This window comes from Buteo buteo, chromosome 12, assembly GCF_964188355.1.
Source record: "Buteo buteo chromosome 12, bButBut1.hap1.1, whole genome shotgun sequence".
In the NCBI taxonomy this organism is placed as follows: Eukaryota; Metazoa; Chordata; class Aves; order Accipitriformes; family Accipitridae; genus Buteo; species Buteo buteo.
The window spans coordinates 33,848,609-34,091,116 of record NC_134182.1 but is presented as its reverse complement, the minus strand read 5'-3'; the positions used below and the strand labels follow the sequence as shown (position 1 = coordinate 34,091,116).

At 40.6% G+C, this 242,508-nt stretch overlaps 1 protein-coding gene across 2 annotated transcripts; it reads left to right on the top strand.

The window, feature by feature from the left end:
- The first annotated feature begins 14,869 nt into the window (after positions 1-14,869).
- DISC1 (DISC1 scaffold protein) lies at positions 14,870-227,393 on the top strand. 2 transcript variants are annotated; one of them, XM_075043282.1, is made up of 15 exons: positions 14,870-14,959; positions 34,594-35,582; positions 39,281-39,350; positions 76,247-76,397; positions 79,736-79,865; positions 83,923-84,158; positions 100,570-100,624; positions 105,151-105,253; positions 116,226-116,414; positions 173,421-173,481; positions 196,227-196,470; positions 202,239-202,283; positions 212,253-212,363; positions 220,362-220,533; positions 227,112-227,393. In XM_075043282.1, the coding sequence occupies exons 1-14, from the start codon at positions 14,881-14,883 to the stop codon at positions 220,515-220,517; spliced, it is 2,619 nt and encodes an 872-aa protein (XP_074899383.1). In that variant the 5' UTR covers positions 14,870-14,880; the 3' UTR covers positions 220,518-220,533; positions 227,112-227,393. The 2 variants fall into 2 exon arrangements, with proteins under 2 accessions (XP_074899383.1, XP_074899385.1); XM_075043284.1 differs by lacking the exon at positions 227,112-227,393 and adding an exon at positions 24,199-24,218 and having other exon boundaries at positions 14,883-14,959; positions 220,362-223,178.
- Positions 227,394-242,508: the final 15,115 nt, after the last annotated feature.

Sequence of the window (242,508 nt, the reverse complement as noted above, 5' to 3'; positions counted from 1 at the left end):
CTGGGGGGGGTCTAGGTAGAGAATCCAGGAGTAAAGTTGTGCCTGGGAAGAAGGGAGGGGTGGAGGGAAGGTGTTTTGAGATTTGGTTTTATTTCTCATTACCCTACTCTGGTTGATTGGCAATAAATTAAGTTAATTTTCCCCAAGCTGAGTCTGTTTTGCCCGTGACAGTAATTGGTGAGTGATCTCTCCTGTCCTTATCTCGACCCACAAGCCCTTTGTTATATTTTCTCTCCCCTGTCCAGCTGAGGAGGGGGAGAGTGATGGAACAGCTTTGGTGGGCACCTGGCAAATCCCATTTTTATTCATCTGCTTTCTCTGTTGTCTCCAGGTTGGGACTGAAATTTGAGAAGAACGTGACTCCAGACCAATAAGTCACTGAGCTTTGGTTACCTTTGATTTGCAAGGAAGCCTACTGAGATACTGAATCATAGAATCATAGAATCATTTAGGTTGGAAAAGACCTTCAAGATCATCAAGTCCAACCATCATCCATGCCCACTAAACCATGTTCTGAAGTGCCTTGTCTATGTGCTTTTTGAATACCTCCAGGGATGGTGATTCAACCACTTCCCTGGGCAGCCTGTTCCAATACCTGACAACCCTTTCAGTAAAGAAATTTTTCCTAATATCCAACCTAAACCTCCCTTGCCGCAATTTGAGGCCATTTCCTCTCGTCCTATCTCCAGCCACCTGACAGAAGAGACCAGCACCCAGTTCATGAACAAGCCTTAGCTCAGAAAACAACAGTCCAGTAGGTAGGCTGTGATCCCTTTCTGTCTCAGGCAGGTTTATGGAACCAGAAGCAGAAAGTTGGTGGCAAGAATGAGAGGAGACTTCATGACTCAGTGGACAGGGAGAACAGGAGGAAGGAAAAGCTCAGGGCTACCAGCAGGACAGCGACTGGAGACCAAGAATCTGAATTACCTGGCGAAATGAGTACATGGTAACCCAGTGTGCACCAAGATGAATTTTTGGCAAAGAGGTTTCTATACTGCTAGCACATGTCCTGGACTGTTTTCTGCATTCCTGGATCCTGGAAATTGGATCCCAATAACCTGGAGCACATGTAGAGGTGAAGGTGCAGGAGATGGACAAGACACAAATCAGGCAAATCAGGGGTTAGAGCATTTCTGGAGGAGCTGGGTTACCCAGAAGGACTAACAAACTGATTCTTTGTCCAAGACATAGGCCAAAGAGATCAAGGGAATCAGCACTGTAAAAGCAATGGGTTTTGTGTGACCCAACCACAGCAGCTTGCTGGGAGTGGTGGTCAGCCAGGGGTAGGGAAGGGTGAAAGCACAGCCACGGGGCAGTCCCACAGCCATAAACTTGCAGTCTGCTTGTAACCCTGTAGCAATAAGCACCGTGGAAGTCACCCCCATTTTCACTGACCCCCTCACCAGAGTGATCTGCCAGTGGACGAATGCCCTTTGGTCCCTCCTTCTAAGCTGCAGCATGTCCCCAGGCGTTCGTGCAACCCCTGCGCCTGTACTCATCCCTCTCACGTACATCCTCAGTGCCTGTGAGCAGGGTGTATCAGCATCACGGCAGCACTGATGAATCGTCCTTACGTGAAGCAAAGAGAGCTGATGCTCCGCTGTGCACTTAGGATAAGGATACAGACCATGGCAAAGCAGGACCCTGGATCCATGTGCCTCCCAGACCCCCGCTCATTCCTTTCATCACCCAGGGTGTAACAGCCAGCCCCCATAAAGAAAACCTCCACCAGAATCCAGGAGCTCTTCCTCATCTTGTAACTGGCTCTCCAGACCCACTGAGCAAGGCTTGGGGGGTGATCACTGAGACATCTTATCCAGGTCTGGACGCTTGGGGGTAGAGATATTTGTCAAGTGATAATTACAGTATCATCTTGAACACCTGAAATGTAGGTGAACAAATCTTCACCAAACTGACCAAAACATTTGCACAGAGCTGATGGGACAGCCAGACTGTGAATAAAGCCATTTATCCCCTCCTCCCGTTTGCCATCAGATGGTGTCTGAGAGCTCCTTCTGGACAGCTTCAAAGCTTTTCCAGGCTCACAGTAGAAAACGCTGCCCGTGAGGGCTGCCCTGCCCTGGAACAACACAGCCTTCCCTGGGCTATGAGTCGTAAAATAAACTCTCAGATCAGAACGGCTGGCTTTGCTACAAAAGACTACAAAGCTCACAATGAGTAAAAGAATATCCTACAAAAATCCTTCCTCAGACTTCCCCGAGCGTCTTCCATAAAACAATTAGTGGATGCTCTTGTTTTGAACTCTGTGACTCACTCCTGGATTTCGGTTGTGGCCTGTGATCACTCGGTCGCTTAACGTGGTGTGGGGAAATAGGCAATTGTGAGAATTTCCTCTCTCCCTCCCTCAGCCGCTCATCGTAGCTCTGCGGCACGTTACACTGCAGAGCCATGCGACCGCAGGCTGGATGCTCGCATCCCAGATGTGCTGGCTCACCCTTCAGGCAACACTTCCTCGCAGTATTAAACGATGATCAGGAGGGCTTCTCAAAGAGAAAATGCATCTCACCATGTTTTATGGTCCTTTGTAATCCAGCTGCAAGTGCAGTCCTTTTATCAATGGTTTTAATAGTTAAGTTGTGGCTTGGCGCTACTAGAGTTTTATTCTTAATTTGGTATCTTCTGTGTATGTACATGTGTGCTTATTTGTAAAAACTCCATTAAAGATAATAGAGACTATCAAAGCAATTACACTGGCTAATGTCTCCCACATTCTTTTCTATTAACCATACTTAATTTTACCAGTCAGCAGTATATTCACTGTTATGAACTAGTGAGTGATTTTTTAATCACCAGATTTGCATAACATACACATTTGTGAAACTTTCCAAGTACATGGTAGGTACAAAAGACATTTAACAATTAAAGCAAAAGTGTTCCCAGAGTTTCCCAGCACCGACAGAATATGTTTGGAGGCTTCTCTGTGCTTGCCTTGCCTCGGTCATGCTGTGACAATTTTGGCAGCAGAGCAAGGAAAAAGCCCTGAATAATTTGCCAACTTATTCACACCTAAAAGAGAATGAGAACAGAAGACTGAAAAATTCCTCCAGCTGGTACGACACACCAGAAACCCTGCCCTGTGTCCATTAAAGAGTGCTGTACATTTGTCATGAGGAAAAGACTATTTTATCCTCTGGCTGCTGACTACCAAGTGCTAAATTTCTGCTGTTAAGAGGAATGGCAGAGGGGGCCGTGGGTGGAGCAGCCCGGACGGAGCAAGCCGCAGTGTCCTTCACGCAGGGGTCCCTCCAGCCCCGGGGGTGGCTGAGCCAGTGACTCCGGCAGCAGCCGCTCCTTTGTCAGGGTCGGGGGACGAAGGCTTCTCCACGTGATGCTCAGGCTTCTCGCTTGTCTGCTTTTGACTCCCCTCTGCTTGATCTCTCAGACACTTTTCCCCCCGTAGTCTCTTTGTTATTTCCCTTCGGCGGTTGCTTTCCCTCTTACCACTCATCTTCATTTCTTTCCACTTCTTGCCCTTTTCCCCTTTTAGCTTCCCTATTTCTCTTGCCTTTCCCTCTTGCTTTCTGCCAAGCCATACGTGCCGCTTTCTCCCTTTGTGATCTTTTCCCCGGGGGCTGAATCACAGCAGCTCTGTTTGCGTGGCCATTTGTACGGCCCAGAGTGACCTCCCACAGCTTGGGAAGATGACCTTCCTTGGCTCCCTCTGTAGTCAATGGGGAGAGACGGAAGCCTCCAGAAGGTGACTCAGTTTTAAAGGCTGTTGAAAGACCTTGTGAAGACCAATCTCCTGCCATGGCCTGCCAGTAAGACAGAAGAATATCCTAACTTGCGAGCTTTGAATCGGGGGCCAAAAGTTATTTAGTACAAATCCTGCTTTCGCCCAGTCTTTTGGCGCATGCCGGATGGATGGGGAGCACAAATCAGAGCATCTTCCCTCTAACTGATGTTGCCCTCCCAGGTACCAGACTTTTGCCCAGAACCCCGACGGTCAGCACAAATCGTGCCTGCAGCACAGCAGCAGACTTGCTGACAGAGCCTTGCAACAGCTTTCCCCCACCCTGAAGTCCCATCTCTGTGCTACAGACAAAGCATTTGGTCTGACTTCAATAAGCCAAGTAAGCATTTTTGCTCCTGTTCCTTTTTCACTCTAAAAATAAGGATCATGTAAGGAATAAGGAAATAAAAGTGAAAAGGGAAGCAAAACTTTCATTCTCACCCAACCGTTTAAATGCAGGCGTCTGCACAGTTTCCATGGCTTTTGTTTTGCTGGGAGAATGTCTCCCAGGGGCTAACTTCAACATTTCAAATGGAGCCATGTTTAGCCTTTTCCATAACAAATCACACAGGAACCGTGAACTGCAAATGCAGCCTTATCTCCATCCAGACATTTGTTCCCAAAGAGATTTTTCCAGTTCTCTGTGATCAGACCAAGAAAATACAGGCAACATTATAACAACCCTCCCAGTGTTTCTCCATAGGCATACTCCACTGTACATTGAGGTTGCTGCTATATAGTAAAGTTCTATTTTCCATGTAGAAATCTGGTCCTATGATCTGCCTGTGAGATTTTGCCAGTGGCTTTTCTAGCATTTCACCTCCAGCTTGGATCATGGCTTTTATTGCTTGCTGATCCAGGAATGCAAAATTTTATCAAAGTTGCATGCTCCCTCCTCTTCCCTGTGCATCTCTGCCCTCCCTTCTCTTTAAAATACTTGTGGGTGCAGGAGGGATGACCGCTCTTCCCATGAAGGTCCCTTGTCCCCAGGGCAGTCTCAGTGGGACTCTCTTTCCCACACTTGACCCTTCCCTGCAGGTCACTGGCGGAGGGAAAAAGGGGTCCACGTCCACACTTTCTTTGGCCCAGAGAGCTCTTGGGAGTATTTTTGGTTAATTTTATTACTGACTGCAGAACATGATGTAACAGAAAAGTGTAATTCCTTGGCCTTGTGTCTGACCAAGGTGGCTATTGTGGTGGTGGCTGCTACAGCTTGCTCTCTGCCCCCCCGACTGCCATTCTGTGTGCAGCTGACCTGGTGGCTTTGATAATCAAATTTTTATTAGCCTATTAAGTAAAATGCTGGCATTGAGTCACTGGCAAGTTGTAAAGCTGGCCAAATAATTGGAATAATAATTCACTCGTATTGAATGTGGTCCACTCAAAGGTGGTGCTTATTTCCTGAATGGAAATGAAGCTCTTCTAAGGACTTGGTTTAGATTAGTTCACTGCATGGTTTACTTCAGCCCTATAATTTTACCACTGATACCTAAAGTAGATTCATAAATAGAGCAATAGAGCCTTCGCTGTGCTAGGAGGTAGTCCTAGGCACTAACGTAAATTATAAATGTAGAGTTAGAAAACCTAACAAGCCCAGCTGGCAAACTTCCATGTATTATCTCACAATAATTGCTTCCAGCCAGGAGATATTTTTTGTACAGCAGAAGACAGGTTATTTGTATTATATATTTAGCTTAAAACTGTAATAACATCCTCTGGCAAAGGTATTATCTGATGGTGTCTGAAATGGAACCAGCTTTCCTCTTTCCAGGCATTAACAAATGAAAATCTTTGTGTCATCCCATGGCATTTCCTGCATTGGAGAATAAAATGAGGAGGATTTTTAATTCATATAGTTTATTTCTTAAAAAGTAAATCTATTTTTGACAACCAGGTTTCCCAGAATTGTTACGTGTAGTTTGTATCACTGACCAGAGAAATATTTCCTTTATGATTCTAATCAGGCAGAAACAACAGTACCACTAGCAGGACAGGCTCTTGGCTTAGCACAGTCAGAAAAATACCTGTGAACAAGCAAGGAGCATGAAGGTCACAGAAGACAGCATGTTTTTTCCTGTTGGCTCAGAAATGCCTGGATGCCTGCTACGTTGCCCATCCGCACATTCTCGGGCAAGCACTGCCGTAGTGAGGATGTGAAGCCAGCGATTAGGAAAACTAATAAGGGTGTGTTTTAGAAATCTTAGGCAGAGACAAATCTTAGTGGTGGGTCAGGCCCACTACTCAACGTAGCTGTTCCATTTGCTGCCCATGATGACAAAGAATGAGAAAGCTGGAGGACGGTACTCGGGATTTACGAAGATATCTCAGGTGCTTTCCAGTCCTTCGGTAACTTGGGAGGATGTCATGAATATTAAGAAATGGGTTGGCCTGAGCTGCCTGCTCCATCCCCAGTCACACATCTTGGCCAAGGAAGTTTCTGCCAGTGTTTGGGTTAGGTGACTATTGGGTCCGAGCACAACCCCAGAAGGTCAGGCTGTGCTAATGACAGGCTCCTTCTCCATAAGGGACACTAGCCTCAGGGAACCTCTGCCCTGGGAAAACTCACTAAAAATAATTTAATTACTGCTAAAGAACCCAATCTGTTGTGAACTGAAGATGCTGATGTAGTAAGTGTGGAAGGCATTAATGAAAACAAGCCTTGTCAGGCCTCAGCATTCATTATTGATGACAGCACAAGTTTGGTGGATATGGACCATCATACATGTAAGAGTTTTCTGTCAGTTCTTTGAACAAGTATCACACAACAGCCTGATTTTTAAAAAAAGAAAAGGTAGAACTATGTAAGATCAAAATATTCGATGGTATGAGACCTGGTGGATTGAAAAGGTACAGTTGTCCAAGGAGAACTCTTAAGGAATGGGAGTTACTGTAGTGAAGTCTGCCCAGAGCAGTGTAAGACGTATTGCTGTTCAATGTTTTTATCAAGATCTGAGAGTAAACATAACATTTTTGCTGAGAAATTGGATACTGCAAACACTGGTCTGGTGGCAAATAATGATGAAGAGTCATCTAGAGTGGCCAGGATTGCTCAGTAGAGAGCCCATCCAAGCAAGTGATGTCTTAGTACAGTCCTACGATATCTAGCTAAATTAGATATCTAAAAAGCAGGAGTAGAGGCTGTACTTACAGGAGGTGAGTTTCAGAGGGTGAGCAGTGACTGAAATACTTTGGAGAGGTCAGAATAGAGAAGCAACTCAGTAGGAGCTCCCAGTGTGATGGGAGAAAAGGTGTTGACTGTCTTTGGATACACAGTTGGTGAGACGTGGGTAGCGATCAAAAGCCCTGCATGAAACCATTGCTGGAATATGTATCCTGCTGGAGTGTTCCCACTGAAAAAAGAGCACTGAAGGATTTTCTGCTGGCACATCAAAGAGTCACAGAAATAATTCAAGAACAGGAAAAAAGGGCCTTTCATCAACTGCTGGAGAGGTCACTTTATTTAGTTTTTTCAAAGGGAGAAGGCATCAGCCTTCATCACCTAGGGTATAAACACTTCTATCGGGGTAAAACCCCAGGGTGGGATTCAATCACCTAAACACGTCACTTACAGCATGTTCGATGCCAGATGTGTGGCTCGTCCTTTGGGTAGAGGGAAGGATGAGATAAACTCTCGAGGCCCTGCTCAGTCCTATGTCGGAGAGTCTGCTGGATACGGCACAAGCTCAGATTTAGACACAGGGTGTGCTCCCTGCACTAAGCCCTTCAGTCTTCCCATGTCAGCGAGTTCCCCCAGCTGCTCTGCAAGCTGCGCAGGTAACAGAGGAGTTGTTTTAACAGAGCAGGAAAAAAACCCCTGCAATAGTCTCACGTAATCAGGGAATAAACTGCAGTTCCTGATGTAAACTCCAAGGACAGTCTCAGCACAGATGTATGTGGATCAAGTTGAATTTGAAGCCAGACCTCATCCTCCAATGCACTGGGCTTTCAATCCCCGGACTGCGGTCCTGTTCTAGCCCCCCTTAGATTTCTGGCATGCAGGGAGCAAGCTTTACATATTTGTACTTTTAATATCTTGTATTTCTGCTTAGTACATCATTTAAATGCTCCTACACATATAAGGTATATTGGCTTGAAAGTGGGGTAAAATAAAGGCGTCAGGAACTTGTTGCCAAAGCTAACATGTTCGCTGGCGGGGCATGCCAGCACCAGGTTGACCAGCTGCGGGCAAGTCACAGGATCGTTCCTCAGCCAGCCTTTTTGTCTGCGTGACAGCACCAGCAGGTCATTCCATAGCACTGGTGCAGTTCACCAGGGACTGAGAGGGGTGTGAGAAAGCCAGCATCCGTGTCCCAGTGCTGCAGGATGGAACGAGCTATTGCCACAGCTCCAGAGTCACTGTGACTACCCAGACCGCAGCCCTTCCCCTCTGTGTGATGCACACAGGAAAACGGATGTATACAATGGATGTATACAATGAACATCTTATGCATCTTATGGGTAAGATGACATGTTAAAGCAGTAAGGTCTGTTAAAATGAATGCTACAGCCAAATAATGACAAGTTCAAATCCAACTACACATGTGCTGTGAACCTCCCCTCCCCCTTGTAATAATGATAGTTCAGTAGAAAATAATTCTGTATCCAGATGTAAAAAGGTGAATGCAAGAACGGTTGTTTACTTAGTGGCCATGCTGTAATGTTTAAATCCCAAGTTGTGACAAGCAGTAGATACTGAAGAGGGTGAGACAAATAAATTTGAGGCAGTTTGGGATTTGGGGGGGGTTAGTATGGTCAAAAGGATAGTTGCTGAGAAAAATATGCTTATTCTGCTTTTTAAACCACCAGTGCTCCTGCTTCCATTTCTCCCAGTTTTGTTCTTAGTTGATCTACTGAAGTAGAATTACAGCTGGTCCACACTACTATGAGTAAAGGTCCCTAAAATCCATTTTTTAAAGCCTGGAGAACAGCAATATGAACCCTCAGCTTGTTTGCTAGTGATCAGGTGTCTCTAGAGAAATTAATTCTTTTCTTGGGCTAATTTAAGTTTATAGGAAGGCATTCAGTCAAAATAAACATCCAAAGGCTTAACTCTTTTGATTTGTTTATCCACTGGATTAGGACTTCAAACATTTTTGATTTATCTATAATGTAAGATTCTTAATCCCATAAATATTTTGAACTGAGTGGTAATGAGCTATCAGCTTTACTCTTGTTTTGAAGTCTACCCTGACACCAGTTGAGTCACAGTCTTTGGCACAGGACTGGAAAATGATGCCAGTAAAGTCAACTAGCTGCTCCGTTACAGCTGTAGATGAGCAATGAAAAAGATGATTCCAGAAAGTGAAATGTGATTCACCTGTAACAACAATCATGTTAAAGCCTCATCGGTTTCTTTCAGATTTGCATGAATTTGTTTTAAAATGTTGTTTAATTTTTTTTTTAAACAAAATCCTGGCTTAGCTGAAGTCTCTAGAAGTTCTGTGGTTTAATATCTGGGACCGGGCCTTTTACCTTTTGCATTACACACTCTGATTTTTTTTATCTACTTATCTATTATGAAGATTACCTTTATGCTAATCACATCACAAAGCATGTTCCAGAGTTATTGTTAGTAACCACAGAGTTAACTAAAGCACAATCAAATTTAGAACATCTCATTTTGTATAAGGCATTAGTGTATCTAAACTAAGCACTGATTAAAGTTGTGCAAAAAAATATTGCTTCGGTTCTGTGGATGAGCTAAAAAATATATATACTTAAAAGTTCTTTGCAGATTAACCCAAAATGCTCTTACTTTTACTGTTTTTTGATGGAAAACAATCCTTTGGGGATGAACTTCACCACTGAAAGTGAAAGGAGTTCTTCTGGTTTTGGACATTAAAAGTGAAAATGAAGGAAAAGTGGAAGAACGTCTTAGTTTTCCCTGCAAAGGATGTTACCGAGGGGAAAGAAAAGGTGGTGAGCCGAGCCGTGAGGGTGTGCAGGTGAAAAGGAAGCAGCTCAGAGGTTGTGGCTCCAGCAGGACCAGGCAATGGAAAAGTATCAGCCAGGTTCTGGCTTCTGCAGAGGGCAGCAATGCGGGGAGCAGGAGCCCGTGGCCACAGCAAACCACGGAGCTGAGCTGCCATCTCCCAGCCTCCTGACCAGCCATGGTGATCGTCATCCCTTGTCCGGAGCCTTCTGGTGAGATATGGCAGCTTGGCTGGGTGCCCTACCTCCCCATGGGCACGGCCTCCGTCTCACGCTGGTCTGTGCCAGCCCATCCTGCTGCTCTGCCCTGGCCACCCCTTCCTGGCCTCCCACCTCACTGCAGCTTCCCTACTCCATGCTGACGCCATGCTTCAAAAGGTGCCATGTAAATGGTTTTCGAAATGAAGGAGAGATGATGAGAAGAACAGCTTGAGAAAATCCGTATTAGAACATGAGGACATGAGCACGACGGTTATTTACTCTTCCGCTCTGTGACAGATGCTGCAATGCCACATGTGAGCCTAGCTTAAAAAGATCAAGATGTCTTGATCCTGGAGAGATCAAAATGAGTAAGTCTAAAATGTCTGGGCTTTCCTCATTTTTATGCTAGGCAAAGCCTTTTTTTTTTTCTGAGTTTGACTTGAATTTGCAAGTAGGGTTGGCTTCCCTTCAGCGGCATGTTTTGGTGAATACGTTATTTACTACTGAAATAGAAAAGGTCTCTGGTGTAGCAGTGATGGGGTAGAGTAAAAAACAAAGATGAATGCAAGAAGAAGAAAAGCTGAGTTTGCAGCTGAGCTATGAGATGAACCAGAGGTCATAAGGGACAGAGCTACAGGAAATCTGTTCACTACGGCAGCAGGTGCAGGGGGGAGAGCTCTCATACACTGATGTCAATTGGAAGCGAAGGTACCACACAAAGAAGCGGCTATGTGTAGACAATGAGAAGCAGAGAGGCCAAGACGAGGAGTGGAAAACAGAGGGAGCAATTTTGAGCTGGCACGAGGGTCCAGGAAGTTGTTTGAGAAGGAAAGAGGCAGCAGCACTGCCTTCAGTACACAGGAGGGATTGTTAAAATTTGGTGGGATTTCTGATGCAGCATGTAATGCTGTAGTTTCACAGTCGCTTTCAACTGGAGAAAAGTTTTTGGTGGGAAAAAAAAAAAAGGTTTAAATCCACATCTGTTCCCAGTTTACTGCAGAGCCAGAGAAATGCTCTTGCCAGCACAAAGTGGGCAGTAGCATGGGGGAAGGGAAAGAAGGCACAACTGGAGAAGCAGTGGAGGGAGCAGGAAGGTCCATTTCTTTTAGCAGCTGTGCCTGTATATGCCATCCTAATGAAAGTTGGAAATTAAGAACTAGTAAAACACTCCAGCTCCCTCCTGTCTAATCTAAAATAGAAGATAGCCATACAGTATCTGCTGCTAGGTATGCTCTTCTGTGTAACTCCTTACACCATCCATGTCACTCTAAACACCTAAGTACTGCTCAAAAGTGCATTAGGGCAAACTGTAGGTGGTCAGATTTCTTTGTAAGCTCTGGATGTCTCACCATGTCATTTGGACTGGACCTTCCATGAAGGGCACAATTCAAACAGCATTAAAACCCAAGAATACTATTCTCACCTACTAGTATTTGCTTCAGAAGTCTACCTTTTCTCCAGGTAAGCTTAAAGTCCTCTTTAGAAACTATCTGCCATCTCCCTCCAACTCCTTCCCAATGGTCTGACATTTGAACGAGGGTGATTGTCCTAAAGGAGCTCCTCTCTTGATAAAGAAACAGATTGCCACATTCTCTCTATATATGTATATACACACATACAGATATTCACACACACACTGCTGATTATCTACTGAGGTAATGAATTACAGTCTGCTGAGTATTCTGTTGTGGTGGGACGTTTTTGTTAAATATACACATTGATGTGAGTACACATGAGGTAAGGCAAAGTCACCTGAAGGAGAAGTGTTGAAGTTTGGGATAAACTTTAACTCTTTGAACAGACTCAGAGCAAATGCAAAGAATCCATTAGCAGGGCTTCTTTCTGAGTACAGATCATGCTGTGCTTCTTTTGAATATTAGTTTAGAGAATAGTTACCTTTTGGTAGATTTGGACTGATTAGCGTCTCTGGAACCTCTGCTGTTCAACATATAAGCAGCTGAAGAAAGTCTGCTGCTGACGCTAAGTTATTTGAGGTAGCATGAACAAGGGCTGGCTGCAAAGAGCTGCAGAAAGACCTTATGAGGCTGAATGACTGAACAATCAAAGAACAGATGAAATTCACTGTGTATAAATTGAATTGACACCAACCAGTAAGAACAATCCCAGCCTCTCATATAAGATGAAAAGCTCTGAGATGATCACTGCCACTGAGAAGGAAATTGTGGGATTAGTTACGTATCAGAAAATACCAGCTAAGTGTGTGGCAGCAGTCAGAAAACCACAATCAGATTTTGCAGACTATTGGTAAAGGAACACAGAACACAATGGGAAAGATGAAAATGCCACTGTAGAAATTCATAGCTAAGCTGCACCCTTCCTTAGCCCCCTCATCTCAAAAAGCAGCAATAGAAAAAATTTAGAGAGGGGCAAGAAAGATAATAAAAGGTTTGGAGCAGCTTCTGTACACGGTCAGTCTGAGTAGCTTAGCACTGCGCAGTTTGGAAAAGGGATCACATGATGTGATAACGCATATGGAAATCATCAGAGGCACAGACACGTTGGGAAAATCTCAGTTTCTTCAAGCACAAAAAATCTGGCAGCTTTCAAAGGCAGCTGGCTGTATCCAGGCTCAGAGCGAGCACCAGAGGCTGGTGCCTCCCGCAGTGGGTGAGACCCGGGGAACCCCTCACCCGTGGATGCTGCGTGGGGCAAAAGCTGAAGCGGGCTCAAGGGGAGGCTGGGCGAGCACTTGGAGAGCGTGAGAGCCCCTGCGGGTTACTGACTCGGCAAACTGAACTGAGCTGAGGAAACCCCTGAGCAGACGTTGGTGGGACAGTCCACAGGGGAAGTGTTGGGTGCTGCCTTGTTCCTACTCTTGCGGAGGCAACTGCCCTGGGTTTGAGTTGGAGGCAAGGCTGCGCTAGATGGGCCCTTTGTCTGCACCAGTACAGCTGCCCTTTTACAACAGATTTCTCTCTGACTGATGGGAGCTAGCACTGACATCATCTGAATCAGACGCCCTACAGCAAGGCTGAAGGAAGAAGGATGCATGGCTATTTTTGGTATGTGAGGCACAGCTGCTCACTGTCTTCCCTCACAAGTCAGGAAGGGCACAGACTGGAACAGGAGGTCAAAACTCCCTTAGCATGACCTGTATTTCTTAATAAATGGACTGAAACCAGAGAATATCGGTAAGCTGTTAGTTGTTAGATAAACCTGGGCTTATTTTTAGCAACTTTTCTCAATGTTATGAGAACTTCCCCACGCCCAGGATGGTATTTTTAACCTACAATAGCATTTGCTGCATCTGAGAAGGCAGAAGCATTCTTGAAGACTAGGATGGATGGAGGTCATTTTGAAAAAATGCTGATTTCATGTACATGGCTAATACAGTGAATATGATGATCCATGATTGAAGCAGGTACTACTTTAGCAAAGTCAATAAAAAGCTGTAGTCAGTGGACAGTGATAAGCTTGTATAGGGCTCGTAATTATGGGTATCAATAGAAATAAAATTGACTGTCAGTAGAGAAATACTAGGGATAGCAAAAGGTGATGCATATGTTAAATAGGGATGGGAAGATACACGGGAAATAATGGAGGACTAAAATTATCTAAAACACAAAATAGGGGAGGGGAATTTAGCAGAAATTCATGTTGTTGCAATGACATGTAAGTTCAAGGGGACGGCCTCAGGAAAGGTACAGTGACCTTAGAAAAAGGACCCGAAATTATTTGCTGTATATTGTTGTGGGTTAACTCCAGTAGGCAGCTAAGCCCCATGCAGCTGCTCGCTCACTCCCCGCCTCTGGTGGGATGGGGGAGAGAATCAGAAAGGTAAAAGTGAGAAAACTCATGGATTGAGCTATAGACACTTTAATAGGTAAAGCAAAAACTGCGTGCGCAAGCAAAGCAAAATATGGAATTCATTTGCTACTTCCCTTGGCAGGCAGGTGTTCAACCATTCCCAGGAAAGCAGGGCTCCATCATGTGTAATGGTTACTTGGGAAGACAAATGCCATCACTCTGAACGTCCTCCCCTTCCTCCTTCTTTCCCCCAACCTTTACTGCTGGGTATGATGTCATATGGATATATGGTCTGGAATATCCCTTGGACATTTGGGGTCAGCTGTCCCGGCTGTGTCCTCTCCCAGGTTGTTGGGCCCCCCCAGCCTCCTCGCTGGTGGGGTGAGAAGCAGAAAAGGCCTTGGCTCTGTGTGAGCACTGCTCAGTAGTAACGAAAACATCCCTGTGTTATCAACACTGGTCACAAATCCAAACCAGAGCTCTATACGAGCTGCTACGAAAATCGCCTCTATCCCAGCCAAAACCCCGTACATCCACGTAAACGACAGCACCTTGCAACAAAATGAAAAAGCTCAGTGTTTGACATCAAGAGATTTGAAGCCGTACAAAAGCAATGAAAATACATGCGGAGCATTGGCTACTTAAAGCCAATGAATACCCTACTTTCTTATCGTACGCGTGCCTTGCTGAATTCATCGAGTATCTGACACACAACACAGTGCCAGAGTAGGGCCCACGAACAGTCACACGGTGGCTGCAAGACCCAAGCAACGCACGGTACGGCTAAATTTGAAAACAGATCGTTTCCCAACAGCGTATTTGGCATGTATGTTTGGTACAGCCATATCCCTGTGATGCTGGGACTGCAGCTCCCCAAGACGCGTGAAATGGAGCCCGTAGGCCTCTGTACGTGTGGCAGAGGCGGCTCCTCGGGCGCGCTGGTCCCTTCAGGCTGATGCAGATGGAGAGCGGGACCAGGCACCCGCCTTGACCCGAAGGACCCTTCCTCCCTGGGCCCGTGCACGGCTCCACGCCCGGGGCCTCCGCCTTGAGAACGGCCCTGAACAACTCCCTCCAAACGCCGGGCCCGCCCGCGGCCCTCTCCTTCCCCAGGGCGGCGGAGCTGTCTGCGGCCCGCCCCCGGCTGGGAGTGGCCGGCGCCACCGCCGCTTTCCGCCCCGGTAAGGGGTCGAAAACGAACGGGGGGGGGGGGGAGCAAGGACGGGATGTGGCGACCGCAGCCCCGGCCGGGCGGTACCGAGAGGCGGCGCCGCGGCGGCGGGGGGGAGGCGGCGGCGAGCTCAGGTGAGCGGGGGGCGGCTTGAGGGCCCAGCGGCTGCTGAGGGGGAGGGCGGGCCGGCCCGGCGGCGTGAGGAGGGGAGAGGGAAGGGGGGCAACGGCGGGTGAAACCCGCCGTTACCCCCCTTCCCTCTCCCCTCCTCACGCCGCCGGGGCAGGTGGCCGGCCGGCTGGAGAGCCGGAACGGGTGCGAGGCGCCGAGCGAAGCCCGGGAACGAGCAGGGGGCGTGGGGGAGCGAAGCTGAACCCTAACGGCGCCGGGGCCGGTAGCGCTTTTCCCGTTGGAGGGGGCCGGGCGGCTCGGCTGGGCGCTGGCTTTGGGCTGGGAGGGCCGGCAGCTCTTGGTGGGGGGAGTCGTGTTGAGTACGGGGGAGTGTAGGGGGGTTTTTAGGTGGGAAAATAGCCATCTTTCGTTTCGCAGTCTGAAAGTTTTAGGATTTTTTTTTAAGTCCCCGGTGATGTTAGCATTTATTTCACAGTAAATGTAGTCTAAAGAAACAATGTTACAACATTGAAGTAACATTGTTATTATTTTTTTTAACTCAAAACATCCTTTAATTTCACTTCAGCCAGCGTGACAGCAGTTATTATGATACAAAGATGTAAAATTTTATTTATTTTTTTAAAAATAACCAACTGCAAAGAGGGAAGAAAAGTCTTAGAAAAGACTTAGAAAAGTCACCCCTAGAGTATCTCCAAACTTGGCTTAAAGGAAGAAAAAGGAAACTGCCATCTTAACGGAGAAGCCATGCATCTATACTTCTATGAATAACTGAGTTTTATAAGACCGTGATCTCTAGTGTGGATGACCTGCCCTCCTTCTCCTCCCTCAGAGCAGCAGCTATCAGCTGGCCCAAGCTAGGGCTGCTGGCATTACTGACACTGGTGCTGGTGAAAGGCTGGAACTGTGGGGAAATTTGGGAACAAAAAATTTCACCTTTCCTCGGCGAGCTGGGGAAGCAAGGCATGTTGCTCACTGGATGCGTCCAGTGCCTTTTGGGTTGTTTGGGATATGCAGTTCATCGAGCTCCGTTAGTCCAGCAAGACTTTTTGCAAACACTTCAGTTGTCCTTGCCGACAGTTTAATAGAAAACAGCTCATTCATTTTTTGGTAATCCACACTCATCTTTGTGTACAAGTGCTTGAGTAACTTTTTGCTATGCTTTTGAATAATGATTTAAGAGCTCTGCAGTGAAGTACTCTTATAATAAAGGCTTTTACAAAATATGCTGCAGAACATACACCAGCAAGCGCTACTGGTAATTAAAAGTAAATGAGAGTTTTTAAAGAAATGGACAAAGTACACTGGAATGCATTATCTCTGGTTTTGTCCTTTTGTATTTGTTCATTTACTTGCTAATTTGCAATTGGCCTTATAGGAACTCATGAAAACGGGAGAAGTTCTACTTTATTAAACTTTTCTTGTTGTTTAAATACTGAAGTCCCTTTAATTATGTTGTACGGGTATTCCCACATCTCATTGCTGAAGTTAAAGTTGTTGTGGTTCTTTCTAGGAAGGCATTGACAGTGGTCTTCCAGTTGAAGCTGCAGTAGATTTTTACTATTGAGAGGGCTTTTAGGCACTTCTGAAACTGAAAAGTAGGGATGTTTAAAATATTCAATTTAAGAAGAAAAAAGCTGAGTTTAGAGGTTTGTGGTTACTTAAAATGTTGTGGTCACGGTGGGTCTAGGGAATGTAAATGAATCCCCAAATGCTTATGAACAGTGTTTTGTACGGTTAAGACTAAGACCATGTCCAACTATGTCTTTTTTTCTTACTTCACAGTGCTTATACTATCAAAGTTATCAGTTTTCTGTATAGTTCTTTGAGATTGGGCAGTGAAAATAACATGTTCCCATACATGATACTGATGATTACAGTGCAGCAGCACTCTGAAGAGCGGTCAGAGACAAGTATTGTATTGCCGCTGGCTTCCTCCCTCTTTAAATTTAGATAAATCAGCCTTTGTTCTCTTTAGTAAAGTGAAGTCAAAAGTTTGGGCCTAAGCTGCTGCTGCTGGAATTGTAGTGGGGCCATGTAAGAAAACAGGATTTATTAGCACCAGGATAAATTAATTGTGACGAACAGGAAGACAGAAAGCACTGCAAACAAAGTTTTGTACTCACAAAAGCAAAAACCCTAAAGGTTAATTCTGACTTTGTTCACAAATTAGGCACACTCGGTTAGGCTTTTTTTGCTCACCATAACTTGGGCCTCCGACAGCTACTGAACCACCTGACCTTTCAAATGAGATTTACTGGAGTGTGTAACACCTCCTGAGCACTCCTTGGGAGTTATGATTTTTTTTTCATTTTAGCATTCGGTTTCCTTGAGCAAACCTTCTTTCTAATTGAGCAGCAGACAGACTGCGGCCTTTTCTGGTTTCGGCCATAATGCATATTAACGACTCCTGTGGAAAGGGGTTTTCTTACCTCCACTGGAGTATCGGCCTTGAAGGTGAACAGAAAGGAACCTGCAGAGTTGCCATAGTGATTTCCAAGTTCATCCTTAGCATCTTGTGTCTTTTTCCAGAAAACAGCCCTTTCATGCTGTGTCACTTAGATTAGGATTGAGCCCAGGGTATGTTGTAATACTACTCAATATTCTTGAAGGAAAACTGCTGCAAAACCTTTATGTATTTGGGATGAATGTGCCCTTTGTAAATCAGCAGTCACACGAGGAAAAACTTGGCCCTCTGGCACTGAACAAAGGCTACTGTGCCCATGTTAAGCACGGTAGTATCGTTATTTGGAGGTGTTTACTTAATTCTGTGTAATGTTAACTATTTAACACTCCATTTGATTCTCTTTTTTCTTTCCTTTCAGCATATAGGCACATATTCCATTAACTGCTCACCTGAAAAATGCTTTCAGGGAGAAACATTTCTGTATTGAGTCTCCTAGGTACTGCTACCGTGGAAGCTAAGATCCACTATCGACATACTTTGTTTGTTAAACATGAGTTTTCTGTATGGAAATTGAATTAGCTATTGACATGGAGTTAATTCCCTATTTATTGATGCCGAGAATGTAAAGTGGCTTAATGACTAATCTGAAGTCTGCAGGCAGAGGGGTGAGATCATGTGCTTGCCTCAAGTAGGGTTTCTTTGTTCAGTGTGATTCCTTTGGGGCATGCAGAATTTGGATTCTGCCTCCCCTTTGTACATACTGTACCATGCTGCTCTCTCTGTTTCAGACCCTCCTTCATCTTATAGCCACGCTTCCTTCCAGCACATCTCTTATTATCTCTGTGTGAAAAATTACTAATTGGGACCCTGCTGCCTAATGAGTACGATCGGTGGCACTTTCTGTTCTCTCTCAGCCCCCCTCCTCCCTTTCCTTCCTCTCTTGCTGCCTTACAAATAGGTGTGTTAGTTCAGAGTAAATTGTCTAGTTACTCAGCTCTTTTTGCCTTCGGTCAATATGTTTATTTGTAACAACAAGAAGTATATTAAAAAAAAGATTTTACCTTGAAAAGTAAATATTTACTACATAAACAGCTGTGTACTCAGAATTAGGGATGTAAAGTGGAAAATGCATTTTCTTAATAGTGCTTAGCTAGCTCCTTTCATTTCAAAGGAGTATGCATTACCTGTATTTATAGATCAGATCAAACAGCACCCCAGTCAGAACTGCAAATGTAACAGTAATTTGCTAAATGCGGTGTATGTATGCTCAGGTGATAAAATCTCCTTGGAAAAGAGCTGTGTGGGAGAAGTGGCTGCTTGAAACTAAGAGCAGAGTGAATGTGAAGTGTGTGAACTTTCCCTGTTCTCTGCAATGGCAGAAGAGTTGGTTGTTTGGCAGGGTTGTTTAGTGGGCTCTAGTTGAAAGGTTTCTTTTGCTGGGCTGAGAGGTCAGTGGAGCAGGAAACCATTACAGAGGAAAACCTCTTGGTAGAGTGACTTTGAGGCAACCTGTGGAGCAAAAAGTCAAGAGGTTGATAGTGAGTATTGTAAAACTGAGTAAGAATGAAAGGGTTAGTATTTGTGAGAGAGGCAGAAACTGGGAGTTACTATCATTAGATTTTCTGAGTTATTTTGCAGCTCTTCAGATCTGTGTAAGGTGAGGCACACGGCATTGGTATAGCTTTTCAAGACCTTGCTAAATTCTGCATAATAACAATAATAATGGAAAATTAAAATCAAATTATAGAGATGAATTCAATGTGCCTGTAGATAATGAAGTTTGACAGTGGCTTGATGACTTTGCTGATTGATGGGGTAAGCAGAGTAGTCCCTAGCTCAGCTCATCTATCTGGCAGCACTTTGAGTTTAAATTGGCAGTCAGGCCTTTGGGTGTGAAAAAGTATGTTTTGAGCATTGAGGAAAACCATTCTTAGGGTCTTTTTGTTTTGTTTTTGGAAAGCCATAAAGTCTCCGGAGAGCTTGGGAAGTGGAAGGACAGTTTTTTTCCTGCTAGTAAACTGTTTTCTTGCTGTTTTAGCGGGATACTGAAAGTATTTTGTTTCCTGTCTTTAATGATAAGATGGTAAGCATCCTTTCCACTGACATGTCAGCTTAGTTTTATGGATTATCACTACTGCAGATATACAAGCACCTGGAATGGTGCTGGTGGAGACTATTTGCAAGGCCAAATGCTTATAGCCACAGGCTTTTTTTCTTATGTTATGGCTATCTAATTCTTGTGGTTCTGGTTGTTCCCCTTCCCACACACACAAATATTTTACTTCAGGGAAACACCCTGAGGTTCCAGGGAAGGAGCATCACTGAGCCTGTTCAGTGTGGTAAATCCAGGCAGCCTCAGCCCTGTAAAATATGACTTTTTGTTGTGAGGGCTAAGCTGGTCATATCAGGAAGGGCTTGTTTTCCCCTGTTGTTGGAGAGCATGGCTTTGGGGACAATAGCCTTCCCTTCTCTGTTAGGGTTTTGGCCAGGGATGGTTAGTGAGGTGGGGAGGAGGTTGAATTTCATGTGCTGGGGTAAGGTCCAGGTGCTTCCTGTTGCTAATGGCCCATGGGGACCCAGGTGATGGGGGCAATGGGCAGCACAGCTGTTTGCTGGGGCTTGGCTATTCCCATTTATTGAGCAGTGCATTAACCTGTCAGTATTTGCACTAACAGCTTAGGCTGTGATCAGCAGGAGCTGAGCTGTGGATGTGTTGCGTTCCCAGCTCTCCTCTTGGAGAGCAATAGGCACACCAATCTTAGGAGAAAGGGACAGAAAACTGCTGAGTTTGGTGGTGTTTTACATTGCTGTAGCAAAATTTCCTTGATTTTAATGTCTTTGTGGTTGCTGTGACACAGAAGGGCTGCCAACATCTGTGCATCAGCAGTGGTGTGGGGTCTCAGGGGCATGGGATGCTCTTGGACACCCTGGATGGTCCCAGGCTATGCTGCCACTGTGGTGGGGCAGCACTGTTTTGGCAGGGCACCGTGACGAAACTTTGCTCCTGTCCTGCTGGAGCCCTCATTTAGGAGAGCAGTACTTTTTTAGTTGCTTAGAGCAGTGAAAATCTTGAGGAGACCCTCATTGAAATTGTGTGGGAAGGGCCTGGTTGTCGTTGCCTGGAGTGCAGCAGCAGCACAGCTGATGCTCTGTGAGGTTTTGCTCCCAAACTAGTTAATAATCAGCAGGTATTGCGTTTCCCCTTTCCCTGGGAAACCTGAACGTGGTCATGGTGAGACAGCTGCTGTAGTGTTCCCATGCTTGTGGTCAGCCAGGGTCTTGTACAGACTTGGCGGTGAGAAGAGCTGCTCCAGTTAATGGTTCCCTCTGAGCGGTGCATCAGTGCTGGCTGGCTGCTTCCCGTGAGAATGAAGACGGGGCGGAGGAAAAATCTTGCTTTGTCAGGGGGTCTCAGGATGCTGTAAGGTAAAAAAAGACCAGCTCCCGCCTCTTCCTTTGTATGTAGGAAGCACTAGCAGTAGAGTATTTGTTCTTTTAGCAGATTGAGAATTTGCCTGCTAGGGTGCCAGCTTTTGCCAATGACAGAATTTTCCATGGGATCATTTGCTCCAGGGTCAAATTAGGAACCACTTCATGTTAGCCAAGGAGGTGTTCTCTACCTGCCTTGAGTATAGTTATGATGCTTAGTTTTTCAGAAGTACATTTGTTACTGTCTTTTTCTGTATGAGGTAGGACTGGGAACTAATAACCATTGTTGCTGTTTTGGGAAGAACAATCCATAGGACTTCTGATTGCCCTTTGTGAAATCTGCTGGCTTGCCCTGGTGTTCTTCAGGGCCTTCTGTTTATCCCTTAGAGTGCAGTTGGTAAGGTTTTTAATCTTTGCGTTGAATAGACTGTGTATATTCATGCTATTCACTTCCAAATTAATTTCATATAATTTTAAAATAATGTAGCTTTGTTACAACTAGCGATAATGGTTTGTAGCAACACTTTTGCTGTGTTTTTGGTGAACTTGGTGTGGCACTGAATTTTTTAATGAGGGTCCAGGCCTTTCTACTGGATCTGGACACACACTTCTTATGTTACTGCTTTCTGGGCTTCCAGGTCTTAGTGAAACTCTGTGTGCTTTGCCTAGGCATTAAGTGTGGCCTTAGCAAGTTTAGATTGGCTGTGGTTTTAATATTGAAAGGCCAGTATGACTGTTCAGTGCAAGCCGTATGAGAAGTACATGGGTTTGCTGTCTTTCTTCCAGGTCTCTTAGAAGCAATTGTTCTATACGTTAGCTGACTCTAATGACTTGAAAATCATGATATGAAATACAAGAGAAGTTTTTAAAAGGAGGATTACAATGCAGGGATCTAAGTAGGGAATAATAATAGTAGTAATAATAAAAAAAACCCAAACAGAGTGGGTAAACACAATGCAGAGGACAGCTTAAGGCTATTCTAAGGAATTCTTTGTAGCATCCTGTGTATGTATTTTAAGCACTAACGTTGCAAAGTAGTGGAAGAAGGAGACCAGCCCCAGAAATCCCTCAAGTTCTAAATAAAACTGAGAAGAGGAGATATAGAAATAACTGTATTTGTGCACTCAGTTATATAGAACATAGACATCCGTGGCATGGTTATGACTGCCTGATACAGCTGTGTGGCAGAGTATTCAGGTTTGCCTTTTTCCATGCCAGTGTTATAATTGGACTTCATGGACTGGATAGGGTAGAGGTAGTATTCCCTGGGCAGAGGTGGTCTTCCTTGTTCCTTTGCCAGGAAATTTGTGTGAGAGGCAGGTTTTGTTGCAGCTGTTCAGAGGTGATGTTACATTTTTTGTGTGTGTGTGTTTGTAATGCCCTTGGCACCACTTAAGGGATTATGTCTTTGAAAAGCAAGTGTCTTCAGACAGTTATAGTCTCGCAGATGGCTCCATCTTGTCCTCCAGTTGGCAAGCAGCCTAGGAAAAGGTATCAAAATAATTTTTAATATGGCAAACTGAATAATGCCTTGAGAGGAATGCTCTCCAATGTTTGTACAGCCAATAAAAAAGCCTCAGTAATAAACATTTTGTGAAATAACTGCAGTAGATCAAAGTGACATTTAAGTGATGCTCATGAGCATCATTTAATCACCAGCTAACTACTAAAGGTCTGCTGCTGTGGAACAATAGGAGTTCCTCTGTTGTTATGCCTGATTGTGTGTGTGCGTCTTGCTTAAGGCACTGACTGTCATTGAAACTTGTGATTTTTCTCTGTGTGTGTGTATGCTGGATGCTTAAATGCTGGTTGAGAACCTATTTATTTCAAGTGCTGAACTTTATTCTTAATTTTGTTCATAGAAAGTCAGCAGTTTCCAGCGTCCAGGATGTGACGAAACTATTGTTTACTAACTTCCCTGTCACTCCTTTGCAGAGTTAAATTGGATAAATTGCTTTCTTGCAAAGTTGGCTGCATCTTCACAGGTGAAACTCTTGAACTTGTGTTGTGTGTACAGATAACTAGTGGAATACTGCAAATCCTGAGACATATATTTGAAGCTTAGAGGTATGATAGGATAGTTCGGGTTGGAGGGCACCTCAAGAAGTCTCTGGTCCAACTCCCTGCTCAAAGCAGGGCTGACTAAGGTTGTACCAGGTTGCTCAGGGCTTTATCCTGTTGGGTCCTGAAAACCTCCAAGGACTGCACAACCTCTCTGGGCAGCCTGCTCCACTGCTTGACTGCCCTCAGGGTGAAAAAGTTTTTCTCTGTACCCAGTCTGAACCCCTCTTGTTTTAAGTTATGCCCATCTCTTTCTTGTCCTACCCCTGTGCGCTGCTGTGTATAGATTGCTGTTATCCTCACTATTGGTATGTAGCATCTTGGCAATGTTGTTGCTAGTAGAGGGTAATCAGATGCCATTTATAACATCTTTAAAGGTTTTAAGAGTAGCACACTTGGCATTCTTTGATTTACTTTCCTTCCTGTAGCATAAAATAGCACTGTATTTGCTGAAATTTACTGTTGCTGCAAATATATCTTTATACCCAAAGAGGGCATTCTAACCTTAAAGATGTCCTTAGTTCTGCCTTCATGGCTTTCTGTGGTACAGAAGTCCTGGCTTATGACTCAGACTTCAAGGTAATTTAAATTTAAGACATTTCATATGTTTTTGTTCAGTAAAGCACTATAATGCTTTTATTGTACAGTAATGAAAATCCATGTGTATTCTGAGATCTCTCTCAGTTTTATTGGCAACTCTTTGTTTTTGTAAGGCTATTCATGCAAGATGTTACTGCTCACTGATGGTTACAGGGAGAGGATGCTTTTTAGGTTGTGAAACTTTTGCAAGTACCTTCAAAATACTGTGAGTTTTCCTTTCCCCCTAGTCGGGAGAGGATTTAAAAAGCTTCCAGCTTAAAGGTAGCACTGTTTCACTTGGGAATTAAACGAGCCTGTCAATGAACTAGTTCTGTTTATGGACTATCCTAGAAGACTTCCTTGACACAGGTATTTTAAAAATATACTTTATTGTGTCAGATCTGTGGATTAGTATAGACTTGTTTAGATTTGGAGTACCAAAACGTAGGCAGGCACAAGTCATGTTATAGATAAGTTGTCGTCTAAATACAGTGTTCGCGTTTGCTTCAAATTTTTGGTGGTAATGTAAGCTAAACCTGAATTTTCCAATGAAACTTCACTGTACAGAATCCCACATGGAATAGCATTATTGCAGGATCTGCCTCAGGGGGACCCGTGACTCCAAGGTTTGATAGTTTTGAGAGTATTAGGATAAAATTATATCTAAATGCTGCTTTTAAAATCTCCAATCTTTTCAATGAAGACAGGAGTTCTAAAGGTACAACGCCTTAGGTGTATTCTTATAGTGAAAATGCTTTTTTTTTCTAGCTGTCTTTCAGGAGTCCTGTGTAAGTCCTTAGTTCTGTCTTGGGTGTGCTTTGTGACTTGGGTAAGTTGTGTAGCTTTTCCTGTGGTCTGTTTTAACCATAAACTAATGCGTCAGATTACTGCTGTACCTCAGGACTGATGAGATCAAATGTCTCTGAAAATGCATTGTTTTCCTTGAAAGGGAGCTACAGCAGTTCTGTCTGCTGCTTTTTAATAATAATACTTGTCAGGGGTATTGTGCGTAAACCTGAAAGAAGCAGGGGAAGAAATCCCCTGCTGCTACTACACTAATATTGCCTAGGGGCCTGTCCCATACAACTGAAAGGGATAGGCAAATATGAGCTACCTTGCACAGGACCCTGCTAATCCTGGATTCTGAATTCAGGTTTTCTAAAGCAAGTAATAAATTTAAAAAAAAAATATATTGGAAATAATGAGTTAATGATCTATATATATTCTGGAAAACAATTTGAATGATGCTCAAAGTTTTTCTCTGCCAAGCTTTTTGTTACCGAAGTGGATCTTTTCAGGTATGCATGTTTAACACCATATGGTACAATCTGCACCTTTTTTATACATTTAAAATGCTAAGCTGAATGCAAAATATGTTGACCTGAGAAACTGCTTCATCGGCTTGTTCAAGACAATCTTCTTTTAATTTAGAGAATATTTTTGAAAGGTCAGTCTGATTTTTGAGTTTACTTCTCATTATTTTTTAACTTGAAGTATTTTGCTTAAGACTTGTTTAATTACAGTACCACACAGAGTCCTTGGTACCCAAGAAACATCTGCAAGCTATCTCATGTAAGGGTACAATTTCTTTGAAGATTAATACTGTGCTTTAATTTACTTGGGTAATAAAAGCAGACAGGTAAGATTCAATGAAAGGTGGCAGATCCTATGGCCTTGTACTTAGGTAGGAATACTTAACTGAATTACAAATAGCATGTGACAGAAATAAGTTAAGAAAACCTCTGGCAAAAATCTGTGCTTTTGTTGAGCATCATAGGCATATGTTAATAAGCGTGACCTGTATTATTAGCTAATATATGTTAGCCCAGGGAGACTGTCAGAGTAAATTGTGGCAGGTAATTGTCTTGGTTTCCTGGATGTGAATAGCAGTGATTTACAGACTCGGAAAAGAAGCTTTTACAAGAGTGTTTTCATTGAGATGGTCTCAAAGGGGATGAATGGAGCCAGTGTGCTGTTACAGTGGGGTTTGGTTTAGATGTTCATACAAACTATGTGTGTGCTGTGAAAGAGGTAACAGGAGCCCTGAGAACTGGTTGAAGTCCTGGTAGCCAAAAGGCTGGGCACCTGGAGGCAAGGAATGAAATCAGTGGACACAGCTGAAATGGGGCTGGGCTCCCTTTAAATGCACCTGGAGAAGCCTAGAAATTTCTGAGCCCTGCTGATGGGGAGTGTGAAGCAGGGAGGCTCTCTACCTGGGAAGGGATGGGGTGATGTGGGGGGACTGGGGAGCTGGAGGCCCTGGAAGCTCTTGCAAGGAGGATTTTTGGAGGTAAGTTGAGACATGCCTGTTTGCTCTTGTGAGGGGAGTGCTGTTAGGGGGCTGGGCGAGGCTCGTGCGTGTTGAGGTTGTGACAAAAAGGATAAACTGAAAAGGACCAAAGAGATGATTTGGAGGAGTGATATTGGGAAAGAGAGTATCTCTGTATGGCTTTGAACATTGTTTGGGAGCTTTGTGGGTAGTTATCACTCAGAACTGTGTAGCATTAACTGTGACCCATGCAGGGTTTGGTTAAAGGTCCAGAGCAGCAATTGGAAAGATTTCTGGTTCAACTGTCTTTCTCACTTACTTGAAGAGATATGAGCAATTGTTTTGTGAGAACTAATTGGGGTCCAAGAAGAGAAATGCAATGGAAATTGCTGGAAAAGAAGGCAGGCTTTGATGGGAGTGCTGGAAAACATGTGGAGCATTGGTATCAGCAGAGTTGGGATGGAGACAAAAATGAGTGAATGCCAATCAAAGTAGATCTGTTGGTGTTGATCATGTCCTCCCTCAGCCTGGGTTCTTACTGGCTGCTTCTTCGCTGTATCCTCTGATCCTTGTCTGCTGCTAGTGGGCTTTCCAATGTGCATGAAGACAGGGCTTTGGTCCTGTTGAGTTTTTAGTCTCCAGACATGGTGTGAGGCGCATGGGGTAACTCTCAGCTCCTGCCTGCAGCTGACTAGGCAGTCGCTTAGATCTCGTATGAGTTGTCACTGGGAGTCTGGCTGCAGAGGCAGTGTTCCTGCAATACCTGGTGACCTGGGTAGGAAATGCCAAGTTTGGCCTCTAATGCCAGGGCTCTTGTCTGGGGAGGTATGGGCTTCTAGCTGTCTAGCGCTGGTGGGTGCCGCCTTTGAGTGCTCTCCAGCCCTTTCTTGAGGTCTTCTCATGCTCCGTGTTGATTGCCATCGTTGCTCTGTGCTGGCACATCTGCTAAATTCTGTAATTCAGTGCAGTTACCTTCTAGAGATAAAGTATATTCTTTCCTGGAATGTTAATTTTTTGCTGTTGGGGTTTTTCTTTTTTTTTAGATAGCTAACTTGCTCTAGGCAGTGACTTGTGTCCCACCTTATTTAGAAGGAGCTGTGCTTTCTGCTAGAAGAGAGGTGTTCTTGCCTGTGGTTAGTATTCTGCTGCAGTTTCAGCAATACCTGCTATAGTACTTCTTCCATAGCTTGTTCATCAGATAATCTCAGAATTTCATCTGAAATATCTACTTTTTTCCTCCATACTAGAGGAAAAGTATATAGCTGATGTCTTCACTTTTGTGTTCTCAGGCCCAATAAAATAAGCTTCCAACTTCTGTTTTGTCTGTCTACAGCTTTGGGTAAGGGTTGTAAAGGTTGAGCCATAGTCTTGCCCAAGATCTCAAAAGGGATATAATTTGCATCTTTCCTGCTTACCAGTGTAGGTCTCTAAAGGAACTGCGCTTGGCTTGCTGGAGCACAAAGGGTTGACCTCTCACAAGCTGTAACATCTACAGACTGATGATGCCGAGTAATCTGCTGGCCTTTAGCAAGGACTCGCATTAACTGAAGTTGGCTGTGTAGCTGGTGAGGATAGAAGAGTAGTGCTGCAGTCTGCCTTGTGGGTTCAGCTGAAGATCTTCATCTTGCCATTCAGAGTGGTGATTTACTGTCAGCCAGCAAAAGCACAATCTATACAATCGCTGCTGCAAAGAGCAGAGGATACCCAAGTACAGAAATTTTGTGGGAGCAGAAAGAGTTGCAGGCGTTCATGCAAAGCTCTGAGATTTTCTTTTCGGGGGAGCAGGGTGAGGGACCCGTGCTGGTCGTTTGCCTGCCTCCTCGCTACAGGTGGGGGCTCTGTGTCCCATGCATTGCCGTAACTGCAGTTTGTGTACGTGCCTGGCTTTTGCAGTATCTTGTATTTAAGTTGTATCCTTAGGTCCTGTGCTTTCTGTGGGAAGCTACTGCTCAGCTTTCCTGATGTCTGGAGCTCCATTCCATCTCCATTGTTGTATAGACAGCATTGACATCGCCTCCTGACAGCCTGACTGGGGCTGTAAGGTAAACTTCCTTCAGCAGGCAAAGGAGGAGCTTTTGTCCTGGGACTTTGATATTAAATTGTAAAGCTAAAAGCATTCTGACTTCTCACCCTTGGCAATATAGGAACTGCCACGTTGTTTTATTTTCATTATATGTGATCACTACTGAGCTGTTAAGAGAAAATTACTTTCTATTTCAGTAAACTCGATTTTGGTTTCAGACTGACTGTGCATCAGATGCTTAATTTGGAACCCACTCCCTTGGTGAAATTAAAAATTCAAATCTCCAAGCTGGAGCACTCAAACTGTGCTTGAATTAGAAATTGACTGCTGTCAATGTGCTCTCACACTTCACTCTTTCTTTTTTTTCTTTTTTCTTTATTCCTCCCTCCCCTCCCCCCCGATGAGTTTTTATATTAGAGTGTTGCTGTAGATGATCTGACTGAGCAGAAGTAGTGGGAATCCACACTGTCACTCTGTAGACAGAGTGATGAAAGAGAAGTGTGGTGTGTTAAATAGACCATTCTTGAAAAGGACTGCTGTGTACTAATTTCATAGTTACATGCATGTTTGGTAAAATACTTTTATGGGATTTGACTGCAAACCCATTAAGTGTTGTTTGCAAATTAATTTAGGACCTAACCAAACTTCACAGTTTCAATAAAAAAATCCTTGCTTCCCTATTTCTGTGTAATATTTAAAACTGTTTTCAGATTTTGACTGAAAGAACCAGAGCGTTCTCTCCACTTGAGACATTTGCATGGACCGCCTCTACAGACTTTTGCACTGAAATGGGGAACAAAAGGTTTTTCCCCTAGGAAGAAAAACAACAAACCTTAAAAACAAAACTCCCGATATAAGCATTGGCTCTCTATTGTGAGTGTTCTCTGTAGGCTTGCAACTTGTGTGTACTCCTGCCTCTTTGGAAAGTGGATAAATTATTCTCAATTATTTAACTGTATGTTAAAAAGAATTATACTCATAGGTTTTAAAAAAAAAAATAGGGCTGGATGTTTGTGGGGAAGTTATTTGTCTTCTGTTACTGACTGCGCTGAAGGTGCCCAGTGCTGGTACTGGCTTGTTTTCCCAGACCCGCTTGTGTTCTCCCGCAGGGTGTTTTACTGTCCATCAGGTGGTCGGTCCATGGGACGGATCGCAGAGCTGGGTGTAGGGTAAGTGATGACTGGGGGCCCTGAAAAGGTAACCGTTATGTTAGGCAGTTGATTAAGTGAGTTTGGCAGTTCTAGCTAGCCTAGGCTGATTGCAGTGGATTAGGAGAAATATATGAGTGAGCTGTATAAGGAGGTTTGGAGACTGGCTGGGTTAAGGGTTGTCAACCAGAGATGAGTTCTGAATGTGAGATAGAGTAACAGCCAGAGAGCAAGATGTTTGAGGAGTGTCTGTAACAGGATTATGTTGAAGTTTATTGTAAAGGTCTTGGGCTTCCCTAGCTTTATTTTTGCTTGGAACTTCTGTAACGGTAGCTGTCTGCATGAAAACAAATATGAAAAGAGCAGAAATGTCATTTTTTTGACAGTATCATGCTATGTAAGTGGTCCTGTTTTATAGAGACAGCACAGAGTCACCTGGCTGTTCTAGAGTGAATTTGACCACTTGCTTTTCTGGCCAACACAATGAGTTTCCTTGTAATGCTGCAGTGGAGAAGTTGGGTGGTATAATTTTCATTCAGCTTGGAGGAATGCAATTTTCTATAATAACCAAGCCTCGGGTCTCGGGTTGCTAGCCATAGGGTGTTGATTGGTTATTGAATAGGCCCTCACAGTGCAACTGCATGCTTTTGCAAGCTGGATACTTACTATATTTTTAAATTTGATCAGATCACAAAGGCATATTTCTGTTCTTTTTGTCACAGCAAGGCACTTAGGCCCTGATTCATCAAGGCACTTGCTTGAGAAAAAAACCTACTTTTGTGCATAGTTACTGCACTGCTGAATACTGATGGATGCAGATGTGGTTTTAAAGTGTTAGTAGTATTGAACACAATTGTAGTATGTAATTAAGGAAAGGGGTGCTTCTCTTATTTCCCCTGACTAAATAGGTGATTGTTACTGACATGGGATGTGTTTGATATTTACCAGCTTTTTAACAGATTTTTTTTTTTCTTTCTTAGTGTTAAGGCAAAACCAGGTTTAAAACACTTTTTTTTTCTTGAGGGGGGAAAAGTTGATGGGTGTATTGAAACTGGTATCAGCTAATGTAATTCCTACTGTAGAGAGAGGTGCTGCAATTTCATCAGATGGCTTAAAATGAGCAGTTGCATTAAGAAGTGGCTCAAATGTAACAATTCAATGACATGCATTATGGGAGTGTGTCAATAAAAATACAATTATTTAAACACTGGCTAAGGAAGACCACTTGGACTTCTAAAATGCACAACTCCTTGAAGTGTTTTTTTAATGAAGAATAGAAACTAATATGCATTTAATGACTTCAGGGAATATTTTATACGTGATGTCTTGGAAATTTAACAGTTGAATAACTGAACCCAGCCTGTGACCTTAGAAATCACAGGAACCCTTGGTGAGGAAATAATTTGTAAATGGTATCAAATATAATGTAGCTTAGCCATTGCTTGTCTTCTATAGATACACATTATAAAATGCTAGATAAATCAAAGTATAGTTAACATTCAATAAGTAAGATGAAAAAGCTAAATGAGACCTTTGCATTTTGAGAGTTATAAAAATATTCAAAAGTAACTTTCTTTGAAAGTGCTGGTTTGTTTTAACATAGGCTGTATTGAGATCAGTGTCATCTTATTTTGAATATTCAGTGGTATCTTTGAAATTCAGCAAATGAGTCAAAATATAACTGATTAGGAAGCTGCAACATTTTACATATTTTTATGATCTAGGAGCTGAACAGGAATGGTTATTATCATGTCAGATTGGTTCATTTTTGTTACTGATAGGTTAAATATTTTTGTGTGTCTGTAAATAATAAATATTTTCATCTCACTTTGTTTGCATACAGTTTAAGGTGGGTGTTTAAGGTTTCCCTAATAGAAGCAGCACTACCGAAATTGCTTGGAGAAGTGCTTTGATAGTTGGCTTTGAATATGACCAAGTATCTTTTCCTCTACTCCACAGTTACCACCCACAAATGCTCTGAAGGTGAATTTGTTATTCTAATAAAAATCAACTGTGTGTAATATAGGCATATTTGGATAGTCAAGCTCTCTTTAAAACTGCATATATAATTTCTCAGTTACTTTCAGGGAGAACTTAATGAGCTTGCAAGCACTTTCTGTTATGTGTTTAAAGCAGGGGTGGGTAGGTAATTGCTTCAGAGTTTCTGTACCTATCTATAAAATCCTAGTGGGCTTTACAGAAGTGTAAGGTAGTTACACCTGTCTGTCCACAGATGCTACTAGAGCATTTGATCAAAAAATTGAACTGCCACTTTTGTGACTGAAAACAAAGACTGATTATCTAAAATAAATTTGATGACTGTTCTGCTGTCCTTTAGCATCAGACTGGTACAAGAGAATGTGCTCTTTCCATCAGTGGGAAATGCTCTTTGGCTTCACCTCTCCTTTACTTGTTCATCTTACTGGTGCACCTGAGATGTGAGCAGCATTTATGGTCATGCCTTGCTTACAGCAATAGACTCTTCCCCCCACCCGTGTTCTGGCTCTGAGCAGTTAGATCTTATGAAATGCTGGTCATCAGGAAAGATTGTTGTGGTGAAAGAACTGTTATAATTAAGTTATTTCTGGGCTTTCATAATTTGGATTTGAAGAAATTTGCACATAATCTGACGTTAGAATATACTTTGCATTGTCTTCTAGGATTGTAACGTATTTTTTAAAAGTTGATTTGTAATATTACAATTGAAAGGCCCTTCTTCCATTTGTGACTTTTCTCTTTTTCTAAGTGCATGTCTCGTACAGTGCATGACACACTTTAATGTAGGGTTTTTTAATTACCTTCAGTTGTTTCACAGTATTCCAAGGTACCATTTTGATAGTCTTGTAGTTAATTGCCATCAGTTATTTGATGCGCTTGAAACCGAGGGAATTGTAAGAAAAATTTGAGGCCTTTTTTAACAATCTAGCTGAATTGGTTCAACGTAGTTTCTGTATCTGATGGGCCGACAAAGCAAGCTATGGTTGGAAAGCTATGCGGAAAAACAAAGTCTTTGTAGCTAAATTTCAGATGTGTGATGACAAACAACTGAAAACATTCTAATCTTCAGAAAAGGGACATGGCAGAAGGGTAAACAGTGCACAAACAGTATACCCAAAGCCATGGTAACATCCTGGCTGGATTTTGTGATGGCTGAGGGCACTGTGACTGCTCTCTAGCTGGAGCTGGAGGACAAGCTGTGGCCACCTCCCTCCCTTGTCCTTTGGGGAAGGCAGGCATGGATGTTCACGTTGAGGTGCTGTCCCAGCTCCGTATCTGTCCACTCCTTCTCTGCCTTGTGCTCAGGTGCAGCTACACTGGGACTGAGGAACTGCAGCCCTTTCCTTCTAGCATCCTCTGAATGGCTTGTGGCTGTTAGACTATAATTTTTAGTGTAATTCAGGCAGTGGTGCTGCTCTGGTAGCCAGGTGAGGGACTTGTGCTGCTGGACTCACCACGAGGCAGACCTGGAGTCCATAAAGGAGCTGAATTGTAAACCTGTCTAGAAGGTTACCTGCAAATGTTGGGAGGAGCACAGAGATGCGTGGGTTTTGTGTGGGCTAGTTGAGGATACTGGAATTGTACCACTTTGGCTCCAACAATTTTTAGAATTGTATCCAGTTCATTTGGTGCAAACATCTAACACTTTGGCTGATTGAAACCTTGCTTACATTAGCTTAGTTTAAATTTGGTGTTTAAAGGGCTGTAATTATCTGTCTGCTTTAGAAATTCATAGTGATTTAGTGAGATCAATTTTAAACTGATTTTAATTAAACCAAAGAACCTTTTCCATTTTCACAGATGAGGCCTGTGACTAGCCTTTGTAAACGGTGATAAGTATATCCAGTCTTAGAATAACTTTTTTCTGCATGACTGATTTCTTCTGCTGAAGGCAAATTTAGGCTGTTATTTTGTATATAAACTAAAAGAATTAAATTCTAAAGAACATTTTGTTCAATTTTTTTTCCCTTACTCCAAGAGCGGTTCCTATTTGTTAAGACTTCTATTAAATTACTCCCAATACAGCATTTCACTGTCTTTTTATAGTAGACAGGCTGATGGACTTGGTGACCTTTTTTATTTCTGATTTCAGTGATGCTTTTTCCTCTGACAAAAGAGAATGTAAGAGACAGCCAGGGTATTCTAATTTATGGTGATAGGAAGCAGAATACAGAAGCTTAACTGTAGTCCCATGGTGACATGTGCCACTATTCTAGTATGTGGAAAATGTATAAATTGCTTTTGTTGAAGGTTATTTGGAGAGAGTGTAGTGAATGTTGGGAAAAGTCTCCTGGGAAGTTTCAGGTCTAATGCTTAAATTTTTGTATAGGATGTCATTGTAGTAAGGTATGTATGAGACCTGTGTTAGGAGTTGTTGAGGAGTTTAGATTATGTGTGCATCTGGCAGTGTAAAAGTTGACAAAGGGTTGTGATTAGAGATGAATGTTAAATATATTGCATATAAAGAAAAAAAAAATCTCAAACTTGTGTTTTTGGAAGAGCTCTGTGTGGGTGATGACAATATTTGTAACACCTGAGATTCTGGCAATTGATTCTGTTTCAGTGAGTAGAGGGCAGATAATTGAGGGCATAATTCAACTAGTCACTAGATGCCTTTGAAGGGTGATTCTGGCAAATAGGTCTGGTCAATATGTTTTTGTGTTACAAAATGGATGATGGTGCAGAGCTTGTATTCTCACTGATTGTGTGCAGGACAGACGAATGGGATACCTTTTGACTAGCAGTAAATCCATAAGAAACTAAAAGTAGTCACCATGTAATCTTTTACCCATTTTTTTTTTTTATAGAAATGTACAGAAAACAGACAAGATACCACATTCTTATCTGTCACTTTTAATGTTTGTTGAGGCTTATATCTTGGTTCTTTCTATTCTGCTCTGCAAACAGCAAATTTATCTTTTCATCTCTGTAAGTAAGGTATATGTGGGGAAATTGAGCTATTGAGCAGAGGCCCTTTCTTAATGGTGTTAATACTGCTGTAACGATACCAAGCATATGGTGGCAATAGTTTTCTGGGACTGATGCATGCAAAACTTTTCCTTTCACTTTACATTTTGGACAATAGGTAGTACAGTAAATCTAAATGGCAACTTATAAAATATCTCATTAGACTGACATCTGCAGCCACAGAGTGTTACAGAGTCATGTCTGTTCTGGAAGCAGAGTCTGAATCACCTGCTCATACTAATAAAACATGGATATGAACACAAGAAACTGGACATGAGCAACAACAGATCATGCACAAAATTTCTTTGCGAGTATGGTTCTCATCTTTTTGATGCAGATTCAGTCCTATCCTAGACATGTTTGTAAGTCCGAAAATCATTCTGGATCAGAGAGACTTAAACAAGGTCTGTGCTTTAGCATGCTGCTAAGCAAATTGAGAATGAAGCAGCACAGAATGGTGCTATGAATAGGGAAGATGATGTGATTCATCGTACCCAGGTTTGTGTCCTGATGGATGTGATTATGTTAGTGAGTTCACTTAAAAGCAGGTGCAAACTCTTTAGAAAGTGACTGAATACACACAGCCTTCTCCAGCAACACCTTTTCTTCTCTGTCTGCTCTATGGTCAGTGTCTTTTGTTGAAATGGAAAGCGATGCGCTGTTTGAAATTCCTGAAACAATTATTTTCAGATGCTACAATATGTTAAGCCTAGAAAACCACAGAAACACTTTAATGACTTTTTTTTCACCTCCCCCAGATGGTCAGGAGCACTTAATGCCTGCAGGCTCTCTTCGTAAAAAGAAGCTGGCAAAAAGACCTGGATACATGAGGCCAGAAGCTCAGCGACAGATAGAGTTTCAGTCCCTGGGTGCCTGCAAACCCTTCAGCCCAGAAGAGCTCAAAAATGGCAGGCAGCACTGTGGAGACTTTGAGAACTGCTCTCTACGCAGACCATGCCAAAGTAACTTTGAATTCTTATGCCGTAGTGCAGCAAGTAGCGCCATAGCTCCTGCTAACGGGGTAACAACATTGGCCACTACTGGAAAAATGTCAGGATGCTGCAAAAATCTTTCATGTTGCAAGAGTCCACGGTCAGAAAATGCAGTGATAGCTGTTTACCCTGCTGCAGCAACAAGCAAAGGAGGCGTTTCTGCTGCGTGCTGTACACGGCAGAAAAGCCACAATGCTAAAATGAGCAAGCCCCCGAACATGTATGCTTTGGATCAGACAGAAGTGAATAACAACTGTGAATATCAGAACAGAGATGTTGTTTCTCGTTCTGTTGGTGCACACGATAGCTTTAGTTCAAGTTTCAGCTTCATACAGCTTTCTCTGAACTCGACCGCTGGAGTAAGTGATGCTGAAGGCAAGTCAACTGTCGAGGAAGCTGAGTATGTTCTGCATCCCAGCACCACAGGAAATCTGCATAAGCCAGAAGAGATGGCACGAACTTGTGAGCACTTGGGAGCTTTGCATTGCTTCTCCAGGCCCAGTGAGGATTTGGAGTACGAAAATGAGACCACAGCAAATGATAAACTACAGGACTGCGAGACGGTCTCTCTCTCGGATACAGATGCAACATTTTCATATTCTACAGATTCCTCGGATGCAGCATCTGCTGGCTCTTCTGTCACCTCAGGCTATGAAAGTAGCTTTACTGTTAGTGACCATAACTGGGATACTTTGATGAAAAAATATGAACCAGTGCTACAGGACTGCCTGCTTGGCAACCGCAGTACATTAAAGGTTAGTAATCTCACCTCATCTTTGATTCCTCCCCCTGGCCCTCACATCATTTGCATTTATAGTGCCTAAGTCAAAGTTGATGTAGGAGTTGGGATGTTAATGGCTTTTGCGGCATTTGTTCATAGAGGTTTACAGTAGCACTCTGCATGATAAAAGTGAGAAAACCAGTTTCATTTTCTTTTTGGTTCTTTAAAAAAAGGTGATGTTGTTGCAGTACCCTATTCCTACGTTCTGCTGAAACTGTGATCCTCTCATTTCTAATACGTCATACAGTTTCTGAATTCAATAAATACCATTTTCTTTCAGAGGTGGCTGTTTTGTCTGCAGCTTGGAGTATATGTAGCCCAAAATTTGGGGGTGGTAAGAACTCTTTTTCTTGAAGCACCATGATTTAACAACGCTAAACTTTGTAATTGTAAATGTATAAGTTTAGCCAAAAATTTCTTGGAGTGAGGCACCTGTATGAGAGTAATCTGTAATCTAATAGATGGGTACTTTCCCTGCATGAAGAAAAATGGGGGTCAAGTCCCTGTTCTGACTCCAACTGGGAATTGAACTTTTTTTTTTTTTTTGACTTCCACTCCAGAGGAGTACTGGGCTGTTGAGTCAGGAGTCTTTCTTTTTGCACTGTGTATACCCACATGTATACCTACTACATATACAGGTATTCTCATTCACTGTGTTCTTCATGGGAAAGGGATGGGGAAACTTTAAGAAGGATCAGTTATGTTTTGTTATACAGTTTTTGGGATGGTGGGGTGGGCATCGGAGGGAAACCATTCTGAGCTTACCTGCAATAAGGAGCCAAATACTGGCTTTATTGTGCATGCAGGAAGCAGTAATCCAGAGATTAATGTGGACATGATGGATTTCACAAATTTGTTCAAGGTGCACTAAGTGGCTGGTGGGGTTTTTCTGGTGTGGTGGTGGGATGTTTTTGGTATGGGGTTGTGTTTTTTGTGGGTTTTTGTTTGTTTTTTTTTTGTTTTTTTTTTTTTTTTGTTTTTTTTTGTTTGTTTGTTTTTTGTTTTTTTTTTGGTGTTTTTTGTTTTTGTTTTTGTTTTTTTTTTTTTTTTTAGTGTCTCACTAGTGCCCTGAGTTTCTGGGATGCCTTTCAGAAACCCAGGTTCTTGTGACTTCTCAGCTCAGGCGTACCTGCTGAGATGCACTGTACTGTCTTTAGGCCTGCTGAAGCGACCTGCTCTGGGGAGACTTTGCACAACCTGCTGTCTGGGTAAGACAGAAGGTTGAGAAACTTTTATTCTTACTTTACTCTCCATGACATCTGACCTGGGCTTACGATGCTCTCTAATACTTACTTGTCATAGAGGATGCATGTAGGACTCAAACTAGGTTTGTTTTCTAATTTACAGACTTCACACACATTGACATGGAGCAGTTTCCTTGGCTTCATGCCTGGAATGACAATGTGCCCATGGTCTGGGATGGTTTGGGAAATTAATTTGCTGCAAATTTGGGAATATATAACATAATCAAAATAAGAAATTATTCTTCTGTCTTTTCAGTATGCTTATTTGACAGGCACAGAAGAAAAATTGCTATCTTTAATTTCTGTATTCATTAATTCATTGAATGGAGAATTGGGAATTTGTGCCCTCAGATGTCTTTGCCCTTGGTTAGCCAGTGTGGATGTTTAATTTGAAGCACCTTCCTATTGTAATGATAATAAGCAAGTCTCAAACTTTTCAGAAGGGAACAAAGGCAACTGTAGTCAACAACAGGAGGCAATACCAAAGTTGTTAAAATTATGTTTTTTCTGTACTTAAAAAAAAAAAAAAAGTGGTCATCACATGGTACAGATGTAGGACATGCCATGCTGAAGCAGCTCTTTGATTAGTTGAGCTCCAAGCATCTTACCAGCCTGCAAATAGAAAGCACTTTACTGTGACAGCATCAGTCAGTTTGCCGTGGGCATGCCTGGGCTGTGGTACCCAAGCGGACTTTAAATGACCTGCCACTGTGGGCGCATGATGGAGTAAACACTGCAAACAGCAGCAAAGCTGTATTCTCAGTATAGATGGTTGTTATACATCATATATATGAAAAAAGTGTCATTTGAATCATTCCTACTGCAGGCTTCTTTAAAACTCTATCAAAAGTATGGCATAAAATACAGAAAATAGTTTATGGTGAGGATTCAGAGCTCCTCCCTTCAATATGTTACACATTCCTTACCAGCCTCAGAGAAAAAAGATTGGAGTTTCAGGTTGTGAAAAACAAAATAAAATAAAACCTTGAGGAAAAGGGAGTATATACAATGTTGTTTGGGTGTGGTTTTGGTTTGATCCCCCCCCCCCCGGGGCATCCTATAACCTGTTATTAATCAAGCATTTTTTTGATTCTTTTCTGGCTTTATTTTTTTTTAGTTCTTTTCTGACTAGTCCACTTTCACATACCATGTTTAGAAGAGATGCCATTAATTTAGATGTCTTGCCTAATATGTGTGTTGATTGTGTAGTCACGATAACTGAGTGTTTCTATTAAGTTGTTGACTGGCTGTACCTATTTTTCTCTATGCAATTTAGAATTTAAATGTAGGGATTTAAATATGAAAGAGTTTCAGTTAGGAGCAAGATCTTTTATAAATGCAGGATGTCTAAAGTATGCATTTTCTTGTGTTAGAAATTGCTTTCTCAAGCACTTTCAGGCTTTGGGCTACGAGAATACATGCTGCTGCTTTTTTCAGGCTTACCTTTTTCAGTGCTGATAGCAGCTTGTTTGGTACAGGTCATGTATAAATTTAATAAGAAGAAAACACTTTTCAGCCTTGTAACTGTAGCCATGTTAGGCTGTGGCTGGCATGGCAATGAGGAGAGGACTGCCTACCTTCTAACCAAATTCTTCTAACAGTAAAAACTTGTAATAGCCTTTGAATACACACCTAGCCTTACAATTTTTTAGTAAATTTAGAACTTTGGTCCAGACCCTTCATGTTAACAAAGAGAAGCAGTAACTTCAGAAATAAAACTTTATTACGGTAAGAGTTTCTTTTTTTGGTGTGAAAGGGCACTCTGTATGTAGAATAGGTATTGGTGTTTTTCTTTTTTTCCCCATCTAGCATTTGCAGTGTGAACATTTCTGAAAATGCAAATGTCAACGTTATGCAGATAAGCCTAAATTATATTTTAATGAACCTTCATTGGCTGCATATGAACACAATTTTCTATGCCATAACATAAGTCTACCTGTTCCAAAATATTCATACTGTATTTCTCTTTTTACTTACGGAAGAAAATGTGGTTTGCATATGGAGATTCTGGATTTGTTCTGTGCAAAACTCATGTAGGCAAAAAATTGTTAGAATGGGCTCAAGAACACCCTGTCGAGTACAATGTGATCAGAAGTAGATATCACGCTGACAGAATCCTCTAATAATCCTTACTTTGATTTATTCGGAGGGTGAAAAATATCCTATGAACACGTGATCTCTTTTGCTTTTCAAGAAATAGTTTGTTATCTCTGTATGTGTTTGGACTAAAGCCAAGTGTTGTTCAAGTAGCTGCAGTTCAGCTGGCTTCCAAATAGGTCTGTCCACTTAATTAATGTTTGGTTTCACTCTTAAAATCGGACCATTCTAGCAATGTAGTAATCTATTGAATTTTTATTATGTGGAGGTTAATAGTCTAACTATTTTTAAATGCAACTTCTTCATAATTAACTTTTTTCTCTTTGCATAGATAAAATCCTTGGTCTTACGGCTTCGGAGGCTTCAGGAAAAAGCAATAGAGGAAGACGACTATGATAGAGGTGAGAGTTGCTCCCCCCTACCCCCTGCTGGATCATACTGCTTTTTTTTTTCCCCTTCCTTCCCCCTCCTTCCTCTATTAATTTTATTTTTTATTCGCTACATAGTGGTGGGTAGGTGTGGAAGACTAGTTCAATGAACTGCATTGTTTATTCTGTCGTATGGCAGGAAACAAATTAGAGAAAGAAGTAGGTCAGCAGCAGGTAGCAACAGTTTTTATTTTCTTGCGCCACATCACCATGTGGGAAGGTTGAAATCCAAATATCCACCATCTGGATCAGCTGTTTTGAAGCAGCATGACTTTAAAAAATGCAGAAATGAATGAAAGCTTTGAAAGGAGAAAGGACAGGCACTGGCTGCTGAGAGGGTGTGATTTGTTGCTTGCCACATTTAGTCATGACACTACAGCAGGGCTCAAACACAGAAATGAGCTCAGTAGCTATTATAAAAGTGAATGATACTGTCCTGTGGGATTAACTTGATGTCCACTGAGTTTAATCAAAACCAGCTAGAGAATATGGTAATGATACAGCTGCTGGCAAATATCTCTATTTGAATAATGCTTTTCCTTTGAAATGCCTTGGCACTTCTGATAAGCTCTGTGTGTGTGCGTGTTAATAATTAGAGCATCTATTAACACACATCTCTGGTTTCTTATTGTTTCCTGTTATGGTAGTCTGTGTTCAGGTACTCATATTTTGATAGTCTTGAGGTTCTAGATTAAATTCTTCCCGCTAGATCTGTCTTCAGTTGGGAAGCCCTGCAAACATTTCAGTAAAATCTGCATGGGTACTTCAGAGAATAAGGCTGGAAAAAGATAGTTCCATTCCTGCCACATTTTTATTCGCAGCTTTTAGGGGTAGGGGAGCATCAGGCTTGTGGTTTGCCTTTCAAAGTTAATGTGTGAAGCTTTGCAGTTGTACTGTGGCTCTGTTTCCGTGCCTCCAAAGGTGTCCCCCAAGACAATTAAAACGTGTTTTAATAGTGTCTGGGGAGTAGGTATGTAGCCCTTTTGTAAGAGTGGTTCTGTTGGCCTCTTAAAGGCTTGTCTATATATAGGAGAAATCTGCTACTGTCACAAGTCATTCTTTTAGGGTGGTATCTCCCAGTGGGGAAACCCTTTAGGTATGTTAAAAGCTGAGGATGTTGTAGATATTCATGGGTTTAATCTCTGTCAAATAAACATTACTGATGTGTATGCTTTACATGTGTAACACTCATAAGTCTTCTCTTTTAAGTGCCTGTGCGTTGAGTTCCCAGTTGGAGACTTCCTGACAGCTGTGTACTCAGTGTGCGTGGTTCCCAGAGATTCCAGCTGGGATTCTCTGGGCAGTCAGCCACTCCAACAGCAGTACTTTAGTATATCAGGTGTGACATCTGCATGTGATGCCATGTAGTTGTTGACCGCAGTGGAAAATGATGACTTACCTAACCTTGCAGAGAAAGCTCTTGTGTAGTTTTCCTGGGTGCTAGTCTTGTATCTTCAAAACAGGACCATCCTTCTGTTGACCATCATTTTATCAATTAACTAGGGTGGAAACTGACAAGGGTATCAGGCAGGTAGCACAGAGGGTGGTTTGCAGAGTCTTGCGTTAGTTCCCCTCAGAAGAATGGTCTGGCTGAAATGTAATTTCACCAGGTGTTGTGGGCACAGCTTACAGAGAGTAAAAGTGTCAGCAGTACAGAGGTGGAGAGGAGCATCCACAGGTGAAATTTCTGTTTTCTGTGCTAAGTCTGGCATATACAGGCAGAAAACATTTGCCCTGATATGGGACTAGATACTGAGGTGCTTGAGACACTTTGCCTTGGGTTTCTCCATCCCTTTGAAAACTGGAACTCCATCTTCGAACATGTGTTTTCAGAAAATGCTATGCTCCATCCATGCACAGGACCATGCATCCTTAATTTTATCAATTCCTAATTTCTGAGTCCTTGACCCACTTTCTGTCATACTGGTTTTTGCTCCTCTTCTAATACAACTGTCAGCTGTTTTTTTTTTGTTTGTTTTTTTTTTTTTTTTGTGACTACTACTCATTATTTTCATGGTATCTGAACTGGCTTCCTTAGTTTTTTTGTGAAACATGGGCAGTGTATCTCCAGGGAAAGACTCGCATGGAGAAGGTGCAGTGCTGCAAGAAGAATTAGAGCTGTGACCTTCCCTCCTCCTCTTGCAGTGGCAAGCTTTCCGCCTTTGCTTTTAGAGCTACGTCGCTGCTCCTGATGGAGAACAAAGTCTTGCCTGGCGTGAAGTAAAGTTTGAAAGCTTATTAAAGAGCTTACAGATTGGCCCGGTACCAATTTCTGTTCAAGTGAAATCTGTAATTAGCCTTCTTTAAAGGGATCTTATTGCCAAATATTGCTAGCAGGGAATGGAATTGCTAAATGTGCAGAGCTGTGATGTGGGGCATAAATGGAAATAGATTATCAGGGAGTGGGAGAAACTGACATGATGTATGCAGAGGGCTGAGGACATTTTAACTATAATGCTAAAAGACAATTACTGTCCCTGTAATTTGGGGGACTACTTTGAGTATAGCGAGTCCTCTGTTAAGAGCAGAACTGTTTTGAAATGGAGATTGTGGTAGTGCTGTGTGTGGTGATAGCACAGGTCTTGCTGATTTGGGAGTGCTGCAGGGGAAGGGGAGATCTAGTATGATGTGAGTAGCTGCAAAATGCCCTGTGCGTGGAAGAGGTGAGTAGGGGGAAAGGAGACCAGGTGGAGGAGGGATATGAGTGGCTATACCCCCAAATGGAAAACTAAATTGTCATTAAATACGTTCTTGTGTGTAACTATGTTATCGCTTCAGTGGTAGAGGCTCTGCCCCAGCTTCAACTGTAAACAAGAACTCAAGAGATTTTCTGACTTCGGCTCTCAAGAGCCATCTAGTCTTGCAGGAGAGGGCTCAGTTTTTAATAGCAGTTCAGTGGGAGGGAGATGTGTTAGCACTTGAAACTCCTCAAAGGGCTCAGGACTGGTTTCTGCTGTCTGGCACTGCAAACTTAGCAACTTAAGGAAAGGCAAGCATCTACTGACATGGCTTCTTTCCTGCTCTCCAGAGCTTTTTGAAAGCTCCCATAGCTTATAGTAACTTTTGAAACAGAACTGTAAGTACAGTGGTGCCCCTACAGAGAGGGGGAAGTGATGCACTGTAATTTTGGTTGTGGCAACAAGACTAAGAAATGGCACAGAAATAAGGCAAGTTTTTCCCGCTACAAAGCCATGAACAAATACCTTGTTGCAAACAGGTCAGGAATAAGGATATATTTGTTTTTCCCCCTTTGCAGAAACACAGAACAGATGCTTGTTGCTTGGGTCTGTTATAGAGCACGTGTGTTTTCCAGGTTCGTGTTAATGAATTAGCATTTATTTCCTGAACAGGTCATGACTTTTTTTTTTTTTTTTTAAAGGGGTATTTGGAACCACAAGCCTCCATTGTTGTTTAGGAGAGAAGTGAATGCCTGTTTAAATCTTCAGATTGTTTCTTCCTAGTTTTTCCTTTCTTCAGATGCATCTATTTGCTCCCTTTCTCCCCTTGAGCTTGGGAGGTGCACAGCAGAAATGGCTCTTGCCATTGCTTGTTTACCTGTGCTGTTTCTTCTTGAAGACCTGCCTTGGCATGGTTAGGGTGTCGGTGTAGAAGAGCTTCAACTGATCATTCAAGCAACTCTGTTTCTTCCTACACTTTCTGGCAGTGCCATGTGTATGGGGGGAGGTATGTTCTGAGAGTGTCGGGGGGCTGCTTGGGGCAGAGGCTGCCCTCCTGTCCCATGTTCATGCTCGTCTGCTAGAGGTCACCGAGCACGGTGCTGCGAGACCTGCAGGCTGCTCTCTTTTCATACTGTAGCCACCATGGGTTGTTTCAAATGCAGATGTTCCTCTGCTGTGAAACATTTGTGTGAAATGCATATTCAGTGAGACAAATCTCCTTCTCCGTCCTGGTTTATTTTTAAATACGAATCATTAGGAGGTTTTATTGCTTGTTCTGTGTTTGTAGGTGATGAAATATCAGCAAGTAGCTTATTTTTTCTGTATTTACTTGTGGTTTCCTCTTGATGGCCACATTACTGTATATTTTCAAAGCAGGTACAGTACCATGGGAATATGCTAACAGTGTTTTGCCTTGCGTAGCATATAGTAAAAATTGGTCTGTTCTCCAAGGATCACTTGGAGTGTTGTCATGGCTCATTATTCATGATGGAGCTTGACAGCTCCAAGGTTAAACACACTGCTGAATGCAGGAGGTAAAAAAAAAAAAAAAAAGGCAGCATATTTTTGCATCTGTGGGAGTTGTGCTTGCAGTGGAAGCAAGTGTATTTTGCTCAGTACAGATTTGTTGCCCAAACATTTAAAAACCCTTTTCCTGTTCTTTGCTTCTTGAACTCCTCAACCTTGCCTGGTGCAAGGGGGAAATGGATTGGTAACTAAGTGTCAACACTGAGTCTTGCTGCTGAACTCCACTACTGGTTCACATGCAGTCTTGCTCTGCAGAAACTTATTTCTGAGTAACTACTGTTTGTTTGTGAATTTTTTTGGTGTGTGTGTGTGTTTTTTGTTTTTTGTTTTTTTTTTTTTTTTTTTTAATTCTTGTATGCAGGAATGTAAGTGTACGGATTCACTGCTGGGAACTGGTAGGGAATGGTAACTTCCCTGTGCTATCAAACTATATTCAGAGTTAGGGTTCTCCAGTGAAGGTCATTGAGTAGATCAGAGTGACTCCTCATCAGTCCAATATGGCAGCTAGAATACAGAAACATTTCCTCTTGTTGTGGCAAAACCTATCCTATCTCAGCAATGAAAATTCATGCTGTAGATACATTTGTGAGCATCATCATGTGAGCCTTCAGTTATTTTAGTTGAGGTCTCAAAGTTTGAGCTATATAAATTGGTGAGCTGCCATGGACTTGCGCACTGTCTGCTCTGCAGAAAAGGTGTTTGTATGTTGTTTTCTTTTTTCTGTTTGTGCTCTTAGAGACCTCTTCATACTAACTGTCCTTTCCATGTCTCAGGATCTGCAGGGCATCAAGGACAGAACCCTGTGGTGTGTAGGAGTTGGAGTCTGATTTCACACATGTGACTAATGGAAAAAGTGTAGGGAGGGCCAGGGAAGACTTTGCAGCAGTTAGCCTCCCATACGTTTACACTAAAAGAGGTGCTGTTGCTCACTTGAACCAGCTATTTGATTCAAGGCAACAGCAGAAAGGGAAAGCAATAGAGTATAATGTTAAGTAATACCTGGGTTGAAAATGTAATTTGTTAAATGGTATTCAGAGGGAGGTCTTGCCCACTTCTTACGGTGGTACTTGCAAATGCTGAATTAGGCAATAGCCCCAAACTCCTGGCCAGATGTATAGTTGTTTTGTCCTCCCAAATTTCTTTTTGTAGTTTAAACTGGAAAAATATTTTTCCAGTTTTAAGTGTTATTTCTAGTCATAGCTCTTAAACATTTGAACTAATCTGATCTTCAAGCAGGTGGGTGGTGTGTTTTGGGTTTTTTGGTTTTTTGTTTTTTTCTTTTCTGGAAGAGCTTATTTGCAGGTGAGGGTTGGATAGAATCCCTGCTTTACTGTACTTCTATTATCTTGAACTAAAATGCTTGCTTGACAGATGGTTGTCATAACAGGATGCAGAAATGAAGGCAAGTTAGCTTCTTTCTGAGGAAGGACAGTGAATTTGAGAGAAACTGTATCTGGAAATAACTCTCAAAGAACATGTTACTTTGGATTGTACTTGTTTCAGGATGGCACGTACCTGTGGAAGTAAAATCCTTCAACCTAGCTGTATATTGAGTGAAGCTCTATATCTGAGGCTACCGATTAAATAGAAGGTGGTGGATGCTGGAGGAGCAGAGCTTCTGTAATGCAGCAGACTTACTGTGAGCTTGTAACTTGCAGTTGCAGGCCATTAAGTTGGAAATGGTTTTGGGGTGGATGGGACAAATAGGGCTTTCTGTTGTGCTGTACTGTCAGAGCCTTGTTCCATCACAAGCTTGTAGAAGCTTCCTGAAATCTGTGGGTAAGTCTCTTTGGGTTTCATTTGTCATTTTTATAACTTTCCAGTAAAGCTATTAAGATGATAGGGGGAAGGGCTTGCATAAATTCTCAAAACCAACTCTTCCTTGCATGGATCTTGTTAATCTTGTCTTTCTCTGACAAACTCAAATAACCTCCACGAAAGGGTTTGGGTGGTTAAGGAAGTAAGTGCTTATGTGAAGTATGAATTAGACTTAATTTTCCTTGCAACAAAACAGAGGCGGCACAAGCCTTGCAATTCTTTCACCTCATCTCTGCTTCTCCAAGACAGAAGTCTGAAATGAAAAGATAGAACTCTTTTTGTCCATATCCATGTATTGTTTGGTGCTAGCTGAAACTGTGGGCCAAGATGCTGCTGTTCAAATGCTTGGTCTTGGCTTCTGTCTACTAGCAGCAGTAATGACGTCACTGTTCCTTTTTATGTGGTTGATGTTGGGCTTATCCAGTTGCTATTGATTTTATTTTATTTTTCTTTTTTTTGTTATCACAAAATTGGGACCGGAGTTGAGCCAGTCACAATTTAAAGGTATGAAACTCCTTATCTTGCTGTCAGGTAGGCAGCTAGAAAACTGTCAGGCTTTTTTTTTTTTTTTTTTTTTTTTTTAAATAGTGAAAGAATGTAGTAATGGCTAATGTTTATGAGAGGGAGGTCTGGTACACATTTCTGGGTACTTTTGTTTGTTGTGTTTACTTATTACATGTGTAGCAACACTACATCTTCAGCAACTTCTTGAAACACTTCTGATGTGAATCCTCATTTTAGCCCAGTTGTTCAGTTTCTGTCACTTCAAGGTATGTCTTTTGAGGTAGAACAGGATCTTGCTGTTGGTCTGCTTATGCCCACACATTGCAAAGCAGTCATGTTTTCTGCATCTTTAATTCCTTAGCCAATATTGGAGAGGAAGCTGCTGTAGTCATGCAGTATCTCGCTTAGACTGTGCAGCCTAAATATTTTTAGGAAGTGGTAGTATTTTGTGGGATTCTGCTATGCTCTCTTATTTTAATCTTGGCCGGCATGAAGAGGTTCAGCTACATCTTGTGTTTCTGAAAGCTGCCTGACAAAAAGAAAATTGCTGAAGTTTTGGCATACCATGTGCTTGGAAGCTTTCTCCACTCCCGGCCATCTGCTGTCTAAAACTGACACTGCGGGCTACTCCTCCTATGATAGCTGGGCTCTATTTCTCAGTCCATGATGCAGCCAAGCTGTTCCCAGACAGCCTGGCTAGTCTTTTACAAACAAACAAGCCATGAAAAAATCCGAACAAAATAAGCAATTATGGATAATTTAAGAGCTTACTTGCTGAATTGCAGTTTGAAGCATAGAGCTCTGATGGGTGTAACTTGGGAGAAGTGTTGATGTGCTATCTGGACAGTACCCACTGAGTGAGTGACACGGCTCTCCTGCTACTCAGCCCATCTGCTTACTTTGCACTTGCAAAATCATGCAGCCCAATGTTATATTCAGACAGGCTTATCTTTCTCTTGCTCTTTAGAAGTATTAACTCCAGATAAGAAAATTCTTTCATTTGCAATGTGACCACTGGAGACAGTATGACTATTAAGTCAACCAACAACTAGAAATTAATTTTGCTGCCCTTGTCTTACACTTAGGATATAAACATTTTAAGGGATTGGGGAGACACCTGCTCTTTTTAATTATTGTCTGCTTAATAAATGACTGGACATGGACAGAAACTTCTAGATGGCATGGTAATGTAACTTCTGTGTAATTGGGGATTAAAAAGATGCTGAATGACTGTGACTACCATTTGAAAGCAAACATGAAAGTCTTCCAGTGTGAGTCCTCTGTGGAGAACTGATAATGCTCCTTGCTGATTGCTGGGTGGTGTCTGGTCGAATTCCTTAATAGGATGCTTTTATTGGAGATCTCCGCAGACCTTCCATCGTTTGCCAAACTCCTCTGCAAAGTGGGATTGCCTCAAGTCAATTAACTTCTCCTTTCTCCTGAGGTTTCCCTCATGTCCTCCTTGTCCACATGCCCAGACCCCACTGCCCATGCTGGCATGTGTTCATAGTTCTGCAGGCACGTCTGCCCTCTCTGATGCTTCCCTGCCTTGCTTTTGGCATATGCAAACTTTTGTGCGTTCTTTTCTTATCCTTAGCCCATGGAAGGTAAAAGTAGCAAATGTGCTGTTTTATGGACAACTTAGTCCTCTTAGGACAGTGATAGGGTTGTGGCAATGAGCCTTAATCAAAAAGGTGAAGAAGGGAAATTTCAAATTCCTAGTACTCTTATACAATAACATGCTTTGGAGAGAGAGTTACTGAGTCTGTAGGAAATGCTGACAGTGGGAGCATCCAAAATAATGCCAGGTAATGTGAGTTTTAAACTTCTGCTGTGACACTATCCTACAAGTCTAATACTAGTCAGGATTCCTGGTAGGTTTTAATTTGAGGAGTGGGAAGCGATTGGGTCATCTCCATGCTCACTGAGATTTTAAAGCATGGAAAAGTAGACAAAATTAATGAGTTGGATTGGTTTGATGTATGGTAAAGTTGAAAAAAAGCAACGTGAGGTGCTGTGAATCAGAGGCGTAATTCAGACACGATGTTGGAACCAAATACAAATAAAGATGTACAGCCTTTTTGATTAGGTCATTGCAGAATGTACTGTTCATCTGACTTATTTGTGGGTGTTCATTCATGCACGCCTCTGGCATTCCCAAGTGCCTCTGTATGTCTCCCTGCTAATGATAGCTTACTGGAGAAATAGCATCTTGGAGAAAAGGCTTTAACGTTTGCGTTGCTAGAAGCACTCCAGGGTTCATTCAACTTCTTGAGAAGCTGTGTCAGTGGAAGCAAAGAGCAAAACCAGTTTGGCTTTATAAGTGCCATGGCACCATACGAAGCATCTGTTGCATCGCACCAAAGTGTCAGGGACAGTGTTGCAGATTGGAGTGCCTTGGCTAATAGTCTCAATAATAAGACCTGCTTCTAAGTGAGCGGGTCTCTATCAGTTTTATTTTTTTCATGGTGTGCTGTACTTGAAATATTTCTCTGCTGTCCTAATATCCAACCCTAAACTTGGAATAGGTGCAGCTGACCTAAGGTCGAGAATTGCAATACCTAAATTTCAGACAGTCTTGTTTCCAACAAATTTCTGCTTCGGCCTGAAGAAACTTTCAAAAGGCACGTTGCAAGAAGGTACTAACTGAAAAGCTGGTGTACCTGAGGCATACTGAGTGAAAGCACGCAGGAGACAGAGGCTTGAATTTGACATGCATAACAGTACAACTTCAGTACTTAATAAGCACTCTTGAATAAATGTGTCTTACAACATTTTTGTCTACCTGTAGGATTTCAGTTGTGCAAAAGATGTGGGAAATTTTTCTTTGTTTTTTCCTTTTGTGAGGCAGTCAGATAAGATTAGTCTTAAACTATAGGCACAGGTGTTGACTTTCTGGAGTTAAATACACTGATTTCTCAGGGTGGTATTTTGCAGGGCCATTATGACTTCCAGACAAGGTTTGTCATAGGGAAATATCTTTAGGAGTCTGACCATAATCAGACAAGCTTTTGGACACACCAGCTTGAGGAAGGGCTTGTATACCTGAAAGTTTGTTGTATTGTTCCAACTTAACTAGTTGCCCTGGCTGAGTAGTTAGCAGCACAAGCCTTGTGCTACCTATTTCATGGTATTGTGGTAAAATGCATTATAAACAATGGTGTGGTATTGTGATGTATGTGAGGGGAAAAGCCAGTTCTAGCTTTGCTTTACAAAATGGTAGTCTCCATGCTTATCCTTGGAACTTCACAGTGAGAATATGACAGTTACTTCTCTAAAAATGTCAGCTTGGTACTTGCAGTAGTCAATAATATCAAGTAAGTTACAAGTTTTACCTGCTTCATTACATCTGAATAACCAAGACAATGCATAGATAACTAAAATCACTAACTAGGAAGGGTTTCTTTTTATGAAAGAGAAACATTGATTATGTATTAGAAAACTGGAAATTCAAAAGCAAGCAGTTTTGAATTTCCCATTAGGCATACCAAAACCAGTAAAAGAAATGTTGCTGGAATTAAAAATATTTTGAGACTTCTGCATGAATTATCATTAGCAAAGTTCTTTGGTGTAGCAAGTATTGGGGAAACTATTTTTTCAGTTTTGTTTTCAGCTAGCAGGTGTCATGGAAAACACTTTTTAAAGGTAAAGTTAATTGTTTAGTAGTAAGACTGTTTAAATTTGAAAAACTAAAATGAAAACATTTGTAGATTAAGAGTACATGATTTGGCTGCTGGATTTCTTCTGAAAGCACAAGTGGAAAAGGTGGTATCACTCAGTGGTGTGACTTTTTCATCTTTAGTTTTGCTTACAGAGGTGAGGATCAGCCATGCAGTCACACCAATGATCTGTCGCTTTTAGAATTGTACATCTTTTGAAATGAATCATGGCATCAGGAAAAGGCATATGATTAGAGGTGTGAATATCAGCCTCATTTTTGAACTGAATTCTATTTCATCTATTTATGGAGTAAATTATTTTTAGTCCTAAGAGTTTTACAGCTTGAAAGTAAAGTATGGTTAAAGAACCCCCAGGCCATACAACCTTTAAGTGAATTTTTCTTGTGTTGTCAAATGCATATGAAATGCTGTGGTGTTTTTTTTAGTAAAGGAAATGTTAAAGGTGGTTCAGTATTTTTGTATTTTACCAATGAAACCTTCCTCTCTTCATGTCTTGTTCTCCTGTGTTTATGGCTTGAGATAAGAATTTCAGTAATAGGTAATTAATTTTTCAGGAAAAATGCAAGGCAACCCTCTAAATATGTACAGACAGTACTGTGTTATCCACTGAGGATGTATTCCCAAACAGTTTGTCATTTAGCAATGTGATGGATAGCAAAACATTTTTTTTTCCCGCATAAAAATTAGTATAAGGGGGGCTTTTGACATACAGTATAAATTCACAGGGCCAGTGTAGGTGATATGGTAGATAGAGTTGCAGAAAGAGGACCGTCAGCCTCATTGGGTAGAGGAGATGCTTGCTTTCTGGAACGGATTGCTGTTCTGAGAGTTCTCTTCTGCTTCAACTGCGAGACTGCATACCCAGCATTGCGCTTTTCTGTCCTTCACCCTTAATTGGCTTTATTCGGAATCATTTCAGAAAGGTCATGAAAATGTAACTGTTCAGAAGGAGGCAACAAGAATGTTTCCAGTAGAAAACTTGCATAAAGCCTTCAGTCTCACGTGAAGCAGCTGACAGCTTTGAGAATGGCAGTCTTTTCCAAAAAGCCAGCATTTCTTTCAGCTGACCATACTGATGTTCCCATTATGCATCTCCATGTTCCGTATCATATATACAGTCCCTGTGAACTTGAATTGTATGTGTTCAGCTCCATGCATGCTTCCCCCTTTGTTACGTCAGTTCTTAGGGGTGAAAATTGTTTTGTTGTCTGCTCATCAGAGCCATTTCATCTGAGACTGATGGCAGCTTGCGGAGCAGGATATTAAATGATTGCTGATGGATTGATAAAGTAATGGAGAGAAATGGCAGAGGCAATAGGGTCTTGCAATACAACGTAAACCATGTTTGGTTTTTATGAATAATCTTACAAACTGTCTATCAATGCAGGGTCTTCTCAATCTATATTTGTTGGCTATGGCACTGTGTTGAGTGGTTTGCTCATGCTTTGGTTAGGCCTGGCATTGAGCAAACTTGGGGTAGGTTTGAGTATTAAGGCCCTCGTTAAAAAAGAGAGGAGAAGGGGTCTGGGTGAGAGCTATATGTCTGTGGACATGTGTGCACTGGAGGAGATGGCAGGATTTGAGTGTCTCAAGATTATGGTAGGGGAGGAAATTCTTTAGCCAGGAAGCATGGTTTAACATTAAACCTATGGATGGAGTGAAGTCCTATATAGAGCTTACCACTGGATGGGGGTGGCAACTTATTTCCATCTCTAAATGAGGTCTACATTACGAGGAGATGTCACAGCTAGGCTTCAGGAAGGGAAGGGATGATGTTGAATTGTAGGAAATAATCAGTACAGTTGGATTTTGTGGAGGCAAAGAAGAGTTCAAGAAGCTTTAAGACTGCAATGAATCAGGCCTGCAAACTGGGATGTATGTGACTTCCTATTTGTTAGAGCTGAAATAGCTGAGGGTGTGGTTCTGCCCCCAAAATGACATTCAAATGTTTTACTAAAGAAAGTGGTTTGGGTGTGTTTGTTTTTTTTTTCATGTTTTGACCTTCACCTGCTCAGTCTCAAGGGTATGGGTGACTCCTAGTACCGTCAAATATGCTGGTGGTGTAGTGGAATGGCTTTTGGCTGCTGCTGTGCTGAAGCTCTGCTCTTTTCAGTATGAATCCTGAGTGACAGTGAGAACTTGCTCAGTGGGAGTCATCTGAAATTAAATGACTCTCTTAATGATGGGCATATAGGAATGCAGAGGGAAAAGGTTCCTGCTGTATGCTGTAATGTAGTGCAAAGCCTACTAGTGGGGTTTATTGCTGAAAAATCCTCATCTATCAAATACCGTTCAAGGGGAACAATTTCTCAATCCTTAATCTGAACAAGAGTCAAACTGGTGAACTGGAAGCAGAAAGCTAAATAGCACATTAGTAATTCTACTGAAGTCTTGTATTTATGGGTTTACAAAAGTAGCGTTGGTGACTTGAGGGTGCTACACTGATCCTGACCTTCTCCAAATGTGTACAAGCAGTATCTGCTACTCTATATTCATAGGCCAAATGTCATGCTTTGTTGCACAAGTTCATAGGGAATCTGTTGTCCTGTCCTTTCAAAGAACAAACAAAAGGAACAAAACAAAAATCTCAGCTATTTTAAGTGCACAGCAGTAATTAAAATCAAACCCAAATTCACACTGAAGTGCAGGAGGTGTTGGTTTGAAATATTTTAATTATGACCTTTCCTTGCTGGAGAAAACACTTGCGAGCAAGAGCTGAAATCGCCCCAGTCACAGGCAGACTTCAACAGCTGGTTATTGTGGTGCCATCTAACTAATAACAAGAAAGAAAATAGTGAGGCGTTCTGAATCAAGAGGTTCCAGTCATGCTGTCACCTGCCTTGCAGTGTGGGCAAGAAGAGTCAAGATGTATGAGTGTTTAAAAAAAAAAAAAAATTTTTTTTTAAAATTTTTTCATAATGTTGTATAAAATGACAAGGTCTTCCAGGGAAAGAAACGCTGAAGATGCTGAGGAGGAGAAAGAATGAGAAATATTTTTTGGGGTGGGGGGAATCTGAAGTAGAATTATTCCAGAATTAAAATATAATTCTCTTTCGGAGCACTGTGCCCGCAGCAGCATTGCTACTAGAATAGCTTTATGATATTAATTGTTCTGCCATCACAAGTCTGTTCATGTCTCCCCATAGATAAGTCTTCTGAGTTTTATGCAGTTTTATGTTTCCTGTCTCAAGTGCTTCTTTTCCACCTGTAACTCCCAGGACTTGTAATGAGGAATACACAGGATCTAGTAGGATGCTGTTTTTTCATTTACATGACTTTTAGATTTCTTCTTTTTGGCACTTTAAAAAATAATCATGGAGTTCCAAATAAGGAGGAGAGAAATCTGGCAGAGGATCAAATAATCTTCATTCTTCATGCCACGCACTGTCGTTGTGCTATTATCAAATGTGTTAATTTTTTTCACTTATGTGCTGCTTTGCTTGTTGGTTGAACCTGCCTGTTACTGTATACGAGAGGCGTTTCTCTCTTCCCTCCTCCTGCTTTCAAAATACTTAGGTTCTGCTTATCTATAGGTGTTGTACTGACTGACCCATTCGGTCTGAATATTTAGGGGCAGCCTTATATGCTCAGCAAAACTATTTCATTGCTATTTGTCGTGGTTTAACCCCAGCCAGCAACTAAGCACCACGCAGCTGCTCACTCACTCCCCCCCCACCCAGAAGGATGGGGGAGAAAATCAGGAAAAGAAGTAAAACTCCTGGGTTGAGATAAGAACGGTTTAATAGAACAGAAAAGAAGAAACTAATAATGATAATGATAACACTAATAAAATGACAGCAGTAGTAATAAAAGGATTGAAATGTACAAATGATGCGCAGGGCAATTGCTCACCACCCACCGACCGACACCCAGCCAGTCCCCGAGCGGTGAATCCCTGCCCCCCCTTCCCAGTTCCTAAACTAGATGGGACGTCCCATGGTATGGAATACCCCGTTGGCCAGTTTGGGTCAGGTGCCCTGGCTGGGCATGAGAAGCTGCAAAATCCTTGACTATAGTCTAAACACTACTGAGCAACAACTGAAAACATCAGTGTGTTATCGACATTCTTCACATACTGAACTCAAAACATAGCACTGTACCAGCTACTAGGAAGACAGTTAACTCTATCCCAGCTGAAACCAGGACACTTATTTCTCTTGGCAAAAAAAAAAAAAAAAAAAGCCCTTTCCTTTTAAATCAAGCAAGCAGAAGGCAAGGCTGCATGTCTGTGTGTGAATGGCTAATGCCTCCACAGCATAAACAGACGGGAGTTACTCAGAAGCAGTGTGGGCAGCAAAGCAGCTGAGCTGTTTTTGACTTACTTTCTTCTCTCGTGGCACACTTATTTGTTGAATGCAGGAAAAAATTATTTGTTATGTCAAAAAAAGTGAAAGGGAGGTTTTTTAACTTGCCGAAGTGTCCTGAAAAATGCTGCTTTTGCTCAGATGAAGGAAAAAAAAAAAAAAAGAATTTGGTTCCTACCCAAGCCAGAGCTCAGTTATGTGACGGCTGCAGAAGGCGTAAGTCATGTAAGAGCTGGAGTCGTTTGGGGGGAGATAATGGAGCAGGCCTGGTTCTGCTGGACAAGCATCCCCTGGGTTGTAGCTTTAAGGAAGCAAACTTGGACTTTGACTTCAACAAGCCTGTGGCAAGAGGTTTCTTGTACCTCCATGTATGCTCCTATAGGGACTGTGCTATTAGTGGTGTCAGCCACATTTCCCAGTCTCCCTTGTGTGCAGGCAACAGCATTGTGTCTCCTGCCTCTCTGGAGTTAGAGGCTGAGTCTGCCTCATGTGCTGAGCCTGCTTTAATTTGTCTAGAAGCCCTTTTTTCACTGCTTTAATTTTATAGGGTATAATTGCTTAATAGAAGCTTCCTTGCGAAGTGCCTCTAATTGTCGTTCAGAGTGAATGCTGTTAAGAGCAACTAATAACGAACTGAATGGTTGCCTACAAAATCAATTTTTATTTCAGAAGTTAGGAGGGATGGAAAATTAGTTCTTCAGAGAAGCTTACCCTCCTTGCTCCTAAAAGCTTTCCTGAGAGGCAGCCTTTTGTCTATTTCTGTTAGAAAAGTGAACTTTTGTGGTCCCAATTCCCCACTCCAGAATTCAGTGTGCTGCCTGGCTGGCCTTCTCTGCGCTTACCCAAGTTATTTCTTTCTGTAACAGATGTGGGCAGGTTGGTGGCTTGTGTATCTTCCCCACTGCTGCAGCAGGGATCCTAGAAGCTGTGGTGTTCTTAGCCAAGATAGATGTGGGTTTTGTCATTTCTTTCATGTAAGGCAGATGCTTGTGGGGCTTGTATTTCTTTGTAGTAAGATCTAAAGAGTTGTTGTTTGGGTGGTTGGTTGTTTAGGTATGTATAGTTGATGCCTATTAGTTTTAAGGAATGTGTTCTGTCTCATGGTTTTTTTTTTTTTATATGATCTTGATTTCTTTTCCCCCATCCATTACAAAGATACACTGTCTGTCTGCCTAAAATTACCGAAGTCCATTTTTAATATTCAAGATTTATCTGTCATGTAATGCAACAGTAGACATTGTTCCTAATATCTCTAATGCCTGCCTAAAAGAAATATTGCTAAATGTTACCTGTGGTGCAGAATTTCTTGAAGTACCCTCAGAAAAGCAAAGAAAGCGTTTATACAGCCCTGGTAGGCAACTAGAAAGGCTACCTATACCAAAGTACACTGGATAACCTTTGGAAAAATCAAGAAAACGGTGTGAAATACTAGATTTTTTTTTTTTTTTTTCAATTCTCATCTGCAGGCCAATTGACTCTTGACAGTTGGAGGTCTTTTTGAAGTGAAGTATAGCACACAAACCTATCATCTCAGCTTCCAAGTGAGTAGACAGAAGGTACCAGGGCCGGCTAAAGGTCACAAAAAATACCAGTTGCCTTTTCTATGCAAAGGGGTTTAAAGCAACAACCCAAACCAACTTGCAGAAGAGAGATACAAAGAGGCTGGATCCTTCTTGATGTTAATATTCTGCTCAGCTAAGATTATCTAACTGCTGTAGTTTTCTTTTGAAGGTTAGGATGAAGCTGTGGCAATGCTTATTTCTAGTCAGAATGTTCTTGGGAGCTCAGGGTAAGGTCAAAAAATTGAATGAGTATTTCGTCACTGCCAACTCTCACAAAATTCATGTCTGTCCTGCTTCCTCCTGTCAGCGAGGAGGCCCATTTGGCCTCGAATACCTGTTTGAGAAACACCTTGTACATTCGGGATATGTTTAGCAGTATTATGATATGTTCAGTGCACTACTGCCTGTGCATGGTCTTTGTGCAGGTGATGCTCTTACCGTGCTTGTTTTTCAATTGAGATTGAAATGGCCTCTTTCTTCCTTATTGCTTGGCTGCTTCCAAGCATGGGCATCTACTTGCTACTGAAATCTGTGGGAATGACCATAATGAAAAAGGGAGTGTTAATTACCACGGTAGCCCCAGTGGGAAATATGGATCTATCAGAACTGATGTCCCCGGGTGGATTCTGTACTCTGGGGTTTTGCACTTGTTCATTCAGAAATACACTGCTTGGGGTTCCTTTCTGGCAAAAGGGCTAACAAATGGCTATTTCTTTACCTCCTTCACTTTGGCCATGAGGAGTCGCCAGGGCTCCTACTATGCAAATTCAGCCCCAGCAGATGCTATTTTAAAAATGAAGATTTTCAGTCTTTCAGGCACGGGAATTGTGCACCAAGAAGAGTGCATCCTGCATGCACAGGACAATATGAGGAACTTTGGTGACTGTAAGGCAAGCTTGCTTTCCTATGTCTCCCACTCTGATGTCCTCTGTTCCCAAGACCTCATCTTAAAACATCAGGGTAACTCCTAGCAGTAACTTTTCTCCCCTCCACTTTGTGTTTTAGGAAGGTGCTTGCCAAGTGTCTTTTTGTCTCCTCCCCTGAGTTACAGGTTCTTCCTCCCCTGTGCCCTTCTTCTGTATTTATTCAGCCAGCAGGCTTTGTTAGCCTCCACTGCTGCTGTTCCTGCTTGTCACCTGGTGAGCAGGGCTTGAATTTGCTCCTCACCTGCTAATTGTGGTCTCCTGGGAGTGGTAGTGGATATTATCAGCCTGCTGCTCTACTGAGTTTCTGTGGTTGTAACTGTTCTCTGGGCTGCAGGCTCCAAGCTGGTGCAAAATAGTTACTTTGCTGCCTCCCTGTAATCTGAAGTCAAGATTAGGGGCATGATGACAAGGTGCATCTTCCTTGTTGCTTTCTCTCAGTGAGTTAATTTTCCTTCACTAGACTGGAAAGCTATTGACCTTTTCTTAGCAGGTGGTGCTGCCCTGCATTTCTTTATTTGCAGCAGCCCCCAGGAACCTGAGGAACAGCAGTGCATGTATGAAAGGAGCTGGAGGTCAAGCCACTGTGCTTTTAGTATGGAAGGGAGCCCTGCACAGTATATCTACTTGCATTGAAATTAGATGCTGGTGGTTTGAATCTGTGCCCTCTGGAAACTAGTAAAAAGGGTTTGGGTGGTGGCGGTGTGTGTTTCTGTGTGTTGTTTTTCTGCTGGCTGTGAATGGTTTGGGTCAGATTTTGCAAGGCCATCTTCGGCTCCTAATGAAGTTCCTTGCCCCTTCCTGAGGCTTCAGGCTTCTATGTGTGATCTCAGGAGAATTCTGACAGGAAGGTATAACGCGAAGAGGTTGGGTTAAACTTGCCCTTTGCTGTCCTGGTCTGTTGGGAGTGAGAGAACAGGATTGTACTTCTGGCTTGCTCTTTGCCTATACCTTTTGTGCTTGGTCTTGTCAGAGGTTCTCATTTTGGAAGAACAGTGGGATTGGGTTTTTTTGTTGTTGTGGTGTGTTTTTTTTTTTCTTCTAAAAAGCAAATATTTACATTGAATCATACACTTTTTGATTTTTCTTATTCCCAAGAGGTGGTGGAGAATGGCCTCAAATACTCTACTTTTCTTCTAGTTTTCTTCTAGCTTTCTTGCTGCTTTCTGTTATTTCCCAGCCTAACCTCTCACCTCAGAGCACATTCCTTGAAACCTGTCTGCCCACTGCCTGGGCGAAGTCATTGTCTTTTATGCTTTCTGTCATACTTTCTACTGCAGCTGGAAACATTTGCACCTTCTTAATCATTTGCATCGCTGTTCTGTTCTTTCCTTCTTCCTTCTCTGTTTCTATTAGTCCTGTGCAGTCACTCTTCCTGCCCCCAGTATCTCCAGGAAATTCCCAGGCTACCTTTAGTATTGGGAGTGGAGCACCTGTATTGAGCCATCATGGGACATCGCCTGCCGACCTGGCTCCTAAAGCTCACACATATCTTTGTTTTTTCCTTTCCAAGTCACTGCCTGGAGCTAAAGCTGCTGGTGGTCTGATTGCTTCCATAGTCCTGATGTGACTGCAGGTGTGCTGGCAGCCTGCAGGTCTGGAGTTCAGCTGGAATTGTCCCTTGCTCTAACCATATTGGGTGAGCTTCATACTCTGCCCTGATAAGACCCTCATGGCCAACCACCAACAAGATTTTAATCCTGTTCCAATCCTTTTCACCAGAACTTAAGGAAATCTGTACTCGTTTCACTGCTAGGGCTCATTGTTAACGGATTTAGGTAAATAAGCCAAAGTCTTGTTTATATGTGAAGAAAATAAAGCCAAGCTAGGAAAGGAGAAGAATCTGTAGTGCTAGAGGGTATCTTAATATCTAAATATCTTAATCCTTTCCTTAGAAGATAAGTAATTTCAAGGATCAGGTTAAGTATAAGGACAAATAATGGTTTGTTTGGTTCCCAAAGGAAGATTTGTGAAGCTGGATGGAGTGACCATGAATGTCTGAATTGGACAAGAGATATTTTTGCTACTTATAAAAGATTTTATTGCTAACTTTTTGGTAGTTTCATGTTAATTCTCTTGTCTAATAACAGTGGAGGAAGAAAGTGAATATAAAATAGAATGATGATAGTGCAAATTTAGCAGCATCAGGGAGGACTTCTGTAGAATTTATTTGAAAAAGTAAAAAAGGCTTTTGATCATCAGTGAAGCTCAGTAACAGGGATGTGATATAGGAGACAAGGTAGTTGTACAGAGGGAAATATAGGAGTTTTCTGAAAGAATAACAATCAGACTTTTACTTTCTTTAAAACTTTAAGCAAATACTTTGTTGCATTTTTTTTTATTATACCACTTCATGTATTTGACACATTGTACCTGATTGCATGTTCTGTTTAAAAAAAGTATTTCTGGAAAATGTTTTGGAAACTTAGCACAATAGAATTTTGAGGGCTTATTTCTTAATGTTCTTCATAGTATAATTGCGTTAAGTATAGGATATTGCAGCCTGGTAATTCCTGGAGCCTCCTGAAGAAACCCGTAGGATTTCCCGGCACCAGAAGCATGTGCAGCGTTCCAGAAGCTGGCAGGCTGCCCCTCTAGGCCTTTCTCTCCATCCTTTGAAATGTTGAAACATCCAGTCATCACTGCTGCAGGCACGATCCTGTGGTGGATGGACCCAAGTCTTGATCTAGTCTGGTAATTCTTGTCACTTAAGACTCTTTGTTTCTTTTGCTGGTGTAATATGCCCATGGTTTGTTGTATGTACTTACGGGCTGCTGGATTGTGCTTGGAAAGCTATAAGGTATTGTCTGTAAACTTTTCTTTCCAGTCCTTTATAAAACAAAACAATAACAAAAAAACCCCAAACATTTTTCTTCTGGAATTTAGGCTCGTACAACTACTCCAGCCTGAAAACAGGTTGCACATGTGAGAATCCTGCTGACTTCAGTGGATATCAGATTCTTTATATTTAGATTATTAAATATGGATTTTTAAGCTTTCACCTCCTCAGATAGCAGACAACTGGCCAAGGGCAAATTTTATTTGCACAGTAATGCATTGATTTGATTAAGTTTCCAAGTAAACGTAAATAACATTCTCCAGGATTGGGGAGGGTGTTATATTGTATTTTAAAGCATCCACATCTCAAGGTGCATTTGTCAAACACAGTGCTTTGTAGCCTAAAAGGATAAGACTTCAAAATGGTATTTCCTGCTTGTACTGAACAGATAGAAAACAAAGATCTTTGAGACTAATTTAGTTTCCTTCTGGATGTGCTTCACTGTTTGCAACCTAACATTGTGATGCTGCCATCATTCATAGTGCTCGTCACTGAAGAAATCTACAATTCCATTCTGGCTTTCTGAGGTCTTGGTAGTGATGTTATTGAGTATCTTTGGATAACTAGTTGAGTTTGACACACGTAGGAAATGTGCCAGAGGGTAAAACAAACATCACTCCCATTCTTGCACGTGGCAGTTGAAGTGGCAGTGAAGAGGTCTGTGAAGAATGCCACCCTGTCCCTTGGCCAGCTTCCAGCCTCCCCTTCCCTGTGGAAAGGAAAACCTCTGAAAGGAGCTATATGTTACTATGCTATGCCAGATCTTCTTTTTTTTTTTTTTTTTAGTGCAGCAATAATGCTTTGAAAGAGAGGTATGTGGCTTCAGATACCTGTCCTGTATTTCTTATGGTACTTATTGACAGGATGGCCTGATTCTGTTATTAAAGTCTATGATGTTATAATTTCTATTAGCCTCATTCTGGAGACATTCAGGTAGCTAATGTTTATTTTGTATCTTAGGGACAGAGTTGCAGCCATCTCTGGTTAACTTTCTCTTTCCTTAACAAAAGGTTTCTTCTTGATTTAATCTAAAGCTTGCTTAGGATGCACACAGTTTTTGGTTATATTCAGCTGGCATCTGGGAAGTCTAGTAAGACCTAAGCAGCTTTGCAGCAAATCCAGAAGCCCAGTGCTTACAATCCGAGAGCGTTGATTGCACACTATGGTGAGAAAGGTCCTTGGTTTTTTTCTTTTTTTCCTTTTAGAGTCTAGTGTGTAAAATATTTCTACTACTGTTCCTAGTAACTGCAAAATTTCTTCCAAACTTGTCTTGATGATACAGGATCTGAATCTTACGTGCTAGTGTTTAATTTTTAATCTTCTGTTAATAATGGAAACTGAGAGTACACTGAGTTGTATATGAATTGGTTTTGGATTGACGTAGTGAGACGAGGTGAACCCAAACATCTTCCTTCCCCTTCTCTTCCATCACTGCACAACACAACCCAGAGTTCCTTGGGTGACCGAGGGTCACGCGTCTGTGTAAGTCGGGCTGTTGCTTACTTAGCCTTAGGATTTCAGCTCCAGAATTGAAGTGGCCTAATGCTAACTTCTGTATTCGTATACATTAATTTTACATTTTACAACACACTGTGATGTTCCAAATGATAGAGTGATGCTTTCTGGAGAAGCAAAAAAAGTTTTGGTGAGAGAGATTGAATTATTATACAGGAATAGGGAGATAAAAAAAAAACCCAAACAAACCAAAACACAACAGATTTCCTTTTGTGTTTTTTGGGTTTTTTGGGGGTGTTGTGGTGTGTGTTGTGGGTTTTTTTTGTTTTAGTTTGGCTTTTTGTTTTAGGCTACATGATCATATTTGCTTTTTGCTATTTTAACTGTAGGCCAGCTACTTCAGTCTGCTTCAAATGAACTGTCCATAAAATGGGCACATCATCACTTGCCATACTACAGTCTTTGGAGATTTAATTAAAGACTGTGAAGCCCACTGAGTTCCTATCATGATTGGAACCTCAGAGTTGTAAGGTGTTGCTATCAATAAATGCTGACATTTTAATTTTCATGTTTTTACAGAAAAGTTGTCCTCATGTAACTTTGTATATTATAATTGATGTACTTGTGAAAGCTAGAGAGCCTGTAGGTTAAGCTGTTCTCATTAGACTGTATAGGCTGCAAGAAAATATCAGTATTGTTAGTTTGTCATGTCTTGGAAAAAAATGAAGGACTTGAACTCCTCCCCCCTCCCCCATCATGTAGATTACAACAAAGTTATTTTCTGTAGTAGCAATTATTGGATGGAGTGACCTTTACCAATTTATGATATTGATGTAGTGGAAGGGACATTTTTCCACTTGACCTTTATGCAATGTGTCGGCTTGTCCTGTAGCACCAAATGAGTTGCAACTGACAGATTTGATCGAACACTAACTTGACAGGAACTTATTGTTTGGAAGAAGGTACGTGTTGAAATGTGGAGCCTCTTGTAAATGACATGATAAAAGTTATTTGCATATCTTCCATCACTAAGGAACAACTTGCTTAGAAATGACTGCTGCCTAAATAGCAGTTTGAACACTGGTTAACTGAGATTCTAGCAAAACAGTCATCAAAGTGATATTTCAGAGTAAAATCTATTGTTTTAACTCTTTTTCCTCTCTTTGTTGTTCTGTAACCAAATAACAGTGGTTTTCTATATTTTAACCTTGCCTGCTGTCTTAATACTTCTGTCCATAAAAGGGAGAAGAATAAAAGTCAGATAAACAGTTTTCAGTATACAACAAGGAAGACATGTCTCCCAAGAGGGTGGGAGGATGTGTGTATTACATATACACGCTCCACCCAGAGATTGATATATATGAGTAGCTTCTTTGGTTATTTATTAAGATATTAAAGAAATAATGGTCAGATATAATTCTGGGAAGAGAGAAGTTCTGGTTGTGGGGAGGAATGGGGAGCTATGAGCACGTGTTAGGGTGAGGGTGGATAGCGTAAAGAGAACTGTAAAGGAAGGCCAAACTGTCCCTGCCCCACTGCTCCAGCCAGAAAGCAAAAGTCAGCTGCTCACCAGATCTGTCGAAACAAAGCAGGGAGAGGATTGTGCTTTTTAAGGAGAAATTTAAAACCAAAGAACAATAGTCAGTTATTTCAGGTGTCTTGTATAATCCAGTATCTCTTTCTGCCCTCACTGAAGGTTCTGATACTTCTTGTAAATAAAATAATTCCACTTACAAAATGGGTAAGACAAAGTTGTAGTGGAACCTGGGATCTATCCGAGACTATTCAAGTAATGAATTATCATGGCTTTTTAAAACTACTGAGCAGCAGCATTGATAAAAGAGCAGCAAATACCATCTGCCTGATCTCTGTATTTTACCACAGTTCTTCTCAAGCTGTCCAGTTGAGGTAAAGAGGAGCTGAACGGGTGTGGGAGGGGAAAGCAGCTCAGCTATCTTTTGTTGCATTTGCAAGAGGTATTTGGAAGGGGAAAAAAAAAAGTTTATAGAGGTTGCTGTTAATGTTACTGTAATCCTTACTTGTTATTTCAAAAACAATCTGCTCTAACAATTTCAATAGAAGGGGATGCTGCTGGACAGAGTCAAGGTGGGAGGCTGGATAGAAATGTTTATTTTGCTATGGTAAAACAGGTGGTGTAGGTGTACTGGCATAGAGTGAAATTCATAGCAAGATTCACTGGTGTAGCAATACTATTTAATTGTAACTCATGAAGAAAGTAGAGATTAGTTATTGTGAAAGCTATATGCTAATAAAAACATTTCTTGCAGTGTTTTCATTTGTAGCTAATACATGCTACAGAAGATAGTAGGCTAGAATATGTTTATTTTACATGCTTGCAGATGTGTAGAAAGCTCGGATGCAGGGCTGGAAGCAGGACCCGTGCCTGGTGAGCTGCAATTCTGGGGCCTACAACAAGATCACACTTGAAAGATGTCCTGTCTTTTGTATGTGGGTTTATATTAAAATGGCAAATGCCTCATCCTTTCTGGAGCACCAGCTTTTCTGAACCCCTTCTGGAGAGCGTGGCAATAGCCAAACCTCTCTCCCTGAGCTTGGATTCTAGCCGGTGTTCCTGCCCTTGCCTTTGCAGGCCAAGTCCCATCAGAGTCCTACTCTGCTCCTCTTTCCCTTTCCCTCCTGGCTCCCATTCTCACCTGGCTCTCAGTCAGCACAGATACTGGTCTGGCAGCTTTAATTTCCAGCCTGAGGAGCTCTGATGAGCAGGTGGAGAGGCTGCTGGAGGCAGTGAAACTTCATGGGCTCAGGCTGGAACAATGCAGTGAGCCTGTATGTAAAATTTTGAAGTCTAGAAGTGTGAAGCATGGAGACCAGCAAAGGTGCCTTGGCACTGCTGTGCTCCACTCAGGTTAAACATGTGAGAGGCTCTTCTGTGGATTTGCAAGCTGGAGGTGGTCAAGCTGCTTTGCAGTGGCTGTTCTTGGCTGGGCTCTGCTGTTCCTGTGTGAATGCAATCCAGCTGGGTCTCTGACTGTGCTTGGTGCTCAGTGGGATGTTGTCTCATTTGTAACTGCTTCACTGAATGGGGACCCAAGTGGAGTTAAAGGGTTATGGGATTTGTCTAAAGAGCCTTTTGGTGGTCTTCTCCCCACCGATCTTTGTCAGCATCCTCCCGTGTGCAGCCCTGTCTGCTGCCTTGTGTGCTCCGGGGGTAATTCTTATGCCTGAAGCACTTCCAGGAGCTCTGTGCTGGGACAGTGGGGATAGCTGCAGAGGCAGGATCAAAAGAATATCATAAACATGAAAAAAAGATAAAGTGTGTATGTGTGTGTGTAAGGGAGGAAGGTAGGGGAACAATGATTTAAAAAAAACCAAACACCAAAACTCCAGGATCCCTTTTGTTCAAATAGGAAAGTGGGGCTGGGCTTTATCTGCTTTTGAAATTAGAAAATGAAAAGGTGACTCCAGGTGGTAATAATCTTTTATAGGGAACAGAGTCCTGTAAAAGAACAAAAGGGCACTAACTTTTAAGAAAAGGTCAAATTATGAAAGGGATAATACAAGGTTTCTTATGCAAGAAGCAGTTCAGGTTGTGTAATTACAGCAATCCTTTTATCTGAAGATCTCACACAGGTGTTAATTAAGCCTAATGAGACCCCTATGGAGCAATTGTTACTATCTACATTTTTACAGACAGAGGACCTAGGAGCTGAAAGAAATGGGGTTATTCATTTAAGATTGTGCTATGCAGCCCTGTAGAATTGGTGCTCATGAGAGACTAGGCAGAGCTTGACTTGAAGCCACCTGGTACAGCCATGGGCAGAACCCTTTTCATGAAACCATGCTGTATATTCCTACTGCTTTTTTTTTTTGCATGAAAATGTAGGTTTGTGTAGGTGCATAAAAAGAAAGTGTGGACTAAGAAAAGTTACTCTTTCTAGATGGGTTGTCTTGATTATGCCTGTAACTACTCCTGTTGTGTTTTTTTTTTCTTTTCCTAACATTATGCTTAAAATTTACAGGTCCTGTGATGTTTTGGTTAGCATTCAGTGATTTGAGAGCCTTCTGGGAATCAGCAATAAAAATATACCTATGTTGGTGAGGTATTGTATGTTAATTCCTTTCATGTGTTCGTTTCAGTCTTTCCAACGCAGAGCAGACTGATAGATTGTTTTGTGAGCTCCCTATAGGGAAATCAAACAACTCTTCACTGTTGTTTTTCTTCCTATAATACTCTTAAGCTGTTGATGATTCCACAAGAAATTCTGTACAAATGCTGATGGATGGGTAGGGGGAACAGAATTTTGAGATACTCTTAGAACCCTGTGTTTGTAGGACATTGTGAAAACATAACTGCTCAGCAATGTAATGGCTAAGAATCTGTTTTGGAAGACTTAGAAAATACTTAAAGGTAAAGACTGCTTGGGGTAGTTTGTCTTCCTTGGGTTTCTGTGCCAGTTAAGGGAAGGTCTTCTCATTTTCATGCAGTGGAACAGTTCATGGCAGTAAGTAGGTAGTGCAAGGGCTGTAACATGTGCGTAGGGAGCAGGAGTAGCCTTTGTTTCAAGGCAGTGCTTTGGCAGAAGGTGGTGACTTGCAATGTAATACGTTACACTGCTGCGAAGCTGCTGACACGAAGTATGAGATGATGGCAGGGGAAGTGCCTCCTCTGAGGTTATTGCAGTGAGGTGCAGCTTTGTTCCAGCTCAGTGTGACAGCCCGTTTCTGTAGAGAGAGTTTTACTTTGCATGGTGCTCTGAACCCTGCAAACTTTCTGAATTTTTTACAGAATTTGGTGCCATTTTGGGAATGTCATGAAATATTGAATGTTTTGAAATTGGGGGTCAATTGGACAAAGTATGCTTGAGGATATAGTTTCCAGGGGAGAAAAAAAAGGGTTTACAGCTTTTTCATTTGACAGCCTCCCCCCCCCCCCCCCCCCCCCCCCAAGTTGCAGGATCCAACTACAGTTGTGACTGCCCAAAATTATTTAAATTGTTTTCTGTTTACCCTGTGTATGCTTTGGTACCAAAAGCAGTCTTGGGAAAGCAATGTTGAAGATGGTAGTTAAGAAACAGGCAAGAGCTCAGTGTTTGTATATGTAAGCCAAATAAACAGCATGTGTAGGTTAAATAGTTAAAAAGCTTTATTTTGTCTATTTTTGTATCTCTGTGCCCCACCAAAAGTTAACTTTATTCTAACCTTTGTTCATAGTCTGGAGTATGGTGGGGGAAAAAGGAGTTTTGATGGAGGCCTCCATGTAAATCTGGCAGTGTAATTTGAAGTACAGCAGAAATCCAGGAACCCAAATCACTTTCAGGAAAGAAAGGAGACTGAAGAAGCAGATGTTAGCTGAGATGGAGGGTGTAGGAAGGGAAGAGGATGAAAGGGCAGAGAAACAGAGTGGGGAGAAACTGGGGTGTAAAGGTGTCTGTGAGTTGCTGAGGAGAGGGAATTGATTCGTGAGCCAAGTTCAAAGGGAAGGGCAGGAAATAAGTCACCAGATATTAACAGTCAGCAACTATTCTGTGTTTAAGCGATTTCCTTTGCCATTGAATTCAGATTCCTTGAGCTGGTGGAAATTATTGGATCGGACAGATATAAGGAAGAAATTTTTTGATGAGTGAGGTGAAATACTGACACAGGTTGCCTAGAGAGGTGGTGGATGCCCCATCCCTGGAAACATTCAAGCTCAGGCTGGATGAGGCTCTGAGCAACCTGATCTAGTTGAAGATGTCCCTACTTATTGCAGGTGGGGTTGGACTAGATGACCTTTAAAGGTCCCTTCCAACCAAAACCATTCTATGATTCTATGAAATTTTAAAATTTGTGAATTGAATTTTGACTTACGGCAGGCAAAATAGTCTAAGAACGAATTACAAATGTTGTAAACTGTTCTCTCTTATTGCTTGCTTTCTTAGAATATGGCCTTTTCTGGATGAAGTAGAACAGCATAACTTCTGGGTGCTAGAATAGTGGTGGATGGTGGAAATTGGAAACATGGCTAGGCTGAACTAAGCTAGCATCTTTAGTAGTTTTTAAACTGTTTTTGGTTTTGCATCTACTGATCCAGAGTGCTTGGGAAAGGTATCAGATTAATTCAAGGGTTAAGTTTTAACTCTTGAAGAGGGATAAAGAAGGAACAGTAAAAGAGCAAATTAGATGTATATATTTGAGATTATGTAGGCTACTAAATGTGAGAGTGGAGACCTGGAATACAAGAAAACATTGAGCACTATTGTGGGAAGTCAGGAGAGGGAATGCAGGAAGAAAAAAGGTTTTCTTTAACCAAAAGCATAATTCTGGCATTCAGGTACTCATCCATAATGAATGGATGTACTGTTTGCAGTTCAGCTACCACAAAGACTTCCTTTATCATCTTTCTCACCTTTTGTTTCTAGAGCAAAGCTTCAAGTTTCCTTGTAGAGTTCCCCACTGCAGTTTTCAGAGCAATCGGTTTGGGGTTATGTGTACATATTTGTACTCTCTTTATAGTTCTCTACGTATAATATCCATTCTGTAAGAAAGAATATTTGATACCTTTTCATCAGTGTGCCTTGCCACAGAAGGAAGATAATATTGTCTAATTGCATTTTGGTGGTGATGATCTGTAGCTGGTGGCTTAAGGAGGACTGCAAGCTGATTTCTTCATGTATGATAGTCCTTGGGGAACATTGCACAATTTAATATACGCCATATTTTAAAATATGTGCTATTGTCTTTCAAACTTCAACTTAAAGCAACTCCACACCTACTCATTGGTGTTTCTTAGCCTAGACTTTGTGCTGCTTTGCTGTGCATTTTTACAGCATGGCTTTTAAAAGTACGAAGAACCACCTTTGTGCAGCATTTCTTATATTGTCTATACTAGTTTGGACTTCTATCACAACAACAAAAAACGGTGTGCTTTAGGATGGTATTCTCAATATATTCAGGTTAGGCAATAACAAAGGAGCCTTTTCTTTGTTTGACAGCTGGAACAAAATATTTTAGATTCACAATATGTGCTTAAATAGAGCCTGGTACAAAAAAAATCTCAACATAATCTGACTGTGTCTCTAGTCATAAAATCCTTGATATAAAAGCCCAGATATAGTCCATCAGACTTTTAAATTTCTTGTTAGAGTATTTAGAACTTGCTTTATAAAAATGACTGGTTTCTCACAATATAATGCAATTAGTTGTAGAGTATTGCGTTGTTTCACTGTTAATTGACTGGCCTGTCTTCTAATCAACCTGTGGCATTTTTTCAGAGGCAGTGAAGAAAGGCAGATGTTGGCTTAGAGATTCCTGGAGCAAGGAAAGGGACATAGTGAACTGGGATTGAATCGTCCTCAGTCAACATTAATATATAGCTGACAGTTGTTCATGTATGTGAACTGTGCTGATTGGAAACCTTTACCAAAGCTCTTCCTTTACCATCTCCAATAAAAGAAGGAGCTGTATTACAAGCTAAGGAGCTTCACATTGATTTCTGCTAGCTTCCTTGTCTTGAGGGATCTTTTTAAGAGTAGAATTTAATTCAGAATAGGGATCTGTGCCATTGTGCTGCATAGCCTTACTTTTTAAAAAATGCAGATTCAGCCTGGAATCAGTGGTACGTGTTTTTCTTTATTTCTGTACAATTTCATATGTAGTGACAGTACTGTCAGCACTGCTTACAAAATAACGTTGATATATAAAGTGCACCAGCAATCAGCTTGTTTTTTCCTTTAATGTATCTTTCGATGTTATTGTAAATTATTTTTACTGTAAAGTCATATTGGAAATGAAGCTATCTCAGTGGTTTCATTGGAAACTTGACATTTACAAAAGAATATGAAAAGAAAACAGTCAACAGGGCACAGTTTATTTTGTATTGTGACTTGACTAAAACAGAAATGATGTCTCCAAAAATGCCTATGCATTAAAACTCTTGTGCTGTTTGAAAGAATTTACAAATGCAGCAAATCTGAAGATAAGGACTATTTGGGATAGACACTGTATAGAATTGTACCTTTGTTTTAGTTCAATTACAAAGATGAATAAGGGGTTGTCACAAACAGAAAACCATCCGCTATTTCAGCAACTGTTATGAGTGTCAGGCACTCTAACAAATGTAATTACTTCAGCATTTAGAAAATTATGGAAGTGGCTAGTTTATGCTGCAATGTGAAATATTTACAAAGCTTTTATTAAAAATGTTGCTGTTCAAAATACTATAAAAAGTTAGTGTTTTTTGGAAGTATCAGATGAAGGCAGTGGTGATTAAACTGCTTCTGATACACTGCAAGTATCGTGCATCATTTTCACCCATACTGTGTGTCTGATGCTTTGTCTTCTCCATTTGTCTTTTTGGCTGTCATTGGTTTTGTTGATTGGAAATTTATTGGAGTAGGATTTTTTTTTTTTTTCCCTGTTGTCAGAGCCTAAAAGAATTGGGTTCTGGCCTCCATTGGAAGCTCCTCTGTGAGATGATAGTGGCAAATAATAACTACTTTGCTTGCAGGATAGTCATGTTACAGGAAACTGTGATGTAGATTTATCCAGATAGTCCTGTTGTGCCTTAAACTCAGCTTGGAAAGAACAGCCATGAGGATAGTTCAGCCTATATCGTTTCAGGTGATAACGAGAAAGAAGCACGGACAAGCAAAATCTTTCTAACACTGGCCAAGTAACTTCAGAGATTAATCACCCAAGTCAGGACTCTGACATTTCCTGCTGGGCTCTCCCCCTCCTTTCCCAGAGTCGTGCTGGAAGAACCTTTCTGGCTTCTTGCTTGTCTTCCTGCTGACGTTAAAAGTAACTGTACCTACATCCTCACAAACCCCACTGAGTCCTACGGCTTGTGCCCATAAGTCACCGCTCCATTTAACTGTTATTACTAAGAGACAGAGAACACGTTACAGATCTGAGTCACAATCTGTGAGTGGTGTTGCTGCTATGGACGTTCTGTGAAATAGGGGCACTGGTCAAAATTTATGCTGGAAGTCTACACTAGGCTTGTACTAGCATTTTTCTGGGAAGAAGTTTTATATACAGCATAGACTTTTCAGTGCTAAGATGTAAACTGTAAGTGGGAAACTTGGTGTTGAGCTTTGGGGGAACCAACTGTGAAACTTCTGAGAACTTAGCATTTTGTTCAAAGCCTAAATGAATGCTCTTAAATTCAATATGAATTATAGAGGGGAAATCAATATCTGCTAATGTGTCAAGCTTCTTTTTAGAAGAAGTAGAACAGCTGAAATGTGTCTGTTCTTGTATTTTTTAAAGCTTTCAGACTTCCCAACTCTGCTGCAACACTGACATTCAGTACATTAAACTGTGATGTATTATATATGTTTTAAGGAGGCAGCAATTTCCTGGCTTGTAACTGTTATGGACTAATGGGGGGAAATGCAGGGGTTGCTGGGAGGCAGAGAGCCTGCTTGAGCAGTCCTTGTAAGAAATCCTTCAGATGCTGTTCTCCATTGCTTTTCTCGCAGGGACTATTTCAAGTCCCAGGTTTCCTTCCTTTTCCTCCCCCACCCGATTTATGTATACCAGTGTCTCGTTCCTGGGAAGGAAAAAGGAGTGGAGAGGTGGGAGACAGCTGATTTTGCCTGCAGCAGGGGAAGCTTGTGGCATCAAAAGTGACATCAGGTCGTTGCTGTGCATGTTGGCTGCTCTGATGCCATGAGTCTGGCTGGGAATGCAGGAAACCTATTCTCTTGTACTCTTCAGGTTACTAGTCTTTTAACTGTAAATAGCAGCAGAATTGGAGGCAAATGTCAATCTAGCATCTCAGTAGGGTAAAGTAGGAATTAGAAGAGTTTTTTCACCCAGACTAAGAGTGTCAAATAACGGAGGAATACACACAAAACAAAGAATTATGGAGTAGTAGCACTGTACAGATTTTGGCCCTCCTGCTTTGGGGTGAATTCTGTAGCAGTTGCTTCCAGCTCCAAAGGGTGTGTTCAACAGCCAGGAGTTTGGTTTGTTCAGCTGTTCCTCAAGGTAGTCTTGATAGTTCAGAAGCACAGCCGGAGTGCTGAATTTCACAAAGTTGCCTTTTTGGTTGGAATGGAAAAAATGAAGTGGTGGGTAAGCAGGGTAATTTCATTTGTGTTTTGCTCTAGCAGCCATTATGCTCTAGCCTTCTATGAACTGAACAGAAACGTTTGGCTGTGGTACCCAGGGGGTTATAGCCTTGTCTGGAAAGCTTTAGCCTCTGCTGACTGGTCTTTCCAGGAGCTACTTTTTCCACTGACTGCTGGAAGTATTCCAAGGACCCTGGCCCAAGTAGCGTTTTAGTTCAGCATAGGTGTGTGAGCCTTTGAAGGGAATCTCCCAATTGTCCCATTTACAATGCTTCATTTTGCATTGTAGAGCAGTCTTGGAGTGCATGGACTGGTCTTCTTTCAGGTGGAAAAAAGTCTGAAGATGTGCCTGAGAGCTTCCAACTACTAACTGGCCTTTGATCCATGGGACTACACTAAACCTAGTCTGAAGAAAGAACCTCTGAACTGCTGATGTTGGGGCCTTAGTACTGAACTGTTTTGCTCTGCAGATGTGCTCCTTTTAGTCCACATAGTAGGGTGGGTGTAGCTCTGGGGTACAGCTGCTGCTCCTGTCACTTCTGCGGGCTCTCCTGGTGTCTGTCCCAGCTCCATGCCTTCTTGCAGCCAGCCTTGCCCGGGTGTACAGTTTGACTCTGCACTGGGTTTATTTTGCTGGTTTCCATATGCAGGGCTGAATAGAAGGTAGAAGAGGGTTTGCTCTGTACCAGTGACCAGACAGCACGTGGTAAGGGCTAGCTGCTCAACTATCCAAATGTAATCTGAAGCTCCCTTTCATGTGTATCCAGTGTGTTAGGACTTGCAAGGAATTGAATGTCTTCTACTGTGTATCTTTTTGGTGCTGTTAAATGGTTAATTATTTTATCCTTAACTTAAGAGCATGTGCATACTCCAGTTGCTTGTAATGCCTTCAGTTCTTATGACAGTATGTGTCTTTGTGTCATATTTGGATATTAATTGGTCTGCACGTTCTCCTGCAAGTAATTTTGCAGGAGGCTAATGCTAGTAATTGGGCCATAGACACCTTGCTTACTAGTCTGTTCTTCAGCTGCATTTCAGTCACGTATTCAAGCTCTGTATTAGACTTCTCGCTTTCTAGCCTTTGTAGCACTGCTTTAGCTAATATAAGTCTCTTGTTCCTGGAAAATGAGCAGTGCAGTTTTAACATGACGATGCCTAAGTTATTAATGTGCAGGGAAGGAGAAGAAAGAATGTTTTATTTACAGTAAAAAATAATAATAAAAAAAAAAAGTCTAGTAAGATCGTCAGACTTTAGGTTTAAAATTACCAAATGGGGTACGTGTTTAAATAATTCATAATTCCATTTTGAAATTCTCTGTTATAGTATATTTTGGAGACCAAAACCATAGATAGCCTGAGAAAAGAGAAGTTTCTGGTGGATAGATGTAGATTTTTTTTTTTCCCCTCCCTTTCCTCTCAAAGCAGTGAAGCGATCTAGGAGTATTGTCTTCCTCAGGAAGTCTTTCAGCTGATGACATTAGAGGTTCAGGAACAGTATCAAGGTAAAGGGACACTTTGCACCTTGGTTCTTAGTCTCCTCTCTATAAAGGTCTGCTGCTGTGCATGGTTGGAGACAGGCTGCTAGAGGGGTCTTTGGATCTGAACCTGGGACCTCTTTAATTCTTACAAAATAGGTAACAATGTCTTTGATGCTGAGTATGCAAAACCACTTCAGTCATCTTGGAAGCTTTAAGTTTTTAAGAAAGTAAATGCTGGGGAGGTTATCTGGCTCTGGAAGTATCTAGCAGGTAAGAAGATTTTAGGGCTGCAGTGTGTGATTTACGCCTGTAAACCATACACAAATCGTGGTTTAGGTCCTTCAGATTTTTGGGGGAAGTGAGGGAAAGGGGGAGGGGGTTGTTTACAGGACTGTGGGGCAGAATTGACTAGCCTTCTCTAGTTGAACTAGCTGAAGAAACACTTTCGTAATGTCCAGCAATTTGTAGAATAGCATGATTGATCATCTTCCGACCTATCGGCAAAGAACAGATAGAAAAAAACATAAATATATGCAGTATGTAGCAAATAAGGTTCTACCCTTGCTGTGATGATTTTCTTAAATGTTTTTTAAATGATGATAAATAGTTCTGATAAAGTGAACCTTGTGCTCAAGGGAATAAAACCAATATCAGAATATGTAAAAAGTAGAGAGGTAGCCAGATGTTCTCATATGGTCAATTAAAAATATGGAAATTGCTTTGTTTGCTCAAAGCTATTGCAAAATACAATCTTTGGAGACAATGTACTTCTCTGACTGTGTTCTGTTTAATTGAGAACAGCAGCTAGCATCTTCCAGGCCTTTACTCTGGGTTGGCTATAAATTGAGTGGGATGTCTGAAGTGCGCTAGGGAGTAGCAGATTGGGAGGGAGGGTAATTTAAGGGTTAACTTTTGCTGTTTGCACTGAAGTAGAAGCTTCATCTAGGGTATCCATAGGACTGCTGCAAGGCAGCAAGCTAGCATCAGAATACAGTAAGATAAAAGGCTGGTAAAGAGAATTAAGCCTTATTCCAAGTGCTTGTCTGTGAAACAGTATGTGTTGAATGCATGAAAGTTCCTTCATTTCAGAACTTCATCAAACAGGGGGTTTGCTTTTTCATGTAAGCTGTGTGTTAAATGACTTATTTTGAGGTGAAGTATCGGACAGAGCAATGAAGTATTAAGCCTTTGTGTGTGATGTAGGTATCTGAGTGTGTGTGGTTTCTTTTGGTGTCAGTCCATTGGTGAGCTCTGGGATTCTGTGAAGGTCTTTTCTGTGTTGGAGTAACATGTTTAAAAGACTAAAATGAGGGTAAAAGAAAGTGGTGTCCTTGAGTCTGATGGCTTACAAATAGCAAAGGCCTTCTGTGTCTGCTTCTTGGCTGAAAAATCCTAGAAAATATGGTGGGAAATTATCTCAGGAGAACACATTTGATCTTGCTGGCCTTGACCTTAAAAACTACAACAGAGCTATTCCTGAGAGATGTTTGTCAGACCTGAAAACCAACACTGGTGGAGATTTCCTGCCTGTCCCAAGCAGATTGTTTTAGTGCTTTACTGTATCTAATGTCTTTCCTCATCTCCTTTACTGCAGCTCAGGTTTGTTACTGAGGACTCAAGTTCTGAGGAGAGGTGAATAGCATTGTATTACTGCTTTCTTTGCAGCTGCCTGGTATGTAATGGTACTGGAAGCTACTCCTTTTGGTCTTTATCTCCACTAGATCAAGGAACCCTGCTTATTGCCCTCTTTTTTCACTTGTCCTATTTGCTAGACTTCTGATCATTCCCATTACTTCTGCTTGATCCAGATCTCTCTTGAGCTGCAGTGCTGAAAGCCGGACTGAGATGAGCCTTTTTTGTGTGGTTCCCTGCTCTGTAGCTGGCACTGAGGTTCCTTAGTCTCTCCATGCACTGAAGACATCAGCCAGGTCAAACTACGGGGTCTCCTTTCCAGGAGAGGAGCCTAAAAGCCAAGTGATGCAGGGTTTAGCTCGGTGGTGTTGGAGTCTCTTGAGATGTAACCCCTAACTGCAATGCTGAAAGGATAAAAAATCATTTAGTGCTGAGAGATAACAAGCAGATATATAGCCAGCAATAGTACTTATAAAATGCCAGTGGAACAAATTATTTAGAAACGTCTGTTAGTAGAAACTAATTGAATACTGTGTAGGCTGGAACATATAAAGCAGGATGCAGCCAAGAATTAATAGAGAGAGAGAATGAATTGGCATGTGGATGCCCTCATCTGTTTTCCTTCCCAAAATAGCCTGTTTCTGGGGCCAGGATGGGTAGGAGTAGAACAATGAAACAACTGGACACGCAAACACAGTGTGAGCATAATGATGTCAAAGAACAAGGACAAGGTCGTTAAAATGGCTGTGGAGGGTTGCCACAACTCCTGCTCGGGTAACGCAGGAAGCCCAATGGTGAACGGTTTGAGTAAAAGGAGGTGTTTCCACGTGTTTTGGTGTTCAGCGGTCATTGGTCACAATCCAACCCTTACTTTTCTGTTTGTAACAGTGATATTTTTGATGGCTGTGTTTGAAATTCCATGCGACATGCAAATGCTGATCCATTTTTCTGGTCGAAGTATGGGCTGGGGAGTCTCATCTGGGCCCAAATTCTAATTTCCTTGTGGTGATAGGGATAGGACAAACCTGTTCAGCTGTGGTCGCTGAGGAACACACCACAGATGTGGTTCACCTCCACTGCTGAAAAGGTGTTTCTGCTTTGCAGGAAGAGTATGCACACATGTGCACGTGGTTGTTGGGGGCAAGGCCTGGACCCTGTGGTAACTTGGGTGGTGGTCATTTCAGCTAGAGCTTTCTGGCAGCGTTTTGCACCCTAATAAGAGCAACACCATGAGTTTACCCCAGGACAGTCTGCTGGCCCAGGGAGATCTAGTCTCATTAGTACATTCTGTGTCTTCATTCCACCCCATCGGCACAGAAGGGAGATCAGTACTAATGATAGATTATTGTAAAAATGGATCATTTCACTAAACCAGCAAATGTAAACAACCCCTCTTCTTAAAACCCCTTTGAGGATAAAGAAAGAGAATAAGCAGTAAAAAGCATGCACAGATGGACATTACTCTGATAGTAACGTGCATTGAAAATGTTAGAAGGGAAGGAACACTAATCACACAAAATTGTAGGCAGTGAGGTCATGAGGAAAGTAGTGAACTGTAAAGGTTTTCCATTTGTGGCCTAGCTCAAAACCCTCTGATTTGACTAATCAAAGCTGTTCTGGCTTGTTATCTGTCATGTACGTGATTTTGCTAGTATACTGGCACTGTAGAAAATACACATACCAGAAATAATAATTTGTAATTGGAACTATGTTCCTTTGTTTTTCACACAGGGACAGAAAACAAATAAGAACTAACTTATATAGAGAAGTGTTTAGTCTAATAAATTTATAGAGTTATGGTAGAGACAAAGCAATCTCTTAAGGACCGCTGTTGTTTTTATTTAAAGTTGAAAGTAAAACTTTCTGTTGGATGATAAAGTAAGCATAATTCAGGAGAGCCCAGAATGCAATAATTGTTTAATTGCTATAATTGCATGTGCATTTTCTGTTGAAATATATTGCTGAGATATCATATGTGATTCTTCACGTCTTGACCTAATAACAATGCAATTTTTAAGAGGTCAGATTTTAAATGTGTAACTGCAATCTAAGGTTGTTTTAAAATTGGAGCAGTGAAGAGTAGGAGTTTTCTTAGAATCTAATTCAGAGCTGTTGCTGTAGGAAAAGAGCACTGATAACTTTGAACCAATTCTTTGGAACCTTACCAAATTAAAACTCTGTGAAAGTGCTGGGAAGCCTGCAGTTTTGTTCTTGTTTTAGAAGAAAGTAGCTTAGCGTCCTGGTTATCTCATGTTTTCCGTTGTAGTAATTAATCCTTGAGGAAAACAGACCGATGTATTTTATCAAAAGGAGAAGAACCGTTTGTGAGGTGGATTTTACTTATTGTTGATTGACCTTTTTTCTTCTTCAGGTAAAATGGAACCTCTTTATCACTGTTAAGTAACTTTTTTTTTTTTAAATTTAACTTCTAGCTGATAAATTTAGACGGAAACTGGAAGAACTGGAGAAAGAGAAAAAATCTTTAAAATTTCAGCTTCCTTCAAGGCATCCTTCAGTTAGCAGTTTTTTGGATAGATTTATTATGCAAGTTCAAGCAGCATTGCGCTGGGCTGCTGATCATCGGTAAGTTTGTTGATTCTTTATCTAAAACGATGCTTCTGTTTTTCTCAAAATATCGAATAAAATTTATGAATAACTTTTTATTAAAGAGTTTTAAGGACCTTCTAACATATCAGTCTGGAGCTTGTTTATGAAAATCGACCCCCGCCTGCCTTTTTTTTTTTTTTCTTTCTACAACTCTCAGAATTGCCCTGAAAAACATTGATCATGATGAACTGGTGAATTAAATGGAACTTTTCTCACTGATGTTGAGTGGGAATGGGATCGAATCCTTGACACAGCAGCTTGAGCATACAACAGCAAGGCAGCTTGAGCAGCGGTTCCCCGCAGAGTTAATTCTGATGCTCCTTTATAGGCAATGAAAGGATATTTAAATGTAAAGTAAAAACAGATTCTTTTTTGGTATGAATAGATCTTTGGAAGCTTCCTTTTAAGCATCACTTGTTAGGTGGCAGTAATGTGCTCAGCACTGTACAAAGTCACAAAAAAAAATTCTCAGCCTTCTCTTGAAGGGATAACAACTTCAAAGATTGGGGGAATGCAAGATGCGCTGGATGACCCAAGGGAGGTAGTTAGCTTAGGAGGAAAAAGTTGTCTCTGTTTCTAGGTCTTTCTTCAGCTATGCTGCTGGTTACTGTTGTTAGAAGAGGATTCTTCATAGGTATTGGAAGCTGTTTTCAAATGCAGTAGCACAAATGAAAGAAGAAACCTTTCGTTTTCTGGGAGCTTGTACATATAAAGGCTGCAGTGTGCTAGTCAATATGTTTGAATGTAATTTTTGATATACATGAAAACTAGAGAAAATTGGTACAGATAATAGGATTTTACTGTGAAATTTGAAACTTTTAAGGGTATTTTTAGCCTCTGTTCATAGTATTTAGTAATGAGGCAGGTTTAAAACAAACCACTCCCTCAGACCTGTTTCCTCCTGCCTTCTGAGGCCTTAAGAAGCTGTTTTACTGTTCCTTAAAGATTAGGATACAACATTCTGTATTTTATCATTGAGATGTTTGCTCTATGCATTAATTTGTAATAATGATTTTGGCTTCAGAGGTGGTGTTGTCTTTGGTGTTATAGAAATTGAGTCACTAAAGCATCCTTGAAATACATAGTCTGCTTATTTTTTTCCTATATAATGTATATATAATATATTTTTGTATATAAAATATATATCATTTTTATATAATATATACACTTACGAAAGTGTTCCTGTTCTTTGGATGATTATATTTGTAACTCTTCTCTTTGCACAGGTCTGAGAGCAGTGCCACTCTTCAGGGTCAGATGAATATCCTCTTCACTTTCTGTCTTGTGCACAATGCTTTCTTTGAGCTTGAGTTTGACTGTTGTTGTGATACCCTTTCTTCTTCTCGCTTGATTCTTGTAGCCTTTCATACTGCTTTGTCTGTGGTCCAACTCTCTTGTTGATGCAGCAAGTGTACCCTTTGTCTTTAATAGGGGTGTGTTAAAATTTTTTCTGTTCCAACAGTATTTTTAGATAGAACAGGGTGGAAAACATGACCACTTCTCCAAGGAAAATTTGTAGGCTTCACTTTTATTTTCCTTTTGAATCGGAACAAAACCAATATACCCAAGATTTCTTTTTTCACCTGGAAAATTAAACAGATTATCAGACTAGCCCCAGAAGACCAGATCATTGCAGTTTTACTGTAGTTAAGCCAGTCTCATCTTTTTGCAAATAAAGAACTTTTTAAATTAAATGTGTATATGGCAGGTTATTTGTTTAATACATGAGACTGAAATTCATGCCCCGTTTTTGTTTTACTTGATTAAATTATGAGATGAGTTTCTATGTTGAATGCAGTCAGTGTTGACATAGGATATTGGGGGCAGGTGGTAGGAGCCAGGTTTGGTTATGTTTAGCTTGGGAACAATACCATGTTTGTGCAATCACCCAGGTTTGGTGAGATCAGAGACAACTTGTTTCTGTTTCCTCAGTACCAAGTAGGCAGATGTACATGGGATTTCCAAGGAGGTTCTGGGAATAACCTATGTTCATTGTGGAAAGTTTCCTAAATTTTGACCATCCACTCAGAAATTTCTATTGCATACAGCTCTTGGACAGATGCAGCTCTTAGTAAAAGAAGGCGGCTTCAGAGCTGCTGGGAGGTGTGGTCGGCTGTAGCCACAGCAGTCTATAAAGATCATAGGGCACATACACAGTGATGGCCTAGCACCTTATAATATGGGTGTCTCTGATCTCTTTTGTTATTACAGAAATACAGTTATACTGTCATTATGTCTGTTTTGTATAAGTATCAATGCCAGGTTTTTTGGTGCCAGGGTTTTATTTTGCTTTTTCAGTACATTCTGCAGTCCACAGAGAGGTAGTAAAGCATGTGTCTTCTGATGGTTCTGCAGAAGAGACAGGAACCTCTTGTTCTACATGCTTGTTAAACAGCCGTGCATGGAGATCATAATTGCGTGATTAATCATGCTTAAAACAGACTTGTGATGCATGTTTTGTATGTGGCATGGATGTATTTGCTTTGTAGGATTATGATGGGAAAAGATGCTTCAAAAATGTTCTTTGTTTGAGACAGAGTATTTTTTTAAACAAGATACTGAAATGTATCTGTACCTTTCATGTGGAAATGCACGCACTTGTCTCTAGAGATGGACGCAGAAATGCAATTGGCCTTCAAGTGTGTATGCCCTTATGCAGGAACATGCAAGACAAAATAGGTTTGCAGATGCGTTTTGAGAGGCTGATTATAGAGTTGACGCTTAATGTAATGCACTGATTACATTGGGGTCTAGTCATGCAAAGATTTACAGCCGAGGGTCGTACTGACCACTGTGAGGAATCCCACTGACTGCAATTTTGAAAGAACTCGCTGTGCAAGAGAAGTAAAATTTGGCATCGTGGAGCAAACACTCCAGATGATCTCTAATGTAGTCTCCAAAAGCTGACAGAAGCTGCAAAAATGGCTTTGGCAAGTTTCTAAACTTCTGTCTCAGAGAGATTTTTCTCTGTATTGATAGAAATTATATGCCTTAGTTTTGTCTCTTTCAAGGCAGTGATGGATAAATTTCTGAAATATGAAAAAGCTGGGGGAAGCCTGAAGCTATACAAGTTTTCCTTTTTCCTTCTTCAGCGTGTTGTAAAAACAGTGTAAATGTTTGAGATAATAAAGGAAGATATGCCAAGGAAAAATCTCTTGTTCTCTAACTGTATCCGTTTAAGATGTAATCATTCTGGTGATGGAGTGTTATGACTCTGAAGGTAATGCATAGCATTCTGATCTATTTAATCTTTGAGATGTCAATACTCAGCAATAATGCTAATTTTTAGCTTTTGTCATTTTTTTTTTTCAAAGGGTTAGATGTGAAGAAACCCAGTTGTGGCATGAAAATGAACATAAGCTTTTGAGATCCACTTACCAGGAGAGGATGCAGGTTTCGGCCACAAAACGAAACCAACTTTTTCAAGAAAAGAAATGGTTACAGGTAACAGGACTGCAAAGTTGTCTATAAGAACCAGTGCTGCATGGGGAAAAGCTTGTAAGCTGTCACACAATTAAATAAATTTATTGTAATAGTGACTTTGCTTCTGTGCAGCAATTAGAGCCTTGGCTGTAGTCCAGTTGATAATCTAAGTGATGATTGGAGATGGCAGCCACAGGAGTTGTGTTAATCTCATTATGGAGAAGCAGAATTGGAAGGCGCTGTGGCTTGTGTGTGTGCTTTAACTTTCCTCATTATCTTTTTAAGTGTGCTCTTTATGTTCTAATTTGCCATTTTAATATTTCACTGATCTTCAGAAATTTTTATTTGAAGACAAAAAGTTTTCATCTGCTTATGGTTAGAACGGACTATAAATACACAATTTACCAGCTTTTTTTCCTGAAAGATGATTGATGCATTTCATAAGGGTGAAGGAATCATCATGGAGTAGTCAGCATTTGCCAACAGTAACTTTACACTGACTTGTGATGTCACAATGTGGTAATTTGGCAAATGGAATGTTTTTAAGATGGCTTCTGTGCAATTTTAAATCTGCAAGCCTTTTAGGCAAAATCTAGCTCTTTCTTTTCCCTGTCCTTCAAAAATCTAAGTTTACTGTCTAGTACAAGTCTTTGCTCCACCTCCTTCTACACTTTGGTGATCACACTTGGCAATGTGATATCTTAGCTAGTAGGTCTAGGGTTTTTTGTTTGTGTTTTTTTTTTTTTTTTTTTTTTTTTTGTGTGGTCTTGGAATCTCATTATTTTTGATACTTTTCTTCCTTTGGATCTGATAGTTTAATCATCTGTGTGTTTGTGTACACACAAATATATAAATAAAAGAAAGAAAGAGAAAAGCATCTTAGATGGCCATTGCAAAACCATACTTAGGATAGAAAAGACATTTCTTCATCTAGTAATCACCTTTGTATTGTTTAGATTTATTTCATCAACATATAAGAGGAGACATAGTGTAGTTCAACATTATCAGTGTCCAGAAAACTATTTTTGATAATCTAGGCATCCAGCCAGCCACCTCAAGATATTCAGCTGAAAACTGCTGTACTTAAGACTCCATGCCAGCTAATGTTTTTATACTTGCTCTAGGTGAATCTTTACTTGTATGTAGTTATACTAGGGACAAATGAGCCACATTGTTGTACAGGCATGCTATTTATAACCATTTAGTCAAAATTATTGTGAATTCGAGGTTCTGGAGAACGCTGATGTGTGATGTTTGGTGGCTCCCAGCATCCCTTAAGGATTGTTCCTGCCCAAAATCTCACCTGAACTCAAATCAGGTGGGTTTTTTTGTTTGGTTGTTTTTTTCCTCAGCCCTACTTTACTTTCCTTTTCCTTTTACCCTCTCTCCTGTTGGTTCTGCGTTTGTCTTCAGGGTTTTGAGAGCCTGTGACAGTATCTAAAATTTATGTTTTAATGTTTCTACTGCAGTCTGTACTTCATGGAGAACACCAGCCCATAAGTGAAGCTGGAGGTTTACAGTCAGTACTGATTAGCTGTTGCGTTAGAAATCTCAGTTCAAACTCAAATCCACAAAGTAAAACTCCAGCTTATGTTTAGTGAGCTGAATATCATCTGCTGCTCCATGCTGAGACTTCAAGTCCTTTTTATCTGTCCCTGGAGGCTGACCAAGAGCATATTAAAGGCTTCTTGGCATTTCTGGAAAAGAACGCAGGAGAATTCCAGTTTACTGGCTAAAATTGCCATTCTCCCAAGAATGCCTGTGAACTATTCCTGAGCAGAACAGCTTTCTCTCTGTGAATGCAGATTGTGTGCTTCTGGTATCTATTTATGTTGTAAAAACATTTCAGTACTAAAAGTGTGTTTGTAAAACGAAACTCTGTTCATCTCCCTTTCTGTTCCCATGTAGGTTGCTTATTGCAGTGATTGCAATTACTACGTTTTCACAGAATACGAAGGTCTTTGTATTAAGTAGGGCCTATTAAGATTTTGGCAGTATTCCCAAACCAGTAACACAGAGACAGAATTGTCCTTTGTATGCACTAAAAGCCTAATTTGAGACTGAAAGAAACAAAACTGATGTTTTTGGCCTGCTGACCTTTCTGTCCTTGACAAATGCCTGTGGGTTGAAACATGGGCCATTCTGTTCTCTTGTCGCTAAATCTAAAACCAAAAAAGGAGGAAAATAATTGATGAATCTAGTGTGCAACACTGATATAAGTTGAATTTTTTTGAGCTAGTCAACGTTTTAACATGCAAGGACTGTTTCTTGTTTTAAGTGATACTCAGGGAGCTTGTTGCAGTGCAGCAAACCTGAAACTATGTTGTTGACAAAATGAGTATTAGTGAACTAAACACTTAAATTACATGGAAACATTAAAAGAATGTTCAGGTTTTGAAGTGAAGCACTCAAAAAGCAAAGAAATGCCAAAGTCAGTTATCTGTGCGTAGTATGTATGTTTTATGAGTGTCTTTAATTATATGAGCATGCCTTTTTTGTCCTGAAAGATAGCTGAAGATGGAAAGTGCTTGTTCAGGTACTCAGAATACCATTTTATCTTCATTACTCAGTATTCAGTCCCAGAACCTTTTTACTGTATGCCACTCAAATCCTCTTTTGGATTCAGATTTATTAATTTGTGAATGGGCTCTTTTTACAGCATTAATCAACATGGCATCTGAGTGATCCAAAACCACTTAATTTCATCTCCGCTACATCACTTTGGTGAAGAGTTATTTTTATTGCGATTTTACAGATAGAGAATGCAGTAGTGAATTGCCATAAAAAGCGATATGGTCGTTTCTAACATCAGTTTTGTAATGCCTATTTATTTACCTGGAAAAGGGTTGCTGGTTTGGTGTGGTGGTTTTGTTTTGGCTTTTGTTTGGTTTGCTTGCTTGGGGGGGTGGGGGAAGGGAGTGTTTTGTTTTGTTTTGTTTTCCATTTTTCTTTGTAGCTGAACTGAATATGGTCAGAGGATGGAATTGTGAGCCTTGATTTCTGTTGAGAGTCTATAGATAGCACTTCAGAGACCCCTCTTGTTGTATGGAAAATGGTGAACATTCAGTCTGTGGCTCAGTGTGGAGATAATAGTTTAAATGGCTTGCAAAGCTTCGCAGAGACTGTAAGAAATGTAGGAATAGAATCAAATTCTCCAGTATGGCATTCAACTACTTTGATAGCAAGTAGTTTTCCTTTGATTTGGGGGTGGTGGTGGTGTTTTGTTTTTTTTTTTGGGGGGGGGGGGGGTGTGGTTTGTTTGGTTTTGTTGTTTTTTTGTTTTATTTGTTTTTTTTACTCACTTTTCAATTTCTGGGACAAATGAGTCAAGGGTCATATATTAAATAACTCTTAACTCAGCAACCCAGACTCCTTCATGAAGTGCTCCTTCCTTGGGTGCAAGTATCTGTTGGGTTTTCAAGGAAAAATTAGAACATACTCTTGCAAGAAACATCAGTATCATAATGCACAGGGTTTGAACTTCTGGCAAGATGAGTTCAACTGAGGTTGAAGCTCTGGTCATTTTCAGTTGAGGGAGGGATTTTGTGCTTTTAATTAAAATTAAATATTAATAATCAAAAGGACTGGCCAGACAGCCAGTGATTCACCACTTGCATTCTGTGCTTGATGTTGGATTGGAAGCCTAGAGGAACCATTGCAGGGATATTCTGCAGGCGCACAGATAGATGACTGATGACTTTAGGTGCCAGTCTGTAGCAAGATTCTGTTGTCATGGTTGAACTGAGATTTTTGGTTTTTTTGGGGGAAGTTTTTAACTTAGGAAGTACCCGTGTATTTTGAAGTTAAAAGGTGACTGATGGTTGGTGTTGGAAGAGGAACCTGAAATTTGGTGTTGAAATGGAGGTGGGAAGCTTCAGACTGTGTAAGCACTAGAGTTTCTAAATACAACGGACCTAAGAATTTTTGTGTGTCAACAAAAGAATTGTCTTCTCATTTAATGTGCTAAATTGGACAACCTTAATTCATGCTGCTTCTGAGGCTTGTACTGCATTTTTCTAGGGGTAGAGGGGTTTCTTTAACAGGATTCATAGTAAATTCAGGTTTCTGTTCTATGCAGAAAGAAATTGAAGACCTCCGAGCAAGACTGGCCATATTAGAAGCAAAAGATCAACAGCTAAGAAGAGAAATTGAAGAACAAGATAGGCTTATTCAGTCACAGGACTGTGAACTGACTGCTTTGCTTAGCTGCATTTCTTTGAAAGAGCTAGAGGAAATAAGCAAGGCTGTGGATGACACTTTAGCATCCTCCTACCAAATTCCATTCAGTCTGGATCTTCCAGGGACAATAAAGAGGTATTTAAATTTCAATATGTTGTCAGTGATGTAGAGTCTTGTATCTTCCCCAATGTACTGTTGAATTGGCTGTCAGTTGTTTTCTTCATAATTGTGCCAGCTAATTAGCTGGATTCAGACACTTCAAAATTTTCTAAGAACAGATGTTGAAGGTCTAATATTAATATACTTCCTCAAGAAGGAAGACTTTGTAGTTATTTGAACGCCTTGCACTCAATATTTTTTATGGTAAAGTGCCACCTACAGAAAGCACACGTATTTATCAACTGTTAATACCAATCATCACTTTAAACTGTTTCTTGTTAACTGGTGGAATTTTTTCCCCAGCTTGCTAATGCAGTAATTACAACATATTTCTCACAGCCTGAAAGTGTGTACTAGGCACCATCCAAATAAATATTTGAGATGCTTCTTGCTTCAGTGAACTTCCAGTCATAATAAATTCTGATGTGATGAGTGTGAGGCTCAGATAGTGGACTCAAGGTAGTGGGGGAAGGGATGCAGCATGAAGACTTTTGGGACACCTACAGTTAAATGCACAGTTTATGATTCCTTTAAACGGAAAAGTAGCTACTCTTGGTAACATTTTGGAAATAACCTCATCTTTATTTACAAAAGCAATAGAAGCGCTGAGGGCCTAAACTGTACTGGCAGTCTATGGGACATTGGTGATGGAACTTTTGAAAGTATTGCTGTTGCTGTGTCACCAGGACAAAATAAAATTCCTGTTTATCCTAACTTGCATTTCTTCCAGATAAGCAATAACTATGTTGCTTGCAAATTTTTTTTTCTCCCTTCATGTTTATTGGATTTAGCTTGCTTATATTAACATTCATGAGAAATTGCTGCTCATGTGTGCTAATTTATACAGTTTTTTTTTTAAGTCAGCAGAACATTTTGTAGAGGACGTATTCCTCTCTTTTGAGGTTTGTTTAAAATTTTAAATTAGGTTATGGGAAATAGTATCTTGAATTAAGTTTAGTTTGTTTTAATGGTATCTTATACCTGTGTTTCTGAGACTGAGGAATAAAAGGTCTCAAGCAGTCTGTCTGAGAACCTGTGCTTTGATTTGAGTTTTCTCTTAGTTTTGGATTTGCTTACGAAAGAATATTTAGATTATTTTTTTTTCTCTCACATTGCTGATGTGACATTTGAGTTGCACTTAACTCTTTGGGAAATTATTTAAAGATGAGTTAAAACAGTACTGGTTGAGGAGGAACTTGCTCTGAGTTCTTTGCTCACTAGCACCATGAATAACACAGTCACGTCAGGGAAAACAGGCATTCATTATTTGAAATGGGTTCAGAACTTTAATGAAGACTTAAAATTAATTTCTTTCCTTTCTGTTCATTTTTAAAAGACACCTTGAATGGAACTTTTCTGGTTTATTTATGTTTGTTGATCAACTTTGTGTCACCAGGGCCAATGATCAGGTGCTTCTGCTCTCTTTACCATAGCTGAAGTTCCCCTGTTGCAAATGGGAACAGATAAATGCTGGTTTGGGCTGTGCAAGTAAGCACACTTAGGCAGGCATCTGTGACAGCCATCAGGAATGGTTTAAATCTCCTATATCAGGTTACAGTTGGGTGCTCTTGTCAAACCGCAAAACCTTTACTGCCCAGAACTAATGGCAATGATGTAGATGCCCACCTATGGCATGGTCATGTGGAAGCTTAGGATCCTTGGTTCAGAATGTGGAAGCTCTGCATTTAGGTCCTCTGCAGCCTGACTGGATCTGAACCTACAGCCTCAGAGCAAGCTCTTACCTGCTAAGGATTTCAGTGTCCTGGCAGTGAGTGTGATCCATCACAGTTCTTAAGCTGAGCCTTAATGTAGCCGGGAATGCAAAAGCAGAAATCTGGCAAAAGGCCAGAAGACTAACAGGCAAGAGGAGACCTGACTCTGGATGGGTGAAAGTGGAGAGGATTAATGGTTATAGCATTCAGCTGAGGTGAGACACAAACCTGGTGGTCATAGCTGTTGAGGGAGTTGGCAACTGTCCATCAATGAAGTGCTAGATTTTTTTTTTTTTCCTCCTCTTCTTCCCAACTTAAAAGCAAAATGAGCTGGTAGGAATGCGTCACAACCTGGCTGGTGCAGTCTTTCAAAGAAGCAAGGTACCGCTCACTGTCTATTCAGCAGCTTCTGTCCTCTCTGCAGGAGATGGTGGCGCTCTCTGAATTAAAAATGTCTTGTAGGTGTTTTTTCTACATGATGTGGCTTCTTGGTCTAGTACATCCCATTCAAAATCTGCCCAAGTGTTGTGTATGCTGTCCCTGCTGCTCTATTGAAAAATGCACAAGCTGTCTTGGGAGCACAGACAGAAATCTCCAGTCCAGCTGTGTGACTCAACCACTTGACTTTATCATGTGGCCTCATCACTGCCTTTGGTTCTTGAATCTCTTCCCCCCAAACCACTTGCTACTTTAGGTAGCTGAAAGCATCCCAGAGCTGCACTTGCGTGATGGTCAGCAGGTACATTTACAGCATGGGTTCTCTGCTGCTTCTTGCTTTCAGGGCAGGCTATATATCCAGAAGGGCTGAGGGAAAGAAAATGCTCCTGCAGTGGTTGCAGTTATCTAACAGTGAGAGTTAAGCTCACTGTTTAACTGAACAAAGTGATGGGTGTCTTCCTTTTAAAGCTGTGCCGTCCATCATACCTCAGGTACAGTGATCTTATGTCTGCATCCAGTTGTGTTCTGTTCTGTCTTTCTGTAAGATGAAAAAGCAGCAAGCAAATAGTGAGGTATCTGGTGTGGATATACTTCCTGTGTGCCTATGGGCATCCCCCACATTGTCATACAATTACAGAATAATTTAGGAAGTCATCTTCTCAAATTCCTGCTCAAAGCAGGGCCACAATTTCCAAGTGACATCAGGTCGCTCAGGGCCCCATCTGTCCGAGTTTTGCCTGTCTCCAGGGATGGAGATTTTGCAGCCTTGCTAGGCATCCTACATTTCACCACCCTTGCTGTGAACTCTTTTTTTCATCTCATATTTAGCCGGAACTTCCATCATTGCAACTTGCATTGGCTTATCCTAAATCAGTACTTCTTGTGAAAGGCAATTGTATGTTAGGTAACAGGTTAAAATACTTGATGATGCCAGTTCAGCATATTAGTTTTAAATTCCAAAGTCTTGGGATATGTAATGTGAAAGAGATTTTTCTGGACATGTACATTTTATTTTATGAATCATTGCAGAGAAAAAAGTCTTCTAAAGTTAGGGCTATCTGTGTGAGAAATAAAGCTATTACTCATGCACATATACTAAAGATCAGTGTGTATGTAGAAAGTTGTTCAGTATCAATGGGCTGTAAATTACAAGCTCCTGGCTATTGACTTGGAAGATACTATGTATTTTTTCTAACTGCATTGTGCTAGTCAGTAAAGTACTGCTATAATGTGCTTTTGCATAACTATTTGTTGGGTACATGAATTGCATTCAGCACTGGAATAACACAGGGCTGATGTGAAGCATCTCTTAAGACAATCTGTGCTATAATGAATCATATTGAGTGGCTTGCAGCTCACTATAGAATACAAATTATTTTGCTTTTCTGGGTCTAAATGCTATTAAATAGCAACTTATTAAAGCAAACTTCAGGGAACATGAGAGAACGTCCTAAATGAAGAAAAATTGCCCAGATAGAAGTGTGCAGAAGCAAGAGAGCAAGTCAATGTAACATTGGGCTGAGCATTGTTTCTAAGCTTATTTTTCTTGTCAAACATTGTTATTTTCAGGAAGATTAATAATCCTTTGTTTTGTCTTGTTTATCTTTGGTATGTGGTGGACTTTTTGAAAACAAAAAGCTTTTGTTAGTAACTATAACATGCTTTGAGTTTGAAGAATTGAGAAATGTTAGACGCGTTACCCTGGGCCCTTTCTTGCAGGCTGTTGGAAGCAGAGGTTAAAACCTGGCCAGTTAATGTGCAAACAAATACATTAGCTTGTGTTTTGACAGAGATTCTCATCGAGGTTGAGACCACAGAATGTGGCCGTTTTGCTCAAACAGGCCTAATTGCTCTTGGTAAACTAACGGGTGTAATCATTATTACAAAACGAGGAAATCGCAGTGCAAAAGCTCAGTTTGCTTGTGTGGGGTTGTGAGGAGATGTGTTTAAAAGGTGGGAGCGGCTGGTGTTGTGTGCACCAGGACATGTCTGTGTTTTAACTAAAGACAACGTGTTAAATTTGGAGTTAAATAGGTTTGAGTGTTTCAATGTGAAGTACTTTCTCCTGAAGACTGCAAAAGGTGACAAAATATATAATTTCTATATCCTCTACTGAAGAGGACACTCTTCAGAAATACATCTTTTTAACGAGTGTAACTTGAATCTTCTAATTATAAAAGAAGACCATGTTAATTATTTGACTTACTCTCTTTAGTACCTGTTGTTTCCTTTTTTGTTTCTTTTCATTTCACAATGAAAACTGGAGAAGTCTGTTACACTTCTGTTCATATGTCGTTTCATTTAGCATTTTCTCTTTTGGTTTTATCCATATCTACAGATGCATGTGACTGTACAGCATGTCATCATTAAAATAAATTGCACAGTTCCATCTGGACTATTGTCTGGGCACTGAATGCTGGTTGAAGGAAAGAAAGTCAATTAAATATCTTTCAAAATATTTGAATATTTCACCTCTTCTTCCACCCTTCCCATGGAACAATTTTTAATTAGTAGGAATTTGTTCCACAGTGGGTGTGTGGGATCTTCTGAAGATAGGGAAATTCTCTATTCTGTATATTAGTTATTATAGTACTGTCATGGCCAGTGGTGCAAGGAACTGAGCTTGAAGTTTTATGCAATCAGTTCACTCTGCTTTAGTGATGCCTGGAGCTCATCTGACAAAGATTAATTCAAAGTGAAATACAAATGCTCAGGGGGTTGAAAACCTTATTAGTTGGAATATACTCAAAGCATTCGGCAACTTCAGTTGAGGCCAAAGCCTGATAAAGGCAAAAAAGGTGGGTATTTTTAGAGAAGTTGGTTTACTTAGGAAAAGTTGGAAAAAAAAGACTTATACATAGTGTCACATATTAACTTGGGAAAAGTGGCATTTTGGATGGGCTGTCATGTTCTGTCATCAGGAGAGGCTGCTTTGTACATGTTTTGTTGTTCTTCAAAGTATGTGTCCACATGAAATTTCTAGTCAAATCAGCGCTTAGCAAGCTACATGAAATTACTGAGGAAGTCTGAATGCAGCCACGTTTATTCACATCAGCCTTTCAACAAAAATCTTAGCCTGAAAGAACTGCATTTAGAAGAAGCAAAACAAATTGCACCCTATCCTTTCAAAAAGATATCATCTGTTGTTCGCTAGATAACTTGCAGTCTATCCAGGAAAGTCCTTTTTAAATATGTGGTTTGAGGTTTTCTTTGGCTATTTCTGTGAAAATGCATACATATCAAAAATATCCTCTGGGAATAGAAGGGTAGCACAAACACAAAGAGCAGAGGGATGAAATGGCTTTATAGCATCAAAAAGTTTCTACTACAGTGCACACACAGGCTGCTAATAGTCCTGACTGCTGGGGCTGTGTGTGGGACAGCAGAGAACTGAATTGTACTTTTAATGCCAGATACTCTCGGAGTCTTTACTTCTGGGTTTACTTCTTGGGTTGTTTGGAGCTTTTTCTGTTGTCTGCACTTCTTCCTGATTTCACAACTTTAGTAGTGCTTAGTTACAAGTAGAAAGTGATGTTGGTAGGTAGGTGTTGTGGTTTAACCCCAGCCAGCAACTAAGCACCACACAGCCACTCACTCACTTCCCCCCACCCAGTGGGAAGGGGGAGAAAATCAGGGGGGAAGTAAAAGTCATGGGTTGAGATAAAGACAGTTTAATAGGACAGAAAGGAAGAAAATAATTATTATGATAATAATAATAAAAAGGCAATAATAATAATAAAATTAATTGGAACACACAAAACAAACAGTGCACAATGCAATTACTCACCATTTGCCAACCGAAGCCCAGTTAGTTCCTGAGCAGTGATTTTCCACACCCCAGGCCAACCTGCCCAGTTTATATACTGGGCATGACATCCCATGGTATGGAATACCCCTTTGGTGAGTTTGGGTCAGCTGTCCTGGCTGTGTCCCCTCCCAACTCCTTGTGCCCCTCCAGCCTTCTTGCTTGAAAAATCCTTGACTTAGTCTAAACGCTCCTGAGCAACAACTGAAAACATCAGTGTGTTATCAACATTCTTCTCATACTGAATCCAAAACATAACGCTATACCAGCTACTAGAAAGAAAACTAGCTCTATCCCAGCTGAAACCGAGACAGTAGGTTAGAGGCAAAGTACTGTAAACTTTTTTTTGTTTTAAAGATCTTCCTGAATATTTTCAGGAGAGACTCCTATGCTGTGTTATGAGTTGGACCATGAAGACCCCAACTGTTTAGTAGACCTCTAAGTACATTGCATCATTATGTAACCACTTCTGGCCTCATTTGGTGCTGGGGCAGTTTAGCTATTCCCAGGACCAGCTAATACATGGAGCTATTTTCAGCAAGTCACTGTTGCTTTCACCTTCTCATGCAACTTAATTTACTTCTGAGTCTTTCACTTGCGTGATTTTTCAGGTGGTGCATCATAATGTCTCTGCCCTGGGAGGACGTCGGCAACCCCGTGGTGCTCCCTTGGCAGAAAGGCTTTCTGCCCTTCTGACCAGACTTTCCCCCTCCTGCCATCAGTTGTCATTACCCAATAGCTGCTTGCCTTCCTAGATACAGTTACATTTCACTGATGGGGGTGTAAGCATGTGTGTTTGTGTGTGTGTGTCTGATCTGTGTAAGATTCTTGCTTCTGTGCTGTGTGAGAGGGTAAAGCTTCTGGGCTCCTTCCTCTGCACTGTTCCCTGCTTTGTATAGCAATCTTTCTTCTTTTTCCCCTTCTTAAAAATCTCTCTCTCTCTCTCTCTCTCTCACACCCACACCACACTATGTGTCCACATGGTATTGCTGTAAAATATCAAAAGTCTGGGGAAAGCATGATATTAAAAAGGAACGCAAGTAAGTAAAATAGATAAGTGAAAGAGAGCTTTTCCCCCTTTGTTTCCCTCTTATAAATATGCATGATGAAATGAGTGCCTTGAGCTGTCAGATGCATAGAGAAAACCAGGTAACTTGTGTAGTGGCCACCACAGCTAGGGCTTCATCACCAAGTAATAGGAGTAAAAAAAGGAGAGCCCTCATTCACCTCACTAGTTCAGTTATTCTGGCTTTGCAGGTGTGCAGCAATTGAAAAATAGTGTTTGCATATGAAATACACCAGGTGAAGAAGTGCTGCACAGCCCCAGAAACCGCTCTCCCTGTTGTTCAGTTCTGTCCCAGTCATAAGCTCTGGGCATGGGAGCCTTCAAGCCTTCTGACAGCTTCAGTTATCCCCCAGGCCTGTTCGTGTTGACTTAATTTCAGTCAGTGATAAATCATCTTCCATGACACGAGGACGATGCACAGGTCACTTAGAGTATTTGCCTTATTGCCTTCACTTAGGGTGCTTTCATGCTGCTATGACTTTATTTTTTTTTTAAAGCTTAACACAGAATTTTAAAACTGTTCTCTGTGGTAGGAAACATGTCTCTGTCTATGCTACATGAGGTGAGCCAAAATACAATTATGGGGTTCTTAAAATATAGCCAATGCCACTGCTGCTACTATAGCTAGGTATAATGAAGGTGGTATGGTGCCCTGTTTTTTAAATTGTGGTTCTTTTGTTTAATGATCCATTGATCCATTTTATTCTGTGTGCTACAGCTTCACAAAACCTGCAGCAGCAGGCTTGTGGCAGAGGAGCAGAGCCAGAGAGGATGTTCTCCAGCACCTGGGGAGGACTCTGCCCTGGAAATTCCCCAGACCTCCTGCCCTCGGAGCGACTGGACACAAAACCAACTTCCTCTGCCACAAGGGGCTTTTTGAGGGGAAACTCCAAATTTCGTGTCAAGTGTCAAAACCCAACCCGAGCTTTGATAATAGGATCGTCTCATTTTCAGCTAGTCTCATGGCTGGGTTTGTGTTTTGAGGTGGCCATCATCTTGGCTTTCTCAGAGAAGTTGGATTCAGGCTTTTGTGAGAGGCCAAGAAAAGTCATAGGTGAAGGAAGGTCTGTCTCTTCCTTTGTGGTCTGACCCATTAGGAGGCTCAGCTTTCCTTTTGTAGATAGATAGGTGTTTTCCTCTCCATTTTGTCTACCTAGGATTAATTTCATTCCTTTGTTCTCTGCCTAGGATTGAAGGGTAGACTCCTTGGGCAAGTGGCTTTGTTTCTTTTTTTTTTTTTCTCACTTGTGGGAGCAACTCTAGAAGAAACTGTGTACTGAAAGCCTGGCATGCCATACAATGTCAGTGCTTCTGCACATGAAGTGAATTTGCTTCCTGCAAAGGTGCAAACAAAAGTCATCGGACAAGAGCTGCCAGAGTTTGAAATTGTGGCAGAGGACTTCTTCATTGAGTTGCCTGTGTCCAAGCAGAGTCCTTTGTTCTGTGGCTCAGCAGTTCATAGTGACTCTGATCCCATGGGAGCCAGTGGGGACCCCAGTTGTAGGGAGGAAAAAGGGCTTCTGCAAAGTCTGCTCCCACACCATAGGCACTGGCCTTCCTTGGGAAGAACAGGAGGAGTTGGAAACATGGCAGGGAAAGGAAAGAACAAGTCTTCCAACTTGGAGGATGGAGTCACTGCTAGCAACCTGAAGTATTTTGGAGCAATCTTGGAGGCAGTTTTTTGTCCTTCCAAGCAGCATTGTAGAAGGAAAAAGTCCCAGCAGAAAGATGAGTACCACCCGCTTGAGTACCCTCACATGTGCAGTGTAATGAGGAATCTGGTTTTCCTTGCTGAGCATCTGGTTCCCCCTGCTTGTTTGAACTGCATTCAGTGGGAAGTAGCAGCCCATAAATTCCAGGCCACATATGTGCCGATCCCTCTGGGTATGCATATGATGAGATTTATTTCTCTTTAGGGAAAAAATGACCAGCTGTCCCAATCAATGTATGATACTGAATTCGTTTGTATATAATAAAGAGAAACAGCTAACAATATCCAGGGACAGACCTTTTCCGTCAGTGAAGTACAATGGATGTTATTCTTAAGAGAATAATTGCAGCTGCTGTAGGCAACCTCTGGTTTTTGTGCACTCCAGACAGAGGCAGCAGAAGAATGGGGATCTCTTGACACATTGGAAAATCTGGGGAAAGTGTTTGGATGAGATAAACTGCTACTGCAGATAGCTGTTTGTGCCTTTGTTTTCAGTCTGATGCTCCTGTTTCAGGTAGCAGCTGGAGCTGCAACTGCTCTGCGGCAGCAGCTGAGTGAAGAGTGGTGGGAAATACAGCACCACGTGAATGGCTGGTTGAAACAGACGGCTGGTTTGGCTGTCTGAATGGTGTGTTACAGGACCCGAAGATTTCTCAATACATGGCAATGCAAATTCAGCTTGGAATCATCATTAAAGATGCCAGCGGCATCTTCAAGTGACTGTGAGGTGGTTGTTTCTGTTGGAGTGATTTTATCTAAAAAAACCCAGCTACCATACTACACAGACTGAGGTGCTGACTCTGTCCTCCTATTGCAGGCATTAAAAAAAAAAATAAAATCTTTTATTAATAATTCTTACAAAAAATTGTGAAGTGTCATCTAATGCCCTGATTTTTCTGCAAGCCTCCCATAATTGGGGCTAGTGTCTGGCAGCACTGTAGCAAAGAAGGGTCATCTCAGTTTAGAGTTCCTGTGAGCTATGTAAGAGCTTCTGGGCAGGATGATGTGTTGTTATAGTCCACTTTGTATAGGCGTGACTTTTCGAGACCTGACAAAGAAAAGTGCAGTCACCCAGCAACCCATGAGTCAATGGGAAACTTTACTGGTAAGCTGAGATACTGGGAAATTATACCTCTAGTTCTGTCTCTTGATAAATTCTGAGTGGAGGAGCACATGTATTGAAGCAATCCTTGACGTAAAGCAACAATGAAGAAATACTGCTCTGCAAATGATAGCTAGAAGAAGAGCAAATTGCTGGAGCGAAATCAGCTCTCTCATAGTTCAGAGCTAGGTGCATAATTTTGGGTTCTCGTTCATGTTCCTTGGAGAACTCTGTAGACTGAAATGTGCAGAAGGTCCAATGCTCTTGTGCCTTAAAGTACATCTCTTGATAATTTTTGTCTTAGATCAGATTAATTTTTGAGGTTGGAAGCTTTCCAAGGTGACACTGCATTTTACTTCTAATTCAGGTGACTAGTCCTTGCAAGTGACACAAATTTAATTTTCAGTATGAATTAAACACAACTTTTTTCTCCTTCTATTTACTGTCAAAGTCCATGCCTCAAGAGCACTGATAGGTTTAGATAGAGAAATTGGATTTTCACCACATCAGTTCAGCAGAAATTTTGTCATTTTTATCATTGTTTAACCAGCTCTGTTGTCTTTTATTTTTCTGTGGGCTGCATTATCTAAGGAAAAATCAGAGTTTGTTTGGAAAACCCTGACTTATGTTTAAAGGATGATTTTGCTTCCCAACACGGAGTTATGCTACTGTGGAAAATCCCATTGTTTAAAATCCTATGGATCATTGCACGAAGATGAAAAGGAACTTACGTGCTTGACTGAAAAATTGCTTTCTTGGTGTGGTAATACCCAGATATGTAGCCCAGCCAGCCTTGTGAACAGATCACACAGAATGAAAATCTTGTTTTCCAGTGTCTTCCTTGATTAGGTAGAATCAGACTTTATGGTGGAGAGTTCAAAAAGAAAACAAAGTGCTGTTTCACCTTAGTGCATTTAATGCAATCTAGCTCTGAGTGTTCTTAATTGAGCAGAAGTGTAGGACAAGCAATGCACTTGTAGGTCTTGTCCTGGTAAAAAACTGCACGTGGTATCTGTAATAATGAATCTGTTGATTTTACTCAAGAAAACTTTGGGTATAGGTATGTTTTCATATTTTTTCTTTTAGACCTAGTCGTACATATATAGCTTAAAGTTGCCTCTTGTTAAGTACAGTTTTGTTCAAAAGTTTTTTTTTTCTGATTTGTCTTCAAAGATTTCTGGGATATGCACATCAAGGGAACTGTAAAGGTACAAGAAAGTTATTGATTGTTTGATTTGATTTTGTATTGTGGATTTCTTTCTTAAAGGCCCAGTCAAGTCCCTAGACTTAAGATTTTTGGTGGATTTTTGTTGGTTTTTTTGCCTTGATGTAGACTGTAGCAGATGTTTCCACTGAATGTTCCCCGAGTAGCACTTGTGATTTCTTTTGCAAAGGACTGGACAAAGGCTTTTTTTGGAAGGTCAGCTTCTGTTTGCTGTTAAAAGCAAGATTACAAGTGTAGGGCTTGGTTTATATATTTTCATCTTCTAAGAGAGTACAGCTTCTTGGGACTTCAGAATCAGAGAAGGAATTGTGTTAGAAGACTTAAAGTTGGAAAAGTCTCTGCAGGCTGTGACCGTTAGAATGAGGTTATCCTTTGCAGGCACTCTCATTACTCTGGGCCAAATTCAGACATAGTGTGAACTGTTTAGATTTGCTGATAGTCAAGAAAATACTCTTTAATAATCATTTTATCTAGGAGGGAATACATATTCATGTGAATTGAGGGTTCAGCCCATCGTGCTTTCTCATATGCATACAATCTGAGTGTAGGCTTCTAGGCCATTGCTCTTGAATTAGAAATTCAAATACGGGTAATTTTAAATTGTTCTGACTTGTGCTTAGTTTTAAAGAAATGAAAGTGCTTTTTGCTTAAGTGCTGTATTGTGGTGTGGCGATAGGGAGTGAAATAACAGGATCTAGACCGTCTTTTCGGTAACAGTAATGTAAGGAAGAATATTTGCTGTTAAAGGGCATCCTTTTGTCTTTCAGTCTCTTCAGGCAGAGATCAGAGATGGCTCCTTAGTTTCTGTATGAAAATAAGAATTTCCAGTACAGGATTTATTTATTTATTTTAAACTGGTACCATGTGTGCAGTATGTTCTATTGTGCAGCTACAGAAACTGCATTCTGACTACATTTTTTTTGTCACTGTATATATATATATATATAGTCATTAATACAGGAACTGTTTCTGTTTAAGCGGTATGTATATTTATATATCTTGAATGTAGAGAACAGCATGACTTGCCTTTTGCCCATTCTCATTCTTTGAATTTTTTCTTAGGAAGCAAAACAAATACACAATAACCCGGTATGCGAAGGGAAGTATACTAGCAAAGTGGAAGGAAAGACATTCAGAAACATGCCTTCCTTTAGTAGAAAGCCTTTCTTCCCAGTATTGTGCTAGTCAGCCTTCCTCTGAACAAAGCCACTTCCATAGTATCTATAATTCCTGCATTTAAATTGTAACTTCTCAGAATATTCTATAAAAGGCTTTTTAAACATTATCTGTTTATATCATGACATTTAATGTCCTCTGTGGTCATGTGGGAAGCCTGGGATAGAGCGAGGAACATGTGAACCAGACCACTCGATTCCCAGTCTTCCTTCTGTCCCCTATTGCATTAAATTGGCTTTCTTTATTTTGCCAGCACACCATTCCTGATTACGAACATCGTCGTCTCAGCAGGTTCCAACTGTGTTATTACAATTCAACATACTCAGTACCTGTTTTTCTTTAAGGTCACTAAAATGAGATATTTAAAAGGCACTGGATTGCTTGAAGTATTTGGTTCTTAAAATTTTTCCCTCAGTCTGTTATTACATGCCAAGTGAGCCTCAGCTACTGAATATGCGGCATTCCCACATCCTCCTGCAGTTCTCTAGCTGAAGTCCATGTTTTGCCAAAGTACTACTTCATTCATCCTCCAGAGAGGGTAAATCCTCAGCTCCTGCTTTCCTGTTGTAGTCTAGTGTGTATACAATGAGGCCCTAGGATGTAGCAAGTCTACATTCCTTTTCTTCTCTCCTTGTTATGGATCCTAATGTGTGTAAATCCATTGCAAGCTATTTAAATGATAGGCCTATGTGGCCATCTGTGTGAATGAAGAAATTACACATGATGTATAGATTGCTGTCAGTTCTTCAAGTGTTAAAAACCTTTCTTTTCCTGCATTCAGTTAAATTTGAGTTAATTGAATTCCTGTCTTATTCTAGTTCTTCCATCAGCTGGGTCAAGAACTTTGCTTTTTCTGTGATGGAGTTAGCTTATACTGAATTTGAGAAGTAACTTCTAAATGGTCCCTATAATAGATTGCAGAGACTGTGAGGACAAGCAGTCAAATTCTTGATTAGCTGTTCTGCCAGAGAAGAATAGCAATGAGTCAAAACTATGGACGTCTTCCCAGGTAAGAATTCAGTGTTATTCCAAGCAGGTGTTTTAAAAGTCATTTTTCCTGGTAGTAATAAGTAAAGCAACTTTTAAGCAGACAGAATACCCCTCTTAAAATGAAATATGATGCTCCAGGGATGGTGGTAAAAGAAAATACTCTTTCTGGTTCAAGTCACATGTAACAGATCATGGCTGTTAAAGCCCTTTGTTGGTAGAATGAATTGGTATTGACTGCCTGGTTTCTCTTGCGGGTCATTAGCTTGTCAGTTAATTGGAAAGCTTGTGAAGGTGTTTTGTGGTAGAAGAAAACAACCCAGGAATAAACTTAGTTCAAAGCTGTTCGTAGTTGGTAACTATGGCTGGTTTGTACATGGTTTTGATTGCTGCATGTGAATTGTATGATGGGCTAATCTCTAAAAGGGGTAAGGGATTCCTGTGGTATCCCTCTGAAGGCTAACAAGGATTCAAAACAGGGTACTACTGTGAAATTCATACCATAAATAATACAAATACACTTGTAAGAGTCTGCAGGAATGCTGCACCTGTAACAAAAGGATTCTTTAGATTCAAGTCTGTGGTTAATGCGGCTATCACTAGCTTGAGTCAAAATGATGATTTACTAATGATATTCTTTATTGATATGTGTCAGATTAATATAAGATTCTCTTAAAACTATAGTTCTGCTGTCATTGAAATGGCAGTGTGTGATTCCTTATTTATTTTTCAGTGACTTGATAGATACTCATAAAAAAAAGAAATCTGGGTGTAAAGAGAGGGTGGTTTTTTCCCCACTCAGCACCTGGACCTGAAAGTCCACATGGGCTTCTGCATCCTTGTTAGCAATACGGAGTCTACAACTGGGTCTTAGTTTGTAATGCTGGTTTGGATGTACGGTTTAAAAAGAAATTAAAAATTGATCTCTTAGCCATGTGAGTTCTGCAGAGGAGTGAAACATGAACCTGGGGGGGCTTTCTGCGAGGAAAGTAAACAGATAAGAGGAAAGGCACATGGAACAGATTTGTTAAATAGAGGTGCCATCTTTATACTGTTGTTCTTCTGGCTATAACTGCACTTTACATTTTATTATGGCCTGGGTCTTTAGAGTTGAGTTTTATAAGGCAGTTTCAGAACAATTGGGTCAGTCACCCATTATTCATTCAATTACACACTGAAGCCTTGCTGCTCCCTGTTGACATCTGTACACAAAGCCCAGCTCCTTTTTACATAACCTGACCAGCTCAGACGCCGATTGTGGGAGATGCTGAAAGTCACTGGGAGATCCAAAGCCTGAGAAAAGAAATGACTCAATAGTTCATTCCCTCTGGTATGCCCACAGGCAGACAGGAAGCTGATAATGGTATCATTACACGTGTAGTATTTTGTGTTTTGCCCATATATCACTGTAGAAAAGGGAGAAATTGGAGACTGCTATGTGGTAAATGTTGTTAAACCACTTCTACGTAGCTAGCCAGCTGCATTTCTGTTTGTTGCCTTACACAGGTGTTGACTTAGACTGTCATGAGCTATTTCTGAGAGGACTGCCTCATCTGGAGCTGGAGGGACCCCTGTGTGATGTGGTGGTAATGAGGTGACTGGCTTTGCTGGGCTGTAGATTGAAAAGGTGTGTGCTCCCTGAAGCAGGGCATTAGGGAAAGCAATGAAAATAGCTGTCTCATTAACACGATTAAATGATATGCTGGACAGCTGAATTCTGCCTCTGAGACTGTCTCACTCCTGTGTGCAGCTGGGCGAGATGGTCCAGCCAGCCTTTCTGTAGGTGGTCAGTAACTGAGCGCAAGTCCAATTTCATCCTGTGCTTTGGGGTCGGATTTACATAAATGCGGACTTTTGAAACAGAACTCAGGAAGTGCTGTGCTTGGAAAATACGAAGGAGCAAGTTTTCAAAAGAAAACTGAAATGCATAGAGGTAGGCAGCAGGGGCTCTGTGTGTGTCGAAATGGGCACTCAGCCTTAACATGCTTTCTGAATAACAGTGACTTGTGTTTCTTCCACGTGTAAAATGAATACAATGCTGCCTTATCTTGTGAGATTATCATTGAAATAAATCCAGTGATGTTTCTAAAATGTTTTGATACTTCAGTGCTGAACACTAAAGAAAAGCTCAGAAATAAATTAATAGCTCTTTATTTGGGAAGAATATCAGCGGTACGTCATGAAAGAAGTACAATTCTTATAACGCAGCTAAAAGGAAGAATTGAAATGCTGCTTGTGGGGAGAGCTGACTGTCATGTACACTGAATTGAGGTGTCTGACGGAAAAGAAAATAGCGTGTGATAAAGTAGTTGAACACTGTATAAAAGTGTATGCCTGCTAAGTAGGAGGGAGGGAAGTATTAAAGTTGCAAAAATAATCTCTATGTGAACTCCTAATGTTTGATTTGACTTGGATTTTTGAACTTTATGTTAAAAATGTAACTTGTGAATTTATTTACAAGCACCAAAGGCACAGGTTTATGTTATGTTCAGTAATATCAAAGTAGTAGCCCTACCTGGTTTTATATGTGGAAGGAAACCTTGAATTAGTTCATGTAAGCATGGACAATGCCTCAATTTCAGCCCACTGTTGAATCAATGTGGTACAAATGTTTTGTAGGTTTTTATTAAACTAAACAAACTGAATAGTGATATTTCATATAAAAATACCATGAGAACAACAGACTGCAGGTGAGCTTTTCCTGGCAGAGTTGGAAACTGGGTTACAAGAGGATAGTTAACTGCAAACTCTTTGTGTCAGAAATGCCTTTGTGTTAGGTGTTTGGATGGTAGCCTAGCAAAGCACGAGTCCTGGATGCTGCTGGGATCTTCTAAGATAATATGGTTACACAAATAATCATAATTGTGTTTCAGATGGTAAGTAAAATGTGTGTAAACTCATTAATTAAGAACTGTAAAGCTAGCATACGAACTGTTTTGCAAACAAACTGGATTAAGTGGGTAGAAATTGGGTGGAAAAAATGTTGGTTAGTCACTAGCAACACTGAAACCAAATATACAGATTTTTATCATGGTATGGGCTCTTTTGTGTTAGTATGAGTCATTTTAAAGCCTATGTGCTTCCATATGAAAATGTGTCTTGTGTAGCAGACCGTGTTGAGCAGAGAAGGTCAACTTTATTTTATTTTATTTTAATTCCTTCTAGCCTTCAGGAAAAAGAACAATCATTCAGCATGTCCATTAAAGAAACTACTGCCAAAGTAAGTACATGTCAGTTTTCAGTTCTTCAGAATATTTAGAGAAGCAGTAATAGCTTGCATCTTAATAAATTGTCTGTATTTTAGAATGTTGGTTTTGTGGTGTTTCTTCAGAACAGATTTTGCGTGTAAATATTTTTAACCATACACTCCCCAAAAAACCCCCTAACTTACATTTGGACAGGCCACAGAGATTATGCTTAAGGAAGCAGACGGAGTAATCTATTGTTTCTTGGCTTGTGTTTACTAGTGATCAGTCTTCTCCTGGTCTCCATTTAGGAACAGACTCTAGCTTCCTGAGATGAAAGTGAACTCTGGTCACAGATGAATGTTTCCACTCTTAATACAGAGCCTCTTATTTCCTAGCTGACTGGTTTTGTTGGTGTGAAGGAAGGGCATAAATGAAGTACTACTTTTCTCTCTCCTTTCACTAATAATAAACTAGCAATCTAATTCTCATCCCCCTTGAAAAATGCAAAGCGAAGTGATGTCGCATATTTAGCATACCTTTTGTTTCTAACCAGAGATGTTAATACTTTTCCTTTAATTTTATAATTTCTTATGGCCTCCTTCCAAGAAAGAGAATACTAAAGTTTTCTTTTTATTTCAGAATGGCTCACTGAGCCACAGAGCATCTTTGCTCTAGAAGAAAAGGTCCACTTATTGTAGCCAATTCATATAGGTTTATATAGAACAGGGAGTGGAAAATATTTCTGGGTTTTGATCAGTAATGAATTTTTATTCTGAAATAAGTTTATTTTTCATGTTCTTTCTCTAATATCACTCAGCAAAATTAGTGAAAACTTGATCCCTTGTAATCTATTCTTCCTAGTTATCTTGACCAACACTTTTAGCATGCACTGTTAAAAAGACCATTTAAAGACTGCATCTCAATACCCCTCCCTCCTTCTCTCCTACTTTATTTTTGAGCTCATTCTGATCTATTCCTTGCTTGCTTATGCACACATCTTGGGAAAAATTAGTATAGACCATTATAACATGTTGCTCCCCCCTGTATTTTTTAAATGATTATGAATAAAGTATCAAGGAAAAGATTGTAACTGACCTACAGCTCAGCTACTAAAGGGAATGAGACATTCGGTACCTCAGAGTGATGTGTTGTTTCAAGCTATCTGCAAGCCAAAAATGTAAGTTACAGATTTTTGCCTTCTCCCCTGAAAATCTGTGCCTTTTGAAGTTTCATTTTATAACGGTATTATCTAGAGACTTTTTCAATAAGAGCTGAAACATTGGGTAACAATTGAGAAGTCTGTGAGGTAGAAATCCACAGTCTGTTCGTTTCTTTAAAAATTCAATAGATAAAATATTATTTTAATTTCATTCCATTTATATGTGATGGCTTTTATTTATTAGAGAAGATAAATAAGAAGCACGTAATGAGACTCCTCCAAATCATTTATTATTTTATTTATTCAGATCGACTCATCCTATTATTTTCTCCTCAAACTGAATAGAGCTGGTCTTTTAAACCTTTTCATTATGGGGAAAACACTACTTTGTCAAAGGTCTTCTCTTTCCCCCTGTGCCCCTAGTATTTATATGGCCTTTTCTGTCTCATTTGTGTTGTTTTCAGCTGAGGCTGCAAATGCTAAGATTAGCCCCTTAATGAAGTGAACAATCTCCCTTATCCACCACCTTCCTTCAGAAATTAATATCTGCTTTTGCTAATGGCAAGATTGTGCTGTATGGGAGATCCAGGTGGGCTGTCCTTTCCTTCAGGCAGTGTAAAGAGAATTTCTCTATCCTTTCCAAGGTGCTGTTGTAAAGAAATGTGAAGGTTACTCAAAACTTTTTTTTTTTGAGATGGTTGGAGGAAGAGTAAATTTGTGTTTTAGTCAGTGTCCTTGTGGCTGTTTCTGCTGCTTTAGATTAACATCATACACAGGCAAGATGGAAGAGGATGACAATGGGCAAACTTGTTTTTGATGTTTTGCTGCTTTTCATCTTGATTCCACATCTTTGCTAACCAGCATCCTACTGGTTTCAGATAGACTGCTTTTTTGAGTAGTGTTTATGTGTCTGAACACAGATTTGTAAGGTATATTCCTAAGCAAGAGTCTTTTTTTTTTTTTTGAAAGTCTGCTTTAAAAAACCCCACAAACCACTGAAGAGGATTTTTAAATAGATACAGTAATATTTGGCTGTAAAGAACTTCGCTGAAACTGAAAGGGATTTTTTTTTTTTTTAGACTCCTTGGTCTGTGGGCTGCAGCAGAGCTGGTCACTGCAAATAGGGAAAGGGCATTGCTGGGGCTACAGGTGCTTGCTGTCAAACTGGTTAGGGGAGGATGGTGCCTTCCCCAGGAGCAAAGAAGGATGTAGGCTTTGTGAATGTTCATAATCTTTGTCAGCTAAGAAATAACCTTTCCTCGGTGGCTGAATAAGCTACTGTAATGAGTAATGGTAGCTGTTGTTAAGATAAAATAATTAGGAAAAATGAAAAGAATTGGAGCTTGCAGGGTAGAACTGACGTAACGTAGAAGCAGTGTTATTAGTTTAGAGGATGTTATATTATTTTGCCTCTCCCAGTTGCTCATTTGGTGCTGTTGCGCTATGCCATATGATAGCCCTGAAGATTAATGTTGTTCATTTCTCTATAGAATACACGTGACATAGATACAAGCAGAAGCTTGGTAATGTACTTACCAGTATGTTCCAGAATAATTGTCTTTGTGAGTTAGAGGAGCTACCTTTCGGCCTCTGGTCCCTGCATTTGGTCCATTAATAAAAACTGCCAGCGAGCTTCGTTCTGATAGTAGTGCTTACAAAGTGGACAGTGTTCACTAGAAACTGATTAAACCTCCCAGCTTATTTTGCATAATTGCCAAACAGCTGTCTACTGGTAATGACTTTAAGTTACTACCAGCACGGGATATATTCGTGCAGTTTTCCTGGAGCTGAAAGATTCCCCATCTAATTGCAATTCACTGAGCCATTCAGTACCCCTAAAGAGAGAGTGCTGCTTAGAAAGAAGTCATTAAAAACTTTCAGATTTATTTTGGAGATGTGAGACAGAAATGGCCTTTGGGTTCTTTGGGCACGTTTATTCACCTCTGACAGGTTTGGGTTTTTTAAAACATTTTAAGTGAATTAGTAGGCAAGTCACTTAGAAGGGGGTATTGAAACAAAGTGAAATATCTGGGAATTGAAAAAATATAATAGGTGCAGAAGTGATGAGATATATGTGTTTTTAAATTAAAAGGAAGACTCTGAAGTCTTTAGATAGTAACAGTTACTGCTTGGAGGATAGTTCTGTTGACTCAAGAAAAAATATGACCCATTTATGGTTAACAGATGCTCTCAGCTAAAGCAAGATGGTATTATCTATTTAAAAGGATTTACAGTTAGTGTCATATCCGAATTATTATACTTTAACTGTACAAACAGATAAGTTGTTAGAGCTGTAAGGCTTTTGCTTTTAAAAAGTGAAGTGATAGCTGTGCTTCTGTTAATAAGCATGGTATATACACTTGTTTTTTTTGGGGGGGAGTGGAAGTCAAGGAGGGCAGGGAAACTCCTCTGGAGATTTCATTTCACATCTCATCTCTTCACAACTGGCCTGTGCCTCTCTTGACTATTGCTTTATCCTTGATTCCAATGAATGCAATGTTTTCTCAAGTGTCAGTTGCAATTTTAAGCAAGTGTTTGGTGCCTGCCTTCAGAACAAGACATTTGCCTTTGCTTGACAAGGGATATTTCTGTTTGTTCATTTTGCTTTCCTTCACAAATGATGCAATATGGAGTAAGAAGCAATATTGTTGAATATGTGGGAGTTGTATGAATTGCGTACGCTGCATAAGGTCCTTCTGAGGTGGTTATGTACCCTTAAATACAGAAACAATTGAACTTTCTTTTTTTTTTCCTGTCTCTCTCCTTGTTTTTAATACTAGTCCTTGTTCATTGCTGAAGGAACTTCCAGTTATAAAGATAAAAACAGAGAGAGAGGAAAAGTCGGAAACCTGAACCCCAGTCAGCTGTGTCTCCTGATTGTGAAACAAAGTGCAGTATTGAGCTGGTATAGCCTCATTTGTTACCTGCGCAGAGAATTAATGATGGCTGCTTTGCCTTTTTTCAGTTAAGATGTGCAGCACAGTATATTTTGCATAAAAATTGCTGTACATTCTGTGTTATGACATCTTCAACTCCAAACTTATTGGCTTATTTACGTTCCACTCCAGGCATCACTGTTAATGCTGAAATTGTACAGAATTCATAATGACCTATGTGCAGCCTCAGTATCTAGTAGTGAAACTTGTCCTCTTTCATGCAGGTAGCTAATGCTAATACCAATACCAGTCCCTATTTTTATAATAGAATGTGCAGCAAAGCCTGGAAATTTTGATTCATATTGGGTGTTTCTGTAAAGACATCACTTTTTATTAAGCCTCTTCACCTTCCTGTAGGATGTTATGTCATGTCTGTAAACCAAGAACATTTGAAGCCCCATTTAAATTGCCTTATACTTTTACATGAATGAAATATATATCATGGCTGTCTGCCTCAATCTAGGTTTGTACGAGTCAGAAACTCTGCAGTACTTTGAGGAGGAAAGTGAGCGATATTGAGACTCAACTACCAGCTCTACTTGAAGCCAAAATGCTAGCTGTTTCAGGTAAGTTTTAAGTGATGGGAAGGACTAACATTGGCGAGTGGTGTGTTAAAGCACTTGTCGACCTTTTCATAGCTGTGACTTCTTAGGAAAAGTCATTGATGTGCACTTGTCTAGATCTCTTGAAGTCACGGCAAGTCTGGCAGAACCAGGCTGTGTCATGCCCTGTGTAAGGTATTTCAGGCCCCTCTCCACAGCTGGGAACTACTGGCAAAGTGGATAATGTGTGGTAGGCAGTATGTAAACTTGCAAAGAACATGATATTTTTCCATAGGTGAAATTGAAAAATAATTATCAATAGCTGTTCCTGGACCTTACAAGTTATATGCCTAAAGCTCTGTAGCTAAGAGCATAAATTTACAACAAAGGTATAATAATTACAAGTGTGGCTTTAAATGACACTTTAAAATGGAATACAATAATTGGCAGCTTCTGCTCTTCAGATCATTAAACAACTAATGTTGGCAGCAAAAGAGCAATTTGGTCCTTGGAGCACTCGTGCATGTTATTTACAACCAGTAAAACATTGGAATGTGATTACAGAGTCTGATACATAACAGCTTTATGTGCCACTTACTTGGGATTACTGCACTCTTCACTCGGGGAAAAAAGGCAAAGCACAGTTCTGTCTCTTAAGTTTGAAGAGGTGGGCTTTCTAATTCAGCAAATTGTTTGCTGATGTGTAAGTAGATGTCTCTTTGCTAGACACCTGCCTCAGAGAGGAAGCTGAATAGGAGGGAATGTAGACTTGGGTATCAGGAGTTTTCCAGTGTTACACTGTATAAGGGAAGGCTAGAGGGTTTTTAATATGTGTCAAGGCGACATGTTGTGGCTATCTGTTGGTGATTTACCTTGTCAATTAGATACAAGAATCTAGTACCGGCACACACGAATTATTTTAAAATGAAACCTTGTGCAGTGTCACATGGTTTGTTTGCCAGAAGTGGGTAGTATCGGGCTTGAGCAAAATCCTAAAGGAAATTAAGGACCAGATCTTGTGTTGGTGCTGAGCATGCTCGATTTCATTGCTTCTATAACATCTTTTTGAAATGGAAACCCTCTCTATTTCTCTGTGTCTACCTGCAAGAGGTAAGCTGAGCAATCACTCTTCTCTGCCCGTGGGCTGTTTGAATGCAGGTAATTTTCTCGCTTTCAGAAACGGGGTCAAAGTTTTCCCCAGCCATTTTATGACTTTCTTGAACAAAATAGCCCATAAACTGGACGTGCAACTGCTTCATGCTGCTAGCAGGAAGCAGTTGGCCAGAAAAGATGTATCTCAGTCTGACAGTTTGAAAGAGTAAATGACAACTTGAGGATGATTTCCAAAACATTCATAACAATATTTTATACTTGTTAGCTCTTAAGAGGTTGCTTGTTTCAGGAATGAATTCAAAAGACAATTTAATGCTGATGTTCCTGTAAACTGTTTTCACAGTATTGCGACTATGATTGCCTTTCTATGCTTTTTAAGAAGTATTGGTGCTATTTCTTAGTAGTAACAAGAAGCACTATTTCTTTTTTTTTTCTTTTTTTCTTTTTCTTTTTTTATACTTACTCTGAAAAACTCTTACTTCAGGGAATTTTAATGACTGTGAATGGTACAATCCTAAGTTGTTACTAAGGCATAATTCTGGAGGGAACTGGTAGAAAATCAAGGATGAAAGGTAATTTGGTGACAGTAGATACTGTAATTTCTTTACCTCATTATAAGATATGCATACATTTAGTTGATGTGATGGCACTTGTTTATGTTAAATGCAGAGTAGTATGCAGAGGGTACAGTGGAAATATAGGAATCAAAGAAATTAGTGCTCTGAAGACCTGAAAGTAAAAAAAAATTCTGAAAAAAATGGAAATATTTTAGTCTTAGAGCATGAAGTAATAAAATTCGAAAAGCCAGGATGCAGAATGAATTGCAGCTAGCAGAGAAGCAAGTCAGGAAGAAAGGATTTGGTAAATGCAGAAGAGGAAAGAGGAAGAAAGAGTTAAAAATAGCTGCCTTTTTTTTTTTCTTAACAAGGCAAAAACAGTGAGCAGTGGCTAATATAGAGAAGGCTGAATTATTCAGTTTCTGTATATTCCTGTGTTAGGCATAAATGAATGACACCTCTTAAATAAGGCATCGTTAAGAACTAGGTCTTAACTTTTTAAACACTGGTTAAGATTTAAGCAAGATACTGTATGTACATATCCTCTGAACTGTCAGGCAGCTAACAGACAGTTAGTGAACAACTTGGATATATTAAATTGTTAGAAGTTGGGAGGATCATCAATTGGGTAAGATGCAATTATTTAAGGACAGCCTTGGAATAACATGAAATTCAGAGGGAATTATAGTCTAAATATAAATATGCAGTAATAATAAAGTTTGGTGGTCATAGAGGTTTTCACTTAGTCTGGAAGCATCAGGCAGGGATAAATGTCTGTTATTTCTGCTTTTTTACTGTAGCAGTTTGATCATTCATTCAAACAATTTCCTCAAACAACAGTACTAATGGATACTGAGAACAACTGTTTTTCTCTAAACAGATGTTGCATCATTTTCATTTAACATACCATTTTCCTTGAGGAAGCAGAGTTAAGTGATTTGGCAACAGTGTCAAGGCAAAAATGTAACTGAATGCAGTTGTACACATCTGGATTCATGTATCCCGAAAGTTAAGTTAGGTGAGCTTAAGAATATAGTTACTAAGGGATACATTAATTTTCAGAGCTTACATGTGATGACTTAATGATGTGATGACTTTGAAAGCATGATATATACCTCAGTCTTTATTGACTACCTTGATAGCTTCAGACAACATTGATCTTCCATGTGAACTGTACTTTCTATTCCAAACACATTGATTTACAGTATTGGTGTATTTACACCAGAAAATGTAAGAATGTAGCTGATTTTGTTTTGTGAGGAAAATACTACAATAAATGCAATGTAAGCATAACAATTCTATTAGTTCTGTTAGTACAATACCTTGGATTTTAAGACTGTATAATAAATGATACTGTAAAGAGACGATGCTACATATGTAAATGTCTCTCCTCCCTATTATTTTGTCCTTGGAAGAAGTGTAAAATTAAACTTGGAGGAGAAAAAAAAAGAAGGTTTGTGAATCTTTGGATTATTGAAGGCCATAGAATAAATACAGTAGATTTAATTAAAGCCCATACTTAAATGTTCAAGTAGTATTTCTGTCAACAGTTACAATTCAGATCCTTTATATCAACAGCTCCCTTATTTCTGATTGGCATTTGCCTGTTGTGATAAATAACTTGCAGTTAATACTCCTGAGATGCTAGTGAAGAATTTTTCTCCAGACTTAATTAGTAGAATCTTATTATATTGTTCATGGTTTTTAAGTCAGTAGCTTTAGCTAATTACGGCTAACAAGTACTCCTGATTGCATGAGATGTTACTGTTGACATACACATTTGTAAATACTTACCAATGAAATTTTTTGGTTTAGCATCTGGTTTTTTTTTTGTTTGTTTATTAAAACAAAACACCTTAATGTCAGTGCTTAGAAACCTGCATGTGATTATTGTTACCAGTTGCTTCTTATAGTAGCTCTTAACATTCTTATGAAAATTTTGCCATTGGTTATGGGAAGACCGTTGCAATACGTGATACTCTGTTGTTTCTGTTAGCATTGTGTGTCTATTTAGCATAAAATTTTTGGGGGGAATAAATTGCAGATGAAATAATCCTAAACCAGTGAGAAAATTCAAATAGGACTATGTGTAAGTAAGTGTGAATCTAACTGTAGAAATATTATTAAAATTTATTTTCCTACTTTGGGCTGTTTTGCAGGAGAGCAAATCATATGTGAGAAATGGTGTTTCTCCTTTTTCCTCTAGTGAGAAAATAATTTGGGAACAGGAGGGAGGATGTAAACCAAAATTAATTTTTAGTCATCGTTTCATCTGTTTCCTGTATTTGAATAAAAGAGGTTTGATATATTTTACAATGTCTTCATAGACTCTATGTGATCCCCCCCTTGAGAATGCATAATAGTGTGGGACTAGGTAGCCAGAAAGTGGCTAGCAGGGAGCTAAGCAGATGTGAGTGAAATACTGACTTCATTATGTAGTTATCTGAGATGCATGTCATTAGCTTTCCTTATGTCTTTGCAAATACAAATTAGATCCAAGCACAGAAATTAGAATGAGGTCACTCTTAAGTAGTTAAAAAAAAAAAGAATTCTGATCTTAAAACTGTCTATACCAGTGAGACATCATGTGTCATCACCCTATAATTAGCACTATCTCTATTTCATTGAATACCTGCAAGTGGGGGCAGCTTGGAAATACTGTTGCGGGATGATTTCCAGCAGTACAATGAAAAGGGCTTTTTCCTTATGTCAATGTAGAAGTGTAGTTTATAAATAGTATGGCATGAATACTAGATACCATATTTTCACAAAACTTAATGCTAGGACCGTTGCCTCTTTGCCTGCTCTTTCATGCTCATTTAGGACAAGTTCTGCATGGCTCAGAAAGCAACTGTAAGAAAAAAGCCCCCACCCTTCCAGCTTTGGTGCTGAGCATTCCTGTTGGGAATGAGTATGTTCGAGAGGGGACAGAGCAGTCAGGCTGGAAGATGCCAGTGCAGGCTGAAGGACGTTTTCAGCCATACACCTCTGTTTTGGTAATGTGGATGTCCTGTTTTCATGCCTGTGCTGTATTCTGTCATTTCATGCAGAAATACATATGAGCATAAAGTTCTTGACATGATGTTGAGATTTTCACCAGACACACTGCATACAGCTCTTAATTTGTCTTTCACTGGAAGGCAATGGTGCTCCTGTTTTTTTTTTTTTTACTTTCCCTGTTTCTGAGAACCGTTGTTTGGTAACAGCTGGAGAACTCGACTAGTCGTAGAGGCAAAAATACCAATGCCTCTTTGTGCCTTCTCATGAAGGCTTAGTTTCTTGATGAATTGGAGTCTGATAGAGGTCTGTGTCTTGTCAGATGACATAGCCGGTTCCCCACTTTCAGATTTTTGCTTCCAGCAGCGGTCTGGGTTGATGGCTCAGAGGCATATTGAGATTAATCCTTCTTTGTGCCTGTATCGCAGTGTCTGGCTCCAGCATACAATGCTTTGTATTAGTATGTCTTCCCACAACAGTCACTGTATGCTCCATGAAGTAAAATTTGCCACTGTGTATCGGTGCAAGTGCTGTACTTCTTGGCAAGCCTATTAACTCATTTAAAAGATAATGCCAGTGAGCCCCCCAAAGCAACTCTCAAACACGCAGACCTTGGACAGCTATGCTATTTGTCTTTTTATCTCATTTCCAAATGAAACTACTGGATGTTACTGGCTTTCAGTGAACTTCAAGGATAATTTGTTGTAGCTGATATTCCAGCATGATATGTGATCAGACAGCAGAAAATCATTGCTTCTGTTGCAGCAGTCAGTCAGTCATGTAACAACTTACTCTTTTTCTCTCCTGTTACCTAAGCTGCTACCCCTAGAGTGGGAGAGGAGGTCTAGTACTCTTTGGCAGTTTTTTTTCTGGGGTTTTGTGCTCAAAGGAGAAATGTTAGATGGGGAGAACTATGAAGGGAAGGTGCTCTTGCCCCACGGAAGGGCTGTGCTGTGGTCTGGAGGGGACGCGAGAAAACCCCTGTGCCGTCTGTGGAAGGGCGCAGTGATGTCCCTCTTTCCACTGACTGCCCAGGGAGCCACGGTGACAAACCTCTGAACCTCAGTGCATGCACTTTTGGTGCCTAAACCAAGGTGGCATGAATGTTTTTCTCGCTGAGCCTTCTCTGGTTTTGTTTTCTGGCCTGCTTGGTAAAAAGGGGGTTGTTGTAGCCCTCAAGATCATGGAGAATAGGTCTGGGCTGTTTCCCTATTCTTAGCATGTCCCTTCTGCTCCGCTGGTAGAGGTAATGAGTGGAGGCAAAGGCAGGAGAGAGGGGAGATGTAAAAGGACCAGAGATTGAAAGGCATAAGGTGAATGGGAGCTATGAGGGAGGGGGAAGTGATTATGTAGGGAAGCCTGTGTGCACACTGGGTGACTCTTCAGCCTTGGAGTCGCTTTCCGTTGGGCATCTTTTACGGTGCTGAAAGAGAATTATATGTGACTTGCAGCAACCACTTATTGGCAAATGCATATAGTAAATTGCTGGGACTAATGTGCTCCTGGGCTAGACTTGTCACCGCCAGTGCAGGCACTTGAGAGCATCTGGTGGCCCGGCAGTCACCAATATTGCCCCTTGGAACAGGTTCTGTCTCAGTATCGCTATCTTCCAAACCTCTGCCTTTTTCTTCAGGGTTCTTGTGCCTTTACTCATTGATAATATTCACTTGAGCCTTTGAATTGTTATTACTGATTTAAAATTTTATTATTGTTGTGGTTTTTGCCCCCCTCCCCTTTTTTTTTTTTTTTTTTTGATTCCTGGGTTGCTCTGTGGTGACTGATTCAGTCCAGGTGCAAGAGGCTTTCTGTGGCAGAGAATTCCTCCTCCAAATGTATGTCTGTGGAGTCTTTCGCCTGCTTCTAGGTGGATTTTCTTACTTTATCTTTCAGGATCACATCAATCATTCAGTTGCATGATGCCTGATAAAAGTGTTGGCACATGTTAATGCTTAAAAACATTAATTGTGATTCAAATATGCTGGAACTCTGTAAAATGTTTCAGGAGATGGTAGACTGTCCCTCATTTGCTATTTGTTTTTTAGAGGTGCAAACACACTGGCAGTGCTTCCAAAATCTTACATTTCTGTCATGTTTTTAGCTTTTTCTCTTTTCTTTGTGAGCAGCTGAATGATATTTATTTTCTTCAATTTCTTTTCTGGTGTTGGAATCAGTTTGTAGTCTCATTAATGACAAGGTAGAGGATTTTCAGCCTTGAATTCCAGTGCTATTGATAAATACCATGGTGGCAAATGCCCTAAGCTAAAAAGTAAATTTTCACTTGCTTATTTATTATTAAAGGTAGTGTTAGTCTATGAAGAATTAGCTTTATAGATAATGATAAATAATGACCAGTCTATTATTTCCTACATTCAAGCCAATGTCCAGTATGTCTGCTTTACTGTTATGTAAAAATTGCTCCTTTGCTCATACTGCAATGAACATAGTTTCAGTAGGGATGGGATGTACTTCTCTCCTTCAAGCATGAATAATGGAAACTATGAGTGTATGTAATTTCTGGCATAAATGTGAGAAAAAGTGGGAGTAAAAAAGTTGTGGGCCATTAACTTTGTCTTGTATTTTGAAGGGGAAATATTTAACAAAGCTTAAATAATAACACATTTGTTGGTTTTTACAAAATGGGACAGATTTCAAACCATATTTTTAGTCAATTTGTTGCTGGCAAATTGTATCAAAATAACGATATGTTAGTTTGAGGCTACTAAATGGGTAACAATCTGCCCGATATAGTAAAATCTGACAATGAGCTGTTATAATGGACATGAGTTTGTGGTGTTTAGCTATGTATAGAGAAAATATACTTGATACGCAGAGCACTATTTAGCTGTAGTATATAGCCATAAAAGTAAAATTTTGGGAGGAGAGGCAAATAAGGTAAAGTTAATATTTATGTTTACAGTATGTAAAAGCAATTATATAATTACTTTGTGCCTGGGGTTATCTTTTTTTTTTTTTTCATTTTTCCAATTTGGGTTGTTTTGCTTGATTTGGCTGGTATTTTTGGCCTTCACATCAAGCTGTTGGAGCTTACCTGATGTCACTGTCTGTAGAGAGTGGGGGATGAAGGATGTATGTGAGGAGAGTGCCCCAGAGGGCAAGATTAAGGAGGAAGTTTAAACTAGGTTTTTGTTGCTGTCTTTTGAGATAACGGTAAGGTTCAGCCTCTCAAAGTTAAGTGTACATACTCATCTCCTTATGACAGTGTACTGCAAGCATGTTATTCAGTCTGTTCAAAGCACTGGATACTTTGAATTAGCTGGAAAGTGAAAATACGACTTTCCAGTGTTGTACTTGCAGAAATATAATGAGTTTGGCCAAGTTCATGTGAAATGATTTCAGATTTTATTATAATCCCAACTTTACTTCATGTGGTTATCCCCCCCCCCCCCATTTTATCCAAGCACTGTTGATTCCATGTATTTATTCAAGTTGAAATAGAATATATTTAAGCTCTGATAGAGCAACAGACTTTCTAGCCTGGACATTTATATACAGTTTTCTGAACTTGTGGGTTTCCTCATTTGGTGTGCCAGTTTGTGCCCAGTGTGTTTATATGAACATGTATGCAGTGGCTAAAATTGCACATTGTTAGTAAGTGTCACTGTGAGACAGGAGGAAGGATGGGAAAAGTGGCATTTCACCCTTCAGTCCCTCTCATAGAATCCCTGTCTTGTGTCTTGGTTTAGACCAGAAGCTCAGCTTTGGTCTTAGATTATTAATTCTTTAGTTTTGTTGTCTCTGTACAGATTTACTGAGTGAGCAGTCCTATTAGCTTCAGTGATTTTTTGAGTTTCCTGGGAAGAGTCAGGACTGACTTTATTTATCTAGTGTCACCCAACTAGAACCCTCCCAGCTGTATGGCTATATAAAACATCGCTCTGAGTGGTTGACAAAGTAACAGTTATTGTGTTTACTTAGGCAAAATAATTATTTTATCATCAAAAAGAGGAAATTTAACATTTTCAGGATATTAGTAGAATAAAATATTTTGACATGTGTCTTCAGAATGTTTCTACAGCATCCAATGTGACTTTGTCTCTTAACAAACAAAAAATCCCAGGAGGGCATGTTTTTTAATGGTGGCAGCTAGGGATTATATATTAATTTTTAAATCAACCTTCTTATGGCATTTTGAAAGCAGCTATTTTGGTTGCTGTGATTGAGGTCACTGATGGCACTTGTGGTGCACGAGTTTGTATATGCTCTTCTGAATTTTCACTGCAGACTTCCAGACATTTCTGCTGTCAGGGGGAGCTGCGTGAGGCAGTTTTGGCTTTTGGGTATGTATATCTGATGCCATTTCCTCATAGCCTCAGTTTTGATATGAACTTCCCCTCTGGGGATTAAGATCCATTCAATATGTATAAAACTTTCATATGTAATATCATACCTTTTTCCTTGCTGTCTCCTGAAATGTAAGAGCAGGCTCCAGATTCTAATGAAGAATCTCTTGCTTTTATGTTTTATTAAGGTTCTTGTGCGTTGATGCTTGGGATGAGTTCAGGTGAAGTAAAGGTGCACAGTTTAATTTTAAGTCTTGTTGCCTTAGAAGCATCTGAATATCTGCCATTTTTCTGGTGATTTTGTCTTGCTTATCTTGCTGCCGTGTTTTCCCCATTTGGAAACAGGTGACAGGTTAAGATAATAAAATTTGTGCTGTTGTTTCCTAATAAATGCACTGGTAAGCAGTAAGATCTTTCTATTTGTAAAGCATGTTTATAGTTATTTAATTGTATAATTCTTTGTGAGATAGAACTGGCAAACAGAGTTTTAGCTGAGAAATAGAAATAGGGGAGTTTTAAACTTCTAAAACCAAAACAAAACAAAGTCAGCTTTAAGCAAGGAAGAGGGGTTGACTGAAACTACCATAGCCTTAGAACTAAATGAAAGACACCAAAATTTCTAAAATAAACTTTTTAATTGATCTGTTGTGAATAAGCAACAGTTTATTATATTCCTGAAAGAAGAGCCAAAGGACACCTTTATATCTGAATAATGCTGGTGGTATTATTAAGTTATTTCAGGAGTCTAAAGTCATTGCATATACTTCAGAAGCTGATGCGACATATGTGCAACTGGATGTGCTTTACATTAATATTTGTTTCAGAGCTAAATTTTCTAAAGTGCCTTTACTTACTAGATGCCTTTACTTATTAGGTTATACCAACACATTTTTCCTAAGTTAGGATGATGCTAGAATTTAAATCTTGTGCTAGAGATCTTTTGTCTTGTATTGGGCAAATCTACATGGAAATTATTTTTGTCAAGTATTCTTTAGATTACAGTGGGGGTTTTTGTAGGTGTTTGTGGGATTCTGGTTTGCTTGTTTTGTTTTGTTTTGTTTTTTCCGCAGCCAAGTAGCTGAATCATTGAAGAGATACAGGTACAGCTGTATAAATGTAGCATTGTAATAGTTACTCTGCTGCTATTTAAAAATCATTTAATAGGTGAGCATCTCACTCTCATCATGCATTTGTATTTAAGACTTCTCTGTGAAGTAAGGAAACGTTCTCTCCAAGTCCTTATAAAAATGGTTTTCAGAAAGGTTAAGCAGGCAAATGTTACTAGGCTGCACTGTAAACGGATTGGGAATTGAACTTTTGACTCTGGATCCCTGTCGAAAGGAATCAAACATTTTTAAAAGTTCCAGAGCAGTGTGAGCTGGTGATACTGAGGTATTCTGCCGGTCTCTGAGGTTTCATGCTTCAGGGAGAGCCAGAAGTGGATAGTTTTGACTTTTAAGTATATTGTCTCAGAAGAACATCTCCTGATGGTCTTTGCACAGGGTGCAGGTAACTTAAGAAATGCAACAAGTCATTTATAAACAACCTTCTGGTTCTTGTTATGGACAACGACATAGTGCTGCTTTGTTGCAGGAGGAAATACTTCAGGGTCTAGCAGATTGATAGTATCTATCTCAAAAATACTGTGAGTTGAAGTAAGTTCCAAAACATGGAAATGGTCTGACAGACTTTGCAATGATCAGTGAATTACAGTATGAAGTTTTCTGAAATGTGGACCTCAGGAAAAGGTTTTCTCAGAAAAATGTAAATTTTATCAATAATAAAAAAAATTTCTGTGTGTATAAGTTTAAATGTGCTACAATTATGATTCTTTTTGTAGTGTGTTAATAAAACGGATGCTTGCAAAGCAGTTTCCCCCCCCCCCCCCTCCAAAATTGGTCTTTTGGTTGATGTTGGGAAGTACAGTTGCTTAATTTCCCTTGTTTGCTGTGTAACCTACTGATGTTGCAAGTGTCTGCTTCATTGTCTCTTTCCTCTCTCTTCCCCCTGCTCCCGCAAAACATGCAGGAAGTAATTTCAGTACCGCGAAGGATCTGACAGAAGAAATACGATCATTAACATCTGAGAAGGAGGGGCTGGAAGGACTTCTCAATGAACTGTTGGTTCTGAGTGCCAGAAATGTCCGAAAATTAGAGAGAATTAAAGACGATTACACCAGACTGAAACAAGAACTTGAACAAGGAGAGGCTGCCTTTGGTAAGTAGTTCACATGCTGTTACAGCTTTTGCTCAGTCGTGATCGCCTAGAAGTTTACTGGGTTTGATGAACCTTCCTGCATTTCACAAAACGTACCAATTTTTCTGAGGAAAGTTTGGCCAGGACCTAGATAAACAACATGCTGAACATTCTCTCGGCTGTTTCCACTGGAGGTGGGGGAAGTTGACAGAGAGAAGGGTTATCCCAGCAATATACAGCTTTTGGAGATCTATCTTAGCCCACTTCTCAAAAACTTCCTTTTCTAAGCCTATTTTTGTAATAATAATGGTGATGATACTGTGCAGTTATTCAAATACAGAGAAACATATGTAGACTTTTATGTGGAAGCAGTAGATGCGCTTGGCTGTGACAGTAGAACCATATTAGTATATATAACTAAATATTTAGTATATATATAACATATTTAGCGATGAGTCTGAACGCGTGAGGTACAAGGGGTGCCTGGTTCTGAAGGCAAGAGTTCTCTTTGTAAATTTCTGCTTGAGATGGGGGTTAAAGAGCTTGCCAAACAGCTCACATAAAACTGTTAAGTAGTGTGCTTGGGTTGTAGTGTTACGGTGGAATTGGGGAAGTTCTATGCAATTACTGGGGAAGCTACTGATTCTGAGACTTGGCTTATCCTCTTATCTGCTGTACCCTCTCCTGAAGTTAAGCAGATAAAGTGGCCTTACTGCCTGATTAAATGAAAAGGCTGAATAACATTTAATTGACTACAATGTACAGTTACTATAGTTACCTCTAAACAGCTAAGTATAAATCTGAAAGCTACTTTAAAGCTCTAGGGGTTTGAAATGTCTTTCCTTTTTCAGGATCTTATGAGCAGTAGGTTGGTTGAAAAGAGGGAAGTGCCTCTGTTTTAAAAGTATATTAAGTTTCCTCATAGGCAAGTGGACAGGCAAGAGCTATTGTAGAAACAAAAAGTTTTGTAGGCAATGGAATACGTCTAAGAGAATATTTTAAAGATGCATAGATGAATGTACATACACACGCACTCTACTAGATAAGAACTTTCTTAGAAACTAGATGGTTAAAAATTTAAAAAAATTATTTCCTCAAAGTAGTACATTGTTACCTAAGCTGTGTGATTCAACCCCACATCAGGCCATGCTTCCTCATTGCTTGGATTTGCAAGTGAATTGAAGGGGGTTCTGACTTCCCAATCTGTCCATTTTGTTGCTCCTTTGTTTCTAGAACAATTAAACTTCCTATAATACACATGCACTTTTCATTTGTATTTTTCTTCAGGAGGGTTTCAAACAAAAGCTGTGCAAGAGTCTTGCTGAAGCAACAGAATTGGTCGTAGTTCATACATTCTTTTTTTCCCCTTTGCATTTAGGTAGCTGTAATGAGGCGTCTTCTTGGTCTGACCTCTCCTGTCCTACAATTTACGAACAATAAGTTGCAAAATACTGGGTGTTTACTATGTGGGTTGTTCTTCTAATTTATTGTGATTCTGTAGGTGCAGGGAGAAATTTACCCTTGTGTAAAATAAAACTCTATCAAGCACATACTAGTCAGAGATACGTAAACTGAAGTCTGAGATCTTCCCTCTTCTTTGTTGCTGCCCCCTTGGCATGTAAGCTACATCATTTTCTCCTTTGACAAATGGAAACTCATTTAGGTTTGAGAACACTAACATGAGTTTGATACCAACAGGTTTAATTGAGTAAAAGCCCTCTGATACTCTATGGAAAACAGTAAATAGATTGTATCTTAAAACATGGCATCCGCTTTTATGAACCAGTTGTTATTTTGTACAGTACTTTCATGTTTGGGGAATAAAGCATAAACAATTGGAATGCAATTTTGATACCATTTGTTTTTGCTGCTGTTCAAAAGAACTGGAGATAATTGTGTTGCCTTTGTCTGCACTGTGATGGGTGTGATTTGTGTCGGGGTAGCCGACCTGACTTACTGCACGGCCTCAGGCTTTGTGGTTCATTTAAGCCAGTAAAATCCATGTTGCTGCTGAGACGAGTAGTTTTGCTTTTTCCTTCTATTCTTGCCCCATCCCATGTGCCAGCCCAGTGCTGACCAGAAACCTGATGTGAGTGGGGTGGTAGCACACCCGTGAGACCCACAGCTCATGGTGGGAGTGCCAGCATTGGTGTAAGGGATGATGCAGCACAGGTGTGGGGCTTGTGATGGAGAACGTGTTGACCTGCTGCTGGTGGTGACACTGTGATTCTGGGAGAGGGTAGTCTGGCAGGAAAATGGCTCCTAAAATGTCTTTGATGCTTGAGCTAGTAGTGCAGCACAGGCTCAGCTGCTCTGTGCTGTGGGTTAAATTCGTGTGAGTGGTTGGTCCCATGGGTTGGTGCAGCCCATTCCTGGTTAGTTTGACTTCTCCCTCTACAGCTACAAGCCAGGGACAGAAATCCTTTCTCCATCTAACTCTACTAACTGAGGATGTTACTGTTCTCCAGCTTTTTTTACTATCTGTCTACCCAGAGTTCATTAGGGAGCCCTTCAGGGCAAATTAGCCATGCTAACTTAAACAGCAAAAATGATCTGGTCTAGTCTGGCTGATCCGTGTCCTGGTGTGCAGTAGGGATATACCTGTGATTCCTCCTTGCGGCATGGTTGTGCTACACTTTGGCTCAACTCTTTATGGAACAGGCATCCATCCATAAACTAAATGTAGGTTATCAAAAGTAACGTAGAGAAAGAGGTCCCGTAGTCTTCTCATCTTTGAAGGTTTATGCTAGTTTAAATGTTAGTGGGTTTATATGTCTTTCAGTGTAGAAAGGAGATGCATCATTTTTCTCCAGGAAAGGTAACTGTATTGACTGGAGCTGTTGTCTCCTCATTCTTGCTTTCATGTTTGTTTCCAAGGAATAATCTTCTTTTTTCTCTGCATCAGGAGCCCGCCCTCTTTTTTTAGTATATCGCCTTTAAGCCTTCTGTGCAGGTATTCCTACACATGGCTATTTCTACATCATCTGGCACCTGAACTGTTACCTTTTGTGCCTGTGAACTTCCTGAAAACTTAGTTTGAATTTTTTTTTATTTTTTACTGAAGATAATACCACTTTGTCCGGAAAACATTGAACAAAGAAATGGAAATGCTAAAATATGTGTGTATGTTTGTCTTTCTCTTGTGTATAAATTGATCACCTATTCTTTACTTCATTAATAATTGTTGATTTCTCACAGTAATGCAGAATATAAGGAAGCAGACGTCAAGGGAAGAGACTTAATCACACAATAATCAGAGCTGGAATTTTAAATAGGACACATCATTAGCATGCTAATGAATTTTCTCACTTTGTGCCAGCTGCCCAAGTATAAAAGATATTGCAGATGTAGTGCAAAAATCGGGCTTGGCTTACTGTGCTGAGAGCTGTCAGTGCTCCCTGTAAAGGAGATTTGACAAAAATCCTTTCGTATTTTTAGAGATGCTCAAAAATGTTTTTCCCATTGAATAATAGAAGCATCGACAAGTAATGCTATTTATTAGCATTTTAGGATGAATAGTACTGATTTGCCCTTTAGACAGTAGCTTTCTTCTGAGGGCATCAAAACACTTCTATAAAAGTGATCAACTGTTATTGCCATTTTACAGATAGGAAAGCCAGGGACACAGAGGTCATGTAATTTTACCTGAAATGGTGGTGAAACCAAGTTTCCTGATTTGCTGTAGCATCAATCATGATTGAATTAATCACTTGCAATAAACAGACTGGAAATCAAGTGATACTCTGTGTGAACTTTACATTCTTCTAGACTAGAGGTATTGCTATAGCCTAAGACATAATGGTTCTGGGAAAATCACTGAAGGTTTTGTGCTTTACTGTTGAGTGGATGTGCCTTATAAAGTCAGAAGGTTCCGTTATGGCAAGGAAGAGAACTGCTTTGCAGCCCACAACAACCAAACCCGTGTTCCAGACAAGTGAAGCTTAATTACTCATCTGTCTGCCAAACTGCTGGATTGCGCTTATAAATCCCAGCTTGGGCTGATTGGCATTTGAAACCCAGGGCTGGAAATGAAACCTACCCTCTTGTCTTGGTTTCCTCATTACCAGTACTGATGGGCAGGTTTTCCTGCCTCATTTGCTGAATTCCTCTTGTGGCTGCACTCAGCCATTTTCTGCCCCTATTACACTTTTGGGAAAGCATGTCCTGGTAAATAATGCATGTATGCACAAAACTAGGGGGGCTGTATTTTGCGATCTAATTGCTGGGTTGTGCTTGCCAAGTCATCTTAAGTAGAATTTCTATACTGAATTAATTTCTAGAGGAAATATAAAATAAAGGCTATCATGCGCATCAAAATAGCTTTTTAACCCTTTTTTAAAAAAACTATTGTTTGGAGGCTGATGCTTCAGTCTCTACTGCTCAACTCTGATTGACATGACTGAGTTTTATTATCTTAGAAATTGCTTCTGTAAGTCCTGAAGCTCTTACCAGCCTTCTTGCAGAGTTAAGCTTTCTGGAACTGAACAGATATATTTATTAAATAATGAATTAGATGTAGTAAAGGGGGTTTTCAGGAAGCTGGAATTTTCTTTCACACTCAGTTTTTTCTTCCTCTTGTTCAATGCACATACTCTGCACGCTTTCACAGAATATCTCATAGCTTTTTGTCCTCTAACAGAAGAGAAACCTATCCAAGTCCATTTTTTAATTTTTTTTTAAATGTATGTTTTGATTTAGCTACTTAAGAATAAAATGTGTTCAGAATGTGCTGCAAAGAATAACAAAATTTCTCCTAGGCTTTTTACATCCATTGCTCAAAAAGCTGCATATTTGGCTGTTATGGAGGATGCAATTAATTAGTCTGAAGCTTAGTGTCATGTGGACAGCAGAAACCACTACTGGTGCTGCTTAAAGTAATACTGGCTTTGCATACTGAAATATTTATGAAAAGCAGGTTCTGTGCTTCATATAGAATTGTATAGGATGTGATTTGCCAAACTGTCAATGACCATTTACTGCAAAGCATTTTTGTTCTCTTTTAAAGACACATTTTTATTCTGACAGACTCAACACTGAAAGTCTTACAATAGAAGTACATGCAGTGTGCTTCCCACTAGGAAACCTTTCTTTTTTTTTTAGTTTAAATATTTGTTTTTAATAATAGCTGTTATACAAAAGCTTCTCTATTTCTCTTCCTAGCTGATTTTTGTAATACTTTTTGAAAATGTTTAAAGATCATTAAAAACTTTATACCACTTCTAATTATTTCAAAAAATATCAATTCAATATCTGCGTATGACATGACAAAAGCAACTGCACGTTTTCCTTTACTGATTTTTCGGATGGTGGTTTTAATTTTTTTCCTCAGTGCTGGTTTTTCTGCACCAAATGGGCTTTCCATATTGTTTCCACAGTTCATCCTGTGTCTGAGTGATTATCTGATTCTAAACTGAAAAGCTGAACCTTTTGATTGCTTCTGTTTAAATAAATCATTAAAGGAGAACCACATAGCGTGTAACAGATGGGCTTCCATGAGGAAGAAGCTGTTCTGAGTCTCATTGTATGTCCACTTCTAATTTGTGCAAGGTCATTACGTTCTGCATGTCATAGCTATACGAAATGCTTGTTGTCATTCAAGTGAGTGGTGAAATGGAATGGCTTATCGCCTGTGTCTATGGCCATCTCTATTTAAACAGTGATCTTGTCAGATTTAGCCAGCGTTCACTCTGTGTAGTTTTCACAGAAAGTATAAAACCCTCAGTGGTGATGCAGGAACGGGACTGGCACTGCAGCTGGTAGCAGCCTTTATCCTGAGCTGACATTCAACTGATGCTCCAAAGTAGCGCTCAGCAGCCGTCCGTCAGGTGGCATATAAAAGCCAGGTCAATGTAAGAAAAGAAAAGGAAAAAACAACAACAAAAACCCTGAGAAGCCCAACCTTGCAGAGCTTCTTTTGTGTTGTCATGGCCAAATACAGCATGAGTAATTGCACTCTGCTCATCAGTATTCTCTCCGCTGTTTCGTTTGAAAAATTGGTATTTCTGCATTTGCTTGGACTAGTACTGTTATGCATATTGTGTGCTTGTCTGCATTTCATTGATTGTGAGCATGATTCTCATTTTCTTGGGTCATTTTTTAAAGCACTTGGGATCTTTCAGGTTAAGTATACCCATATACATATTTTGGTCTTATAATTCTGTTATGGTAGTCACTGCATTTTGGATTGTTACAAACCTTTGAGGATCAAATTCAGACTAATGGTTTTCATTCCGTGTCATACTTCCACAAAATCTATATAAAATAAGTAAAACCATTTTTTTAGTAACATCATCTCTGTTAAATAATCTTTAATTGTGAGTAATTAAGGGGTTTTTGTGTTATGGAATTGCCTTTTTTGATAAATATCTGTATAATTTAGTAACATATGAAGAATAAGTTCTGCTAAGCATTTCCTACAACTAAAACATGTAATACATTTTTTTAGACATCAATTTTTGTCAGGATTGAAAAGATTGGAAACCAGTCTGTTTTAGCATAATTAAGTTTGCTGTATGTTTTGAGTCACTTGTAATTGTGTTTCTTATAATGGTGATTATAAAGGTCATCTTGTCTGGTGGTGTTCATTTAAATATGTAAATACTTTATGGTTTTCACTTCGAGGATAGAGGTTTAGTTTATATAAATGCAATGGAGGTATTAAATTTAATCTGGCCATTCTGTATAATTAGATGCAAATATCTGTAATGCCAGAAATATGAAATACGTGTTCAGGCAACTTGAACTGACACAGCAGCTTGGTTCAAAGCCCACTGATATCTATGGGTGTCTTTTGATCAGGCCATTTCTCTGTTGATGCTCAAAGGTGAGCTTCTCTTCTCTCTCTTTCTTCTAGGATCTAATACTATTAACTTTATTGAAATGTTTTATATACCTGTGTAATACTCTTTCCTTTTAGACAGCTGTATGACCTAGTTACACACAGAACAGTAACTCCTGAAGTGACCAGGTACTGGTTTTGCAATCATAGAGGTGGTTATGTACTAGATGCAAGAAATAGAGCTTGGTTTTATGCTGGCTCTCTTCAGGGAAAATGATCTCACCTTTAACTAGGATAAGCAGTAAAGACATCAAGGTTTCCTAAGTTCTAGTGCCACAGAAACGTAGAGTGGCTCTGTTGGAATCATGGAAGTGCAATCCAATGGTGAAAAGTGTTTGCTGAACAGCCTTCTGCTGCAATGAAAAATGGGCAACCTCAACTCCGTAAATGTGCAGGTGCATATATAAACAAACAAGTGGAAAGTTCTGATGGGATGCCTGCGAACTTCTTTCTTTACATCTGAAATGCTATTGCCAGCTATATACACATGCATTAAACTTCTGGGGTGTGTGTAATATTGAATTATTCTTGGTTTGCCATCTCTGCTCGAGGTTTCTGCATTACTCTGCTTTTTAGCTCAGCTGCAACAGGATAAATATGAAGCAACACAGATGAGTGAATTTGGAATAAATTTGGAAGTGTATACCACCAATTTTAATCATTAGATTCTAATTCTGCAGCTGCATCTTCTGAGATACCGGGCTCAGATTGAACTTTCACAATTTTTTTTTTTTTTGATGACTGTAGCTAGTTTCAGAAGGAATGAGATGCTAAGATGCAAGAAAGCTAGGATTAAAAAAGAAAGAAAAAAAAAGTGTCTTCTGTTCATGGGACAGATGGAACAGGTTCCCTTATGCAATTCTAACTATGTTAGCACAATACTAGCCCTGGTGATAACCAACAAACATTCTTTAAGGTTTGCCACTTCTGGAGTTTGACCGGATAGTACTTGTCATGCTACTGAACTTTCTGTTTTATTTCATTGTGAAGCTGTCTTTTTTTCTGATGGTGTACAGCTGCCATTTCTACATGTCATATTAAGATAAATCCAGTTTTGGCAGAAAGATAAAGTTGTGTCTGACCTGACTGGAGCTGCTCAGAGGCAGGCAGAAAGGTGGAGCCTGTCTAGGACATGGGGTGCTCAGGAGAGGACCATGAAAACTGCTGACATACCTAGTTACACTTAACAGATAGGATCGAATTATTTTTCAAAGAAAGGTAAATACTGCTGTCCTTGTCTCACAGATGAGGTAACTGAGACACTCAGGTAATTGGTTTTGTGGTTCTGTTTGTTTTGCCATTTCACAGAGGTACTGCCTGTATGTGTTTAGTCTGGACTTGTTGGATAGGATTACAGTATTTATTTGACAACTTGATCCTGAAACATTAACAGGTTGGAAGTATGAAGACAGTGTTTGGCCTCTTAAAAACCTGACGTTTTATTGAAAAAGTCAGTAAATAGTTGGCCTAGCATTCACAGGTTTCTTTAGATTATATTTGGTTTGGTTTTTATTCTCAGTGTCATACAGCAGGGTTTTGCTTTCTTTTCTTGATTCTTTTTTTGTATGTTGTTCAAGTAACGTTAATGTGCATGATATTTTTCAGGTCCCAAAAATGTGCAAAGGGCTATTTAGGATGCTTTGCCTCATTTACTTTCTTTTGAGGATGAGCGTAGAGATGGATAGGATATTTGAGAAATAGCATCAGTTTGTTTTCAAGTAGCACTTCAGTGAAACCAATCTCAGGCAGTTATCCTTCCAGAGATTCAGACTTTCTGCAGATGAAGATAAAAATACTACAGCATTTTATATTCAGTTAATGGTTTGGATTTCTTTTTTTTTTTTTTTTTTTTTTTTTAATCTGTAAGCAAGAAAATATTGTTTTGGGTCGTCTGGGATCACTGATGTAAAATTGGTGTCCTGGGACAGGACTATACTACAGCAGAACCAGAGAGTAAAGATACTGTTTGACTTTTTAGTTACAGGTATTTTTTCAGATATATGTATTTTGTTTCAAAATCTTAGCACATTAGTACATTTCCACCCAAAAGTTTTCATTCAAGAGTTTTGGTAGTGTTGTCAAATTACAGCGTACAAGTCTAATTCTGTGCTTGCAAAAATGTGTGCAATTTGTAAAGAATTGTACCTCCTTACATTGATGGTAAATTCACCTCAGTGACTGAATGAAAAGACAGGTAATTTTCTGAGGCATTACCTTTCATCTTTACTTTGATATTGACTGGCAGTTTTCAGATACAGCATCTAGGGGTACGAACATCTAAGCAAAAGAAACCCCTGTGATACCATTCCATTTGGAAAACAAGATGTGCCTCATGAAATACAGGTTTGGGGTTTTTTTTTCCAGTTTTTGTTCCTGTTGATTGTCAGATAGAGTAGTTAGATCCTTCTGCCTCATTCTTTCTTGTTGTTATTGTTTTAAGGTTTTCTTTGAGGTGTTCCCAAATACAGTAGTAAAGATAAAAGCTAAATGAAGGTTTCTATAATTAAGATGTTGTGAAATAGGGACGACTGACTTTTCACTTAATAATTGTATACTAAAATGAATGAAATTACTATCTGCTGTATAGTTTGTTGCTTGATTCACCACAGGGTTCCAAGCATGCTGTAGGCTTTATACCCACAGATATGCAGAAATATAACCAAATCTGGAGTAATGGAAAATATTTATCGAAAGATGGGGGAAGGTATAATATCTGATGATGAAAACAGAATAAAAACACTGAAGTTGTAATGCTTTCTAGAATAGCTAGAAATAATGTCTCCCAAATTATGTTAATGCTGCATGCATTATCCTAAAGAAGGCTCTACAATAGAAAACCTCTTCCAATTTGCACCTTTTACTAAGATACAAAAGTGGAAATACAGAGAATTTAAATGGAAGAAAGAGAGATTATTTGTTCTGACTATGATTCCCCAGAGAAAATGTATTTACAATTCTTGGTTTTTTTCTCTAAGCTTTTTGTCTTTTTCTGTGTGTCCATTAAATCCCAGCTGATTACTCTGAGGCAATGGAAATCTTATTATTTAGAGCAGAGTTAAGTACCTTGTATCTCCTGTTCAGGAATTGAAAGTTTTGATCCAAGAAGTGTCGTCTTTCCTCTGTCCTTGGAGACATAAACTGGAGTAAAAGGCAGAAAACCAAGGAACTGCTAATGCCTGGAGTCAGGAGCTGGAACTCTGTATCCTTCAGTTTGATTTCTCTTCTCACTGGAGCAGGAACAGGGAGTTTGCCACGTTTCAGTTGATTTGTGCCTCGGTTTCCTTGCGTGAGGAGTGGAGGCAACAACTGCTTCTGTTACAGTCATGTTGTGAGGTCTGTGGTGCGCGCACTGAATGCTCGAGCACAGGAGATAGTAGTAGCAGGCAATAGTGTAAGACCAGGGATTTTGTCACCTATAGTTGCACAGAATCTGTGGTCCATGTGCGGCAGGTGCTACTGATTAGTAGTATTTCTGATTACCTGCCAGATACCAACTGATAGGCTGAGATCATGTAAGCAATGTAAGAAATACATCAAACTGGATATTGGAAAGACTATTATTTTTGTTGTTGTTGTTTTGTTCGAACCCCGGTTTATTTCTTTATACAAAAATATTGTCATATAAAAATTTGAATGATGCTAACTGAAAAGAAGATTCAGTCATCGTATTTGCAGAAGATATGTTTGGTTTGATGTGCATGTTGAAGGCTTGAGTAAAGATAAACAGGCAGTGTTTGCCAAGCTGCATAAGATTAAACAGTTCATTACCTGTTGGAATTATCAGCTGGAAGACACATTGCATAATTTGGGCTACAACCTTTATACACTTCTGGCGGGATTATACCTCTTATCTAGTGAGGTGCATTGAAATATAATTAGCAGTGCGAGCTGGAAATGACAGGCTGAAACTATGTGTATTTTTGTGCAGATAAACAATCCTACATCTAGATCAGAAGTCATAGTAATATTTTCTCTACTAATTTTTTCCCAGTTCCTGTATTCTGAAACACTGTGCAGCAAAAAATTATCTGTACTCTGTGCCAGAGAAAAGGAAATAAGCATGAGCCGTGAATCCTGTGGGCTTGACTTTAAGAACCTTTTGAATTTGTTAAATCCTGCAGAAAACAGCAGGAATTGCAGATCTCTTGTATTCTTGATTTTGAATGTTTTGTTTGAGAGAGAATTTTGAAAATATACAGAGGCAGAAGTTGTGATCCATTGATATCAGTTAGAGTTTTGCCTCCAGTTTCAGCCAAGTTCAGGCTCTGACCTTCTGCTATATTGAAGCTGCAGCATCCATTTCTGATCTGAGCTGTTTGCATGCAGGTCCTCTTACTTTGATGGAAGTGCTGTCCACATAAGAAAGAGCAGAATTTGGTCAGAAATTCTTTTAACCAGGAAATCCTTCAGTTTTATCACAAACTGAGATGTTTTGCAGTTGGTAAGGCTCTCTTGTTAAAGAAGAAACAGGTATTTTATTCTGTAGTTTTTAAGCTAAAAGCTAATTGCTTTGATTTTAGTTCAGTGAACTTACAACCCTTTGACTTTTGCAATGAATTTTTTATTTTAGGACCATGTTTCTCTGTTTTCTCTTTAAACCCCAGTATAAAGTTTATTCCTTCTACTCAGTACCTGTGAAAAAAGCTGTGTAAGTACCAGTGTAGCATACCATTGTTCATTAGCTCATGAAGTGGTCAACCACATTCTTAGGTGGGAGAATATTATTCCAGTGGGAGAGATGCTCTCTAAATAAGCCTTAGACACCGGCTGAAACGTACAAAATGGTGTTGTCCTTTTTGGCACCTTAGATCGTGTTAACAAAGGTGTGGATGTGAATCTTTTTTAGCTTAGCTCTTTGTTTTTCCATGTGCTTTCTGGTTACGTGCTAAGCAATGACAGTCTTGGGAAAACTTAAATATAACAAAACTCTAGAGAGGGACGCAACTATTCTTGCAACTTTCTGGTGCTGAACAGAGCTTTTGACAGTTTCTGCAAGTATTTGGCTTAGCCTTTTGCCAGTCCAAAAAATCACATATAGCGTGTCAGTGTCGTAGCCTGCAGATGCTTCATAAGTGAATTGGCTAATACTCAAAACCATTTTGCCTACAACCTGTCTGCAGTATGGGTTATAGACCAGAGGAAACTGAAAAATAAAGCCCATGTATCTGAATAGTTCTTACCAGTGAGGCTGGTTAAAAGCAGTTGCAGGTATGATCCCTCTTTGTTGTGCTGTCGCAGGCAGCCTGAGACAGTATTGTATTCTTGTTCTGCTAGATAAGAGCATTCTCCACTCCCTGGGGTTTGTCTTGAGTGGAATGTGAGTATATTTGCACTGATCACAGAATTGATTTGGACAGCAGTTGGAAGAAAAAGAGACATTTTAGTTTGTCATTTGAACTAGTCTTTCTCATTTTTTTTAATTACAAAAAACCTTTTTTTTTTTTTTTTTGCATTGCAAGTAGCTGTTTCCCTAATGTCGACAAAAGATAGAACTTGTAATTTTTTTTAACATTTCTGTTTCGTGTCTCTTGGAATGTCATAGATGGTGCTTAATGATGGAATGAAGTCAGTACTTTCAAAAATTGAAGAGAATTTGTAGAGCAGTTGTGGGAGATTAAAGGGTTGGGAGGCAGGTGTGGTCATGGAAGGCTCAAGGTGCTTAGTGCGTCTGCTCAGCTTAATGAACAGAAGTCTGAGATCATTTGGTGACAGCCTGTAACTGCCTGCTCAGAGACCAGAACTTCATAGTGGAAAGATCATTATGGTAGATAGACAAAAGCAGAAGTGATCACTTCTAATGGCTAGCAATTGAAGCTTGACAACTTTAGATTAAAAAATGAGTCATTCACCTTTTAGCTGACAGGACAATTAGCTTTTGCCAGAGTTCAGCGAAGATTGTTGTAAATTCCCAGTAACTGTTTGGTTTTTTTTATACCTAGTTCCAGCTGGAATGAATTCAGAGAAATCTTGCTGCCTGTGTTTTGCAGATGCCCAGGATCAGTGGATGAAATAATCTCTGTTAGGCTTGCATTCTGAAACTGTTGTTTTATCAATGTAATGATAACTAGAGAAGCTATTTCTATTTTGTTATTGTTTTAGATGAATGAAGCCCAATGCAGAATGTTATTAACATTTTCTATTGGTGTTACAATTCACTGGGTTCTGCAGTAGCTCCTAGTTCTCTTCCTTTCCCCTTTTTTCTTTCATTTTTAATTTACCAGCTCCCAATACTTCTTTCAATCTCTGCGTGCTTTATTTTGTTGTCCAGCTTACACTATATGAAATTGTTTTCTTACAATTTAATAATGCATTGAAGTTATGTTCATTTGAGCTCCTAATCACATGGAGCACAATTTCACACCTTTTCCAGGGCAGTGCAGAATTCACCAAGACCACTCTCTCTACCTGATTTATTTATTCTTAAAAGAAGCTGCCATGTCCAAGTCTTCTCTGACTTGTTTAAGTCTTCAAAGGCACAGTATGTAGGTGTTATCTCATTCTTATGCTGCTTGCATTTTGCCTCTCATGGTGACCCCTGCTGAGGTTACTTATGTAGCGTATGAGTGGATTGGTTAGGGAAATGGAGACTGCAGGAAAACACAGAACACTCTAAAAGCGTAGAGTATTTTACAAGCTGTCTGCCTGACCTTGAAAACCAATATTCACTGGTATAAATGAAAGACATATTCACAGTTTTGCAGGATAAAGTACCAGGGCACCAGGATCTTTTCCTGTGTTAGAATACTTTGTCACAGTGCTAAAATGCTGAACTGCAGCTGAGAACCGTCAGGGTATACATTTATTAGTTCTGCTTCTGTAGCATCCCCCTAGGTAGGGTACCAGGCATCCTTTTGTGCCTTTCAAAGAAATATAAAGTAGTAAGCAAATCTGTATGTTTTAAAATTCTCTTGGGTTTTGGGAGTTGTGTTAAAAGTTCTGAACCCCCAGAGTTTGTAGTCTTTGGCATTTCTGTGTTTCTTTTATACCCTCTTTCTAGCATTAAGTATTCTGCAAAGCATGTTCTTTAATATATCTCCATCTCTGATAAATGCCATGCATCTCTGCAGCAGAAAAAAAGTTTTTAGCTCTAAAATCTGGGCATTAAGTTGTTAACAACTTTTCCTTTTTTTTTTCCTTAATTGTTCTTCCTACTTTTTGTTACACGTTTACTTTCTTTGTAAGCTTTCATCTTCCTAAGACCAGTTGACATGTATTTTTCCTTTATTTATCTTTTATCTTTCCTCATCTTTGTTCAAACCTTCTGCATTTTCTGTAGTCTTTTAATTTGTATCCGTGTATGTGCAAAATAATTTCATTTAATTTATTAGGCTAATCTCTCATTTCTAATAGTTTTTCTGATGCAAATGGTTCCTGAAGTAAGCTGCATGGACAGACTTTGCTGTTAATTTCATTTTCTGTTCTGTAAATTATTTTTGTTGTTATCTTTATTTTTCCCCAGTTTAACCAGGCTTTCCACATTTGATGCTTAACATTACTTCTTTTTAAAAAACATGTCAGGCTCATTCCTTGTTTCAGTCCACACGTAGCAAACATGAATTACAGAAAGATTCTTCATTCTACTTGCATGATTCGTGGACTTGGTAGTTCGATGGTTGCTCTAAAAATTGCCAATACTTACTGACAAGTATTTTTCCAGCCTAGAAGTTTAGTGGAAGAGAATAAGCCAAATGGGAAGCTATTTCTGCTTCTTTTGCCTGTGTACACACCTTCTTCTCGTTATCCTAAGACATTTCTTTAGGCTGGTCATGGTTTAACCCCAGCTGATAACTAAGCACCATGCAGCTGCTCACTCACTTCCCCCCACCCAGTGGGATGGGGGAGAGAATTGTGGAAAAATGTAAAACTTGTGGGTTGAGATAAAGTCAGTTTAGTAGGACAGAAAGGGAGAAAATAATGATGATGATGATAATAATAATAATAAAATGACAATAATAATAATAATAAAAGAATTAGAATATACAAAGCAGGTGATGCACAATACAATTGCTCACTACTCACTGACCGATGCCCAGTTAGTTCCTGAGCAGTGATCTGCTCCCCTGGCCAACTCCCCCCAGTTTATATACTGGGCATGACATCCCACGGTATGGAATACCCCTTTGGGTCAGCTGTCCTGGCTGTGTCCCCTCCCAACTCCTTGTGCCCCTCCAGCCTTCTTGCTTGAAAAATCCTTGACTTAGTCTAAACGCTACTGAGCAACAACTGAAAACATCAGTGTGTTATCAACATTATCCTGGTACTGTATCCAAAACATAACGCTATACCAGACTAGAAAGAAAATTTCTTACTAGAAAGAAAATAACTCTATCCCAGCCAAAACCAGGACAGGGCTGTATTTTACTATTTGTGCAGTGTAAACCAGCAGGGACTAACTGACAGTATTTCACTTCCCGCTCCCAGCAGCAATGTATCCGAAATCCTCAAAGCAGAAGGAGACCTGTGTCTGTTTAGTTAAGTAGTGCTTGATACTGCCAGGTCCTTTTCCTGTCCCAGAACAGGCGGATGCTGGGATGAAACGCCTTCACTCAAAACACTGCTCTCCCTTGCTATAAGGTGGTCTGCTCTTGCTAATGATAACCAGGCTAGAGACAACACTCTGCGCAGCTCTGGGGTGGATGTACGCTGTTGTGCAGTCTCCGTATCACAAACCTGCAATTTTTCATACCCTGGCCGTTATCCCCATTCAGTGTGGTGCTTGAAGGTTTGTGGCTGGGTAACCCTGGCTTAGTTGTGCCACTGCACAAGTATGTGTTTCCTTCAGCAGTGTTTTCCAGGTTTCCATCTGTTCTTTCAGTTCCCCTTTAGAAAAAGGACACATTGAGCTGTGATGAAGTACTAAGCTCTCAAGGCAGAGTATGATATCCCCACAGAGGGGTAGTTCTGCTATGTTAAGCATTGGGGAGCCCAAGATGACTTGGTTTTTGGAATTATTCTTTCCTTCTTTCTTTCTTTTCCTCCATGGTGTTTTGCTGCTGAACAGTAGAACTGGTGATAAAGTTGTATACTCAAGATATTTCTGGAAATTACATTAGCTGTAAAGTTTAAAAAGGCAAAAAGATATATTTCCGGAAACAATCTACTTAAAATTATTGTTTAATGAAGAATTCTGCTTCAGTACATAGGGTATTCTTCAGGGAATAGTTTGAGTCTGAGTGTTGTGAGCTTTTAATGTTCTAAAATAGGTAAAAAGCATAGTAATAGAGGAGTTGCTGTCCAAGAATAACTCTGTAATAAGAGGTTAGGTAGGAAAAGTTATCTGACTGTCTAACAGTCAAAGGTCACTAGCACGAGCAAAACTCATTTAGCTTTTGTTCCCCATTCCTACTGTAGGTGATTGCTTTCTTCACACATTATTTTTGTTATTTTTAGCACACTATGTGTGAGTGACAGAAAGCTCTTTAACTCTTCCCAGCTTCGGCAACCACCCCCCCCACCTCCATGAAATGACAATCTCTTTGTAGGTTTTGATAAGGCAGTCTTTAAAGGAGAGCTTAGTCTGCCATCATTTATTTTATTAGATTGAAATATGTTCGTGCTGTCCCCTTTGCTGAGAGTTACTGCTTCAACAATCACAGGCAAATCTGATTTACTGTCAACAGTTATAACAGCAGAGTAGGTATGTGGGCCGTAAATTGGTTGGAAAACAGGAGCGATTTGCTAGCAGAGAGAGAGTAACATTAAGTTAAACTGTTGTAGCATACACTGGAGTCTTGTATCATCAGCTATGCCAGTTTAACTAAGTATTATGAGAAGCCTTATACCAGTTCTTATTTTGCCACTTACTTTGTGCCTGCGTTATCAGAGAGCAGTGAGCAGGCACTTCCCTGCCTGGCAGGGTATGGTACTGGCTCCCCTCAGTTGTGACTGGTAGTAAATCAGCTACAATGAAGAAGAAAAAGGGAAGGGGCTCTTCCCCCATTGTCCTGAGGGGGTAGCTGTGATTTGGATACTGCAAATAATTTATTTTTCATTTTGTCTAATGAACTGGAAAATTGAGGGAGGGGGGAAAAAAAAAGCTTCAGTGGAAGAATTTAAGTAGGGGCTGGGAGGAGGCATGAAAACCGAGGATATGTTTGAAGAGAATGTATTGCAGATTGGAAGAAGCTCTTGATTTAATAATGCATGAAATGTTTCCTTCAGCCTAAAGCAAAGCTTAAGTCTCCTCCCCTTGCAAACCTCCAGAATCAGGTGAATTCCTTCCCCCCCCCCCCCCCCCCCCCTTAAAGAAGAGGTGGGAGATCAGTGGCCAAATGGTTAGGTTGCGATCTCAGTGTGCAGTATCTGGATTCAGTTTCTCCTGTGTCTAGGATTTGAATCCACCTCTCTGGCTCCCCTGACCCGCAGGACAGGGCGAGGCTGGAGGGGGGTGGTGGGTCCCCAGTAGTTGAACATGCTCTGGAGGAGTGACTGTGCTTATAACCTCTGTGTCCTGACTACCATACTAGAGCTTTCTCCTTTTAGGGCTTAGAAAACTCATCCTGCTTTATCGTTCATTGCTTTTCCTAGTGCAAACTGTCTCTGGAGCCATGGGAAGTTGTAATTATGCAATTTATATGATTTATTGCTTGCACTCAACAGCCACTCTGCACTGCTGTTTCCATTACTTCTGAATTGGATCCATTTAAAAGTTTGATGTTCTTACAAATACCACATAAATATAATTACAGGTAGCATAACGTTATTGGCCAGTATCATTTAGGAAAGAATTAATTTCAATAGAAAGTATTTTCAAGAATTATTTAATTTAGAGAAAAGCCTTACATTTTCTGAATTTTATTTGCTGTGTGGGTAAAAGGGCCACTGTTTTTGTACGCGAGAGATGTGCCTTACTGCAGGGTTTTACACTGAGAGGCAAGCTCTGTACTCATTAAGGCACCAAATGTCAAACTGTACATTTGGAAAAAAAAAAAAAGCAGCTTTTTAACATTACGTATTTTCCACATAATACCATTTATGCTGCCTCCAAATGTTCCTTTTGACCTTGGTGAAAGGCTGTAATTAATCTGCAATTAAAGTAATGATAGCTTTTCGGAGGCCGAGCGTCTCCTCTGCCGTCCTGGCAGCACGAGAGGGCGGCATTGCCGCGAGAGACGCGTCCCGCACGGTTGCGAGTGGGCTGCAGGAGGGGAACCCCTCGTACCGGAGACCCCTCCACAGCAACGTCCCGCAGGATCCTACCCTCACCTTCGGATCGCCAACCTTGCGTCCAGCAAAATACAGGCTGGAATAAGATAAATTGACACGGTTGCAGGATTTCTTGGTAGCCAGGCGTCCTCTTAAAAACCTGATTTACGGTTGTTATTCTGGGTTTTTGAATTGCATTTTGTTCTGTCTGGGGTCTTCTTGAATGCACACCTTGCTGTAATATTCCAGATGGCTGTCGTCTTAACAATAGATAAGAATTAAGAATGGTAATAGGGGATATTTTATTTAAATCCACTTCTTCATCTTTCATTACTTATTCACATTCTATTATACCCTGGTGCTGTATTCAAAATGCTTGAGGATTTAACAAGGGGGAAAATAACCATTTAAATTAGGATATTATGTCGGCACCTTTCCTGATGGTAAATTTTTAAAGCACTAGTGTAGTAGGGAAGAGCTGGAACTGTTTCACATGGAGGAGGATGCCTCACAAACTCAAAATTTTGTTCAAGTAGCACTTACAGGCAAAGAGTTAATTCTGAAAGAGGAAAAGACCAACTTAGGTAATCGGTGGGCAAGTGTCACAAACAGGTATGCTCACAGACCTTGTGTGTGCTGCTAAAGTGATACAACTGAGCTGAACCTTGTTAATCACACTAATAATAGACTCTTAAAATTATCACAGGAGCACAGAGGGAGCATACCACATGTATTTTGTGCTGCTGCTGCTGTGAATGGGATAATGATATTCTACATTTCCTATATACCTATTCAAAAACAGAGTACTGAGAAGGCATTTTTTCTTTTAGATGCTGAATGGAAAAGTGCATGGTACAGGCTGTGTAATAAGTAGAACTGGTGAGAAGATTTGTTGTAAAAACTTTGCTAACTTTTTTGATTTGTCGGAGCATGGCAGAATATTTTGCTGAGACTTCTGACTAAAACTTCCTCAAGCAGAGGATGCAAAACAGATAGTAAAGATAGCTGTCCAGGAAATGGGATATCCATGTTCAGCTCCATGCATGGCTTGATTCAGAGCAACCTTGGATACTGATTTCTTCACAGAATGAGGTGGTGGAGGAGTAGAGAGGTCATGCTGAGCCTCTAGCCCTCCTTGTCTCTGCACCAGCTTTCCTGGGGGTGGTGGATCCATCTTCTCGCTTGTAAACAGACACTTTGAGAAAATTAATGTTTCTTGAGACAGTGACCAGATGAGTCTGGGCATTGCCTGACCTAACTTCAAAATACCAGAATGCCGCTTTGAAACTGAATTATTATCGTTGGTCAGTGCTGGTGATGCTGTGACATGTAGTGAAGCCAAATTTTAAAATCTCTGTATAGTAATGAGTGATTGAGCTGCATAAAGTGCTTTTTCATAAAGGATGAATCTCCTCAAACGTCAGTACAGGGAGGAAACAAGGCAGGTGCATTGACACTGCTGTAGATTTGTTTCTGTGTAACCACTGCATGCATTAAATTAGCTTCCTGTCCATGACAATTTTTACTGACAGAGGTAAAGCAGCCTTTTCCTTTGTTGCTTGTGGGATTTGAGCTTGCTGAGAGAGTTTATTTGGTTTGTAACAACCATGCTTAATTTCAGAAGGCCAGCTGAATGCTTCAGGTAATTCCTAGTGAAAGGCAGGTCCTTCTAAGTCTTTATTTCCATCTTCAGGATGGATCTGCTCATGGCATATTTCTGAGTTGTTGGTAGTCTAGGTAAAATGAGTTGTTGGTCGCAGTCCACTTTCCTACAGCTACAGCTCAACCTGTCGTGGTATTTTATACCTTGATGGGAATTGCATGTGAGAACTAGCACTGCATTGTAAGCATGGTACTTGAATTCTCTCTTAGGCTTGTTCCCTGCAAGTCAGGGTTTAGGTTCATTGGAACAGTGAAATGGGATCAGGGAGATGCTGTAACTGTGAGTACTAATGCATATGTTGTGGTGTGTATGTATGCTGACTTCAGAGCTTCAGACTTAACATCTCTGTAATCCATTAAGACGACATACGTTGTTAATGATTTTAATAGCCCTCAAGCCTCTGTCTCTTGATTACTTACCTTAATGCAAACTTTTGACGTTAGGATCTGTGTTATAAATGCAATTCCAATTTTCGTGAGTGTTATTGCTCACCTGTATCTTGATATGCCCATACAACATACCGTGCTGATACAGTGTCACACTTACTATGTCAGTAAAAGTTAATGAATTATCTGTCAGGCTGAACTAAAACTCAGCCACAGTGTACTAGGATGAAAAAATATCTGGTTCTGTATCAACAGGGAACCTAAAAATATTAGTAATGTGCCAAACATATAAAATATGCATTGGGGAAAACCTTCCTTTTCGATACAGTTACTCTCTAGTAGAAGACACAAACAGCTGATTGTTGCTGGTAATTCTAGTGTAGCATGTTCTTAGCAATGTAGCGGACATATAGAAGGAAACAGCCTGTAAAAAAAAAATGGATTCTTTTTACTTAGCATGCACTACCTTTGTGGTTTTTTGGAGCTCAACAAAATTGCAGGATGCGCATGTGTAGCTAAAAGCCTTATCAGACTGATGGAAACATTTATAAAACATTCCTGATCAATGGAGTGAAGACAACATGAAATATGTTTTAGAGGGAGATATTATTATCTGTGAGAATCAATACAAATGTTGCAGGTGAATTACTGTTTCAGAATATGATTTGTTATGTTGAGGTATGCGGCTATTTTCCTTTCAGTGCTAGTTTAGCCATTTGTTTACCAAGAAGAGGAAAAAGTGAATTTCATAGTTGACCAGACTGAGGTGAGGTTTTTTCCCTTTTATTTTTTTGAGTTCACTTTACTAATTCTACTGTATGGAAGACAGGAAAACCTGCCATTGGACTTGCAGTTGGATTGCATTTCTCTCTGGACTTCTCTCTTGTTGTTCTTTGGAGAAGTACACCTGGTACAAGATGAAATGTAGACACTTTTAATGAATGCAGGTTTCTGAACCCCTTTTATGCACAATTAAAATGACAGCTAAGGAAAGAATGAGAATAGCTCTTGAAAGTTAAGTCATCATCACCCAACTATCCTGGAAATACCGTGTCAGAGAATTTCAAAATGGTGGGCTGGATCTGGAGCCTCTGGTTTTTGAACCCAAAGCCTTGCAGTCTGCAATTTCTCTTGTCATGGGTTTGTGTGACATGTCATGAGTTATTTAAGTCTCTTCTATAAAGGACTTCTCATCAAGCCTTTTTGTTGTTGAATTTTGAGTACAGCTCTCTTTTGCTCAGTACAATTTGTTTGGTCTGTGTATGCTGGGACACATCTTTGTCTTCCATCCAGAAAGGTTATCTAGGTGGAAAGAAATAGATTTGGGCGATGTCCTTAAAAGGCTGCTATAAGTGTACTTGTTTGATGTGCATGCATGCATACAGTTAATCTAGTGTGTCCAAAATGCCTACCCTGCTGTGCCCTAGCGTCTCCAGTTCACTCTGAGACTGGACAAGGGTAGGAATATGAAGCCAAATTTGTGGTGTTATGTGTGGCTACTGGAAAGTGTACATCCACATCCCTGCCTGTATACATGCAAGTAGTTTTGTCTGTTCAGAGTGCAATTATTGATGCAGCAATAGCATGCAAAACTGTTTGGTTGTTTGGGTGTTTTTTTCCCCAGAACCTAATTCTACAGATTTGACTGTTTCTAACTCCCTTTTCCCAAGGGAAATAGGCGCTTTGCTGGGGGAAGGTTGTGTAGGTGTGCTTATGGACCTGTGACAAACGGCAAGATTTCTGCCAGGATCATAGAAATGATGATTTGTCCTTCTGTATCTCAATTTTGAATGTTGTCCTGTGAGCAAAACTGAGAACAATTTGTGAAGATCGGTTTAGGAAAAAAATTAACCCTCAATTACAGTGTGACCCCCTGAAACACTTGACTATGGATTTGTGTGGAGATGATGGGAACTTCTAGTGTTAGGGTGAAATGAGGGAGCTGGGTATGAATGGGATGGAAACATTAGAGGGTGATGCAAATAGAGGTTGGTAGTCTCTTGTGAAAACCCTTAGTAAGCAGGTTACTGTGTTACAGTCCCCATTTCAGCTGGGTTTGATTCCTCAGGACCATGATGCAAAGCAAAATTTCCTGTGGAAGCTGCTGTGAAGATGGCACTCTTTCATAGTTTGCCCAAGTGGTTAGTTTTGTGTAAAGATTTATGAAAGTCATTCCAAGAGTTGTGTTACTGCTTTTGCTGTCAGATATGGATGAGATTAAAGCTGTGAAACAATTTACAGAGTTCTCTGGAATTCAGAATATAATTAAACTTCTCCTCTTGAAAGATTTTATGACAAAAATGCTTTTGGAGAGGAGTTTATGGAGTGTCCGGAGCTTATGCCCAATAACTAATGTGTCTTATAAACTATCTTGGCATGTAATGTAATATGTGCATACAAGACATTAAATTGTAAAGATATAGTCAAGCTAAAAATGATGGTTTGATCTTCATGATAAGTTTGAAGAGCTACAAAATCTTGTGGAAAAAGCTTATTAGTATTCACTAGTTTTGCCCAGAGGACTCCACTGAAACCTTAAGTAATTATTGGCTTTTTGGCACTTTAATTGTGAAGGTGGTGTGATAGCTCAGAACTTGGAAGAGCTAAATTGTGTGCAGAGGGTCTGTGGGGCTGTCAAAACAGTAGCATTAGTGGTGGTTTTGCAGGCACTGTGTAGGGCTCATTGCTTTCCCTCTCTCTGAATTGTCTTCTAATTTTTTGCAAGAATATGTATATACCAACAGTAGAACAGAGAGCATCTCTTTTTTCCATGCTGCTGGTCATTACATCCTTCTACGATGAGTAGGTTTTGGCATAGGTTCCCTCGTGCTAAAATTGAGTTTGTGTTAAATGCAGCTGCTGCACATTGGTTTTCAGACCATTCCAGTGTGGTGGGCGCAGGTCTGTCCTTTGAGCTCCAAACCAGAGAGCCCCGAGCACTGTTTAATTCTAAAGGTTGTGAACTGAAAGCAACAACATAATAACGGCCTTCTTGGGGAGAACTTTTCAGTTGTATTGTTGTCTGTAGTATCTAACACCTTATGCAATTGCTGTCACTTCTCTTTTCCTTCACCCATCTTCCCTCCCTGCGATTTTTTTTGTCCCTTCTTTCCCCTGATAATCATCATTCAGACACTGATGATCCTTTTTGGGTCTTTAACTGATCTCTAAAGAAAGAAACAAAAAAATTGCTTTGGGAATCTTGCAAGGATAGGCTTTCCAATGCAATCCCAATCTTGTATTTGTTTGATGGGGTTTGTTGCTATTATGCCCTTACTTGTCTCTGTAGTAGCAGTATGCTAAACATTTTTGGTTTCAGTGCAATTGGCATGTGTTTAAGGCACCCTAAAAAAGTATTTTAAAAAGCTAGGGAAAGAAATGCCCCCCAAAACCTCCCAAAAGATAACAGCAGGGTAGGTAAATATTTAAAGTGATGTTGGAAGGGTGGCTTTAAGTTCCCTTTTTAGTCTATATTATTTAGAAGATCAGCTACTCTGTAGCTTTCTGAGTGGTCGTTACCACAAATGTCCAAGTCAGTTGCAGGGCAATGTGAAAGGTTCAATTAGGTTTGACAAAACTGACTGTAAGGTCAGAAGTTGTTCATCTTCAGCTGGGTTTCTCATTTTTCTGGTAGCCACGTAACCACTGTAGATGGAATTTCTAGCTAATATTGGACAAATACTATTAAAAATACTTAAAGTCACTTGAGATGACAAAAATTCTCTTATCCTTCTTTATTTAGAGCTTGTTTCTCACCAGTATTGCAAAATCTATCTGTCATCATGGTTGTTTTTGCCCTGACTTCTAGGAGTTCAGAAAAATTTATCTGCCTGCAAGTGCTGCTTGACAGCTGAGGTGGTGAAGCTGGCAGCAAGCTAGCTTGGGATGCTGTTGTGTGTCTCGAGAGTCTCCCTTTGCTTGGCTTGTCTGGTGGAGTAAATTATCCCAAGTACTAAAGTCCCATTGACTCGGCCTAGAATTCAGGCTGTTTAATGACATAAGTGATTATAAAAATAAGATTTACATCTTATTTTCTATATGTTGCTTCCAATATCTTTTTAGGCAGTTCTTTTTTTTTAAATCTTGGATCATTAATTGTTTAATGAAAAGTGAGTAAAAGATGTATTTTTCCATCTCAGTAAAGTCTTGCAATATTTTTTTTAAAAGTGTAGTTCTCATACTAAATGAAATTTTGACAGGAAAAATACATTTCTATGAACAGAAGTCGTCCCAAGTTTTCCATCAAAACCTGGGTTTCATTTGATCAAGTATTATTAAGGATTACGAAACTGAGCCAGTGAAATGCAATTTTCTGAATATGTATTTTAAAGTCTTCTAGCTAATGTTATCCTTGGAAAGAGAAGCTACAGTGCAAATGTTTCTGAAGTTAGCAACTCTGTAAATGCACACAGCATTTGAAGGCTGTGGCAAACGAGGTAGGGAGTGTTCATCTCCCTCACTGTACTACTTTAATGTAAATTACTTTCCTGAATATCCATTTTGCATGCAGGGAGCAGTATACAACAGATGCTTCATACGCTTAACTAGGATCATTAAAAAAACAAAGCATCTCTGTAAAACCTGTCCCTTCCTTGGCCATCAGTATTTCATTTGGCACTGGCATTGCTTCTCAGAAGAAAGTTCATCTAAGAGCAGCACAGGCAGCATCTCTGCCCAAAAACAAATGTTCAAGATGATGGAGAGTAGAGTTGTTAGTGGTACATGATTCCAAGCTAGAGTTTATAACTATGAGGAGTCTGTAGTAGATTAATATGCAGATAAAATATTAAATATTAAATGGAGGAGTTTGTTGGAGGAGTATCCAGGTGTGCCATGCAGGCTGCCAGCAATAACTTGCTCCCACTGATCTTATAAATAGTCTGTGGCTTGTTATGTTTTAATTCAGAACACCTTAAAGGGCAACATGTCAATATATAACTATGTATGTCCCTATATGCTCTTTCAAAAATTAACTTTGGCAGGTACTAAAATGGAAAACAGACTCGTTGGCTCCTCAGACGGGACCTGCTTCTACAAGAGTTTCGCATGAGCCAAGGTAGTGTCAATAAACAGTGTGAGCTCTGGATGAAACATTTGCTTGGGAAATAGAGAAGTACACTAACACGGGGTGTTTTAAATGTACCCCTAGTGATGGATTGTTATTTGAGAAGCGATGTCTGACCATGCTTTTAAAGATGGTATCACGATGCATACAAGCTGTTTGTGTGTGTCTCTAAAGAGGGTCCTTCCTCACCAGTGCTAAATTTTAATCTCACGATTTAATTTTTCTTCCTTTTCTAAATAATTTGTATCCTCTTTGTCACTGCTTCCCGCCAATTTCCGTACCTATCCAAATGATAGATTTTTTTTTTTGAGTGTTCTGAGGCATTTTCTGTGTTTGTAAAGTTCTTTTTCTTCCTGAGAGAAGTAGGAGTTATTTTTCTACTGGAATGTACGTGAAGACTCCCAGCTCCATTACTGATGTAAGGGTTCACTCCTAGAAAATAACACTGCAGAGTGTGTACTAGCACAGACTTCTTCCCTCCCTTGGAACTGGCTATTATTTGTTGAGCGCTGTCAACACACTCAGTGCTGTGTAATATAAAGAAAGAGGAGGATGGGATTTCTGCCCCAAAGGGTTTGCAGTCTGTTAGATGCACAAAACAGATTAGATAATGCTAAATATGGCACTGGTCAAATGCACAGATTAGTCTGAAAATGCCACAGATCTTTTTAATATAACTTCCTCTTTTGATGGATGTAGTCTGTGTTTTAATGAAAGTATAAAAATACTCTTGGCTTCCCTGAAGACTTTACAAAAAGCTACATCTGAATAACTGACAGGTAGGATCTATCATGCCAAGCTTAAGCTTATTGCTAAGCCAAAATATCTGATAAAGATGGTTTGCCTACTGGCAAAGAATTAATTGGATTTCATACTTTGAGTCCTTTCTTTCGCTCCATCATTATTATCACGGAGTTACAGGAGGTAGAGATACAAAAGAACTATTAAGTCATCCAGGCGATCAACTTCTCAAAGCCTGCCTTCTATTACCCTTCTTTTTTAACTCGAGAGTCAGACCTTTCTTAATTTCATCTTGTTATTCCTAATTGTATCTAGTTTTTGCCATCCTAAATAATCTGTTTTCCTTATTGGCATACGTATCCTTCAAATATTTACCGCCTGTTACTGTGTCCCCTGGAAAGTTGTTCCTTAGCCAGCCTTTATGCAGTTAACTTTTAATGTCTTGATGTAATCAATCTCTTCAATCTCCACTTACCATTTTTGTTGCTTCTCTAATAACTCTGTCTAATGTGTTATCTTTCTGGTAATGAGTGTCCAGAGCTGAATGCAGTATTTCATACGTGCCTGCACCAGAGCTCTATGGAGGGGGACTTTCAGCTCTCTGCTCCGGGAATTGATGCATCTGCAAATGTGGACAAAACCCCTTGAGCTTTACTGTGCTATATTGTGTAGCAAACAGGAGACCAATTGATTCAAATGACAATGGCTTTGTATCATTTCAGGTGGTAAAGCGGTATTATTTATGTTTTTCCATGCAAGTGTGAATGGGAACGGCTAGATTTTTATCTCTGCAGGAGTGAACTATATTCACCAAAATGATCTGTTTCTTTTATCCCCTCTTTATAACGTAGACAGTTAAAAGCTGAAGAGACAAGTGAGGTTAAAATAACACTGCGGTGATTGGCAGTGCCCTGCTGCTGATCTCTCCTTTGAACATCTGCTGGCACCCTCGGGGAGGGGGGAATGGTTGGGATAGGAATGATTTCTGCTGACTCATTATGGTTTATTAACACTAAATGGAATATATTGGCAGTAGAGATGTCCCTGGGGAAGTGGCAGCTAGAAGAACCAGTGGTCTGTAGGTGTGCCTTATTTGCTTGTGATTAAACTAAAAAAATCCTTACACTGGAAAGGGGGGTGGTGGTTGCAATCAGGATATGAGGCCTTGGGAAGGGTAAAGGAAGAGTGCTGCTGCAATAAACCCTCATGATTTGGAGGTACATTGAGGGAATCGCAGCTGTGGTTCGTATCCTCTGTGTAGCAGAAGATGAAGAGGACAGAAGGGCGATGGGGAGGGAGAAGAGGCCGGGAAGCGCAGGCTGTCCTGGCCGTGTGCTCCAGGCCAGTGCCCCACGCAGCGCAGCGCTACATCAGGCTGCTCATCCCAGCCGCCAGCTACAGACCCCCAACAAATAAATTGGGGTGGATTTAGAACTGAAGGTGGAAACAAATGGTCTGAAATTGGGTTTGATATTAGTATGAAGTGGTAAAGAACTAAGCTTGCTATGACGTGTTAAATACCTTTTTCATATTTAGCTGCTCGTGCACAGAACAGAACCTATGTCCAGTTAAAATTTTAACAGGGGAATGCAGCCGCTGATCTGAAGGGGAGTTTGGACTCCAAGCACCTGGGATCCCAGTTTATTCAAAGTTTTGACATCACCGTATCTTTCTTGCCTCTCCTGCAGGAGCTGTGAGATCAGTTTGTTTGACTGATTCACTTTAGTGGCTGGTTTATTGAACACTGAGAAACTGACTGTGATAAACTAGTAAGAAACTTGTTTCCCCTCCTCCAATCTGCGAATAAAAGCTGTGTTTGGACACACAGGCCTGCCAGGGCCATAATCTTGTAAGAACTTGGTACCCAGAACTGGTTGTGTTCATGCCCTAATTTGAGGCGATGTTTCCTTTTGATCAATCTAAAATACATTTTTGGATAAACCTAGCTTCCTTCATGTGTACGCAAGTCATTGAAAGTAGTTTATTTAGTGAATTAATACCACTTTGCCATGTTCTTTTTGTGCCTTTTAAAAAGAACTCACTTTCATTCAAGCTGAGCTTGGCATAAATATATTAAAATCACTATAGAAACTTAGCTTTCTATTTTTTAATTAAATAAATATGAAGATAATAAATGTAAAGGTACAACTGGTAGCTTATAACTGTTTAAATAGTGTTTATGTCATGTGCCCTCAGAACATACAGTATATATTCTGACATACAGCATGATTTAGTTGTGGATGAACCTGTTTTAATGACTGCTATCCAAAGAGAATCATGTCTTTTGAAGATTAGCTAAAAAGAAGTGCGGATTAAGACTGATTTAAAGCAAGGCTTTGTTCTAGTTATAATCCAAGATTAAAACTGTCCCAGAGAACAACGTGGTAGTTTTGCTTGCTCTCCAATTGTGCATATGCTGCAGTGGGATTTGTATCTTTGGTCCCTGCATTCTTGTGCAAGGGCTGTGCTCTTGGGTGACTGGCAGGATAAATTGTCCACGTACCATTCACTTCAGCACGTAAGTGTTGGTGGAGAGTGTCTGATGGGTCCCCAGACTGGCAAGCCATGGTCCTTGTTAGCACTGCTTTGGGATAGTTTGTTCCCAGTGTCTGGGTTAGTATCCCAGTATCTGGATAGTTGTTCTTCAGTGTTTAGTACTCTCCCTCGAGTACCTAGTTGGAGGCAGATCCTGGTTTTGAGCAGGAGGCATGGTAGGATGCTCCCAATGTTTTATTTTACCCTGATTTGGAGCAAGCCTGGTTCTCCTCATAATACAAAAGGAAATTAAGCCTCCCAGCTGTACCTAGATCTTTTTTTGTTGTAGGTGATCATAATCTGCCACAGATGAGTAGGCACGTATTGTTCCCAACCTTCTGGCATGTTGAGGACAACAGAGAGGAACAAAGGGCAAAACTGCTTGCCTTGTTACAGTCTAAAGTTTTAATTTATTCCTTAGCTTTTCAGTCTGCCTAGCATATACAGAATATAAAAACAACATGTTGAAGCAATATATGCAATCATCAGTCTTGAACTACAAAGCGTCTTCTGTGCTTTATTCAGTGTATCTTACTGGGGGATACACTGATATATGCTAAGGGAAAAGGAGTCTGAATTAAATTAACCAAAGAAGAATAAATACTTTGCAAGCAGAGAAGCATCATTCTTCCAAGTTTCTGAAGGGTTTTTTAAAGCACAAATTAATTAGTCTCTCAGCCCCTCTGAGATAAAGATCCTTTTACACAGGGCTGAGGCCAGGAGAGACTGTTAGATCATTTAGTCTGACTTTGCCCTTAGTGTGTGCCAGGCAAATGCACTCTTAATGTTTCTCACAGACAACCTAACGGGGCTTTTCCTACTGGTCTTTAGTAAGCTACTGAGGACTTGATCTGAAAGAACTGGATGCTGCAAGGCTGATTGCTTGCTTCTAGATGCTAGACCCTCTGGCATGTGGTACAGCAGACTGTCATGCATATGGGCATCCTATACAGTCCTTGGGAATAATCAGTGCCTTGGATAGGGATCTGCAGCAACTGCTCAGAGCTAGCTAGTAAGAAAGGCTAAGGAGAGAGATGAGTACCCAGCCTCGTGTCTCTTAGGTATTTAGCCCAGACCTTCAGGGAAATGTTTCTTTCCGTTTGAGTTCATAGCCTGCAGCCCTCTCCCGGAGTCAGGACAAAGTGATTTTGTTGTGTGGTTTTTTTTCTTTTTTGTTGTTGTTGTTGGTGGTGGTTTTTTTTGTTTTGTTTGTTTGTTTTTTCCAAAACCCCAAGCGAGGCTGCTTGTCCTTTAAAGTATAAGCAGTATTTCCATTCTCTTATCACCTGGACGGATAGAGACTGACAGATTTTCACTTTGTTGGAGAATATCCAGACTGCCAGGGAAGGGAAGGGAGCCCAGGTTTACTGGCAGTCCTCTTTGTCTCTAGCCAAGAGGAAAGACAGTAATATTTCCTGGTGATGTCTTTTTCCTTTCTAATGAGCAGTGGAACATTTTGACTAGACTGATACCTGAGATAGAAGTCAAGCATTGTGCTCTTGCCAAAACAGGGATACTAAACCCAGGAGGCTTTAGCTGATGGTGGAACTCAAAGGTTAGTGAACTCGGAGGCATGTTGAGTGGTTTAGACCACCAACAAATTACCAGAATGATATATTCTGTGTCCTCAGAGAGCTTCTGGAGTAGGTTACATTTTAGTGGAGAGGAAAATGTTTAAAATGAGTCCTTTATATTTTGCTATGAACTGACTCTTCATGGTTAGAAAGACCTAACAGCGTACTGTGTCAAATCACTTGCATAGAAGGCTTTCTGCAAAGTTTTAGTGCTACAGGTTTCCTAAGTCCTTAATTACTTCCAGTTGAACACTTAAGTGTTTTTAAAATGTCAAACAAATGCTAGAAATGAAAAGTAATAACATAGAGAATACATTTGCAAAAATTCAGTTTCCCCTAGACTTTTTCTTGAAAATATTTTTTGAGTTAATTTTTAAAGCAAAACCTTCACCCATTAATCTCTACCTAAACATCATCAAAACTTAGGGTACAAAGGACCGGTAAATTACTTTTGAGTCTATTCCATTCTTGCCAACTGTGAGTCAGCGTTGTCATTTTTTATGAGATAGCATTGTATTTCTTATGTGACTACTCTAATGTCCTATCTACAAATTACTGCAGAAATTATGGAATAAATTAAAATTATAATGTAGAAAAACATCCCCTGTAAAGAGGATACTTTTAACATAAGACACAGGACTTTGGTATCAGGACGTACTGCACAAGGCTTGTCTTTACCTCTCTTGGGAATTAAAGTTACTGTGTTCTCAATAAAGCCAATTAAACTACATGGCAAAAAAACTTAGCTGTAATGGTGGAGGTGGACGTTTGTCTTAACCACAACGACATTATCTCCTATACTGAGGAGAGTTTTTTTCTGGTTAGGGAGGTCTTACAAAAGCATATCTTAGTGACTGAGCAAAGAGGTCATGGCTTTCAAAAGGTCCACTATGGTTTGGAAGCTGAAGTCATATATGCTGAACAATTTTGGCACTTCTGAGTATCTATTTGGATGTTGGTGGAGGTTAGACTCCCTAGTACCTATGTCACTTGAAATGAGAATAAGGCATCCTGTGGAAAATCTTAACTTTGGTTTTCATGCCTTTAATTGTTATGCTTCAGCCCTGTCCCTTTTGAATAATTTTTTTAAACACTCGGTTGAAATGACTTTGAGGCTCCCTTCCAGTATCAGTCCCTTCTCTCCCTGCTTTCTCATTTGTTCCTCTGGGCAAGCAGGCAGTTCTTATAATTAAGAAATAAGGACTTTGGGGATTTGGGATAATTACAACATCACTTTTTGGGATGATGACAACTGATACTTCAGAAGCTTTCCAAGTCTGAAAAGGTTGTTAGCGTTGTATCAAAAATCAGCATGTAATTTTTTTTTCTTCCTCCTTTATTATTGTACCATTTGAATTGTCACATAATGATTTTGTAGTGTTCCAGAAGAGGCAAACTGTATAATTCTTTTATTTTTGATTACTGAAATGAGATTTGTGGCAAAATGTATCTTATGGTTCTATGGAAGTTTGCTGATCCCTACTGCTTATTCCTTTGTTGAATTCCAGTCTGTGATACTGAAGAGTGGTGTGGTAGAAATATCAATACCATTATAAGTGAAGGATGGCAACTTCAGAAGGCAAATGGCTAATTGCAGTCAGTTAATTCCATAAGAAATTAGATATCGGAACTTATAAAATGATCTCTTGTCATCTCTCGTTGTCATGATCTGTAGGAGATTGTTTCTAAATAGGTCAAGCTTCCTGTTAAACTTTGAAGTCTGTATTAGATTTTATGGAAGAGGGATTCATACTTAAATTTTTTTCATGTGCTTTTTTTTTCCCCCCCAACTGTAACTTGAAGACTCGTGCTGCTAGTTTTAGCTACTCGGTATATGGCTTAAGGAAATGTGTTCGGACCAATCACTCCCAAAGAGAAACAACGTCAGGGAGATCTCACTGTTTGTTTCACATCTGATAGGTCTTTTACTGTTATAGTAGTTGGGCAGTCAAGTGACTTCTAATACACTGGTGACTGCTTTGTTATCACTTCAAAATGGATGTATCAATTATCTTCTCATGCTTTGCATTTAATGGTCAGATCAGCCTCCGCACTGTGATTTTAGTTTGGTTTTAGTGTATGCTTTTTATTTGTTGTTCTAGATGGCATATTTCAGATGAAGTTGCTTTATTGCATCTCTTTGGGGAAATTAGAGGAGGAAGAGATTAGAATTAAACTGTTAATGCAAAAACATGCTTCGCCAAGTTACCGAGAGAACTGCTTTTGGGGTGCTAATTGCTGCAGCATGTATGGATATGAATGCATTGACCATGCACCAAGCAATTTTTTGCAGACCCTCCCTTGTTTTTTCCACAAGAGAAAAAAAGAATAGCTATTTATATGTATGTGTGTCTTGCTTTTCTTTTTAAATGCTTTATCTTCATCCTTAATTCTCTCACTCTTAGCAATGGTAGGGTTTGGGTTTTTGTTTTTGGTTTTTTTGCTTTCACTCCCTCATTGCACAGCTTGGGGTAGATGGGTTTTGAATTATCCTTCAGTGAACAAGTACAGGCTACTTCTCTCTCACAAAAAGCGCTGAATGAATCATCCTGCTTTCCTCCCTCTTCCTTTTTTCCCCAGCCTTCAGCATATTTGTATTGCCTGAAAAACAGCCTTGCTGTGAAGTTTTGCAGAAGTTCATTATATAATCTCCAGGCTTGGGTTGCCGTCAGCATTCTGCAGTGAACTTGCCGTGGTTGCTTTTATTCTTCTCCAGTTTGCTGTGATAATGTTTTTTAGTACCTTTTGTGATATCTTCTTCATTTATCTGGAACAACAAAAGGGATTGTAACAGATGAAGCTGTTGTGGGGGTTCAGACTATGTGGTAGGTGAAGCCCATCATTGTATTTGCCTGCCCTGGTGACAGTGAAGTAAAGAATAGTAACATGCTTCTCTCTCTCTCTTTTTTTTTTTTTTTTTTTTAAACCTTTTGGTGTTTCACTTAAGGGGAAATTTCCCTGCTGCTCTCCTGGGAAATTGCCGCGTGCAGCTCCAGTGTGAAGACTTTTTAAGCATTTGATTACATTGATTAGTTAAGCAGAATTCATATCCACAGCAGGAATCTGGTTTTCATCTTTGTTGTTCATCACTGTCAATTTTGCCTAATTAAAATCCCCTCCCTTTTTAGAGACTTTATCAAGTCACCAATTGTACTGTGAACTTTTGTTTGAATCACCCACTCCTTATTTACTTTTGAGATTTAACTATTGCTGCATGCAATAAGGTTAATAATAGTAACCTAAAAAATAATGAAACTTGGAACTTCTTCAGGTTTAAACAGCATCAAAGCACCTGAATTATAACTTTTTATACTTTTGAGATGTCTTTGCAGCTTATTTTTGTGCTTAAATATCTTGGAGGTACTTCCTGTTTGTTTAGGCTAGTACATAATTCTTACCTCTGTAAATCAAGGCGTGATGTTCTAGTATTGCATCTCATCCTGTCAGTCCTGTAATCCTGGTTGCTTCCTTCACCTCAGCATCTGTGTCCCCGAGAGAAGTAACTACCACAGCTGCTGATGTTGCCCCATTTCAAGCTGTCTGTCCTCTCTCCCTAACCCTCAGTTGCCTCACTCTCTTCTGAACTTTTCCATGTGCCAGTAAAAAAAAAAAAAGAAAAAAAAAGTAGTCTGACAGTCTCTGTGAAGAGTAATTAATTTCTCTTAATATTTTTGGTAAAGTGTGTGAGCAGAGTGGAAAATACTTGGAAGACGATGCAGGCTGTTTTTTCAAATAAGGAATTTTTTCAGTGTTTTTTTTTTTAAAAGCACAACAGTGACTATAATCTAAAGTATGATTAATAACAAATTAATCATGAAGGAATCCTGTGCACCAGCACAAAAGCTTTGTGATGAGTATAGTGGTCATATTGCAGCATTATCCCCTAGTTCATGGTAATTATTAAATTTCAAAGTATCTGAAAGAGAAGATGGAGCAACTGTGTTTCTAATGAATCTGTAATGAGTTCTAAGGCTGGGTAACCATGCGGAGTTGAGGGATTTGCATTATAATCACTACAACTGGACTAAAACTATAGAGCTATAGAGCTCTTTTCCAGAAGAAATGAGAATTGTCTTAGAATTTAGTGAAAATTCAGCTTTTGTAGCTTGGCCAGCGATACCACAACCGTAACTAAGGAAAAAGAACTATAAAGAAGGTGAAGTGATGGCACTTCACTCGTGCATGTGTAAAAGTGTGCCTTAAAGCAATGGATTTTATGGCCTGTATAATTACAAAGAAATAAATTTGAATTTTATAGTAATTGGATCTCCTTCAGCCAATATTAGGATTCAGAAGAATTGAGTAACTGAGAAGTGTAGGGTGTAGGTAAAAACCTCCCAAGCATCCTTATACACCGATAAACTGAGGCAATTCTTTTTTAGTATGAGGATCACCAGTAAAGGAGAGAGATTGTTAAATTTCAGTTGCAGCAGGAAGGTCTTTGCTTAACTCTGAGGTGTTGCGTGCTGATGTTGGTGGGTTTATTTCTTTTGTTCAGTTTTACTTTCCACTTAGATTCTTATACTATACAGTGAATGGTCCAAAATAGATTCATTGATTTTCTGTAACATAGCTAGAATTGAGTTCACATTTTGTATCTTGACTTGGACTAGAGGATTCTGAGGGCTCTAAAACAGTGAATTGGAAATTCTGATTTTCTTTCAATACTGACTTTGACTTTATATTTCAAAAATACAGTTGTACAGATTTCCAGGCAGTCAATGTTTTACAACAAAATGACCTCATCTATATGCTGCCCGTCTTGGTTTATTCCATCTTTTCTTCTGTTGGGACCCATTTTTTACTTCGTAAAAGCATAGCATTTTCGTGCCGGTACTAAATGGCGGCATTAAAGCAAACCCTGTTTCATTTCCAAACGGTGTGATTGGAGAACACTTGGTACGCAATATTATGCTTGTGCTTCGAAGCAGTGGGCTGGCCTAATCGTTTGCAGTCACAACTGTGACTGCAGAAATAAAGCTCTTGTTATTCTTCTCTCTGGTTTTCTTTCTCCTTCTGCTCCCTCGGGTGGTCGGTTCGTGCTGCTTGGCCTCATCTCACAGCCAGGCTGGTTCCCTTTCTATCAGGGTACTTTCTGCTCTGGTTTTCCCCTAACATTTGCTACTGGTAAACTCACAAACTTCCTACGGCTTCATTGATCTGACTACATTTCTCCAGAAAATGGTCCCTAGAGCAATTTCAGCTGTTCTCTGCCTCCTGATGTAGCACCGCTTGCGTGTCTCCCTGTTTTTCTGGTCTGACCCTGGGTGGCTTTGTTGGATGTGACAGTACAGTCAGCTCTGGGGAGAAGTTGGCAGACAGGGAAGGTTGCTGAGGTTCACCCCCATCCCCAAAATCCCCCCTGACCTGTAAGGATGGACCAGACTCTCTCTTACAGAGTGAGCTCCTTTTGAAGGCGTGGTTGGACAAATAGTAGGAGTTGGTCACCCATGTGTCCCAGAACATGTTCTTGTGTCTTAGGTTTGTTCTAATACCAGTGTTGGCTTTAAAAAAAGAAAAGGGGGAGGGGGGCAGGGAAGGGGAAAAAAGGGAAAAATCCAAAGAGCTGCAGCTGGGCTGGCACATGGTGGGGTGGTGGATGTTGTCCAGCAGCCCAGGGGCAATCACTGCCATGTTATAAAAGCCTGGGTGAAGTCAGGTGGCTCCTCACCAGGGGTAGCAGGTATGGTTACGTTTCATTCACTTTCTTTGCCTTCCAGAGGTACATAAGTTAGGCCTCTCCTTTTCTTTTTCCTGTGCCCTAGATGTGAAGTTACCATGGTGATCCATTAGCCTTACACCGGTGAAGGACTGAGGACAGTAGCTACTGGCAGTGCTCAGAGCAGTTGGTATGTCTGAGATGAGCAAAACCAACCAGCTCACCTTGGCCTCTGACTGCAGGCTACTGAAATAGTTCATCCCGGTGGGAGATGTATGCTGTCCTTCACGCTGTCTTGTTATCATGGTCAGTTGGTTACAAAGATGCAAATTCCATTTTCTGGCCTCCCCATCTCCAGCCAGAAACCTTCAGGTCGAACAAGGTCAACATCACATATGGTGTCAGAATGTACATGGGCTCTAGGACTATGCAGAGGAAGCTGCCGTTTCCTTATAACCTGAAATCCCTGAAGTCCTGTTTTAGGATTGATGAAGTTTCTTTTCTGGAAGCTCTTTCCCATGTTCCAAGTCTAGAGTAGCCTGAGTCCAGATAAGGTGACTTGAACTCACAAAAATATTTCATTCAGATTGATGTACCTCTACTGCTGAGCTAACTTGATCTGTTAATAGGGCCCAGAACAGTGAATGACTTGATTAGGAAGAGAAAATCTGATTGATAAACTGCTTATTTTCTTGAAGAATAATCTGGCTTCTTTGAAGTAGCCTTGCTTTTGAATCATTACCATGATATTATTTGTGTGCATGTCTGTACTCCAAAAACTTTTTTTTTTTCTTTAAAATGTGGTCTCTTAGAAGTTTTATCAAATACTTCTTTGCTTAAGTGCAACTTCAGGAGTATTTATAGATGGAAATGGATGTTTTCTGCAAGTAAATGGTAGTGTTTTGAAACTGCCAGTCACAGTTTTTAGTTTATCTCAATTGAAAACAATCAAGAGATTAGCAAGCAATGATTTTTGTCCCTAATTCCCATATCAAAGCTGTTTGTGTTAACTAGATGAAATGCGTTCTGAGGCAATATGTGCAAAGGCTTGTTTATCAGCAAGAAGGATAGTTATCCTCACTTGACCTGAAATTTTTTCTTTGTTTTGTGCTTTTTCTGGATGCTTCTAAGACATTTAAATGGAAAAATAATTTATATTTGAACTGCACTAGCATAATTTTATTTTCACGTTTTGTGTTTTATTGCTTAATATATAACAAATCTGTAAGAAATAAAGGTAGTATTAATAAAATAGTGCTGTTCTTTCAAAAAAAACAGATGCTACTGAGACATACATTTTTTAGTTTCATCAGAGAACAGTGTTATTCAGTAAAGAAAACAGTGACTTCCTACTTAAAATTATTATAAAAATAAATCCATCTATGATTACTTGTATGAGAGTAGTGTGAAGGGTATTACACAAGAGAACTATTGCCATAGCTTTGCTATCATTTGAGCCAAGTTCGTGTATCCCAGTTGAGCCCCAGAACCACTACATTTTGTATTTGACTTCCCCTTCCATACAGGTTGTCGTTAGGAGGAGTTCAACCCTCTGACCCCTTGCTCTATCCTTGTTATATCTTCTTGTGCCAGTTACCTACTGTGAACCATGAATGCTCATCAGGAGTTGAAGCAGTAGGCTTCCAGACTCTGTCTGGGAGTTTTATGCAGGTGGACAAAGGAGCTGTGATTGAGGCAAAGAGATTTTTGCTGCTTTTTTCCAGTGGCAGTGCTGTGAGCACTATCTATTTGAACTCTTTGATTCAATCTGCAATGCCCCACCCCATCGGTAATTTGTTCTGGTGTTCTCAATGTCAAATCTGATACAATCTTCATGGAAGAGATGAGAGAGTCCTTTTAAATCCAGGAATGAAAAGATTTTGTTTCGTTAGAAATTCAGAGTTTTGCTCCTTGTTCCTGACAACAATTTGTAAAGGATGCTGTCTTTAATTGTCATTATTTTTATGCAGTAGGCTGATGTTTTGGGGCTGTTTTGAAGCAGAGCTTTAGTAACATCACTGAATGCTATGGGAGGTTGTTGAACTCAAAATCCATTATTATCGGAGAGAAGATTTAGTTGCTCAGGAAGAGCAATTGAATGGAGGTTTTGGAGTTGTAGTTTTGCCCCCCAAGAGCTGGAAGTGCTGAAAGGTACTGATCTCAGCAGATGACCAGGAAAAGTGATTCGAAGTGGAACACTGTCAATGAGAGAATTAGTAACTGAACTTCCTAAAAATGAATGTCAGGGTGAGTAATGGGATAGGTGATTTTTTTTCTTCATTTCTCCAAGTGAGCACGTGCCTTCCCTGGAAAGAGGGAGCTTTCTGTCTCTTACAAGGAATATCACACCTAGATAACATAGAAGTGCTTGAAACTTGTATCTCAAACATGGTTTGTAGTTTTTTTGAAAGATTTTGCTGTTTTTAAAATAATTCAGTTAAGACACTTGCTTCTGCTAAGGTGGGTCCTCCTTGCTCTTTGTGTTTTGTGTTGCATTGATTCTTGAGGACATCCTGGTTTTATCTCTTCATCCCACTGATAAATCAATAAATATTTAAACTTAGCTAAAGCAGATCAGAACAAAAATAAGTTTTTCAAGGGGCTTTTTGAGGATTTTCTTTTAACTTTTTGACTAGTTCTACTAGAAAGTCTGAAAACATTGTTCTTCAGGGGCGAAAGAATTTCCATTAAAATTATAAAGGGAAATGTGAAAAATGATAACAATAGGAAGAAATAAAAACAAAAGTGTTGAATTGAAATATCATTTGACTTGTGCTTGGATTAGGCGTTCCCTGTTATGCCCTATGGAAAATAACTTGCCTGTGATGAGTTGTGCTGATGCAGCACCAGAAATAGCTGCTCACACTGAGGTTGGCCTTTGTATGTGTCGGCCATTTAAGTATGTGAGGGGGAAGTAGTGTTGAGCTGGAAGCATATTAAGTAATGGAGCTAAACCAGGATATTGCTGAAATTATTTATATTGGCTGTTCTTTCAAAGACACAGAGACCTTAATGTCCATGCAGAACAGACAGGGAAGTTTGTTTTGTGCCAGGAGATCTTCCCATTTCTGTTTTGCTCTCTTCCCCCTTCTCTTCCAACAGCTATCTATCAGATTCAAAATGAAGCACCCTGGTACCTCCTAACCCCTCTCTCTGCAGCAGTTTCTCAGCTGTGATATACCTTGACATGCCTCCTTCCCCAAGGGCTGCCTTCCCTACGAGCCCACCTTAGCTGCAACTGTTCTGCATGTGGTTTTTGGGTGAAGGTGAACGCTGACACTAACACTATAGGAACATAGACAGTTGATGCAGATACTTAAAGCTGTGACTGCAGACAGATGAAATACCTTTGTTAACAGTCTTTTGAAGAAGGGTGAATAGAAGTGGAAAATGAGGAAAAAAGCAGGTCAGAAAGCAGAGCCCTGCTGAGAGGATGAGAGGAGTGAGAGTTTGTTTCTGTGGCATGTACCAGCCGATTAACTTTTTGCTTTGACCTCTGCAAGTTACAGTCTCCCTCTGAGGAGAGTTTGAGGGCCCCCTTGATAGGCATTGTCAATCACGGTCGGTCGACAGATCTGCCACCAAGGGTGCCCTGCCCGCCACGAACTGTCAGCATGTCTCGGGTCTCCTTTGGTGAGGGGTGGTGTATCCTTGTGCAGGAAGCTGGAAAGCAATCTCCCTGAACGCCGACTATTTCTGGTATTGAGGATATCCCCCCTGAGGTTCTGAATCATTCTGGTCCTTCAGGTGACACCATGTTCCGACCTATCACCTGTGCTGAAATGTGCATTGGCAGGATGCAGCTTATCCTCTTTGACAGCTGAGGGGTGGATTTGGTTTCATCTCGGTAATGCTTTTAGAAATGAAACACCAGAAATACCCTTAATTTTGGTTATGCGTTTAATAGACTTAGGCTGTGGGTCTGTTGAAGCAGCGTGCACTTTGGAGCAACAAACTGAGCAGCTGGATGCTTGGATTCAGCTCCTGTCTCTGCCTCATATTCTCTCAGCTGATGCTGACACAGTACCCATGTCTTTCTGGGTCTGTTCATGTAACTGTGAAGTGGTGAAACTGTTCTTCTCTCCGTTGAAGAATATCACTTGGTTTTGGGGATCCAGCAGCAAATGGTGTTCATTTAAAGGTAGGATGCTGAGCAGTTCCTTGGTACAGGAACTTCCTCATGGAGGAGGTAAGATGCAGTCGTCATCCGGAGGCTGCTGGGTAGGGATCGTCTGATCCTGGGCAGAAGCCTGAGTAGCCTCAGAGCTGCTCTCTTTTTCCAGGAGATAATTCCCAAAGAGGTCTTCTATTAACTATCTTGGCCAGTCCAGAAGATGTTTCATTTACTCACTGTGTTAGGCAAAAATGAGAGTCCTCTCTTTGTTTCAGCAGTTGCAGTGGACAAAGCACATTTACAAGAGGCTGAGATTTGCCCTTAAATACAGTCCAGACATACAAGCTGTCACTTTACTCTGAAGCTCCTTGATCTGAAATAGTTGTGGTTCCCATCAGCTAAAATTCCCATCGCAGTAGCCAAAGTACATTGCTGCCTCTGTGCTTTTTGTAAGAAGTTTTTTCCTGAAATAGACATTTTTGAACAGTGAAGGATTTTTTTTTTCTCTGTTGTCCATCTGGTCCCTTCCTCCACATCTGCAATGCCATGATTACCCAATCCACAGCACCAGAGATAATTTAAGAGTCTTAAAAAACCAGTAGAAGTTTGTGGAAAGGATTTATAGCCTATTAGGTTGCCTGTATGTTTTTTCCCTGTCTAAAGAACCTTTGCAATATTGTGTTGTTTCTAAGGATGAAATTGCCCTCAGGGAAAACTGAAGTCCATCATAAAAATGTACTTGAGAGTAGCATTCCTTTCCTAGAAATCACTGTAAATAAAAGATGCACTATAGGTAAACGCTGAAACTGCAGCGTCTGTTTCTTGGACGGTTTAGGTCAAAGCAAATATTCTGCAAATAATTGACAAAGTAGGATAATGGCTTTTATTTTTATTATAAATGGGATGAGTTTTATCTGTGGTGTATTGCTCATGCCCTGGTAGAAAGCAAATTAACACCTTTCAGAACTGATGAAGTCTCAAACAAATCAAATACAAGAAATCCAATGTCACTTAATGCCTTTGTTGCTAATTTCTTAGCTAAGGGGGGCAGGAGATAAAAGGTTTAATCCTGGCTGCCTGCAGAAGGCTGGCATGGCCCAGGAGCTCAGGGCAGTGGGTCAGAAGGTGGCACTGTTCACTCTCTGTAGGGCTCAAGTCCTGCCAGGGTGCTGGGAGCTGGAGACCATCCCCTGGGCTGGCTGCTACATAGTATGTGTGCTCCTGGTCCTGAACCTTCATGAACGAGAAATTCCTGTTTTCCAGGTAGAAAGTGGATGACTACAGTAGTAACTGAAGGCAAGGTGGAAGAAGTTTTGAGGAGAGTTCCTCAAACTGTAGAAAGTGAATTTTAAGAAATTGTTAAGAAGCCCAGGAGGAAGAGGTGGTAACTTCAGGTAGCAGGAGTTGAAGTGTCAGATTTTTCGGAAATGACCGTACATGGCCCCCTGTTGTCTATTTGACTGGTTCAGCTGGCCAATAACTCTTACAGATCGTCTGATTTGGTGGGAGAACATGTGTTCAAAACTCTGTTAAAAAGGTTTATGAAAACATCAATATGTTGATGCTTTTCCAAGAATCGTAGCTGTCCAAATGTCACAGAACTTCCCGCAAGAATAGATTTTGAGCAAACATGCAATGCCTGAAATCAAGGTTAGGCAGCTGTATTTTCCTTTGCTGACATGCTCCACTTTGTTTTAGTGAAACAGTGCTCGCTTCCTGCTGCTGATTGCAGTGTTGTGTCCTGTTTAAATATCTTCTGGGGAAGACCAAGGAAAATGAAGCTATTAAAAAAAATCTGAGGTTCTCTGGGATCATTTGAAATGAATCATTATTAAGCAATTCTCCCTCACAGCTTTTTAGAAAGTGAGTATTTAATTGCTGCTACTCAAATGCATTTTCTTAGGGAATGGTTCCCCTTTGGACATCTCCTTTCACTTTGGGTAATTTAAAAATGCTGAAAATTGGAATAATACACAATTAAGAATAATAGTTACACCACTCATTAGGGAAGTGATAGCAGACTGACAGTCTCATGTGAAACACAGAGAAAGCAGAGAAGCTGTGTTCCCCCTCTGTGTTTGCCCTGACTCAGAGTGGATGCTTCTTGAAGAAAACTCTGACACAAATTCCCATACATTTGTGCATCTGTATATGTTAAAGAGAAACTTCTAACTGATGTTTCTGTGGGGATATAAAAATGCAGAATGACAGAAAATTCCCCCCCCCCCCCAAGAAAATATTTGGCAGTTTCTCTGCCTCTTTAATGGATTTAAATTGTGATGGAAGAAGCTCTAGCCATCAAGAACCTGATGGAAAAGAACAGCAAATTGAAATGAACAGCTGTAAGAAAGAAAAAATTTATGAGTTGATTTCAAAAAATTTGGAGACTTCAAATTCAGCTGAATAATCCTTTAAAGACAGAATTTTCTTACGCTAGATCCTATTGAATCCTGCAGTAATATGTTGCTTCCCAGCCTCTGCAAATTCGTTTGTGCTTGAAATCTAATCCTTCTAAGGCTAATCTAAGCCTTCCTGTGCTACTAAATAGGTAGATGCAATAAGCAGTCTATTGATTTGTGTTACTCTACCTGGTTTCAGAAGCACTTATTATACCAAATAGCTTTTACTTCAGTGGGCACTCTAGCTCATCTGTTTTTTGCTGCTGAGTTTTCATGCAATACTAAGCATCTTATAGTGCTTACTTTCTGAAATATGCCTTTTGTTTGTTTGTATTCTGACAACATTCATTTTCTTTCAATTTACGTATGGCTTCTGATCTTTCATGTGTTACTGTCTTCTATATAAAGCATTTTTCACCCAGCTGCGTATTCAGAAGTGCTTGCCAGCTATTTATAATTCACTAAAAGCCTATTTTCTGTTTCACACATCAGTTTGCGTTGCAGGTAGGGTGGAATCTGTTATGTGTGTTATCTGTGTGCTGCTTTTTCCCAGAAAGCAGGCCCAGTGTCTCATACAGGCAAATCCTTTCATTCTCACCACTTCATCCACCAGGAGGCTACAGCTATTAAGCTGGTCACGTTCATGGACCTGAAAGCATTTCACAGAGGTGCTTGGCTCAAACATCCAAATTCATTTTCCAGTATCTCTTTTTTTTTTTTTTTTTTTTTTTTAATACCTTTCTACCTGGATCTGCATAGATCACAGTCATTTCTTCCAGGGCTTGTCAGAAGTTTTGGTGAGTTCAGCCCCTGTAGATCCATTAGGCAGTTGCCAAACAGGTGTGTATGTGGTACAGAGAAAGGAATTATTAATGATGAAATCCTTCTCTGTGTCACAGCTGTATCTATCTTAGTGTATGAGGAATGACCATTTTTATGCAGTTGACTATGAAACCTGTCCATTGAATGATTTCTTTTGTGTCATCTGAAATCCCATAATTTGGTTTGAGAATACATCATTTTTGAAGTTACCTAGCTGTTATTTCAAGTATGTTTCTGCAGAGAATAGTGATGTATTATGGATTAGCATTTACAGAATAAGCAGCTTTATAAGGCAGTTGTTTAGCTAAAATTTCAGAAGCTAACTACAAAATGATCCAAGGAATGAATCTTAAGATCATCTTTGGCTGGGCAGAGGTATAGCCCATGTATTGTGCTGACTCGATGGCTTGATAAGACTGACCTGAATTGACTAGAGAGTTTAGACCAATCAACTGACTTGACCAAAAGAACATGCTTTGGCCGTCTCTTTTATTTTTCTGTGACATCCTTTGACTTCATCAGAGTTGTGGTCCTGAGGCAGAACTTCACTAGGATACCCCTTCTCCTGTTATGTTGGTATGCTTCTGTTTCAGCAGTTTGATCCAAAGATGCTGTGTGTGATCTCTGAAGTTCATTAACTTCATTAACTACTTCCACAGCTCTGTGTGTGTGTATATATATACGTATGCTGTTTGCCCAAAAAGTAAGTAGTCCTATAGTACTTGTTACTGGGAACTCCCTGCCTTAATTTGTTGTGGGCCTCCTCTCATCGTTATTAACTGTGACTTTTTGGTCTGTGGCTGTGGGCTTGGTGGTGCTAGGTTTATCTCTGTGGTAGAAACTAAATAGCTTTTCTGTGTTAGTTGCATTTTCATGTAAGCAATGTATTCTGTGTTAAATTCCCAGATCCTCCAAGTCTTCCTCATACTCACCTTTTCTTTTAATTTGGATGGGGAAGAAAGTGTCTTTATGGGGTTCTGAGAATTTCCACACCTCCCACAAGTTAATTTTGCCCCTTCTTTAGAACAGGCCAGTATTGCTTATCGGGTATCGGGATCATTGGCATCAGAGCACACTGCTGTGAGCTGAGGCATTCTGGTTTCTCCCAGAAGCGAAACCAGACTTCTTTTGAGAGGCACTTAGCCCAAGGAGGGAGAGGATTTCCTAGAATTTTAATCATACCCCTTATGTTTTCACCCAAACTAATGCGCTTTAGAGCTGTGCTAATTGACCTGATGTTCTGGTTTTAGATTCGTGGTAGTAACCCTCAGAGCTAATTTACACAACGTGATTTGAACTGAACTTGGTAATGCAAATATAATGTCCTATTAGCAAACTATGAATGGTTCCTACTGGGATTTGTACGATGATTCTGAGCTCATTATTACTGTCATTCAATACTGTGGATGAGTAGAGGAAAAATAATTAAACAAAATAGTACTTTAAATCCCAAAAGGAATGTAAAATCAACAAAGTTGAAAACCCAGAAGTCTTAACTTGTGTTTAATATAGACACTCTGTGGAAAGGGAGGGGGAAGCATGGGTATATGTTAAACACTCAGCATAGCTGCCCAACCTAATTGGATGGAAAAATTGATACCCAGTGAATCATGTATTTCCCCCAAATGATTCCATATTTCTCTGAATTTAAGACTGATAATGTTACATGGAAAATGGTGTAAGAAGTATTTTCTTCTAATCCTCCTTTAAATAGAAGTCATCTTCCAAAAGCGTTGCTTGGGGATTTAGCTGTGTGACTCCTACTGATACCACTGGAAGTTTCACGGCTGAAATGCACAAACAGCACTTTGAAAATGCCTCTTGCAATCCAACACTGTGGAACCATTGCTGTGTGAGCATTTCTCATTTCTACAGCTTGACCTGGTGTGAGCAGCAAAATCTATGGGAGACCTTGAAGTTCAGAAAACTGTTGAATATTCCTCAACTTTGCATAAACATACAGGCTGGTAAAAGTCCACTTCTATTAGACTGTGGGGATTTTGGCCCAACCTTTAAAATTAAATTGGCGGGGGGAGGCAAGGGGAAGACAGGCAAACCGCTCTGTTAACTGATATATCAGTCAGTCAGCCAAGCAAAGAGGCAGCAGCTCAATTAAAAAAATATTGTCCAATCTGGTGCTCTGTAGCACTTGGCTCTATTCAAACTTAAACAGAGTGGGCTGTAAGGTGCTCATCAGCTGCAGACCAACGGAGTCCCCCTTGGGCCTAGTTCTTCCAGCAGCACTTTCCAACCTGTTCTTCATTATGACTCCCCCCCCCCCCCCCTTAACTCTATCCACTTCTCTTTCTGGCACTACTCCAGTCTGTTCCTGGGCAGCCTGTCTCTCTTATACTGTTAACTGTCTGATAATTAGACTGGATATCTGAGCACGAAACCCAAGTCATCCTCTCTATGTTCAGGCTGCGGGACTGGTGGAAAATTTCATTCCCTAGGCATCACAGCCCAAATTTGGTGTGGTCCAGCTGGTGGCTTGCAGACAATTCCATCTACCTGGCCACCTTTTCCATGAAGGAGTGATGAGAAATGGGTGGATGTTGTCTGACGAGCTGATTAGTTTCTCCTGAGAGTGGCCAAAGAAGTAAGAGTTGTTGCTGCTCTTGCACCTTAGTGAGAAGAGAAGGTTGAGAGAGGAGGCATAAAATCCTAATTTTGTACATTTTGGAGCAGCCTTTTAATGCTGTTGGTGCTGTTGCTGTGGGTTTGGGGATGTCCTGAAGATTTGGACCTTGACTTTTACCAGAGTTGGCCTTCTAGCTCATGTCTTCAAAACGTAAGAGATTAAAAATTTTCCAGGTGCCACTTGAAAAATAATTTGGGTCATGAAGACTAGATCAAATAAGCATGTGAATACATACCTAAAGAACATTTGCTATTAGAAAATGTTAAATTAAGCTACTGTAGAAAGAGTCTACATCAGCCATTGGGAAGTTATTTCAACATCACCAGAATGACCGGTAAAGTTTCCACAAACTACCAACTTGGGACTCCTTATTAGATTGTGCTAAAAGTTTTCTTTTCTGGCAGTAACTTAAGCACTGCAAGTTTGGTATGGAGAACAAAACTAGAAGTAAAATTCCCTGTGGTAATGAATGACTTACAGCTTAAGTGAAAGAGCAAAGCTGACAAGAACTGAAAAAGAGGAATTTGAAAGGCAGAGGAGTGGGAAGAAAAAAGAAGAATGGAGGAGAAAATGAGACATACACAATGTAGACTTAAGAGTCAGGGAGGGAGACAGCTAGGGTAATATGGCAAACAAAATGTACAAAAAAGAAAATCATAGTCAAAAGTCAAGAAAAAGTGTCAGCTCCACCAGAAATGATTATTTCCAGTGGGGAGAGAAAAAAAAAAAGCCACTGCATTAAAGCATTGTGCTGCTTTGAAGAATGAATCTACTCATCCTACTTACAATGTAGCAATGCTGAGACTTCATGTGAAGGGCAAGGTCTTTAAGTCCCTTCTTTTATGGATGTTACTCAAACAGAGGTCCTAGGGTTTAATTCAAATAAAAGATTTTCTATTGTTGCTGAAACTGTCTGCTTCAATCTAGAAAGAGATTTTGAACTAGTAATAAGGCTGCTTTTTTCATCATCTCTCTAAGCAAAGTATGAATTAAGTCTCTTTTTGCCAAAAAAAGGTTACGGGGAGCTCAAATATTTTATAGTTTATCCAGATAAGGGGAAGTTGCAGATTTATGTCTGGCTCTGGTGACAGAAGAGAGTATCAAGGAAAAAGAGATATGAAATATAGAGTAGCATAGGTGGAAATCACACGGTAATCTGCACCGTCGTAGGTTTTGTTTTCCATTGGAATGTCATTGGAATCCCTTGATTATTGTGCAGTTGAAAGTGGTGTGTGCAACTCATCTATAAAATGTACTTTATCATTTTATGGGAGATCTTACGCCTTCATTGGGACCACCTTAACTTAGAGAGATTAAAGCTGTCGCTTTCAAGAGCTTTAGCATAGTAGAGTTTTGCACTAGAAACTTAATAAGAAAGCTAACAAAGATTTTATAGTATAAGCAGTATTTTTAAGTCAGCCAATTAAACTAATGGTCCTCTCTTGAAAGCGGTTCAGAAAATGTCTGCCCACTCAACAGTGTGCACTTGTGTCTGTGACTGCCTTTTTGGGTGCTCAGGATTAGTGGGAGCACTTAGTGCACATACATTCTTGGAGCTACATCTGTTTTGCTCAGCTGCTGTAATTTTCCCAATTACATTTTGTAAATCTCTGCTCCAGCTTTGTATGTTGGTAACGGAGAGGCTTTTAAGGTATCACTGCATGTTTATGGTCAGAAGCATCACGTTTACATTGATATGTCCGGTATAACCAAATACTACTCATGGGTTTAATGAAACTCATAAGCAGTTGTGTGCAGGTTGCATAATGCCAGGAGGAGGAGGAGGAGGAGGCGGTGGCCAGGGCAAAGATTATTAGGGATCAAGGAAAGTGATATATTAAGGCTGTCTGCTTTCCTCCTTGTGCCTGGAATGGCTACAGCACAGGCTCTGCTCAGACTCTCTGATGGGCAGCTTCACATTTTTTCTCGTTTAGAAGCCCTGTAATTGCATTGCAGAAAAGCTGCCTGGTATAGCCAACAGCAGCCAAGTAGTTTACAAAGGGTTTCTGAAAACAGCAGTGTATCGGACGATGTGGGACACTTTGCTTCTCTGTATCGCTACTCATTGTCAGCTATTTTTCAAAAAAGAAATTGCTGCTTCTCTGTAGTTTGAAGACCTGTTCTAGATCCTTGGAGAGAGCAGCAGTGCAAAAAAAACCCGCAAGTTAGTGCTATTTGCAGTTATCATTTGTAAGCGTTGGTACAGGAAGTCGCTGCTTTATTTGATGTCATTTCAAGGTTGTTAAAAAATAGCTTGCAGTGCTGAATATTCCTCTTTCTCATTGCTATTGCAATTTGATTACTTCTAACCTTCAGTATATACCTTTGAGCTCTGCTTTGCTTTTTTTTTTTTTTTTTTAAATAATCTGAAGGACTGATGTCTTAGCAGCCATTTGTTCTACTGGAGGGAAGATAAGTGTTTGTCATTTTCCTTTGACAGTGGTAACATTGGCCTTTTTTTAACACTTTTGTTGTTGTTGTTGCTTTTCAAAGCTCTTATGCTTGTACTCTGCTCTCCCTTTCATCTCTTTTAGTAGCCAGATTCTACGGCCGCATTTGGGAGCAAATTCCCTTTTTTTTTTTTTTTTGGTTGTGCTGCAGTGCTGTGGTTTTGTTCCATAAAGAAGTTTTGAGCACAAACATCTTCTGCGTTAAATAATTGTGTTTGTTGAAGTACAAAATATATTTTATCCTCTGGCTGAGGGCTGACTTTCTGTAAGTGCCTGGGTTCTTGCTAATTTGTATAGCCTGACTAGCCAACATGTTGAGCTGGAGAAAAGATAATTGTCAATATTAAGACTAGTGTGAAATTTTGCAAAGTCCTTTTGGAAAAAAAATTCTGAAGGGGTTAGGGTCATTCAGAGAAATCTTTGACTGTCTTTCCTTTGTGACCTTAAATTAAAAAGCCAAAGTGGGTTACTCATTTAATATAATTTTTTGGTTGCAATTCAGGGACTAAACCACTCAGTTTAATACTGAGTAATTGAAAGTTCAGCAGAACAGCCAATGTGGGAGAACTTAAAGCAGCTACTGTATATTTTAGAAGCCTTGATGTTGCTGAATGGCTGTGACATATGTCTGATGGTCTATGGACCATCCCTATTAGCCATAAGGTATCTTGTTAAGCCAAAAACTGAAACGCGATTTCACTTGTCTTATAGTTTGCTCAGACAGAAAAAAGTTTGAACTGTTCCTCCTTTTTGTAATATAGGCATTAGGTGTTGTCAGTTATTGTCAAGGAGCTTAGTTGCTGCATAAAGCCTGATTGTTCTCTGTTATTTGGCTTGGATAGCTATATAAATGGCTCATTCTGGGTCTTTTTGTTTTATCTAACAGTGTTAAAATAAATCTTACTTTCAGGAAAAACTTGTGGCAATTCGAATAACAAGTTTGAACTCTTTTGGTGCTTATGCACATGTTGAGTCTGGTTGCCTTGTTAGCTTGCGTAATGGTTTCCAGATGATCTCTTGTGACTGCTGACAATCCACAGAAGGCAAGCTGGACACATGGCTCTCCTTGATGTTCAGGCTTTGCTTTGAGGGGAGAAATGAGAAAAAAGAAAATGTTTTTTTGGGGGGTGGGGGTGCTGAACAGATGGTCAGCAGAGGATTGAAGTAATAGGTTGCAAAAAGGCAGAGGAGAAAACCAGGTAAGAGGAAATGTGAAGAAAATGTAAGCAGCTTGCTCTCCCTCCCTCCACCTTCCCCTTCATTTCTCCCCAGTTGCTTGGTGAACAATGGAAGGGAAATAGGAATGGAAAGTGAAAGGAAACTTTCTTCATGGTTTTTGGAAAGGATATGATGCTTTCAATGCTAAGGTACATTGATAAATTATTGTGCAATGTTCTATATAAACAGTGACTTGGGTGGCTGCAGAGAAGCTAGCAAAACAGGAGGGTCCCATCCATGTGATGGGATGGGAGAGTAAAACTCAGCCTGTGCCTTGCCTGTAGCAGAATTCAGGAGCCTCCATCCCCGGAGGATGTTCTCGGTGTGGATCTCCAGCACCTCTCCAGAAGTGGTGCTAGGCAGTCACTCTGGAGCTAAAAAATTGTGCGTGGTTCCACATCGTACCTCATTTTAAATAAAGTAAATCCTGTCTGTAATGAAGAAAATCTTTCTGGGGGAAGTTGGCTTATTTATCTCAGCAGTGTAAAGCAGAAAGAGAGTTTAAGTTCAGATTTCCCTGCAGTGAGAATGTTGCCATCCAGTACCGAGTGTGTGAAGAAGTAGGAATGGTTTTCTCCAGGTCTGCAGCCAATTTAAAGCTCCATTTGGTGTACCCCAAACATTTGTAGCTTTTGAATCCTTTGTGGAAAAGTAACCAAAGCCTGTGATAGGGGGTCTGCACCTGGTCTGTGGTTAGAACAGAGTTGGTATGTGCAGGAGGGAAGTTTAAGTTGGAAGGCCTGGAGGCTGGACAGGTGGGTGGTCTTGCACTAATCACTTTATAACCCTCCCTACACTTTATATAGCCTCTTAAAGTATCAAGGCAGGTCTGTTGTCATGTAACTTCAGTGCTCTGGTCACTGCTGGGACAACATTTCACCTACCGCCCCTTTAATTCAGAAGCAGTACCCTTGCTTTGATACTGCATAATAAAACAATTTGTAAATTTTCAGCTGATTTTTTTAAAAAGTAGAGTATTTACTGAAAGTATTCAGAAAGTAATTTGCCTCCTTCCCACTGCTGTCTCCCGCATGTAGAACGGGAGGAACCACTGTGTGTCAGGCTTGCCAGATTTTACAGAAATCTGAAAGAAGCTTAGAAACCCTGTGAAAGTATGGTAGTTCTCTTCAATTTAGGCAATTTAATCATCACAGAACTTGAAGGGTCACCTGTCTCTTTGGATGAAAAGTACCACGTACAATGAAGAAGGTTCAGGAGATAAATTCTGGGAATGTCTGGTTTTCAAATGTACCTTTTTATGCAGGGTGGTTTCCCCCTCCTTGCCTCCTTTTCTGCTCTGCAAAGCTTTTATGCCATGCCCAGAGAGACAGAATTGTAAGTTGTTATAGGCAGAGCTGCTGGCACCTCCTAGAATTTCTCTTTATAAGATCCAGTTTTCTGGTTTTTATTTCTTTGTCAAACTTCTGTTCATGCTGAGATTTTCTATACCTTGTATCTGCCCTGACATCTAACTTGAGGGCAGGATGTGGCTTCTCTGTTAAAATAGCTATTTTCTGTATACTATACATGTTTAGCTGTAATTTTTTACGTCAAAGGCAAGGTATCACTTGACTCATTGCAGGCTCAAATTCATTATTGTATCAAGGCCTACAAATTAAGCCAGCTGTAAATATGTTGAGAGCCTTGTAGGCAGAGACACAAGCAGATGGAGCACATTCTTTGCCTGCTTCTGCTATGTGTAAAACACTGCCATCTCGCCAAATGAGCTGGTTCTTGGCCTTTCTGGGTCTCTCCTAAGGAGAGGAAGCTGGTTGTCTTGGGTGTTGCAGTACCCACCCGCTCCCAGCATGTCTAGAGGTTAGACTGTATGCTTCCTCCTGTTCAGGATGTACCCACAGGTTTGAAAGTTAACAGTAGACCTTCTGCATCAACAACCCCAAAGGGAACTTCCTGAGGAAGATGAGTTGTTCGCTCTGTACTTTTTCTCTTTCCCTGTTTCAGTGCAGCATAAGTGGGAAAATGCTATGCTGTCCTATGTTCTGCCAATTTTGTATTTCTTTATTGCTCTTCATATATGTTTATTGCTTCCCATATTTTTACAAAGGTTGAGGGTATGAAGTGGCAGTATACGATAAGATTTTAAATGTAAGAGAGAGCAAAGTATTTTAAGGTGGCAGTGCTCAAGCTAGAACCTTTAATTGTTTGTTTCTATGTATCAGAAGGGTTGCCCTACAGTATCAAAGCAGTTGACTATCTAGTGCTGGAGACGCAATGGAAGCTGATGGTGGAAATCTTCATATGGACAAGATGCAACATACTGTATCCATCTGAGAGCTGTGAAAGCAGTGCAATGGCATTTGACAATAGACCCCCGAAAGGCCCCTGTCCTCTTGTGGGATGGGATTATAAGATCAACGTTACCAAATCACCCAGCAGTGGCTGCAGGTTCTCTTCCATCCAGAGGGATTGAGGCTGTCCAGCAGCCCTGCGTAGTGCAGCCCTGCTGCATTCACACAACTCGGTCCCAGCAGAACTGCTGTGCTTGAGCTACGCACTGGTGGCATGTCACCGCAGAGCACAGCTTTCATTTGTATGGTGGGACACTATCCTGTTCTCCAGGCCAGCTGTTTTCAGAAGGAGGAAAAAACCTCGTGGCTGAGTTACGGAATCATCTCTAATCAGGCAGAGATAGTATCTTCAACTCCATCGAGTAAGATTGGGTTATGTCTTTCAATGTGTGGCTTTAGTTTCATAGATGTTCGGTACTAATTTTTGTCTTGCCAGTTCACCTTTATGTAGTCTTCCTAATCACGGAATAGCCGATCCATTTAGACCTCTCCTAAATTTTGGCCAACTTATTGCTGGTGGCAGTAATTTCCTCAGACTAATATTGTGCTGTTCTGCAATGATATTTAGAGGATTAGCACATTCCTTAGAATAAACCGCAACTGCTGGAAGAAACAGGTAGTAGTAACTACTTATCTCAGTATTTACTTGGTTACTGGAAGACAGTCAGTGAACCAGCATAGAATTTGGTTGATTGACTTAACCCAGAACGTTAGCTTTTTCGGAGTATTTGCATGTCTTCATCAAGGCACCTGTTTTCCTCTTTTTAATGCTGGCCTGTTCTGTTCTTTCTACTCGAGTTCACTGGGAATAACGCACTGGAGAGAGGCAGTTGTTCTTTACGCAGAGCTTGTTCTTTGGGATTTTCCCCTGTCTGTCTGCAAGATGCAAAATTCCTTACCGTTCTGTAATCCAATATCTTGTTACTGGGGCTTGATACATCATCCTGACATGTAGTTGAGCAGCTGAGATGTCATCTCTGAAGTTTGACTGGCTTTTCAAGTTAACCTTTAAATATATTGAAGCCATTCTGCATTTTTTTCAGACCCCAACTTCACACATAAATGCAGCACATCTTCCACAACAGAAAAGATCAGATATTTTCAACTAATCATGTTCTGCTTTTGCTTTTCTCATTGCATTAATAATAATTTCTACATTTAAAAAATAAAATAGTGACAAGACAAGCAACCTGTCAACGTTGTTCACACTGAATTTTGCCCACAGCATTTACCCCAGGCGGATCAATGCATGTCCATGCAGTTACTTCTATTTTTATATCTTTCTTAAGAGCCAAATCTCATCCTAGATCCTTAAGTTGGGCAAAAATCTCATTGAAGCTAGTGGGAGTTCTGCTCTACCTGATGAATAAAGTATTTGAGAAGTAATGTAATGCTTGTGGATTGGAAAGGCTAATTGTGTAGGCTTCAGGTTTGTCGTGCAGGCAGGTAATGTCTGGCAGTTCTTTTCATGCTGGGTCTAGATCTGCTAGCAGCCATTGTGGCTGTTCCAACCTTTAATCTGGTATAAAAATGTGTGTCACTATTCACCCCCACTCTGCCTGCACGCTGCCCCTGCCCCCCCCCCCCCAAAAAAACCCCAACCCAAAACCCAAACAAAAAAAAACAACCCAGGAAAAAAAAAAAGAAATAATGTCTTTTAGAATGGAAAGCAAAAAATTAACTTTGGACTTCGTATTTCTGAGACTCAAGGTGTGGATCAGTTGTATGGTAGAGAGCTACAGACCTATAGGCTAGCACTTAAAAACTGCTGTGATATTGGCTACCAATTTTTTGAGGCACCTAATTAAATTTTAAAGACTTATTCTTCTGAGGTGCCAAGCATCTGCATCTGGAGCTTACAAGTGGACACCGGGTTCAAGGTGTCTCCAGTCAGATACTCAGTTTTAGAAAATTTTTGAAAATATTGATCATAGAATCCAAAGTGTATGCCATGGTCCGTAGGTCTTTGTAAGCTCAATTTGTGAGGACCAAGACTGAAGGATAAAAATGACGATATGCCTGCATGTGCAGGCTTAAATAATATTTGTAAGTAATACTAATAGCATTACCCCATTGGGGCTGCTTTCAGATGAGAAACAAGACGTGATGTTATTTTAAAAGAACACTATGTAGGTTAATTATTGGGAGATATTTATGCAGCTTCTAAAATGGCAGATCTGCACTCAGTAATGACTAAAAGGCCACTATAGGAGCTCACCGCTGCCCCTCAGCTCCATCTCACCAGGACTGATTCCAAGACTGGACTTTGTCTGCTGCTGTAGGGAGGAAAAAAATGTATGATAAAATAAGCGAAAGAAATGCTGAATCACTTTTCTTCAATTAAGGCTTCACAAGAAAAGTCTATTTTTAATCTTAGCAAATACCCTGGTGTCTGATCTTCTGTGAGTATTTATACTTCTTTATTTTAATAACTCCCCTCAAGGCCAATATGAGCTAAGCATGTAAATCCCCCGAGAACTGATGAAAAAAGCAATCCCATTCACTTAAATGTAAAAATAAACCATTCGGCATGTTTATGCAAAAAAGGATCTCATAAATTACTATTACTTTTTTTTTCCTCTGTCATCTGGTACTTTCTTAGCTAGATTGAAGGCACGCACAGCTTCCTGTTTGCATTTTTTTTCTTTGAAGTGATGGTGAATAGGTTCATTAAATTAGAACAAAAAATCTGCTAATTTGTTGCTTGTCTTCTGTTTCAAATGGGTGATCTAAAAGGCTGAAAGTATTTCTGTGTTTGTTGCAGTGCTGCTTGCAGTTTGTTAGGAGGGAAGTAACCTCTGTCGGATTTCTAAGCGGTGTTTTCCTTCCAGCAAAATCTGCAGGTCACAGCTCTTTCAATTACATGCAGAAGAAGGCAAGGAGACAAAGCTAGTCTGGGGAGCTTTCTTTTTCAGCAGCAAAGTTTGCATTTCTTTTAATGTAGTTAAAACATTTGACAGGAGAGAGTAGGGTTTAGTGATGTGAGGTGATTTCCAAATGAGTGTTAGCTTTTTACTGACCTACTTTTGACTAGTGGTGTATTCTTGTCCATTATGTTTTGTCATTGAATAATGCTGATATATTAAGCTGTGTGCTTCAAGGGCATTGTAAAATTGCATGTAGGGGCAGGACTGAACTGTGAAAGTGCGAATTACTCTATCAGATCATACCCAATTAAAAAGTGACAAGCACAGCAGGAGAAATTGAAAGCAAGGTTTATCTTTCATGTAACATAAGAAGTCACTATATCGGTTAGAAACAAAGTGAGTGTGAAACAGATTCTCCACCTCTTCTCATCCCTCTCCAAAAATTAATAATATCTGCTGACTTCATTATCCGAAAGAATAAGCCCCCCTGAGTTGTAACAGCTCACGTTGAAGGATGTTATGACAATGGCAAGAGAAGGGGAAGTACGGCAGCCATACACCTTTAAACTATCTGCTGTCAAAGTGTGTGCTGAACCTCAGGTCAGTGTGTTGGGAATTGATGGATAGGGAGTTTGGAAAAAGTGGTGGTAGTTTATGTAAGGCTGTAGTGTGTCATTAAAGGAAGACTTTTGCAGTCTTGCACGCTCTCCGCAGTTCCGCAGGAAGCGTAGGAATAAAAGCATGGTAAGGAAACCGGGAACTTCTCCTAAGCCCTGTAGTTGCTATAAAACTGCTACAAGCTAAGGAAACTTATTTAATCTCCAGTGCCATTGCAAAAATCCTTATATAACCCTTTGCATAACATTCACTAGCGCTCTTCTAATGGCGAGATGGGTCTGTGAATGTATAAACAAATGCAGTTGTGTATGTACAATATCATCTTCCAGAATCCTGCTGGCTCAAGATGTTGTGTTGCGGAACCTGTTCTGACAGTGAGACTGGATTAAAGATGTTATGAACAAAATTGTGGTGCTTTCCAGAGTACTAGGGTTGTGGTGGGTTTGGGGTTTTTTGGGTTTGGATTCGACTTTGTTTTTGGTGGCTGGTTTGTTTTCTTGGGTTTGGGGAGTTTTTTTGCTAATCCGATAAACAGTCTTATAAAATAAAAATTAAAAAAAACCCCAAAAAGTAGATCAACTTTGCAAAACGTGTCCTATATTTGCTATTGGGTTGCAAACTGCTTCAGTGATGCGTGACTGCTGTGTGACCAGGTGAACACCACCTTCTGCAGACAGTCGATGTTACATTCACCCTGATGCTTGCTGCTAATGGTGTTACCCAAGTGGTTTCAGTTGGTGAACTCCTGTGTGTGTGTATGTGTGTGTGAACACAACTTCAGTTCAGCTGATTTGGTTAATGCTGAGTTTTCAGATTAGGCTTTAGTGTGTTACATTCTACTTTGTGAAGGAAAAAAAATACAAAAAATAACAGGGGAAGGTGAGAAATACGTGAAGCACTTGATATGTGTAAGCTGTGCTTGGGGGCATTGTATTGTAGGGCAAATAGGGGAAGATGGATGGGTAAATTCACAGGGTACGTGATCCACGTAGTAAGCTTTGCCCATAAAAACAGTGATGCTCTGTAGAATGCGTCTTCCTATGAAATATATGTTTAATTGATGTTCAATGAGTTAAGAGTTTGAAAATGACCACCTGATTAACAGTCCTACTAGACTTGGAGTTGGCATGCAGCTGTTAGGGAGGGGAAAAAAAGAGTTCTCATAATGTGAAAATTATTATTGTCTAAAAGCCTTCATTTTCCTGGAGGGAATTTACCTTTTCCCCCATTCATACTCATGATGGAGTACCAGGGGTCATCCAAAATAATAGCTTTATTATTGTGTATTATGGTAAGTAGTTTATTGGAGTTTCTTCTGAGTGAACAAGTTGTAGGGACTCATATGCAGGCAATATCTAGGTCCCAAGTCTAAAAACAAACAAAAAACCCCAAAACATCAAACTACCAAAAAAACCCCCAACCCCAAATCTCATAACAATCTTGAGTGGTAATTCTTTTCAGTTTGTGGTGTTTCAGTTCTATCAGAAGACATTTGATACAAGATTCGTAATGTTTTAAAAGACTCTTATGTGTGGACTGATTTAGTTAGGCTTGCTTGCTTCTCCTGAAGATAAAGGGGAAGGCCTAGCTGTGTGGGTTTTCTTTTTCTGTGGTTTTTTTTGCTGTATTTTGGGTTTTGTTTTGGTTGGGGAGTTTTGGGGGTTTTTTGGGGTTTGGGTATTTTTTTTTTTGTCAGGAGGAAACCTCTACAATCTGTGCCTTTGTTACTCTCACCATTTTTCTGGCACAAGCAAGAGGTTAATGCATTAATTACTAGATATATTAATGTAATACAAATACAATAGACTTTCAAGAAGAAAAGGGAAAAGATACCCACACTGTAATGTGAATGTGGAAAAGATTAATGGATTTCTTGTTTCTACCTGATACATGCAAAATCTGTAGGTAAGAGATGAGTTTTTAAAAAAATAATACAGAACTGTACAGTTATATTATTACCTAAATTTGAATTTTATTTTGCAGTGACCAGTGTAAAAGAAAATGCTGAAAAGTACATGGAGATGCTGGAGGATAAACTACATAGGTAAGGATGATACTATGGAAACCTTTGAAAGCTTAAAAATGCTTCTTAATGAAGGATTGACGTGCACAAAAGTGTTAGGGAATGTTTTGGAACTTGCATTAGAATAATATAAAAAATAGTTCAGAGCTGGAAATCCCGTAAGTGTTACTGTTAAGACTTCTGTTCACGGCTATTTTCAGCAGCTTTGCCACCAGCCTGCCAATGGATGCAGGTAAAAGAAAGAATTAATTGCTACATTCTCTAGGGTATAGGACTGCTCTGGAGCAGCGGTGGTATGGTCAGAGAAAAGTCAGCACGCATGCGGTTGGTGTGTGCGTTGTTCCCGCTCCGCCTGTGGCGGTGTGAGCTCTTGAACACTCAGAAGCCCTGAAATATTGGGGATGTGACAGCTGGTTGAAAATCACCCCTCTGTTCCTATGCAAAACCCAACTCTGAGCAGAGCCAGGGGATCCCTTACCAGAATTCTAGGCATCTTTAACAAGTAATGACTGTTTATATAACAGTTTTAAAAGAGTGCCATTTTGGGGGGTTGTGGAAAGCAAATAGAAACCAAGACAACAATGGAGATATTTTAAGAACTGAATCCTAATGCAGAATATACTTATTTTTGTGTCTTTTTTTTTTTTTTTTTTTAACCAAATGTTAGCATTATATTTCCTTCTCTTGCTCTGTGAAGGGGGCTCTAGATCACCCTCAAGTTTTAGGCTGTTCCTTGAAATACGATTAGTAATTGTTGCTCCGTTGTTGTATTGGAATCTTCTGTTATAGTGGACTTTACCTTGCACAAGTATATTTGTACTGGAAAAAGATTTCATAGGAAGTAATTGGAGTTTGTGTCTTAATAAATTGCAACCCACCAAATTAGTGCCACTTCCTTTTCTATTATTGAGCAGGTATAATTAATGAACTTGTTGCCCTTATTTTTTGCTGTATTGATAGGGAGAAGGTTCCAGATCTTTAGATTTGCTCTCTCATACTTTTGAATACAGAAGCATTTATTTTGCATAACTCTTAAATTTAAAAATAATTTCAAGAGCTGAGTGAAAAATGATGGAAACAGGCCTCAAAGATCAAGCTGTGTGTCTGTGTCCTGCCTAACCCCCCCCCTTAATAACATTTATACTACATATACTCCAATCTCTAAGTCTAAGACAAGTCTTAAGAACTTTCTGTGGGTTGTCTTTTTGAAAACCATACTCTTTATTAAAAATAAAATATAAAGTATAACAACATGTATTGATGCTTCTAGGCTGTATGGATTTAACTCACATATCAGGGTCCCAGAAAGAAGTAAATTTCTCTTTAACAATTAAATAATTGGAAATTCTGTATAGACTTTTTTCTCCTTCTGAGAATATATCAGATAGAATCTGCAGTTGTGGCTTGTTTTAATTTATTTATGCCTTCTTGTATAATTTTTGGGTTGTCTCCCTGGACTTTTCTGCATCAGTATCTTAAATTGCAACACATTTTTATGTGTCTTGATATGTGTTGTTAATGAGCTTGCAGCATGCTTTTTCCCCCTCTTCCTTCTATTTGTGGGAGAAATTTCCATGCTGAACTGGTGGTATGCATCCTGATTCTGTGGGGAGTATCATTCCAGGGGAGGGATTAAAAGTTAAACCCTCTTTTTGGCGCTGCTTTATATTTTAGAAGCATTTTTTTATGAATAGTAGTTGACCATTTCAAATTTCCCTTAGAAGATTTACGAATTATCGAATATTTTATTATGAATTTGTTGCTTTTGTATGCAAGGATTGCCTTCCTCAGTACCACATGGACCTGGGCCTGTTTCAGTCTAGTTTCTCTATTGCAACTAGGCTACAAGCTTCAAAGTTTTGCTGTTGAGGTAAGTGTTCTTCCCAGCCTATGCTGAGGACACAAATTCATGCAGTCCAAGTATATCGCTGCAGCCGTACTGGTGCATTTAACATGCACTTCAGAGCTTGCCATCAGCCTCTCTGTCTCTCACAGACTGTGGCAGTGTTGCCAAGCTCCTAGAATTTCCCTTCCTGCCCTTAAGAATTAAAACAAACAAAAAACCCCAAACAACGCCCACCAACAAACAAACTCCCCAAACCAACCAACCAACCAACCAACCAATTCCCTCCCCTGCCCCCGAATACCCCAACAACAACACCCCCCCCTAAAACTCACCAAATAAACCCAACAAAAACCTCCTCCCCCCCAGTGCTGGCCAAGCCCCCAGATGGCAAAGATTCAGTCCTGAAACAGTAACACTTTTGCAATATGTACAAATGGTATTATTCTAAAAATAGCTTATCCCAAGTAATTAAGGTCCAAGAATTTCTTTTAATATTGGTGGGAAGAGAAAATCTCTAATGGTTTTACCAGAAAGTAGTCCTTAAGATACTACATCTTTAAAATCCTTTTGTATGTATGCTAATAAAGTGGTTATAGATACTTGTTTTTTAAAGGTTCTTTGGTCTTCAAGTAATTAACTCCACCTGCTTTACAGCTTGAGTAATTAAAAAAGTAAGCAAGAGCTCAAGAGACTTTTTTTTTTTTTTTTCTTCCCTCTGAAGGAAATAACTTGAGAAACTGTTTCTCTTCTTTTGGGTCTTCATATAGATGCTCACATTACTCCTTATATATCATAACCTAAAGAAAGGCTCTCTAAGGAAAGTTTAAAGACTGTTTTAAGTTTGCATTGTAGGCAGAGGTAAAATTTGCATTTGGCTCATGGATGCACTTTTTTGGATGCCTTTGAAACCAATAGAGGATCAAGTCTGTGCAGCATGAGTTCAAATAAGCTTCTGAAGTTTTTCTCCAGATGAAACACATCATTTTGCTTGGTAATGTTTCAAATAGAAACAGCCTAGATTCAACCCCCTTCAATTTGAGATATAGCTTCAAAATAAGGTAGAACTATTAGAAATGTAATTCTTGACCACTTTTATAATAGAAGAGAATTAATGAAGAAAACTCAGACCAAAACAGCTTTAATGAAGATTAAAATTAAACAAGTATCAATTTCATCCTATAAAAAAAAAATATCCCTTCTCCCTTTTCTCTTTTGTTTATTTTCTTAAGAAATGTTTGGAATATATACCTCCTGTATTTTTTTGGTTGGTTGGTTTTGTTCTTTTTTTTGGGGGGGGGATAACCTCACTTATTCACTGGAGTGTCTTTCTGTTTGTTATTTTAAACAAATGCACTACTTTTGACTGCAGCCTACAGAATACATCTGTTCTCAAGTAGCTTAATAGAATGTTAATCTGTTCGATTAAGAACTAAGTACTTTTTTTAATAGCCTTGCACCTACAGGAAAAAAAGGGGAAAATATGCACTGACAAAAAAGGAAATATGTTCAGTATGTAATAATTTCACCCCAAAGAGGGCTAATCACCCATTAAGTATACAGATTACTTGACATTGGTTTTTCCTTTTAAAATACAGCTGGTATTCTGAGCAGTGGATTCACAGTTATTGAGGACAGTATCCTTCAAGAAAAGAATAACTAAATAGCTTGTTTAATAATCCTGCAGGCTGTCTCTTTTCCAGTCACCAATATACATCAAGCCACTCCTACAGTTCATACGTTAAATCACTAGCTGCTCTTTTGAGAGTGTAAATACCATTGCCATCGCTTCCATGGTAGACCTTGCAAATCGCTTACCTTTTGTTAGTGAACAGGAGATGTGCAAAGGTAGTCAGAGTTAGGATACCGAAACCGTGTTCAGTGAAGACATCTGTCTGTATGAATATCTGAAGTGCGAGAAGTTTTGCTTAGATAACTTCAGCTCATCGCTTGAGCCATTTAAGAGGGATCGTACAGGAGAAGTTTACTACAGTTGTCTGACCTAGGTCATTGAAAGTCAGCTGAGCATCTTCTTGTGGGACACTTGTTCTTCCAGAGAAAGTGTATTTCTTCATCTTACTTCTTTCCACTCCAAGTGAAGGCTCTGCTGGGGCTTTATATAATTACCATGACTAAAGCAGGCTTCGCCCATCCAGCTCTTTAAGAACCACCAAGTTCTGCCATAAGTGAGCTTAAGTCATGTAAATGGTTGAGGGTCATGAATTGAGCCCAGGAAAGAATGCTCTATAAAGCCATAAGAGCAGAAGATTTGGGTTGGGATTTTGTGCTTAAAAGCTGTCTCCTAAATCAGTACTTAAAAGTGAACAGATTTTGCAAAACGTGTGGGATACCAATAAATGCCTTTGCAATCAATGGAGATGGAGAGTACCAAGTTACGTTTGTTTAGGTACTTAGGTGTGGGAATTCAAGTCTAGACTTGGGATTTGTAAATATTCACTTGTTTATGAAGATACCAAAAAAAATCACCTGCCTTTCAAATGGGTACGAAACCTTTGATATGTATTTCTGCATGAAAACTCATCATCTTCTGAGTTATCTGCTAGCTCTTACGTATCTCAGTGAAAGTTATGTGATGTGAGCAATTGGGTGTCTGTCACATTTTACATGCGCCCTGTATCTCATTAAATCTCTGTCCTAGCTTCAGTCTGTTTCCCTTCCATTGCACAGAGGGTTGTGAGAATGTGTGTGCATAGAAAGATTGATCTGTGTGAGAACTGTATTTGATAGCTGGAGAAACGAAAACAAATGTGTGTAACAAGGTAAAATTTAGAAAAAATAAAAGATTATTTTTCAGACCATTGCCCTTGCAGAAGCTAGTAAATGTTCCACGGTAAATACAGTTATCTAATAAAGTGCCGTGCAAAAACAGGAATTCGGTTACATCACTGAAACATGCAGCAAAAGGCTTTGGTTCTTTCAGCTGAGCCTTACCTTTGGAGACACTGCTGTGCTATTCTTGCAGTAGTAGAAGGAAATAAGCCATTTTAGTTAAAAAACAAACAAAAAACCCACAAACTTTCTTTCTATACTTATTCTTTTTTTAATTTCTTTATACCAAAGAAAACTAAGATTAAATTAATGGTGCAAATCAGCTTCATGAGATTCAGGATGAAATAACAATGCTTTCATTTTTCAAGTGTCCATCTGCTAGATATCCATAGAAACGTATTTGGAATACATTGCCCCTGTGAAACTTATTAGAAACTGATAATCTGTGAAAGTTTGCACTCTTAAGCAGATGGAGTAAATGTGGTGGAATTGTTAGAAGAGTGTGTCATCTGAAGATTTCCTTTTTGTATGCTGTGAATGATTTGACATTTGCCCTAAACTGGTTTTTTTGGCATCCCAAGTATTTCCTGAGTGGCATTGCATGTTAACATGAAAGTTATGCCTGGAACCATAGCCTGAGCAATTAATGATAGATACGATATTCAATGAACGAGCATCTCACAAGTGAGAATACATCTTTGAGGGGGAAGGAGGCAGAGAACAAATAAAACATCAGGAGAAACCAAAGATCTTGCGACCATCGCTCATCTTTCTGCACGCGCTCAGAATGTGAGAGCCAGACCTGTCATGGAGAATTGAACTCTGAGGCAGCAGAAACCCCAGAAGGAGCTGCCTTCGTCGCTAATTAAACAATTAGGCATTTAAATGTTTCTCAAGACTGTAATGATTTTCTGCAGTGAGGTGAGGTCCCTGTGTCCAGCTGGAGCTTTTTAGCCTCCTGCGCCCACCCAGAGCCCTGTTTGAAGTCTGACACTGGGCTGTTGAAGCACAGCCGGTGGTATCCAAGCGTACAAGTACAAGCTTGCAAAAATATCGAGCGTTTTAATGACAAAGCCCATCTCCAGCCATCTACAGACCCTTACCTTCTGCAAGGGTGAGATTTAATCTCGGGCTGTTAGTGTCCTGTATGTCATTGTGCAGAAAGACTGATGTCTGCTAGAGGAGAACTGCTGTGCTAACGCTGCTGAGCAAGGCTTTCCAAAAGCTTTTTCCCTCTCCTACGCCCGGCAGCGCAGGCATGCTTGGGAGTGCCAGATGGCCTGCGGTAATTTTGTGTAACCTGCGACCCACCTCGGTTGCCCTGAGGGCTGTTTCAGCTACCGGTACTATCTTAGGAGTGCACAGATAGGACTGAAATGCCATCTTTGCCTACCTCCCCTCAAGAGTGTGTGCTTTCTGTTGCGCTTCCAAGAGAGCACGCAGCCCTGTCCCTTGCTGGATAATGATCTGATCTCATTTTGCTTACTAACAGTTCTGCAGGAGTGTTAAATGCAGGTTAGACAAAATACTAGATCCTTCTAGTGACTCATTTAGTCCCTTTCTTCTTCCCAGCTGGTCTAAGTCATACACAGCTGTGAGAACATTAGCTCCGAAATTGTGAGCAGCAGACACTTTATATGCGGCGATGCATTCCTTTATATCTCATGGCCCACACGGTGATGGCTTCTAAATCCCTTATCATAACTGCCTCAGGCTGGAAACAATTTTTTTGTACCAGCCGATGTAAAGATGACATTTCTTGAGCTGAGGGAATTTAATGTGATTGTACTGTTCTCCAGGCCTCAAAAGATTATGCTGTGACTTCCATTCATCACAAAACTGGGGCTTTTTAGTTGCTTTTTCTAATTCCCAGATAGGAATCATGAAATTATTTGGGGGGAATAATATTGTTCAAGAATAACTGGTGACAATTACACAAAGGTGTTTTATTGAGCTATTTTCTGTGTTATTCTGCAAGAACGGGGAAACGAATAAATATGTCTGCTAGTAAGACATAATATTGCAATGACTGTGCTTTGCCATTGTTGAATGTTACAGCACCTGGTAGCTTTGGAAATGTATGCAAAACCTTTCTTCTTTAATTGGCTCTCTTTCGGTATTTGTCTTGGTTCATCTTCTGTTCAATAATGATTGTTTTCATGTTAATGGTGGCTTTTTTTTCAACTCATGGATGCACAGTCCAGGAAGCGTAGTGGAGTCTTCCCCTCGTGTAAGGTGTGCTTGTCTGCACAGCTCCTTGTTCTCTGAAATGTGAAGGGGATTGTGTGTGTTCAGGACAACTTGTATTTACTGAAGAAGCAGAAGTTGAGCCCAAGGCACGTCTTACCTGTTTTCATACATCTGTGGTTTTTTTTTGTTTTTTTTTTTTTTTTAAGGGATTCAATCAAATGTCACTTGACTAGTTCAGAACAAATGTGGCTGCAACCTGGTTGCTTAGGCTGCTAGTGCATGTGTGCATCCTGCATGGGAAATTTGTGGTTTTCTCATGCAGGCAGTGGTTTTAATGCATTTGAATATGTAGTCTTCGCTGAGCTCCATTCCTTCAGATGAGACCTCTAATTTCCTGAGAGTTTCATGCCATAGGACAAGTCAGGATTAATTGCCAGCACATCACGTTCCAGTTTACTTGAAAATGAACAGTCTTAAAACAGTTATACTCTTCCCTATTATTTGTCCTGTTAGTTTACATACCACGTGTCTTGGGTCTCCTTTATAGTATACTGTTTCAGAAATGTTTTTGGGAGCAGAGCTGGGTATGAATGCTCTCAATAGCACAGCATGCTGAAGGAATGGTCTTAAAGCTGGTCTAAGATGGTCTTAGAGCACATCAAAAGGGCTGAGCGTCCTTGTGGATGTGTAGGTCCCTTTCTGATCTGGTTATGACTTCTGTTCCTATCTGTATGGGATATTTCTTTTTTTTTTTTTTTTTTTAAAATAGGACATTGATTCTGTAGTTTCTCAAAATGCGGCATTTGCCTGTGACTTGAAGCTGTTGCTTATAAGTAATCCTTATCTCCCTGAAAAAGTGCCCTTGGATGTCAGCGTAATCACTTGTGTTGCCTGCCCTTGCAACAAAGGGCTGCGGGACTAGGCCTGGTGTCATTACCTTAAATATTAAAAATTGGGAACGTGGTTAGAAGTTGATGCCACTGAGAGTGAATACTGTAAATAACTTCGCAGATTCACAAAGCTGGAAGAAATTTTTGCGCACTTCTGTGACATCTGAAGGCATTCTGTCTCAACTGTGGTTTGCTGTTCTTGAGAGTAAAACAGTCTCTTTTGAACATAGTGTGTAGTTTTACCATACTGATGGGTTCCCAAAAAGCTTTCAACCACCACCGCCAACAAAAAACTTGTTTGGGTTCGGTAATGTTGAAAAAGCATTGTAGTGTCACCAAACCCATATGGGGACAATCAAAGACTTGACTTTGGAAAATCAATTCTCCTTGTGGACAACACATTTGCTTTGTTGCAGTTACCTTATTCTTCAGTCTACATGACAGACTGTCATGAAAACAGGATTATTTTTTCTTAAAGGCTCATGTTTTGCTGATACTCCTTTCCAGCCTGAGAACAGCAACTTATGTCATAGCGCTTGCTTTGCTGTGGAAAGGTTATGGTGCTGTGAATTGATGGTATCATTATTAGTTCAGCTGTGTAACTGGTAACAAGAACATAGGAACCTGTGAACAAAAATAGCATTTTAAATAGATTTCTATAGGGGAGGGAAAAATTGGCAAGATCCCACTGATCTTTTGTTTTGGTACTATTGTAGTGAGGGAAGTTTACTTGTCCAAAATATTAATGAATAAAAGGAGCTGTGAATAATGAAAAGCAAACTGCTAAGTGTGCTAGTTAATAAATTACAGGTGATTTTTTTTGTTGTTGTTGCTATGTTGGCCCAGTCTTATTTGGGAGATACATCCTCTTTTTTTGAATAGTTTTGGAAATTTAATTTTCACAATGGTGAATTCAATTACAAAGAAAAAAAAACACTTTATTTCTTTTTTTTCCTCTGCTTTAAATGTTTGTGTGCTTTCTTGTTTGCTGTTCTTTAATTGCTCTGTCTTGAAGTTAGCATTCTTAGAGAGGGGGCTTTCTGATTCTCCTCCTGGTCTTTATTGTGGCTTCTCTGTCTCCTTTCCACTTGCCACATTTCCACTTTTTAAATTTTATTCTTACCTTCTTTCTTCTTTTTTTTTTTTCAACTTTATTCCTTAGCACACCTATTTTTGTGTATCTCCTCTGTATATCGGGGGAGGAAAGTTGGATAGTAGGAATATAAGAAAGCACTTGATTCACAAAAAACCTATTCTCACCTTTAAAACACAGCAGATTATTTTTCAATATATCTTAGACTGCATGACCACAGTGCAGGCTCTCATTAAGTGTTTTTATTGTCTTCACGATCACTTGCAATATATTTGAAAATGTCCGCCATGTCCTGACAGAGTATAGTATCTTGGAAGCTCTTAGTAAATTTAAATAATCTCACAAGAAGTTTGATGGTATTGCTTCATGGAAATGGATTAACCTAGATTAACTGGATCTGGAGGAAAGGTGAGAATCTTTGCTGTTCCTTTTGCTTCTAGATGTGGGAAGTGTAGCTAATGCCCACAGGGGGTGGGAACTGAAATCATCTCTCTGGAAGTGCAGCAGATAAGAGTTTGTAGTCATGTCTCTGCAGCATAATGTGCATTTCATCTTCAGGGTGATCTGGTGCCATGTGCTAGTGGAGATCCTTTGATAGACAAACTCACGTCTTGTGTCAGGATGCAACTCTTGGTTCCTAACCTGTAACTTGTGTCTTTCAGCACTGGCAGAACTAAGATTTATAACCACCTATAGATGCAATGCACATTGCATGAGTAGTAAAAATGGAGGAGGGCAAAGAATGCAATCTGCTTCTTCCACCAAGGGAGAAAATATTAAAAAAAAAAAATCCCAAACAAAAAAACCCCTATTGCTTCTGTCAGTGGCCTCCACAAGATAGGAGATAATTGCACTGATGGAACCCACCATGTCTTTTGTGACAGTAGCAAGGATCTTCTGAGTCCTCAGTGATAAAATGAATGCTTGCTGCAAGAGGAGGACGACTTGTGTTAATTGCTGAGGGGCCATCAGCTGGCTGAAGGCATGGAGGGAGATTTCTGTGTCAAGGGAGGGATGTTCTCTGGCAGAAGGGGACATAACACAAAATTTACTTTTCCATTTTAAGTCCTAGTAGAGAGTTAGTATTGCACCAATATATATTTGGTATATATTGTGCCCTGAACATTTTTTAATGTCTGTTTGGCTTCTATATGAGATGGTAAGAAGTGAAGAAGGGCACAAGAATTACAAGCTTAGCAATTGTTGTTGTCTATTTTTCTTTTTTGGCATTTTGCCTGTTCAGGGATGCTGGGTCACAAATATTGATTTCTTTTTTTTTTTCCTTTTTAATTGGGAGGTGAGGGAACTGTGGCACACAACTGTACTGTTTTATGAAAAGTAGGGGAAAGCTCTGTTCTTTTTAAATCTAATCTCAGCATTGAAACTGGATCTTTTTAGAAAAAGAAAAAGGTCAGATTTGGAACCAGTTTCCAGTGTCTCTTAAAGCTTTAGAAAAAGCAAAGCACATGGTCACACAGCCTTTAGTAACTCTCTGTCCGTATTAACTCAGGTTTCATCCAGGCTAGGGCTTTTTCAAAGTTACTGAATTAACTTCAGTAGTTAGTGCGCAGCATTGGCAAAGACAAGGTGACAGGGGATTTTGCTGCTTATTCATGGAAAAGCTTGCCCGCCTCCCCCTTCCCTCCAGGCTCTTTGTCTTCCATTCATTTTATACTTAGCATAGCAAAAATCATCAAGAGGGCAAGGCTGGGTCTCCCCTTCTAAAAACAGAAAGAATTGCCCTTGCTTAAAAAGAAAATGTGCTGAAAGTTCACAGCCTCTCTAGCTGGTTAGTAATTGTGTATTTTGTTAGGATCTTTTCTTATTCTGTATGCCTTTTTCTTACGCTGCATTGTTCTGGTGCTGGTCAGTCATGCCTGCAAAGCTTGAGTTCAACACTTCGCTGAAACTCATTAATGTCACGGTAGTCCTCTCCACTGTGAACTCTTGCCTCATCAAGAATAAGTAATTCTACATCACTCTGCTTCTTTTGTGTGCTGAGATTTCTCTGGTTTGGAGCAGAAGTAATGTTTTCCTTATAATTTTTTTTTTCCAATCACTTGTGCTCTTCCCTGTTTTCTTATCTTTCTCTAAGTGATTGGATTACATGAATTATATTAGGAGTTTGAAATTCATATTCATCAACTCTTTTGTTTGTTAATCAGTGATACTTGTGAATGCAGAGAGGATCCCATTTTGTTAATGGCGAATGTCTAACATGACTGACACCAGTCACACTGGCTTCCTCTTCCCTGGGAGTAGGTTGCGTGGCTTTTTGACCTGGAAGCCTGCACAATTTTTCTTGTAGATATCTATGCTAATGTATGGTTGCATTAATGAAGGGAAGGTTGATACAATGAGCTTTGGTGATTTGCTTTTAATAGTTTTCCATTTCCTATGCAGAAATGCTTTGGCTGTGAGATATTTCTATTTCACAGCTCCATTGTACTTCAGAAAGAGTGTTCAGCCATTGACCTTATCCTAGGATTTTCATAGGGTGTTTGAAGATAAGATCCAAGATGGTTAACTTAAGGATGCATTTGCAGTGTACTATAGCTGCTGAGGAGTTACCTTTGGATACTCTGTCAAGCTAAAGGACAGTGGTTTCATTATCCCATCCAGATAATGGAGAAAATGTGCAACAGGAGGTGGTAGCATTATTTGCAGATGTTTAGCAAGAGCATAGTGTCAGGTGAGAGGCACTTTAGAAACTAGGGACTGAGTTTGAAAAATTGATAAAAAAGACGTCCGCTTAAGCAGAAGTCTTTTTCCAGTAATTTTGTGGGACTTCTCCCAATCTTTTGTTTTTATTGAGAAAAAGGTGAGTGCATCATGGCTGTAAAACCTTCAAAGTGCTTCTCTTTGCCCATCAGCATTACCTGTGCCTTGCCCAGCTCTGCCCTGCTGTTGTCTTCTCTGTGAGCCCATGTCATGCAAACCTCACCCAATCTCGGTTGTGGAGATGTGACTATGTGAGAGGAAGAGGGATGCACAAAGCTGTTTGTCACCTCTCTGTCTGTGGCATTAAGCTTTTGCTCTCTTACCAGGTCCCCCTGGTGGCTGCATGTAAGTGAACTAACATAGTGAGAAAGACCTGATCCCTTCTGAACTTGGCAAGAAAATTGTTCAGAGGTGGATGTGTGTTTTCCTACTGCTACTGTTTGAGTGCGTCCCTGAAGACATGACTTGAAACCAGTTTGTGCATTTCTCTGAAGCTTTGTCAGGTCTTTTGAGCAGGATTGCCTTCAACAGTAGTAGTGGATGTAGAGCAATCAAGGAGGATGAGGATGGACATCTGATGTCACCTGCCTGCCATCCAGCAGTGCTGCTAAATCCTCCTGTCCTGGGTTTGGACGATACATTGCACAAAGTCCTGACTGGCTGATTAGATACAAGCATCATGATAATTAAACAAGTAGAAAATAAATAAAGTATCACCACCTGCATAGCATGAGTATGAAGACGTAGGATAGCTCTATCTTGCGTGCAACTGGGACAGTCTTTCCCACTAGTATTTGGATGCATTCATTACTGAATGTAGTTACTGCTGGGAAAGTACTCTGCCAGTTTGGGAAGACACGCAGGCCCCAGCAATTTAGTGTGCTGTCTGTCAGCAGCAGCACAGGGTTTGTTGTAGCTAACCAGGTCCAACCAGGGCGGATTTGTAGACCCTGCCCTTTCTCTCTTGCTCTTTTTGAGCCAGAACGGGATTTGGCTCCTGACCTTATTTGACCCTGCAGCTACAGCAGCTCATATCATGCCCTTGGATGTTTCAGAGGAACTCCGTAAGCACACGGCTGTTGACATCATTATTTGGCCAACGCTCACATTTTTCCAGGTGTGTCTTCCTGGTTACAAAGGTTGAATTTCAAGGTACGTTCCCACATGATGACAATATATCATCTCTCCTAATTGTATCTCTTCTAAAAGGGCATTTGTTTGTCCTGCTGTTTTTAATCGTTATGTATGCTTAATGCCTGATCGGTCAGTAGTACACAGGATGATTCACATTCCCAAACTCACTTGACTCTGAGAATCTAAATCTGTTATCCTTCCAGAGAAGGGAACATATTAGAAACTGTTGACTTTTGTATCAGAGAACAGAGGTGAATAAAAATGATAGGAGAATTGTAAATTCCTTCTGTATGCTTCCTAACACTCCTGATCAGAGACAATAAGAGATCAGGCTCATTATTCTAATTGCTTTGCGATAAGAATGCATTCTTGTCTTCGTATAAATAGCCATTGCTGCTGTTGCAGCAGTGCGGATTTGTGGCAGCTGAGAATGCAGCCTCAATGCAAACACTGTGCTTTCCTCCTGTGGCATACTTTTGGAAACAAATGTATTTTCTTGGATTAGAACTGGTTGTGACTTTGAAAGCTGCTGAACTGCTTCAGTTTCAGTGGAAGTCACTAGAAGTTAAATCCTTTGTGGGGTTCAAGCTCATGAAAGTATTGAGGCTTGTGCAGCAGCTTAACTATTTGAACAGAGCTTAGATGCCTACATAGATCCTGAGAGGCATGCTTTCCAAATCAGGGCCTAATTCATGCCTCTCCTTTAAATCTGATTTGGGATAAAATATTAAGTAGTGCAGGAAAAAAATCTCATTCCAGCAATTCCCATCTGGTCAAAAAACCCCACCCCAACCCAACTGTTTAATGATGTTGTGGGCCTTCGCTGCTGTTGCAGGAGCCAAAGACAAGCAGGAGGCACACAGAGTTATCAGAGTTAGTACCAAACTTGAAGGTGCTTTATCAGATTATGAATAAGGTGAATGATAAACTAGGGTTCAGAAGCTGGCTTTATGTGGACTGCTTAATAAGAAGAATTCCCTGGTAGCTTTCTCCTCATCTATCAAAGTTAAGGTTTTTTTACTCTTAGAATAGATTATTTATAGATGTTTCAGTGGAGGTAGGGGTAGAGGACCATTACTCTATTCCGTTATTTAAAGAAAAATAAATAGCCCTGAAAGCAGGTATTAAATTTTTACATTATAGATTAGGTAATATAGTAAAAATAAACTGTACAGTAAATGTAGAGACAAAATTGAGTAGTAAATTCTTACTACAAGGTGCCTTCCTTCTTCGCTTGTAAATTACTTAATTTCCTGCATTGGACATGTCGCTCCCATTCCCGCATCCACCTTGCGTTAAGAATCAAAGTGAAAACCATCAGCTGCAGCAGTCTATCATTTTGTGTTTCCAGTGGAGATAATTTAAGTATAACACAGTGACATTGAATATTGATAGAAAGATGACAGGCCGTGATTAAAGTTTTGTGCTGGGTAAAATAAATGGCTGGAGGATTGAAGAGAAAATGACAAAAATATTGTTCGGTATTGTGTGGTATCTTGTTTTTTAATAACACTAATCAAATGTCCATTATTGGTTTTAAGCACTAGAAAAATTGTTCTTCTTCCTTGTTTTGAACAGGCCTTTCGGGAAAGAAAAAGCAGACATAAAATACGTACGTTTTACTGAAAATACAAGGTGGTAGTTCTGTCCTTAAGATGCTGATATCAGCGCTTTTTTTCTTATGGCAAGGGAAGGATACCATGATTCTTAGCAGATTGTTTTTAGATTTCTGTTTAGATTCTAATCATTCAGTATCCAGGATGCCATAGATAATGTTTTACTAAGTGGAGGGAGAATTTGTGGATAATAAGTGTAGCTGATAGGCTTAATTTTTTTAAAACATGTAGCAGAAAATACTGTCAGGTGCTTATGTTCTTCTGTTTACTGAGATCACTGTGAGTGGCCATGTATTTTCACATGAATATTATTTCTTACTTGTTGTTATGAGCCCCTTTCTGTGAAAAATTCTGAATGTCTTAATGGGAAGGAGTTTAAGAAATGTTTTGTGAAGTCAGTTCAAATTAATAGCATTTGAAAGGTCTGAGAAAATTCCTTAGGAATCTTAAAAATCCATCCATCATAATAGAATGCATTTATCCATTTTTTCTTAATTATACAATTTATAGAATTGGTGGTGTAACCTCATTATGCATATATACAAAAGGCCCCAAACTGATTTAAAATATTAATGTGAGAATGTAATGACTCTTCATGTGAGAAATATTTTGGTTTTTCTTTGTGGTGGGGGAGTGGGATTTACGGGAGAGGTTACAACTTATGTCTGGTTCATCACTTTGTTAACAATACAGTTATTGCTGTAAAACATAATGCTTCATTAAAGCAAAACTTATGGAACTAGAGAGAAAAATGAAATTCTGGAAGCAGATCAGATATGCTGGTCCCGCTTGCAGTTGGTCCTGGGCAGTGGTTTGCTTCCAGCCCCCCCTCCTAATGCATGGTTTGTCTTGCTTTCTGCACTAAAGGCTGTATTCTCAATAATGTATTTCAGCTGCTGATAGAAATCATTCAGCTATAAATCCAAAGTAGGGAACTGCCTACACTCGCAGCTCCCCTTTGTTTACCCTGCTTTGACAATTTGGTATGCACATTTGAAAACTCCGTCCCTCATTTTGTAGCACTGTGAAATATGTAGTAGTTACATGGCACGTTGATTTTGCTTCAATGTCACTCCCATTATGTTAAAAGGGAAGTATTTATATGAGTTAAAAAGGCTTATTTCCTTCAAATATGTACATCTTCACATCCATCTTCACATACTATAAAGCTCTCCACACAAGGATAAAACAATACAATTAGAATTGTTTACAAATAGAACATAATTGTGAGTGAACGGCTGCGTGGTCCTTAGTTGCTGACTGGGGTTAAACCACGACAATAATATATATAAACATAATGTGTAATTTAGATGTTCTCAGCTAGTTAATTCTATAGTGCAGCATACGCTTATTCTGTGTACGGTCTTTCATAGGATCTTCGTCTAAAGACGCTACCTGGAGCTACCATAAGTAATAAAATGGCAGTGTTACCTGCTAGGTAATAGCAGGGAGTGGGGGGAGAAATTAGAGACAGAAAGAAAAGAGTTAAGTTTTCAACTGTAAGGAGTATAAAGACCTGTGGAGGTTGTCCCTGCGGCCAGAGCCGCAGGAATATGCTGTCCCTGGAGTGAAAGTTCAGACGGGCAAGGAGAGGTGTGGAAGAAGCAAGGTCCGTGCAGCAGGCAGCAGCAGTCTGAAGGAGGTTGTGCAGCCTTTGAGTGGTTGCATTCCAGCGTGGCATTTTTCCGTCCAAAGTGGTTTTGTTAGACTTCAGTTCCATTCTGTAAGTATTTTTTTATACTGTGCCTAGGGCGTCTACAGCGTTAAGTATCTCAGACGAGCTATTTGGGGTTCTCCACTGGGACTCGTCTGAAATTTGGCGGATGTGGGCAAGGAGGGGCTTGAACTCTTGCTCTTCTTTTTGCTCGCAAAACCAAGAAGTGCTAGCTTCTAATCCCAACACAATTGAAAAGACTGTGGTGGGTGTTCCCTAGCAATATCATAGAGGTTAGATCACTCGACAAAGACACAGGAGACCTGGCTCCGGGTACTCTGCCTGCTGCACCTCTGGGTATACTCTGCCCTGCTACGTCCCTGGGTAGAGGAGAGGATGATGCCATAGCCACCACATTGAGGGCTGGGCTGGGGGCTCTGCTCACCTCTCCCCTCAAATCTGTCCCTTTCTGCACATTCATTTCTGCTACTGAGCTGCTGTAGAAAGCAGAGCCACTGCTACCACCCATTCTTCCAGCTGTGTGAAAGTAGCATCCACATCTCTGTGTTGCACTATTGTGTCCTGTCTGGGTGTGCTGGATGTCTTTTGGATAGGACTGTTGTGCAGAGGACTCATCTGTGGCTCATAAGGTTTAGATATTAGAAAAGTCAGCCCAGAGCAAAATTTTTAGGTGTTGAAGAAGTAGGAGTCTAGGAGTTAGATGGGGATTGTGAGGATTGCTTTCTTGGGCTCTTGTGTTCTGGTCCAGAGTATTCTCCAGTAGGTCAAACATCACATTTAAAGAGGGTCAACTACTTGTTGTTTTCTAGATATTATTGTATGTTTTGTAAGGGAGGAGGCACGGTCAGAGAAGCAAATTGCTTGTGCCAGAGAAAAGTACTGTAAGCTTCAGACTTTGCCTTGGAGTTCTAGCTAGTCTCCAAGGTAGGTGTTGGAGCAGGTTGTCATCTCACAGGGGAGTGTGGAGTCTCCTGACCCTCTGGGAGTGAGTCTTGTTTTTACAGGGAGAAGTGCAATAACAGTGCTGATCAGCCAAGAAGTGTTGTCGGTGAGCTCTGAAGGGAGTAGGAAGAATGTCTCACGCACTGGGGGACAACCACGTGATTGGAACAATATGAAGTCAATTCATGAGATTTTGAGCTCCCGAGGAGATTGTAGAGAAGAGACACAATGCAAGGAATTGAATTGTGAAATTGAGGTTGTATGAAGGGGTTTATAGGATTAGGGAGACTTGCAAGAAAAAGCCAAAAGGTTTTGATTTCAGATGTTTAGAAAAGGTGACTTTCTAGTGCGCATGCCAAGGAAAAGAAAAAGTTTTGCTGTTCGGGCCTGCACCTTCTTTCTTCTCTCTTTTGTGTTCCTCAGCTGAGAGCCATGATCTGATGAGCCCCAGCTGTATCTTCTCCATTGTTAGTCTGCTGTTGCACACTAGCCAGATGGGGAGAACAGGGTTATTTATGTGCCTCCCTCTCCTTAGAGCCTCATGTGACCCACTGATAGGAACATGGTAGTCCTTGGTTTGTTCAACAGATTGGTTGTAGGCATCTTAAAATATAACAGCTATGGTTAAAGATCAAGAACTGATCAGGCTGGAAACCTTTGTTTATAAAGGAGAGAAGCAAAACATATTCCTGAAGTAGTAAATACTTCTTAAATATAAGAAGGGTTATTAATGCATGACTGTGAATTAATATGATAAATCAGAGGGGTGAATTTCTGCTAATAGTAAAGCAATATGGTTGCGTGCCTTCTTCTAAGTATTGTTACTGAATACTTTCTTTTACTTGCCTCCTTTGTTCACTGCATGGCTGTTGCCTTAAGAAAAGACAACAAAGAAGTAACTAAATGTAGAGTAAGAAGAGCTAGTTCCTTCCCTGGGGTGCAAAATATAAATAGAAGTGAGTGACCAAAATACAGAGAAACTTTCCCTAGCTTGTACAATAGATCAACAAAGAATGGGGATATACAGCAAAGTCTTTTGATTCACATTGCCTTTTTCTGCAAGCCTCAAAACTTTCCAATCATTTTAATTGTTGTAATGAAAATTCCTGTTGTCTCTGCCAGACTATTTTGCATTTCATTTGCTTTCTTGTCAGAGAAAACTGCTGTTAGGGTCAGTGAATGCAGTGTTAACACGTGTGCCAGGTACTGGGAAAAGGTAAGTACACGCTTTCCTGAAATCTGCACCTTAGTGTGGCTCACCTAGTAGAAGGAAGTTGTCTAGAGTATTTCTTCTTAGTGATGGTTAATGTCCCCTCATAAATTAGCTTTTGTTTATGCAGTTTCTAAATAAATGTCTTACTATGTAGCCTTTTAGCTTCAGTCTCACTCTCTTGGCTTTCAAGATGTGGCTTCTTACAAGGATTTACCTTAAAATAAGCAACATCTTGTATCAAAACAGTGTTGACCTCAGGGTGTTATAAACCACTTTTAACAATTCATTCACTAAGGGGCATTCCTAAAAACTGGGGATGATGAGATTTACAAGTAGTGACATCTCCCTGTGTTGATTTGATTTCCTTTGGAGGAGATTTTGGGGGACTTTGTTTTGTTTTGGTTTTTTTTTAAATGGGGTTTAATATAAAATCTTTTGGCTATTTTTACACAGGCATGTTTTCATTTAGGCTATAGTGTCAGGAACTGAATGTGCCTTTTTTGTATGTATGCAGAGCCCTCAATAGGAAAGTTGTGTTCTTGTAGTTCCAGTTAGCACTATAAATAGCTTTAGAATAATGTTGTGCTGAGAGCCACATAGAGAGTTCCCATTGGTAGCTCTGGGAATCTTGCGAAAAGACAGAGGAGCAATGTTCTTTGGACTTCAAGGAAGGGAGAGAGAATCCTTGCTGGATATGCCTCTCAACGTGCATTTCACCCAACGTTATGTGTAGATTGAAGGTATCCTCTAGTTTCCTTGTACCCTCTGGTCTCCGGTGTTGTTTCCTAGAAAATTACTTGAGACTTGGTAAAGGCATCTGCAATTACAATTTCAATTGCCACTTTATGAAGAGAACTCAAGGATAAACCTCTCTGTTCCACATTCATTTCTTCCTGTCCATAAACGGGTCTGTTTCTCTGACAGCTCTTTCATCATAATCAACTTGACCTAATCCAGAATTCTCCCTGCTGCGTCCTTTGTGTTGCTGTGGATGTCTGAGCCATTCTTCAAGTCAAATTAGGTCTGCTCTTGTAGGCTCTTTCTGTGTAGTATCCTTGAGATAAGACCTGTCCCAGCTATCCATCCAGCTAAAAAATTACTTGAGTCTTACATCTCACTTGCTTCAACATCCATTTCCCTGGCCGTGACTTGACAAAAGCAGTCTTGCCCTACTCTCATCCATTCAAAGTGCTGTTGCCACTGCGATGACTGTTCTTTCTCTCTCTCTTCTTCTTCCTCCTCTTCCTCTTCCTCTTCCTCTTCCTCTTCCTCTTCCTCTTCCTCTTCTATTTTTTCTTCTATTTTTTCTTCTATTTTTTCTTCTATTTTTTCTTCTATTTTTTTCTTCTATTTTTTTCTTCTATTTTTTTCTTCTATTTTTTTCTTCTATTTTTTTCTTCTATTTTTTTCTTCTATTTTTTTCTTCTATTTTTTTCTGAACATTTAACTTTGTTTGCTTTTCTCCATTGGTTCCCTCTGTCCTGTCACATTAAATGTAACTACTACATAACTACTACTACTACTACTACAGTGTCAAGGCTGCTCACAACCTTTTACCACCTAGGCAGACTTTTTATTTTCTCTTTTTTTTTTTTTTTTTTTTTTTTGAAAACATCAAAAGACTGACTTCCATCTGCAGATGTTAAACTACATTGGTATCAATCACTTGCCTAGTGTGTTTTTATATGAGCATCTTTTGCCTTTCTTGGATGATTCCTTTATGAAGACAGGGAGATCTTGGATATCCACTGACCTGTTTCATTGGCCTCCTGCAAGTCCTTAAAATGCTCATTCACTGTGATACCTCAGTGTGCTTGACAGTGATTAGACTAATAACTTACTGATGTAACTAATTAAACTATTCTACTGTATCTAACATGCCATGTTCAGTCCACTGTTGTCTCAGTGTTTCTTTGAACATCCTTGTCTGTGTCCTAGCTCTTGTTGCTTGTTTTAAACTTAAAAATTCTTTCTGAGAAAAGGACCATCGTTGTAATCCATTTGGTGTTTGTACAAAGCCTGGCACTTTGGACTCGTGAGCGCTCTGGTGCTTGGAAATTTGCAATCAGTAGGTGATTAAGGTATGCTTTGTTGTTGCTGGTTCCATATAAATGGTTGATGGGTTGTGATTTGTTGTGGATTCCAGCAAATTGTTCCTAGCACCTCCATTGAACTTGCCACATATGCCACTTTGATAGTAATGTACAAACAGGTGTGTAACACCTAGAGGTTGATACATCATAAAATATTTATAAGTATAGCAATAATAGAAAATGTGATCCAATCTCGATCCATCATTTTGAAAAGTTGCATGCCTGAAAACACTCACTGTGTTCAGTACAGGCATCCACATAATTTTGGCTTCATGGAGACTGCAAATACACTTTTAGTGTGGATTGAACATAATTAAACCAAACTGTGAAATTCAGTTGAGCTTGATTTTACACCTGATGTAAAAGCTAAAGATTTTTGCATGTTGGGGACAAGATAATTTTTAATAATAATTTGGTATCTGCTTCTGTGTCAGATACTTGCAGCTTTCAAGTAATTTTCATTCAAAAAGTGTGTTTGAAAAATGCTTCTAGGCACTAAATTTCAAAATACAGACTGAAAGAGTTAAAGTCCTTGGGCTTAGGTATGTTCAGAGTACCCAAGTATACATGCGTTCGCTGATTTCAGTTGAAAAGTTCAGCGTAACATCTTAGTATCTTAGTTCAAGCTGTATCAGAGTTTTACAGATATAATGATAAAACAAAGACATCCTTAAAATAAAAGTAAGCTATTACCAGTTTGTTCAGTAATTGCTCATTACTAAAATGGGTGTAAAAGTTAGACACAATCAAAAGCATGTTGACTGATGAGCTGAGTTGTGGCCAAATAACTGCAGCCTAGGCACTGTTACGCTGTATTTTTATATATGCTGTTCATCATCTCCACTGTGAATGCTACATACATCACTATATCTGCTGTAGTTTTGTCAATAGAGCTCTTCATTAAATTGAATAGCCAAAACAAGCTATCCACTGGAAATTATGATTTAGGTCTCTAGTGTATTTTCTGAGCCTTTAATAATAAGCCGTATATAGCTGCAAACAAACTTTTTCAAAAAGCAAGCAAATGGGCTTACATATATCTGCAGGGAAGTGTTTTGACCATGATGATGTGACTGACAAGCAGAGAAACGGTGGGGGTTATTTTATTTTTCTGGCTTGGTAAGTGCAATACTACCTAGATGGAACACAAGTGTAATCCAGTGAAGACTTTTCCCGTTTCTAATTAGTGATAATCTGAACTCCTTGGGGGAGACCAATTTGTGGACCTCATGCTGCATTCTGCCTTCAGTAAACACATATACTGACGCTAAGCACAGATGAAATAGCTCACCTTCTGGAGCTTAATTTTGCTCTCAGTCTCAAAATACTGCTGTGTGAATTTTACAGCTTGGCATCTTGTAGAGTTAAAAACGTACCTTTGTTAGATTAATGAATTCATTGTGAGCAGAGCAGCTCCTTTATCCTTCATTTAGAATAAAAGATAAGCTGGTATTTAATTTAGTCAGAAAAGTTAAAATCAGTTATTTTCCTTCTTTTAGTCATTTATAATTGCTTCTGATTATACAGTAAATGATATAATTTGAAAAGCATTGTGAAAAAAATATTGCGGTTATAGATATTAGCATTCAAATCTGGAAGTGTGTATTGTCATGGGAATCGGCACTTCTGAGTCCCATCCCAGGCTCTGCCACTGATCTGCTATATTCTAGCAGGCAACCTAATCTTTTGATTCCTCAGGGACAACATGTATTAAATGGAGATGTGACCGCATCTCTTACAAGCAGTGTGATGTTAGTATTCAGTGTCTTGTTCTGAAAAACTGTCTATGCCTAGAATTCCCATTTACTTCAGGTGAAAATATCTATTGGATGGATCTCAGGAGCAGTATTTGTAACATACGTGGACATCTCTGAGAGATGATCAGTGGATTAAAACTATGAAGAAGTCTGATATTTTGAATTTCCTAATAGTTTGGTGTTTTTTTTTTTTTGTTGGATAACAAAGTAGAAAAAAACCAAAGCACATTAGTGAGAGATAAGGACAACCCTCAAAAGTATAAGACCAAAGGAAAGGAAGAGTATTATAGTTTAATCTGATTCACCAGACTTGAAGCAAGCACATTTCAGTGTAACAAGAAATTTAGTGTACCTATTTTCCAAAAATTAGAGCTGATTGAATGCAGTAAATAGTGTGATTGTTCATACGTGATCTTCTACATCAAATTCAGGAAAACCACATGACTGCTTTTAGGGTGGCAGGCGTGTATATTCAGTAGCATGAAGGAAGATCTGGTTGTGATTGCAAGACTCCTGGACTTGCGTCTGATGGAGAAGGTCATGTGTAGCCAGTGTACGCCATACAGTTGGAAGCAACATCTTAGCACAAAGGTTTTTTTTATGGCATCAGCTTTGTAATAGGGCCATAATTTTACTGCTTTTCAATTTGAAATAGCTTGTGTTATCTCTATGGAAGTATTTGAGCTGCTGCTGTTTTTCCGTTGTTCTGATTTTCCTATCTAATAATAATCGGTCACCCCAAAAGTTACTTGAAATAGCAACTATTCTCTCTGAAATGCAAGTTTTTTTTCTTTTGGCTTTTATTTCAGCTGTGGGAGCCAGCTGCTCCAAAGAGTGTGGGAAGCTGACTTGGAAGCCTGTCAGCTGTTGATCCGAGGGTTTCAACTGAAAGAAACCAGTTGCTGTGTTTTTGAGGAAGAGGACAACCAAATGGATGAGCTGGAGATGACTGCTGATGGCCCATCTGATTCTGAAAAAAGAAGAGAAGGTCACTTGCCAAAGGGCACAGAGCGGAGCACTGTTCCCTGCTCCAAACACAGCGAGCTAAAAGAGGTATCTGAAATATTCTACAGCCACATCTCAAGCAATACTGCTGGTTTTCCTTTTGAGAGGAGTTGAATCTGGGTGACGGGTCAGCAGGGCAGGTTAAGTATGAACTTAACATCTGGCCTCCAATCCGGGACAGGAAAAAAATCATTTATTAGCTTCTCAGAAGCTCTTCAACCCTTTTTTCTTTCACCATCAGTCTTTTTAAAATGTGGAAATTATTCAAGCAATAAATACAGAATGTACATCAGGATTTAAAGGGAAAATTAGTAAGTATTTAACACAATTTATCAGCTGTTCCTCATCTCACTGATGAGTTTCACTCTGAGTTAATTGTGCTGACTTTTTAGCCTGGATCTATGTTAGCTGAAGTGGGGAGAGAGTAAGTTTTCCTCCCCTAGTGAAATGGTCAAAGGCTTCCTAGCTCGGATGCCGGTAGGCTTCCAGCATCCAACAAATATTAAAATGAGGAAAAAATTCATGAGCCTTGAAAGGTTTGACAAATTTCTTTTTAATTTTTCGTGTTCTGCTCTGGAATGCCATCCTTGCTTGAAAAAAGTACAGCTACCTCATAATCCTTTAACTGCGCTGCCGAGGTAAACAAGTTGTTAAAAAGCTTCATCACCCAACAGCACTACTGTGACAAAAAGACCCTCCAACATGAGTTGTCAGTTCTATTACCTTGGAATTTGGTTGACAAAAATTAAAAGTGTGCCTAATTGTACCTGATGTTAAGAGCCATTGAACTGTGCGTTAGCTTGAAAGCTGATGCCTAATTCTGCATTTATACAGGCTGAGACTTAGTGGAAGGCAGGCCCTTACCTTACTGTAAAATCTCCTCTTTGTTAGTAAAATTCTGATTTTAAGTTGGGCTCCAATAGTACTTGCAGCCTTTCCTAGAACTGACTCCACACAGAAAGCGTTTTTATTGCCAATCGTCAGCTATGGCTTTGACCCCCCACTCCCTCCTTACTGTATTCCTGATGAGTCCGCTGAAGTAATACGAGGGATTCTGTTGGTTATGGAAAGCTATGCTCCCCTTTTAAAAGTGCAGTTGAGGGTTTGGGGTTTTATGACTGTTTCTGTAGCACTCTTGAGAGTTGTGCTGTAGATGATCACCTATTTCACCCCTGAAGTCCAGATCGTTTCCCTGGAAATCAGCGTTGCTATCCTGGACTGACACACAGGCGGCTGAAGTGAGGTGACTTCTGGTTCTGGGGAGAGGAGCGGGACTGGAGAGGGACAGGTTCCCTGTATGTTTAATGGAAGAGGAAAGCATATTTGCAGTGCTTCCATTAAGCTCCTCCTTTTGAACTTGCTTTTTGATAATTTCCTCTCTGTTTCCATCAACCATAGTGGGAACTTAAGGAGACTAACCCCCTAACTTCAGCTCTTCATCCAGGTGCTTAAACTTTGTGGTATAAATGCCTTTGCCTGGGATCTGGCCTATCCTGGTATCCTGAATAAACTCCATTTTGAGAATGTGCCAAAATCAATTCAGAAGCTGATGTGTAAATATCAACGTGAAAATACACATCAGTGAAGGACCTGTGGAGGGATGTATTCCTGCATCTATTCCCACAGTGCTCCTAGGACTGACAAACTTGAAAGAAAAAAAGAAGCAGTTTTGTTAGTATAAGAACATTTATTCATTTTCCAACTTTTAGGAGTTGAGCAACACAGCAGCATTTTATCATGGTTTACTCGACAAGCCTTCTTCTGCTTCAGTGCTGCCTGCCGCTTTGACCATTGGGGCAAAATTACACATCGGTGATGACCTCAACCCATTGCAACCATAAAAAAACCCAACATATAGAATCTGTTCTGGTTCTGCTTGCTTTTATAATTTTGGAAGCTGGGATTTTTTTTCCCTTGTTGTGGGGCGTAGAAGTTTTACCCAAACAAGTACATTTTAGGTAGTGAAGCCAGTAGGAGTGACAGGCAGTATCTAAACTTTTAGAGAAGAGCTATAGCATAACATTCCCTAACATCTCCTAGTAGTTCATCACAAGGCAGAATATAAAACCAAACAAAAAACCTGACACACCACTTACAAATCATGCTAACTTCCAGTTTTGAACATGTTGAAGTGCAAGGGAGAATGTCTTGATTTGTAAATGGACTTAGTTGAAAGACAAACCACTTCTGTAGCATTTAAGTGCTCTGTTATATGCCATTGTATTTTTTCTTATTTAAAAATGATTTAATGTTTGTGGAAAAAAAATAATAGTGGTGTGACTTCTAGTCTCTAAATTTAGCCATTCGTATGACTTTCATGGAAAAACTTACTGTTGTTCATTAGTAGTGAACCTTTTTGTAGCCACTTATCAGCAAGTGGGGATACCTAATAGAGAAGCATGTATTTGTCAAAATACTTGGTTTGATATTATTTAACAAGGCTGTGGTGTCCCTGTGAGAGGAGTAGCTTGATGTGGTTGCTGTGTTTCTAGAATGACTATTCTCTTCAACCGTGTCACCTCTGTTCCCCATTGGGGAATTTCAGGAGCGTGCTGTTGGTCACTGAAGCAGAAGGAAAGAGTGGTGTTCTTTGTATTTAGAGGTTACTGAATTATTTGCTTTGAAACAGGATAGCAAAGGGTAATAACAGCATATGTGCATGTATACCTTGGAAGGTATATTTCATTCCCACGTGATTGATTTACTTTGTGGTGAAATGCTATAAATGAAGCTCTCCAGTTATTTATCATGTCATATCTGGCTAAGTATTACTGTGGAGTGGATATTGGTTTTGTTGATGTATACTATAAATACGGTTTTCTTGCATATAACTGTGTCTTACTGTATAGGTTTCATTAGAAAACAAAGAAACAAATAAGAAACATAACAATAATATGAAGAGCAAAATAGACAAATGGAAAGAACCCTTCACTTAGATCCTCAGATACTGCTTTGCAGAGGGGCTGTTTTTCATTTTTAATTAAATATCCTCACTAGATCATAAAATATGACATGTTCTGGTATAAAATACGTAAAGTATAAATTCTTTGAAAGTTCAGATATTTTACCATTGTGTGTGAGCACAGGTTTATTAACTGTCAACAGTTATTTTATAGTCTTCATAACTGTGTTTTCTAAGACAGTACAGATTATTTTTTTTTTCCCCTGGTTTGTCTATGTGGTCGACTGTGGCATCCCAAAATAATCTGGTAAATCAGGTTTCCTTTATAACACTGACTGCTAACCAGGGAAGACAATCACATGCTTTGGCAGCTCAGCTTGTTGAAACATCATTACCAATTTTGTGGACAAAACTAAATAAAGTGAGGCCAGCAAAAATCATCCTGTGGAACACTGAGTTACTTAAAATTTAAGATGTACTCCTTTCAATTACAGATAACTCATTGGATTATAGTATTTTACAAAAATGCTGAAGCAAAATTATAGACAGTATTACTAGCCTCAGTCATGTGAAAGTCAGCTTATTGTCTAATGTATTTAATATAGATTCTTGAATTTTCATGTAAGCCTGTACTCTCCAGCTGGTAGCTATTGTGATGAAATTAGGGTGCCCCATCATTGCAGTTACAGTTTGTCTTTTTGTGACTAACTGAGCTTGATTTTCTCCCAGGTCTCTGAGGAATTAAAGTTGGGTTCTAGTTTTCATCCCAGAAATGTTCCATACTTTTAAACTGACTGCAAGTTTTTTGCCCAGGTGACATGTGAGTGAGGCGGAAGGTGCTATGATGATTATTGCATAGTTAGATACATATCTGGGTGATTGCTAACATACACAATAGTAACATTTCATTTCTCTTCAGACATTAACGCCTGCTTGTTCCACTCCTTATGATATCTTGCTTTATTTTTTGCTTGTTGGTAATGTATGCTTAAGCAAAACCTTTTTATAACACCAGAAACACCGATGATAACTAATAAACAGAGAGGTGTGTGTGTGCTGGGACCTCCCTAACACCAAGTATCTTGATGAACATGAGTATGTGTGCACCTGCAGGCTTGAGTTCCTGACCTATCCTTTTTTCTTCTTCTTCTGCTATCTGGCATGCTGTGCAGTGCTCCCTCTTAATCACTATGAAGGAAAGAAACACCTACTAGATTTCAAGAAAATTGAGGTGATTAAAGTTACAAGGTAAAAACCAAAATTCAGTAGTGTTATCTTTTGTAAGTCAGCATTTTTGGTAGTTAGCCCATCAGAATTCTGTGTAGATCATTTCTCACTTTTTTACCATAGAAGAAGCAGAGAGTGGGTGCAAGAGTAAGGACTGCTGTCTTTTCCTCACGTCTGCATACTTCAGTTTTGCCATCTGGGACAATGTTTCGGGGTCTTCAGTAGAGCACTCTGGTGTTGGGTAGATGTTCTATAATTGCAAAGCCTTCATTTGATTCACTTTTTTTAAAGATACTGAATGTTCTAAGTGATACTAAGTGGACAATCATGAAAAAATAATAATTAATATTTAATGTGGTGTCTGTCATTAAAAAGAAGTCATCACAGGATATGACACAACATTTTTCAGAATTTAGTGGTAGCAAGCACCAAGAAAGCCTCTGTCAGCAGGCTGTAACTCATTACCCATTGCACGTTTGCTCCCTGGACCGCAGGCTATCTCAATGCACAGTAAAGGACAAAGCCTTTAGAAAGCTAAATAAACTGTGCATTCATTTGAGTTTTAATTAAACGTTGTATTTGTAGAGCTTCAAAAATAATTTGGAAACTTTAAATTTAATCTTTGTTTTAAATGTCAGCATTAAGCGTCAGTGAAAGTCGGTGTTTGAGTGGGTTTTGTATTAATCCAAGCTGGAAAGGATTTCTGCAGCAACAGGCAGCTGGCTTATATGTAATGATCAGATCATCGTCGTACAGTCACACGCATTGTTGTGCAGTAAGATGCCCCTTAGCTGCGTGTGATATTGTTGTGTAGTATCTACTGATAAAAATGCTAACTCTTTAGCTGGAGATTGTAGCATCTCAGTAAGCTCAATGCTTACGTGTATTTTGCAGTAAAAGTCTAATCAGAAAACTAATATTACAGTTAAAGGAAATCTGAGCAACCTCTTTTCAGATAGATTACTGAAAATAGTACCCAGTAATAATAATGATCTTATGGCAGAGTAATGATTTTGCACTTTATTACATATATATGTACATACCTGTGATACTAAGTATTGTCCTACCAAAGCAATATCCCTATCTCAGTTTATTAAAGAATATCAATACTCTTATGTGTGATAAGTATTAATGATTTTCTAATAATATTAACATTAAATTTCTTTGCTCCTCAGCTAATCAATGAAATGCTGGCTAATTTCTTATAGGCTTTACAGATGAAGCAAGTTTTGAAAGAGGAACCGACTATAGTTAGCACGTGTTACCAATACAAAACATCAGTGGGGTTTCTCATTTCTCCTGCCCAAAATCACTTCCAGGGTTTGTGCCAAAAAAACTTCTGTAGTCTCTTGAATGGTGTATAGATCTGTAAGAACTTAATAGAAAAGTTTCTTTCAATCTATAGTTAGTCCTTCAGTTTTAGAGGCAGTACTCCTTGTGGGTTTTAACTGGGAAGCCAAAGACAGGCTTTAATAAAATGTATTCAAATTTAGCTTTAAATGCTGGGTGGCTGCCACTGCTTCAATATAAATGCAATTGAAATGTTTCATGCGTGTGAAACAAAATGATGTAATAGTTCAGCTTGTATAACTTTTTTATGTGCTATATGGTTTTTATAAGTTCCATTGAAATCTTACTGTTTGTATAGCATGTATCTACCGTATACTTAATAATTTATCTCTAACAGGTTATGGAAGACATTTCATTTGGAGCGGAGGGTCATTTATCTGAGGTAAGTGTTTTCTAGGCAATATAAAATGGTGATACTGTACAGACTTTTCTGGGTCTCCATTAGAACTAATGACACTTGTTTTTGTAGTATTACCTTTGGGTAAAAATTGCTAGAGAGTGTGTGAGCACTTAGAAAAGGCACAAAGGCACAACTGGAGCGAGCCTGTTCTTTTTTTTTTTTTTTTTTTTTTTTTTTTTTTTTTTTTTTTCCCATTGAAGATAATGGCAAAATTGCTGTGTATTTCAGGGAGTTTATAGTTAAATCCTGTGCTAGTGCTTTTAATACATACCGACAACAGGATGAGTATATTAGGGAAAAGTAGGACCAATAATACTTAGCCAACCTCACTGTAATACTGTAATGATGTTTAGGAATGGAACAAAATCATGATGCTTTACTTGTTTCCTTGTGTACCACTAAAAATACCTTTGAATTTACTTTTGAAGTATAAAAGCATATTGCAGCAGAATACAGGGTAGTAGGAATTTCACCTGACTAAAAATACTGGGTGTTTGTCATTTCACACTATTTTCATAAATAAAAAGATGTTGGATCCTAGTCTATATAATTAAGAAAGTCTAGAATAATTGAGTAACATGAGATGCATTTCCTATGAGAGTAAATGATGAGAAAAACCTGCTTACATACAATAATCTGTCTATGTACAAACTAAGAGCTTAGGTAATATATGTGTAAGGAGAGTTATACTGGTTCGAAGAGCTGTACTGATTCAGTCTGGTCCATTTTTATATGCGTATGCCTTGGGTTGCAACTTACATATTGAGGAAATTTAGCATCCAGGCATTGTGTCCAGCAAGGAAATTAATTACACGGGTAAGTAACCCCCAGTTCACCTTCCATAATAGCATACATGCCACCTGTCAAGTACAAATGACAAGTGCTCAGCCAAGCAAATATTGAATAAATAAATTTTAAAAAATTGCAATTTGGGATAACTATTCAGATGAGGCATTTCTTTGGATTCCCACCAATGAATTCAAAGACTGCAGAGCAGCTGGAATGCTCCAGGAAAGATAGTCTACCTGCAAGACCAAACTCAAGATAGTTGACCTTGTGTGCAAGGAGACGGTGACATGAGAGCACGCCTAGGGTGGACTGCTTGGCTGTGTGTGAGTTCAGCATAAATAAAAACAGGAAGCCTTGAGAGTGAAGGTGAACTTTGCAGAAAATGCAAATAGCCTTTATCAGTAAACTTTGCTGTGAATTAAGGCAAAAACCCAGGTGCTTGTGTCCACAGATGACATGAAATAGGGGCAGGTAGTCCCATGGGATAAAAGTAGCAAAAAACCCTGCTGCCAGTAGGGCAAAATACTGAGGGCACATTGGTAGTGATAGCTGCCAAGACAGCAGAATATTTGCTGGAAGCTAAAAATTGCGTATGGTCTGAACCAAAGCAGATGAGAATACAACTGCATGCTCGTGTCCAGCAGTGACCTGCGCTGAAAGCTGTCGTACAGCCCAGCCCTCGACTGAAGAAGTTGCTCTTTTGCTTAACAGGAGATGTGCCCGGAGCATGTGAGTGCGATGTGTGTGCTGGGTTTACAAATGCACCAGAGCTCACAGGCGTAGAGGGCTGCCACTCGAGAAGTATTCGCTAGGAGCTTAATATCTTGGAGTCCTCACAACCAGAGGAACTTGGCCCTTTTGAAGTTTTGAGGGGAAAAAAGTGCATAAAGAGAATAGAGAGCAACAATACAAATAGAGGAAATGGAAATTTGCTAGAAAGCCAGGCTCTACCACACTGCCACAGCTGGATTGATGTTGACTTGTAGACAGCTCTATAAGAGCTCTATGAAACTGTCAGCACCCTGTACCACGTCAAGGCTTTGCCTAAATGTTCCTTTGACGCACTGGTCCCCTAATCCACTCTTGTTGGTCTCCCCGCTGCCTGTTAGTCATTCCAGACTGCTGGATCTTAGTGACTCGGGAGCAGAGATGGGAGTGAACAATACTCAGAACCACCTATAAATGATACCCAGCTATGCTGACTCCTCACACAGCAGGGTGTGGACACTAGAAAACAGTTTGGTGCTTTTGTTTCTTTTCCAAGTCCTGGCCCACTGTGAATTTTTATTGGTAAGTCAGTAAATAGCCTCATCCTCCCACAGCAGGAACTGGAATTGTCCCAGTTTAATTAAATGAGCCAGTGCAGTAGTGTACACTCATTTTAGGAAGTCTGCACTCAGGGAAGGTCTTCAGTCTACTACTAGAGATGAGAATGGGAAGACTGCTGTCACCCAGACCACAGCAGGGTGCTGGAAGGCAATGGAAAGCTCTATTCCTGTGTAGATGCTTTTCCAAGGACACTCCTCCATAGCTGTAATGGAAGATACATGAGGGGAAGAATTGCCAACATTGGGCTGTAATTTTGATGAGTCATTTAACACTCCCATGTGGCGGTGTATCCCTGCGGAGGAGGGAAGGGGATCAGTGCAAGCAAAGGGAATGTGGGCAAAGCATGTGATGGTGGGGAGGAGGTAGGTCACAGTTGCAAAACAGCTGTCTGGAAAGCTTTATGCCTGAATTATTGCATATGAGAAACTGAGGAGAGTGTTGTAGTGCTGCAGTCTCCTAAATATATGTGAACAGGCTGATTGAACAAGCTAGCAATCTGTAAGTGGAAGGCGATAAGGGCAAAAGTAATTGGGAAACAACCTCAATCCCTTTTCTGACAAAAGGCAGATAACCACCTCTGTGAAAGAAGAGCTCACCTTAACAAAACTAGGGAAGCAACAGGTGAGTTTCTGTGGGACAGACTGGGTAGGAGGAGGAATCAGCAGAAGATATTTGGTACCCTCCAAAAGACATCATGTTGATAGTACAGCATCATCTCCTTTTGGTGCAGAAAAGAGCAAACACAGTAACAGACTACATATCTGCCAGCAGCTCTTCAGTGGCCCAAAATAATTTTGAAAAGGAAATGACAAAAATGTTCCTAAGGATAAGCCTAAAAGGGTACTGTACAGTGGAAGAGTGAACCAGCAAGACCACTGAATGCACTAAGCTGTTGTAAACAAAAGATATGCAAAACAGCAAGGGAGTTCAGGGATAAGCTGTACGTAAGGGACAGGTGAAAGAAAGTGGGTGTGTCTTCTAATAAGAAAGGTGAACAAGAAAATAATGAAATGAGAGCAGAGGGCAGAAATATTTTTTGTCCTTATTTTCTTTGCTTTTGGTCTTTCTAAGAATGATAAACTATGTCTATATATGTAGTGCTCTTAGTATTCACTACAAGGTAGCAAGAGACAAACACAGTAAAGGTTCCTAAGGCAAGTGAGATATACTCAAGTCAGGCTAGACTGATGAAATTTCTTCTGAGTGCATAGAGCCAAGAAAAACAATCTCCAAACCATTAACAAGCTTCTTTGAAAACTCCTAGAGGAAGCTTGAAGTCCCAGGGGATCAGTAAAAGGCAGACTTGGTATTTGCCTTTAAAAAGGAGGTAGGCCAGGAGTTTATGTGCCAGTCAACATAATTTCAATTAGTATTAGAATTCCAAATGCTCTTGATAGATTGAAAGAATAGCCTGAAATCAATAAGATGGGATATGTTAAAAGACAGGTGCAAATTACATTTGAGGAAGAAAAAAAAGTCGTATTTACGTATACAGATGGTAAATAGCAGCTAAGATGACAATACTGCAGAAGCAGAATCTACGGTTATAGTGGACTACAAATAGAGTGGGATTCATTACCTTCATCCTCTTGCAAGAAAGGGCAAATGTCATTTGCAGCCTCATTAATGAGAATGTCAGTTGTAAGACAGAAATAATTACTGTGCTTAGCTGAGAATGTCAAAGCCTCCAGAGGACTACGGCACTGGTGTGGGCACCTCACTTTGTAGAAGACAGGAATGCACTGAAGGAAAAGAAGGAAAAGAATAGAAACAAGAGATTTAGAAATCCTGGTCTGGTTGAAAATAAAAGTCTTCGATCACATAAAAAATAATGACAAAGATGACAACTATTAGTTATCATTGTGTGCTATATAAGGGTAAAAAAATGTAGCCATCCCGGTTTGTAGGAAGGGAAGTTTGCAGTAGGAAAACTTGCTCCCTGCAAGGGCAGTTTAGCCCTGGAAGCAGGCTCTGCCCTGCAACCAGAACCACAAAATCCCTGTCAGCTGCTAAGAGCTGTGTAGGCAGACACCAGCTGAGGACAGTCACAGTGGGCTTGATGGCACTGCAAGTCACAGAGCGGGCTTTGGTGGTCCCTGCTTGGTTCCTGGTCAGCCTTCCCATGATGCTGGGATGGTGTTGGTCATGAGTAACAGGCGCTATTTTCAGAGTAAGAGATCAGGCCTGTTTGCAGTGGACACTTTGCCTTCCTCATCTACAATACCTGCCCAGGATGATGCACACAGGGCAGGAAATCTGGGATGCGGAGCAGGGACAAATGCTTCCCCCGCCTCCACTTTGGACGCTTTGTGGCCATGTAGCTCGTTATCTGAGGGCATGTGCACTTAGCCTGCATGTGACTGAAGCATCTGCTCAAGCAGGAGAAATAGATGGATGGTTGCATTTTGTTTCTAGAAATGATTTAAGAGGTGCCCTGGCCTGACATTCTGGAGTTTCAAGTGCTCACAGTTTCCATTAACTTCTGCAAGGGGTGAGGGTAAGCGTGCAGCACTTCAGCCAAAAATAAGTCGCTGTTCTAAACCTTGTGCCATAATGTGAAGTATCTGTCTGCATCGTGGTTGTTATTTATGTTGTTTTAAATTATTTTAACTATTATAGGAGAGAGGATTTAGTACAGGTGAAAGAAATCTGGCTTTGATGTTCAGCAGAAGGTCTTCTAAGGCTTTTATCTTATTGGGGTTATGATATTGCTAGTTGGAAGTAAGGCAACGCCTTTTTACAGAAGTTCCTCTGTAGGAAGAATGAATTTTAAGGATATATCTGGGAATCCTGCTTCTCAGCACAACCACCAAAGACTCTAATAGAGACTCTAATCCCTGATAGACTTAGTTTAATGTAGCTACTACAATACTGATTCTTCTATATAAAATTGCTGAACTAGATCCAAGAGAGCACGGAAGGTGTTTGCACTGGAAAAGCTGATCAAACATTTTCCTTGAGTAATGCTGTCGAAGAGCTGTTGCTCATAGGTGACTAAAATGACTTGTAAAAGGGTAAAATGAAATGCAGAAGACTAAAGTGGAAGCCATTCCCTCTGCTCTTAATTCAATATGCTGATGCTCCAGCTGTGTATCAGCTGGAACATTGTCTGTTCTTCCTGTTTCTTGCCTCAGACTCTCACATCTCTGGGAGAGAATGAGAATTTCTACTTTGCCTGAGAAGGCAGAAGAATTTCATCTTAAAAAAATAGCAAATCACACCCACATTTGTGCTGTTTTCACCTGCTTAAGGATTTAGAGGGAAAAAAAAAAATCCCAGCCAGCTACATCCCCTGTTCACAGAAAAATCCATAAAGCAATATTGCATCTCAGCTCTTTCCTGACTCCTGCAATCTCTCCTAGCTGCTTCCTAAAAGTGCTGTTAGTGCAAAAATAACCAAAGAAGTCTTAAGACTTACAGTAGCTTGTAGCATTGACATAACCTACAAGCTCGGATGAGTTGTATTTTATTAATATGTTGAGCTGGAGGCAGAGTCCACTCTTCTCTCAGAGATGCTGTTGATCAGTGTAAAGTGCCACTTTCCAACTGGGAGCTGTTATGAATAGTTTGTGTGTCACTGACAGCGGTTTCCCTGCCTACATAGACAAATGTCAAATAAAAATGTTACCAGTGACGTTACTAGCCATGAAAGGCACAGAGAGAAATCTTTCTTATGTACTTCTCTGGGTTATCGAACTTTTTTCAAATAAGGGCCTAAGGGCAGAAGCTGTGGAATTGGTTGAATATTTGGAATTATTCTTCTATATTTTTGAGAGCAGTATATTTTTTTTTCCATTTCATTTATAACTCTTCTTGATGTTAAACTGAAGTTAGAGTTCTCTGCATGACCACATCTTTCCAATCCAAAATAAGAAAAGCCGTATATACATACGTTCTGGAAAATCATAATTTATGTGATGATGCTCCTGCATTTTTCACGTGACTCCTGCAAGTAAGTTCCTGAGAGTTGATGTGTGTCTAAACTATTGAGGAAATTCTCATTTCAACTAAAGATGCAGCTGTGTCATGCAGGTGCAAAAATAGTTTTTTCATAAGCTATTATTGCTGTGTTAAAGAGGAATTAAGCTGCAAAATACCTATTAGGAGTTTAAAATTAATAGAATATAAGTTCTACCTTATGGAGCTATTTTACTTACCATAGTACAACCATGATTAAATGGGTTTCAAGTGTTTAAAAACCTAAACAAGTCTGAGCCAATTTTTACTTACTCAGATTTCCTTGCCTTCCCATATTGTTGTAACAATTCTGCATTGAGCACGTTTTCCTAGTACTCATTGCTCATTTATCTTAATTTCCAAAGTAAACAGGATTTTTGTCACATTTTTAGACAATTCATTTTGTGCTCAAAATGTGTTCATTCAGGAAGAATGCTCTGTATTTTTTCACATGAGATAGAATGGACATTTTACTTTAAGCAAGAATCTAAGCATTCAGTTGACAGAAGAATTGAAGCGACTGTGTTAAAAACGATAGTACCTTGTTTCTAAGCAAGTTTAGTGCGAGACCAATGCACCAACGAAGTCCTTGCCTGGAATCGCAGTGGGGTGGAAGCTACTAGCCAAATCTTACAACCCCAAAATACAGGTTAGTGCTGATGCAAAGCACCGTGAGATGTCTTTGCTACAGAATGAGCATTCATTCACCTGAAGTCCTAGGGTCTTGGGGACTTGTTCTCTGCATTCCTTCTTTCCATCCTTCCTGGGACCTTTCTTTACTTGGCTGTAAAGTTTTATTTTAAAAGGGAAAAGAAAACGTCAGTCATGAAATCAGATTATGTAGCAGTACCCCAATAAGTGTAGTCATCCAGCTGCACTGAGACAGTGGATTTCAGGCTGTAGTTATATTTTCTCTTGGGTTTTCAGGATCTGTGCGTGTTAGAGCTAAGCCACACTTGCAACTTGGAGCCTGTTTTGCCAAGCGGGTATCTAAATGCTGTCTCCAGCATCTTTCAACCCACCCGAAGCTGAGCGAGGGGATAGGTCTAAAAGGCCTGGTTTGCCCTCTACATTCACTGACACAGTGAAGAGAGAAAAATTTTCCACTGTGGATTTTCACAGCAGGGCCAGACAAACCCAGCCAGTGTGCTTCTCGTTTAGAATAGCTGCCCAGTGAATTCCCTGTATTTGTGTGTACAAGGCAGGAAACGTGAGGGCAGTTTTAAAGTGGAGGAAATGGATCTCTTACAGCAACTGATGATAGTGCTAATTGGGGACTGATTATCTGGATAAATGTTCCTGTCATCAACAGTACCCTGAAAAAGAAAGGGATAGCCTACTGTAATGTGTATCTTTATAACACTTTTTAGATTTAAATATACTTAATGGCACGGGTATTCAGGAGTGTACTGTAACATGTACTTTTTTTCATTTTCTGCCTGTGGTAGCTGATGATTTCAAATTGGGACTAGAAGTGTCATCCTTCTTGACAGCATGAACGTGATCCAAAATCTCTTATAGTACTAGTTCTTGATAGAAGCAGTGACTGGATCAGACTAAAGTATTCAATAGCTTGATGTTATAAGAACAAGAACCTGCTTTTTATGTGTCACTATAAAATACTAATTCTTCAGGATCTGTACAGGACTATTCATTTTGTCAGAGACAGTCTGTAGAAAGAGTCTGGTTTGAAAACTTCACTTACAGCTTTTGTCTGTCAGAGCAATACTTAGAAGTTTGTGCATTAATTAAAAGATGTTTTTCCTAAATTAACTGTTCAGCGATTGTATAGCAATGATTGGGTTTTGTCTTGTTTTTCTTGCGTTTGAGATGATGGTTACATGAAGATCTGATGGTCTTATGTGTAATTAACTCTTAGAGAAAAACCAGTGTTCTGAGGCGGAGCTTTCTCTAAATGGTCATAATTGTGGATGTGCTTTCAGAGTACTAGATTTTTGCAATTAACTGACTCTTCTAGCCTGAGACCTAAGTTCTTTTAGACAACTGTCATCTGTTCTTGCATGCATGTCACAGAATGATTCCCTAAAAGCTCTCTATTGATAGAAATCGCCTGGGTTATCCCACTCCTTAACAGCATATGGAGTCCTGCTGGTGTACTGAATAATGATTTAGCAGCTGGATGGAGGATTTGTTCCTCATCTTCTGTCCCTGGTCTTGAGAAAAGGACGTTCCTAGTAGCTGTGGGGAGAACGTGTACCTTCTCCTCCCCTGTTCTCATTTGAAAAACGATGGGTCATTTTTACATCTGTCAATGGTGTGGAGTGCCGCTGTAGATTCTGATGTTTGGTAACGACTCTGAAGATGGCTGCTCAGCTCTCGTGCCCAGAGCCAGGGACTCCACCAGCTGGTTCTCAGTTTGTGCTTCTCTGTGTCTAAGCTGCGGGTGTCCGCAATGTAACCTCTCTTACCCAACTCGCCTGTCCTCCGTTCGAGCTGCAGCTGGTTGCGTACCCGAGCGATCTGCTGGGTAGCCACGTCTGGCAGAAGGCCTAGGAAAGCAGAAAGGTCAAAGCTCTGCGCTGTGACAGAGGATGTGCCAGCCAGCAGAGCTCTTCTGACATTTGACTCTGTCTATTCACTGCCTGAGCCAAAGGGTAAGGATGGGACAGAACTGACGTCTGGTAAATGTGTTTACCAAAAAATCAGATTGTTTCATAACGGGCAGCGTTCCAACAAGTATTAGCACGATTTCTTTGCAAGGCCTTTGATTGAAGGCTTGATTTCTCTTGAACAGCCACTGATGGCTGCTATTATAGCAACAGATCAGTGCAAAGGACTCCAAGTACATTTTTAAAGGAGAAAAACTTTCTGAAGATTGTATATGGCCACATGTGCCGCTGGCTTTATGGATGAGTGCATAGACTAGGTGTAGAGAAAATCTAGTTTTCTGGATTCCAGCTGATGAAGTCCAGTTTTTTTCAACATGGCTCCAGCAGAACTTCATCTTTTCCTTAGAGATAATCCCTGTTGTTCACTGTAGACAGCACTATGATGCCTTGGGAGGGAGATGAGAGGCTTGTCCCAGTGCTGCACAAAATAGTTGATTTTTTTTTGCCCTCCCCCTCTTGTATTTGCTGCTTATTTGGGTCATTTCTCAAATAAGTACTCAACACAAAATGTAAAAGATACAAATTACCCTCATGCAGTATATCTGAAAGCAGACGAACTTATGGGAAAGACCTTGCAACTAGTTTAAAATAGAAAAAGTGTTTGTCTGTATAAGCTCTAAGTAGAGAAGCATTATTTCTGAAAATTTAGTCTCGTTTCATGATAACACAGCAAAAAAGTGTAGTTTCATCTTGTAATCTTGAAGACTTTGATGCATGTTCTCTGACCAGTTGAGCAAAGTCCTTTTCTGGCCAGATTTTTCCTCAAAAAAGTAAGTACATTTTATGTTTGTAAGAGATACCAAAAGTGATGTTGCTTGAAATATTTAAATGGCCTAAAAGTGTAAATCATATTTACATGAACAACTTGAAATTTAGGAACCTAAATGGTGTAGTCAGCGTAAGATTTCCCTCCCCTGCTGTGGCGAGACAACAGGGAAGAGGGAGAGCATTCAGTCTCCACACCCCTTTAATCCTCTGCTGAAAGTGAGATCATGACTTTTTTCTGCTGGGAAATAGACTGAGACCACAGGTTCATTCCATTTCACATAAATCACCAATTTATTATATAGTAACAATTTTTTTTTGTCTCTCTAACGGGAATTTGTCTTCAGGCAATGTCTTAGCACTGCAAAGTATCACATACCCTTACTAATATTTTATTTTCCCCTTAATTTGATGCAAACTTGATGTAGAAAAGTGCCGTCAGCAGCAAACATGCTTTCTTTCCTTTTTCAACTTCCTGTAGGAGTTCTTCATATTTTCTGCAGAGTTGGGAGAAAAATGCGAAGCCATAAGTGAGAAATTGGTACATCTGGAAGATCAATTGCAAACTTCCGCCTGCAGAGTTGATGAAGGAGTTATTCATATCCTTTTTGATATAGCTATAGATATGTATCAATCTGTGTAAGTACGTATGTGAAATACTCGCCTTTCAGATTCACATGGAGTGCTAGTTCTTAATGTAGATTAAGTACACTAAGAAGGGGAGAATTGATTGTCTTGCTGAAGTGGGCGTTTTTGTTGTAGCAAGTTTTCCTACAGCGCATTTTCACTGTCGTCTGATCCAGCTTTAATTGATTTAAACAGAAGTTAGTTCTTTGTAAATTGAGATTAGGCACTGAAAAGCCTTTATTCTCCTGTTAAAATCCTTTTGTTTGTAATGCTCATAGAAGTAAATACCTAGTGCACCAAAAGCTGCATGGATACAAGCATCCATGCACCTGCATTTCCCAATATGATTTAGCTAAATTAAAAGATACATCGTTGACTCAGGCTGTGTATATCGTCACATGTAGTTCGGGGTTTTTTCCTTTTAAAAAAATGGGCCGCAGATGCATCATGTGGCATCCTATGCAATTTAATCTGCCTCTAACACTCCAGTGTAAGTGACCAGATGAGATGATGTCTTACATCACCCTTATCTCTTTCTATGCTTCATCTGTCATTCGGTATCTGATTGAAGATTGCTTAACCTTTATGAGGCATTCACTGGGCCTACATCTGTGGACATTTTTCAAAATTTAAGAGCACAAAGTATTGTTTCATTTGTAACTTTCATAGAAAAACCTTACCATAAAAGAGATATTTGTTCTTCTAAGAAAGGGAAAAGAGAATAAAAAACAGTGAGGCTAAGGAAGGTGAGAGTACTTAGCTGGTTAGGTTTTAGTGGAGAAGAGGTGGCAGGCAAGGGGATAATGAAGAAAAATGAATAAATTCAGGTTGGAGAGATTAGCAGAGGAGCCCTTACAGACACCTGAAGGTGAGTTGAGGTGATGATGGTGCTGGGTGAGATTCAGTTCCTCCTGAGGCAGGCAGTGCTGCAGGAGAGGGTTTAGAGGAAGGATAATAAATGGAGTGTGTGGAAATACCACTGTGTTTTAGGTAAATGGGCATCTACTGCCAGCTTACTGCAAAGTTCCTATTCTAGAAACTTGGTTTCTTTAAAGAATGGTAAGCTTTAAGGGGGGGTGGGAGGGAAGATTCTGGGGCGGGTTGCATCAGAGGGAAGAAATCCAGTCACTAATTTGTTACTACTTCAAATCTTTCTTTCCTAAGCATTTCAATGTACAGAAAGATTATTTTCTTGTATTTACCACAGGCTAGTTTGCAATATTCTTTTCATTATATTTACAGCATGAGTGCTCGGTTGCAGTTGAGCTCCCTGATGCTGTTTGTAAGCATTCTTTTCAGAGCTATATGGATGTGCGTCTTGTGTGTGTGCAGAGCATCCAGTTCCTTCCTCCCTTACGTATATCTGCTCTCAAATGAGCTTTTCTCATTGACCCTAATAGAAGAAAACTGAGGGTTGGAGTTACAGGTTCTTTGCAGTGGACTTAAGTTCATATTCAAACAAAACAGTTCTGATCATAATTACAGTTTACTAGGTAAGGTGAAATAAGCCAAAAACCTGCTTTTTTGATTCCTGAAGAAAATACACTACAAGTATGTAAAATAGTAGTATTTGTATTTTCTACGGAGCATGCATTTTTATTTGTAGCTGTTGAAACTGCAAGAGTTAGTTGAAAAAATAAAATCTAATCATTGAAAGTTTGAGAAGAGTTGTAGATTAGTCTCGTTCTAAGCCACCATTGTCTGATATAGATCTGATTTCCTCTATCAGTGAAATTCAGCTCACGTTGTCTAAATACAGCAATGCACACTGTGTGATAACCTGGTCCTAGCTAGACCATCAGTCACAAAATAAGAAACCATGTTTAAAACATAGGGACATACAGAGAAGCAGTTCAGCAATTCAGCTACCCCTCATTAACATTCAGTTGCTATTTCAGAGGTAGTCCAGATCAATGTGCATAAAACGTTACCATCTGGTACATGTATAATCACTGTGCTATACTTCAAAAAAGGAATAAGAAAAATAGCTACCACAGTGCTACAGACCTGTAGATTGTTTTTTTTTAAATAAAAACTGCTCAGTGCCTATAAAATAAACTTTCACTCATTGGTAACTTGCCTATATTGCAGGAACTAGCAGTGAGATTGGTGCCAATAATTAGCCTCAGTAGAAGAATTTATGATCAGTCTATTGTTTGCACAGAAGTTTGGTTTTAAATAAAACAGTTTCTTATCCCAATATCCCAAATATTGGACAATTATGCAGTCTTCATTAAAAATCTGTAGATCTCTGAGAGGAGGAGCTTAAAGATCTGGAATTGTAATAAAAGCGGGATAAATCTTTCAAACTCCCCTCATCCTCCCCCAAATGGCCTTACACAAGTGTTACAAACTGTATTAGGTCAAAAATGTAACTAGGGGCTGCACAGATGTAAATTAGTCCTGTCTTGCGATATTAAAAGACTTTTAAAGACTCCACTGAGAAAAATAAATTCCTGATGCTCTCAAACCATTTGCCAATGTTTAGTGTGTGTCATAGCTTTGATTAATAATTAAGTTTGTATTAGAAGAAAAACCCCAGATGTCATTGTTTTTCATTCTACGTTTTGATGGCATAGCACACTTAAATGCTGCTTGTTGTAATTGTCAGCCCGACCTGAAAAAAGGAGAAATCCAATGATATTTCTTGGTCCTGAGTAGAGGCACAGACCCACCTGGGATTCTCATTTATTATTGAAGCCTTTCACAGAAAATACTAAACTGTACTTTTGTATAAAATGCATCAAACAATAGGGGGAGGGGAAGAGCTCCTCTGTAGCACTATGACATATTTGCAAAATTCTAGGTAGTATAACCAAATAAACCCACAAAACATTAAATTATGGTTAATCATTGGCAAGTGTATGAAAACAGTCCACATCATTAATTGGGGAAACCAAAGGATGAGAGGTGACTCATTCTGGCGTCTGCAGAGCTGATGAGAGGTGTTACTTTCCTGACAGTAAAGGCCTGGAATTCCTAGTAAAATTAAGTGGAGCCTATATTGCAATTTCACAGTAATTTTTATTTTTAATTAGCATTTACATTTTGATAGACAAGTTGAATGCATCTAATAGTTCCTCCTGGTGAAAACGCTTTTGTTGGAAGAAAACCTGGCTGGACTATTATTATAAAAGCAATCTCCGTTCCTTGCCCTAAAATGGGCATTTTAAACAGTTATTTTGGAAATAAAATCTTGTGTCTAAACATTCATTAGGCATTGCAGGTCACTTTGCTAACCCTTCACCTTTATCATATGGCAGGCTCTCATACAAGATTTGCTTTATACCAGTATAGGTTTTCAATAGAATCAGGAGTGTAGAATTTAGCCCCAACTGTACCTCAGTGAGGAATCTCACCATGGGTGAATGTGTAAGAAACTTCTGGGATCCCACAAGAGAGAGAGGTGGCAATGGTGATTTGATTTGGGGTGATAGGGGGTTGAGCCCTTCCCAGAACATGGTTCCACTTACATTGTTCGTGCTGTGATTGAGGGAGGTGAGTGTATTTCCACCCACGTGCTGCAGGTTCTTTGCCTTCCATTTTCTGCTGGAACAAGTGATTTGGAGACAGCTGCTATCCAGGCCACTGAAGTAATCCATTTTTCAAAATGTTGCAGTCATTCTATTGGGTTTTTTTGGGTTTTGGGCGGAGTATTTTGGTTTTTACATGGGAGGGGTATTATGTTAGTTTGTAGAAACGCATTCATGGATGTGAAGGAGGGAGACAGTAATGGAGGGGGGAAATGGGAAATTTCTAACCTGGTTTCAGTACCGCAAGCACCCCTGTATTTTGTAAGGAGAAGCGATGGTCTTCCAAAGGCCATTTTGCTCTGTGAGACCACACAGGCCTCATATAGGAGCAGTAGGGACTTGCTCAGTGTCTTTCCTTCAATCCCAAAAGTGCACTTCTAAAAGGCCAAAAGCTAGGTCATTCCAAATAAACATGGAATTGTCTTGCCTCTTCACCGGTCCTTTGGTACATAGCACACACAGTGACAGAATCGTTTAGTTGGTTCAACCCCTTGCTCAAGCAGGGGCACCTAGAGCAGGTTGTCCAGGATCATGTCCAGGCAGGCTTTGAATATCTCCAAGGATGGAGACTCCACAATGTCTCTGTGCAACATGTTCCAGTGTTTGACCATCCTCACAGAAAAAGAAAAAGTTTTCTTCTGTTTAGATTCAATTTCCTATTATTTTGGAATTTTTGCCTGTTGCTTCTTGTTCTGTCAGTGGACACTAGTGAGAAGAGTCTGGCTCCTTCTTCATTCCTACCCTTCAGGTATTTAGACACATTGGTAAGATCCCTTGAGCCTTCTCTTCTCCAGGTTGAACAGTCCTAGTTCTCTCAGCATCTCCTCATATGATGGATGCTCCAGTCCATTAAACCAGCCCTGTGCTGGACTCGCTCCAGTAAGTTCATATCTATCTTGTACTGGGCAACCCAGAACTGGACCCTACGCTCCAGATGGGACCTCACCAGTGCTGAGTAGAGTGGAAGGGTCAGCTCCCTTCACTTACTGGCAGTGCTTTTCTTAATCCAGCCCAGGAAGCCGTTGGCCACCTTTGCCACAAGATGCATTGCCGGCTCATGTTCAGCTTGCTGTCCACCATGATCTCTTCTCTGCAGAACTGCCTTCTAGCCGGCTGGCCCCCCGTGTGTACTGGTACCTGGGGTTAGGAGATGTGCAGTGACATGGTGGAACATCTAGCTGAGCTTCTGTCTCCAGCCACTGTAATGTTCAGCTGTTAGAAACAAGCAGAATAGTTAACCAGGTTAAAAAAAACTCTCTTTCTGATTATTTCTGTTCTTCAAGGCTTAATTTCTTCTTCAGATGTCCAAAAGTGCTGTTATTCTCCAAAATCCCATAAGCCCTTACCTCAGCTCTGCAGTAGTCCTTGACTGTCCTTCCAAGGCCTTTTGTCTTACTGTATACTCTTAGTTTCTAACCTTTCCTATAGGAAGGCAACTGGTTTATAATATCTACCTTTTGTCTCTTTTCCTTAAACATTTGTGCTGAGAGAACAGAAGATACACTGATGGGTCCATTTTTTCCAAAAATGAGGTAAGCCTACAGTAGTTAGATCTGCTTTTTATCTGCTTGTAGATCAGGGACTTGCGATGCTCAAGTTTTTTAAAGAGAGGAAGTCAAATAGGTGAAACGCTTCAACCAAGACAACATTAGAGTTGCAGCATTGTTGCAGAATATGGATTGTGTTTATGTGAAGTTGTTCCCAAGTACTTTAATTTACTGCTTATGAGACAGTGGAGAGATTTTGCCAGTTTTTCACAGGAAGACAGCAGGACCAGAAAATGTTCCTAGTTGAAACTTGTTTTGGCTCCTGCCTTTGATACTGGCTCAGTGTTTGCAGCACTGGATAGAGAATTTAAGCATGAAGGACACATTTGCCTGTGGACCCATGCAAAACTAAGTTATTGTATTTTTAAAAAGGGTGAAGCTGTTTATCAGGACATAACTTCTGTATATGGATAGAGAGTCCATGCTCAGCCTTATACCATATATTTTGCCTAGTCATAAAGGCTTGTTTGACAGTTACTGGTCTATAGCTGGTTGTGGTATTATTTATGAGGTTATTGAAACTCAATGTAGGTAGACTGCCATTATCTTTCTTGTTGCTCCGTCTTTCTGTTGGTTAAGAGTTTCTTTCCCTGTCTCTTTCAATTTCCTCCATCCTTCAAGATTTCTGATCCACTGGCAGCGAAACATTTCAATTTTGCTTTTTCCCTCTACCTGAAAAGAATTTTGTAATCGCTTAGGGTATTACAAATAACAGCATGTAGTCAGAGACTGTGCATCAGAAGTAATTAAATTTTAGAAGCTTCATGGTGTTCATAAACTGAAGAATTTTTCTTTTACCAGTTAGGTTTTCCGCAGAGCATCGTAATTAAATTGCAGAGTGGTGGACAGTCCAGGACTGTTTATAAGATGATAATAATGTTTCTTACTTCAGAGAGGATGCAAAACATAATTAATTTGTCCTAGTACAGTGCTTTGAGATCCTAGGATAGGAGAAGTTTTGTGTGTACTGCTATTACTTGTAACCAGAGACAGAATCCCTTTAGATTAATAGAGCTGTCCAGACATTAGAAGCATACATGAATACTCTGGTGAACATATTAAAACGTCATAGTAAATGTATGTAAATACACAAAGATGAAATTTTGAGGAACTAATAACAGCATAAAAAGCAGCCAAAAGGCTTTTCAAAGGCATAACTGTGGCTGCCTGAAATAGTGGTGATTTGTATAGCTTTCCCATGGTCCTCTCTAGTCACAATTTTTCAAAAGTAGCAGCTCACTTTTTACAGTCACATAACCTGAGGATGTCTTTGTTCCTTGACATTGCATTGACATTGGGGTTGAGTAAAACAACATTTCATAATGGATGAGCTCCATAAAGAATAAAGCCTGTCCTTGTGTGTTATCCTTCCTCTGCGCTGTATTTTCGAAATTGAGTTGTTTCAGTGTCAGCCTGTTTCATTTCCCTTGAAGTGAGTTTCTGGCTCTCAGGCATCATTTGATGACTGACTTACTGCTAGAGATGAACTTATTTCTCTCTCCCTTGACCCTTTTGGGGTCCTTGCCCTCCAGCCATACCTATAGAGGAGGCCTCAGTGGGGATGGGGTGGGCTCTAGGGCTTGGTCACATAGACTTGGTCATTGGTTTACAGCTTCAGCAGGCTCTGGCTTGTCTTGTGCTTGCTTTCCTCTCTATGTAGCGCAAGCTGTGGAAGAAAAGATAAGGTTGGGTGTCTCATTGAGCTGCACCTAGTCTTTGCACTTGATGCAACAACAGATAGCCTCACTGCCATCAGATTATCAGGAGAAAGGCCAATGTATTGATAGTATAAACTGTACTTATTCCTGGGAGGGACTAGTCATCAGAACAAAAAGCTGTACTGCTTAGGATGCCCAGCTCCTTAAAAACCTGTGCACATCTCAGCGGCAGTTGCTGCTATCTCCAGGCATGTCCTACCTCCCTCCACCTGCCTGTCTGTTCGCTGCTGCACCCCTCATGTTCTTGTTGCCCCCGCCTGACACCTTCCCTCTGTCTGTGTGGAGCTGGGAAGTGGAAGGTCTGTCTCTTAAGAGACTGACCTGTTAGCCATCATTTTCTTCCTCAGTGCCTTGGAGGAAATCTGAACTAGATAATGGCAAATAAAAGGTGGAAAACTCTCCTTTCTCAACCAAATGAAGTATTTTTACTGAATTAGCAGATGCTTTTCAGGTGGCCTTTTTCCTTTTAATGCGTAACAGCACAACCTTGCTACTGCTAATCTCTTTGCTTTTCAACGTATTCAAAGCATTTGCTGTGGAGCCGGGTACAGCTTTATGTTTGTGTTTTCTGCACTATAATTATACTGAGAATTCAGCTAAGATTAAAGCCTTCTGGAGGTAAGTAGAGCAGAAACACTTTCTCTACTGTAAGTTAATTTTGCTACTTACCTGGATTCCCACCCTGCCTTGCACAGCACTCGTTCCTGAGCTTGCTAATGGCGCACAAGCTGTGGTCACTTGGCTTATGTCTGACTGCTCCTGCTGCCCTCACCTGGGGTCTGATCTACCTGGGTCTGTGTCTCTGGCTTAAAAATCCACCCTCCATCCAGCCGGGAACTCATAGCGAGTGCTGCTGCCTCCATGGTACAATTTCTTCATCTCCTTTCCTCCCATGAGAACAGTATCCAAGCAGTACTGCCCATCCCCTCCCTTTTTGAAAGTGCTAAATAATGCTACTTGAGAACTTCAGTTTGCCTGGAATTTTTTTTTTTTAAAGCAAGTGTGAGAAATGTATTAATATTTAATCCAAACAATTTGGAAGAACTTGAAGCTACAATTAAATAGCCATGGCCATCTGTTGTGAGCAGCAGAACAAGAATTTATTTAATAACTTGGAAAGAGAAAAGGGACTGCCAATCACCTATAGATTTATTCCTTAATAAAGCTTGCACAGTCTCTGCAGAGGGAGATCCAGGTGGTGAAGGAGACACTCCAGACCGTGCTGGTGCAACTTCAGCCAGCCGGGGAGGCAGGAGAAGAAAAGGCTGGAGACTTCCTCTGTGACAGCTGGTGTCCCGGAAAACAAGACTTGAAGGAATAATGAGCAGAAAGAGCTGGTAGGACGACATTAATTCACTAAGGGCTGCTTTTAGTAACTGAATACTGTTTTACCAAGCCTCAGGGATCTCTTCTCCCCCTGCATAACTAATAACTAAATCAATTATGGAGAACCAGAGCCTGGAGGTCTATCATCAGAAGTATTCTACACAGCCTCACATGTTTTGGCACAGATTGGGAAACAGCTTTCAGAGCAGAGCAGCCCCTGTAAGTGTGTAGATTACAAATTGATACATTTCAAGTGAGTCCGCAAAGTTGCCTTTAATGTCAGTGAAATGTTCTCCTTGAAGACTGGTAAACAGTATCTGTCTTCTTTACTCCTGGATTTTATTTTTTCCCCCCTGATTTAAAAATGTAGCGTTAAAGCTGGAACATCTAATATTTCTTGAAAAATAGCTGTAAGAGTAATAAGAACTCTTTTTTTTTTCCTCTGACTTTAACAGCTTTCCTACACTGAATGTATTTTCACATTCCTGCCAATAATTAAATCAATAGGATGAAATTCAAGCTAACCAAGCTCTTTCAACTGAAATTTGGACCTCATTTACTCTGTATTGAGTACAGTGGAGGTAACTAACAGCAGCCCCTATAGCAGTAGTTTAACTCGCTTCATTTAGGTATTAATATAAACTTGCTTTAGTATTACAGGGGTTGTAAAGCACAAAAAAATTTACTGTTGGTGATTTGTGTTCCTTATATTTAAATATTGTATGAACAATAAGTCATTTAAGTCTCCTTGTAAAGTTTATTACTACTATTACATTACTTTGATCTTCCTTATAAACTTCAGAAGGAATACAGGTTTCTTTGCAATAGACACGTATGTGTATATACACATACTTAAACATGTCTTTTTATAGGAAATAAAAGCAATGCTTAACTGAAGCCAACTAATATAAATGACCTATATTTAGATCATTGTTCAAAACAGTTAATGCCTTTAGGAATTCATTTTGTACTCTTACTTGGATACCACTATATTGCTGATGTCACAAAAAATTGTGCTTCTGCGATTTGTTGCAGAGGGAGAATTTGAAAAAAAATTTGATTTTTTCTTTTTAAAGCCAGTAGATAAAGAAAATGTCTTGCAACTTGGTACTGTACTTTTTTATACTATTTTTCTGACATTTTTAGAATTACTTTTTTCTGCTACTTCAATTACTCATTTTATAGCCACATGGTGAAAGTTTTTGCAAATTTTGAAGGTCATTGGACTACTAGCCCACTAAGATTGCGTTCATTTTCTTTGCGTGTTTTAATACTTCTTTAAATACTTCTACCTCAATGTTAAGTCCACGAGGAGGGAGAAAAAAAAGTGCCAGGCAGCTGAGACATGGAACAGGATTATAATTGCATCCAGGAGTATACAGTTGACAAACCAGGGGAGCAGAGCTCAGGTGGTTTCTGTAGTCATCAGATCCTCAGGGTGGAATTACAACCCTGTAATTCTGAACATGATTGACTCTTCTTCATTGTGCAATACACGGGCCATATTGCAGTAAAGACTCTTGGATCTTCACCTTGCATGACCTCTGCTACTCTGTTCCCATCCCCAGTCTCCAATGGAGATCCCTTGCTGCTCTGTTTGACAAGTTTCTTTCTCCAAGCTTTTCTGGACCATCCCTGTTCAATACCTACCTCCCCATAGTAGCCCTGGCACTTTCTGAAACTCCTCCGGACAGCTGAGCAAGGCATTTGTCTGTGGCCCGACGAGCACGGAAGGCAGCCTGCAGCACCCTGACGTTCCCCCCACGCACAGGACTTGCTCCCCTGGGAAACCCCCACTGGGCACACACAGCCTGGCTGCCAGAAAGCAGAAAACTCACGGAAACACACGTGAGGTCAGGTAAACAGCAGAGAAAGCACACTGACAAGGTAGATCTCTTCCAGCTGTTTCCTCGAGACCTGTAAAAGCTCCTTGTGAGTTAACACACCACTGAGGTTCCAGGAATGAGCATTTATAGAGGATGAGGAGGACAATCCCAGAGATGATGGCCAGTACGCTAAGGTTGCATGACCCCTTTCTCCCACACACTGAGGGGTGGGTGGAATTTTATCCTTTGAATAAATAGTCCCTGCAATGTAAATAGTTGGTGAGCCCTATAAGTGCTTTAGAGCCAGGATCAGCCGCAGCTGAAGCATGAAACCTGCCACTGTGCAGCAGCAAGGGCTTAACAACAGGGATGGTAACTGACCATTGCAGGGACAGGCAACCAGCACCCTCATTCTCACTAGCAAGAGGGTTCTTGAAGATGTTCCCATTCAATTAAAAAACCTGTGCGGCTTTTGCATTTCACAGCTTCAGAACCCTGCTGCATTTTAATAAAAAATCAGCTTATGCAACCACTATAATAAAGACACTGAACTCCTGAGGAGTAGGGAAACTGAATCAGTCATCATTCATGTCATATTTGTATCTGTTAACATTTATTCTATACATAATGTGGACTACTACTACTTTAATTTATTATTCCATTAACTTCACTGTTTGTTGTGGGAAGTTAGAGCCAGTAATCATTCCTTTTCTCAGACATGCTGAATAACAAATATACTAAAAAAAAAAAAGGTATACTATGCAATGTATCAGCTGCCTTTTATCTGTGGATAGAAAACTTTCAAATAAAGAAAAGTATGTCTGTTTGCATTCTGTGCAGTGTACAAGATTTTAAAAATTTCATCCTGGGGCAGGGGGTGGATGGGGAGGGAAGGAAAGGAGAAAGCAGGTGTGTGACTATTACTTTGTTGTGATTCCTCTGCTTGGGAAATTCTGTGATGCCTTCTGGAAACAGTCTAAAGATGCATTCAAGATTAATGTCTCACAGCAAACTGTAGCTATTTTCAGAGTGAAAGGGAGAGAAACACCATGCAGTGAGCTATTCAGACAAGTAAAACCTGTGCTTGAGTCCTGGCTTGACTCAGCCAGTCTTGCTGTGGAACCAAATCCTTCCTCCCTGCCCTCCCTCAGTTCCTCACCCATGGAGAAGGATGGAGGGATGGGAAGTATGACTGTACCCTGGCTACAGCAATATCTGAGGTCAAAGTCATGCTCTCGCACACCCTCACTACCATGATAAGAGGTAGGAGAAGGGCCTGTGGTGTCCCAAGGACCAGTTTCACACATGCTTGCTAGGACTCTGTCACCTCCAGGTGGACTGGTCTCCCACCACCTGCAAACATTAATCTCACCAGAAATAAGCCCCTTTCCTGCCTGGGACATGTGCTCTCCCTAAGACCCCAGCCCTCAAAGGTTTGAAGAGTACATAGAGAGGCGTACAGGCTGTGTGTGCAGAAACCTCTGCCACAGCAATGGAATTGTAGAATCATTTAGGTTGGAAAAGACCTTTAAGATCATCAAGTCCAACTGTTAACCTAACCCTACCAAGTCCACCACTAAACCACATTCTTAAGCACCACATGTACACGTCTTTTAAATACCTCCAGGGATGGTGACTCAACCTCTTCCCTGGGCAGCCCGTTCCAATGCTCAATAACCCTTTTGGCGAAGAAATTTTTCCTAATCTCTAACCTAAACCTCCCTTGCTGCAACTTGAGGCCATTTCCTCTCATCTTATCTCCAGCCACCTGACAGAAGAGACCAGCACCCACCTCACTACAACCCCCCTTCAGGTAGTTGTAGAGAGCAATAAGGTCTCCCCTCAACCTCCTTTTCTCCAGACTAAACAAACAACTCCAGTTCCCTCAGCCGCTCCTCATAAGACTTGTGCTCTAGACCCTTCACCACCTTCATTGGTCTTCCAAAGCACATGCAATGGACTACACAAGGAAAGCTGCAAAATGAGGCAGCAGCTCTCCTTGAGCAGTCCATTGCATGTGCCTTGGAGGAGTAGTTGGTTGTGTTTAACGCACACATCTCCCCCAGTGTATAGCTGTATTCTTGAGGGACTAAAGAAGAAAGCGAGGAGGGGACAGCACCCCAAAGGGTGTTTAGCTCCAGTCTAATATTTCTTTTTGCAATCAATTAGCTAATCCATTCTTTCTAAAGCATGACAGCTCAGGTTTTTGCTTTTGCTATCATTACTTGTTAAATCAAGATAAGCACATCTTTTCTAGAGCACTGGAGAAGGCAGTTCAATAATGGGTCCCAGATAGGCAGTAGTGCTGGAGGGAGCTCCAGGGTGAGATTAGAATAATCCTCATGTATCCTCTTAGTTTGCTATCCTATTAAAAATGAGACTGGGACCAAGAGATTTTTTTAGTCTCAGAGATTAACATGCTACAAAGAAGCTCTAAAATATTATGCACATGTGGATATTTTTCTGCACTGTTGAAGAAGATAATACAAGCTTCTACAGAGATATTAAAAAAAAGAAAAAGAAAAAAGGGCCTGTGAATATAGGAGATTCTTTCTGAACCTGAAAAGCAGCCAAGCCAGCAGCCACAGTAAAGCATTTCTCTCAAATTCCTAATGAAGGCTTGAATATGAGGCCTGGGAAAAGAACATCTGGGGTTGAGTGACTAAGGAAATATCCAAGTTCTTCACATGCGTGGCATTCAGCCGCTCTCTCCTTTTCTTGTCTGGAAGAGCAGTGTCTTAGGGAAGGGGGTGTCAGAGCATTGTCAAAGACACACACAAAGTCAATACATCACTAGGCTATTTGTTCTTATAATCGCCTGGAAAGTTGAACAAATAGTTTATAATAATAAGCAGCCGTACAGGAATACTAAGTGGAGAAAGAGGGAGAATATTAAAATAAGCAGAGCCACAGCTAGGAGACACATGATAGATCTCACTGGAGAAATGGAAAATTAAGAGACCTTTCCACATTGACAATCCAATTTACAAGGGGAAGAAAACAACCTCAACTTTATTACTTTTCTGGCAACGAGACTATGAAACACCAAAGGAAGCCCCTCTGGGTTTACTTGCCAAGTAGGCTCAAGATTTTAAGTGTATGAGCTCAATCCCAAAACCTAGAGCTTTGTGCCCGCTCTCAGGCTTCCCTGTAGGAGCAGCCCCAGTGCAAGACTCGGAAGCAGCAGCCTGGAGCCAGGCACAGCTTTGCAGGTAGGAAGTCCGCCGGGACTCTGCTGGGAGTCCATCTCACAGGGATTGAGTTAGAAATACCAGGGCCAACCTGTTCCACTCCTTCGGGGCTGAGCTGGTGATAGGGACGCAGCCATCTTACTATTTCTGTGCTCTTTCAGAAACGTAAAAATTTTCTTTTCCTGTTATTTTTGCTTTAATTATTATTTTCAGAAAGTTCCTCATGCATCCCCCATGACTTGAAATTTAAAAAGGACCAGGATTTTTTAATTTCTCCTGGCGCAAATACAGTAAGGTCAAGCAATGAGAACTATTTGTTCTTAGCTATTGCGTGATGAGTTTGGATCACAGTTTATGCCTTTACTTTCAATAACATGAGCTCTGCTGTCCCCACAAAGTAAAGGCGGACAAGGTTTCAGGAAAAGAGGTGCAAGAACAGTTGGAGATTAGGAAAAACTAACTTCCTTACAACAGAAGACCAGCAAAGCTCAGGACAAATAACTTTGCCAACTAAAGACCAAGACATTTTGGTAACTGCTCACGCCCTTTAGTATTTACATGGGGGAAGATTTCCAATGCCTGCTGGTTGTTTCATCTAGCAGAACCCTCCACAACAAAAAAAACCCCAAACAACCAAACAAACAACCAAAGACTTTCTAGCAAGGAGAGTAATTGACCAGTGGAGCAAGAAACTGTCTCTCAAAGTTAAAGCAAGCTTGAGATTTTTTTTGTCAGAAATTATAAAGAAAGCCCTCCTGCATCCCAGATGTAATGCACTTGATTCAAAAAACACCACAATGCAGGTTTGTATAGCCTGCATGACACACATGGCACTGAGAAATAGTCACAGTGCTTTACCTTAAATATAGGAATTTTCCTTAATGGCTTAAAAAAAAAAAAGGCACAGAAAGAAGAAATTCTTTGATAAACTGTTGTTTAGCTGCAGAGGTGGAGTTGGAGGACAGGGCAGCTGGGTGTCTGCAAGCTGGAAAAGCCTATTTACCTACTCTCTGATCTTGACCTTAGCTCAAAAGGGCAAGTGAAACCAAACGTTAAGGAAGGGCTTATTGTAAATCTTTCCTGGGATGGCAAGACTGAAGCTATTACAAAATTGTAACAGGAGCCTAGGGTTTCGAGCCAAATTTCTTCCTGCCAGGGGCGGGCAGGTTAAATGGGGTTGGGGGCACGTTTCACAGTTCAGCACCAGGCAGGACGGGGCAATGCCGGCACCGGACTTGGTGGCCGAGGGGCTCACGCTGCGCTCCAGCTTAAGAGGTAGCACAGCCGTTTGCAGCGCTGCACGACATCCTCTGCAAAAGAAGAAAACCCAAAGAAACCCAACCAGCACTGTAGCCATCAGGCACTGCTTGTCTTAGCTCATGGTGCTGGCATTTGATCAACCTATTGCCACTTGTCATTAAATGAGAAGGAGAAGGTGAAAAGAGCACCCTGCCTCTCACAGCCATACGTGATTTGTCATTGCTAATTTCCTATAATGAGCTGTAGCAAGTGAAGCCAGTCTCTCTCCATTAATCCTGACGGGAAACATTTCTTCTTTGTCTTCCCATCAAGTGCCCCAAATTCTTTGAGTGAATACGTGCTACAGCTGTACCAACCCCCCAACTCTCCTTGAAACTTCTCCCTAGCATCATGAACAGAAGGCAGCAGCACACAGCAGCTCTCCCAGCACAGTAATACTCCCTGGTTATGACATGGGAACAGTAAGGCATCACCATCTTTTATTTCCTTCTTTCTACTGTGTGTAGTTTTTATTATCCTGAATTGGAAATAAATTGATTGGGTCTACTTGAATGTCAATGCTTAATAATCTTATCAAAATAAAAGATCTGTAGTGGGAAAAAAAAAAATGAAGCAGCAATGTTGTCTCCTGAAAGATAAATAAATCACCAGGCCTGGTTAATGTCTCTCTTTCTGCAGCCTTAGTTCTAAGACTTCAGAAAGTTCTTCCCAGAAGGTATATTGAGGCCAGAGGGACAATCATTCGGGGATTTCTTTATTCACTTTCCCTATAAATTGGTAACAGAGCCTGCTTATCTTTCAGAAAAGATACAGGTAAGCTTCAGCTTTTGCCTCAAACTGTTAATTGTTACTGGACCATTTATTATGGGAGGTGGCATTTAGCCCTAGCAGTTGAATCGATAGGAGAAAATAATCCCAACTCCTGTGTACAGACAGTCCTCTACAGCGATCTAAGCAAAGTGGCTGATGTCTCATGCTCAGGAGCTCCCGGGGTGCTTATCCTTCCCTCCTGTCAGTCCACTCCTGGGTAAAGGCTCAGGCAGACACGTGTTCCACATTCATCCCTTTAACATATGGCTCACGTGTGTCCTAAACTGTGCACAGATTTAAAAGAAAGGAGCAAACTTCAAACTGGAATTCAAGGATTTCCCCCCCACCACCACCCTGCCCTGCTGCTAATCATCTTGTCATTTCAGGTCTCCTCTTTGATCTCCCTGCACAGCACCCTGCCTCTGCCATGGGCTGGCACCTCAGCTCCGAGACACGGGTGGTTGTGGCAGTCCTCACCCCTGCACCGGCACACACACACGCTTCCTCGCACACACGCTTGGTCCAAGGGAATAAATGGGGCCCCGATGCTTCACCCTGACTCCTTTGGGTCAAAGCCTGCCAAGAGGCTGATGCTTAGGGGAGGCAGGCAAGATCGTCAGGGATGAAGGATCCCCAGCGGTCAGCCCGGAGAAAGCTGCTTTCAGCCGTCTCGCACGCATCTGCCTCGTCAGAGGTTGAGGCCAGCCAGGCACAGAGCAGAGCTGCTTGTCTCTAACCACATGCCCAAGGTGTCTACAAATCTCCCCGTCACTGCTAAAACACTGAGCTGCTGAGCTCAGGCTCTCACGGGGTAATCTGCAGGCACTCAGCTGCAGTAATACATTCACACACCTTCTTTCCCCATCTTTGCAAGGGCAAAGCAAACTCATCTGCCCGGAGATACAGCAAAACCAAATTCAAGAGTCAAGGATAGTCTGGTCCTCCATCTGACCCTCCTGAAGCTTGGCTGTGTGATCACAGGCTTTCTGGACCTCGCTGGACCAGCCTCAGCTAGAGTTAACGTATCACTCCTGCGTAGCTGTTACTAGTTGTGAAAGTCTTCAGAGAAACAGGAGAGGTGAACCTCTCATACCTGGCAGGCAACTCTAAGCTATCCCCTAATAATCAGTAGCGCTGCCCAGCGCTACCCTCACTGCATGGAGATGAAAGGGCAGAGGTCCCTGCCCTCCAGGGCTTTTGAGCACATCAATGATTTTGAGGATGTAAACCTGAGTCCCTAGTAGATTTTACCAATGCCCTTACTATAAAAACCATTGCATGCTATCAAGGCTGTCCAAGCCAAGACTTGTAGTCAGTCTAGCTTCACTAATGCTGGGATGAAATCCATGTGCCTCTCAATTCTTGCCAAACTCAACACTCACCAGCTGGCAGTCAGGTCTCCTGGCCAGTCTGTGGGAACCCCCTACGTAAGGGCACACTGTGCACCCGGCACAGGATGTTCATCAGGCCCTTTTTTTGGTCTACAGCTCTTCTGACTTTGGACACCAGTTTGATTTTGAAAACATCTACAGTGCTTCAACGAGGTTTGAAGTAATTGAAAAAGCATCATGGTCACCTGTAGTTAGGTAGGGATTTATGTAACCCTGGGCTGATGAAGAGGAAATTAAGCTCATAAGACATCCTCCATCAAGCACATGATGTAGGAAAAGACACTCTGTGTGATTACACAAACTGCAAAATTCAGCACCCATTAGAGGTCAAGTCCTTCTGCAGCTTAATTCTCACCCAGAATTGAACAAGTTGCCCCAGCAGAAGCCTCAAGTACAACACCAAACGCCAGTACTTCAAACCCCAGCCATCAGCCAAGAGGTTACGGTGCTAGCATCAAGTCTCACCAAGAGGTGCAACAACTTCCCCCATGCTATTTTGGGGTAAAAGAAGGACTTGACAACTACTACCGCTCATGTGGAGGAACAACATTGCTCTGCGTCTGGGAGGGACCTGGACTGAGTGTCAGCAGGCACCACTCATGGGTGAGTCCAGCAAGCAGCTCCACTTCCCACAGCCTCTGCCACTTCCCAAAAGCCTGATGCTGATTTTTCAGCTGCTCTTTCCACCTGCTGATGCTCTCTGGAGACCTTGCCTCCTTCTTCAGTTTCCCCTTGCAGATATACAGCCTCTCTAGCAGGGGACACAGTACAAGAATTCATATCAATGGCTGTCAATAGGAAAGCTTCTCCTGCATCTCAATGCACACATTCCCAGCCCAGCCTCTCCTAGGCTAAACATTGAGTCTTGAACCAAACCCCACCTGCCCTTCCAGGCACCATAGGCAACCTGACAGCTTTCAAACATAAAAAAGAGGCAAAAAAAGCCCAGGAAACAAACTGCACTGCTTTGTTGAGAGTTTCAAATCTGCCAAGTGTTCCCTGCCAGTTTTAATCACAACTCAAAGTAATCCTTTAAGAGGTTTTGCTGGAAGGAGCATTACAGTGTGCAAGGATCATGTAGAGTTCTCCAAGGAGAGTCACAAAGTGATACCAGGAGAAAAACTGAGGCAAGAGACATGCCACTGACATGGTTCCCAAATTCTGCTCTTAAAACATTTGGGAAACCTGGATTAGATAGATATTCACACAGGATTCTTGTAATGGCAGCCAGTAAGTGCATTTCATTTCTGAATTGCATCTTTACAAGCAGCACTGACCCAAACATAAGATTTAAGCACAGGCAACAATTTACTGGCCCTTTTGGAGTAACAACCAGGCTGCTTAAGGAATGCTTGATCTAAGGTGACAACCAGATAAAGAGCTCTGATGTCTGCAACCACATCCCTCCAGTATCTGAACCCTGCTTGGGCTCCTTGTGTGTCTCTCCCCTTTGAAACCAATATAAGACAGTCCTCTCTTAGTTCATCTGTTTCTTGCTCGTAAAATAACAGGAATGACAACATTTGTCACTGAAACTTTGCACAAGAAGGTACACATTGGAGAAGTAAAGGACAAGCCTGGCTTCTCCAGCTCAGGGACAGATGTGAAGCTTTCAGAGGGTGATAGGAACTTGCTCTTCTTGCAATAAACAAAAAATAGACTCAGGCCAGACTCTGCAGAATTTCTACAAATTGCCCACAAGTCTGACACTTTTCATCCAGTGAGGCCAGAGATGCAAGGCAGGTCCTTTCAAAGGGCACAATTTAACATAGCTTATTTCATGGGTCCCTCTGTGTAAGGGCTTGTGAGACCTCAGAGCCCATCATGCATTTCAAGATGGGAGCACTGCTATCATTGGCTTCACTAAGGAAACTACCTTACTTAATTTTTTTTTTTATTTTACCTCTCATATAAAAAATGTTGGGAACATTTTCCCCCAGCTGAAACAAAGTCCCTTTTGTAAAGGGTGTGGGAGTCATTCTAACATAATGACGCTGCACAAGTGGTTAAAAAGGAAAAGGAAAGACATAGTCCTCATTTTTAGCCACAATTAGGGAATAAAATGTAAGTCAGCAATGCTAAAGATCATTTGGGAAGAACAAGGTATTTATTCTTCCAAAACCAGGATCTGTCTTTAGCCATCTCTCTAAGTAAGTATGGACAGCCACAAAGGGGTGGTACAGATCCATCTTCTCAGCAGCCTGATCATGACAGAGGTGGTTACGTATTCACATGTAATGCCTGCCCACACTGCTCCACAGCATAAGTCACTAGCATCACTATGTCAACAGCAAGTCAGTGCAGAAGATGGTATATGTCCCATTCCTTGCATTATGTGGATTAATAATAATTAAAATAAAATAAATAAAATAAAAAAAGAACAAAACCCCAGCCTTCTTAGTGAAAAGAGACGATGAGGTAAGGAGTTCAACCACCATCTCCTCCCACACCTGGAGTTAGCAGTAATATTATTCATGCCAGACTATTTTTTTGTGGAACAAATTTTGTGCTTTATGCCAAACCAAGGACAGTAACTTCTTTCCCCCTCACAGGATTTGCAGTCCTGCGAACCTAGCATAAAATAGCCAAACAGCCTCCTTCACCCAGGTTCACTGACCAAGACATAAAAACCTGTGCCCAAGTGTGGAGCTAATCCAAAGAAACAATGGTTCCCCACCATTTGCCTGGTCTGCATGGGCACAGGGAGCTCCTGCTGAAAGGGTTTCTTCCACCTACCACTCATTTCTAGTCTGCACGCCAGAGCAGACTAGAAGTGTCTCCACTGGAGACACTTTTCTCACTCCCTCTGTATCCTCTAGCCCAGTTGATATAATTAATAACGTGCACTTGCCAAGCAGCAGCCCACACCAAGGCAGCAAAGAAACCCTCCGTGCCACCCGCTCACGGGCAGGAGAATGGAGCTCGCCGTTCCCACCACCGGCTCTCATCACCTTCACACCGAGAGGGGAAGGGAGGGATTGTCCCACCACTGACCCACCGAGACAGAGAAGCAAACGCAGAGATTAGCAAACGTCAGCTCACAGACAGATGTGCCACATTTCATGCAGCAATCGGGGCAGAGATTATCTAGGTAAGGGCAAGATAATCGGGACTGGCTGGCAGAGCCTGCAGTTCCCTCCTTGGAGGGCACAATATCCCCAGTTAATCCACAGGGTCGTTTCCTCCTTCCCCACCTTTCAGCCCTTTGGTACTACTTATTCCTATCTGCACATACAAGACCCCGCTTTCATCATGGCACAGGCTAATTAACCAATTCCGACACTAATTAGCTAGTAAAAGTCGGTCGGCATTTTCTTATTTAACACATAAATGCTTGTGGTTCTTGCATCAGGGAAGCTTCAGGCAGCAGCCGGGCACGCGTTGGATGGCCACGCTGCCTGCTGCGCCGCAGCTCGCCCCGCTCCCTGATGCTGGAGAGCTGCTGTGCGTGCGGCGACAGGGTGCTCTGCGTCAGGAGATGCCAAGGGACAGGGCAGAACCAAGGGAAAGCCTGTGTCTGCCTCAGAAATCACTCACCGGCGTATCCCAGGCATCTTAGTGAGCCAGATCACACTTTAACACATCAGACGTGTTTCGTACGAGAGCTCCGGCATGTCCGTATCTGTGTCAGATGATGCTTAATCAGTTTAAAAGTAGCTCTGTGAGACTCACGGACCCTGTGAGCCTGTTTTGACTCAGTAGCCATGTCACGGGTGGTGGTGCCAAATAGTCCACAGACAAGGAGTAACAGCTCCATCGAGCCCCACAGAACCAGGGACCAGGATGCACATCCCCAGGAGTGCTGGCAAAGCAGCATTTCACATGCCATTTTGAACAACAGATATCAGTTTACTCTGCAAATGCTACTCGGTTCTAAATATCAAATGCTCTACATGAACATGACATTTCTCCTCACCTTCTCCCCGTTCCCCACCCTCGAGGCCATATTGCCCACCTCTCTATTTCCAGCTTGCAGACTTCTTAATGAAGTTTCAGTACTTCTCTTAACTCTCTGGTCAGCAGCAGAGAGATAATATTGAGGAACAGACACAACCTTCTGCCCAGTACTGTGTAACGAAAAGAGAGAATGTTTTATTTTGAGGAGGTACTCCTAAACTTTGTCAGGATAAAGAATATTAACTACCTTGGAGCAAGCCAGGACTAAAAGACCAGTGTCCACTCTAACACCCCTCAGTCCACATACTCTGAATTAGGAAGTGTGGTCGTTAGGAGGCCGTTAAACACCAGAGAGGTCCAGCCATGGTTCTGCTAAGCCAAGCAGGCAGAGTTGTCTGCCCGCACCCCTGTGCTGGGTGGCTGATGGGTGAGCCAGGGGAGGTACATCTGTCTCTCCCCTCCTCCCGTACCCCTCACTAGACCTACTGCATCCCAGCGGCACCAAAATTAACGGCAATTTACAACAGCTAACGTCCGGGACGAAGGCTGGCCGTGCTCTGAATCAGCTCCTGACTTTTGGCCTCCTGACAAAGGACCTTAGGGGAGCCTGGGGAGGGTATGGAGGGCCCATCCACGTTTGCAGAGGAACACATGAAACTTGCTGAGAGAAACCCTGTTATTAGCCACTATGAAGATGCCTCCATCTCATAGCAGATGGCAGCATCACATGCTGAAGCATTTTTTTTAAAGTGCTTTCTGTGCCAAGAAGCAGTCACATCAGGTTAGCAGTCCACAAGCACACTAGAGTTCAGAAATTCATTTACTGCTGTTCCAACACTTCCCAAAATGGCACTTGTGAGCCCTGCTGCCCCTCCATGACTATATTGCTATTTCCCTGCCCCCAGTAGCTGGAAGATGGTGCATTTTATTTGTTTTCTCCCCTAACATGGATTCCTACAAACATGTAACTTTTCATAAAGACTCTGCAGGTTGGGCTACTCTACAGCACAACTTGTTTGCCTTGCCTGTTTTTGTACATCTTTAAAGAAAACCCATTGAATAGGTCTAGGATCCAATAAGTTATGGTTGCAGAACCCACAGGAATGTGATGTCTTTCAGTCCCATTAATAATATGTAAGGTGTTCCAACTTGGCCAAAGCCTCCTTTGAGTACAGGTTGCAGGTGAATATTGAAGTAGTCACATTCCTCAACAGCCTCTGTAGTTTTTGAAGGCTTGGATGAGCATATGAAATAGCATTCCCTCTGTCCCAGCAGAGGCATGAACAAGTTATGTCAGATAAAACATTTTTTAAAAGGGTACCATGAGGGATATCTGAGCAATTGCCAAATTGCCAAAGCTAAGAGGGACAGCTAGGATTCAAATGGTGAAATGCTAGCAAACAGCCTGAGCTGAGCCATCCCCCGTGGGGACTGGGACCCTGAAATTGCAGTGTTAAGCCAGAGAATGAGAAACATTAGAAGTCAAATAGATGAAGCTAGGATGAGTTTATTCTCAAAGGTGAGCAATGTAAACTGTGATCTGTGATTTTAAGATTGCCTGCATTTGCATAACCACCACCACAGTAAGAAAATAAGAACACAAAGGTAAATTCCTGGATTATATTTAAATAAACCCCCAATTATGCTGTCCCTTAAGGCAAGTTTAAAATGTGGCGAGGTTTTCCTGCCTTCTAAATGTACAATTGAGGTATGCTCCCAAAAGGGCAGAGAAAAATTGTCACTATCAACCAGAACCCAAACTGTGGGAGGGCAGCAGCACCTTCCTAGAAAGGTCCTATGGGGGTTAAGAAAAAAAGCCACAAGACTTGTACTAGCACATCACAAAGCAGCATCTGATAATTCTGTGTTTCTCTAGCCCAACACGGCCAGGTCCCATGGGTTACAAATTCATGGATTAGTATAATCCATACAAATGTAATTACAGATCTTCATGGCTTTTAGCAAGCTCTGCATACTGGCCATGTGCAGAACTACAAGTACTTCTCTAATCTCATTTTCTGATTTTTTTTTTTTTTTTTCCCAAAAGCACATCACCAAGTCATCCTTTATCCAGACTGAAGTTTGATGCTTTTGATCTGTCAGGATTGAAGACTGTATGCTGCCCAGCACAGAAGCTTATTTTTCTTATCTCTTCCTCCACATCCCTTTTAGTCTGTATGGCCACAAGAAAACATTCAGGGCAGGCGTCAGGCAGTGAGGTCTGTAACACCAGTCAGATTTTAACTACAGGTCTGTCCCACGCTTAGCACAGAGACCGTGCTCCTCTTAGGCTAAGTGCCACGTGTGGATATACCTGGCAAGACCTAGACCTTGGGACTGCTACCGTCACAAAAGGGGTTGTAGCTGGCCCATGCCAGCAGGCTGTACAGGACAGAAGGACCGTCTGTTTGTCCTGCCCTGCCCTCCCATCTCAAATGCCTTGTGCAAGGGCTAGCTCAAGGCACTGCAAACATGAGAGCATGGGCACAGAAGAACGAGCATCCCCCTCCTCTTCTACAGAGAGAGAGGAAAGGGGCTGCTTTTCCAGAAGGAGTGGATCTCCCTGGAGGGCACCATCATCTGAAACACCTTCCACACGCCAGTCCAAGACCCGGACAAGCCTGTGCTACACCTGCCTCTGGCCCTACGTGCATCTAGTTTAAGTAGGTAAAACTCCTGCAGGGTTTTCAGGTGCCACATAGCCCAGGATCTTCCTTGTAGGACCTGCAGCTTGCTCCTGGAACAAGCACATGGGACTCCACTATCCTTGTATTTTCTCCACCAAATCTGTTTCCAGTCCCTCTGCTTGAGCCCTGATCCGGTATTTGGGTATTCCTAGTGCTGGAGAGAAAAATGAGACTACAGCATGCTCTGTCAGGCCAGTGCAGGAGGGAGAGCATTGTTTAAATTAGCAGCTCGCCCTAGCTCCAGTGCCTAGTTACTCTGGGAAAGCAGATGAGAAAGGCAAACTCCGAGGGCAATTCAGCATCTCTTTTACCCACTAGCTCTGCAAGAAGCCTACAGAGGCCATGCAGGTAACAAGCTACCGAACGCCGGTTCACCCCAGAGGCTGCTTCAGGAACAGGCAATTAAAGAACAGCCGTCAGGGGAAGTTTCCAGCCTGTCACCCATATCACTCTCCCAGGTGCGCGCGTGGGGGGTTTAAACGCTGGCGAAGGATGCCCTTTCTGACAGCCCCAGGTCATGGTGGTCCCGGAGCGGATGGGGAGCTGGACCAGCTCCCGCTCACACAGCCAACACGCTCCGTCCCCACACTGCAGGGACACCTTCGAGGGGCACAGGCAGAGCTCGCTTTCTCTGACCTATTATGTTAATGGCTCCTGTGATGGAGACAGACAAGAACTATGCCAGTTAATAGCAATTATAATGAGGGAGAGAAACAATCCTTTTTCCAGTTGAAGTCGATAACAAGGCTCCCATGGGTACCCATGGGAAGCGGATTAAGACTGTTACAGGAAATTAAGATGTACACAGAAGAGTGTTGAAGGAACCCTGGAGAGGAGTTTTGAAATTCTTGTAGCCTGATGAGAAATGATTCACTTATTTTCCCAGATGGATTTTAGGAAAAGAGGCAGAATTGCACCTATGGAAGGAACACCATGCATTCACTGGAAATAGGTAAACCACAAATGTTACTTGCTCAGCTCTAAAACTCTTCTCCATACTCCGATGGATGTAATTGCAGATAGTGTTCCCACCTTCCCCTCCAGCTAATAAACACCTCACTTGCAGTGAGCTTCACCCAAAATAAAGGCATGGAGCCAGTAACAACTGGCCTTATTCCCTGTTTCTTTAGCACAGACTCACGACTCGGAGGTAGGGGTAGCAGAGCTGCAGCCCTGTTGCACAAATACCAGTAGCCCTAAAACCTCAGCTCAGAAAAGAGCTCTCGAGGCATGCTGGACAGGAACAAAACTTTTTCTGAACCCCTGGCATTTTCTGCAGGCAGAAAGGTCTTAGTTTCAACAAGCTACGACATACCCTCCCAGCTGGGGAGAGTTTACCCCTTCCCAGTCTCTACTGGCCTCACCAGTCTGGAGTCAGGGCTTTACTTCTCACTTGATGAATCATATCTCCAGCAAGTCTCAATGGCCTTTAAAGCAAATTCAGTGCCAGCCTGACTTCTCCCCTGCTTTCAGTCCAGTCAGCAGCAGAGGCAGCGTCCCCAGCTCGGGGTCTGTCCTCTCCCAGCCCACGTGCTCAGGACCTGCTCGCCCCCCCTTTGCACGCAGATGGCCGACTGCCACGCCAATTAGCACGAGTTCTGATTTTGCTTCGCGATGTGAACACGTGCATTTGGGACAGAAACCAAACACCCTGCCTTACTTCACTGAGCAGCCAGGTCCCAAACAGCTGATGCTGCATTATCAGCGAGGACCACATCTGAGTACTGGCTCATTAGTTACCATTCCTCCAAGCCATTCAGGGCAAACCAAACAGAAAACGCTTCTGGTCTCTGAAGAGCTGCTCCTTTTCCAGTTCAAGACTCGCATCTATTCGCTGTCTTCCAACACCTGAAAAATGTTTGCTTTCGCCTTTGAGACAGGGCTTTGCTGTTTTGAAAAGCAGGTGTCAGATGCCAATTTTCCAGGTAGCTAGGTGGGGACAATCATATAACTCCATTTAAGCCAGAACAGCGTAGTTTTTCCCATGATAATGAGCTTAACACTTCTGCCCGACAGCACGGTGAAGCAGGTAGCATTTACAGACCTAGGAGCACCAGAGAGTGCACCAATCTCTGGGCTGCTACCACCTCCCAAATTCTGCACAGACAACAACAGAAACCCACAGACCAAACCCCACTCAGACAGTAGTATTTCAAGTGAAAGAGCAGGACCTCCTTTGTCCTGCATGGCAGCCCCTTACCCTCCGCACCCCTGGCTGCCAAACATAACAGCATGCTCAGGGGGCTGGAGTAAAGACTGCTTATCTTTTATTCATGGAAGTGAGATTGCACAGGCAAAATAGAAGAGAATAGGAAAAGCGCTCCCCCCTCCTCCAAACAGCAGTAAAAACCTGTGATTAGATTTTTCTCAGCTACATCTCACTAGCGTCTGAGATTCTGTCCTTTAAATGGACAATAGCTATGGTTCTCCTCTACTGTCTCCTTCTGTTTAGCTTCAAGGGACCAAAGAGGCTGTGCCAGTTTTCCAAGGAGAGGAGCGCTCAGGCTTCCCACCAGTTTCTGTGGAAGCTGCAGGTGCTATGACCTGTGAAGATCAGGATTCTTCAGGTCAAGTACTTACATACATACTTTGAATCAAGTTTGTTCAATTTAGCAACAGCCTGGATCAGGGCTCAGGAGATCAACAGCGAAAGGAGGAACAAAATGACTGGAGGGCAGAAAAAGGCTTGGCAGTCCTGGGAAAAGTCATGCCCCAGAAAGACTGGGAAAGAGCAGAGTCAAGTGGAGTGCAAGCTTCCATTTTTGACCATCCAGTGTCACGCTGAAAACATTTCCATTTTTAAGGAACTATTTCATAGAAGTTACTCAATGAATTACTGATGGCAAAATCCTGCAAGTGCCTGCAACCTTTTCATCTGACTTAGAGTCCCTTTAGTTTGGATTTCCAGGTATTGTTGCAATTGCATGTGGCACCTGGAAAAGAACTTCAGTTACAGGCTTTTGTTACGTCTTAAGAGTCATCTCCTATATTTTCTCTTTTATTATTGTTACGGTGGAAAGGGATCCTTTGGAGCTTTTTTGAAATGCTGACATCAAAGCCCACCTAAGATTAGCAAAGTACATGCTTGCTATATGGCCTCAAGGACTCCAGCAAGCTTCTCCCTTATTCAGCTGCTACATTCAACTCTCAGTAGTCTGTCTTGCTCCTATAGATATCAGGGGCAGATAGAGGGGGGGATAGTAGAAAGGATGCAGGGGATGCCTAATTCTTTACCATACAGAATAGCAGTAGGTTTCAAGCGAGCACTCCCATCCATCCCAACCATACACAACAAATGCAGCTGGTGAGGGGAAAAAAGAAATGTGCATTTGTGGCATGCAGGTCAGAGGCAATATGGCCCTCTCCCCCTTCCTCCATTGGCTCAGTCACAGATAGAGCATCTGCAACAAATTAATTTCCCTTGGTGCACTGCAGCCCCCTTGGCTGCACACAAACCGCACGCTCAGCATCTGCTGCCTTTCCTCCCAAGTTTGTGGCATGCTTTCAGCCAGTCATCACAGCACCTACAACTGCCGGCTTTCAAAGGCTTTTACAACTGGATACAAGACGGATCTTCAAACCCAAAGTCAAGATGAGACCAATATGTTAATTCTCATACATTGTCCAGATGAGAAATTGAACCTGGCTGTTCTTACAGGAAAAACTAGGTACAAAAGCTTCAGAGGACCCACATCCTTTCAAAAGCCATAGCATTATATCTTCCTAAGGAGGTTGGATGGTTAAGCCCCTCCTGTGGAACACTATTTCATTGAACATACCTCTCTCTACCATTTCAAACCTGAGGTAGTATGTACACAGTTTCAATGTACTACATGTTTTTGCTACCATAGAGCAGCAGCTATGAGTAACAAAGGCAATGGTTTTGAAATTGCACACTAGAAACCCACCAAAAGCACTGTTGTGTAAATACTTTTTTTCTCTTAAAAACAAACAAACAAAAAGAGTAGCTTAAAGCATGAATTTCAGAGGGCATCAACCTTGGAAGATCTTTTCACATGCAAGGTGCAAAGCTCGGGTGACCCTGATGTAAACGGGAAGGGGACATAAGATCTATAAACACACAACTGCCAGAGATTGATGTGAGTTACAGCAAGTCAGCCAGAGATGACTTTTCATCCCTGAAATTCCTACTTCTCAAAGTTTCCTGCTGCAGACAAACCCTCTGTCCTTTGTTAGCACCTCTTGTTTGGTTTCCTTTGTCACCAGCTCAGAGGAACACTTGAGTACACCCTGCAAACATGCTCCACCTGGGAATTAACTCATCCAGCACTACGTGCCAGAGGGATGAGATTTCCCTTTCTAGGGGAGGGGACACTGTTCTGCACATCGCCGTGCCATCCTCCCTGGGAGGTGGCTGCGGAGTCCTGATGGCAGGCGAGCAGACAGCGAAGGACAGGGGAAGAGGAGCAAGAACTGAAACCAGAGTGCTCACTTGCCAAAAGGCCATGATGGCACGCAGCAGCCCTCCGGAGACCCGGGCTGTGAGCCAATCCAACTGATGTTCTTGGGCCTTGGTAACCCACCTGGTAGGAAGTTCTTGTTGTGGTCCTGTCCCCCCACCTGGGTATGGGCGCAGAGCTCAGCACAGGCTGCTGGGGCAGGCCACGGGACATGCCCTTCCCTCTGCTTCTGTCCACAGGTTCACTTGTCACCGTCGGGAATTTCTGCTCTGGAGCATCACAATTTGCTCAGGGTTGTGGTTATAGGACCCCAGTGGCGCTTACGCTTTTTTCATTTACTTTAGCCTGAAATAAAGAAGCCTGGACAGGAAAGCCCAAACATTAAGCAAAGAGTCTGGGATATCTATCACGGGTTTTCCTCTAACAAACCCGAGGATCACACTGCCACTTCAGCACAAGCAGAGTCTCAGCTCCCATAGTTAAAAACATCTCTGCTATCTAAACACTTCCTCCACTCACTTACCCGTCCCAGCTGTTTCTCCAGCACAACCTGGCATAACCTGGGGCTTCCTTCTCGCCCAGTACTTCACAGTGCAGCACAGGTAGAAAACTTTGCTAGGTGAGGAGGAGAGAGGCTTCGGCCTCCTTTGCCAGGACCAGCAGGCAAAGAGGTAACCCTGTGCAGACGTCTGTGCTCTTACAACTGCAGAGAAGCTTGCAGTGAACAATTAGGAACAAACAACAAAAAACAAGACCAAGAGGTACACCACCAGTAGTATTGCCATTTACAAGGTACATGCATGTGACAATTTATACAGAATGAGGGGCAGCAGATAGCATTTTGAATTTCACTGGTAATACGGATGTAAGCTGGCCTAGCTTTAATGGCTTTCATCTGTCTTCTAATGCTTCAGCTTAGATCAGCAAAGGCTCCAACTTCTTTTTAATGACATTTATTGTGTTCCATATTCATCTTTGCTGTACACTAGGAATTGCTATCTGGGGGAAAGCGAGCAGGGCTAAGCTCCAAGTAGGGGGGGAATAAATCAGCAACAAAAATACCTTTCCTTGGGGTAATGCTATGAGCAACAGGGATTTCTATTAAGGAGGCTCCCCAGCAGCTAAGCAGCGAGGCACAGGATTTGTTTGCAGGTTTATAGGATGCCAACACCTGCTTGAACCAGCCTGCACACATGAACATCTACAAAAACTGTTCCCCACCTGGCTGGAGCAATCCAGCCGAGCCAGAGCACCCCCAGGCCAGCCTGTGCTGCAGCATGCTGCCCCCATAGCGGCGCAGGAGCATTCAGCAGCAAACCAGCATGTGGAGAAGCTACAGAGGAGGCTGGGACAGAGGCAATGACACGCTCCAAGTGCCAAGTCATCCCTCCTCCTCCCTGTTACTCATTGCCCTTTCGGAGAGCTTTCTGCTTTGCTGGTACTTGCTGCTCTCACCCAGAGGCAAAAGCCAAGTTCCTATCATCTCTGAAAGAGTTGATAGCTTTCTCTTCTCCACCGACAAGAGCACCTAGGTATGCGCTCCTATAAATCGCTTTGATGAATTTGGATGAGGGAATTAGAGTTGACAGAACAAGAGCCACTGGCCAAAACAAAGTTCAGCTCAGACTGAGGCTGAGCCGCCTTTCAAGCTTGGTTAACCACAAATATGAACGACAAAGCCTTCCCTTCCTGTGCTGTGCACCTTCTGCCTCCCCCGGGTCCTGCGAGAGTAGGGGGTGGACATAGATGAGAGACCATCTTTGACTAGTTCTGGACTTGAACAGGAGCCAGAAAATACTGGAAACAGATGTTTTCTAGGGGAAATATTTTTTCCTAGAAGTTTCCTAACCACGCAGAGACGCTGCTTACCTGAAATACTGTCTGAACTAACAGAATGTTGCTATTGGAGCTGGGCAGGAAATATTTTTCCCATCCTATGAAAAGAAACCCTCCTTTTGTATCCCTCCTGAGGAAATCATGCTTAGTTAGTCTTACTCAAGGAAAGGAAAGCAAAACAAAACAACAAAACACCCCAGCAATTAAGAAACCACCTGTGCTTCCCACCATAGCTAGTAGACAAGCAGTTGTGCACTTCCTTGGAGTAGAGGAGAATCAGGTTCAAATTCATGAGGTCCCCAAATCAGAGAGACTTTAGTCTTGCTCTTTCTACATCCCTGATAATCACATGGGTCTCTAGGCTGTTGCTACTTCAATGTTTTTTCAGGAGTTTTGGGCAACCTGAAATACCCTGCAGGATGGCAGGGAACCTGACACACACTATTGAGTTGGGTTGTAGAAGTTTACAGAGAACCTCTTGTGAGTAACTCGGAGCCATGGAAACTGCCAAAACAAAAACCAAAGAGCCTTCCGTGGTGCTGACAAGACAATTCCAGATTGCTTGTAAACCATGTCCTGTGTAACAAAGTGTGAGAGATCACCAGATTTATGCAAAATATCTTGCATCTCATGAGGAAATAACTTATCATAGACAGGCAAGAAAGTG

What these genes read in the sequence shown, in the direction of transcription:
- DISC1 (XM_075043282.1), top strand. Translation starts at nt 14,881, where the DNA reads ATGTGGCGACCGCAGCCCCGGCCGGGCGGTACCGAGAGGCGGCGCCGC. An exon ending in CGGAGGGTCATTTATCTGAG is followed by an intron (nt 202,284 to 212,252) that starts GTAAGTGTTTTC and finishes AACTTCCTGTAG; the next exon opens with GAGTTCTTCATATTTTCTGC. An exon ending in CCTGCAGAGTTGATGAAGGA is followed by an intron (nt 212,364 to 220,361) that starts GTTATTCATATC and finishes TCCTTAATAAAG; the next exon opens with CTTGCACAGTCTCTGCAGAG.